Source organism: Lissotriton vulgaris, chromosome 6, assembly GCF_964263255.1.
Source record: "Lissotriton vulgaris chromosome 6, aLisVul1.2, whole genome shotgun sequence".
NCBI classification, from domain to species: Eukaryota; Metazoa; Chordata; class Amphibia; order Caudata; family Salamandridae; genus Lissotriton; species Lissotriton vulgaris.
The window spans coordinates 561,118,949-561,407,306 of record NC_141694.1 but is presented as its reverse complement, the minus strand read 5'-3'; positions in this window follow the sequence as shown (position 1 = coordinate 561,407,306).

Genomic DNA, 288,358 nt, shown 5'->3' with positions numbered 1-288,358 from the left:
CCACTGTTGGTAAAATCTCGCTCCCCCAAAGTCTCGCTATATTCCTCTTTGCGACCATGCTTGCCGGTGCCAACCAAATCTTGTCCCATTTCAGCCAGGTGGTATCACTCGTGACTCCCAGGACATGCCATCTCGCTTCCAGCGGGACCTCTGCTCCTACTACCTCCGCCATGATGTCAGACAGTCAGGACCAGTAGGCCTGGACCTTAGTGCAGTCCCATAATATATGGAAGAACGAACCCTCTTCGACACACCCTCTCAAGCAGAATTGCGAGTTCACATAGCCTATTCGAAACTGTGTCGTGCGTGGGGTGTAGGAGCGATGCAGAATACGGAGTTAAACCAGCCGGAATCTAGCCTGGATCGCCACTTCTCGCGGGCTTTGCAAGGCCTCCCAGTAGCAGATGTGATGGGACCCCCTCAAGACTCAATCAGGCCAGGGAAAGGAGGGGAATGAAATGTCACACTAAACAGAACAGATTTCCCTCAATGGCCACACAACTCTAATGTAAATATATCTCTATTGTAAGTGAAATACTGATGACAAATGCACAACAATGTATTTCATTTCTTTCAAGAATTGTAACATTTATTTCATTTTCTCTAAATTATCATTTCTCTTTTATATAGGAATTTCTTCTTATTTCATCACTAGTAGAAAATTATTTTTTTTTTAAAGTTTTTCTTGACAAAGACATTTTATGATTCAAACAACACAAAAGGAGAGAAAAGAGACATAGAAGGAAATGCATACAATACATGATTATATACAAAAATATATTTTCTTATACAATACAAACAAATTATTACGCCCCTGGTAAAAATCAATCTATCACAACATACTCACACATTCACACCCAAACCACATACATCACCACGCCATCTGAAACAAGGAGACTGAATCATATATGGCAGAGGCACCCTGCCAATATATAGGTCTCAGAGCTTAGTATGAGACCCCGCACTTGGTCGATGCGCGTTTCGGCGGCTCAAGGCCACCTTCTTCAGGACTACTTCCAGATAAACAACCCAAATATCCAGGGGACCTACAATATAATAAAGATTGTCACCAAAAAATTGTCCGGTCAAAAACACAAAAATAGCATGACGTTACATTGTTAAAAACAACACCTAGTACCCCAACGTGACCGTCCAGCATATAAACTTGAGAAAAAGAGATAAACATACACATTTATACATAACAAAAATAAAGTACCTTTAGTGAAGGGCAAACATGAATAAAGCCAAATATGACAGTGGTAATCCCACTGTGATTAAGTTGTCCTCTATATGATCGAACTATTTAATTGAAGAGCAAATCCGACCAATTTAAAGAGTATATATATTGATGCAGAAAGGGTTTCTATGGTTATATCCTGTATTTATTCCGATATTCCTGAGTTATGCATCTTTCAGTGTCGCTTTCTGAGGGTAAAGAGACCAGATAGGGAGGCTATAATCTATATCATAGTCTTATTTTATCAAGAATGTAAACTGCACAAGAACGTGTCTCTTACCCCTATGGAAGATGCTGAAAGGTCATACAAAATTTTTTCACCGGATCAAGTCATAATATGCTCTTCAACTGAAAGTAAATATAATGAAGGAAAAATTAAGAGAAACTGTGACTACAAAAAGAAATGTCATATCTGGCTATGTATGTTTGAAAACACCCACCTCTTAGAGCAAGTTGGTTTTCTCCATAATAATGGTGTCTTCTCTATATAGTTTCTTTTTTTTAAAAGCGGTGTATGTAGAGGCGCTTACACGTATATACGAGTATCCTGTCATAATAAAAGAACAAGATCTTAGCTTTGAGATATAATCACGAAATCTCGCACATGAATCACAAACTCTGTACCCGATGTGGTGGTTATCATATCCTCGTAGAAATAATGAGAAAGGAAGAGGATAGTACTAGACTATGTCTCTATATCAAAGGTGCCCAGCAAAAAAGAGAGTACTGATATCGCATCCCCCTAGGGGTGTCACAGTGTACTAAGAGAAAATACTACAAAGTGTTCAAAAGCCCATAGTACAAGTTAATGCAACTGTTTATATGGGTATCCGTAAACATTGAAGTATGCGGTTACCGATGAAGCTATACTCCGGAATAGGGCATGCCGATATGCGTTTCCTATCTCGATATCATTCTAAAAAAATATATACTACAAGGAATAGCTGAGAATAGTACCAAGGTGTGTGATTCTTAAGACGTGACACTTAAAAAGAGACAGGTTCCAGCAGCCAATACACTTAACACTAAAGTGTTCAAAAGCCCATAGTACAAGTTAATGCAACTGTTTATATGGGTATCCGTAAACATTGAAGTATGCGGTTACCGATGAAGCTATACTCCGGAATAGGGCATGCCGATATGCGTTTCCTATCTCGATATCATTCTAAAAAAATATATACTACTAGGAATAGCTGAGAATAGTACCAAGGTGTGTGATTCTTAAGACGTGACACTTAAAAAGAGACAGGTTCCAGCAGCCAATACACTTAACACTCTGCGAAACTATCAATCAGCAGTTTGCCGTCACAAAAATATACATTCAGAGCCCACCGAATATAGATAGGAAAATGGTTGTAAACTTAGTGGTAGTATACAAAGTACGAGTAAATGTTGTGCATTTGTCATCAGTATTTCACTTACAATAGAGATATATTTACATTAGAGTTGTGTGGCCATTGAGGGAAATCTGTTCTGTTTAGTGTGGCATTTCATTCCCCTCCTTTCCCTGGCCTGATTGAGTCTTGAGGGGGTCCCATCACATCTGCTACTGGGAGGCCTTGCAAAGCCCGCGAGAAGTGAAAGAAAGAAAGAAATGAAATACATCGTTGTGCATTTGTCATCAGTATTTCACTTACAATAGAGATACATTTACATTAGAGTTGTGTGGCCATTGAGGGAAATTTGCAAGGCCTCCGTCCAGTCATCGTTCTCTACCAACCCTATGTCCGATTCCCATTTTTCCCTTAGCGGACCCAGGAGATCAGTCAGATTATTGATACGTTTTTTGTACATGAGGGAGATGGCTTTGTCTATCATTGGGTCCAGTAGCAACCTGTCTTCCAGTGAGGCGTATTCCAGCAATTGATCCCCAGCTTGTAGGTGATTATATAGTGCGTGTCTGAGCTGTTGGTAGTGCAGGAACTCTTCATTCCCCATTTGGAATTCTGTCTGGAGGGACACGAACCCCACCATATCCCCTCTCTTCCATACATCCACAAGCACATCAATGCCTATAAGACTCCATTTGTGAAGATCCTGTAGCTTCGCCACCGCCGGGAAAAAGTTTCCGGCCCACAGAGGGGTCTGATCCGTGAGCCTCGCACCCCAGCCCAGCAATTTTGTCGCCCGTTTCCAATTTCCTACTACTGCGGCCGTCTGGGGTGGCAGGGACATACAGCGCCTGCCTCTACTATAAAGAGCAGCCAAATATGTATTGTCTCCGAAAACCATGCGGTCCACCCGGAACGCCGGCTCCTCCATGGGGCAAACACCCACCCATTGACGTTAATCAGCTGTGTTGCCCAATAATACAGACAGAAGCCTGGGATCGCCAGCCCACCTTCATACGCCCCCCTCTGCAATTTTCTAAGAGCGATCCTTGGACAACCCCGCTCCATAACAAAGAGCGTTGCTCCGATTCAATCACTCTGAAGATTTGCTCCGGTACCAGGAATGGCGTGTTTTGCAATACATAGAGTAGACGGGGGAGTGCCATCATTTTAAATAGGACCGCACGACCCATCAGGGAAAGCGGGAGGGTCTTCCAATGCTCGATGTCTTCACCTAGCCGCTCCAGTTCAGACGACACGTTCAGGCGCATAAATTCTGCCTCTGACTTCGTTATCCAGATCCCCAGGTAGCGGAATACCTCCTTCGATACCAGCCCTTCGCACGCTTCTGTTAGACACGGCGGCGGGCCTGCCAGGACATGACCCAGGGACTTATCACAGTTGTTGCGGTACCCTGAGGAGGCACCAAACCTGCGTAGGATCTCCATCAATCTCTGGATGGAGGCAGCTGGCCTTTGAACGTACAGGAGAACATCGTCAGCATATAATGAAATACGCTCCTCCCATCCGCCCCCGAGATCTATGCCCCACACTCTGAGGACTGTCCGCACCCATGTCGCCAATGGCTCCAGGGCTAAGGCGAACCGGGTCGGGGAGAGCGGTCACCCCTGCCTCGTGCCCCACCCAAGTCTTAACTCCCGGGACAAGGTTCCATTAACTCTAACCCTTGCCAGTGGTTCGGTGTAGAGCAATCTCACGCACGCCCGGAACTTGGCCCCAAATCCCAGTTTTGCCAGAACAGCGTAAATGTAATGCCATTCCATACTATCAAACGCCATGTGGGCATCTAGTGATAGCAGGGCTGCCGATTCGTGTGGGCGGGCTGAAACCGTCTGCAGTACCCCAAAAAGACGCCTTAAATTAAGCTGCGTGCTTCTGTGTGGCATAAAGCCCGACTGATCCGGGTGGATCAGAGACTGCACCACCGCCCCCAGTCTGGTGGCTAGGATCTTACCCAGAACCTTTGTTTCATAGTTGAGGAGCGATATGGGCCTGTAAGAACTGCACAGGTCTTGCGGCTTGCCGGATTTATGAATTACTACTATTGTAGCAGATCGAAGGTCCTTCGCAAGCAGCCCTTCCTGCTGGGGCTCATTGTACATCCGCAGCATGTGGGGCGCAACTCTGCCAGAGACGCATCCAAAGACCTCAGCCGGGAACCCGTTGGGCCTAGGCGCCTTCCCTGCCTGCAAGTCACCCATGGCATTTTCTATCTCCTTTACCATAATATCTGAGTCCAAAATATCTCTATCTGCCGGCTCCGAAGTAGGCATCTGCAAGGGGGCCAGAGCTCGACCCTTTTTAACATTTATGTTGCCCCTCTGGCTAAGGTTGTAAGATCCTTTGGATTTGAGGTGTTGTCTTATGCTGACGACACACAAATTATGGTGTCCATAACACACAGTATCAGGGAATCTGCTGCGAATTTCATATGTTGTATGCAGGCAGTCTCCGCCTGGATGGTAAAAAACTATCTGAGACTCAATGGGGAAAAGACAGTGGTCCTGATCTTCGGAAATCAACAGAACATCTGGTCCAACGACTGGTGGCCAGACACGCTTGGCTGTTGTCCCAGCCCTGTAGCCCATGGCAAAAATTTAGGGGTGAAAAGGGACAATTCTCTTTCTCTAAACCTGCAGATTAGCAGAACAATGTTCACCTGTTTTCGGAATATCAGGATCCTCAGGAAAATTTACCAGTTTCTTTCCTTTGCGGTATGAAAGTAGGCAGTTATTGCCTTAGTGATGTCCAGACTGGACTATTGTAATGCCCTTTATTTGGGCATTAACAAGAGTATGGTCCAACGCTTACAGTTGGTGCAGAATGCCGCTGCCAGGTTGGCGATGGACCTTCCAAAATATCACTCGGTCTCGGCCTCTCTCATTACCTTGCATTGGCTTCCTTTGGATCAAAGAATTTTGTTTAATACCATTGCCTGACCCATAATGCCTTCTTTGGCCTAGGCCCTGATTCTATCAAAGGGCTGTTCCAGCGCTATCTTCCCCCCAAGCAGCTTGGATCGGCGAGTAAAAATCTGCTCATAGTCTCAAGGTTCAAGAAGGCTAGATGGGGAGGCAGGGCTTTTCCAATGCCACTGCTATGCTGTAGAATTCCCTCCCTAATGATCTGTGGGGACAAGCGTCCCATTCCCTTTTCCGCAGAGCTCTGAAGACCTGGTTATTTACACAGATATCAGTTTGAGCATATTTCTAAACTCTGTAACTGTGTCTCTCTTGCAGAGCCTTGACTCCTTGGGGCTAAGTTTGTGCTCTATAAATCCAATATTCATTCATTCATTCATTCAAATTGGAGGAAGTGGGTACTGATCCAATCTTAAAATTATTTATAATATAAGGCATGGGTTTCCTCTTTTTCAGACCGTAAACTGTGAGATATGTTTTGGAATGGTTTATAGTTTGATCTAAGTCAGATATATAAGTATAAAACAGGTCCAACATCCTCTAAAGACCAAAAGGGGTCCTGGCAACAATCACAGCATCATCAGTGTAAAGTATCACTGATCTTGGACTGGGGCCAATACAAGGCAGATCTATACCTATGCTAATTAATGAGAAAATTCCAGCCCATTAATATACAAAATAAACAAAAAAGTTGCGAGCAGGCAACCCTACTACACAAAAGCAAAAGAACAATTGATGGACAGAATGCAGAACAATGTCTTACATTCACCCCAATAACAGAGATCTGGGCCTAAATCCATTATTTTTTTGCTCACCATGCCATTCCAGTTTGGACCCAGCCATATGCAAATCAGTCTTGACCCCGTGTCCAATGGGAACAGCCAAGCCCGAACTGCCAGGCCAGGTCCTCCCTGGACTGGAAACAAGCATCCTAGGGCCAGTTTCGGGGTTTCACCCCTCTTCAGCCAGGATAGCTTGATTCCAGTGGCATGGAGAGCACAGGACCCACATCTGGGCACACCCGTCCCACTCGGGGTGACAAGTGCAAAAAGAACAATTGATGGACAGAATGCAGAACAATTTCATACATTCACCCCAGTACAGAGATCTGGGCCTAAATCCATTGTGATGAAGGGTGTTACCCAGAAACCGGTCCCATGACGCTTGTTTCCGGTTCAGGGAAGACCTGGCTTGGCAGTTCGGGCTGGACTGTTCCCATGAGGCACAGGGTCAGGACTGTTTGCATATAGCTGGGTCTGAACTGAGGTGGCGAAGTGAGCTAAAGAATGATGATGAATTCAACCCAGATCTGTGACTAGAGGTGAGTGTCTGAAAAGTATCAGCGCTCCGTCCATCGTCTCCTTGTGTTTGCTTTGTTTGCGCTAAGTTGGCAGCGTATGCCCAGACGTTGGTCTCTTGCTCACTTTGCCACTGGATTCAAGCTGGCCTGGCTGATGAAGGGTGTTAGTCAGAAATAATCCCCTTTGGGTGAGTATGAGAGTAAACCACAGTTTTCTATCAAACAAACCCATATACATACAATAAGGAGCAATAAATGATTAACATGAATCAGACATACAAAAGACCTTGTACATTTTATTCATAAGAAAAACAAATTAAAAAACAGTACATTGTCAGAATAAAAATTCATAATAAAATGTGGGACAGTACATAGGGAAAATGGTTCCAATTAAAAAGCAGAGAGAGCCACCAGTATTATAATAACATGTGATTAAGTAACTCCAGATCTATAAATTCCACAATTTTGTAGGAGTTTCTTATCTCTTGTGGCCTAGTGCTCCTCCACCAGAATAGAGCATTGACGCGTTTCGGTTTATGGCACATACACTTCCAAAGCCAAAAAACCTTCTTCAGGAAATAACAATAAAATATCCCACAGAACCACAATGTCTGGAAAAAACAAATACATACAATAAGATATACAAACTCTTGACTGTCTAATTGCAAATGCAACAACATGTAATACAGTACTGCTCCTTAAACAACCACAATGTCACAAACCATGCACATATCTGTGGAAATACATCACATATTTTACACAAATAAATATACAATTTTTGATATGCCTGTTACATGTATACTAGTGCATATGCGACATACCAGTCACTTCGACTCGGTGTATATATAGGGCATTGATTTATAGATATATCTACACCTAGCACGGCCAGTGTTTTTAAGTCCAATGAGAGGTGCGAAAGAGAATAGATATCAATTATATGTCCTTATTAACATTTTGAAAGAGATATTGATCATTTACCTTCGTGGAAATTCAAAACAAGTGTTGTCTTAGTTACGGCCACTTCTATTACTTCGCCACCTTCTCAGTGTGTCTATAAAGAAATATTCATTGTCACTATAGACACCCTCTAAATATCTATGTAAAGCAATTCTTCTGCTATCATTTGTACGTGATGCATTAGAGATGTGCATGCTAGGGGAACAACTTATGCAATTAAATGCACTGGTAGCTTGGTGATACGGGAGGTATTAGCGTCTTGTTGCTTAATATGCCCCCCAGTTGTGTAAACAACCAAGCAATGGAGTGCCCATGGTCCTAGTACGATCCGACCGAAACTCCATTAACAAAAGCGACACTAATTTAAGGAAACATTTAAAAAAATGAACATTATGTGATTGCAGGTACGGCTCACTGGTTGTCTATGGGCCGGGTGACAAACATTAGGGAATGTTAGATTGAAAACAACGTGATAGGAATATCCCAAAGTTTGAACGTGAGATATCTACGCTAAACATGTATATTATACTGCGTCACTCTGGGTCACAATGATAGCTTAAAGAGTAATGGCTAAATATACCTCAGAATAGTAGTCCGATGCGCATAAAACTATGCTGCATCATAATGATGAAAGACGGCAAAAAGTCATGTCTTCAAGGTTAGCCTTCCTCCCGGTCAGACCGCCCGCAGTCTACAAAAGATATAAATAATGCGGAAACTCCAGGTTAGCACAATACCGGAATCGTGAAACTAGCCATAAGAGGTCCCTATCATACTATCACCCAAATAGCACGTACCTGCAGGTCGGATAGACGAAATAGTAACGTGGGGTACTGCGTGGTAAGACCTCCGCTATTACTTGAAGTTTGATGTAGGGCGGTTTATATCCGAAAAAGACGTGCGTTTGGGATAAAGCAAATCCGGGTTAGAAACAACTTCCGGATCGGCAGTAAAAATAAACAACGGACTACCTAAAGTCCAATTTTATTTGTACTAACGGTGCTTGATAACCATAGGAAACAAGCATCCGGCTATGTCAGCTTCATAGGAAACAAAAAGCGGACTACTATCTGTCAGTTTTCATGTCCGCATTGATAAACAGGGTTTTGATAGGAAACAAAAAGCGGACTACTATCTGTCAGTTTTCATGTCCGCATTTATAAACAGGGTTTTGAGTCGTCTATAGATGTCAGCAAAACGGCCTTCATATGCACCATGTTGTCTTGCCATTTTGCCTGCTATTATCGGACACAACTTTCTAATTAGAACATTTACTGGGCATTAAAATGCTGAACGGTCAACAATATGTGTACTATCATGGTAGTGACTGAACTTTACAAATAATTTTCACAGGAATGGATGGTATTAATTCATCATAAAAAGCCACCTATAACATTCTAGATTAGTTACCCAACATAAGCGTCTTGAAATTGAAATAGTCAATAACAATTTATATACAATATATCAATAACAATCTGTACATAAATACATGTATGTATATTAATGCTACCACGACTAGCCAATTTACACAAACAATCTCTTTTCTTTAGTTTTCAACCTGACATATGCCAGAATACATTATGTTGAGAGCATAGGAGACTAATTATTCAAAAAAAGGGTTAATCATCACAAAACATGTTCAGAACATAGGTATTTCAGAAAAGTCAATACAACATTATTATCTCTATAATTTTTTTGTAAATAAATAAGCATATGCAAATGTACCTACAAAAAATCCTCAGTATACTGGAAAAGCCTATTGAGGGTTAGTTAGTGTATAAAAAATCTCACAATATAGGACAAATATTACGCTTTTGGTACAGTGATTCTTATATTTTTTGTAAAAAGCTATATGTCCATTAGTTACTTATTGAGTCATAGGTTACAGATTATTAGTCCTATTTCTCACACCTCAGACAACATCTATTTTAGACCTAAACCGGTCTAATAAGGCGTTCCCATTCCTCTTTTGAGTTCAGACCATTTCTAACGGTATTGAGGATGGATATATACCACTGTTCACGTGATTTACGTTTTAGTTGCATGTTACCACCACTCTTTCCAATGGACACCTTTTCCAAAATAAACCAGGTGAAATCATTCTCACTGTGGCATAATTTCAAAAAGTGTTCCACTAAAGGTGCCGTGATCTTTTTGGTTTTTATGGCTGACCTATGTTCCTGAAACCTTGTCTTTGCTTCTCTACCGGTTTCTCCAACATAGCCCAAACCACATGGGCATTGTAGAAGGTAAATTATGTTTTTGCTCCTACAGTTCGTAAAGCTTTTTGAAGTAAGTTTTCTTCCATTGAAGTTTATCTCTTTAGTTTGTATACATTGCGGGCACATATTGCAATTTCCGCATTTGCAGTTTCCTACTGCCGGAGTATTATCAAGAGTTCTCTGACATATTTGCGGTGCTTCTCTATACGTGTGAACTAAAAGATCACGTAAGTTTTTGTTCTTCCTGAACGCAAACATCGGTCTCTCAAGTTTGTTCTGCTCATCGTGATTTAAGATATGCCAGTTTTTGTTTACAACGTTTTTAATCTGATTACTTATATTTGAAAACTGGCTAACAAATACAATTTTTTTGAGGGGTTCTTTCTCTTTTTTCTCTTTGTTGTTACTGACGAGTGCCTCTCTATCGTAGAACCTGGCTCTTTTGAATGAGTGTGATAGGAGTTTCTTAGGGTAGCCCCTATCTCTAAATTTCTTTTTCAAATTTTCAGAGTGTTTATAAAAATCATTAAGGTTCGAACAATTCCGTCTCAGCCTAAGAAACTGGCTGAAGGGGAATGCTCTCTCTTTGAGTTTTAGGGTGGAAGCTAGTAAAATGTAAGAGGGTATTTTTGGCAGAGGGTTTTGTGTAAAGTTCAACCTCTAGTGTACCCCCTACATCTTTGATGGTAATATCCAGAAAATCCACACTGGATGTGCTGTATGATGATGTAAATCTAAGGTTCAAATCACCCAGATTGAGCCAACAGAGAAATTCCTTCAGTAGGGCAGTGGAGCCTTCCCAAACAAAAAAAATGTCATCAATGTAGCGGTACCAGCCCGCTACATTCTTAAAAAAAGGCGCTAACTCATTATAAATATGTTTCATTTCAAAGGCTCCTACATATAGACATGCCAAACTAGGGGCACAGGTGGCCCCCATGCTGGTGCCCTTTAACTGCTTAAAAAACTCATCTTTGAAGAGGAAAACGTTGTTGAATAAAATAAGCTCAATGCATCTCACGATAAACTCTTTGTTCGCACCTCCTAGGTCTTGGGATTCCAGTAATCTATCAATGACTTCTACTGTGTCCTTTTGCGGAATATTCGTGTATAGAGACTCAATGTCTAGGGTAACCAGACATTGAGTCTCCCTACAGAACGTTTTTCCCTCTATTAGTGCTATCATATGGGCAGAATCTCTGACATAAGATTTCAGATCACATACCATAGGTCTAAGAAAGTGGTCTACGTACTTGCTAATAGGTTCCAGAAGGGAATCAATGCTACTCACTATCGGTCTCATCGGGGGGTCCACTGGGTCCTTGTGGACCTTTGGTAGCCCATATATTGCTGGGATTCTGGGTTCACAGTTGTTGAGAAATTTAAATTCCTCATCACATATCCAGTTTTTGGACTTCGCTTCATTTAAGAGGTCTAAACAGCTCTTAGAGACCTTAGTGATACTACTGCCGTTGGTACGTATATAATGTTCTTTAACCTCAAGCAGTTTGTACATTTTCTTATCATAATCACAGGTATTAAATAAAACAATCCCCCCTCCCTTATCTGCTGGTTTAATAGTAAGGGAGTTATCATCTTTGAGGGAGTTAAGGGCAGATCTTTCCTGTATGCTAATATTGTAGGCATTTGATTTTTTTACTTTGCAAACCAAATTATGGATATCGCTTTCTACTGCGGTTTCAAAGGCTTCTATATTTTTGCCCACCATTGTTAGCGTGGGAGTAAAAGAAGATTTTGGTTTAAATCCGGAGACGTTTGCACGTACTCTCGGTTCTTTATCCTCAAAGAAACGTGTTAGCCTGACCTTTCTAAAGAAAGAACGCATGTCCTTTTCCAGCTGGAATTGATCTACATGAGTACAGGGAACAAAGCTAAGGCCTCTACTTAGTACGTCTATTTCTATATCACTGAGTGTCTTATCAGATAAATTTATTATAGGTATTCGGCCGATGAAGGGTGTTACCCAGAAACCGGTCCCAGGATGCTTGTTTCCGGTTCAGGGAAGACCTGGCTTGGCAGTTCGGGCTGGACTGTTCCCATGAGGCACAGGGTCAAGACTGATTTGCATATAGCTCGGTCTGAACTGAGGTGCCAAAGTGAGCTAAAGAGTGATGATGGATTCAACCCAGAACTGTGACTGGAGGTTTCGCAATTCGGACTGTACCAAGAACTGTCAGTGACCTCATTATACAAGTGCCTTAAAAAGTGAATCCCCCAAAATAGACATAATATTCAAAAGTTTAGACCAATTCACATGGCCAAACAAAGAGCTGAAATCCATGCAGGCCAAGTACAGACTGCCCTGTTTTGGAATGGCATACTTGTTTATTAGACAGTAACGGTTAAAGCATTGATCAGTTGTGCCAAGACCTGCACATAATATTTAAGGGGCAATCCTATGTTCCTGAAAACCTGGGTATAGAATCTCAACAAAGAATGTACAGTGATTCCCTTGGAGCCTCAGAGAGAGTTTTTAGTCTATGCTTTCTTGGCCATGGTTAAAGCAAAAAATGCATATATTAGTTACATTTACATAAATGTATTATCGTTATTTGTAATCCAGTGATGCGATAATTGCACAAGAAAAGTATCCAGAAAAAGGTAGGTGGTCCAACGTACAGCTCAGTGCATGTGAATATGGATTGAGGTGAATATGAGTGTGCTTTGTGATATAAAATAGTACACTGTTGACTGGTTGACAAAACCATGTGATTAAAGCAAAACTCTATTGTTGAAAGTTCAAGTTTTTCGCTCCACCTTAAATGGCAGTCAACAAGACAAAACCCTGACGTTTTCAGCTCCCTAGCCCAACTTGAATGGGGTCTTCATCAGGACTAATAAAGGTAGCAAGCTACATTGAGTAGAATACATTCACCAGCCTATAATGACTTTATTACAGCAAGATGATCTTATCGTGACACAAACATCTATGCAGTATGCAGAACGAGATTCACAATATTAGCGGATTGCAGCATCCTAATGGCGATAAAGTGTATGTGGCTTAGGAAAGCCGATGCAGAGACTCTTCATATCTTTAGGATGACTCCAATTCTGAAAAAACACCTAAAACACTATGTATATCTGTTCATGTGAGTGATAAAGGAAAAATGGTATGTATACTTATCCCTGGCTCATTGTTTGAAAGACTCATTGGTGCAATTTTAATGCACACTCCTTTCCAGAAAACCATGAGAGACTGAAACCGCTCTGAACAGACGCCACACGTGATAAGAACAGATAAACATGTTGTGTAGCAATAATTCCTCTTTTAGGGATCATGAAAAAAGTGCAGCTGACACTTAGCGCCCGATTACAATGCGGTTAGGAAGGCCTCCTAATGGCATTTGCTCCTTCCAAATTGGATCGGGAATGTGTCTACCCGACTGAGGGCCAGATTACGGTGCGGTTAGGAACATAGGCTCCCATAGAATTCAATGGGAGTCCAACCAAATCGTATCTGGAAGCATCCGGCTGCATCATACTCGGTCGGTCGGACTCTCCCGATCCGAGTCGGTTGGAAGTAATTTCCAAACCAATTCGATCGGGAAGATTTCCTAACCGCATCAGAATCGGGCCCTTAGTGTTTGCATGAACAGCAGGAGGTAGCATTAAAAAAAACGCCTTTACACGTTAGAATTGAAATGATTCTCACAAACATGGAATCGCCATTAGAGAGATCAGCACTGTATTTATGCTGCCGTTGGGTGGATGCAGGGAAAAACGCTTAGTTAGAGAGTTCTACTAAAACCCATAACTAGTGAAGCATTGCCAACCAGTGGCATGAGAGGACTTATTGTTGCAGCTCGAGCGGTGTCCAATCTGCTACTACAAGACCACAAACGTGTTCTTGATTTAAATATCAGCTGGAGTCACAGCACGTTGTAGAGAAAAGATCAACATGTGGGAGGAGCCACCATCTCTCTTGGTGCTACATCTTACAGCTTTTTTACTCGTCATGACATCAGACCTCGTAGGCGGCTGCACTGGAAAGACAGACGCAAAGACAAATGAGTTCCCAAAAGAACAGGGTTTGTCATAGGGTTTAGCCAAAACATTTAACCACTGCTGTAATCTGTGGGAATCCGTGTTTGAAAATACTTGTCTACAGGTTTTAGCACAGTGTGGTAACAATCCACCTGAAGGCCTAAACTTTTTGATATACGTTTTTCACAGTAAATAATTCAGGCCTTCTGCATATATCCTAGTTTTTCATGAAACCATTTAAATTACTTTCATATTTTCACTATACTAATTTACCATTAATCCTTTATGGGTACCAGAGTAGCATGCCACTCTCCGATAAAGCACTTTGACGCCTCATCAGGGGTAGTAAGCGCTATATAAATGCAATTACCAGTGCTTTAAATGGGCTGGTACTCACCGGTACTGAGTGCCGGCACTTCTGAATTTTCTGGCCCTCAGTACCAGCACTTCTCATTAGCCAGAGAGAGCACAGCTACCCTAATGGACGGGACTGCATGCTCCAGTTATGTCTCTCCTACAGCACAGAGTAGATGCCGCTCTACTTCTCAGGAGCGTGTAAGTCGCCAAGCCTCTTTGCAGAGTCGCTGCTGGAGATTCCAGCAGCGCCCCTGTGAATGGCCTGAGACTGCAGGGGTCTAAGAGGGCTTGTCGTGCGTCATGCTGTGATTAACAGTGCAGGGTCTAGACACACCCTTCACTGTCGATCAGGTGCCAGAGGACTATTCGGCTGAAAGTGCTTTAGTCTCACCCCCGCCCCTTTCCATCAGGTATGTACATTGGTTGGGTGGGCAGTCAGTCAGTAATCCAGTTGTATTAGGATATTGAGTAACAGCCCTTCGCCTCATCTTTTTATTCAGGACAGGAGCTGCTTCTCTTTGTGGAAGGAAGGAGTAGGGATTGTGCGGTGTCAAGACATGAAAAAAAAAGACTTCGCTCTTGAGACCCCTTCCAGAGGCCATACGGGGGCATGCCCTGCTTCCCCACAGCCACAAAGCAGCAAACATGTTACTTTACCAACTTGTCCAAGAAGAATCAGGAAAAGCCAAACGCATGAGTAATGTTGGCAATGAAGTTTGTGGTTCAGCGGGAGCCGAGCCTACTATTCACCCCACTTCTCCAGCCATGCGTTTTTAACAGTGCATCCCACACACTCCACCAAACGCTGAAAATCTTAGGCTCTACTCCCTAGGCGTATTCTGCACAGTTTGTCAAGGCTACACAGGAGCAGGCTACAATTAATCTTTTGTGGACAGAATCTGAGAATATTAGGCTTACCATCACATGATATGACCAGAAGTGCAAACTGAGGATGTCTTGAGGAACAGCTAGCCAAAACTACTTACATGCAGGTTACACTAATAATTTCCAGACAAATCCTGCAAATGTTAGATTCTCGCCTAGTGAAAGAGTACACAGTTGGCAAAAAAAAACATGCACAGAGGTTGCATTTATCTTTTTCTAGAAAAAAAAAACCTTGCATGCCCCTAGGTTTAAACTCCAGGAGTGAAGAAGAGCTACCCTAAACGACATACTTACAGTTACACTAATGTTTTTTAGTCTAATCATGACAATTTTGGAGTAAAATCCTATCCCGAGCTCAGGCTTCAATGATGCACAGCTAAAAAAAAAGTTGAGGGTTGTATGCTGTGCGTGCAACAAATCTGGTCATGTAGCTTCAGAACATTGTTACTTAATAATAACTTGTGTGTGTGCGCCTTTTTTCTGTGAGAGAAAAGGGAGAGAATCAGAACACACAGTAGATTTTAGAGAGAATGTGTAGAGTGTGTGTATGTGCGTGCGTGTGTGTTTCCGTGTACGCTTGAGAGTATATAGTATTGTGCCAAACAAATAACAGTATGACATTAAGTAGCAGCAAATATTACAAAACGAGGAACTGTTCACATGTCATCCTTTTTGGGTTTCATTTTGTGTAATGAGTTAACCTGTTTCGTTTATGTGTTTTTCATAGTTTCTGCAACTGATAAAGTCATTATGTATCATCATATGTTGTCCTAAGCCCCACCCCTAGACCCGCCCACTCGCCACGCCTCTAGCTGATATTAATGAGTACCTGCACTTATTTTTTCCCATTTAAAGCACTGGCAATTACTGTACAATAATAAACAGATCAGATCTATGGCATGTGACATAACTTGTACCAATGACCTAATTAGGCCTTCTGATCATTGACTTGTCACCATAACCAACTCAGGCCTATCATATGGAGAAAAATCTGTGCAAAACAAACAATCCTTTTCAGCAGAAGCAAACTTCTGCCCACCAAAGCCAAATGCCTTCTCTCAGTAGTGCGTCTCAAAGCTCTTTCTCTATGGATCACATAAGGTCTGGTGATAGCTGCGCTGTGAAGCGAGACTTAATGAGCTATTGTGTGCAAATACTTCAAATTCGATTGTTGTTTTTTTTATACTATACTCTAAAGGTATATTTTTTCCATAAGACCAATGAAATGTTTGTGTCTGTTTGGTGGATGAATTAGAAATCTCACCCTATTTTTTTGGGTTGCACTAAGCATATTGTGACTTCACCCAAAACAATAAGACAGGTTTGGTTTTCATGTATCATCTGTAACTATTGAAATCCGCTGACCCACTAAACGCTAGTGCCTTGAACAGGTGCTTCGTAACATCCGATCTCAATTTACTGTTGCACTTTTGTCAGAATTATGACTAATTTTGTCAAAATTTGTGAACAGTCTGCGTTTTCTCTAATACATTTTTTTTTACAAAATTTACACGTGGAAAATGCCTGTTAAATACAAATACATGAGGTTTTTGGCGCACTGTGCCAAATCCATGTGTCATTTCCCATTTAAATATGCAACTTGTATTTGGTGTTATTTGTTGCATCCAATAATAATGATTCCTAAGGTATCTTTATTTATCGGATGTGATAAATAGCACACAAATTCTGAGGCATAGAGTGACTGAAAATATTGGGCACAAAAATTGCATTTTCATTTAACTGTGTTTTACAAATGTATGCAACACACAAATTATGTTCAATGGAATCTTCTAATTAGCAATTAGAGCACTAGCATTCTATAATCATGACAAAGTGAGCCACTCCTATGCACCCTGTTGCTGGAATAGTTGTGGAATTGATTTCCTATGGTGGAAACTGCAGCGAATGAACAAAACTAGGGTTTTCCTAATTTTGTTACAGAAATTATAGTTAGTGCTCTAGAAAGCTAATTTGAGGACACTTTTTTCCATAGATTCCACAATATCTACTGAACACAATTTTGCTGAAATAGAAGCTGTTAAATGTAAAGACTTTTATTTGAAGCACACTGATATAAATGTGCAGAGAGGTGTTAAGATGCTGATAAGAAACTAGCTGGTTAAAAATATGAGTGAACGTGTCTGTTTTTAAGGTTTTTAATAATTTATGGTGTAATACATTTTTAAATTGGCTAAAAATAGAAAATGAGAGATATTACTATTAGTGCAATCATTTCCTTTACTCGTCTGTTTACTCTAGCTGCTCTGCTCATCTGCTCTGTAGCTTCATACTGCCTCCGTTTTGAAATAGTAACAGTTTAGTAGTCTTTGTAGGTTTGATTTTTGTAATTGACCTTTTAGATGTATAGGGGTAGATTTAGCAACAGATAAAGCTACTTACAGACATAATTCATATTTAACACAACTAGATTTGTGCTCCAAGGTATAGTGAGACCACCTGTATGAGTTGCCATTCAGACCATACATTTGTTTCTTTGTAATTTTTCCCGCTTACTCTTGTCAGTAGATGCGTCTTCCTACATAAATGTGCACTTGCTGAAAAATATGTTTCATTGTAAGTTAAATATAAGGAAAGGATTAGAACGTTTATAAATATATATTGCCTACAAAAATGCTGCTCTGTATAGCTTGTAAATGACTGCATTCAAGGGTAAATAATTAAAACTTATTTTAAAATAACTAACATGAATCTGACAGAACAAACGTTGCAGGGAGTCTTATCCCTAATTTCCTTCTATGTAATTTTTCTCCCCCCCCCCCCCTATTTTGTTCAGTTTTAAAATCCTGATCCCCTTCCCAGTTACCCTAGTTGGACGTTAAATAGAGAATTGATATCGGGACACCTTAGTTACTCTGGTGGCCAATGACTAAGACATAGGCACATGACGGCATTGTCAGTGACTGATAGCACACGCACCAGAGGCTGCAGGGGTACTCCATGCGAAGGATTCACTGGAATCATCTGCAGAGGCGATGTAAGGCGCGACGTAGATGGCAAGAGAGGCCTGCCTAAATACGTAACCACACCGCATTACTTTCCCATTAGAGTTGGGAATGTAACTACTGCTCTGATATAACGCCGGATATGCCCAAGCATCACACAATGGGGTATAGCTATGCAATAACTGTAATGAATCAGATATGGCGGAGGCATCAACCTCGCTGAAACTGGCATACCACTCAATGGACATGACAAGCATGAGTTCACTTTGCAAAAATGAGAAATTACTGTGTGATCATTGCGACCCCTTCATTCCAGCACTGATACCCGGGGCATGAGATTATTTCACTGTATAGTATCAATGTTGTATACGCATAATGCAATGCCTTACATGAGAATATTTCCTGTTGTCCTTCTTGAATGGTTGCTATATGTGATATTTCAATGTTATATTCTCAATAAAATATATTCAAAAAAAAAAAATGAATCTGACAGAACAAAGAGGCTGCTATTTTAAAACATACTGAAACTGTAATGGACTACTACATTTTCACAGACTTGAAACAATGTATATATGCAGTAGAAAAATGGAAAATAATATTTTTAGTAACTTTAATTTCAGGAACTTGTTGTAGCAAGTATAAGGAACCTTTTCACATGTATATTTAGCTATCCGAACGGGAAAGTGAATGTTTCTAAAGCTGTCTTCTTTGGCATCCAGTCTTTCAAAGAAGACACATTCTAGGAGCCAGGTGAACATCCAACATCCATCGCACCCAAACTACGATGAACTATCAATTGCTCCCTCGAGACTTCCACATTCCCAGATGACTGGAAACGCGCTTAAGTCAAATCCCTCCTCAAAAAGCCCTCCACAGACCTGACAGACCTCAAGAACTTCAGGCCCATCTCACTTCTCCCTTTTAACGCCAAAGTCATCGAGAAAGTCCCTAGCACCCAGCTAGCGCGCTTCATAGAAGCCAACAACATCCTTGACACCTCTCATCCACATTCCGCAACAACCACAACACTGAAACCACCATCATATCCGCCACTGACAACATCCGCTCCCTCTACGACCAAGGGCACACAGCAGCCCTCATCCTCCTGGACCTCGCAGCAGCCTTTAACACCATCTCCCACCGCACACTAGCCGCCAGACTCCACTACGCCGGCATCCAGGGAACAGCCTATCCAGGGAACAGACTTAGACTGGGTTCGATCTTTCAGACAGAGCACAAAGAATAAGACTCTCGCCCTTCCTCTCTAAACCTACAAAGATCAGATGTGTAGTACCCCAAGGAGCCTCCCCCAGCCCCATGCTCTTTAATGTCTATGTGGCCCTCCTCCCAACCATCATCAGAATACATGGACTCAACATAGTCTCATACGCCAACGACATCTCCAGGCACTGTTTCCAAGAGGGGATGAAAGACGTTTGCTACCTGGATGAGCAGCAGTTGCCTGAAGTTCAACTCAGAAAAAACAGAAGTCCTCATCCGCGACTCCACCCCCTCCGCATGGGGCAACACCTGGTGGTACTCGGAACCCCAACCACCCCTACGGACCTTGCTCGCGACCTCAGCATCATATCAACTCTTCACTCACTGTGAACCGCCAGATCAACGCCGTGTCCTCCACTTGCTTCAACACCCTCTACGTATTTGGCGAAACCTTTAAATGGATCCCCGACGCCAGGAAGACTGTCACCCACGCACTCATCAGTAGCATAATGGGCTACGGAAACGTCCTCAACGCCGGAATCAACACAAATATCCTCTGCAAACTCCAAACCATCCAAAGTACCGCAGCTAGACTTATCCTTGACATCCCACTACATGACCACATCACCCGACATCTCTGCGACCTCCACTGGCTCCCTGTCAAAAAAGAATAACCTTCAAACTGCTCACACAAGCCTACACAGCCCTAAATAACACCGGAACCCAATATCTCTACAAACAGATCTCCTTCCACTCCCCCAAGAGAAACCTCTGCTCTGATGACAAAGCCCTAGTCACAGTCCCCCGCATCCGCAGGGCCAAAGCGGGTGGCAGATCCTTCTTCCTCATCGCGGCCAAGACCTGGAATGAACCCCCCTTCTGCATCAGACGAAGCCCAACACTGCACCAATTCAGAAAGGACCTCAAGACCTGGCTCTTCAAATGACCTACGGAGCTGCTCGTAACCCCCGCCCCCCCCCCCCTAGTAGTGTGCTTCAAAAATCCCTGATTGATACATTTTTCTATACAGTTATTTAAATAGTGAGTTATCTACTGTGATGGTTAGAACTAATTATACAGTTGGCATTTTTTAATGTTGTGGTGGCTATTGAAGTCCTGCTTTTGTTCTGTGTTTTTGCGACGCGTCCAGGGAGTATCACGATTACCAACATCATTGCGATCTCCGGAGTGGCCGTTAAAAGATCAAATTGCTTTTTAAAGATATTTTTTAGAAGCTCTAGAAAAACATGACTTAGGAGAAAACTGTAAGAAACCCCTAGTATGTAAAATACTGTAGTTTGTGTGGCTATATATGTTTTACGCTGCATGTAAAAGGCACGATTGTCGCAGTTAACAATGTCATTGCGACCATGAAAAGGTGATTTTGAATGAAACTTAGTACACATTTATGAGTTTAAACATGCTTTGAAAGAAGATATTTTTACATATTATTTTTGGATGTGTTGGTGGTCATTGAATGTCTGCTTTTGTTTTCCATTTTCGTGACGTGTCCGCGGGGATCACAAAGTCATCACGAAGATTGTCAAAAACTAAAGAAACAAAACCCTTTACAAAAGAAATTCACAATATTTCGGGTGCTGGGGGCTCTCTGACAAGAGCCATTGCGTTGGATGTAGGTCTATGGCTGCTATACATAGGACCCGATGCATAGTTTAAGGTTACTTAGAAACACCCTGTTACCTTCATCTGTAAAGTGCACTCCATCTTTTCAATAAATTCCATGCATGCCCAAACGCAGATTGTTGTTGTACCTACATCCAATGCAATGGTCTCTGAGGAATGCAGAAAACGTTTTTTTAACATGTTTCCTGGCATTGTCAATCTGTGGACAGAATTGATTGACCACTTCTATTTCTGTATTTGGCATATATTAGAGGTTACCCAGACTGTGTTAGGGAAAAGCTACATCAGTTCTTCAAATGTTTCTTTCATTAGGATTTCCAACCTTATTCCAGCCTGTGTGCCTAGGTCATTGCTCTCACAGTCCACAATCATGAGGTGAGAAGCTTAGGAATCCACAATAGATTTAACCAAAGCCAGCAACTGATGAAACTTTAACTTTTTTGCAGCCTCTTTAGCCCAATAGGTATAGCAGTGGCCCACAATCCATTAAAAAAAAAATTCTCTGAAAAAACCAAAGGTTACAGGAACGTTAAATTTAGGAAATGAAATTTAAAAAAAATTGAAATTCACATAAAAAAACAGAAGGTTACAGACAAGTGTACATTTGGCTCAAGTTTCACTTGTAGAAAACTAGAAAAATTCAGCAGCTATAGTTAGCTGAACTAACTATAATACGCTCCCCCCGCACTGCACTGCTTATGACCTCACATATTACATCACTCATTTTGTTTTGTTTACATATCTTTATTGGTATTTTCTGATTTTATCATAACTGGCATTACAATTTTATACAAAATATCTAAATATCCACAGCAGAATTATGGAACATATATAACGAATATCGGTACACATTTCAACAGCATGATAGTATTACTGGTTTACTATTCTTGATTACAAATACTTGTGCCATATGTGAATATGTGTTTTAAGGTCTCTGTGTGCTATTGCTCACATGTATTGCTATATCATGATTTACAAAGCGTAGTCAAGTCTATTTACATCATGTTTAGGGCACGTCAGACCAGAGCCAACATAACAATATCCAATATATATGCGGTCCTAGCATATAAAAACTATAATTCGGACATAAACATCATTTTACAAAAGGTTCACATAATGCCAAAATAAAAGAAGAATCCACTGGGGGATACCAATAAGACATATTTTCTAGAATGTGCAAACAAAACTGAAACTTATAATATTAAAACTGCCATCTATGATATATGAATAGGGTCAATTCTACATGGCTGAGTATGAAGGTGCACTTTCAATACATTGCCGCCTTGTGGCTCGTTTAGTCGGGGATTGAATCAGTGCGCAGATCTAAATACAATTACAAAACAGCAGAGGGCACACCTATATCTGAAAACGGACATAGCACAGATACGGACCAGGGGACATATACGTTTTCACTTTTATGCGCTCCAAAGTGCACCTGACCACACAGCCAAACGGCAAGGCACTAATTTGACTGTTACAGATTAGCAGGTTGAGTATTAACATCCTCCACTATGTCACTGCACTGAAGGGCAGTAAGTAGTGTGTCCCAGCCTTGTGCGATAGGGTATTTCCGGAGCCCCGCCATCTCCTCTCTGTGCAGCACCGTGCTCTACGCGTGCACCCATATTGTGAGGGGGCATTTCCAGCTAACTATCTCTGGTGGATCCGCATGTTTCCATTTCTTAGTTATTAATTGTTTCGCAGTGATCAAACCTAAATCTCGAAATCTCGAGGTAACCTTATTTTTTTTGATCTGGCATAAAGCCCTAGAAGCCAAACTTCTCATGACAATGTCAGGGGTGTGTTTGTGCATAAGACAAGAGTTGTGACCACCTCCTGCCAATAATGTTGTAGGGATGCACAAGCCCATCGCATGTGAAGTAGGTCCGCGTCCAGCTGCTGGCAGCGCAGGCATGCAGAGGTGGCGATAGGAAAATATCTATTTATCTTGTCAGGTGAGAGATACGCCCTCAGTATAATGAATGTTTGTATAAGTTTGAACCTAGAGTTTCTCAGTATGTATCTGGAACCCGCCAGGATAATATCCCACTCCCTATCGGTCCAGGGTTGGCCTCTGTCTGTTACCCAGCTGACTCGTAGTCTTTGCATTGGCTTTAATGTATGTGCAAGAAGCGCCTCCACCAGCCAATGCACTACGTGTAATCCCGCCCAATTACATGCAGCTATTGTAATAATTGATGTGTCGGTGGCTCAGCTGTTAGGTCCCCCAGGCTGCTGACAGAGTCTTCAGAAGGGAGGTATGTAGGAGGAATTGGCCTGCCAGCAACTCAACGTCCTCGACCAGTGTCTCGAGCGTCAATAGTACGCCGTCCCTATATAGATCGCCCAAAGTGTCTAACCCCGCAGCGTGCCAGGTCGTCAGGACTGTGTCCGATGTATCCAGTCTGCCACTTGGTGTTCTCATCAATGGCAAAATCGGGGCGTATGGAAGGGCTGCACAGGTAAGATATAAACTCCTCTTGTAACATTAAAACGCCAGTCGCAAATGGAATTCTGGTGGTTGTAGAAGTTTAGCAACGGGGTGGAACAGATGACACATTTGAGAGTGGATCCAGAGCTGGTGCACAGTCGCTGTATCTTCCAGACACCTACCGTCTAGCCATTTCGTCGCCCATTGGAACTGGGTTGCTAAATAATACAGTTCCATATTGGGGACAACCAGCCCACCCTGACCAGAAGGAACATACATCTTTCACAAAGCAACTCGTGGCCTCCCCTTATTCCATATTAAGTCCCGAAATAACCGTGCCAACTCTTGGAAAATCCTAGGTGGGATATAAAGTGGGAGATTTGAGAAATAATAATGCAGCTTGGGAAGTACAATCATTTTCAGCAGGGTGATGCAGCTCATGACAATCAGCTGGAGTGTTTTCCAAAATTGCATTTGAGCTCGTAGAGCTGAAATTGCTCTCACCAAATTGCCCTCCAATAAGTCGTCAAGCATCCGATATATAAAAGAAAACGAGATATCTGAAGGTGATGGGGTACCATGTGAGGGGCGAGCCAATTAGAACTACAGCTTCCTCTGTTGTATCGGTACTGAATGGATAGATTCCCGATTTAGCCCAATCGACCCGGAGTCCAGATTTCTCCTCAAAGGTCCTAAGTATGTCCGCAATGGACGTCGGGATTACATTGACATCCCGGAGGTATAATAGCAGATCATCTGCATATAAGGAAACGACGTGTAGCCCATCTCCCAGCCGTATACCCCACACCTCCCCTTCTCTCCAGAGCATGATCGCAAAAGGTTCCTTAGCAAGAGAAAACAGCAACGGGGACAAGGGGCAGCCCTGACGTGTTCCTCGCCTCACTCCAATTGGGTCCAAGATTAATCCCCCGGTGCGGACTCGAACAGTGGGGCGTTGATGTAATAGATGAATCATATTTAAATAGTGCTCTCCCAGATCATATTTGCCCAAAAGTGCTGCTAGATAAGGCGCTTCCAAAGAATCGAAGGCTTTCTCCAAATCCAGATCCAAGCAACCCGATCAGGGCCAACTATGTGTTGTGTATTGCTGTACAAAACCATTCTGGTCAGGGTGTACCAACATTTTTACTAAGGGTGAAAGCCGTTTAGCCAATAGTGCTTTTCTAATCTGTGTTAAGAAACGCCAGCGGGCGATAGGAGCCCAGGAGACCGGGATTTTTATCAGGTTTAAGGAGGCAGACTAGCAGGGCCTCGTTCTGTGTAGTGGTAAGGGTAGAGTCATTGAGCGCAGTTTCGTACACTTTTAATAACTGCGGCACTAAAATGTGAGTGTATGCCTTGTAAAACTCAGTTGGTAGACCATCTGGTCCCGGTGACTTCCCATTAGACAGCGAGAAAATACTGTCCCGAACTTCTTGTGATTGAAGAGGGGCGTTCACTAAACGTTGGATGTGTGTAGGTTTCGTCAAATCTAGGCCCTCCAGGTAAATCTGTAGCTCTAGGGGTGTAGTTCGCATGCGTTACTTAAACAGATCTTGATAATGCATTACAAACGCACTGTGAATATCTCGCTGCGTAAATGCAATTCCCCCATTCGCCATCCTCTCCGATACTATTGGCACTGATGACTCCTTTTTGCGGATGAGCCATGTAAGTAACTTACCTGCTTTATCACCTATATGATGCGTCCGTGCTGAGTGAGTGGCATAATTTAGACATCTCAACCGCTCTAGCAGTCATGCATGTTCCTCTGTGTGTAGATCCAGCCGCCCCTGGGATCCATCTATGGCTGCTTGCTCACCAGTGGCCAGCCTTCGTTCTAAAATGGTAATTTCCTTTTCAAATTGTGCGTGCATACCCGCCTGTGTCCCTAAACAATGCCCCTAACGACCACTGTAAGGCCATCCCATTCCACCAATGGCGACATGGCTGTGCCCCCATTTTGTTCAAAATATTGTGCCACTGTGGTGGCCAATAAATCTCGGAAACACGCGTCGAGGAGAACATCCGACTGGAGACGCCACATTGGGATCGGCGGCAGCTCAGTCTCCCACCGTAGCTCCATCACATGTAGATTATGATCAGAGTGCGTGCGTCCCATATAGGACGACTCAGGAATACATGATAGGAGATCGTTCAACACCATGAACCGGGCCAAGCGCACATGGAGTCTGTGGACCTCAGAATTGTAGGAGTATACCCTAACCAGCGGGTTCCTGAATCGCCACTCATCAGCGAAGTGCCATTGCTCTGCCCAGTGTGTCAATGCTTTTGTAGCAGCGTGCATGGCTGTGCCAGAAAAGGGAGGAAAAGAGCGATCTAGGGAGACATCCAGTACACAGTTATAATCACTGCCCAAGATCATAGGTATATCGTGCCGTGCGGATAGTTTTTGCGATATCTAATCTAAAAAGGCTGCCTGCTCAGTGTTGGGTGCTTAAAGTTATTTATTTATTTATTTATTTAATAGTTTTGTTAAGCGCGTAGTAACTCAGAGGAGCATCCCAGCGCTGACCTGCTTCTTCCAGGGTTTCTGCCGTCTGGTGTGTTTATGTTTTGGGGAAAAGGGAGGTCTTAAGGGATTTTCTGAACTGGAGATAGTTCGATTCTATCCTGAGTCTTCGTGGGAGAAGGTTCCAATGTTTAGCAGTGTGGACCGAAAACCGACGGCCGCCAGTCTTGGCTTTTTTGACTCTGGGAGCCGAGATGAAATTTTCTGTACTGGATCGAAGATCTCTTTTCGATTTATAGGGGTTTAAGATTTCTTTGAGAAGAGGGGGGCCATTGTTGTTGAGGGTTTTGTGGGCCAAGCAGAGGGCCTTAAAGATGACCCTCTCTCTCACTGGGAGCCAGTGGAGGGATTTAAGAGCCGGTTTGGCGGAGGATCTTCCTGGTGTACCTGTGAGTAGGCGGGCGGCGGCATTTTGGATTTTTTGCAGTGTGTTCATGGTGGCTTCAGGGGCTCCCAGGTAGATGGCGTTGCAGTAATCTAATCTTGCCAGGATTAGACCCTGAATGAGAAGCCTTCTTGCGGTGTCGGGGAGCAGGGGGAAGATCTTCCTGCAGGCTCTGAGTAACCCGAAACATGTTCCTGCTGTCTTTTTAGCCTGGGTCCTAAAGCTCATGTCTTTCTCGATCCATACCCCGAGGCTCTTGACCTCTTCCTTGGGAGCGGGGGGGTCACCTAGGCAGCTAGGCCAGAGGTGAGATGGCAGAGATGGTTCCTTGTGGCCCATCAGGAGTATCTCGGTCTTGGAACCGTTTAGTTTCAGCGAGGATAGATTCATCCATCGGTGGATTTCGGACAAGCAGCTGTGGAGGTCAGAAGGGGCGTGGTGGGGGTGTGAGAGGGTTACGATCAACTGAGTGTCGTCGGCGTAGTTGATGATTGACACGCCAAACGGACTGACCCTCTTCTCCAGTGGGGCCATGTATACGTTGAACAACGTAGGGCTCAAGGATGAGCCCTGCGGTACTCCACACCGGAGGGGGATGGTAGGTGAGTGGCTGTCATTTTCCCGCACCTGGAAGGAACGTCCTGATAAGAATGATTCGAGCCACTTCAGGGCCGAACCTTTTATTCCGACTTCTCCCAGTCGGTGGATAAGGGTAGGGTGGTCCACAGTGTCGAAGGCCGCACTGAGGTCTAGGAGGATCACTAAAGTGATGCCAATACTACCGCCTTACTCTCCAATACACCCCTAACTACAACATACCTGCCCTCCCCATCCACTCTTGTGTCCAGCACCCGAAACAGAGTACCCTGCCTTACCCACTTTAGAACCCCTCGTGCATACTCAGAATAGCCAGTCACGTACAATTGCCCCCTCAAATGTCTATGGAGGAATGTGACTTCTTCTTAAGGCAGATGTGTCTCCTGAAGGAGTGCTATTTGTATGGAATGAGGTTTTATATAGCTATGAATACCTCACACATTCCAGGTTCCTATCTTGATGGCGGCCATAACCAATAAGTGTCAGGGGTGCAAACGGTCCCATCCGACCAGAGGGTGGGATAGGCTGGCAGTAGGCATGTAAAATCCATGCTAAAGTGCATTACCCTGCGCGAATCGACTTCAAACAATCATTATATGCCTGTTGAAAAATGATGGCATAATAAGCATTAAAAAAATCCACAATAAAAAAATACCATGACAGCAATTCTGCAACAAGCAATCAACCAAACTTGTAATACAATAGTACACAACTAATGTCTGGGGTATTGTGCACAGCAATACAGGAACTAGCTATAGAAAAGAAGGCGACAGTCATTAGCGGCTGAACCCGTCTCTGGCTAGACACTTGTAAAAACAGGGCAGCTGCCTGTTTGACATACGTAATATTCCCATATAATAAGGGGCCAACAAGGGGAGCATGTCGACAGTTCCGGTACCTGCTGTGCAAAAGTTACACCATCTCGGCTACCAAGTACAAATATTACAGCACATAAACAGCATACAAAGTCTCTCATACTTGCGTGTCCGATGGAACCATGTATTGCTCGGCCAATGAAGGAGAGGAGAGACCAACTATTGATATACACATACTCAAGCAATGTTATCAGAAGTCTGTGGGGTGACATGCGGCAACACGCAGGAGACCTGGGAAACAGGAAAGTTGTCTGATAGTTCATCATCACTGGGCAGCCCTTGTAGATCAGAGTCTGAGTTGGTTTCTTCTTCACATATTACATCACTCAAGACACGGTCAATGACATCACTGATGACATCACTGATGACATCATCCACAGATTCTATGCTACACCCCCTCACACCCCAACATAACCTTTCATACACCCACTCTAAGTTCCAGACTGCCATTCTCAAAACCATTGACACACCCATACCAGAACTTAACCACCCACTCACTGATTCATCAGTCTACACACACATACATGCATACAGCTACTCATACACCAGCTCACTGCCTAATACAACCACTGATATATCCACTCGTACACCCATATATCCACTCAAACACTGTCCGTTCCCCATAGAGCTACTTAAATACCCATAGAGTCAATCACACTGCCACTTATTCAGCTATACAGTTATACACTCACCCACTCACTTATTCCTACAGATACTAACACATACTCATTCACCCATACTGTCAGTGACGCACACACTCATCCATGCAGCCACTCTCACAATCACTTACTTACACAGTCACTCATACTCCAACACTCACCTATACTGCCTTTCACATATGCAGTAACTCACCCATATACACAGCCCCTCACCCACCCACACATCTATTCATACACCCACACAGGTACTCAGACAACCAATGAATCATCCATACAGACATTCACGTACCCACTCACCAACCCATACAGCCACTTAGAAACCAACTGACAGACTAATACAGCCAATCAGACAACCTAGTGACTCACCTATACATTCACTTAGACACCTAATTGCTCACTTAAACAGTCACACACTTACTGAGTCACCCATACAGGCACTCATACACCCACTGATTCATCAATATGCCTTCTTATATATATTTAACACTCATAAACGTTTTAAAGCCACAGTCACTGGATGATATCATCATGATGTAATTTGAGATGTTATGAGTGATGTCACTGACCATGTCATGAGTGATGTACTAAGTGAGGTCATAGGCAGTACATTGCAGGGACACAAGCTATAGTTAGCTCAGCTAAGTATAACTGCTTAATTTATTTGGTTTTGTACCCGTGAAACTTGAGCCTAACTATAACGTCTCTGTAACCTTTGTTTTATCATTGAATTCCTAAGTTTGTTTTAATTAATTTTCTAACTATAACATTCTTGGAACCTTTGTTTTTTTCAGGTAATATATATAATTGTACACAAACATACCTACATCTCATGTCATTTGCCTCAAAGGGTATAAATACTTAGGATCGTGTTTGCATAGGAAAAGCCTTTTTTGTATTACTAATAACTATGGCGCTGTTTGTTGAATTTCCATGAAACGTTTAAAAAAAAGTGCTACTTTTTAACTAGTTTGGCCGTTGAAAGTTTTGAGGGGGCATCTATGAAGCGATGGGTGAGAAAAAGAGGGCTTTAGGGTTTTTAGAAGGGGGGACCCATTCACACCCCCTCCTACATATTTATGCATTCCCCCAGCCCACCCTGGGACCAACAATAAAAAACAATTTAAAAAAACAACATTTTTGACGGCATTTGCGGATCCAGCAGAAGGTTTTTTTTACATTTGTTTTTGGCTGGGTGGGGGGTGAGGGAGTTTTTACCCTTCCCCCTTTTCTTTTTCTCCATTGTTTGTGGAATTTGGTTTAACCAATGTAGTTCCGTAGTTTGAGGGTCTGAGGTTCGGTGGTTCCGAACCCGTTCAATAAAGGTCGTCGGAAATAGACGATTTTGGTGTCACGAGTGCGGTGTGTACGAGTGTTTTCGTCTTAATCGATCAATGAGAACACTACGTATTCAGAGATTTCGTTTGAACCCTCGGGTTCCATTTTGTGGACGGCAGCCATTTTGTGTGGTTTCCCTCACAGTGGCCGATGACTGCGGCCGAGCGAGTCCTTGGGACATGTACACCTTAGCTGACTTCTGAGTGACCTGGCCGAACTGACTCCCTTGCCCGAGGCTGACCTCGCAGAGCCAGTTCCTTGTTAAGCAGCTGGTCAGATAAAGATCAAAGAGCAGGACATTGCCGAATTTACAGTACACTGCACCCACCCTTCTATCTTGCTTCCAATCTGTTTCTGCTCCTTCCTTTACGACATAATCACTGATTTGGGTTAAGGTTTTATGATGGGTTTGTCTGGCCTGATCGAACAGGAAAGTTGGAATGTGCTTGGTCATTTCTGGTGGGCTGGACAACGGAAAATGGGATTGTCGTCATGCGCTACTTTTGAAATGTCACATTGTCATTGGTCAGTTTGTGTGTAACCGATGCTACTTTGGAATGTGATTTTTGGCATAAAAGACCATGCTCCGCTCATTGAAATTGTGCAGTCTCTAGCGAACCACCATTGTTGTGCTTCGTAGATCTCTGTTCCTGGTTGCAGCCAATAAACTTTGGTCTTTGACGTCATCGAGAAGTGTCCCGTGTCTCTGTTTGCTGAGGCAGGGGAATACGAAGACTTTGAGCGTTTTCCCTGGCGCTGCTGGGTTCTAAAACCCGGTTCTTCACCAACTCCCTTGATGGTCGCCAACAATTCCTCGTTGAAGTGTAGGCAGCCAATCAAGTTTGGGTAGGGTCTCAGTAGGCTGTTAGGCTCCTCGATGTCTATATTTTTTAAAACTTAATTTCTCTGAAACTACTGAATAGATTGACACCAAATCACAAAAAGCAGGCCTTCTGGATCAACATCTAGCATTCGGCCACATTTGTTGTAATTCCGTTCTGTGGTTCGGGCTGTAGTGTGTTAAAAAAATGAAAAATACCCTCAGACATAACACGGGGAAAACTTGTTTTGGGAACCCCCTTTTATCTCGCCCCCCACTTGAAGGATCACCCTGAAACTTTCAACACAGCAGCTGAACCAAATAGAGGACGTTTTTAGAATTTTTTGAAGATTCGTCAAGCTGCGCCAAAGTTATTGGCAAAACAAAAAACGCTTTTCCTATGGAAACTTTGGTACTAACTATAACTACCTAGTGACTGTCAGTAGGTAATATATATATATATATATATATATATATATATATATATATATATATATATATATATATATATATGATTTTATCTGCATGAAATGTGAGCTTAACTATATTATCTCTCTAACCCTTGATTTTTTTTTTCATTGAATTTCTAAGGTTTTTTAAATTCTGATTTCTTAACTAAAACGTCCCGTTTAACATTTGGCTTTTACAGTGAATTTCTAAGGTTTTCTCAATTCTATTTCCTAACTATAATGTCCCTTTTATTTTTTTCTAGGTCTTGGCATAAAATTCCACCTTGCTCGCAGAGTTTGCGTAATTCGGCAAATATGCATTCTAGGGAGATTGCCAATAAACTCAGCACAGCATTGGAGCGGAATGTTTATCTGATGGAGCTCTCATCACGTACTTTTGCTCATGTGGGGAGTGTGGCGAGACTTAATGGGCTCTCGCCTTCAGTCGGGCAACCCTCAGCAGCCAAAGGGAGTTTGTCCCCCTACCAGTCATTCACTAGGAGGGCCCTTTGCAGAATGGATGAGAAAGGAGGTGGGGCCTCTGACGAGGTCCCAGCAGTCTGGCTGTGGGCTATGTAGTTGTCACAACAATAGTGGTTCCGGGCCCAGAGTGACTCTCAGCAGCCAAGGAGAGTTCATCCCACAGCCAGCACTATGCCAGGAGGCCCCTGTGCAATGTGGTTTAGAAAGGGGGTGAGCTTTCAACAACATCTCAGCAATCTGGTTGTGGGAGACTTAGTTATCGCAACAATAGGGGTTCTTGGCCCCCAACGATCCTCAGTAGGCAAAGGGTGTTAATCCCCCAACCAGTAGTACACCAGAAGGCCCCTGTACAGAGTAGTTGAGAAAGGGGGCAAGCCTCCAGCAACCAGCAACGGGGATGGGGCGCCTGACAACGTCTCTGTGGGGGACTTAGTTATCACAACAAAAGGGGTTCTTGGCCCCCAACAACCATCAGCAGCCAAAGGGAGTTCACCCTCCAACCAGTAGTACTCCAGGATGCCCCTGTGCAGGGTGGTTGAGAAAGGGTGCGGGCCTCCGATGAAGTCTCAGCAGTCCACTGTGGGGGACTTAGTTGTTGCAACAATAAGGCTTCTTGGCCCCTAACGACCTTCAGCAGCCAAGGGGAGCTCATCTCCAACAGTAGTATTCGAGGAGGCTCCTGTGCTTGTCTCAGCAAGCTAGTTTCTGACCTTTATGTCTGTGACTGCTGTTGTCGGTCTCTCCAGCGTACGTGGTCTATGCCCGTTCTCTCCCTCTGTTCCCCTCGCTGCCCCCGTATCTCTCTGCCCAGTTTTTCCTTCTGCTCCCCTCGCGGCCCCCATGTCTCTCTGCCCGTTTTTGCCTTCTGTTGCTTAGCTGCCCCTGCATTCTGTGCCACTCGTTTCCCCTGTTTTTTGTGACCTTTCTGCCCTTTCTTGTGACCTTTCTGCCTCTGTGACACTCGTTTCCCCACGTTTTTTGTGACCTTTCTGCCCTTTCTTGTGACCTTTCTGCCTCTGTGCCACTCGTTTCTCCCCGTTTTTTCTGACCTTTCTGCCCTTTCTTGTGACCTTTCTGCCTCTGTGCCACTCGTTTCTTCCCTTTATTTGTGACCTTTCTGCCCTTTATTGTGACCTCTCTGCTTTCTGTCCACTCTTTTCCCCCTGTATATTTGTAACCTTTCTGCCATTTCTTGGGACCTTTGTGCCTCTGTGCCACTCGTTTCCTCCCATTTTTTGTGACCTTTCTGCCATTTCTTGTGACCTTTCTGCCCTCTGTGCCACTCGTTTCCCCCGTTTTTTGTGACCTTTCTTGGGACCTTTCTGCCCTCTGTGCCACTCGTTTCCCCCCATTTTTTCTGACCTTTCTGCCCTTTCTTTTGACCTTTGTGCCTCTGTGCCACTCGTTTCTTCCCTTTTTTTGTGACCTTTCTGCCCTTTATTGTGACCTTTCTGCCTTCTGTGCAAAAACAACAGGTGATGGACCGAATGTGGATCAATGTCACACACTCACCCCAGTCCAAAGATCTGGGCCCAAATCCATCGTTTTTTTGCACTCCAAACCACCCTGGGTTAGACAATGGCGATAAGCAAATCAGCTCTGACCCTGTGCCCCATGGGAACAGTCCAGTCCGAACTACAAAAGCCATGTCCTTCCCAGAACGGAATCAAGCATCCGAGGACCGGACCGGTTTCGAGGTAACACCTCTCATCAGCCCGGCTAGCTTGACTCCAGTGGTGTGGAGTGCCTGGGACCCACGTCTGGGCATCCCCAGCGCACTTAGGGCGGAATATGCAAAAACAACAGGTGATGGACCGAATGTGGATCAATGTCACACACTCACCCCAGTCCAAAGATCTGGGCCCAAATCCATCGTTTTTGGATGCTTGATTCCGTTCTGGGAAGGACATGGCTTTTGTAGTTCGGACTGGACTGTTCCCATGGGGCAACAGGGTCAGAGCTGATTTGCATATCGCCATTGTCTAACCCAGGGTGGTGTGGAGTGCAAAAAAACGATGGATCTTTTGACTGGGGGAGTGTGTGACATTGATCCACATTCAGTCCATCACTTGTTGTTTTTGCTTTCTGCCTTCTGTGCCACTCATTTCCCCCCGTTTTTTGTGACCTTCCTGCCCTTTCTTGGGAGCTTTGTGCCTCTGTGCCACTTGTTTTCCGCTGTATATTTGTGAACTTTTGTCCTTTTTGTGACCTTTCTGCCCTTTCTTGTGACCTTTCTGCCTTCTGTGCCACTCGTTTCCCTCTGTATATTTGTGACTTTTCTTCCCTTTCTTGGGACCTTTGTGCCTCTGTGCCACTCGTTTCCCCCCGTTTTTTGTGACCTTTCTGCCCCTGCATTTCTATGACCTTTCTGCCTACTGTGCCACTCATTTCCCCTGTTTTTTGTGACCTTTCTGCCCTTTTTTGTGACCTTTTGCCTTCTGTGCCGCTCGTTTCCCCCTGTTTTTCTGTGACCTTTCTGCCCTTTCTTGTAACCTTTTGCCTTCTGTGCCACTCGTTTCCCCTGTACTCTTGTGACCTTTGTGCCCTTTTTCTGACCTCTGTGCCACTCGTCCCCCCTCAATTGTTGTGCCCTTTTGCCCACTGTTTCCTTCATCGCCCCTTACCGCCCCTGCCGCTGCGTCCCCTGCGGCTCTGCCACCCTGACTGCCCATTCGCTGCCCCAGCCTCCCTCCTCCCAGCTGCTCCTCACTCCCATCTCCCCATACATGCCAGCTGCTGCGCGGTCACAACACTGGCGTGCGGCAAGCCCATCTGCGCCCATCCATTGCCTGGACCGCGCCCAGTGCCAGAACCCCTGGCCCCCGCACCCACCATGACGACCGCCGCCACTACGACGCCAGCACTCTGCACGCTCTCAACCCCGGACGGACCCACAACTGCCTCAAGCCCGCTCGAAACGCACACACGGTCCCTTCACCTACCAGAACTGCAGCTACACCAGCCACAGAGCCGACGAACCACCCGCCAAGAAAGACCTCAACCATCTCCGATGCATACTACTGAACACCCGCTCCGCATGCAAACACGCCGTCGAGCTCTGGGACCTGCTCAACACAACCTCCCCGGATGTCGCCTTCCTGACAGAGACCTGGTTGAACAACTCCTCCGCACCTGACATCTCCTTACCCATCCCAGACGGCTTCAAGATCACCCGCAGAGACAGCACCAACGGAGTCGGAGGAGGAATCGCCATTGTCCATAAAAACAGCATCAGGGTCTCGACTAGCACCAACGACGCGCTCAGCACCACCGGACACATGCCCCCAGTTCAGCGACTCCATCGCCGACTTCATCAGCACGCACGGCCTGACCTCCACAGAGTACATCCTGCTCGGAGACCTGAACTTTCACCTTGAGAACAACGACAACAACTCCACAACCCTGATCGATAACCTCGCCAACCTCGGACTGAGACAACTCGTCACAATGCCCACCCACTCTGCCGGTCACACGCTCGACCCCATCTTCTCCTCAAGCCCGCACGTCTCCGCCAGCCACACCACCGAGCTCCTCTGGACCGACCACCGCTGCCTCCTCTTCCCCTTCCAGAAACCCATCACACACCACCGCACCCAACAGATCCCCGCTGCTGCTGGAGCAAAATCACCGAAGACCAACTACATGCAAACCTCGGTCTCAGCCCACCCACCAAACCCTGCCCACAACCTCAGACGCTGGATCGAGGACTGCGCCAACACCCTTGCCTGCTGAAGAAACCCCCCCACAGAGACACCAGCAAAAGGGCCAGCTGGTTCACCGCATAACTCCTAGATTCCAAGCAAGCCTGCCGGAAACTAGAGAAGAAATGGCACAGTGAACAAACTCCGGACAGCCACGAGCACACAAGGACGCCGTCCGCAACCACCACCACCTCATCAGGGCTGCCAAAAAGACCTCCTTCAACGACCGCCTCGACAATAACTTGCTGTCTTATGGACCGCAAGGAGCTCTTCAACATTGTGAAGGAACTCTCCAACCCCAGCTCCAACACCAACGACATCCCACCGTCGCAAGCCCTGTGCGACTCCCTTGCTACCTTCTTCCACCGCAAGATAGCAGACATCCACGACAACTTCAACACCCAGACAGCCCCAACAGACAGCAACACAACAGACCCTCCGCACACCATCAACCACATCCCCTTGCTAGCCTGGACCAGCGTGAGCTTCAATGACACCATCAAGCCCATGAGCACAATCCACTCCGGCTCTCCGTCAGACCCATTCCCACACCATGTCTTCAACAAAGCAAGCAGCTCCATCGCACCCCACCGACGCAACATAATCAATCTCTTCCTTGAGAGTGCGACCTTCCCAGAGAGCTGGAAACACGCCAAGATCAACGCCCTACTCAAAAAACTCAAGGCAGACCCAAGAGACCTCAAGAACCTCCGACTCATCTCTCTGCTCCCCTTCCCAGCCAAGGTCATCAAGAAAATCATTAACAGACAGCTAACCCGATACCTCGAAGAGAATAGAATCCTGGACCCTTCCCAGTCAGGGTTCTGCACTAACCACAGCACCGAGACCGCCCTCATCGCCGCCACCAACGACATCAGGACCCTGCTAGACAACGGGGAGAATGCAGCACTTATCCTCTCAGACCTCTCTGCCGCCTTCAACACCGTCTGCCACTGCACACTACGAGCACGCCTCCATGCCGCAGGGATCCAAGACAAGGCTCTGGAATGGGCCACCTCCTTCCTCTCCGGCAGAACCCAGAGTGTCTGCCTCCCCCCGTTCGGTTCCGAAGCCTCCAAGACCATCTGCAGCGTACCCCAAGGATCATCCCTCAGCCCGACACTGTTCAACATTTACATGGCCCCCCTTGCACACGTCGCCCAACAGCACAACCTCAACATAATCTGCCCTTTCTTGTGACCTTTTGCCTTCTGTGCCGCTCGTTTCCCCCTGTTTTTCTGTGACCTTTTTGCCCTTCTTGTAACCTTTTGCGCCACTCGTTTCCCCCTGTACTCTTGTGACCTTTGTGCCCTTTTTCTGACCTCTGTGCTACTCGTCCCCCCTCAATTGTTGTGCCCTTTTGCCCACTGTTTCCTTCATCGCCCCTTACCGCCCCTGCCGCTGCGTCCCCTGCGGCTCTGCCACCCTGACTGCCCATTCGCTGCCCCAGCCTCCCTCCTCCCAGCTGCTCCTCACTCCCATCTCCCCATACATGCAAGCCCATCTGCGCCCATCCGTGCCTGGACCGCGCCCAGTGCCAGAACCCCTGGCCCCCGCACCCACCATGACGACCGCCGCCACTACGACGCCAGCACTCTGCACGCTCTCAACCCCGGACGGACCCACAACTGCTTCAAGCCCGCTCGAAACGCACACATGGTCCCTTCACCTGCCAGAACTGCAGCTACACAGCCACAGAGCCGACGAACCACCCGCCAAGAAAGACCTCAACCATCTCCGATGCATACTACTGAACACCTGCTCCGCATGCAAACACGCCGTCGAGCTCTGGGACCTGCTCAACACAACCTCCCCGGATGTCGCCTTCCTGACAGAGACCTGGTTGAACAACTCCTCCGCACCTGACATCTCCATAGCCATCCCAGACGGCTTCAAGATCACCCGCAGAGACAGCACCAACGGAGTCGGAGGAGGAATCGCCATTGTCCATAAGAACAGCATCAGGGTCTCGACTAGCACCAACGACGCGCTCAGCACCGCCGAACACATGCATTTCCTGATCCACACAGTCCCAACTCCACCCTCAGAGGCACCCTCATCTTCAGACCCTCCCCCCGGACCCGGCCCCCAGTTCAGCGACTCCATCGCTGACTTCATCAGCACGCACGGCCTGACCTCCACTGAGTACATCCTGCTCGGAGACCTGAACTTTCACCTTGAGAACAACAACGACAACAACTCCACAACCCTGATCGATAACCTCGCCAACCTCGGACTGAGACAACTCGTCACAATGCCCACCCACTCTGCCGGTCACACGCTCGACCCCATCTTCTCCTCAAGCCCGCACGTTTCCGTCAGCCACACCACCGAGCTCCTCTGGACCGACCACCACTGCCTCCTCTTCCCCTTCCAGAAACCCATCACACACCATCGCACCCAACAGATCCCCCGCTGCTGCTGGCGCAAAATCACCGAAGACCAACTACATGCAAACCTCGCTCTCAGCCCACCCACCAAACCCTCCAACACCGACGTCGCTGCCCACAACCTCAGACGCTGGATCGAGGACTGCGCCAACACCCTTGCCTGCTGAAGAAACCCCCCCACAGAGACACCAGCAAAAGGGTCAGCTGGTTCACCGCATAACTCCTAGATTCCAAGCAAGCCTGCCGGAAACTAGAGAAGAAATGGCACAGTGAACAAACTCCGGACAGCCACGCAGCACACAAGGACGCCGTCCGCAACCACCACCACCTCATCAGGGCTGCCAAAAAGACCTCCTTCAAAGACTGCCTCGACAATAACTTGCTGTCTTATGGACCGCAAGGAGCTCTTCAACATGGTGAAGGAACTCTCCAACCCCAGCTCCAACACCAACGACATCCCACCGTCGCAAGCCCTGTGCGACTCCCTTGCCACCTTCTTCCACCGCAAGATAGCAGACATCCACGACAACTTCAACACCCAGACAGCCCCAACAGACAGCAACACAACAGACCCTCCGCACACCATCAACCACATCCCCTTGCTAGCCTGGACCAGCGTGAGCTTCAATGACACCATCAAGCCCATGAGCACAATCCACTCCGGCTCTCCGTCAGACCCATTCCCACACCATGTCTTCAACAAAGCAAGCAGCTCCATCGCACCCCACCGACGCAACATAATCAATCTCTTCCTTGAGAGTGCGACCTTCCCAGAGAGCTGGAAACACGCCAAGATCAACGCCCTACTCAAAAAACTCAATGCAGACCCAAGAGACCTCAAGAACCTCCGACCCATCTCTCTGCTCCCCTTCCCAGCCAAGGTCATCAAGAAAATCATTAACAGACAGCTAACCCGATACCTCGAAGAGAATAGAATCCTGGACCCTTCCCAGTCAGGGTTCTGCACTAACCACAACACCGAGACTGCCCTCATCGCCGCCACCGACGACATCAGGACCCTGCTAGACAACAAGGAGACTGCAGCACTTATCCTCTCAGACCTCTCTGCCGCCTTCGACACCGTCTGCCACTGCACACTACGCGCACGCCTCCATGACGCAGGGATCCGAGACAAGGCTCTGGAATGGGCCACCTCCTTCCTCTCCGGCAGAACCCAGAGTGTCTGCCTCCCCCCGTTCGGTTCCGAAGCCTCCGAGACCATCTGCCGCGTACCCCAAGGATCATCCCTCAGCCCGACACTGTTCAACATTTACATGGCCCCCCTTGCACACGTCGCCCAACAGCACAACCTCAACATAATCTCCTGCACCGACGACACTCAACTGATCCGCTCCTTCACCAAGGACCCCATCACCGCCAAAGCCAACCTCCATGAAGGAATGAAGGCCGTCGCCGACTGGATGAAGATCAGCCGTCTGAACTCGGACAAGACGGAGGTCCTCATCCTCGGCTCCAACCCGTCAGCCTGGTACGACTCATGGTGGCCAACGGCACTGGGGCAGCCCCAACCCCCACCGACCGCGCACGCCACCTCGGAATCATCCTCGACTCAAAGCTCTTAATGACCAAGCAAGTCAACGCCGTCTCCTCCTCCTGCTTCAACACCCTCCGCATGCTCCTCAAGATCTACAGATGGATCCCGACAGATACAAGAAAGACAGTCACCCAGGCCCTCGTCAGCAGCAGACTCGACTACGGAAACGCCCTCTACAAGGGAGCCCCGACCAAGCTCATCAATTGAATACAACGCATCCAAAACGCCTCCGCACGAATGATCCTCGATGTACCACGACACGGCCACATCACCCACCAACTGCGAAACCTGCACTGGCTCCCCGTCAACAAGAGGATATCCTTCAAGATCCTCATCCACGCACACAAGGCACTCCACAAGACCGACCCAGCGTACCTCAACAGACGTCTCTACTTCTACACCCTCAACCGCCAGCTACACTCCCCGACCTCTCACTCGCCACCATCCCGCGCATCCAAAGAACAAGCACCGGCAGGAGATCCTTCTCCCACCTCTACGCCAAGACATAGAACACCCTCCCACTGAGCCAACGACAGACCCAAGACCTGCTGACCTTCAGGAGGACCGGCTGTTTGAACAGTAGTGGCCCCCACCTCCCTCCCAGTGCCTTGAGACCCTCGCGGGTATGTAGTGCTCTTAACAAATGACTGATTGATTGATTGATGCTGAAAGAGAAAAAAGTGAGCGAAAATAGGCAAGAGGGTTGCAGAAAGAAGCAAGTGAGGTACAGAAAGAGGCAACAGAGGTGCAGAAAGACAAAGTGACGTGCAGCAACAAACAAGAGAAGTGCAGAAAGAGGCAAGAGAATTGCTGAAAGAAGAAACAGATGTAGAAAGAAGCTAGAGAATTACAGAAAGAGGCAAGTGACATGCAGAAAGAGGCAAGAGGTGCAGAAAATAGCAAGAGAACAGCCGAAAGAGGGATGCAAAAAAAGGAAGAAGGGTGCAGAAAGAAGCAAGAGAGGTGCAGAAAGACGCAAGAGAAGTGCAGAAAGAAGCAAGAGAGGTACAGAAAAAACATAGTGAGGTTCAGAAAGAGGCAAGAGATGTACAGAAAGAGGGAAGAGTGGTACAGAAAGAAGCAAGAGAGGTGCAGAAAGAAGAGAATGAAGTTCAGAAAGAAGCAAGAGAAGAGCAGAAAGTGGCAAGTGAGGTATAGAAAGAGACAAGATAAGTGTAGAAAATTGCGAGAAGTGGAGAAAGAGGCAAGAGAGGTACAGAAAGAGGCACTAGGAGTGCAGAAAGAGGCAAGAGAAGTGCAAAAAGAAGCAAGAGAAGTGCAGAAAGGCAAGTGAGGTGAAGAAAGAGACCAGAGAGGTGCAGAAAGAGGCAAGAGATCTGCAGAAAAAAAGCAACAGAGGTGCTGAAGGGGGCAAATGAGGTGCAGAAAGGGGCAAGAGAAGTGCAGAAAGAAGCAAGTGAAGAGCAGAAAAAAGACAGTAAGGTACAGAAAGAGGAAGAAAGGTACAGAAAGATGCAAGAGAAATGCAGAAAGAAGAGATATTTGCACACCATTCGTACCGATTTAACACCCACATTTAGCAATAAATAATATGTGACCATTCCAACTTTGCAAAGAGCCTTCCACCACGCTGTAACAGAGGAAGCTGCATTTTTGGGAACATTGGAGCCATTTGAGCTAGAAACAAGGCTTTCTTAGTTCAGATCTGCAGATTAGGCAGCAGATGATGGAATATTTGACAAATGCGGAAAATTTTTAATCATATGAAAATTGGTCCAGCCGAACAGTCACATAATTCCAGTGCCCTGCTTATACCTCAGACTAGGTCCAGAAGTGCTCCTCCGTGGTTCCTTATTTTTTTGCGTCTCATTGAGTTTATAGTTTATCTTCGATAGAAACGAGGAAGGCTAAACCTGAGGTTACCACTCCACAACACAGACTACAATACCACATACCTACTCTCCAAAACACATAATGCATGATCCCACTCCACATAATTCCTATACACTAAATACCACATACTTTCTATTCAAATAATTTCACCTCACAACATACCACATAATTTCACTACACGCAACGTACATCCACTCTACACCAAAAAAATTGTTAAAAACGTTAAGATTTACAACGCCAATAGCTGTAACTCTCGCAAATGCAAAACCTATTACATTGTAAATGCTTCTTTAACTAGTAGTTACGTTTGCAGAGTGGTGAAGAAAGGGTGCTGGGCCTCCGACCATACTGCTGAGTAGGACTTACAGGAGGTAGCAGCAGAGATTCTTGGCCCCCAAAGTCCCTCAGGAGTAAAGTGGACTTCATCCTCCATCCCGTAGTCTGCCAGAAGGCGCGTTTGCAGAGTGGTGGAGAAAGGGGGCTTGGCCTCCAAAGACATTTTAGCAATCCTACTGTGTGGGACTTACTGGCGGTACCAAGAGGGGTAGTTAATCCCCAAGGACATCCTTGGGGACCAACTACCCTTCCTACTACCTCCAGTAAGTACCACACAGAAGGATTGCTAAGTACGCATAACAGGCCATGCCCCCTTTGCCCACCACTCTACAAACACACTCCCTGGCCCGCTTTTGGATGGGGATTTAAGTCCCCTTCACTGCTGTGGGTCTTTAGGGGCCAACTAGCCTACCTCTTACCTCCAGTAAGCCCCACACAGTGGGATTGCTGAGAGTTGGACACAGGCCACGCCTCCTTTCTCCACCACTCTGCAAACGCATCTCCTGGCACACTCTTGGTTGGGAAATGAAGTCCACTTTCCTCATGAGGGTCCCTGGTGGACAACTAGCCCTTCTGTTACCTCCAGTAAGCCCCATACAGCTGGTTTGCTGTAAGTGCTCAAATGCTGCAACCCCTTTTTACACCACTCTTCAAACGCGGTTCCTGGTCCACTGCTGCTCGGGGGATGAAGTTCACTTGTGTCCTGAGGTCCTCAGGACACAAGAGGACCTCATCCCCCCAGCAGCAGTGCGCCAAGAGTCACCTTTGCAGAGTGATGTAAAAAGGGGCGTGGTCCTGGACCACCTCTCAGCAATCCCACTGTGTGAGGCTTATTGAAGGTACCTTGTCGACTAGTTGGCCCCCAGGGACCCTCAGGAATGAACGGGGCTTAATCCCCCACTTAGAATGTGCCATGGGGCGCGTTTGCAGAGTGGTGCAGGGAGGGCGCGGGGTCTTAGGCGAGAGGTTGGCTTTTCTTTTGTAAAAAATATTTTTAGAAGTGGAGCTCTGTGGTTCTCCTTCTTTTAGTATTTTTTGGGCCCTGGGGACCCCATCCCCAGGGCCTGGGAATATATATTTTTTTTAAATAAAAAAAGGGAAGGGGCCGCCTGGCCTCCCTTCCATGGGCCACTATTGGTCTCGGGGACCCAATCCCCCGGGGCCTGGCCAGCATTTAAAAAAAAAATAATAATAATTTTGGAGGGAGGCCGCCTTCCCTTGGCCACTTCTTGATTTTTTGGCGGGAGGGGGACTGCGTGTTCCCACTCCTAAGGCCCATTATGGCCCCTGGGACCCCATCCTCTGGGGCCTGGCCAGCCTTTTTTAAAAATAAAAAAATATGTATAAAGGAGGGGGGGGTGGGGGCGGGGGGCGTGGCCTCCTTTCCCTGGGCCACTATTGGCTCCGGGAACCCATCCGGAGCCTGGCCAGATTTTATTTATTTATGGTTTTGGAGGGGGCAGCGTGGCCTCCATCCTCAGGTCAATTATGGCCCCGGGGAAACCATCCATTCCTTTTTATTTTTTACAAAATTTTAAATAAAACAAAGAGGAGGGGCAGAGTGGATCCCTGCCGGGCCACTTTTGGCTCGGGTACCCCATCCACTGGGGCCGGCCCTCAAGTTAGGGACCATGGGGGGAGCCCCAATGCCCCTGGTCCCAGCCAGCTCCCCGCCTCCTGGCGGAGCCAGCATTGCTTTTGGGCAAGGGGAGCTGCTAACATGCAGCTTCCCTTGCCCAAAAGCAATTCTACTTTGCTTCTTGGAAGCGAGAGCTGGTGTCCTGCTCTCACTTCCAAGAAGCAAAGCAGTGTTTGATATGGCAGGGCGGCGCCATTCCCTCGCCCTGCCATAGCAAACAGCAATGTCCCGGAGGTAGGCACCCCGGGACATTGCAGGAGCCGGCCCTAGGGAGTGGTCGTCCCCAGGGCCATCAAGGCCTCCAGGAGAGGGGCCGCACAGCCCCCTTCCTTCCCCTTTCCCAGTTTTAAGCCCTGAAGTGCCCAGGGCCGAGTGTCAGTCAGTGACACCTCATCACAGAGTGGGATTGGGTCAGCAGTCTCACTGACCTGATCCCACTATGTGACGAGTGAGGGACTGCTGCCTTGGCTGGTCTAAGGTTGGCCAATGAGGGAAGGTAGCAGTCTCAATTCTCCTGGCATCTCCGAGGCTGAGCTGCTGTAATGGCTGGATTTTCTGTTTAGATGGGATCAGCCCCCAGGGGCCCCTATGACCCAGCCAAAACGTACTCACCTTCCGTCCTCAGGACCACCTATCCAGGCACCTGGTACCTACCTGAGGATAGGGAACTCGCAATATACAAGCTCATATTATTAAGAACACCACTAAATCTATAGGGATACTAAGAATACTCACTGATTACTAGGGATATCCATACCCTACACTACACTTATTCACATCAGTTGGTCTCGCGGTCACCCTGACCCAGACCATTCTACCCCAGGGCAGATCTGACACACAATCCGGCGTGTCTACACACGGGCCTGCAGAACCCAATGCTCCCTTTTCCAGCGTTCGCGATCCTGCGAAACATAAACGCCAGTATCCCCCCTGACGCTCTCACTTAGTCTTATGCCACAATCCGGTGGCTTTAGACACTGGTTTGACCCTCCAGTGCTCTCATTAACGCCGCGTGTCAAACGACGACCACATTCCTATGAACACCTATACATATATATATATATTGGGATATTATCTCAGCTGTCTACTCGGGATGAAACTACAATAATAACTTTGGATATGGTTTCAGATTATTATGTATTACCTGCTCTTGGCATCAAAGGTCCACTCACTCCCTATTTATGTGATCACCACTCACCTGATTGGGATTACTCATCCATTCATGCGCCTAGCAAACACCTAGAAGTGCCATTTACCTTTAGTGAACAAGAATAGGGACTACACGCCAGTTAGTTATAAACTGGGGACATTTATTACAGTAATATAAACATTTATGCAAATCTAACAAAGACTATATAGGTAGAACACACCGCTTGAAAGAGAAAAGATTACACATAACAGGAACACTCCGCTGAAAGGGAAAAGATTAAGTGTAGCTAATGTGATGAAAACAATATCACCTGATTAGTGTGAAGTCTTGTTCTAGCTGTCATCTGGGTTCCTCTCTCGTCTGTGCCTTGGGTCATCTCATGCTCTCTCTCTCCTCTCCTGCACTCTTGGGTACACCTCTGCGCTGATCGCTCTGTCTCTGGACTCCTCTCCCTCACACAAACCGTCTCTTCACCTTGCGTCTTCAATCTTTTAATAGTTCCTGCCGCTCTGATCACCGTTCATTCTACTATCTTAGTCGCTCTTTCTCTGCGCCAATGTCCAATTCCATCTGCTCCCCTAGGTTAATCCACGAGCTCTCCTCTATCTCTTCTAAAAGGCATTACTTCAGACTCCAGCTATTCACACTTCCTCCTGATAAACAACTGCTTCTGACTGCTTCCTTCAGTTCCAGCTCACTATTCAACTCAGCTCTTCTCCAGATTGAACCCTCTCTCTCTCTCTGCCAACTCCACTCCACTGCTCTCCTCTCTGCTGGACTCTCTCCTCGACTGACTCCTCGACTCCCCTCTGCTTGACTGACTGACTCCGCCTCTGCACTTCACAAATATAGAATGCTGTTTCCTCATGGAAAGTTCCATCCATCAGCCCGCCGCTTACCAGATCTCTGCATCACCTCGCATCAAGGACACACACCAGCCGGCCGGCCTTTTGTTGTGTCTTCTACACAGAGAATAATACAGCCTACCGATAAGGGCTGGCCCAGACCGGTTCTCTCCAAGTGGAAAACAGCCTTAACTATAAACTTCGCCTTTGCCCTGAAAAGCCTCCCTGCTTCCATCAAGATGGAGTCTCTCTAGCTTTAGGCCTGAAAGGGGTGAAATGCTCCTTAGCTCTGTCAGAATACCTACATGAACCATACCAATATGTCTAATATGTCAAAGCCAATAGGCAATAGACAGGTTAAAGTCAAGAATAAAGGCATATTAAGCAGCTATCCTCTTCTAGGTCTGGAAAAAGGGCTTAAAAGGGCCAACACAGGCTAAGAATACCTATACTAGATGCGAGCAAGAATAATGATCTATTATCACTGCTAAATAAAGCCAAAAACCCTGCCATTACACTGCACCCTAGATCCTTATCTTGCGAGCATCTTATAAACAACAACAACCATCTAAACAAACATCAACATAATCTATCCAACATAGGCTAAAAAACACCTATCCTAGATGTGAGCAAGATTAAGATCTATATCACTGCTAAATATCCCTGCCATCCACCCTTAGATCCTTATCTTGCGAACATCTAACAAACAATAACATCTAAATAAACAAACATCAACACAATCTATCAACAAATCAAAACCTAAAAAACTCCCTAAAAACAATGACAACTCAAGAAAATTCCACCTGAAACTCAATTGTAGGGAATAGAAACCTAAAAACAAATCAAAGCACCCTTGACTTGAATGCTGAAACATATCTGAGATTGGATCTGATAACAACAGAAACTAACCAAAGCATCCTTAAACTAAATGTGCCTCAACTTCTAATGATAACTGGTGAAATCTAGTGATGTAGGGACTTATGTGTTGAATGAAAACAGCAAGGGGCCTAAATGGGCCTACTTCGGACAACTTAAGGCTAAATGTGTTTCAACTTCTAATGAGAAAACAAGAAAGGGCCTAAATGAGCCTTACGTACTATAGGCAACTTAAGCTAATGATGACACATGAAACTATTGGTGTAGGTGCTAATATGTGAGATGAAAATAACAATAGGCCTAAATGAGGCCTACCTGCTGACATTAGTCAATTTAAGGTGAAATCTGAGAAATGAACATGACAAACTGTTGCAAGGTCTGGATAAACATTAACACATAATCATACTAAAAGACACACCACCCAGAACCATCTAAATTGTAAGGTAACCACCCTTTGATTAATCAAGGTGAAAATGCAAGAACAGTAAAAAACTACAACCCCAGTCTACAAGATTACTAGTGTAACATCAAGCTTAAATCACACAGTGGAGCACATGTGTGCGCCATCATTCAAAAAAGTCCTTCATGTGGAAAAACTATAATAGGCGACATATTTTTTTTTTTAAAGTGGGGCCTGCTTGTACAAGGGATTATGAATCAAGTCCTTTTACAATCCTGTAACAAATAAAACATGTTTGGGTTTCATTTCTTTTTAAAAGTGGGGCCTGCTTGTACAAGGGATTATGAATCAAGTCCTTTTACAATCATGTAACAAATAAAACATGTTTGGGTTTCATTTCTTTTTAAAAGTGGGGCCTGCTTGTCCAAGGGATTATTCAATGTCCAAATTCTTCAGTGTAGGCCACCACCCTGCATCCTCGGTACTTCCTCCAATGCGGCCATCCATCACCCGGTCTGGTCTGGTCTGGTCTGGTTCCATCATCCAAAACAATAAACTAAAATAATAACATGAAAATAAAAAGCTAAAACAAATAAAGGGAGTGGGCAGATGCACGCACACACCCCAACTGCAGCAATCCTAGAAACCAGAGAAAAAGTATCATTATTCTTGTAAAATAAAATTTTCCATTTAAAAAGCACCCCGGGTGCCTTTCATTATTGAAAAGAAAATATCCTAATTAATTAAAAACATTCAAAATTTAACTTTTAGCAACATTGAGTGGGGCCTAACATACCCTAATCCTAACTAAGCCAGTCCCACCCTTCTGGGCAAGAGTCATGCTACAGTGTGAAAAAAAATTGTAACACTGCCAAATGATGACAGCATCAGCAGGGCACTGCAAGCCTCCCAATTTCCATGGTCAGAGTCTGAAGAGCCAGGCCACCCCGCCCTTAAATAAACAAGCCGTGCGCGGAAGAAAATTGGATTGTAGCCCATCATAACACACTGGGACGTGATCGAAACTTGCAGAATGAAAAAAAAGTTCGTCTGCGCAGACCAGCTGGGCTGCCAAGGTCAAAAAACAAATTCCTTATGCCTGTTCTCATGGCCTGATTCTCAAACTAACGGAGGCTAATATTAATAAAAAAAAAAACAATTCTTTTACAGTGTATTGCCAATTAAAAAAAAACTCCAATTTTTTTTTTTTAAAAAGACGTTTGTCCAACTAATTAAACTAAAGGCAAGACATTTAAAGGGGAAACTACCTTTGGCATACAATATTATACATGTTGCATTTGAGAAACGAATTAACATGGTCCATTTGTCAAAGAGAAATAATTTGTAAAACAACATATACATTTCAACATTGTATTTAAGTTCACATTTATAAAAACATACATTTTCATTTTACATTTGGGAAAATAATAATGTCACGTTTTAACTTTTTTCATTTAAAAGCACATGGTTGCCTCACACTAATTAAAAGCACATGTTACCACGCACTGTCGGGCAAGATTTATTATTCTAAACCTATTATTATTGCAACCATCACATTCCTGTCTAGATGGAAACCCCTCACAGAAATAATTAATGAAAACAGCTCGTAGCGTGCACTCTAACGGGCTATCTTTTTAACATTTCTCTCATTTTAAAAGAATACAGCTTTCTCCGTAAGGTTGATTTATAACCACATCAATTCCAAGGTGAACCCACACAAATTCGTAGACGCATTTCAAAAGGAATGTGAAATGAACAGAACCCTCCTCAAAACACAAGATGTTACCTTTCCGTCAAGAAACTGACAAAGCACATAGGCTGACCAAGGAACCAAAAAAAAAGTCAAAATCAAACCATCAAAAATCCTTAAAATAATTCACTGACTTTTATAGACAGGTCAGATAACCATGCATGTTGACAGCATGTAAAAAATAAAGACTGCCATCTCAACTCAAGATATTAACCCTTTGGCAGCTCAAATAGAAACATTTCCCAACGTCCATTTATACATGGGAAAATCATTAGCACATTTCTTCACGTTTACAAAAGACACGTACATATTTTCAAAAACGTTATCCCCAAGCACCCGAGAAAGAACCAGCTCTCTCCTGCCAAACGTAATGAGAACATGCCCTGTCCAAGCCATGACCACATGGCGCTATTCACAAGCCATATTTACAAGACAAGCCTTTCACAAACAACATTTCCAAGGCGCAATGCACAAGGAACACAACTCATTAACAAAAGAACATGCACCTCACAAACCACATTAAAATGGCGCTATTCTAAAGCCATATTTACAAGACAGTAAACAAACTCAAAAAACAACACGCTTGTCACAAGGAATATATCCAAAGCACCATTCACAAGCAACACAGCAGATCAACATGAGAACATGCACCTCACAAGGCACATTAAAATGGCGCTATTTACAAGTCATATTTACAAGGAGCTATATTCACAGAACTCCACAGATCATAGAACAATGAACACATTTCACATTGCACAGCATAAGCAGATGCAGCAAGCAATTGAATGGGCAATTTAAAAGCATTTTTTTTTTACACACATTTATACAATTGGACCATCACATAGATGTAACTGACTTCCTCATGTAATGCCATCCTTCAACTCTGACAGTTTAAACACCAAGATGAAAACCATTCCTTCCACCCTGAATAAACCAAATGCCATGATGTAATACAATCTCCTCACGCTGCAACTGTTCAAGCCAATAGGTCTAACAGGCTACATAAACTGCAACATTACGCCAGATGGAACCGGCGTTCAGGGCACTCCCTCAGAACACATGGGAACCTCTCCAAGCTCATGGCCAGACACACAGGCTTCGTAAACTGTCCGACTACGCCAAAATGTAATTGGCGTTCAGGGCACTCCCACACAACACATGGGAGACAATCTAAGCACATGGCCAGGCACACAGAGTTCGTAAACTGTCCGACTACGCCAAAATGTAATGGCTGGATTTTCTGTTTAGATGGGATCAGCCCCCAGGGGCCCCTATGACCCAGCCAAAACGTACTCACCTTCCGTCCTCAGGACCACCTATCCAGGCACCTGGTACCTACCTGAGGATAGGGAACTCGCAATATACAAGCTCATATTATTAAGAACACCACTAAATCTATAGGGATACTAAGAATACTCACTGATTACTAGGGATATCCATACCCTACACTACACTTATTCACATCAGTTGGTCTCGCGGTCACCCTGACCCAGACCATTCTACCCCAGGGCAGATCTGACACACAATCCGGCGTGTCTACACACGGGCCTGCAGAACCCAATGCTCCCTTTTCCAGCGTTCGCGATCCTGCGAAACATAAACGCCAGTATCCCCCCTGACGCTCTCACTTAGTCTTATGCCACAATCCGGTGGCTTTAGACACTGGTTTGACCCTCCAGTGCTCTCATTAACGCCGCGTGTCAAACGACGACCACATTCCTATGAACACCTATACATATATATATATATTGGGATATTATCTCAGCTGTCTACTCGGGATGAAACTACAATAATAACTTTGGATATGGTTTCAGATTATTATGTATTACCTGCTCTTGGCATCAAAGGTCCACTCACTCCCTATTTATGTGATCACCACTCACCTGATTGGGATTACTCATCCATTCATGCGCCTAGCAAACACCTAGAAGTGCCATTTACCTTTAGTGAACAAGAATAGGGACTACACGCCAGTTAGTTATAAACTGGGGACATTTATTACAGTAATATAAACATTTATGCAAATCTAACAAAGACTATATAGGTAGAACACACCGCTTGAAAGAGAAAAGATTACACATAACAGGAACACTCCGCTGAAAGGGAAAAGATTAGCAAGTGTAAGTGTAACTAAGTCAGACTACCTCACCTATCAGAAGGAAGATTTCTCTCTCTCTGCCTCTGGTGGGATTAGGGCTCTCTCTGTCTCTCCCTCCTTCACCACATCACCACGCCTCTGGTTCAGTTGCTCCAGCTGACAGCCTTCACTGCTTCCTCTCTCCTCATCTTCAGTAATCGTCTGCCTTCTTTCTCCATTCAAGAACTGCACTCTATTCTGCAGCTCCCAGCAGACATCCTCTCTCTCTCTGCAAGCTATTCGGAGCTCCAAGTTGTTCTGGGCTCCCAGCAGTCCTGTGCTCCAAGCTGGTCTGAGCACCACGCTGAACTGCACACCACTCTGCACTGACTTCCAGAACTGAACTGACTTGCACACAAGCTGGAATGAACACTCCTCCTCTCCTGTAGCTCGCTAATATGGATGCCTCTCCCCTCATGGAAATTTCCACCGGAGGGCTGTCTCCTACCGAATTCCTGTGCCAGCTCCCAGGCTTCCACGCAACCGCAGTGGCCATCTGCTTGTTACGTCTGGGCCCAAGAGAAAAACACATTTCTCGGATAAGAAGCAGTCCTAACTGGATCTTCCCTCGAGCACAACAGCCTTAACTGAAAACATTGCCTTTGCCCTGAAAAGCCTCCCTGCTTCCATCAAGATGGAGTCTCTCTAGCTTTAGGCCTGAAAGGGGTGAAATGCTCCTTAGCTCTGTCAGAATACCTACATGAACCATACCAATATGTCTAATATGTCAAAGCCAATAGGCAATAGACAGGTTAAAGTCAAGAATAAAGGCATATTAAGCAGCTATCCTCTTCTAGGTCTGGAAAAAGGGCTTAAAAGGGCCAACACAGGCTAAGAATACCTATACTAGATGCGAGCAAGAATAATGATCTATTATCACTGCTAAATAAAGCCAAAAACCCTGCCATTACAGCTGCGCAGATAAGTATGATTTTATTTCTAACTAGCAGCCCGCCCCGGCGTTGCCCGGGGCAGAAGGGACTGGGGGCAGCATCGCAGCAGGAGAGGCGCAGCAGAGCGGCCGTTTTGTTGGGCCTGGCCGCTTCTACCCATGCTTTGTTTCCCCCGACGTCCAGACTTTGTAGAAAAGGCTTTCTGAGCACTCAATGTTCATGGCCCCTGCCCGTCGTAGGTCCTGGCCGCTTCTGCACACGCTTTGTTTCCCCCGACGTCCCGACTTTGAGGAAAATGCTTTTTGAGCACTCATTGTTCATGGCCCCCGCCCGTCCCTTGGTGTGCACCCGCGGCTGCTTCACTTACCTTATCCGCCGCTCCTCCCCGCGTTGCTGAGTTTACAGCTCCACTGCTCCTCCGCTTCTCGCCGTTCCTCACCGCTTGTCCGCTTGCCGCTCCTCCCCGCCTGTCCGTAGCTCCTCCCCGCACTCATGTCGGCCGTTCTTCCTCTTGCTCCTGAACGCCACTCCTCCCCGCGGCCGGCGCTACTTCCAAGGGACTACTTTTTTTTAATTCGTAAATTTTTTAAAGAACGTATATTTTTTATTTTTATATAGCCTATGTCCTTCTGCTTGCCCTGACGTTTTCAAAGATGTCTTGGGTGTTTGGATTGGTAGTGTACTTTTCGAGTTTACCTGGCTCAAAGGACACAGTTCTCTCTTTATAATAGTAGTATAGATGTTTGGTGCGGGGGGCATGAATATATGGGAGTAAATGTTGTGAGTGGATGTGTGTATGTGCATATATGTGTGACTACATGAGAGTGATTGTCTGCTTTTGTGCCCCAACCAGCCCCCTCCCTACTAATAATACTGGTCGACACTGGTGTCTGATGCGCCTTAAAATGTGCTATGCAATTGAACGCTAGAACATAATTCTGCTTTATATGTTGGACCTTCTCCATGTGTGCCTCAGCTGTATTTGCTCTAAAACAGTGTTTCCTAAACTGTGGTCTGCGGACCCCCAGGGGTCCGTGGCACATTCCTTGGGGGTCCCCAGGCAGCAGTTTGAAAAGCACTGCAAAGTTCCCAGTAAAATTAGCAGTTTGAGCAACAATAAAAGTGTCATGAAAATGCCAGTGATTAATGTATCTGCTGGAGTGAGTTGAGAGTTTTGTCCAGTTGCAGCTTTGACTTATCTTATGTAGCACAGAGGGTTAATATGCCTACTGCAAAGAACGTGTACCATGCATTTTAGAAAACAGTATTTTATGTGAATAGATCAGTGGGTTTCTGCTTTTGTCACAGAAACTCGTTTGTTACTGTGCAATTCACAAGGGGCAATCGTAATCTAGCACAGTAACCTATAAACTGTCATCAAAGACCTGCTTTCAAACTGCATGGTACAAGTTAGTAACTTATGTTTTTCCCCCCAGTCTATAATTATCTGGATGCTGTTAAAAAGGTTTATTTGGTTGGAAATCATTTTTTATGTTAAAGTCAATGCTAACTTCTGTGTTATGTTCTGAATCCTTAGTTTGTGCTTCACCAGACCAAACACTCTTTAAAAATGCCTAGCAGTATGAATGATACGTGAATCCTACACCTTGTAGTCCCCTATGCCTTATGTAACATTTTCTTTAAACTGATTTTCACGTATGATTCATTGTCTATATGTGTGTGATGTAAAGTGCTTTGACATCCTACAATGGTATGAGAGATGCTATAAAACAAATGAAATACATGTGACAGGGGCTATGGAGAGATGAGAGGCCCTGTTGGAGGGTGATAATAAGGGAATAATTGAAGAACCCCAACAAAGATTGTCGTATCCTGATGCACAGTTTGGTCTTCATTTACGATTCTTTAAAAGCTAATATAATTCATTATATAATTATAAATGTTGTTTAGACTGCACCATTGTTTCCTACATTTTTTTTTGGGGGGCGAGCCTCCCAAAGTCCCCTTTGTAGTGGTCGGGCTCAGTCACTGCACTTGGTGTGCACCACATAGGGACTGGTATGAGAACATTTGCCAGGGCTGCTGCGGGTTTCCAGTCTGGCCCTGGCGGGAGCCTCGTACTCCGAAATTAAAGCAACCAATCAAAAGTTAGTCTTGGAAATGCAGCACCAACCTCCCCATTAAAATGTTTTATTTTTTTGCAATTTCTTTCAATATAAAATACTAAAGGGATATTTACAATAGAATTGGCGGAGCATTTCGTTAACCTCCTTGGCTTAGCGACATGCTTCGCCACTTCAGAAACGCAGGGCTGCACCATATTTAGAAGAATATGGTGCAGTCTTGTGTTTCCCCCTTCACTGGTGCTACACTTAGCAGTGTAGTGCCAATGCAGGCACCCTTGCACCATAGTGCAAGGGTGTCTGCGTGCAGGGGAAGATTGTTTATGTGCAGGAAGTTCCCACTTCCTGCACATGAAAAATTTTGAAATGCCGTTTTGTCACTTCTATGTGTGCTGCCTAATGCAGCACACATGGAAGTTACAAAATGTTTTTTTTTAAAGATTGTTTATGTGCTGGAAGGGCCACCTTCCTGAACATAAACAATCCAAGGTGTTTTGATTTTTCCATGGGGAAGAGCAAAATCGAGGAGAAATAACGCATTTCTCAACATTTTGCCAAGTTAAGACTAGGTTTTCCATGGTCTTAATCTTGGTGCTGCCTCCTATTTACGCTTCCCTTGTAAATAGAAGGCAGCGTCAAAATCAATGGGTGTTGGAGTGGAACACCCGCCGCAACTCCCACTGCCCACCAGCCCTTTCACGCTAAGCATTGCGTGAAAGTGGGGCTTAATTACAAGGCAGCGCTAAGCCACATTAAGTGGATTAAAGCTGCAGTGTAAATATGGCGAAGCCCCTATTGTCACTGGAACATCACAAAAATGGACATTCCCATGGTGATACGGGCTTGTAAATATGCCCCTAAAATTTGAGTATTTGTCTTGTGTGCACACGTGTTTATTTTTTTCCGAATTACTGTAATGTTTGAAAATTAAATCCTACAATTGCTTGGGGGTCCCCGGCTTCCAGTGGTGACAAAATGGGGGTCCTCCAGAGTCAAAAGTTTGGCCCCCCTCCTCAGGTCAATTATGGCCCCGGGGAAACCATCCATTCCTTTTTATTTTTTACAAAATTTTAAATAAAACAAAGAGGAGGGGGCCGAGTGGATCCCTGCCGGGCCACTTCTGGCTCGGGGACCCCATCCCCTGGGGCCGGCCCTCAAGTTAGGGACCATGGGGGAGCCCCAATGCCCCCAGTCCCAGCCAGCTCCCCGCCTCCTGCGGGAGCGAGCCGGCCCTAGGGGGTGGTCGTCCCCAGGGCCATCAAGGCCTCCAGGAGAGGGGCCGCACGGCCCCCCTTCCTTCCCCTTTCCCAGTTTTAAGCCCTGAAGTGCCCAGGGCCGAGTGTCAGTCAGTGACACCTCATCACAGAGTGGGATTCGGTCAGCAGTCTCACTGAGCTCATCCCACTCTGTGACGAGTGAGGGACTTCTGCCTTGGCTGGTCTAAGGTTGGCCAATGAGGGAAGTTAGCAGTCCCAACTCTCCTGGCATCTCCGAGGCAGAGCTGCGCAGATAAGTATGATTTTATTTCTAATGTTTGGTGCGGCGTGCATGAATATATGGGAGTAAGTGTTGTGAGTGGATGTGTGTATGTGCATGCATGTGTGATTACATTAGAGTGATTGTCTGCTTTTGCGCCGGAACCAGCCCCCTCCCTGCTAATAATACTGGTCGCCACTGGTGTCTGATGTGCCTTAAAATGTGCTATGCAATTGAACGCTAGAACATAATTTTGCTTCATATGTTGGACCTTCTCCATGTGTGCCTCAGCTGTATTTGCTCTAAAACACAGCCTTCTTGTCAGTGAACATTTTATTTAGACTTTATTTTTTACTTCAAGGGAGTATTTCACCTTTGGCTTTATTAACTTATTTCTCTGGAGCCATGAATAAATATGCCGCCCGTTTCAAAATGACTGCTTGATTTAAAAGAAAATGATATGACTGCACGCTGATTTGATTTGCTGTCAGGGTTCGTTTGGAAGGTAGTACAAACTCGCCTGGTTCCCCTTGCTGATTCATACTTTTCCCAGCAGGGCAATGTTTCCAGTTATTAGGAGTGAAACCTTGTGGGCTGAAATTGGAAATAGCTTTTGCACAATGTCTTTGGTAAAGACTGTAATGTTGTGAACGAGCACCCTCGGCATATTTCTTCTGAACCCTGGATTTATAATGGTGTTTTTTCCGAAAAATGTGCGCGTTTTGCACCAGAATTGCACTGCCAAAATCTAAATCCTATAAACATGAGCGGGTAAAAGCTACTCTAGATTAGTAGCTTTACTGACACTGGTCGTGTGCAGTATGTTAATGGAAGGTGGAAAGAGCAGGTATGATGTTTTTTTAGTATGTTTAGCTCCGTCAGATTATAATTCAGAGCGCAGTGTTTTTTGCTTGCTCAGGCTTTTGTCTGCTATTTTCATTTTGCTGTCAAATGAAAAGCCAGTCCCAAGGGCCACCAAATATGTGCACTCTCTTTTATATCCTACTGGCTCTGCCCAGAGAACGTTCTAAAATCAGGTAAATGTTTGGTATACTGAAAATAGTGGAATTAAAACTACACTCGGGAATACATATATCACACTGGTGCCCTTACCCTCAAAGGCAATTATTATTTTTTCCATTTCCTGAAATGGATTGTGGGATCCGAAATGACAGTCAGTATTTCTTCTCAAATGACCATCCTTTTGCTACATGCTCAGTGGTTACTGAGATTATTTTACTGTATATATATGTTGGTTTCATTTAGCAGGAGATTGGATTGTGATGGTCCCAGATAACACAACTGTGTCTGAATGTTGGTTGTTGTTGTTGTTGGTTTTTTTAAAAAACGTTATTTTGCGCTTTATAATTAAAACAAAACATCATGAGTGCAGCATACAGTGTGACATCTTCCATTTTTTGGCTTAGGTTGCGGCTGTGAAGGTCACACTAGAACAGCAGGGGTACAGAATCATTCTTACATACTGTACATTATGGAATGGAGCATGGTTTAGCCATCTAAGCATTAGTCCTACACTTAGAGACTTTATTATCCTTGGCCTCCGCTACCTCATCAGTCTTCCTCTTCTGACCCTTCCTCCACAGTTTCTGATGCAGTGTTAGGACTCACTCCCCATTGTTAGCCCACTATTGCACAATTCCCGCCATTCCATCAATTCTGATTGTGTACCTCCTCTGATACTGTCCATTCCCGAACATGTCTGAATGTTAAGGTGGCTCAAACATGTACTAAAGACGTACTTTGTGGGAAAACATGGCGGCCGCCAGCTAGAGCGGCGCGCACGTCCTGACAGTGACTCCAGTACTGATGCCCCAATCGAGATAGAAAACCTCCTGTTTTGGTCGACTATAGCGTTTTCCAGGGTGGACTCAATTTCCTGACAAGCCAGTGTCGCGGTGTGGCGGCGAAGGGTTTGTTTTGCAACCCGAGCATTTGAAGCTCGGGCTCAGCGTCTCTCCCTGGCAGCGTCTCTCAACGGCTCAGCGGCTTCCAAGCTTCCAGGTTACCCCGGACACCGCGAGCGGAGCAGCCGATGTGTTGGGGGCGGGCCTCTCTCCCCGCGCCCTTCTGCTGGTACGAGGCAGCCGTGGAGCTGCGGAAAGCCGAAGGGCGGCTACACACGGATCCTTCGCTAGAGGTGGAAGCTCAGCAAAACGGTGCGGTAAGGGAGTTATTGGGGAGGATGTCTTGTTAGAAGCTCACTGTACAGAATAAAAAAAGCAAAATTAAATATAAACCTAAATGAAACAATAGTGATTGCCAGTGTCAAATGCGACTACAAGCACACAGAAACAGACACAGAAGCTGATAGGAGCTCCCTGACACTCGTAAATCGAGGGAACATGCGCTGTGCTAATACCCGCAAAAGATTCCTGCCCCTGTCCCGAACCTGACCGGTATTGAGAGCAAATTGCATGCCCTTTCTAGTGCAGTTTTAAGTCAGAAAAGCAGTAAGGCACAGACTAAGAGGTGGAGTTCAGAAGCGAAGAAGGGATCCACCAGCGACAACCTTGGGAAGCGAAAGGGGAAGGGAAAGGGTAAAAAGAAGGACACAGCACTTGGAGTTAAAATTGTGGATCCAGACTCAGAGCTAGAACTGGAATACCTGCCTGAAGAGACTCCTGAGAGAGGAATAGAAACAGAGACGGAGACAGAGCCCGAATCAGACTCATTACAAACACTGCATGATAAAGCGCCGATTAGGGTAAGGGGCCACTTGATACCACGTACTACTAAACCAGTTGGGGAGGGACTGAGCAACAGTGTAAAAGAGTCGCCTCAGAAGTCATTCCAGAAGAAAAGTAAATCTAAAAAGACCAAAGCCACACTGAGCCGGGAAAACCTTGGGGGTCTCGTTTCACAATCACAAATATAAACATAAATCGCGTATCGACTATGCTCTATTTAGCTTTTCCATAAAAGACTCCATAAAGAACTTAACATATTTACCTCAGCACATATCCGACCATTCAGCTATTCTCTTCTCGATAATGTTAGATCAGGGACCCACCCATGTTTCCTTGTCTTTTGACCGCTCCATTTTATTGGAGGAAGAGGAAAGAGAACATCTTATATTTGAAACCGTCTCCTTTCTGGAATGGAACATAGAGTCCGCCTCCCTGGTCAGTGTGTGGGAGTCATGGAAAGCATATATAAGGGGCTGTATCACTAATCGGGCTTCCTACAGAAAAAAGAAATACAGAGAGGAGATATTAAAAATAGAGCAAGATATGGCCCTCTTAGAGTCTGTAGATCAAGGGCCATCGGTAAATCTCGAAAAGAAAAGGGAGCTAAGAGATAAATTAGATACACTACTGCAAGAGAGACTGAATAAACTATGGCAGGCCAGTAAGCTTTCCCATTTTGAATACGGTGAGTCTGCAGGGAAGCTGCTGGCTTGGAAAATAAAAGCGGACCAGACTAGGAACCGGAAACATATAAAAGAAGTGAGGCTAGAAGGGGAAGTGGATAGTAGGAAGACAGATCTCGAAATAGGAGAAGCCCTTCAGTGCCTTTTTCCAAAACATATATACAGACGAGACTAATGCTAACATCGAGGAAAGAACGGAGTGGCTGGAAAGGGTGAATCTTCCAAAGCTGTCCATGCTACAGAGTGAAAACCTAGATAAAGAAATAACCGAGGAGGAAGTTGAAAAAGTTATTAAACAACTAAAACTGGGAAAGACTGCAGGATTCCGGGTTAACTATACCGAGTGCTTAATTCAACTCTCTCCCCGATCCTAATGAATCTCTTCAATAATATCTTAATTCGGGGGGAGACACCACCTAGCTCTGGGGGAGAGGTAAATATTACCTTAATCTTAAAAACAGGCAAGGACCCTGCAGACTGTGGATCATACCGTCCAATCTCGCTTCTCAACAATGACTATAAGATCTTTTCAACAGTGTTGGCTGCACGTTTGGGAAGCGAGATTGGAACAATTATCCATCAAGATCAAAAGGGGTTTATCAGAGGCCGACAATTGGCTGACTTAACTTATGATCTAGTCGGAGCGATAGATATTGCCTCAACCTTTGCTTTGCCTCTCGCTATTATGACACTCGATGCAACAAAAGCATTCGATAGGGTCAATTGGTCCTATCTAACTGCAGTCACGGAAAAGTTTCAATTTGGCCCTAAATTCTGTAGAGCAGTGGGTTTATTATATAAAAACCCGAGAGCCAGCCTGTTAATTAATGGTACTCGTACAAACTCCTTTGAAATAAGCAGAGGGACAAGACAGGGGTGTCCTCTTTCCCCTCTTTTATTCAACATTTATTTCGAACGATTTGCTCAGATCATAAGAGAGGACATTAATATTCTGCCTTTCTCTTTTTCTGGATGGGAGAAGAAAGTCGGATTATATGCCGATGACATTCTCATTTACACAACGGACCCGGCCCAGGCATTTCCTACGGTAATTAAAAGAGCTGAGGAATTTGGAAAATTTTCCGGTTACGAAATAAATGCCGGAAAAACAAATATAATGGCTTGGAACATCATAAATCTTCAGCTTCCGGTGAAACCTCCAATCTGCTATCTGGGGATCAAAATCACAAAAGACTTAAATCTTTTGACCCAGACTAATCTGGATCGGATTTCCCGCGAATCCAAAGCACTCATGAAATCTTGGTCTTTTCTCCCTCTCACCATTTACGGGAGAACTAGCTTAGTGAAAATGACCATCCTCCCCAAATACACATTTATCTTTAATACTATTCCACTAATATTCGATATCAAGCAACTCTCTATATGCCAACAAAACATCAATTCATTTATTTGGTGCTATAAGTCAACCAGGCTGGCATTGAAGAAGTTAAGAAGGAGGAGAGAAAAGGGAGGTCTTGCCTTGCCAGACCTAGAATACTATGCTTGGGCTTTCATCTGACCCACTCTAGGATGTTATTAAAGATCCCGCTAGATAACTCAAATGGTCGTATGTTCAAAGCAATGCTACTGGGCTCCGATCTTCCATTGGACGGATTCATATTTAAGTTTGGACATCAGAGATTTTTTTTAAAGTTAGGCTAAAGACATTATATAGCTCCCTAAAAGAATGGACTCAAATTAAATCTAAGGCTGGGATAGCGTACTTTTCCAATCACGCACCGATATGGGATTTTACAGGATTCTCCTTGCAACATACTGAGACTGCCAAAACCGTGTTATTGGAAGCAGGAATAATACGATGGGGAGAGTTAGTGGCAGAAGGATCCTTAATGGAATGGGAAATATTCTCAGATAGGGTAACCTCACCATTATCCTGGTTTATTTATATACAACTGTCTAGCTGGTTGCGAACTCAAATAAAGAAAAAGGTTAACATCGGAGGATACAGTTCTCCAGAAAAAAATCTAGTTGAGAAACCCTATGGAGGTAAAGAGGTGGCCTTTTACTATTGGAATATCATCGAAGAAGCCGAGGGCGAATTTAACCTTCCGTTAAAACTATGGGGAGGAGAGGGATAACCACGGGCGAAAGAGAAATGGATCGAATCCTTTAGCCTTCTCTACAAAATTATTAAACCTGCCTGGTTGAGGCGCAACCAACTCTTTACATTACATTGAGCGTATTATTCCCCTAAAAAGCTCTCCAAGTTCCAACCAGGGAAGTGCTGTAGTAAATGCTTTCTCCCAGCTGCCTCAGATTTACACATGTTTTTGGAGTGTCCGAACATCACTACATACTGACAAGAAATCAAGATATCACTTGAATCAATTCTTAGAATCTCCATTCCTTTCTCATGGTCTTTAGTCATCTTTGGGTTAAATAATAACATCAAGGGGCTAGAAAGAGAATTTCTATATTATGCTATTCTACTAGCAAGAAGAGAAATATGTAAAAATTGGGTTAACATTAATTCGCGGACCCATGCAGAGTGGTTGTCTTCACTTTATGTAACATCAAAAGTAGATTTAGCCAGAGCCTGTAGCCCTCGTACTCTGAGATTTTGGAACTTCTTAGTTGAGTGGAGACGGGACAGCTAGGGTACCCAGGGTTTTTTTTTTTTTTCCCCGGGTCCGATGATTAAGCCTAAGTGTCCATGTCCCATGGGAGGCACCCCACGCCATAACGCTACTGGACTATCAGCCGACAATGGGCTCGAATGGAGATAGTTCGTGTGGGGCTCTTTCTCGCTAAGACATCAGGCCCGCCTTTTCGGAGGTTATGAAACCAACTTCTGGTTTCTTGATGGCACAGAGGCGATTGTCTTTCTGCAGCTAGAGCATCCCTGGAACGATTAAGTGGCTAATGAGGACAAACAGAAAAATTTTAGTTTAATTAAAAAAAAGAGAAAAAAAAGACTTACTTAGTAAAGATGCACATTAAATGCATTCATGAAATGTCAGGATGAAGAAAGGGGTAACTCGCCCACCCCTGAACAGAATAAACAATTAAAATAAGTAAATGGTTTCATCTTTTTCAAATTTTTAGCTTATTTTAGAACAGATGTAAAGCAAAATAGGGGATCTATCACAATAGCAGATTTTTCAGTCAAACTTTAAAAATGTATACCCTCACTTACCAGGGGGCGGCTCTTCCGCTAAGGCGGTGTCATGGTGATAGCAGCGTCGTGATTGGCTTAGGGGAGTCTGGGAGCCTGTGTGCTTCCCGTTCACGCAGAAGCAGAGGACAGAGGAGAGGCTGTAGATGGCCAGTAAGCCGGCTGGCAGGTAAGTGATCTGTTTTTCTTTTTTTTTAAATCCCCTCCCTCTCATTGCCCCACTACTACTGTAGGTAAGTGATCTTTCTTTTTTAGGTCTTGCCTGTCAATGCGCTTGCGCATTGACAGGCAAGAATATAGGGTCTTAACCAGAGCTTAACCACCGGGCGATTCCATGCAGTGCCCGGTAAAAGCAAGCTCAATGCGCAAGCCCATTGACCTAAAATGCGCGTGCACATGTAAGCCAGCCATCTGCCGCCAGCAGCTTTAGTTGAAAGGCATCCGCTCCGCCCCCTGCTGCATCAAAGGCTTTCGGCCGTGTCGCATTTCTCCTCCCCCCTCCCGAACAGCATTGCCAAGAGCTTTCACTTTCACGGCCGCCAGGCCGTGTCTCTCGTTTCTCCTCCCCCTTCCCCCTCCCCACTCTCTCATCAAAGGCTGCTCACTCTTCTTCTCCCCCGCCCCCCACCCCATCCGACTTGTCTTCATTTCGCACCGATTTTTTTTGCGGGCCGTGTCTCTCGTTTCTCCTCCCCCTTCCCCCCTCCCCACTCGCTCATCAAAGGCTGATCACTCTCCTTCTCCCCCGCCCTCACCCCCACCCATCCGAATTCTCTTCATTTCGCGCCAATTTTTTTTCCAGCCACCAATGCTTGTTATTTAGGGGGATTGGTCTTTGTTTCTGTTAGTCAGTTACCTTAATACCATGCACCCACCCATAACCACTTGCACTATTTTACTTCCCTGGGCGCCCTCGTGAGCGCATGGGAATGGCGTTTCCTTGATTACACTAAAGTGTGCTCTTTGGAGGTGGACGCAGGCGATCATGAGGATAGGGCTTCATTCCATTTTAAGGCCCCCAAATTGAGGAGAGCAGTGCCCTAAATACAGAGCGTTTCATTAAGGTAAGAACGCCCTAAATACAGCTTTGTGTACAATGATTCCAAAGACTATAGCACATCTAATAACGTTTCAAAGGCATCGCCACAGCAGCAGGACAAGCGCATACACTTAAAACTCTCTTCCGGGACCCATACATGCCAGCTCTCACAACATCCACACACCGCATATAGCTTATCTGCCTCATAGGCCCATAAATCTCAGGCTGCTTGTTTCCTTCGCTCTCACATCCTAGCCTAAACATTGCAGACCAATCACCTTCATACCATGCACCCACCCATAACCACTTGCTCTATTTTACTTTCCTTGGCGCCCCCGCGAGCGCATGGGAACGGAGTTTCCTTGATTACACTAAAGTGTGCTCTTTGGAGATGGACGCAGGCGATCATGAGGATAGCGCTTCATTCTATTTCAAGGCCCCAAATTAAGGAGAGCAGTGCCCTAAATACAGAGTGTTTCATTAAGGTTAGAACGTCATGAATACAGCTTCTTGTACAATGATTCCAAAGACTATAGCACATCTAATAACGTTGCAAAGGCATCGCCACAGCAGCAGGACAAGTGCATACACTTAAAACTCTCTTCTGGGACCCATACATGCCAGCTCTCACAACATTCACACACCGCATATAGCTTATCTGCCTCATAGGCCCATAAATCTCAGGCTGCTTGTTTCCTTCGCTCCCACATCCTAGCCCAAACATTGCAGACCAATCTGAAAAAATTACTTGTAAAATGTGTCACGATTTTCTCTCCCCAGCAGTCAGCAGCCAGTCTGTGCCACCCCTCCCTCCCAACACCACCTGCCTGTCACTGCTTGTTTACCATCTTATTGTCAGTTGTCCATTTTGCTTGTCTCGCCTGTTGTCTGTGCGTTACCAATGCTTGTTTTAACTGTAATAGTGCTGTAAGCTGTTAGTGGGAGAGAGGCGCATGGTTACTTTTTCGGAGTTCTTTTAATTTTTAAATTGTTAGAAATCACATCCCAAACTCACCTTACTTCATGATATTAATAGAAGAAATTTACGGTTTTGTAATATCTTAACTGGTGTTGTTGCTCTAATTTTTGTGTGCTGAAACCTGGAGTTGGGCGTAAAAGTTTGCTTCTGGTTATCTGATCTCAGTACGGCCAGGAAAGTGTTTTTTTTAACAAGCCTGTTGGATGCCTTGCTTCTTGTAGGGGACGGATGTAAGTTTAGAGATCTGTCTTAGGAATGGCCAAACCCACCCTCTAACTAAAACAGCTGTTCCCTATGTGCTGCAGTATAAAGCTCCTTATAAAACACCCAGGGTAAACAACATCAAGAGGTTAAAGCCTCCAGTGCATATTTGCTGCTCTTTAGTACTGCTCATAGCACCACCCGAAAGGCTGCTGCCACATCCAGGACCTAGTTATAGGGGTGGGTGACCCAATAAACCCTTGCGGGCTTGGGCAGTCAAAGTGTTTAAGGAAAAGTGCCAGCAAGGGATTTGTTTACTGCTTAAAGTTTAACAGTGTAGTGAAGTCTGTATTATTTAGACTTATCAGCTGAGTGGAACAGCAACTGTTCAACGTATTTTAAATCTGTTTCAGAATTCTATAGAAGCTACCACACTAGCCCCATACCTGTACAACAACTTGAACAGATTCACAGCAACTTTTATGGTTATAACCAATAAATGAAATATTAGACACAAGAACAAAGGTAAAGCAACACGGAAAGGTTTGTTCTTCAAAGAAAATTATTATTTATATTCTTCAAAATGTAAATTGTCAAAATATCAAGGGTATACAGTTAATGGTGATTGCATATGTATCTTAAGTAAATGGAGCTGACAAAACAATCCATTAATACAAAAGAAAACAATCCAGTCTGTAACAAAATAGATAAAATTGACTTCTTTTAAAAGATAATAAATAGAAAGTCAAATGCGGACAGTAGACTTGGACTGATGTGTCGACGTTTCGGTCTCAGTGGTGAAATCCAGAGACCATCATCATGACAGTGAAATCAAATGCAATGAAGATGACCCTTATAGTAAATTTAAGAACAAGCTATAGGTGAGCTGAAGTACAAATTCAAGGTTCATTGCCTTAAGGGAACGTCAAGTCTCCCCTGTGGTTGTATCCATATATTCAGGCCAATAAGTATTAAATCCTTATGGTGGAGAATCCCTTTATCATCAATCTCAGGATCCACGTTAGTTCGGCAAATGGCGTAAGGCACAAAGCGTCTCCTCTGCGTCGGGTCAAAGGTGATCACCTTTGACCCTTAAGGCAATGAACCTTGAATTTGTACTTCAGCTCACCTATAGCTTGTTCTTAAATTTACTATAAGGGTCATCTTCATTGCATTTGATTTCACTGTCCTGATGATGGTCTCTGGATTTCACCACTGAGACCGAAACGTCGACACATCAGTCCAAGTCTACTGTCCGCATTTGACTTTCTATTTATTATCTTTTAAAAGAAGTCAATTTTATCTATTTTGTTACAGACTGGATTGTTTTCTTTTGTATTAATGGATTGTTTTGTCAGCTCCATTTACTTAAGATACATATGCAATCACCATTAACTGTATACCCTTGATATTTTGACAATTTACATTTTGAAGAATATAAATAATAATTTTCTTTGAAGAACAAACCTTTCCGTGTTGCTTTACCTTTGTTCTTGTGTCTAATATTTCATTTATTGGTTATAACCATAAAAGTTGCTGTGAATCTGTTCAAGTTGTTGTACTGGTATGGGGCTAGTGTGGTCGCTTCTATAGAATTCTGAAACAGATTGAAAATACGTTGAACAGTTGCTGTTCCACTCAGCTGATAAGTCTAAATAATACAGACTTCACTACACTGTTAAACTTTAAGCAGTAAACAAATCCCTTGCTGGCACTTTTCCTTAAACACATCCAGGACCTGGCATAATTTTGAGGGATTATTCAGTTGCTGGGTTAAATTTGCATTGCCTTTTTGTACCAGTGTCTGTAATATGCGAGGCAAAGGAAGGGCACACAAACACAAAGATAATAATTCATTCCATATGGTTTGGCACCTTTACTTTCCGCACCCCACCCCTTGTTGCTTTTTACAAAGCTGCATTTACTTGAATTCTGCCTTTTCTGACTTCCCAGTCCGCATTATAAATTACAACTATATTAGGTAAGTATTATTTACTTTTAACATTTATAAGCCATTGTGTAAGTATTATTTACTTTTAACATTTATAAGCCATTGTGATTATAAAATACAAAAAATAAAAAGAAACTTCTTTCAAAACGTCAACATAAGTAAAAAAATAATTACATCTACAAAAAAAGTAGCTCAAACTTTTCTAATGCGAGACCTATTGCATTTCCAATGCTTGTTTTAAATTCCCTCCCTCTCCTTGCCCCACTACTACTGCCTGGGAGCAGCAGCCACCGTAACTAACGTTTTTAGAACGGAGGAAGCGGTAAAACTAAGTGTGATTAGTGTCAAACCCTTCAGTTGTCCCGTGGTCAAATGCCCCCTTCCCTCTTTTGCTTTCTGTTACTTGAAAATGTCTCAGAGCTCACCTACACCCCTCTCTCACGCTTTAGCAGTGTGTGGATAAGGGAGTCTTTGCACGGAAAGTCAGGCAGGGTTGCTGCAATGGGATATGCTTAGAGTGACACTTTGTGAGAAGGGTCACTTTTGCTGGGCTCTAAAGCAGCTGGACAAACATATAAAGCAATTGTGAGTGCCTGCCATGGAGTGGAGGGCAGGCGAATTGAGGACTGAAGGTTGATTCTCACTGACATAACACATAGTGGTTCAAAGACATAACAAAAACAGAAGAGCTGCAGCGATACTGGATACAATTGCTATATACACGGGAGCCTGCAGTCCTTTTAAAAATGCCTATCTTTAATTTCATTCTTACAGGTGACTTGTTTTGTCTCTAGTCGACTTTAATAAAGAAATGATGTAGCTGCTCAACTGTAATAACGTTTTACAGTTGAGTTCTGACCTCACAATGCTTGTACCGGCAGCCAAGGTGAAAGGCAAGACAGGGAGGATAATTAAAGCTGTCCTTTAGAAATCGAAAACGCGTGGCTTTTCTTCTCTGTCTTTCTAGATGAACAGTGATCAGCTGAAAGGAGATAGCAACATGTTTTTTCCCTGCACCTTATGTAATTATAGAAAAGCTAAAATCTCTCTGTATCTTTCTACACAATCTGAGGTACAGCATTTTTTATCTGTCTTGAAATAAACTGATTCTTATAGTCTTGAAATACATATCTAACAACTTTTCTGTGTGTTTAATTTTGCACTAGAGACTATAATTTTATTTTTGATGTTTATAAACACCCTATCTCTTTTATTTGAAAGATAAACCCCTTACGATTTAAGTAGATTGTGGGACGTGTGATGGTGTGATCGTACTGTGCAAGAAGTAAAGTAACCCCTACAGTACATTATAAAGATATTGAAAGTCACCAAGTAGTTCCATTACCATATAGAGGAACAAGCCGAAAACAGAGTTTCTTGATAAGGTCATGGAACTTTGAGGTGACTTGCAATATCTTTATAATGTACAGCAAAGGGTACTTTTTTATTTTTTTACTTTATTTAGCATTTTAACATAAAGCGGTGTGATATATATGCATGAACACAGTGATTTTCAAAGAACATTGGGGAAGATCATACATGCTTCATTTGGCCTGGTCAGGGAAACACATCAATGAGTACTGTCGGATATAAAGCATTTTACAATATGCGGCAGTTAAACACCCAGATGTATACAGTTGCCCAGATTACACAGAAACGACCCATTCTGATATCTTCTGTAAAAATAATGAATAACATAAGGTGAAATAGATCATAAAGAGGCTGCAGAAATAGTACCTGGCACAATATGCTGAATCCGAGTATCTGGCACATTATGCTGGATCCATCTACACTACCCCGGTGGGAACAATACCCTGTTCCTGTTGAGTGGGAGGGTCGTGCTGCAATGATGAAAGGTAGGCTCGGTAAAGGCCCCATATGTCCCTAGGTCTAGAGGTGGAAGGAATTGTGGCCGCATATACTTCACTTCTTCTGGTGCAAGATGCCAAGCTGCTCATCCAACCCTTAATCATGGGTGCGGACCTGCCACCCCAATGAATGGCAACCTCTCTTTTGGCTAACAGTAGACAAATGGCTGCAAATTTATGAACTTTTTTGGGGTATTTGAATCACGTACCCTAGGAGGGCGATCTGGGGGGTATCTATTGATGAGTTAAACATACTACCCAGCGTCTTGTGTACCTCCTCCCAGTAGGAGTGTATGCGTGGGCAGGTCCATGCAAGGTGGGCGAAGTCCACGTGTGGGGCATAGAATCTACGGCAGTTGTGTGGTTTAGTGGGATCTATTCTGTGGGCCCTAGCTGGAGTAACGTATGCTCTATGGAGAAACTTGAAGTGTATCAATTTGTGGCGACTTTTGAGGGAGACCTTCTTCGTCACTACGCAGCACGCTGCCCATTGTTCATCTGTTATCGGGTTACCCAGATCACTCTCCCAATCTCTGCGGACCCTGTCATCATTGAGTGGGATGATGGCTGCAGAAGCCATGTAGAGCTTGGAGATACGGTGGATGCCCCTGGCGCTCTCAATGACCAGTGAGAGCGGGGAATATTATGGGGGGGGTAAAGGGGGAAGTCGGGAAAGGTGGCGCACAGCACAGAGCGATTTCACAATAGCACAAACTTGTCCATAAACGTGCTATCGGGGAATCGGGACATGTCATCTGCATCAAAAGCGTGGCCATCTGGAAACAGGTCGGCAATTTTAGTAATGTTACGTTTAGTGTAAGTGCGTTGTATGATTCTCTCACCTGTAACCGGCAGCCATCGGACATTTGGGAGTAGAAGGGTTATAGTATAAAGACAAGGCGTGTTAGTGATCCGTCTGAGTTTCACCCATACCCAGCTGGTAGTGGAGACCGTTTGAATGTCCTTAGGGTCTCTGGGAAGGCCTTTAGGCAGGATAGTCGCCAGTGTCTCAGGGAGGACTAGATCAGATTCCGGACGTAGAAAAGGGATTCTGGCATCAGGGTGATACCACGCCTGTGTGTAGCTTCAATGGGCAACTAGATAATACAGCTGTAGATTGGGGACTCCATATCCCCCTCTGTCATAGGGAAGAGTCATAACCTGCCAGCGAACCAGGGCTCGCTTATCACCTCATACCAATCGTATCAAATAGGAACGGACTATAAAACAAAAAAACTATTTGAAAGGGGTTTAGGATGTTATGAAACAAATATAAAAACTTAGGGAGCGCGACCATCTTGATAAGAGCAACCCGCTGGCCGTGGAAAGCGGCAGTCTCAGCCACTTGTCTATCTGCTCCTCCAAGGCGTGTACCGCCTGGCCGTAGTTAAGGTGGATGATTTGTTCAGTGATGAGATGTATGGGCATACCCAAATATTTTACAGATTCTGTGCACCACTCTAGCGGGAACTCAAGTTCCCACTTTTCCATGCTGGCTGTGAGAGGGAAAATCACAGACTTGTGCCAATTGATGCCGAGGCCAGAGTACACGCCAAAGCGGAGTATTTCATGGATGAGGGGATCTAAGTTAGTGTGTGGATTTCTAACATAAAAAATTGTATAATCGGCTTATAATGATACTATTAATGGGCCTGTGATAAGTTGTAGGCCTCTGTGGAGGTTTTTTTCCTGAAAATGACGAATCAGTGGGTCCATAGTTAAAATAAACAATAAAGGCGAGAGTGGGCATCCCTGTCTTGTGCCTCGCGATAGTGTGAAGGGTTCAGAAAGTGTACCGTTTAGTCTTAGCCAAGCCGTGGGGTGGCTGTCCAGCAGTGCAGTGGTAGCAGCAACAAAGCCAATCGGCATCCCCATGTGATGCATGATGGACAAGGTCTTTTGAGTATCAAGTAATATAGCGGCCGGTTGCGCCTCGGGACAACAGCAGAGGGTTCTTAATCTCGTATGTTTTGTGCTAATCAGCAGGAGCCTTCAATTGTGAAGTAAATGAAGTTACATTCTACAAATATATAATCAAATGTATGAAGACTATTTTGTTATATAATTGATTTAGCAATTTAAGTCACTATTTACGTCTAACTTTTGACAGTGAAGCTTTGAAACTGACCTATTGCTACAATATGCATTTGTGGGCTTTGGGTCGCACTTTTAAAGCACTGGCTTTCTTCAACTAGCCTCTTTCAATATTTAGCTTGAGACATATTTATCACTATCCTAAAACTATGGGGGTATCCTTCCATCTCCAATGCAGTGCTTGCATTGAATTGTATAAGGACTGATTTACTATTCTAGAGCTCTGTGTGCTCCTGCTGGTTCCCATGTTTTACCACTTAATGCACATACTTATTGGCTTAGCCAATGCTTGCTTCTTTCCTGTATATGTGATAGTATAGTATGGAATGGAACAGAACGAAATGTAGCTTTTTATCTAACTAGCCACAAGTGAGGAAGGGAGCAAGAGCCAAAAAAAGTGTGTCATTTAAATCCTTGGTAAAAATGTGCTTAAATCAAGTCAAGATTGAGAATTGAGAAAAAATAATCACATCAATCATGACCATTATGTATATATACAGTATACCAATTTTGTTGACTAAACTACAACAAAGCTGTGAATACTGAAAAACAAACATGTTGGCAAAGTGAAAATGCTCCCCCTAAGGAGGTAGACTTTCTCTTTATTCATGGTTTCTAAGCTCGGACTAGAGGCAACACGGAGGATAGTTCAAAACACCCTCCAGTTAGTTGTTTAAGGCAGCTGACATTGCTTCCTAGGAGTTCACACCCCTAAATTGATGCCACCTTGATAAATTGTTTGCACTTTCGCAAAATATGACCAATACTTTTAGAAATCCTACAGCCTATGTCAGAGTGCAGGCTGAGCCAAATTTACTAACTTAAGCAATCCAATCTGGTGGCCAGTAACGCACAAACCACCTCTTCATTACTTGAGGCTGTTGCATTCCAGGAAACAATCAGATCTGTGAAACTACAAAATTACTTGTCGCGTTTGTGCGTTTCGAAACTCTTTTTGCTATGGATGAACACACCCAAGAAAAATACATTATACCTGTTAAAAAATATTTTATTAGAATGAATGTCCTAACCTAGTGCAGATTATATGTATCTATAAAAATAAACACATCAGTAGCAATGAAAGTGATTAATAAAGTATAAAAAAGAATTGCAACATTGTGATGGTATTTCAAAAATTCATTTAATCGTATGATGGAATCAGTCTTTGATAACCGACATCCTCCATTTAGCCTGTAGCTAAACGTTCATAGCACCAAAAGTGCCTTTCTCCATTTCATAGATGGCCACTCACCCTTATACTTCACCGAAACAAAGGTTGTTGTTTAATTAGCTTCTGTAATTGGAGAGGATTGCTTTCTGACCCAGTTATGGTGTTCCACAGCTGATAAGGACCTACCGGCTCAGAGGAGCCTGTAGCCTTTACTGGGGATGTTTTCTTCTCTGCTTGCATGAGTCTCCTAGGAAGCTACACATTCCTTCCAGACAAATACATGTCTCTACCAGGCTTAAATGCACTGTTGTGGTTATTTTGAAAAGAGCAGACCTCATGATGAATGATGTAAAATGCAAGAATTAGCGCGTGGATTATGTTGCACATTCACTAAGGGCCAGATGTACAAACATTAGCAATATAGATTTCCTAATTACAGTTCTCTCTGAATCACAATTAGGAAATTGGTATTCCTTATGTATAAAACTCATTTTGGGATTCCTTGTGGGTCACAAATCATCTTAACCTCATGAATAATAATGAAGTAGGTTGCAGTGTCCGACCCATTATGCATCGCTGCCATCGCAGGGATGGTGTTCTGCTAAGGTCAGCAGACTGCTATGTCTGTGATTGCTTTTTAATCAAGCAATCTGTCTTTTTTCGAAACGTATCCCGTTTTTTATCCCGTTTTTATTAAAGGAAAACTAAATGCTTTTAAAAAGAAAAAAAAGAAACCTTGAAGTTTCATTTTTAGGTCGAGCATTCAAGACCGATTGTATATACTTCAGTATATACTTATAAGTGTATGTACTTTATGGGCTCTGGAGATCAGCCTGAGGACATGTCTGCTTCCGCTCAGGGACTTTTTTCTGTTTATCTGCCTTTATTTAACTGTCTTGATAGAAAACAACCAGCAGAGGTCAGTAAAATACCAGAATTGCGTTCTGATGAGGGACTTTCTTTTTTGAATTTTTCCGGCAATGGCCTCTATTTAACTTTCTTGATAGAAAACGACCAGGAGAGGTCAGTAAAATACCAGAATCACTTTAGCATTCTCTAGATTCCAGTCCATAGACATTGTCTTCCAGGAGCACCCATAGACAATAACATTTTTTTCAAATCCTGTTTTTTCAGTGCTACGACCACCGAAGGCCCTGATTTTATATTAAAAACAGAGCTTTGGACTATACCATTTCTCGCTGAAAGACAATATTTCTCTCCATGTGTTCCCATACCTGGCGTGTCACGCAGTTTGGTGCTTACTTTCCCTCCATGTTAAAGAACAGTAAATGTTTCAGCACCCAGGCAAATGTGCTGCATAGCTAAATAAATTTAAGGTTCCAAAGGCAAGACCGATTGCATTGCAAATGCTTGTTTAAGATTAAGCAATAGTCCCTGAAACCACTGCCTGCTCCTAAAAAATATTTTTATGTACATCCTCAAAGGGAGATGTGGCCCCTTGGGGTTCCCTTACCCTTTGCAAATGGGTCACCACCAGTTTTAAACTGGTGGTTATGCATTACTGTTTTGCAACTAGAATTGGGTCGCAGAACAGTAACACATACCATGGCAATGCGGTATTTGGAAAGGATGCCCTAAACACGCCCCTTCCAAATACCAAATCACATTTTGTACATTTGAAAAAGCATTTTTCTGGTCACAAACAGCCCGATTCTGGCCATTTGCAATGGGAAAATGCTTTGTGCATCTGGCGCAAAGTTCTGTCACACAATATGAATAACATCAATTCATTTAGATGAATAGTTGATGTACTATTGAATTACACTAGATCAGACCTTACATGTTGTGCATGCGCAGTCAATACTAAATGCACCACACGTTTATAAATGAAAAACATGCACTCAAATGCATGAATATATGAAATGCAAAAGAAGTAAATAAGCAGAAAACACAAGAACCACATCAAGCTGTGGAGATAGTATTCTTGTCAGAAAATGAGAGATTCCCATTGGATGTGATGGAGGTGAGCTGTTTATAATGCCTACACTGGGTACTTTAATGAAAATGTTGCTTTGTGGCAGTTTCTGAGCTTGAACTTAAGGTAATGAGAAGGGCAAAGTGAAACCTTTCCTGCACTACTGGTTGTTCAATGAAGCTGATGTGGTGCCCCAGTGTCAACGTACATAAAGTGACACCAGCTGACACAGAGATTACATTCAGAAGAGCTACTGAAAGGTGCACTTTGGATTTAATTGAGGTGGACTGTTTGTATTTCCTGCAATTGGAACTTTAATGACAATTCTGTTTTATGGACAGTTCCTGAGCTCAGATTAGAGGTGATGGGAAAGGGTGAGTGAAAGTTCCTATCCCCTGTTGGTTGTTCAAAGTAGCGGATGTGGTCTCCTGCTGTCTGTCTGGATAAAGAGATGTCAGTTGATTTAGAATCTCAGTGGTGACCAGCATGCAAAGTGCAGAAAGCGAGACTCTGAGCACTGGTAACATAAACTCTTCTCATCAGATTGAGTACTTGGCTCAAAGATTTTAGTAAGTTGCTTTATATTCATTATTAGCTGTCTTCAATTTGAAATGTATTTCTACTCAGAGTGTCATTATCTTGCCGCTCTGACTTTCTCACTTACATTTTGATGTTGGTGATCATAGGTCACCACGATAGAGCAACTGCACTTAAAGGTTGAACTGTACTGCAAGCATAGATGGAAAGACTGAACTTAAATCTGTGCCGATAGTGTTAGGAATTCTCCCCTTACAAATGTTGTGTGTGGTAGAGCTCTAGCTTTCTATGCAGATATGAGGGTTAGGACATTACAATGAACAAGAACCACTCCTGGAATGGTGGGTAAGCAAATACTCTTAGAGGGGAGGATACGCTGCAAACATGGACTAATTCTCTAGAATGTTAATACTGTCCTGTGCTTGCAATAGTTCCAACTTAATTGGAAATTAACATATTACGAATTTTCCATAAGACCTGAAATGTGCATGCCCTAACGTTGATAAGTACATGGTCTTTTATAAGCCTGACAATTTTAGAAATGGTGGACGTCCCCTTGGAGGTCTGCTAACACTGGTGTCTACCTCTTATGCAATGACAAAAAGTAAGGTGATAACTTGATGTAACTGGTTATTAGTTTTTATGATTGAAATGGTTTTCTGGAGTCTGGAGAGATAGTGAAATGTGTATTGGTGACTACATATATACACTCAATGCAGTATTAAAATGGAAAGAATTTTCATCTATTTTAGGAGGGAGATGTTGGGTTGAAGTATATTTATCTTAAAAGCAATATTAGTGATATCTGGAGATTCTAATTTAAAGATAAATCCATCTCAGGTTGATGATTTTCTACCTGAGCAGTTGTATATTTATGGCATCCCTTGTATATTACATTTTTTCAGAGTTTTATATAGCGCAAACGTGACCCGAAGGCATCGGAGCGCTATACATGAGCACCAGTTATGTTACACAAGGACGCACTCATTTTTGTTAGGCATGGGGAGATTAAATGATTTGCCCTGAATTACAGAATGTTGAGCTTCATTGCTGAGGCTAGAACCTGGTTCCTCAGATTTGAGATCAACCGCTCTAGCCCGTTAGGCCTCTCCCCACATCCCTTAGGCACTGGTATAGTTAAAATCCATGGCTAGATATGCCAAACTCACGGCACACTGTTAGCACAACAAAATCTAAAATACTTGAATAGGTGGCCAAAGATTGCCCACTTAGACCTCATTTTCGTTTAAGGGTGGCAATTACTTCTTTTGGGTACCGTACTGCTTTGTTCCAAGCTAACAGGGGGTTAAGCTTAGGTTAATTCAGTGACTTTTGTGGTTCACTCTGACAGTGATTGTGTTTATTATCTGAATGGAGCTTCCGCCCTTCTCAACTATTATCCCAATTTCTTTCAATCTTGTTATAACGGACAATGAACTGTTGGATGTGCATCTTAAATTAGCTGCCACCAGTGATACTGTGAATCTAATAGACTCACAATGAACAAAGACAGCAATTTTTGCATGCAGAAGTCATTAATTCACTTGGTGGCTTTTAGATAAAAAGTCTACCCTAATACATTCCCCAAAATACTTTTTTTTGTCAAACCTAATTTCGTATGATGGAGTGCTATCAACTTTCCAATTATTAGATACTTTTAAAGCCAAGGTTGTAGCTCAAACCCTGCATAAAGCAATATTTTTAGCCCTACATGCTAGAACTGCGTGGCACAAAGGGAAGGGATCTTATCTAAAGCAGTCATTGTACCTCCAAGAAGCTCAATGATCCAAGCAGTCCCATTGGAACTAGGATATTTTTCTTGCAGCATTCTAGCACAGTCTCATAGCTTAAGGTGCATCTATACTCTGTGTCATTCACACAACATCAAATTCCCAATTGTCTCTAATGTCGAAGGGCTGTGGAAGAAGAAACAAGCCCATGAGCTCAAGAAAATCTTGTGATGAAGTGCTAGGCTGGGATGCTTTATCCTCGTTGGGAGAAAGCCTTTTGTTAGCTGTACTTGATCCTCCCCAAGGAAGACGGTCAGGGGTTAACAGTAAATTATATGATTTCGTTTATATCTGTATCTCCACCTTGGAATTGATTGGGTTATAATGAGGTGTTTCTGGATTGAAATAGCCTACCTGACAAGAAAGTACCATTCAGATATTTCTTTTAATTATTGATGTTAACCCGGGTTTGTCAGAATAAATTATTATTGCACATAATCGGATTGCTAGAAGGAATGTAAAGCTTTAAACCTAAACATCACATTTGATATATTGCATGTTGTATGCACTTTTTGTCACCTAAGGGGTTTATTAGATTGTATGCACTTTTGGCACCTAAGGGGTGCCTTCTGCAGTCTTTGTTCAAGAGGTATGGTGTGTCAAATCGGGCAGATGGTTTAACTCTGATTAGCCAAGAGAGTTCAATAGATGTAATGACTGCCCTTGTATCATTCTTACTGTCTGCACATAAATTGCCTAATTAAATTGGGAGAGTTGGTACGCGAGGTTCTTTTATTAATGCGTTAGAATATGTATTTAAGTATGTTTCTGTGTTGGAATTTTAATGTATTTAAGCTTAGTGGTACGTTTTGTGAATTGTAATGTTTTTGTAAGACAGAATGCATGCTCAAACTTCTCAATCACATTGCCGCTGGTGATTTTTTAGATGACAATGAAGAAACATGCATGGGCAAGCTGTAGTGCTCTAACTTTATCTAACTTAACTAAGGAGGTGTTAACTGAAAGTATGGTACAAGGTAATATTGCAAACCATACAGTGTTTTGTTTGTGTTCTTTATTAGGGGATTTGTATGTTTTTAACTGTTTTCTTTATTTAGGTATATGATGTCATGCATCCATATCTCCAAGGAGAACAAATGTCTTTACCTTTTTAATTGTAGCAGGAAACTTTCAAATACAATGTGCTTGATATAAGTGTGATGTGTTATGTCAAATTGACACAAGATAAAACTAAATTAAAAGGCGATGCGGGGAGGGAGTGCAGCAGACTTGTAATTAGGACAGTATTAGCATGCTGCAGAGTTGGATTGTTAGATACATTATTTGTATTTACCATTTTTATATTGCATTACTCTGATATGCATTATACAAAATTAGGCGCAGCCAGGCAAAGTAAGTGAATAGCCAAGAATACACTTAGAACCCTTTTGTTGAATTTTGGATGTAATGGAACAGCCCACCATCATGTCGCAAATGGTTAGCATTTTTATTGCGTTTTCCAAGCATGCATTTGAAGCAGAGCTGCTTAAAGATATCTTTCTTCTCATACCCTGGGTGGGCAATACTTATTTTACTTACTTCAGATTGGCAAAGAGGGGAAAAAAGGACCACCTGCACCTCAACGCTTTGTATCCGTCCATCAATAGAGAGGAGTGTCATATGAGTTAGAGAACCACTGTGGCTTAAATGTGAAAACCACTACAACTTGCCAGTGATGCAGCAAGACTAATTTACGTAAGAAGGCCTCAGCATGTAAAAGTACATGCCATGATACCGGTGTGTACCACCATGTATCTTGTAAAGAAGAGGGGTCAGTTACTTAGCATGTTGGAGAAGCCCCATATACAGTATAATAGATTTGTTGACTTTGAGTGACCCTGAGAGGAGTGCAGTAACGTACAATCCAGTTGGTGGATTGGTTGTAAGTGGAGTCAAGGCAGGTGCATCCAGCTTCACATGTAGTGTGTGATAGATGTTGGAAGAAAGGCTACTTTGTGAAATGTTATAGGTCCTAGTTTAATGAGGTGAAGGAAATTTGTGAAGAAATTGAAGATGTGTCGCTCAACATGAAGTTTGAATCATGCTGATATTTGACCATTGTGTCTAACAAACCATTGGAGAATTGTTTCAAATGCAGTAGGAAGTTAAACCAGATGGATATCATACCTATTGGGTATGGATGAATGCATATTAAGATGTTAGGTTATTTTGAACTGTGTATTGAGGTCAGAGTTAAACTTCTCTTGGGAAAGGTGCAAGTCTTGTGGAGAAGGGATGAGCTAATGGTTGGCCTTGCCAAAGAATACTTGGAGTCACATGGTTTCCTTATGCCACACCTCAGGTACAAGTTAATGAAATGCGTGATGTTGGAATTGATGTTGAGAAGGATTGTAAACATATTTGTTGAGCAGATTTAGAGGGTTTGAAAGGTGACACAGACAGAAGTAGACTTCAAAAATGTGCTTGCAAGATTTGAGTGTTCAAGAAGCAGTGGTCAAATAGCTCAAAAGAATTTGTGGTTTTTTGTGTGATATACCTTGTGGCAGTTAGCAAATGGTTGGCCTCACTTATGGTCATGCGGAAGGTCAGTGACGAAATACACCACTGCATAATCTTATTGCACTAACATTGAGGAAATTGTCTATAAATGTGTATTTCCTAACTTAAAGGAGATTGTTTCAATGGTAACAGGGGACAGTTACTTCACACAACACCTAGACTTGGCTTTGGCATACCCAACTAGTGCTGTGGCATTCACTTCACATATAGGTGCCTTTAAGTTTATCAGGATGCAGTTTGGCTTGATTTCAGCTGTGTCTTTTTTTCAGAGAGCTATGACATCTGTTTTGGTCAGTGTTATCGGACTAAAATGTTATCAGGTTGAAGTAATAATTTACGGCCGGACAGTGAAGGAACATGATCTCACAGTCAGACGGGTTTTAGGCAGGGAGGATGAGCGAGGTTAATGTTGAAGACAAAATGCAGATTTTAGAAGTGAGTTATTATTTAGGTCACTTTATAACTTTAGGTGGTGTGTGTCTATAAAGGAAATGGTGTGTGCTATAAAAATATTATTGCTCTGGTTTCTACAAATGGTTAAGTACTATGGGAATTTAGAAAGAATTATGACAATAAATCTGGTGAGATGGGGTGTTTGTTGAAAGACCGGCAGTGTTTAACTATAGTGATAAATACAACGAGGAATTGAAACTAGTAAAGCTCACGGGTACTGGGAGCTGTTATTTTACAGTTGGATGGGGAAGTGTAGTGCTAGAGGCACTCGTATGGCTTTACACCATGTGATGACCTTTGACTACCATCATTTTAATTCACTTTGGTGTTTTACTTTACCCTAGCCTGAATGTATGTCCTGCATATGCCTTGTTTCGCTTGAAGATTTTTTCTCGTAGTTTTGAAGCAGGAGCTGTCACAGTAGAACAGCTTACCAAGAACAGAACGTGTGGGATGTGTATTTGAAAGCATGAGAGAGAGAGAGGTGTGGAATGAACGTTTTGGGCTCGAAGTGCAGTGTTATGAACAGTGGGGCTAAAATGTGCATTATGTTGTACACAGAGAGATGAAGTGTGTGTTGCTATTGGCAGTGATGCACACATGTGCATTGTGTTGTACATTGAGAAGTATTATGAAGTTCTTACTATTGGCTTTGACATGGCCTCATGTCATCCTGAATTCTGACTCTGCCTTGCTTGAGCTTTTCTGCACGCACAGACCGGCCCAAGAGTGTTTGCAAGTTGTTTGGGTTAATCACGTTCAAGGTTGTTTTGTTTTTGGTGAGATTGTTTAATGTACTAAAGGCTTTCGTAAGCTTCATTAATAAAAAGGCTGAAACATATGAGAATGTAGAGGGAATGTGGGAACTCCTATTGCCCTGGAATAGTTGCATGGAAGGTGTCCAATTCCAGTAAGTTTCCTTGGCGCAGAAGGAAATATTCTCGAACCTTCTAGTGTGTTTTGAGACTATAAAGCAGAGGGTTGTTGACTTTGAAACCGGGATTTTGGAATCTGAATGGGGTCGGACGTGTCTACTTCGGTACAGCAGAACCCTGGTTGCTCAGGCTCTTAACCCCCGGCTGTAAATCCCCCGGTCTGGAGTGGGCTAAGATGCAGTGTTTGCGCCAGGTGAAGTGTTTGAGTTTTGATTATTACCATTGTGATGTGTGGCCAGTGGCTATGATCATTTGAGTGAGTTAGAGTGAACATCCAAAGTAATCATTTGCTGTATTTACTGTATATATCTTTCTAATTTCTTGCAGGACGCCCATTATTATCTGCTTGTGCATTTTATTACTATTATTCATGTATTTATCTGTTAAATTTGCAAAGTGTGTTATTATTGATTGCATATCTATCTACATTTAAATATTGTTCATTTGACATCTGGGAACGCCTTTCTGTTGGAGAGCATTGTATAAATAAAGCCCCAAGCCTCATTCTAAAGAGAGAGTCTTTGATGTGTTTCATTTTTTCTCGCCAACCTCGGCCTCAAACAACTCGTCACCGCACCCACCCATGCCGCCGGCCACACGCTGGGCCCCATCTTCTCCACAGGCACCCACGTCACCTTCGACCACACCACCGAACTCCACTGGACCGACCACTGACCACGCACGCAACCTCGGATTCATCCTCGACTCCTCCCTCTACATGGCTAAGCAGGTCAACGCCGTCTCCTCCTCCTCCTGCTACAACACCCTCCGCATGCTCTGCAGGATCTACAAGTGGGTCGCGACCGAAACAAGAAGAACGGTGACACAGGCCCTCGTCAGCAGCAGACTGGACTACGGCAATGCACACTACGCAGGAATCCCAGCCAAACACCTACGACGACTACAACACATCCAAAACTCCTCCGCCCGACTGATCGTCAAAGTCCCCCACCGCAGCCACATCACCCCCCACCTGAGAGGCCTACACTGGCTCCCCGTCGACAAGAGGATCACCTTCAAGCTCCTCACCCACGCACACAAAGCACTCCACAACGCTGGACCAGCCTACCTTAACAGCAGACTCAACTTCTACATCCCCACCCGCCAGCTCCGCCAGCCTCGCCCTCACCGCTGTCCCCCGCATCCAACGAACGACCTCTGGCGGCAGATACTTCTCCTACCTCACCACCAAGACCTGGAACACCCTCCCTACCCACATACGGCAGACCCAAGACCTACTTGCCTTCAGAAGACTCCTCAAGACCTGGCTCTTCGAGCAGTAGCAGCCCACCTCCCCCCAGCGCCTTGAGACACTCACAGGTACGTAGCGCGCTCTACAAGTACTCTGATTGATTGATTGATTGATTTTGTAAAGTGAAACCCCTTTCTAGGTGTTGCTGTGTTTTATATCTCCTGCTTCGCTGTGTTTGGGCCATCGTGTGGGAGTGGTACTTTTGAGGGCAAAGCAAGACAGGAAGCAGAGCAGTGGTACTTTTGAGGGCAAAGCAAGACAGGAAGCAGAGCATGTTGTAATCTTGTGCCTGTAGAGTGTTACTTGGTCTTGAACATAAATACTCTGTAATGGAAAGGAGGCTTTGGCAATGCTTTGTTCAGTAGAATGTTTTCAAAAATGTGTACGCTGTACCAGGTTTAAGATACACCCCGATCACAAACCATTGAAAGAAATGTGTATGAAGAAAGGACTTGTTTCTGTTTTGGATAGGATCAGAAGGTGGATTATATCTCTTCCAAAGTATTTTTTTAAATTGGAATACATTGACAATCCTGGTGGGACAAATACTGTTACCCACAGTTTATCAAGATTGTTGAGAGATGATGCAGTTGAGGATTTAAAGGAAGTGAACATTTTAGATGAAACTGAGTGTGCGTGCAGTAAATCAAGGTGTTATAACTCCGACCTAATCAAGGCGAACCAGGCTGGCGACCACACCCACACTCTGCCATCCGTCAGATACCGCACCACACTGAACTATTCGGTGCACTACCACATGACCCCACCACTCAATGCCGTCCGTCAGATACCACACAACACTGAACTATGCGGTGCCCTACCACATCTCACCGCCACTCGAGGCCATCACTCAGATACCGCACAACACTGAACCATGCGGTGCCCTACCACAACACGCCGCCACTCGAGGCCATCAATCAGATACCCCACCGCACAGAACTATGTTTCCATTCTACAACTTTAATAGATTTTTCAAAGTTTCCGGCTTCTGAAAGAAGGAGCCACACTTATCTAAAACATAAGAAAACGCTATTTGGGAGGTAAATTGTGACCGACAAAACGTTTCACTTGTGTGTGTGGCTCTGTGTGTGTGTGGCTCTGTGTGTGTGTGTGTGTGGCTCTGTGAGTGTGCGTGGCTTTGTGTGTGTGTGTGTGTGTGTGTGTGTGTCTCTGTTTGTGTGTGGCTCTGTGTGTCTGTGTGTGGCTCTGTGTGTGGCTCTGTGCGTGTGTGTGGCTCTGTGTGTGTGGCTATGTGTGTGTTTGTGGGGCTCTGTGTGTGTGTGTGTGGCTCTGTGTGTGTGTGTGTGGCTCTCTGTGTGTGTGTGTGGCTCTGTGTGTGTGTGTGTGTGTGGCTCTGTGTGTGTGTGTGTTGCTCTGTGTTTTGGTGGCTCTAAGTGTGTGTGTGGCTCTGTGTGTGTGTGTGTGTGGGTGCAAATGCAATAAGTCTTGCTTTTGAGACAGATTAAGCTTTTGGCATTGTAAATGACAATGCCATTTATGTATCTGTTTTCAAAATCAACACATAAATAAAAAAAGTGTCATTTACAATGCCAATAGCTCTAACTTTTGCAAAGGCGAGACCGTTGCATTGTAAATGCTTGTTTGTTATGCTTAAAGGTTTTAGAAAGAGTTCTGGATGACCCAACTCTGTAAGGCGACCTTTTACATACTTCAGCCATGGAATTCTAGACATATGTTCCGAGGGCATACAGTCTGGGAGAATCTGCTGGGTAAGTTTTAGTTCTTTGTTTGGCCAACACTTAAGCCAAAACACTAGGGGACGCAAAGCAAGAATGTCACATAAAAAAGGGTCCCCCAGTTCTTTGTGGGCTATCAAATTCGATAAACCGGTTGGCACCCCCAGCAAGCGCTTTAAAAAGTTGTTCTCTGCCACTTGCAGTGTGTCTGCGGTGGCATAGCCCCAGACTTCACTACCATAATATGCAGTTGACACGCCCTTGGCCTGGTAAATTTTCAGCATAGCTGCAATTGGGCGCTTGCCCATCTTAGCAGCAAAGCTAAAAATGGCGGCAATTATTCGCATGAGCTCCGCCTTTTTCCTTAGGAAAAGGGGCCCCCACTTCAGGCGATCATCCAACACGACCCCCAGGTATGAAAAAACGGACGTAGTAGAGACCTTCGCAGAACCTACGGAGAAAGGATACTTTTTTGTTGGACGAGCCCCTACCTGCATGATATAGGATTTTGCGTTATTAATCGGTAGATCTCGAGACCCCATAAAATTCAGGAAAGCGTCTAATAAAGTTTGAAGTCCTCTAGTGGTTCTCGCTATCAGGACGGGTGTCATCTGCATATAGGATGACCGGGAGACCCCTGCGAACCACATGAGGAAAATCAGCCCCCGTGGATACCAGGGCTCCCGCGAGATCATTAATATATAACTTAAACAGGAAGGGGGCCAAAATACAGCCCTGCCTCACCCCTCTTTCAATGTTAAATTCTCTAGCAACCCGGAGATCCTGTGCATATCTAATATTTGCCTTGGTATCCCTATGCAGATCCATTAGAAAGTCCACAATAGGGGCCTCCACCCCCATGACCCTCATGGACTGCCACAGTTTGACCCGATTTACACAGTCAAATGCGGACGATAGGTCCATGAAGGCCATGTAGATCGTACCTGGGCGGGCCATTGTGTACTTGCCAAGGATCAGGTACAGGTTTAAACACTGGGAAATCGTAGACCTCTCAGCACGAAACACATATTGGATATCGGCGATGATATTATGCTCCTCTGCCCAAAGAGATAATCTTTGCAAGAGTACCCCTCCCACCACCTTAGCTACAGAGTCAATGAGAGAGATAGGCCGGTAGCAGTGCGTACCGTTTCGGTCCCCCTTTTTTAACACTGGCACAATGGTAGAAATGGCCCATGATTCAGGGCTGCCGTCTCTGGCCGCTGCATTCAATACGGCCGCCAGGATCGGAGCCCAGAAGGAAGGATCCGATTTATAAAGGTCCGGCGGGATTCGGTCCGGACCGGGTGTTTTGTTACTGGTTAAGCCCGCAATTCCCGCCTCTACCTCTGGCATCTCAAAGACCAAATGGTCAATATTTGTTGTCCGAGGTGGCTGGACGTGGTGACCCATAGAACCCTTAAAAATGAGTTGAAAGTGGGCCACCCATTCCTCTTCCGTGATGTTGGAGCTTGAGGATATTACTTGTATCTTCAGAGAACAGGGGTCTGTTGACAATGCCCCAAAACCGTGTACTATTCCTTAGTGTGCTAGACTCTAGTAGCTCCCTCCATGCCTTCTCCTTCAATGCTCTCTTGCGGGTAGCTAGGCCTGTTTATATCCTGTACAACAAGCCTGTATGTATGGGGGGGTTCCCGGGACAACTTTCAGGGCCTCCTTTAACTTGCGTGCTGCCTGCGAACAAGAAGAATCAAGCCATCTTGGGTTTGAGTTAAATACCTTACAGGCTGGGGCCCTCAAAAGTTGCCCTACTTTACGTGAGATGGAACGGAAAGCACTAAGAACATTCCTTGGCAAACTCTCTGGTTGAACACAGAGGGCGAGTTCGGCTGCATATGAGCCTTTCACCTCCCTGTAAAAAGCATCTGGGTCAATCTGGGACCATTTAAGGCGGACCCACCGTCTGTAGGTCTCATGATTTCCTTTACCGTGCCCCTAGGTTTGCTGGATAGGAAAATACCACAGAAATATACACAAAGAGGATTGTGATCACTGTAACCAATATCCTTGATCGTAAACCTTTGAAAAAGGGACTGAGAGGAGGAAGAGACTAAATATGGTCTATAAAAGACCCAATACTTCTCCCTTTGAGGGTGGGAATCTGGATTTTGCTGTTTTTAACAGAGAGGGACATCAGTGTCAGTAAATCGAATTCATTAGCTGGATTGTTTAATTCATCCCCCTGTATTGAATGTTCAAATTGAAACCCCCTCATTCTGTGGCATCCCATATCGGGCATATTCGTGATCTTTGGGTCGCCACAGGGGTGGGTATTAAAATGTCCTCCGAACACCATCAAGGGCTGTGAGCTGAGATCACATAACTTACTTAAATAGTGACTCAGCTATATAATATTACCGTCCCCCTTTTTACTGTTTGGTGGGTTATAACAATGAAGCAATGGCATTTTGTTATTCCCCTTCCTAAGTGTTATGTTATGTTATGTTATACCGGGGTTTTATATAGCGTGCGGCTACTCTAAAGAGTGTCCCGACGCTTTAAATTGCACACTAATCTCATAACACAACAGGGAAAGCAAATAAAAGACAGAGAGAAGGAAACCAGAAAGGGCCAGAAAACTAAGAGGTAAAGAGCCAGGTTTTGAGCCCCTTCCTAAAAGCCAACAGGTTTGGAGTGCTGCGCAGGGTCACAGGCAGCTTATTCCACAACTGGGGCGCCAATAATTTAAAAGAGCGGCCTCCAATGCGTGCTCTCTTCACACGAGGCACCGCAGCAAGAAACAAGGATTCTGACCTAAGCGACCTGGCAGGATGGTAAAAGGTCAGCCTTTTTTGGAGGTATTTTGCTCCGGAGGCGTGCAAGGCTTTGTGTGCCAGAGTAAGAGTCTTAAAGATTATCCGCTTCCGGACAGGAAGCCAGTGCAGTGCCTCCAGGAGGCCCGAGGCTCTGGCACGGCGAGATAGTCCAAAGATGGCCCGTGCTGCAGAATTCTGGACAGCCTGTAACCGTTGAAGCAGGTATTCTGGCAGGCCGAGATAAAGGATGTTGGAGTAGTCGATTCTCGAGCCTATGATCGCCTGCACCGTGATCTTCCTGTGTTCCTCCGATAACAGGGGGAGAAACTTACGTAGCATCCTGAGCAGGCCGAAGCAGGTGCCAGTGAGACCGATTACCTGTGAGCGTAGTGTGAGGCCATTGTCGATCTTAATCCCAAGGTTTTTTGCCACCTGGGACGAACTTGCTGGTGGAAACATGTTCTCAGGCCACCACACTTTCCAGTCCGGGTCCGAACTGCACCCAAAAAAGAGGACCTCGGATTTATCCGAGTTGCACTTGAGGCTGTTATGTTGGAACCACTGAAACACAGCCTCAAGGCAACCCTGGATCCTACCTCCATCGAAGTCCGCACCCCTCTCACAGGTGAAGAGGAGCTGGGTGTCATCGGCGTAGGAAACGATCTGAGCCCCGAAAGACTCCGCCAGAGCCGCCAGAGGGGTCATGAAGATGTTAAATAGAGTTGGGCTCAGTACTGAGCCCTGAGGAACTCCGACACCCAATGGCGACATCTCGGCGGAGCAAGCAGAAGCCCAGACCGTTTGTCGACGGCCTGCCAGGAACGATCGAAACCACTGGAGCACCCTATTAGGCTCTTGCCTAATAGGGGGCAAGTTTGTACCTGGCAATCACCAGCCAGGGAGTTATAAATAACCAAACCTCCCTTGGCTCTACCACTAGTTGAAGGGGAAGCAGGGACAAAATAACATTTAAAGCCCTCCAATAACAGGTTGCAGTCCACTGACCAGGTCTCTTGAAGGAAAATTACTAAGAATTGCCTAATAAACTGTTGCCATAAAGGATCCTGGAACTTATCTGCCAGGCCTGCTATATTCCAGGATATGACATTACTGTCCACCCCGGGGGGTATCACCTCAGTTTGTGGTGGTGGAAGGGAAACCGTTTGCAATATCTCTATCTCGATCGTCGGGGTTGGGTAGGCCCTCCGTTGGTGCGTTGGCTCTGCTACTATCTCGTCTGAGATGTCCAGTCAATCACATTCCTCTAACCTCGATAACATAGAGAATCTATTGGCTAATGCTAGGGTGGGGGGTGCGGCAGGAGCAAAGTGGGGCCCCCATGGATGACTTGTACTATACAATGGTTGTAGAAACCCATAGTTTTTGCCTACAGGATTTTTATAAGGCCCTCTAACTTGAGTGGGTTCCCTATCCTTGTTCCCCGTTATATACCCATGGGGTTCGGCTCTGTAAAAGAAACCCATTGGAAGTGTCTGTATTGTGGGCCCATGGGTTAACTGACCAACACGAACAACACCTGATAGTATTCTTCCAGCTACAGATGCCCTGATAAAGTTAACTATGACACAGTCGCCCCCTCCAGCCTTTTTAGAACTGCCAATCCATGCCACTCGACGTACCATAATGATACTGCGTTCCACCCCGGGACCCACAGGGGTATTAGTTGTTAACCAGTGAAGTACCTTGTTCTTTAGATTGTTATAATCCTCATTCGTATCTGGGCGGAGAGGCGGGACATTCCCCAAGACCACTACATATGGTGTGGATTTTAGGGGAAGATGAATGGTAGTAAGGCTCTGGCGAGCATTCCCTGGCAGCACCACGGAGCCGTTCGACTGGCCTGCAATAGTTTGAGGGTCCCGCCTGTACGAAGGAACTGCCAGAAATCTGGCCGCCCCTTTGGCCGTCGGTTTCCCCATGAACTGGCTGTACTGCTTGTCGCTGTGCGAACTGCTGGTCTTCATATGATTTAGTAAGGTTTTTGGATATGCCTGGGCCAGGATCGGCTACTGGATCTAATTCACTTGCTTCCCTGCGATTTATACGAATATCAATTTGGCCCCCCCCTGCAAGGCTTTTCTCGATTGCTGCCAGTCTCTCCAAAATAGGACTCAATTTGGTGTCCAACAAGGTAGTCCTTATGTCTTGAATAGCCTTGGTAACCGTCGAATCTAGGTTTGTGGTTACCATTTTGGGCACCAAAGATTTATTTGAGGACTTAGGGACCAAGGTTAATTTTGATCTTTTTGCTTTACCTCCAGTGGTTTGAAGTTTACGTTTTGTACTCCCCTGGGCAGTAAGTTGACTAGGCTGGAGGAGGTGGTGGGTGGTCGTAGAACTCAATATGTTTGTACTGTCCTTCCCTTGAGGTGGAACAATACTACCTCTTCTATCAATTATAATAACTGGGGAGAGAGATCTGTGGGGCGTGGGGGAAGGCACTGGAGAGGGTACTTCATTTACAGGTGGTAAACCTTCAATGGCGAAAGAGACTGCAGGTGACCCCCGGCAGCTGTCAGAACAGACAGATAACGATTCAACCAGGGGCACACTGGATCTAGGTATAGATGGATGCAGATAATTAGAGGGTGATCTCGAAAGACGCCTATTCACAAGCTCAATTTCTTAGTCGATAACAGCGGCTGCTCTCTGCAGGAAACAGTCCATTGTGGTGACAGTGGAGGAAGAACTAGCCGCTGGTTTAGCCCCAGTGGTCCCCATTTGATGCTTTCTCCTCCCCCTAATTTTGAGAGGCTTTAATGATACCACCACTAAGTTAAAACAGATGCAAGCATAGGTGTATAAATAAAATAAAATTAACTAGCAAGTGTACAAATTAAGCAAAAAGGATACCTCGCTCGTATTTAAATCTTGGTATATGTCCAATGCTTAATCCAGGGAAAACTTCCTCCCTAACATGAGGTTTTAAATGCCAATGTCTATATTAAGCGTCCTGAGAATTTCTATATGGTAGGTGTTTATGCAAGCCTACCTCCTTTCGCAGGTACAAGGGCTCGATGACCAACCGTCTTAAGTATTGGGTGCAAATCATCCGGCAACTTTAAAAGATAGAAGCCAAGAGGGATGGCCGGCCCGGCCCGGCTTGTCTCGGACAGGCTCAGATGGGCCCGCCCTTGGTCCGGGCTACGTCCCGCGCGCGTCCCACGTAGCTGGTGAAGAGGCAGCGCTTTAAGCACGGTGGCCACGCCTCCCCCTCACTTGCGGCAGCTGGTGCAAGTAAGTTGCACTCAGGGAGACCAAATCCTCTCCCGGAGTGTTGATGATGGCGGTAGATGCCCCACGTAGATGAGGTCACCCTTTAAACCGCTCCTCACAGGGCACCTCAAAGAATGCAGGCGACGGGCAGAAACCGCGAAAGCGGGCAGCAATGCAGGCAGCACAAGATCCCACGCCGTGGAAGGAGAGGCAGCGCTTTAAGTGCAGTGGCCACGCCTCCCCCCTCACTCGTGGCAGCTGGTGCAAGTAAGTTGCACTCTGGGAGGCCAAGTCCTCTCCCGGAGTATTGACGATGGCGTTAGATGCCCCGCGTAGATCAGGTCACCCCTGGAACCGCTCCGCATAGGGTGCCTCAAAGAATGCCGGCAGTGGGCCGAAACCGCGAAAGCGGGCAGCAATGCAGGCAGTAGAAGATTATATCTCTTCCAAAGTATTGTTTTAAATTGGAATACATTGACAATCCTGGTGTGACAAGTACTGTTACTGACAGTTTTTCAAGATTGTTGAGTGATGATGCAGTGGAGGATGTAAAGGAAGTGAACATTTTAGGTGACACTGAATGTGCTTGCAGTAAATCAAGGTGTTATAACTTAAGAGGAATGGGAGAAAGAGCAGGGATGAGACTCTGAGGTTTATTGCCATATTCCATACAAATTGGAAAACCGAGAGAGCTAGGTAGTTAAGTAAGCTGTAGCTTTTGGGCAATTCAAGATTAATTGGCACTATAAGATGGAATACAGGTGAGCGGAACGAATTTGTTGCCCCCAAAAAAGCTGAGGTAAAAAAAAAATTTTACTTGTGCATGAAGGACATTTAGGAATATTGAAAACAAAAGAAAGAATTTGTATGGATTTTTTTTCATGACTGACAATACATGTGAAGGTGCAGCAACTGATCAGCGAGTGTTGCAAGAAAAATAATAGTGACAACATTCTTAGAACAATGATGATGCCTATGGTGTGCCAAAGCACTGGCTATAGATGTTGTACCACCGTTACATAAAAACATGCCACCCCTTATAATAGTACTACTTGATTTGTATTGGAGATGGGTGATAGCGTGGTGTATTAGTGATATTTACTCTCATGGAACAATGAGGATCTTAGAAGCGCTGTTTAGGAAAAAAGGTTTTCCCGAGTTTTTGTTTCCTGATAATGCGGTTCAGGTCTGATGGAAATGGAAGAATATCAAATGAGATGCAGCATCACACATAAATGCACCTCTCTCTATCATCCTGAGATGAATAATGCAGTGGGAAAATGAAGAAGACGTTGAACGAGATACTACTGGCTAGAATGAACAAAAAGGGATTGGAAGGTTCTACTGGGAAAACCAAATATTATGAGTTGTTCTAAGGCCATGCACCCAACACAAAGTGTGCCCAAACTGGCTGTTGTGGAAGGATGCGAGAAACATTGGTGTGAATGTGTGACAGGAAAAGGAAAGCGAGTTTCCAACTAAGTATAAAGAATTGTTGTGAGATAGTTGTGGAAATAAAAGTTGGAGATTACGTCAAGGTGACCGGTCACAGTGGATTGTTTGGAATGGTGAAAGTACCTAAGCCAATAAAGGTTGTGAAATTACTCAAAAATACCATAAAAATGGATGATTGGAGGGTGGCTGTCTGTGGTGCTAAAGCTTGTGGGAAAAGAGTTTTGGTAAGTATGGTTGAAAGGAAATCTGATGGTAGTGAGACATGGGATAGTGTCAATTTGCCTTATTCTTGATTATCGTTGGTAACTAAGAAGTCTAGTGCCAGGACTTTGAAAAGGCCTATGTATTTATGAGAGCATAATACAAAAAATGAGTGTACATATGTATAATAGGCACTAGGTTTAGTTAGGAAGGAATATATGTGGTGTCGTGGATGTAATAGTACATTCCAGCATCATGTAGCATTTGGTTAGGATTCAGATTTAACTTTTTTGAGGGAAATTTCTGTGTTTTAGGTTTTTTGTGAAGTACTAAGCAGACTGACGAATGTATGTCTCCTGCATTAAAGATTATTTCCTTCTCATCGCTTTCATGACATTACTTATTCCACCAAATTCATACTTGGTTTTTGAATTCATAGGTCCTCAACTTAGGTACTGGGACACAATTCTGATTTTGGTCATATTTGGCATTTTGCCTCCCATGACTTAAATGATGTGCCAGTCTCCTTTTTTGGCTCAGATATAGGCAGCTTTAGCTGTCCGGAGAACATATGTCAACACAGCAGACAACGCTGGATTGTTTGGTTGAGCCCCCATCAGCAATTAACTTAGTATATTGTCTGCCACATGTTGGTATCAGCCTATGGCATTTCATTGATGGTTACATTTACCATCCCCATAGGTGACTGGCCAGAAAAAGCTCTTCCTCTCTTTCTTCACACTTGCACACACTCCCAAACATATTGATATTAATCACTGACTTTGGTGTATATCCCTCGCAGGTAGCTGTGTACACAGACTCTCAAACCTGTGTTCATCACTGCTTCCTGGGAGCCCAGAGTAGTAGGAAGGAGCCAATGCAGCAGCAGGAATCCACTTGGCAATAAAGATAATGTGAGAGGAACAGCAGAGTTGCCTTAGTCTCGCTTTGCTCTCCTCGAAAGTGTGTACCTGTAATAACTACGGAACACAATCGCTAGGTTCTACCAGTGGCGTGTACTCTTTTATTGTTTGATTATCTGGTAAGTGTTTGGATATATATAACGTTCCTTGCACCTTATTCCTTAGGAAACAATATCTCTTGTGACATATATAGTTCAGAAATCAATCTATATCTATATCTATACTAATATAATAAAGAGAGAGCCCAAACCTTTGAGGCGGGTAATCTCAGGAACCACAGCACCAATCACAACACCCAAAACAGCGTTGGAAAGGGCAGTTGCAGCAGAAGGACATAGGCTATGCAGACGCCCACCATATACATTTAAGAGGTAAAAGAACTGTGCCAGCAAAGTAGTCCCTTGTGGGCGTGTCTGCGTTGTGCTGTGGGCGTGTGCTGGGGGCATGACAAACTCTGGGGGCATGTGGTACGTTCCGCCTTTCATGCCATGTCTCATATTGTGTGCTAATCCCACCCTGCTCCCTTTATATACCCCTGCACCCCATAATCATAACTCACCCTTACTCCTTAAAATACCCCAACACCCTTAAACACTAACCCATCTTAACCCTATAAATATACCCTGTACCCCAAAACCCAAACCTATCCCTAAATCCTATAAATACCCCTGTACCCCAAAACCCAAACCTAGCCCTGAACCCTATAAATACCCTGTACCTCAAACCCCAAACCTACCCCTGAACTCTAAAAATACCCCTGTACCCCAAACCTAGCCCTGAACCCTAAAAATACCACTGTACCCCAAAACCCAAACCTACCCCTGAACCCTAAAATACCCCTGTACCCCAAAACCCAAACCTAGCCCTGAACCCTAAAATACCCCTGTAACCCAAAACCTATACCTATCCCTAAACCCTAAAACTACCCCTGTACCCCATAACCCAAAACTATATCCGAACCCCTAAAATACCCAAACTCCCCAAAACCTATACCTCAGTACCCCAAAACATATACCCCTGTACCCATACTTACCTTATCCAAACATTAAAAAAACATGCTTTTACCAATCATGCATTTACAACGAATTTCGTTGTAAATGTATGCGTGGTAAAAGCATATAAAATGCAATGCCATGCGTAATAATGGCATTGCAGAGTCATGGTACTTTCGTAATAAAAGTATGCGGAGTGATGGTATGCGGAAAGAAAGTTGCGGAATAATGGGTGTTTACCCTGCCCCGGTAAGTACATTGGTGGCACAGAATTTAATTTAATTTAATTGTGGGTTTATATATAGCGCTAGAATCGACTCCCGGAGGAGTATCTCCGCGCTTCGACCGCTGGGGAACCCGTCCTGGCTCACCCTGAGAGATGGTCCCTAATGGGTATCTCTAAGGTGCGACCAAGCATCCCCGGCAGTCTGGGGGGGCCGTTGTGAAGATGAGGCAAGCTAATGCCCAGAGTTGCAGAGTGTGGTCCCTGACTGGAGTAGGCACCGAGGCGAGAATTATCGAGCCCGCTGACCCTGGTCCCCGACCCTGCAGCGTCGGGAATCGAACCCTGGTCCCGGGCCGTCCTCTGCTCAAACGAGTGAGCCACACCACTTCACCACAGCGGCCCACATCTCCAGCAACATACTCATATTTTTTCACCACCCATTTGAAAAATGCACAGGTCTCTCTCATTGATGGCCAGCACTGACATACACTTTTAGAAACACCTCCCGCCACAAGTTCTAAAATTGCGAACTTTAGAGCTGGGGAGCTACGTTCGAATCTCGGCATCAGCTCAACATCCTGTGATTCCAGGCAAATCACTTTGTCACCCCGTGCCTACCACAAATTAAGTGTTCTTCTGTAATGTAAATTGTGCTCATGCCATGTTGTCGAGTTGGCGCTATATAATATTGCAAGGAAAAATAAAGTAGGGAAACTTGAGTTCACACACTACTGAACGCGCACTCTAAGTGCATCAGCAGTCCAGCCCGAACTGCCAAGCCATGTCTTCCCTGGAACGGAAACAAGCTTCCGAGGGCCGGTTTCTGGCATTCCAGCCGTCTTCAGCCCGACTTGCTTGAATCCAGTGGCAAAGTGAGCAAGGGACTCACGTCTGAGCATACCCTGCCACACTTATGGCGGCCAAAAGCGGTACAAAAGGGGGTGGTGATGGACGGAGCATCTGAATCAATCAAACACTCACACCCAGTCAAAAGATATGGGTTTAATCCATCACCGTTCTTTATCCCACTCTGCCACCCCAGTTCAGACATGGCCATATGCAAATCAGTCTGACCCTGTGCCTCATGGGAACAGGCCAGCCCGAACTGCCAAGCCATGCCTTCCTTATTTGCATATGGCCATGTCTGAACTGGGGTGGTGTGGAGTGCAAAAAAACGGTGGATTTAGGCCCAGATCTCTGTACTGGGTTGAATGTATGACATTGTTCTGCATTCTGTCAATCAACTGCGGTTTTTGCATTTGTCACCCCAAGTGGGATGGGTATGCTCAGACGTTAGTCCCATGCACTCCACACCACTGGATTCAAGCAAGCCGGGCTGAAGACGGCTGGAATGCCAGAAACCGGTCCTCGAAGCTTGTTTCCGGTCTAGGGAAGGCATGGCTTGGCAGTTCGGGCTGGACTGTTCCCATGAGGCACAGGGTCAAGGCTGATTTGCATATGGCTATGTCTGAACTGGGGTGGCTTGGTGAGCAACAAAACGATGGATTTAGGCCCAGATCTCTGTACTGGGGTGAATGTATGACAGTGATCTGGCAGCAGCATGAAACCCAGTTTGGAAGTATGGTAAGATGTTATTTTGCACAACCCATTCTTCTAATAATGTGAGAACACACTGAGCATAGGCCTTTGCCTCAAGATGTAATAAGACTATGAATCGGTAGTTGGAAGGAAGGGAGGAATCTCCTTTTTTAGGACTTGGGCATAAATAGAGCCTCTCCATGAGTTGGGTATCTGACATGTGATGAAGGCGTGGTTATACAAGGGGGTTAACAGCTTGGCCCATTCTCCTGGAGCACATTTAAATATGGTGGCTGGGAAGCCATTGGGCCTGGGGGCACTGTCTTTTTTCATGATTTTCAAAAATCTGCAAACCTGGGCAGGGGTAGTCATCACGCGGGTTTCCATCGGCGTGTTATCGACTGACTCCCTATTTTCAACTTCAGTAAAGCTGGAGTTTTCGCTGCAGTATTATTGAGTGACATGCCGTGGCCAGGCTGCTTCAGACACTGCATTCCCCCTACACTTGTTGGACAAACTAAGTTTGTTGATGTGGTTCCAGATGTTGGTCAGATTTTTTCTTTTAGCATTCCATGTATTTTTAACCACTCCTGTTCTTTGAGATTATTCGCTTCCTATGTTAATTTCTTGTATAATGTGCGTAAGGTGATCATATTTTTGATGGAGAGCTCTGTAGCATTGTGTTTATGCATGCTCACAGCCCTCCTTGGGGATTTTCTTGCGTCATCAGTAGCCATGTTGAAAGGCCGTCGTGGGACTATTGAGTTGAGCCACCTGTGATGGCTTTCGGTGTGGGGGCAATTAATTAAGTCTAAGGTTATTTCCTTAAGCCATTTGCCCACCTTGGCAACACCTGAGGTGTCCCATTTTATTCTTCTGGCTAGTGTATGAGATTCAGTCTGCGTCCAATACCCCACTTCTAGAACTTTGGCAGTGACAGGAGCTTGTAGGTCCCTTATTGTAGTCAGGGGGTTATGGTCGCTTACTATATGAGTGGGAATCTCCAGTTTGACTAAGTGGCTTGCCAGATGTTGATAGCAAGATTTAATCTATAATTGAGATTTTCTTAAATGTTGAGGGGAGATGTACACTAGAATTCAGGTTAAATGATTTTTATTGTTCCATACAAACTCTAAAATACTCAGTGGTGCCAACACGTCTTTCGGTGCTGAAATATTATTCAGAACTTCCTCAGGGCATTACTCGTAGATGTTCACCATGATGCTGACTCGCAGCACTCGAATAATGCAACCAACGTCAGTAAGCTTCAGTTTTATGTCTTCTGATTCCAGCTATATCACATGTTTCATCCAAATCTATCTATCAGTTGCATGAAGTTCTAAAGGCAATATTCAGCACAGTTGTTCTCAGTTTCACTGCCTTGGAAACATAAAGTGCCAAGCTGGTCCTGCTAAAATTTCAACCAGTGACCGGCTGGAAACCTTTAGTCTTCTGGGTATATTTGTGGCCTCAAAACCAATGCAAACTTACTCACCACACACAATGCACAAGTAAGTAAATAAGATGGTTTGTGGATTAATGCATCAACAGCACAGGTAATTGTTTAATCGTTGTTTTCACTAATTAAAATCCTGGTCCTGAGTAACTCTGTTGTCCTTTTGCGGTAGATTTTAGTTTGTTATGTAAAAATAACATCATTATGTGAGCAGCAACAAACCCTACAGTGTGTCATGTGCACTGTGAGTGTCATACCTGGATGGCCAGCAGCGTTGATACTGTCCTCGTGGCGAGTGCAGTATTGTAAGCCACTGTGCTGTACCAGAAGTTAACACAAGAGCTCAGGAAGGGTTTAAGAGCAGGTTTTATGTGCAGAGGTTTAAAATCTAGGCACTTAGTCTCTTGTGGGTGTCACAGTGGTGGTTTGTGATTGCACAAGCTTTTAACATTACAGGGCCCAAGCCCTGCAAGTGTACAGCAAATTGTAGACCTGTATCAATGTTTGAAGACGTGGGAGAAAACCACTAATGTTATCTTAGACTAGGCAGAGTTGTAACTTGTTCATGGTCCTTCCTGTGACTCCATCTGACATACTGCCTATTATGCCTATTCATACACTGCTCTCAGTTTGAATCTCTGCTTGTGAATTGAGCCCTTCGTGTGTAGTTTTCACATCTGTGCAATGCTGCCTGTCTGCACTTTCGAAATACCAGGGTAGCAACTGTAATATTGTTTGACCGCAAGTACAAATCTGGAGACCAGGTAGGTGGCAGTATGAGTCCGGGAAATCAGTAAATTTTCATCGAATGTCATAACACAGAACTGTCATGACCTCATACCTTGACGTAATGCTGCATTTGAACCTGGTACTCATTCACGCCTCCTTGCTCCTGCCAAAAGTGCCCACTGTTTCTCTAGCTATGTAAAGTGGTTTCTAGGAGAGCACATAATGTAATGCACCTGTGAGAGCTGCAAATTCAAAAGAAAGAAACACTGTATTCAACAGTTACTGGAGATAATTGCCATTTTCAGAAAGATACTTGGGACAGACAATTTTTCAAGGCTCTCGTTATGAGTGTTACCTGCCCCTGCAGTGGTTTCACAAGGTACGCATTTGCACCTGGTGAAACAAGTGGCCCAGTGGTTCTAAGAATGATCGAGTCCGGGGACACTGATCAGCTTGTATTGACCCAGGGTGTAATCCACCACGGATTTAATACTCTTGTAACTAACTGTAACAAGGGCCTCAGAGATCTTGCAGGCAGTGGAATTGTTAGCTAGGCCAAACTTACTAAATTCAAAGAAATGTGTATGGCCACCAGACTGGGTAGAAAACCAATTAGCATACTTCTGAAAATGTATCGTACCAAAACCATTTCCACGGCCATCTACAGGAGGGCGATCTGAGACCACGTTAAACACGATCTCCTACATGTGGCAGAGAACACATTCTTGACACTTCTCCTCTGTGTCCCCCAGAGTACCCCTCATGCCTAGTCCATGAAGAATTGGGGATCAGTTATCTTTCTGATACCATTTCTCCTGGCACCCTTTTGTGCTGCGTTGATATATGAACCGAGGGAGCCCAGCTAAATAGAACAATTTGCCTGATTGTTTATCCCTTGACTTTGCCATCCATATCCCATGTCTTGAGTATGTTTAGACTTCTTTGACTAACCTAGTAAGGGAACACCTATTTGCTTGCCCCGATAAAATCATGATGGCAGACCATGTTGGGTCAAAGAAAACTTCTTAAAACTCAGTTGGTGAGGGAATTGTTTGTCTCTTAAAAAAGAATCGGGCAGGAGGTATTTGTTACTGAACACTCATCCCCTTATAGAACCCAACCTTACCTTTGTTACCTCTGCTTATGCCCGTTTTCTTCTCACTGGATTTAGGCTCAACAAGTTGCCCCAACTGCTCGCATTCCCTTGGGGTTGGCATGAGTTTTCAACCTTAGCAACCTGCAGCTGTGACCAGGTGTCTCCTCAGGACACCTTGCATTTTACCTTGTTCTGCAAGTTTTATGAAATCCCTAGGAAGGATTATTTGCTCCCTCTTCTCAAAGCCTGTGCTTTTAAGCAAGCACGCGTGGCTCTCTTGTTTTTACAAATTGTTGTATGAAATGTGATTCTATATCTATTTTTAAATATTTTTTTTAATCTTGGGTGACTTTTTTTGAAACCTGATGTATTTTATGTGCGCATTTATGTATTTTTATGATTACAGAATAAATGCACTACTTGATGATGATGGGTATGGTTATAAAATGCTGTGGGCAACAGCAGGCGCCAGCCCTGATTTATAGTGCTCTTTACAATCCATTAGTGTGATTATGGTTGTGCCTTGAAACTGCACCAGGGGAAATGCCAGCCTCAAAAGCTCTCTGGATAGTGCTGCTGCTATAAGGGCGTTTGGAAGGTGAAAAGTGTGTTTATTTTACGTGCCTCGAGTAGGTGTGTGGAAAACTTTGCAATTTGACAAAGCAGACTTTATTTGGATTTACAGAGGTATACAAAAAAGTGATGGGTGGAATGTTTGAATTAATCTCAGACACTGGTAATGACTTGGGGGTCGCATCCTAGTCCATCGATACTTTACAATCCATGTCACCTCAGCTTTGGACCAAGCCATATGCAAATCAGCCTTGACTCTGCTCCAATGGGAACAGTGCAGCCTGAACTGCCGGACTAGGCCCTCCCTGACCTGGGTTGCTCGTGTTCCGGGTTCAGGGAGGACCTGAATTGGCAGTACGGGCTGGACTCTTCCCATTGGAGTTGGTCAATGACTGGGTCCAAACTGAGCTGGCATTGTGTGCAAAAGAATGATGGACTGCGATGCGTCCCAAGTGATGACCACTGGCTGAGATCAAGTCAAGAATTCCATCCATCACCTTTTGCATATTGTATTTGGATTTAGCATCCTGTTGGTTGACTCTTCAATAGGATCCTCTCTGTCAGACTTTAAAGGATACAAGCTGGATTCCACGGGAGCAAAGATAAATCCTCCTAACCTCCCAAAAACAGTACCAAGAATGCAATGGTAGACACACTCCTGCTAGCTGTTCCTTAAAAGTATGGGGGAAAACCCAAGGAGTGTCCACCACTCTCCCCATACGAGGGAGGGTAACAATAGGGATGATGCTGGTCTGTCTTGTGTGGTCACGCTGTAAGAAAACAGGGCAGGTAGTAATACTACTAAGCAGTGTTTAAACACAACCAATTCGTTTACATTGACATGTGCTTAGTTTATAGGTTCCCTTACCCCAGTTAAGTCCAATGGCGCCTTTGAAGGGTGTCCATGCAGAACAGATTTGCCTGGGAAGTCTGACGCCAGGCCAAATAGGGCAGGACTATGAAAAGGACGCACTCATACACCATACACACATGCTAAATAAATGGGGAAATGGAATTGAGGTGCACTGGCCGGCTCTCCTGGGTGGGAAAAAGAGCGGAGCAGCCACACACTCAAGAGGTGTGCCGCCCGGCTTGGGAAGTTATTACCAAGCGGAGAGAGCACACTCTCAACATGGCGGGAAATAAATCAATACTATGCATAAATGACCATCCAGTCAAACAAGTGCCCAAATGCGAGATAATGAATAGCTGTTTCAAAAACCAGAGAAATAAACCTCCAAGGCACTCTGAGGGCGGGGAAACTGAGTACAGGTGAGTACGGAGATTTCGGAGAACCTCCGCGTCAGCTGTGATCGGGGCTCTGTCGGGGCTCGGGTGCGTTCGGAGAATAAGGACTTCTCCGCATAAAATGCTGATAGGACTCAAAAGCGCTTTCCGACGTAGGACACGAGTCGGAAAGCGAGTAAGGAACCAGTTTACCACACTAAGCAGAATTCCACCTAGAAACTGGAAGAAGCGGGAGCGGGGTAGAGACGCCGAGGAAGAGGCGCCTCTCTACAAACAGGAAGCAAGGAAGGGGCGTGGTACTGGTACAGTAAGCCAAGCAATGGCTTACGTTCAGACGCGTCCCTTTACGTGAATAAGGGAGCGTCTCAAAAGAACACTATCGTGTAGTGAAGTTCAGTGAACGTAAGGGAGTGTGTGTAAAGGACATAGGGGAGACAAGGCTAAACACATGTCAAGGTCTTCTACGCAGCCCATGCCGCAAAACCCTAACAGTACCCCTCCCCAAAGGTCTATTAACTGGGCCAGGTTTAGTTGGATGAAGAGTGTGAAAATTTCTGACTAACCTAGCAGCATTGATGTTTTCTGCTGGCTCCCAAGACCTGTCCTCAGGGGGGTAGCCAAACCAATCTATGAGATATTGCAGTTTACCCCTACGTCTCCGAGAGTCCAATATTTTATGTACTTCATATTCTTCTTCTCCATTAACTATCAAAGGTGGGGGTGGTTTGTCAGGTCTTAAAGGAGGTATGTATTTCTTGATCAATGAGAAATGGAAAATAGGGTGTATCGTCATTTGGGGGGGGGTAGTTGTAACTTCAAGGTAACAGGAGTTATAATCTTTTGTATAGGAAAGGGTCCTATGAATCGGGGTTGAAATGTTCTAGATCCTTCCAATCTAAGATTTTTGGTGGAAAGCCATACTTTCTCTCCTATGGTGTATGTTGGTTCGGTTCTTCTATTTTTGTCTGCCTGTACTTTCATGGCTTCTTTAGCTTTACTTAACTCTCCTTTAGCGGCCTCCCATACTCCTTTGATCTTTGTATGGTGTTCCTCCAGTGCAGGTATGTCGGTCTCTTTATGGGACAACACAATGGGTAGCATTCTTGGATGTTGAGCATAGATAAAAAAGGAAGGAGAAATACCAATAGCAGAGTGTTAAGAATTGTTATAGGCAAACTCAGCTAATGGAAGAGCCTGAACCCATGTGAATGAGAGAGTGGTCAATAAACAACGTAGGTATTGTTCAAGACTTTGATTGGTTCTCTCAGTTTGACCATCTGTTTGAGGATGGTAAGCAGTTTAAAGCCTATGGTCAATATCTAGAACTGAACACATACCTTGTCAACATTTTGATACAAATTGGGGACCTCTATCAGAAATTATGACAGAGGGCAAACCATGAAGACGTACTACGTGGTTTAAAAAAATGTGAGCCAGTTCTTTAGAAGAAGGTATTTTCTTCAACAGAACAAAATGGGCCATCTTGGACAACATATCTACTACAACATAAATAGTGTTATAGCCTTGACAATTCGGAAGATCAGTAATGAAGTCCATACTAATGGAATGCCAGGGTGAGGGAAGGACCGCTATAGTTTTCAGTAACCCAGTAGGCGCCTTCTTGCACAAATTGAACATGCTTGAACAAAGGTGACAATGTCTTTTAGCATATTCTCCCACCAAAACCATAGTTGACACATGTTTATGGTTTTTGCACTCCCTGGATGTCCCACTAAAGAACTTGCATGACACCAATCCATGATTTGTTGTTGCAGATCAGGAGTAGGTAAGTATCATTTATTGTCATGGTAATACAACCCGTCTCTGATAGCATTTAAAGGTTTCCCTTCCCACTCCTCCTGAGGGATTTTACTATATTGTTTTTTTAGTTCATCCAAAAAATCCTTATCCTTGTCTCCTACTCCTATGATCTTGTGTTCTGGGATGATAGGGAGAGGGTTTTCTCTAGCCATATCTTCCGGATGTCCTTCCGGGATAGTGCATTAGCTTTGCCATGTTGAGGCCCTGGACGGTAGGTGATAATAAAGTCATACTCACTAAAGAAAGATACCCATCTCATCTGTCTGGGAGTGAGTGATTGTGCTGATCTAAAAAACTGGAGGTTCTTATGATCAGAATAAATAGTGATTACATGTGGAGAACCTAACAAGTGATGTCTCCATCCTTGAAAGGCTAGCTTAATAGCTAACAATTCTCTTTCTCCAATGGTGTAATTCTGTTCGTCAGATAACAGGGTCTTGGTAAAGTAAGCTATGGGATGCATGTGACCTGATACTTTATCTCTTTCCGAAAGTACACCCCTGTGATCGTGGGCGGTCGGCGTACTGGTAAAGCAGGCGAGGAGGCCGGATATAGTGGGCGATAGTGATTTATTAGTTTTTTATACAGGGTTTTACGGGGACAGTAGGATAGTTCCGGTCCAACACCCAGGGAAAGGTGCACGTCTTCTTCTCTGTTGTCCGGGTGGGATGAGGGTCCAAGGGGCGTCCGGATCTTGGGTGTAGCTGCCTCGATGTGGTCGGAGAACACCTCGGAGGGTAAACAAGAGAAAGAGGGAGCCGTTAGCCGTGCTTGGACTCGAGATCCGCTTCTGCCACCGTTTATCCGGGAGTGCGAGGAAGGGAAGGGGAAGTGAGGTCGAGGTAGGGAAAGGAAAGGAAGTGCACAGGGGGTTGGGGAGAGGGGTGCTCTTTATACAGTGAGTAGTGCGTATTTACAAACTAGCTAGTGCCTACTGGTGACGTGCCTAGGATAGAGGGAACAATTTTACACTGGGAGGGGTTTCTAACTATGTACATAGTGCACCTAGTGTGCTCAAGAGAGTAACTGGTACTCACGCGCTCCGCCGTAACTCTCCTCCGAGTTACGGCCGCTCTCCAGCAACCTCCGTGGGACTCCACCACTCTTCGGACCACTCCTCGCTGTCTCTGTTCCCGTCTTCTCCGTCCGTCACCGATCTAGCTGAAAGCTCCTGCCACAATCCTTCGACGATCTTGGTCTCTTCCCTTCCGGCTTTTCTGTATCCGGCCGTCGGTGGAGAGGCGGGACTTCCGGGTTCATGGGGTAGTCCTTCCGGTCCTCCGTTACCACTGATTGGATCCTGCAAAGGAGAGAGGGGCGGGATTCCGGTCGTCAGGGACGCTGTTGTTGGGGTTTCTACGTGTCTACCCGGACATGATGTGGTGCGAGGGGGTGATAGAGGTGAGGGGCGGTCTCGGGATCGGAGGTCCCGGGGGCCGAGATCACATTCCCTTCCCCTAGCTGTCTTTCTTGTACCCTTTTTGGACACAGGGTATCGAGATAGATAGTCGGCGTTACCTTGCTCTAAGCCTTTCCTGTGTATGGTGGTGAAATGGTATGGTTGGAGGGACAGGAACCAGCGGAGGACTCGATCGTTGTGACCTTTGTTCGAGCCATCCACTCCAAGGGAGCATGGTCGGTGTAGATGGTAAATTGTCTCCCCTCCAAATAGTAGCGGAGGCTGTCCACCGCCCACTTGATGGCCAGGGCTTCCTTTTCTACCACGGCATAATTTTTTTCTCGTGGGAACAGTTTCCTGCTAAGGAAGAGTATAGGTCTCTCGTTTTCCTGGGGGTCTTTTTGTGATAGGACAGCCCCGAGTCCCTGTTCTGAGGCGTCTGTCTGCAATATAAAGGGCTGTGCGTAATCAGGACTGACTAACACGGGATGGGAGGTCAGAGCGTTCTTCAGGTCTGAGAACGCCTGCATCAACTCCACCGTAGGGGATCTAAGGAGGGAGTCCGTTTTCGCGGATTTTTTTAAGAGGTCAGTGAGGGGGGCAGCTCTTTGGGAAAAGTTGGGTACAAAACGTCTGTAGTATCCCAAGAGTCCCAGGAAAGCACGAAGGTCTCTTTTGCTCTGAGGAAAGGGGAGGGACTGTATGGCTTCGATTTTGCTTTCCTGAGGCCTAATCAAGCCTTCCCCCAGGAGGTAGCCTAAGTATTTCACGGTCTGGGCTGCTAGGGTGGTTTTGGAGGGATTTATGGTAAAACCGTAAGTCCCCAGGGAGGTGATGACCTGGTGTAGGTGTTCTAAATGCTGTGTCCAGTTGTCGCTGTAAATAACGATATCGTCAAGATACGCGCCAGCATATAGTGAGTGAGGTTGTAAGATTGTATTCATGGCCCGCTGGAATGTGGCTGGGGCTCCATGAAGCCCAAAAGGAAGGACTAGGAATTGGTATAACCCATCAGGGGTGGAGAAGGCCGTCTTTTTTCTATCTTCTTCTCGAAGGGGGATTTGCCAATACCCCTTACAGAGGTCTAGCGTGGAGATATATTGGGCCTTCCCTATGCGTTCGACCATCTCGTCGACGCGGGGTAAGGGATACGTGTCAAAGGAGGATATTTTGTTTACCCCCCGGAAATCAATACAGAACCGGACAGACCCGTCCGGTTTGGGTACGAGTACTATTGGGGAGTTCCACTCGCTTACCGAGGGTTCGATGATACCCATCTCCAGCATTTGTGCAGTTTCGTTTCGTATCACTTCCCTGCGGGCCTCGGGGACTCTGTATGGCCTTTGTCGTATTACCTTTCCAGGAGCGGTCTGTATTGCGTGCTCAGTGATGGTGGTGTGTCCCGGGGCGGAGGAAAACACCTGTCGCAATGGAAAAAGGACTGTCTCGAGTTCCTGTCTCTGTTGTGGTGTGATATCTGGATCGATACAAGGGGTGAAAGAGAGGGGACCTGGGTTAACGGAACCAGTCAAAACCGGACGAGGGCCTTCCCACTTTTTTAGAAGATTGACATGATAGATTTGCGTTACTCCACGGGTGGGATCTATGTCTAGCTCGTAAGTGACCGGGGTTACCTGCCGTAGGATGACATAAGGACCCTGCCACTGTCCCAGGAGTTTTTGATCGGAGGAGGGTAACATCAGTAACACAAGATCACCTGCCAAGAAGGTTCTGGGCTTGGTGCCTTTATCATATTGTCCTTTTTGCCTATTCTGGGCATTCTCGAGGTTCTGGCTCACTATATCTCTCATGATGGCTAGGTGGGTTTTCAGATTCTCCATATATTCGGGAAGGGGCCGAGTACGGTCTGGTTCTGCTTCCCAGGCTTCTTGGGCCATATCTAGAAGGGTACGAGGGGGTCGCCCATATAACAACTCATAGGGGGAATACCCGGTGCTACTCTGGGTGGCACAACGGATAGCAAACAGGGCCAGGGGTAGCATATCTTCCCACCTTTTGGCTTCCAAACCCAGCAGTTTCTTAAGGGTCTGTTTCAGGGTGGCATTGTACCTCTCGACTAACCCGTCGGTTTGTGGGTGGTATGCCGAGGTTCGAATTTGTTTGATTCCCAGATGGGAGCATACCTGTTTCATCAGAGAGGAGACAAAAGGAGTACCCTGATCTGTTAAAATTTCTCTGGGAAAACCCACCCGAGTGAATACTGAAATGAGGGCCTTCGCAATTTTCTGGGTGGTGGGCTGTCTCAGAGGTAGGGCTTCAGGGAAACGGGTGGCATAGTCCACAATAACCAGGGCGTAACGACACCCGCTGCGGGAAGGCAATAGGGGTCCGATTATGTCCATCCCCACTCTGCTGAATGGGACGTCAATGATGGGAAGGGGTTGCAGCGGGGCCCTAGGGGGTCGGTATCTACTATGTTTTTGGCATACCGGACATTCTTTGCAAAACTTTTTGACATGTTGGTAAATCCCAGGCCAATAGAATTTGTCCAGGATTGTTTGACTGGTCTTCTCTTCTCCAAAATGCCCTCCCAGAAGATGGCTATGGGCTAGGAAGAGCACTTTCTCCTGAAAGGGACCGGGGACCAGGAGTTGGGGCTTCTGTTGGTTCCCCCCTTGCGATACAAAAGGCCGTTTTTCTTGAAGAAGTATGGACCTACGGTAAGGGGGTCCTCTTGATCCACTGCCCTTCCCCAGGCTTCCTGCAACAGAGGGTCTTCCTGTTGTGCTGCCCGGAATTCACGGTCCGTTTGCCAGGGGTGTTCATCCGGGATCACTGGGTAGGCGCCGGTATATTCTCTTTTTTCCTTTTTCTTCTGTGCTTTGGATTTTGGTGCTTTACGTGCCTGCATGGGGGAAGACAATCCTTTTGGGAAGGGTGCTTATTCCCACCAGTGTGTCAGGGATTCAGTGGTGTCATGTAACAATCCGGGTAATCCGGGGTAATCACTTCCTAGAATCGCCTGCTCTGGTAGGGCGGGGATCAGTCCCACAGTGAGAGCGGTTCCGGGATCCTTTGCATGCTGGACCATTACTTGAGTGGTGGGGTACCTCTTTGTATCCCCATGAACACACTGAATGGCGACAATGTCGGACGAGGGTTTAACAGGGTGTGCTAAGTCTTGAGGTCTAAGGACGCTCTGTCGACACCCAGTGTCAATAAGGGCCATGAGGGTTTGTCCATCAAAGTTCACTGGACATCGGAAAGGGGGTGGCGGGGCCCCAGGCACGGAACACACATAGTTACGTGCCAGACCCACTTCCATCGGCTCGTCTTTGTGCGGACATATCCTGGCAATGTGACCGAATCCGCCACAGCTGTAGCATTGTGGTCCGGGGTTGACAGGACGTGGTATCACCGGGGTGGGGAAAAAAAGAGGAGGGTCAGGTCTTCTCGGAACAGGGGGACGTGGAGGTCGTAGGCCGGTAGGAGGATGAGGTTTGTGGGGGTGATCCTCTTTTCCTCTCTGAACCTCCTGGGCCCTACTATAGGCGCTTGCAATTTCTATTGCCGTGTCCAGGGTCAGGTGCGCATGCTGGCGCACCCATCTTTGCGTGCCTGGGAGCAAAGACGACAGGAATTGTTCCAAGTAGATTTTTTCTAGGATGTTCTCTTTAGTAGAGGTGTCTGGTTTCAGCCAGCGATTGGCGAGGTCTTTGATCCGGAAGGAGAGGGCCCTGGGAGTCTCTTGGGGTCCTTCTTTTACTTGGCGTAGACGTACTCGGTAGGTTTCCTCATCTATGCCCAGCCTTTCAAGGATACATTTTTTTACGTCAGCATATGGGGTGTTGCCCTGAATGTTCGCTTGCTGGTAGGCTGCCTGTAGATCCCCCGTTAGCAGGGGCCCTAGATAATGAGCCCACCGGTCCAAAGGCCAGGTGGCGGCCTGGGCTAGCCGCTCAAAGTTGGTAACGAAGAAATCAGGGTCCTCCCCCGGCACATATTTCTGGAGTACCACCGAAGGGAGAGAAGACATCGGCCTCGGTTGACCCAGGCCATCGGTCAGTTTCCCCATAGCCTGGTCATGGGAGGTTCCCTGTCCCTTTAAGACATCGTGGAGCTGTCCCCGATCGTCCTCAGCAGTCTTTAGGAACTGCTCCATTAACTTTCCCAGTTGTTCTTGGGATTCCGCCATCCTCTTCATCACGGCCTCCATTCCTCCAGTTAATCCCACTTCTGACACCAGATGTGATCGTGGGCGGTCGGCGTACTGGTAAAGCAGGCGAGGAGGCCGGATATAGTGGGCGATAGTGATTTATTAGTTTTTTATACAGGGTTTTACGGGGACAGTAGGATAGTTCCGGTCCAACACCCAGGGAAAGGTGCACGTCTTCTTCTCCGTTGTCCGGGTGCGATGAGGGTCCAAGGGGCGTCCGGATCTTGGGTGTAGCTGCCTCGATGTGGTCGGAGAACACCTCGGAGGGTAAACAAGAGAAAGAGGGAGCCGTTAGCCGTGCTTGGACTCGAGATCCGCTTCCGCCACCGTTTATCCGGGAGTGCGAGGAAGTGAAGGGGAAGTGAGGGAGGTATGGGTATGAGTCGAGGTAGGGAAAGGAAAGGAAGTGCACAGGGGGTTGGGGAGAGGGGTGCTCTTTATACAGTGAGTAGTGCGTATTTACAAACTAGCTAGTGCCTACTGGTGACGTGCCTAGGATAGAGGGAACAATTTTACACTGGGAGGGGTTTCTAACTATGTACATAGTGCACCTAGTGTGCTCAAGAGAGTAACTGGTACCCACGCGCTCCGCCGTAACTCTCCTCCAAGTTACGGCCGCTCTCCAGCAACCTCCGTGGGACTCCACCACTCTTCGGACCACTCCTCGCTGTCTCTGTTCCCGTCTTCTCCGTCCGTCACCGATCTAGCCGAAAGCTCCTGCCACAATCCTTCGACGATCTTGGTCTCTTCCCTTCCGGCTTTTCTGTATCCGGCCGTCGGTGGAGAGGCGGGACTTCCGGGTTCATGGGGTAGTCCTTCCGGTCCTCCGTTACCACTGATTGGATCCTGCAAAGGAGAGAGGGGCGGGATTCCGGTCGTCAGGGACGCTGTTGTTGGGGTTTCTACGTGTCTACCCGGACATGATGTGGTGCGAGGGGGTGATAGAGGTGAGGGGCGGTCTCGGGATCGGAGGTCCCGGGGGCCGAGATCACAACCCCCTACTGCATATTGTGAAGCGTCTGCCTCTACGGAGAATGGTTGTGTATTGTCCGCGTGTTTGATGATGGGAGCTGTGGTAAATTTGTTCTTTAAGGAGCGAAAGGCTTGCTCCGCTTCCTCAAACCTTACAAAGGGTACTCCTTTCTTTAATAACTTAGTTATGGGAGCCACTGAGTCAGAAAAATGATCTATAAACCTTCGATAAAAAATGGCAAATCCTAGGAAGGACTGGATTTCTTTGACAGAAGTAGGACTAGGCCATTGAATCAACGCCTTAACCTTTTGAGGATCCATTTGAATGCCGTCAGGTTTGATGATGAAACCTAAAAACTCAATTTCAGTGGTATGGAAGGTACTTTTGTCCAACTTGGCAAACAACTGGTTCTCCTGAAGCTTACTCAAGATCTTTTTTACATGAACAGTATGATCCTGTTCATTTTGGGAATGTATGAGAATATCATCAATGTACACTATTACAAAGATGTCTAAATATTCTCTCAAGATGTCATTAATAAAATATTGAAAAGCAGCAGGTGCATTGCAAAGTCCCAATGGCATGACACAATACTCGTAGAGACCAAATTTAGTTTGAAATGCCGTTTTCCACTCATCCCCCTGTTTGATTCTGATAAGATGCTATGCACCCCGGAGATCTATCTTGGTGAATATCTTGGCTCCTCTGATTTGATCAAGAAGAACAGGAATGAGCGGGAGCGGATATTTGTTTTTTTATAGTCACCTTGTTTAAGGCTCTATAGTCCAAACAAGTCCTGAGACCCCTTTCCCTCTTGTCTATAAAAAACAGAGGAGATGACACGGGGGAGGTAGAGTGTCTCATGAAACCTTTTTGTAGCATGTCATCTAAACAGATTTTTAAATATTCAGTCTCCGAAGGGGTAAGGGCATAGATGCGACTACAAGGTAATTCCGCTCCGGGTATCAAATCAATGCGGAAATCATAACTACGATGAAGTGGTAGTTTAGTGGCTTCTATTTCATTGAACACATCCTGAAACTCTGCATATATTTCGGGAACGCAAGAAGCCGCAGCTACTGTTTGCAAGGCACAGTATAAAGGATTAATTTCTTCACTGGCTTCTTGATAGCAATGAAGTAGGCAGTAATGAGATTTCAGAGTTACTGTCCTACTAGCCCAATCACTCTGAGGATTGTGGACCTGTAGCCATGGAACACCTACTATTGCCCCGAAATTGGGGGCACCAATTAAATCAAATGTAATGTGCTCGGTATGCCCATTACTAAATACAGTAACCAGAGGGGGAGTTTGATATGTTATTAGACCAAATGACAATTCAGAACCATCTACTGCTCGTATAAGTTCTGGATGTTCTTTAGGGACAAAAGATATCCCCATTCTTTTTGCAAGTTGTAAATCAAAAAAATTGCCAGTAGCTCCTGAATACAACAAAATGGACATGTTATGTCTACTCTGTGTTGAATAAATTAGAGTGATATTCAAAGTAAAATGTTTTACCACTCTGATTTTTGTCAACACTTGAAGAATCGATCTCTTTTTTCTTCAAGCTTGCTAGTTTTCCTGGACCAAGGTACCACTGGCCACATTTTTAGCGGCCTTGGGACGTACTGGACAATCTTTGGCGTAATGTCCCCCTTTTCCACAATATAAACAAAGATTATTTTTTCTTCTTTTATTATTTTCTCCCACAGATAATGGCCCTCTTAATCCTCCAATCTGCATAGGCTCTGAAGTGTCCTTGGGGTCTTTTTTCTCTGCACGTATCATGACATATTTAGGTACACCTACACGAGCCTTCTCTCCTTTTCTCTCATGTAACCTGTGATCAAGCTTCACAGTTAATTCTATAAAAGAGGGACAATCCTCTGGAGGATTCACAATTTGTGATAACAAATCTTTTAACTCATTGCACAAACCCCTATAAAATAAAGAGGTTCTTTTATCCTCAGGCCAATGTGTTTCAGCCACCAATCTATTGAAACTAGTAATATATAACAGGAGGTCTTTCGATCCTTGTTTAAGATGTAGAAGGGCATTATCGCTGGCCTGCATATAGGTATGTTTCGCAAATAAACTTTTCATCTTTTCTTGAAACAGAGGGAAATTATATAATAATGGTTCATTGTTTTCTACCAAAGGAACTGCCCATTCTGCCACGTTTGATATGATGAAGGCGACCTTAGTTGCGTCATCTGGGAATGCTGCAGCCTTACATAAAAATTGCAGCTGACATTGATTCATAAAAATATTGAATTTTGCGCTATCTCCTGAAAACCTTTGTGGCATTGCCAAAGGACAGGACTGGGGGTATGAACAGTAACCTGCACTGGAGGTATATCACCTTCTCCTCTAGCCTCAGCCCCAGTCGAGAAGGATGGCATGGAAAAACGAGCTGGTTGAATATAATTTTTTCTAACCTTGGCAATAGTTCCTGATTCTCTATATTCTAATGGATCTTGGGGTCTTAGTTGTAGAACTTCCGCTTGTAATCTCTGATTTTCACTACGTAACCTCCCTACTTCTGCTTGGAGATCTACCAAGGCTGCCACTAATTCCTCTACTGTAGGGGTTGGAAGTGTATTGTGAAAACTCTGTTCTAAGGGAATGCCAGCATTATCTGGATTCATCTTCTCTCAGGTGAAAGGTATTCGTGGGCTTGGCTTTTTGTCAGACTTTAAAGGATACAAGCTGGATTCCACGGGAGCGAAGAAAAATCCTCCTAACCTCCAAAAAACAGTACCAAGAATGCAATGGTAGACACACTGCTGCTAGCTGTTCCTTAAAAGTATGGGGGAAAACACGAGGAGTGTCCACCACTCTCCCCATACGAGGGGGGGTAACAATAGGGATGATGCTGGTCTGTCTGGTGTGGTCACGCTGTGAGAAAACAGGGCAGGTAGTAATACTACTAAACAGTGTTTAAACACAACCAATTCGTTTACATCGACATGTGCTTAGTTCATAGGTTCACTTACCCCAGTTAATGGCGTCTTTGAAGGGTGTCCGTGCAGAAGAGATTTGCCTGGGAAGTCTGACGCCAGGCCAAATAGGGCAGGACTATGAAAAGGATGCACTCATACACCATACACACATGCTAAATAAATGGGGAAATGGAATTGAGTTGCACTGGCCAGCTCTCCTGGGGGGGGGGGGGGGAGCGGAGCAGCCACACACTCAAGAGGTGTGCCGCCCGGCCTGGGAAGTTATTAACAAGCGGAGTGAGCACACTCTCAACAGGGCGGGAAATAAATCAATACTATGCATAAATGACCATCCGGTCAAACAAGTGCCCAAATGCGAGGAAATGAATAGCTGTTTCAAAAACCAGTGAAATAAACCTCCAAGGCACTCTGAGAGCGGGGAAACTGAGTACAGGTGAGTACGGAGATTTTGGAGAACCTCCGCCCCAGCTTTGTCGGAGCTCGGGTGCATTCGAAGAATAAGGACTTCTCCGCATAAAATGCTGATAGGACTCAAAAGCGCTTTCCGACGTAGGAGAAATGTTGGAAAGCGAGTATGGAACCAGTTTACCGCACTGAGCAGAATTCCACCTAGAAACTGGAAGAAGCGGAAGCGAGGCAGAGACGCTGAGGAAGAGACACCGCTCTACAAACAGGAAGCAAGAAAGGGGCGTGGTACCGGAACAGTAAGCCAAGCAATGGCTTACGTTCAAACGCGTCCCTTTATGTGAATAAGAGAGCGTCTCAAAAGAACACTATCGTGTAGTGAAGTTCAGTGAACGTTAGGGAGCGTGTGTAAAGGACATAGGGGAGATCAAGGCTAAACACATGTCAAGGTCTTCTACGCAGCCCACGCCGCAAAACCCTAACACTCTGTGGCCAATGTCAGGCATATAAAATGACATGAGTTGTTTCTGTCTTCAAAGGAATTAGGTACTGCTTCAGCTAACTAAGTGCACATGGAAAGCAAGCAGGCCTTATCCCCCTCTTAACTCGCACAACTTCAACAGAACCTGTTTGCAGAGATACCCACACATCCTAAATAGGCTAAGGCTGAAAAAAAAGACAGGCAGCCAGATGAACGTTTAGCATGATGACGCTGCAAGGGGATTATGCATGTTCCTTTTTGAACAGGTCCAGGAAAACCTGTAACCCTTCCAGCAGAGTCCTCTAGTGCCCTTTTAGGTCTCACTGGTGTTAGCAGCGCATAGCGCTGCTCCAGCGAAAGACCTATTGTCGTGGGTTTCCTGGGAATGGCTGAGAGGTGGTTACGCACATTTCCTCGGCGATTTCACCTCGAGGACGCGCTTCTGCTGGCTCACAGGAGCACGGGGTAGGCTTCCGTCTGTTTCCTGCCTTTTGTGCGGCCCCGCCCCCGTCCCAACACAGCTTGCCTGGCTTCCTGTTCGAGCTCGGCTGCGGCAGTGAGTTTCGCAATACCTGGCTATTTTATTTAATACAATGCCCGTAATGCTTGTTTATATCCAGTGCTCGCTTGTTTGTTTTTTATCGTGAAGCTGTAAGGCAGTTGTTTGTAGTCCCCTTAATGAAGCACTGGCTCTTGAAAAAAAACGTGGCAGTTAGTTTAGTCATCATAGATACTTAACGACTCCATGTCAAGATGGCCACATTCAACCAATAGAATTCTTCACATTTGAAGTGTCGGCCTGTATTTTTAAGGATAAAACAAAATGCATGCCCTCCTTTGTTGGTCCAATAAAATGTTTCACAAATTACAATGTAACAATTATTTCTTAAACCCGCACTATACAAAAAAACAAAATTTTGCAATGGGCTCAGCATATATAAAAAAAAAACAAGCATTTGCAATGCAATAGGTCTCGCATTTGCGAGAGATTAAGCTATTGGCATTGTAAATGACAATGCCTTTTATTTATGTTTTAAAAACCAACACATAAACAAAAGGCATTGTCATTTACAATGCCAATAGCTCAAACTCTCACAACTGCGAGACCTATTGCATTGCAAATGCTTGTATTGTTAGCTTTTAGCGAGAGAGGCACACAGTGGCTCCCTTTTTCTTATCATTCCAGGGCTTGTCCTCCTTAATTTTTTCGCTTCTTCACATTTCCACTTATTGTTTTGATCTGTCCTGCACTATCCCATGCACTTGCCCCCTCTCTCCCTTCCTATCGCCCACTTATGTGTTTTTTAGTTCCCAGCTCATGCCTCCAACTTATTACCCCTAATTCCCCTTTGTTTTCTTTTCCACTCTGTGCCAGCAGTTCTTAACCGTTTAACATTTGTGGAACCCCACTGAATCACTACTGGAAGCCAGGTAGCCCAGTCTAAGGAATTCATATTACTTGAAATTCAAAACAATAAACAAGAAAACAGTTTATATCAAATAAATATGGAAATTGTGAAATATTTTATGTAATTCACTCCAAAAAAAAAATATGGACATCAAAATGTAATTGTAATGGAAAGGCTGGACTTTTCAAAATTTGGCTTTAATTACAATAGATAAAGTGATATCCTACACTCTAGCATATCACATATCACTTTGTTATTTTTGCTTGTAATGCAAGCTGTCTGCACATCCTAGTGCATCATTCGAGGCGACAAACCATCCATACTTGATTCTGTGTACTGTATTTGCACTTCTACCATAAATCAAGGCTGAGAACGGCAACTTAATTTTTAGCCTCTGTTTTAAAATCCCCTCACATATACAGAACGTTATCATTTTTCAGTTTTCCATTTTGCTTTTTTAATGCATATATGCTTTATTAAACTGCACATATGATTTTATTTTCTAAACAGTCTCAGACTCTATGAGTTGTCGTTGCGGGTCCCAGATTAAGAATCACTGCGCTGTACCTGTTTTTTTTTTATAACATATGTTATTAATTTTCTTGGTGTTGCAACCTCCTTATGCACAGATATACATCATGCTAAATCCACATTTGTATTCCACACAATAAATCATCACAATAATGAACAATAATGCCACTAACTGTCACTTACCAGCAGTACTATCTGGGAAACGTAGCAATTATACATTCAATGTATTTTGATGTCCAACAGAATGTCTTTGGTACATACATATAGTGCAATAGTGCAACAGTATCAGTGTTTGAGGAGTTGCCGAGCCTTTGCAAAGTTTAAAAAAAAAAAGATTATGGGAAAAAGTATATAGTGGCCCGCAAGTTCCTGGCGATGAATGGGTCTGCTTTCTATTTATGTAAAGACATTGCGCTTCAGCAGACTGCCATCACTCACATAGAAAAGAAGCAATAGCTGCATTGGGCTGACCCATTGCCCAATGTTGCATGCTTTGGTGGGCAGAGGCAAAATGTGAATGACTCCAAAGCAGGCCAATATATATATTACAAAGTTGTAGTTCTAATTAGGACCTAGTTACCGTAGAAAGTAGATTTTAGTTTTTCTAATAAAGTTGGTGCCATTTGACAAATCTTCACAAAACCTTCCCCCAAAAGTTATAAAGAAAAATGGGTTGGGCCAATTCCTTGGAACATTTGTGGGATCCAGTGCTACCCCCTCTTAATCTTGCGAGAGTCCAGCCGAATTTAAAAACAATAAAAAAACAGTGGGATGGGTGTCCCTTGAGGCAGGCCCAGCCCTACGACCAACACAGTGTTGCACATGGTTGAGTGTTAGGTGCCCATGGGGGGGGGGGTTGGAAACTGGGCCAGGCAAACCACAGGCTACAGACAGCCAAAGCAGGGGGTTGGATTTAGGGCTTGACTGCAATCCAATGCCACACACGGCCAAAGGACATGTGCGGTGGGGGGCAAGTTATCCACCCTTGTGGGGGGTGAAATGGTAAAAACATTAGTTTACGTTAAAAAAAACTTGAAATTCACAAGTGCGCACATTATTGTTTCTTAATGTAAACTATAATTGTCTAATTTCAATGATTTTTTTTGTTTAAATTTAGTTTTAATGTCGATTCAACCTTTGTTTTTATGTGTTTGTGTGTGTGTGTGTGTGTGTGTGTGTGTATATATATTGGCAACAAACCTCATAAGATGGAGAATACGGCCTATAAATACAATTTTATCTAAAGTTCGAGTTTCAAAAATACAGTACATTTATTTTCGAAAAAATAAAGCTAACACTTGTGTTTCCTGTGAAGTGCTACGCCCGAGCAAACTTAGTTCTGGACCACGAGTTGTTTTTTTTACACACAGGAGTTTCATTTTCCCAATTTGGTGCAGTAGCTGTTGGAAAATGTTCAAAAGGAGCATATCTAGAATGGTGTAACATTAGTCACGTTGACACCTCATTAAGTGGGTCCTAATTCCCCAGGAGCTTTGGTAAATCTGACAATCGTGTGCGGAACTGATAAGTGTCGCTGAACATATGAAACAGACCTGCGTCACTGTCTTTGCGCTCTGCTAAATTTTGCAGCCAGATGTTGTTGTTAAGCTAGGAAAAATAAAGCGATGTCCTCGGTTTGCTTCTGATGGTATTGGCACCTGCAGTATTTTTTACTAGTTTTATCTAGCTCGCACACTGATTTGTGGATGCGCATAGCGGTGCTACTGTCTGAGAGACCAGCAATTTCGGATATGTTTTTTCTGTCCATTTTACCCTGGGTTTGTAAAAAGACACCAATTTCTATCTTTGCAGACTTTCAACACATTTTCTTCAATGCAAGTGCTGTATTACCAGAAACTGCATTGCGGAATAATGCCATGCAAATACCTCAATTTGTTCACCAACCTATCTTTCATTAGCTGTTTATGAGGCCATTTACATTTCCATTTTAGTCACAAAAACACTTGAGTTCAGAATGGGGATTAGGTGTGTTTTTGTATTTGATCTAGACATAAGTGGTAAAAAAAATATGTGATGTAACTCATTCACTTGGTGCTTACACCATGCGGTTGCCATACTCCTTCGTTGCTATTGGCTTGATCACATCGTTTAGCTCAGCCAATTCCTGCTCTGATTCTAATAGGGGTTAGCCCTAAAACTGGTGCATATTTTTTTTTTTGGCTGTACCGCGTGAATCTAAAAACACCCAGAAGCTTCCGATTTTTACTATCACCCAATCATCTTCAGAGTTCAGACTGACCGGTTGAGTGTACAAACACGGCTTACAACCTGGAAGAATAACGAGAAAAAGTGTTACTATGTAGGATGCTGGGTGTGCCTAGAATAAAGAATGCCCCTTTTGTCAAAAATAAGTACATTTTGAGATTCAGGAGAGAGGTTTTTGGTGTTTCTGGCCCACATGCATCATTGTTTCATTTTGCACTTCCTAATTTGCGATTTTTAGGGAATCGCAAATTAGGAAATGCAAAATGGGATGCATGTACATTTTCGCAAAATATTTGAGAATCGGTAAAAATCGCAATTTTTACCGATTCTCAAATATTATGCGAATAGCAAAGTGCGAATTCGCAATTCCCATTCATTCCTATGGGCTAAAATGCCCATAGGAATGAATGAGAATTGCGAATTCGCAATTTGAAATCGCAATTCAGCAATGCATTTCAAAGGTGGAGAGGGGGATCCAAATGACCCCCCCCCCTTCACCCATGAAATGTACTTTTGAGTATAAGTTACATACACACATGTCCTAAGGACATGTGTGTCTGTAAGTTTACAATTTAAAAAATGCATGTTGTGCTTTTTTAAACAAATTCGCAAATTACCACGAGGTTCAACTTCGTGGTAATTTGCACTTGCAATTTCAAATTTCGCAATTTGAAATCAAATGATGCATAGCATTTTAGAAATCGCAAAATTGCGATTTCTGAAATGCTATCGCAATTTTAGAAATCGCAAAAAAGTTGCGATTTCTAAAAAAGCATGATGCATCTCAAAAAGCATTTTTGGAATCGCAAACGTCCGATTTTAAGGAATCGAACCGTTTGCGACTCCAAAAATGCTTGATGCATGTGGGCCTAAGAGTTATCACAGACCCTTGGTTACAGCTAATAAAACACGGGCTCAAAAAGCGTCACCTGAGGCTGCCATAGGACAAGGATAAGCATGCATTTTCAAGTGCAGCTGGAAGAGAAATTCCACGAGTATATTGTAAGATGACTTTGCTCGCCCTAAGTTGGCAGGGTATGCTCAGATGTGGGTCCCTTGCTCTCTGTGTCACTGGATTTAAGCTAGCCTGGCTGATGAGGGGTGTTCCCTGAAACTGGACCCAGGAGGCTTGTTTCCGGTCCAGGGAAGCCCTGGCTTGGCAGCTCGGGCTGGACTGTTACCATGAGGCATAGGGTCAAGACTGGTTTGCATATAGCTGGGTCTGAACTGGAGTGGCGAAGTGAGCTAAAGAACGATGATGGATTCAACCCATATCTGTGGCTGGGGGTGAGTGTCTGAAAAGTTTCAGGGCTTCTTCCATCATCTCCTTGTGTTAGCTTTGTTCTCCCTAAGTTGGCAGGGTATGCCCAGACGTGGGTCCCTTGCTCACTTTGCCACTGGATTCAAGCTAGCCTGGCTGATGAGGGGTGTTACCCCGGAACCGACCCCAGGATGCTTGTTTCCGGTCCAGGGAAGACCTGGCTTGGCAGTTTGGGCTGGACTGTTCCGATAAAGCACAGGGTCAAGACTGATTTGCATATAGCTGGGTCTGAACTTGGGTGGCGGAGTGATCTAAAGAACGATGATTGATTCAATCCAGATCTGTGACTGGGGGTGAGTGTCTGAAAAGTTCCAGTGCTCCGCCATCTCCTTGTGTTTGCTTTCTTTGCCCTAAGTTGGCAGGGTCTTCCCAGACATGGGTCCCTTGCTCACTCCACTGGATTCCAGCTAGCCTGGCTGATGAGGGGTGTTACCCCGAAACCGGTCCAGGGATGCTTGTTTTCGGTCCAGGGAAGACCTGGCTTGGCAGTTCGGGCTGGACTGTTCCCATGAGGCACATGATCAAGACTGATTTGCATATAGCCAAGTCTACACTGTGGTGGCGAATTGAGCTAAAGAACGATGATGGGTGCAACCCAGATTTGGACTGGGGGTGAGTGTCTGAAAAGTTTCAGTGCTCCGTCCATCATATCCTTGTGTTTTCTACATTAGATACTATGACAAGGAGGATGGGCAGGAACTGGGAAAAGGGGGCATGGGAACAGTGATGCTTGTGGCTTGTGTAGACCGATACTAAGTCCAGGTGGCAACACACAGGAATTAGACATGGGTGACAGAGACAAGCCTGAATTGAACAGTGGACCATAACAAGAATTAAACACAGGCCCGGGATCAGAGTGAAATAAGCTGGACAAGCTGTGACTTGACCACCAAATATATGATGACAACTTAACAGTAACAGCTGTTAATGTTAATTACCGCACATTGTCAGTTGTTGTGGTTGTGCATGAATCAACAAATACTTGATTGAGACACATGCTATATAAGTGGGTGCTACAGCTGGCCGCACCTTGTTACCATAGAGGTGCAATTAAAATGATTATGGATACATCTCTGCAAAGCGAGAATACAATGTCTAAAGCATACTACATGTATTTACATATTAGTTATATGTAGTTTGTATTGACTACAAAGACTATATACTGATAGTTTTGTTTACTACCAGCAGAACAAGTATCACAAGTGGAAAAAGTGTCTAGAAGTTTCCCATCCAGTATGGTGGTACAACAATTAAAGTTTATAAGTGTAAGGATATGATCGGAGTTTGTTATAACACATAAGAGCTACGGGAGGAAGAGTGTTCAGGTATCATGAGTGAGAGCAACAATATCCAGTACTATAACAATGGGAAGTTACAACCAAGCCAATTGTGATTCGAAGGCACATGATCTTTAGAAAGTATATTTCCTATGTGTCATGTGGGTTGTCAGGCGGAATGTTGTGAGAACTAGTATGCCAGAGGTTTGTGAGTATTCAGAAGCATTTTCAAAGACTGTTCGCATGCTAAATACTCTCCTACATTTACTGCAAAAAAGGTCGGATTAATGTGCACTTTGGGTGTAAAAGTTTCTGCAAGAGCCTCTTTTTTCGGGAACTGTCACAAAGGGAATTCCTCCACGTGGATTAAATAAGATACAAAATAAATGTACAGCTGTGCATTTTCCTAATACGCTAAAGGTGTATTTAGCCACAGGAGAAGGGTCAGGAATGAACCTGGAAGTCTACAGTTGTTGTATGTTTTCGAACGCACTCCTTGTGAACGTGTTAATCACTGAACCTGCAGAAATCTGATCAATTTCTTGGTGTAAATCTACAATACCTGGCATTTCCCTTTTTGTAGCAATCGAGCCTTAAGATGCAGAACTTGAACTTAGAGAACTAGTGTCTACTGTCGCGCTAGAACCTGACTCAAAGTCGTGGCGCTTCACAAATTATTTAATTACCCTTTCAAGCTGTAAGTACTGCTGAAAGCACTGTTTACAGTAAATTATGTCTGAGATGCTTCTGCAACATTGAAATCGACGTTTTCTGTTGCTCCACTGATCCATGGGGTTATGTAAAACTATGCAAAGCCTTAATGAAACAACAGTGGAAAAAAACAAAATGTCTGTATCATAAATGAAAGTGCTTCATTGGCTGGGTGAATGGATTGATGAGTGTGTGTATAGATAAATGGATGAATGACTGAATTCTTGGAGGGATGGTTGGGTGAGTGAGTGCCATTGATAGATGGCAATATGAATGGATAGGACAGTTAATGAAGACCAATAAAAGGTCCTTGTGCCAGCTGCCCTCCAGCAGGTCTCCCTTCTTGGCGCTTGGGTGGAGTGGTAGATGACCATTTAAAAACTTTAACATTTCAATTTTACGTTTTTATGCATGCATATTTCATTATTCTGCAATGTTTTAATATTCTAAACAGTCTGGAACCCTCTGAGGAGGCACTGTGGACCCAAGGTAAAAATAGGTGTTGTATATGTTTTTTAACCAACCTTTGTTTTATTTTAACCACAGTGACACATCTGTAGGTCTGCGCTGTCTGGTTTCCTGAAGACATCTTGTGAACATGCAGAAAGCTGTCCTAGGAATGCATTCTGCCCAATTCTTACCCTTGGCTTAGTGGTTTTTAACTTTAATTTTCTGGCTTTCTGTTTGCTGGCTTTATTTGCTTTAGACCGTCCAGCTTGAGTTTGTCACTCCCTTTGCCCATACCTTGTTTACTGTTTTCTTCCACAAACACGCTTTCTGTAAACATGCCTTTGAATCTTGTTCTTATCTTGTCACATTTGCTGTGCATTTAAAGACAGAGGTCAAATGTCAAGCTCGCTCTACAGAGAGAGTTTGTTGTTTACTTTTCTTTCTCTGACTTCAAAGCAAGAGAATCCTGCTGAATATCCATGTAAGAGGAGAGGTTGTAGGATGTTTTCTTCCTAGCACACAACAAAAAAGAAATTAACTCTGCTGATATTTCAGAATATATCAGAAGTGGTACAAATGAAGAATTTTGTTTTCTAGTTCCGAAGTGTGGTGGAAACAAATATTTGAATACAATCAAAACACATCAGTACACTAGGTGATGACATTTGCACACATTATCGGTTATATGCAGTAGAACCATATTTCATTGCAAATATAGTCATGTCAGTTGAAAATAGGTTGCCTGTAATGGCAGTGCTTTACCACACCATGCATACTCCCATACTATGCCACTCCACTCTGTGCCACTCCATTCTATGGCACTCCACGCCCCTCCACTCTAAGAGACTCTATGACATGCCACACCACTGGACTGTACGCCACTCCACTCTACGAAACTCACTCCATGATACAACATGCCACTCCACTCATCACCACCCCCTTTTCTGAATCGTTTTTGGCCACTATAGGTGTTACAGGGTATACTCAGACATGAGTCCCTTGCTCACTGCACCATCAGGATTCAAGCAAGCCGGGCCGACGACGGCTGAAATGCCAGAAACCGGTCCCCGGAAGCTTGTCTCCTTTCTGGTGAAGAATTGGCTTGGTAGTTTAGTCTGCCCTGTTCCCATGATGCACTGGGCCAGGGACAGACTGATTTGCATATAGCCAGTTTCTGATCTGGGATGGTGCAGTGAGCTAAATAACGGTGATGGATCAAGCCCTAATCTTTGGACTGGGTAAGAGAGGTCTGCTTAATTCAGACACTCTGTTCATCACCACCCCCTTTTTCTGAGTGATGTAAAAGCAGCGGCAGGGGGACCAAGACCCGGGACAGCAAGGGCACCGATGCAGTGTCTCTCCCAGGGCGGGTGTCCAAGAGCAAAGTTTCAGGCAAGTCGCGTTTTTCCAGCAAGCAAATAGCGGTTGCGTTCCCCCGCTCCTCTATGGGAGCACCACTGCTTTATTTGCCTCCAGGCGCGGAAGTGCCGGTAGGTGGGCGGGGCTGCCAGGAATTGTGGGGACTGTAGTCCCCCTGCTCAGCGGCCGTTAGTGATGTAAAAGCGGAGGCGGGGGGGACAAAGACCTGGGACAGTAAGGGCAACGATGCTGTGTCTCTCCCTGGGCGGGTGTCCAAGAGCAACGTTTAGGGTAAGTCGCGTTTTTCCAGCAAGCAAATAGCGGTTCCGTTCTACACCAATATATCCCATTCCACTCTGCACTAATCCTATCTACCCCACTCCACCCTAATCTACCCCACTCTATCCAATGTACCCCAATTCAATATACCAAAACCAATCTACCACACTAATCTACCCAACTCCCCCACTCCAATCTACCCCACTCCAATCTACCCACACCCAATCTACCCCTTCCTACCTCACTTCACCTCACTCCAATCTACCACACTCCATTCTACCCCACTTTACCCCTACTCCACTCTTCAGCATTCTGCCCGCTCTACCCCAATCTGTCCTACTCTAACCCAATCTGCCCCACTCCGCCCCACTCCATTGTATCCCAATCTACCCCACATTGAAGTCCAATGATCACCTTTCTTGGTGACCTGAAAAGGCCAGGCAGAGTCGGGTCACCCCCGAGACCGTGGCGGTCCTCTGCTGGTGGGCGCACATCATGGAACTGCGTGTCCCTCGCCCTGGACCCATAAAGCCTGGTTTTCAGTAAAGCAGGCCCAGTGAGCTGGGTAAGCCTCGAGCACCGGACCGACACAAAAGTAACAGAGAGGCTTCTGGAATTCTTTCCGCACTCAAAATTGTTGGTGCCCCTCCCCCAGCTCCCTGATGAAAAAGGTGAGCTGCCCAGGGGGAGCGTCGCCTTATATCCCCCTCCCCCTTCCCTTTGTTCTTGGGGAGGGCCTTGGGCACTTTTCACCACGCGGCAATTCCTAGTACGCTAACCTGCGCCAACCGGTTTCGTTCCTTGTGGGCCCGGGCAGCCGTTCAGGCGCCCGCCCTTGAGGCCCCCTTTGGGGTTCTGCCTCTGCTATACCGCTGACTTTGACGTTTCAGGCTCTGTGTGCATGTCGGCATCAGGAGTAACAAGCATTTGCAAGGCAATAGGTCTCGCATTTACGCGAGTTAGACCTATTGGCATTGTAAATGATAATGGCTTTTATTTATGTTTCAAAAACCAAAACATAAATAAAAGGCAATGTCATTTACAATAAAAATAGCTCAAACTCTCGCAAATGCTAGACCTATTGCATTGCTAATGCTTGTTTTGTTACCGAAGGCAGTGAGCCTAGAAGACACAAGGTGATGGTGACATGATGCAGAGAGCAATACACTCTGCCTGCTGGTGGGAACATCAGTCGCAAAAAAATGTTCAACACTACCGAAGCTGTGCAGGGACAGCGCACAATAGTGACAGGGTCTTTCTACGCAATGGAACGTTGACACTAAGCATGAATGTAAGGATGAGCCACTCTCTGAAGCCACTATAACTGGGGGCACTTTACTGAAAGAGCGGGCCCGTTGAACATCAGAGGAGCCGTCATCCAGAAGTACAGGAGCCCGCATCCTGCGAGGGTAGTCCCGGGACCCTCTAACATATGCCGAAGGGTGTGATGGGATCCCGGGATGGAAGCAGTCATACCAGCAGTGAGACTAGGGAAGGCTAGGGGATATATATTCAAAACCTTCAATCCTAAAACAAACGTCACTCAGCTCTCTACCAGGAAGCACTTCACAAGGATGCCAATGCTACCCAAACCTTTTTCAGTTTATCCAAAATAAGGTTACTTGCCTCTCTCTAGCTCAGCATCCAATCTATTATTTACAATGCAGTATCTATAAACTTCACTAGCAGTTTGTTGAACGTGAGATCTACTTAAACGCTTAGACATTCTGTACTTTCTGAGCTACACACACACACACAGTATGGAAACAAAATCATTGACTAAGTATCCATCAGGCCTCTCAGGTCTAAAAACCGAACGGGGCAGTCCAAACCTGGGGTTCAGACACCAAGTAGAGTACAATTTCTTAATTTATACTTTTGCGGTGGAGTATAACCATTCCTGCCAAAATCGTAGGCTTATCTAAAAACTGTATGCCTCCTTCCCAAAACTGAACACCAGAAAGTACAGGGACTCATACAGGCACCATTTACTGTAACAATTTCACATCGCTGCTCATAAAAATTCAACCAAGCAAGAATTCCGATGCTATAAACCTATTCCACAACTGCTCGACAATTCCCATCCCATTTGCCATAAACAATTACTAAACTCTAATTAACCTCTCCATTCATGGTGAAGTCTTCACAAACGCAGTGTCAGAAGTTTCAGAACTACCTGCTTTGTAACAACCTCCTTGATGATTGCCCACCACAAATTAAGTCCCTCCACAATCTTGGTTTCCCCACTGCTAGAGATCTTTTCTAGACTCAGGTTATGGAGACTGGCACTGACCTACACCCAAGGCCGTGTTTACACGCCTCCTTACCTCCACTGGAGCAGACCGCTATAGCAGGGACTAGTGGGGTTGCTCTGGGGCTGCTGGGTCCTGAGAAACACTAAAGGAGAAGTGCTGACCGCACAGTCGGCACTTAGAGGGATTTTGAGGTGCTGCAGGCCGGCAGCAGTCGTAGGAGCGAGAGCGTGCTGGTGGTTGGCATCACCTCCTCAGCAGTTGGAGATTCTGATGAGGCACCACTGAAAGAGGAAGTATGAACATCAGCTTTCTCTTTCAAAGGCCACAAACAGCAACATGAGAAGGTCACACGATGAGTGGTTTAGACACTAGATAACATTGGGAAAGTACGCTAAAGTTGCAAAGAATAAAAAATAAATGCACTGACATTGCCCAACATTTAGCTACTTTTAACCCCTTCGATGCTCATGACAAGCTCAGCTCGTCATGCAGCACAGTGCTCCTGTGCTCATGACGAGCTCAGCTCGTCATGACCACACCTTTTTTTATTGATGTCCAGCACAGCAGAGGAATAGGTGCAACATCGATGTGGTTAAGTAACTCAGAGAGGACATGTTTATAATTTCTTAAGCTAGCTCTGTGGAGCCGGCCGGGGGAGGAAAACTGAAAGTGCGTGATGCACGTGCTGCCAGCCACCGGGGACAGGAGATGTGAACGCGTACGGAGTGCACATCTCCTGTCCGTACTCGTGCACAACTCCTGTCCGCGCGTGCCACCTCCTATCTCCCTTCGGCACAGAAAGCGGAACAATAGTCTCGCAAGGCGAAGCAGCGCATGCGCTGCGTTCGGTAGCGAGACCTAAAAACGCTCTGTGGAGACTACCATACTGTTAAAAACCCAAGACACAAGGGAAGCATCGCCACCCCCATCCTTCTCGCTTCTTATTTTTTGATTCATCCTTTGTCATGGTGCAGTGTGGTAGTTTACTGCGTGCATGAATCATGGAGACAAATAAATGACACAAAGATGTGTTTGTGGACGAAGTGAGGCAGAGTAGACATACGTTTTAAATGTTAGTCTGAACTGCCAAGTACTTTGAGGGGTAAGAGGTAAGATGGCATTCCTCAAGGACCACAAATGTCCCTCATTTTCAACTTTATATCTGGTAAACTCCGAAAACATTGATGGGGATTAAGGTAGTATTCGCATTCACCTTTCAAAGGCAACACCTTTTGAGTTTTACCAATGCTTTTATTTAAAAGATTTCCTTGCATCAGGTCTCGGAGAAAAGTAAAAACATTGCATGAAAAATATGTTCCTTGGTTAAATAAAATGAAAGGAAGACTAATTTTGTTCAGAAAGCTAAACGCTCACCTTTGAGGTTGTTCTGCAGATCATGAGTTTGATTTTCGGAAAGGCCAGCTCAGCCTTTCATCCTTCTAAGGGAGACAAACCAATTCTTATTTACAGTGGTTCGAAATGTCAGAAGTGCTACATGAAGCACTGTATTAACAGTTCCAATTGTCACACACAGGAGATACGAGTTTTAGAGTTGTTCAATGATAGCCTGAATGTCGAGCTTCCTAATCAGCATCAATGGTTGCCAAGTCAAACGCTGCCAGCAACGTGCGCTTGGTGTGGCAGCTCTGTATAGTCTGTGTGCCTGAATGGCAGATAATTAAGTGGGCGGGATCGATGGGGAACAACATGCACGTTAGTTTTGTTAATTTCAGAAAAACAGTCTCTATACTTTTTGATTAAAAAAAGACTGTTGATGAACGTTGATGGCGACCTTGAGGTGCCTCCGGGCCAAAGGGAAAGGCACAGGTGCCTTGTGCTATCAAGCTGAGGGCTACATAGAGCTGAAATACAAACAAGCAATCTCACCATGGCACCTGCTAGCTGAAAGAAATGTAAATGCGTGTAATTGTTTGAAGGCCGCTTGGTATCTATTATAGGCTTAAATGAATGGAGTCACTTGAAGCTTCATGGTGACAAAGATTGTTTTCTTTTTGAGAGATGTTGTAAGGGAGGTCTGGAGTGTGTCCTTTTAATGGACATGTCTAATAAATGTGTGCACTAGGTAAGTCTGATTGGTATTACTGAACATATCTTTTGAAAGCACTTGTTTTATCTCTGTCACTAAATCTTCTTGGACATTTTAGAGCAGCTTATCTGCGTGCAATACGACTGTAAAGCAACGGCTTACATAGTCTCACTGCTTTCTGTCATAGACTCGGGCCTCTTGGCACTATAAATATACAAAACACTATTCCCCACTGCACCAACCATTGATTCAGTTCTGTGACTGATTACACGCACAAATATGCACTGTTCTCTTTAATCAATTGAGATTTCATAATGTAAAGTATTTATTTTTCATTTAAGGTGTTTGCGTTATTTTATATGCAGCTACGTTAAGATGAAAGACCAGCTCATTAGTTACAGATGTATTTGTTCTTTTTAGCCACCTCTTTGACCCTGCCCCCCACACACACACACTGACCACGCCCCCATTGCACTCAGGATCACAGTTCTCCTAGTGTTTTTATGCACTTCAACCGCTGTTCATGGGTGACTGCTTGCACTGTTTGGGAGGTCTGGTGTCATCTTTGAAACAAGTAGACACCACCACCCCTTGCTGCAAGATAAAGGAGCAAGAAATAAAAAACAAAACAACTTTGATTGACCGACCACAGGTTGAAAGAAAACACATTTGAATACCATGGAAGAGTAGCAGTTTCTTATGTAAACATTTCTATCAGGTTTGAAACATCTATTTTTAGAATGTGTGAATTCTCCAAGTGGAATAAATGATTTAAAGATGCATGCATCAAAGCTCCTTGCATCACCATCTCAGAGAGTGCATCCTTGCTCCTGCCATGCTCCCTACCTGTACGCTTGCACACATTTTTCCCAATTATAAAACAGCAGTCTTATTTTAAAGCGTAACGTGTGCCAGTTGCATATGTTGCAGAAGTTGAATATTTGCTCCTTCTTTTACTGTGGTGCACCCCACGCTGCGCTACTCCTTCCTAGTCTGTGAGGGGCGCCTCTTTTCATACCTCAATCCTCCCCTGCCAATAGCAGATGATATTACCCGATACTCTGCCCACCCCCACAGCTTTCTTCCCCTTGCCTCATCTGACTCTAGTGGAAGTGAGTTGAGGTGAGCTTCATGAGGGAGCCCTTTCGGCACATACCTTTCGCCAGTGCTTAATTTGGGCTGGTGGTTTCCAGTGCTCTGCACTGGCAGTTAATAATCAACACTGGTGCTTTTCATGAGCACCAGAACACATTCATTTGTCGTAGGCACAGGTATATTAATGATTTGCTCAGATTCACAGGATATTTAGCCAACGCCAATACTCATACCTCGTTCCCCATCTCCATAGTCGCAGTTCTGGCCATTATACCACATCCTCTCCCAGCTATCATGGTTCTGCTTTAGGCAGACTAACCGGAGAAATGGGCTGGTGCAAGCTGTCTCCTGACGAGAGCCCCACCACATTTTTTTAAAACAAATTAACCACTGCCTTACGCACACCAGTAACAAGCTCTGCATTGACTGTTTGCCTAGTCTGAGTGGTTTTGTTTGGAACACATAGTCTTAGGTGATCTATTTTGTGCCTCAGACACTTTATTCACTGTGCTCTACGAGCATCTTACTGTACCCACTGCCAATGCCAATAGGTCTGGCTTTAAAAGAACGTTGAATGGTAATGTGAAGCATTACAGTTGGATAGTATGGGAAGGGATATGTATTTGTGTGGAAGCCAAGAATCGTAGTATAATATTGGAGTAGTTTAAAAGATCAGGTGGCAGTTGAATTGTCAAGCCAGCCTAAAATGTCATGTAGGTTAATGACTACCCTCCTCTCATCTGTGGTGGTGCCAGAGAAAAACACCATACATCATGTATGTATTTAAGACACTTTAACAGCATTTCAATGTCGTGTGTGCCCCTGAAGGTTGAACCTTAGGCAGCTGGAAAAATAATGAAAATGATCACAGCTGTGTTGAGAGCAAGAACGTTTTTGTGGAGGTACACAACTTCTGTCCGATTAAAAATGTACTATTGGTTCCCAACATGTGGGCAGAGTTAAAGCCTCTCTCCTCAAGATTTTCACGTAATATCTGGCGACATGCGTTATCAAGCCAGACAATAAAAACGAAACAGACCCTAGGCTTTTAGAAGTGGTGTGTTGTCTAACATAGCGACAGCCCTTTCTATGCAGTAATAGCAAGCTTCTACAGTTGGGCAACAAAGGGGAAGTTTTCAGTTTTCTGTTTACCAAATGTAAGTACTGCAAAAATATTAACGAATTATAACTTTGATTACAAACTGTACCATTTGGTAGAGAAAAGTCACTTATGTTGACAGGTCTTGTCACGGACACCCAAATGGCATCTTCGGGGCACAACACGTTGGTGCAGGTTTGAATACTCTCTTGGCCAGCTGACTTGGGCTGAGCCACAATCATCTCCTTCAGTGACATGTGCAAGCTGTAGTCTTGTTTGATGTAGTGGTGCTGATGGGCCACAATTGTTATCTTGGTCAACTAAACTACGATTCTGTGGTTCCTACCTGGAAAAGTAAATAGAAGAGTCCACTACCCGCTGACACCTGGGGCACATAGATCGCTCTCTTCCATGCTCCTACTCTGGCACTCCCTAGTAACAGCAAGGTCTTGCTGCACTTGGCCCCTCCTGGACATTCACTCCTCCTGTATGGCTGGCATGGCCTTGCCCTATGTCAGCAGCCAGGCTGACTTTAAGGCACTTTGGATCAGATGAACAGCTGTTTCCGACCAGGGTAAGAATAAGGTGGTGTCCCTTCACCTTTAGAAAACTGGCTGTCAGACAGACCCCAGCTTTGGTTGCACAACAATCCTCTGAGTACTCTGCATAGCACTCCCCTTCTTGATCATAGAAAACTTTGAAGTAAAACAACAAGTGGATCTGTAGGTCCCACTTTATCCAGTCCATGCATGCAGACAGGAGATGTGGATCCACTGTCCGCACTTTCAGAATCAGTTTGGAATGATTCTATTTTCAAGTGTATTTTCCAGGGTGCTCTCCAGACACAGCTTTGTGTAGAGGGATGCACTTAACAGCAGGTGTTGGAAATGGCCCTTTTTTCAGGGTCACCCCCAGATGTTTTGCCTTCCTCCTCCCCTTTTTGCTGAATTCTTTTTTGGTGGCTTTAGAACTCTGGGCACTTTACCACTGCTACCCAGCGATGACGTGCATGGGATCTGTACTCTAGAGATAATAACATTGGCTTAACCAAAATTGGCCTATTTAATTATTGTGCAAGTCCCTAGTATTTATTTTATTTATTTATTTATTTAGACATTTATAGAGCGCACTGTTACCCGGACGTGTCCTGGTGCTAATGAAGTGCTCCCAATGGGTATGAGTCTAACGAGATTACTGTGTGAATAACCAAGTCAAGTCAAAGCACACTTTATTCGATTTTAAAAAAATCATAAAAGGCACATACAGTACATATACATTAAAATCACATTTCATTTATGTACAAAATCAGTGAAGGCCATAATTAAACTGTACTACATCTTATTTGGCTCATAGGATTAAAATCTGTTAAAACGATACCATATTTACAATAAAATGTTCAGTGGTACACTTTTATTCCTAGTTCTAAAAGCTTCCGCTAGAAAGCTGGCAACGCTAAAAGTAATGTAAATATTGCCCAACATCTGGAGGTAGATTAATGCGGGTTTGACTTGAATAAAGCCAGCCTCCCTCAAAACAGGTAACAGGTGTTTTTTCCTAGCGGCAGTATAAAACCCACAAAACATCATAAAATGCATGGTATCTTGCTTTGAAAAATTATCACACTCACAAGGAGGGGCATCTTCTGAATTGTCCCATGATAGGTAACAACCTAAAGAGAATTGAATCAGATTAAACCTGAATCTTACTAATAGGAATCTATGAAGAGGTCTTGTAACAAATTTCAGGTATGGTTCCAGTGAGGGAGAAGTGATTAACATAGAGTGTGCTCTTACAGATGGTTTCATTATTTCCTTCTCCTCTCTGTTAAGACGGACTCTCTCTATAAAATTGACCTTGATCCACTTTACATCTTCTCTCCTGATATTGGATGGAGATAAAAAAAGTTCCGGTCTCCCTAGAGCAGAAAATGTGTTTTTTAAATACTTCAGCCAAGGTATTTTCATGGCATGGTCCAAAGAAGTGACATCCTCCAGAATAAGATGGTTCAAAGTTAACTCTGGATTTAGCCATGTCTTTGCCCAGAATAGGAGGGGTGCCAGGTTCAACTTGTCTGCAATGTAAGGCAAACCCACTTCCTCGTGGATGGAAAAGGTAGAGGTCGATTTGGGGACTGAGAGCAGTTGTCTGATAATCCCATTTTCTACCCTTTGGATTTTGTCTTGGATAGCGTAGCCCCACAAGGCGGCCCCATAGGTGGCAATGGGAATACACTTGGTGTTATAAACCTTTAGAAGCGCTTCCATCGGCCTAGCCACCAACCTTTTTGTAAAACCCAACAGTGCAGATGTTGAGCGAGCCAAAGATAAACTCTTAACCTTTATCTGGGGGGCCCAGGACCCCCTTTCGTCAAAGAGGACCCCCAGGTAAGGGAAGACCGGAACACTTGAAACCACCTCGCCCTTACATATGAAGGTTTTAGATCTAAACTTTCCTCTCTGTTTACCCACTATCATAGAATGAGATTTTTTAGCCTTAACTTTCAGGTCAAGATTTTCCATGAAGGAGCCAAAACGATTCAATAATGTCTGTAGACCGATACCTGTGCGGGCAATCAGTACGGCATCGTCTGCGTATAGGAGGGCCGGAACCTGCAGTCCTCCCACACGTGGAGCGTCTACCCCCCTCCTCTAGATGTTTTCCCAACCCGTTTATGTAAATGGTGAAAAGGAGGGGGGGCCAGGATGCACCCTTGGAGGACCCCTTTCTCCGACCTAAAAGCATCCGTACACCTCCCCTCATTTGTGGCCCTAACCTTGGCAAATAGCTCCTGGTGTAAGGAGGACATAAAAGTGACCAGGGGAGGATCAATCCCCATCTCAAGAAGGATTGACCACAATTTGGACCTATTTACCAAATCGAAGGCAGAGGAGAGGTCCATGAAAGCCAAATAAAGAGACCCCTCCCCGGCCACCGCATTTTTAGCGATTAATAGGTGCAAATTCAAACATCGGTCCAGCGTACCTCGTTTCTCTCTGAACCCATATTGTATGTTTGAAAGCCCCCCACAGACCTCCAGATTTCCACTAAGTTTAGACAATAAGACTCTGCCTAGGATTTTAATGGCCGAGTCAAGGAGGGAAATGGGTCTGTAGCACCCCGGGTCGTCACATTGTCCCTTTTTAAAGATTGGCACTATAATGGAGGTTGCCCAGGTATTGGGGAACACGTTGTCATTTGCTGCCCTACAACAAGTGGATCAGTAGGTCCCACTTTATCCAGTCCATGCATGCAGACAGGAGATGTGGATCCACTGTCCGCACTTTCAGAATCAGTTTGGAATGATTCTATTTTCAAGTGTATTTTCCAGGGTGCTCTCCAGACACAGCTTTGTGTAGAGGGATGCTCTTAACAGCAGGTGTTGGAAATGGCCCTTTTTTCAGGGTCCCCCCCAGATGTTTTGCCTTTCTCCTCCCCTTTTTGCTGAATTCTTTTTTGGTGGCTTTAGAACTCTGGGCACTTTACCACTGCTACCCAGTGATGACGTGCATGGGCTCTGTACTCTAAAGATAATAACATTGGCTTAACAAAAATTGGCCTATTTAATTATTGTGCAAGTCCCTAGTATTTATTTGATTTATTTATTTAGACATTTATAGAGCGCACTGTTACCCAGAGGTGTCCTGGTGCTAATGAAATGCTCCCAAAGTGTATGAGTCGAACGAGATTACTGTGTGAATAACCAAGTCTTGATGCCTTTCCTAAAAGTCATAAGATCCGTGGTGTTTCTCAGGGCAAAGGGCAAGGCGTTCCAGGCCTTTGTGGCCCGGAGCACAAAACCCCTACCCCCCCATTGTGCTTTCCTTATGCTCAGAACTCTGACCAGACGCAAGCCCGATGATCGTAGCTGTCTGCGGGGGTTGTACCAATGAAAATAATCTTTCAGACATGCTGGTCCAAGGCCTTGGAGGGCCTTAAAGACCAGACACAAGGCCTTAAAAGCAATCCGCTTCCGCACTGGCAACCAGTGTAATTTCGTGAGTTGACACGACACAGAGGCGTACTTTGGAATGCCAGTCAGGAGTCTGGCTGCTGCATTTAGCAGGACCTGCATCTTGTTAAGAAGTCCCTGTTTGGCATTCAAAACAAGCTATTGCAGTAATCCAGCCGGGGTAGGACCAGAGCTGTAACCACTGTCTTTTTACTGCTTTCTGGGAGAAAAGGAAGTATCTTCTGCAACATTTTCAGAAGAAAATAAATTGACGATGTTAAAGCATTGACCTGGGGCCTGAATGTGAGTTGGTCATCTATTAGAACCCATAGATTCTTCACCTTTGCCACGGGCAGAGGGGGGGTCCCCATCTCTTCAGGCCACCATTTTGGGCTCCAAAAGTCTTTACTGAGGCCAAAGATCATAACTTCCGTTTTTGCTGTGTTCAGCTTCAGGCAGTTTTCGCTCATCCACCTTCCCACCGCCAACATGCATTCCTGAAATTGTAAAGCCACTCCATCTTCCCTTCCTGGCAACACTGACACCACAATTTGTGTGTCGTCTGCGTAGGAGGTTAGATTTAAACCGAAGGACTTAATAATCGGGGCCAGGGATGAGACACATACATTGAACAGAGTAGGGCTTAAGGAGGAGCACTGGGGGACCCCACATGGTAGAATGAAAGTTTTAGATGCGTACTCCCCCATCGCCACACTCTGTTCTCTGTCAGTCAAAAACGCATTCACCAGGTCTCCTGCTTTCCCCTGCACCCCACAGTCCTTCAACCGGTCCATCAAAATTCCATGATAGACCGTATCGAAGGCTGCACAAAGGTCCAAAAGGACCAATGCAGCTCTGCCACCTAAATCCATTACTCCTCTAATTTCCTCAGTTTCCTTTATTAGGGCAGACTCTGTACTATGGCCCGCCCTGAACCCATGTTGAGAGGGGTCCAAGGCACAGGTTGTGCCCAAAAACACAGAGTTGATGATTCATCATCTTTTCAATTAGCTTAGCTGGCAGTGGGAGCCTTGAAATGGGGCAATAGTTGTTGGGATCCGTTGAATCTAGATTTGACTTCAACAGTGGAAGAATCGATGCACGTTTCCAACTGGAGGGTAACGGCCCGGTTGCGAACATGTTGTTAAAGATCGTTGTTAATGTTCCCACAATCGGACCAGGCGCCAGCTTGGCTACCGTTGCTGGACATGGGTCATATGGGGAACCTGATTTTAGCCCGTAAAGCACTTTTTTTGTCTCTTCCCTACTTACCGGTGTAAACTCTTCTAAACTATCTTTGCGTGGGTCGCCCCTAGGGATGTGATTTTGTTCTATTGTAAAAAGCATTAAAGATTGTCTCAACTTTAGTCCTGAAGAAAATGGGCAGGGCCTCACACAGATCTTGGCTAGGCTGCGGCCCTGCAACTTTTGGGGATACAAGACTAGAGAGTGTCCTGAAAAGTTCTTTTGAGCAATTGCTAGACTGATTAATGCGATTCGTAAAATAGTCTTGTTTTGCTTGGACAATCACCTTCTTATATTCAAGAAGCCCATGTTTTAGGTTCCCCTTGTCCCTCTCCTTATAGCCTCGGCGCCATTCCCGCTCTAGCTTTTTACATCCTATTTTCGCTAATCTGAGTTCCTCAGAGAACCAGGGGGCGGAGGGGCTCTCCCTCTGCCTGCACCCTTTCTTTGAAGGCACTAGAGTCATAGTTGCGTGTTCCAGCCAGCTCGTATAGGCTAGAGCCGCATCCTCCACATCTAGTGGAGGCTCCTCTTTTGATGCCACCAGGAGTTCCTCCAAGTCTCCTCCTGCCAACTTATTCCAGGCTCTACTGGTCTTTATTTGTTTTTTAGGGCCGAGCTCTCTGCTCGTGAGCTTCCTAACCGCTATGTTAAGCTCTACTATCACGTGGTCAGACCATACCACTGGCCATGTTCCAACGACTACTACTGCTGGATGGTTAGAAAATATACCATCCAACCTATGGCCGGCACAGTGGGTGGGTCCCACCACCAGCTGTTTAAGGTCAGCTGCTTCCATCATGTCAAGTAAGGCCAATGTCTCAGGGTTTCCACCATCCTCCAGATGAAAGTTGAAGTCCCCTAGTATAGTAAAGGTCTCTTCGCACATACCCATTTCCAATAAGCTCCCCATGGCAGCCAAAAACGTATTTTTCACCCCAGGTGGCCTATATAGTAGCCACCTTTGAAAGCATGGTGGTTCTGAAACGCAAAGTTGAACAATAGAGCTTCACAGGCGTCCATCAGTACGGGCTTAAAGATGGCCTTAATGTCACTTTGGTAGATCACCGCTAGACCGTCTCCTCTTTTCCCCTTCCTATCCTGCCTGTGGCAAAGATATCCAGTGGGCGTGGCCTTCACTACGTCTGGCCCAGAAGCAGCGTCCATCCAGGTTTCCGTAATGAACGCTATATGTATATCTTTCTCTATTAGTAGTTCTGCACATTCCAAACTGTGCTTCACCAGGGACCTAGCATTGATGGATACACATTTAAAGTTGTGCACCTTGTCTGTTCCTTTCCTTCTTTCTGGCCCCTATATCCCCCGCCCCTTTTAGCTGACTAGCGGTGAAACGCAGTCTCGGTAGAGATATCTTACAACCCAGGCATGTCCTAACACTACGGGCCAGCTCGCTTCTAAGGTCTAGACATATACAGTCTGCCCCTCCACCTGATCCTTTGAGCCCCAATAACATTCCCCTGTCATACCTAATCCTGAGACCCGTACCTGTCTTGGTCCCACCAAGGGGTCCTTGCGCTGAGCACGGGCCTGGCGCGGACGGGTGCAGACAGGCTTGCCTTTGGCGCGCCGCCACTGCGCGCGTCCGCGCCAGCCCGATTTTTCCGTGCTGGGGAGGGAAAAGGCTAGAGCGCTCACCTTGGCCCACTCAAGATGGCGGCCGGCGGGTGAGTGCCTAGTCGCCCCCCCTCACTTAGAAATGCGAAACAAGCACCTTGGTTCCCCGCAAGTTGTTCCTCAGGGCCGGTGCATGCAACCTCCTCCCCGCAGCAATATTTTAAAACTCGGTTTAAAATTCACAATAATCATACATTGTGGGAATGCCCAAAGATACAGGAATTCTGGAAGCAGGCTATGCACACTGTCTCGCAAACGCTTAAGATCTCAGTACTACCTGAACCTCGCAAATGCTTGTTAAACATTTGGGACCCCAATGATCTGTATAGATACGGGTTGATATGGGCCACACTAGCCATTACAGTAGCGAAACGAGATATTGCACAGAAGTGGGGTGCACCAGAAATTCCAACGGCAAGCAGGTGGGCTAAAAATATGGACGTGCTTATGGTAACGGAAAGGGCGGTATACGTGCTCAGAGCATGCCCCCGCAAATGGAACAAGGTGTGGGCGGCATGGAATGTGTATAGGGGAGAACTCTGTGAACCACTGCCTGAAGGAGAAGACCTGGACTCAGAAGGGGAGGATGAATAGACCACTGGGTGATGGATTGCTAGATTTCCGGGACCAAATATGACATCATTCTGTACTTGATGTATTGACTGGTAGGATAAGGGACTTATGGAATGGCCACCAACCTGATGTACAAAAGTGCTGAGTGTCAAATTGTGATGACTCTTGTTAGTAATAAGTATTAATGTTATGAGGATTTGAATAATGTCACGCAGGTAATAGAAGACATATACAATGTGCTGCAAACATTGGTTTATGGACACATAATTACTACCCTGCACATTACTGTTTAAGTCGTACTCACTTTATGGAACAAATGTGATAAAGAAATACTGCATCATAGCTGGACGGATACATGATTGCTGAACTTAAATTTTGATATCACTCTGTATATGCTTCATATGCCTTCATGTCAATAAAGAATAAAAAAAAATCACAATAATTCATTTAAAATAAGATTCAGATAGCAGCAGTCTAAATATGCAATATATAGCAGAGCAATCACAAAGCATTCACACAGGCTCCCAGCTCACGCCTCAGGAGCAATCCAAAGTGCACTGTATGTGCCCAGGGCCTGTAAATTAAATGCTACTAGTGAGCCTTCAGCCCTGATTGTGCCAACTACTTTAGTAGCTATGTAAACAACCCTCTGGCCTGCCATTGCAGAGCCTGTGCGTGCAGTTTTAAACTGCTCTTTGGACCTGGCAAGTTAACCAACTTGCCAGGCTTAAACCTTCCCTTTTATTACATATGTCACCCATAAGGTAGGCCCTAGGCAGTCCTCAGAGGGCAGAGTATTTGAAAAGGTAGGATATGTACTTTTGAGTTTTACATGTCCCGGTAATGATAAACTGCTCAATTCATTTTTCACTAATGGTAGGCCTATCTCTCCTATAGGTTAACTTTGGGATTGCCTTAAAACATCTTTTAAGTGTAATTTCCAATTGGGAAGAAATAGAAATTTGTGTTTGGTGTCTTTGGACTCACAATTTAAAATCACAACTAATGGTGAAGTTGGATTTGAAATTGTTAGCCTGAAAATGCTACTTTTAGAAATTCAGCATTTTCTTACTTTGACCATTCCGTGCCGCTGCCTGTCTCTGTCTGGGTTTGGTGAAAGCTTGGCTTTGTGCATTCCCTCTAGACAGTCACACAAAGGGAGCTGGGTGTGACATTGGCTTCCTAATGGGCCATCACCAGGCTGATGGGCCTTCCTGAGGGAGATTAGGAGGGAGGAGCTGACACTTACACCTGAATGGGGCTATGCGTGTCCCAACACAAAGAGCTGCATATGCCCCTGTAGTGATTTCGGAACCTGGCCAGGAAAGGCAGGGACCATGTGATCTTCAAAGGCCTCTTTGAAGTCTCCACCACTTTATAGCCACAACTGCGTATAAGTTGGATCCTTGACACCACCAAATCAGAACTTTACTGGAGCCAAGAACATTTGCCAGGAAGAAGAGCTGTTGTGCTGTAGTAGCGACTGCCACTTTGCTACCTGCTTTGCGGTGTTGGCCTGCTACATCTCTCCTGGGAGTAAGAAGTACTGGACCTACTTTCTACATCCTTGAACCCAAATGTCTCCAAGGTCTTGCTGGCTTTTCTTGAAGTCTCAGGGCCATCAAAGACTTCCTTCAACTTTGCTTCAGCTGCTGGACTCTGCATTCCAGGCCTGGGCCTTGAAAGAGGGTTCTGCAGCTGTTTTCCAACATAAATAGATGCAGTGATCCTTGCGCAGATTGGAGCAGATGCAGTGCCCTTTGATGCTGATGATATCCCTGCACTGCTTGATGATGACACGGGTACCACCTGCAAGGTTCGATGCTGATGCAGCGCAGTTCCGATGACATCCCTGCGAAGCATGACGACGAGGCAGTGTTTGCATCATAAGGGGCTTGATGAAGACGCTGGACCGGACTGCATGAATCTGAACCGACACATCGCGTCTTCAATGCCTGCTCCATCAAAGCTACTTTTTCAGCGGTCCATATGTGGGTCCTGTAGCCGGCCAACCCTCAATCACGGTTGGCCTGAAACTTTGGATTTAACCCAGTCTAGCGCAACCTCTAGTAACCCCTAAGATCTGTTGACATTTAAACACTATATTGCAGTACATTCATTAAAAATGTAAATCTCAAGTTCGATTCATTGTTGTTTTGTCATTTTGGTCTTGTTTCACTCAGATAACATATTCTGTATTTGTCTAAACTGGTGTGGTCTTTTGTGGTGTTTTCACTGTGTTACTGAAATTAAAGTGTGCACACATACTTTACACATTGCCTCTTAATTAAAGTCTGACTGCTCTGAGCCAAGATACCAGAAGGTGAGCACAGGTACATTTAGGTTGTGTATATGACCCACCCTGACTATGATTGTTGTCCCTACCTTAACAGGGTGCAAATCTCTGCCAACTAGAGACCCAAATTCTAACAGCAGGGTATTCTCCATCCTGATTTACCCACTGCAGGGGCACCAATAGGTGTGTTCTTTCTGCACTTGGCTGTCATAAGCCACACTCAAGGGTGATCAAGGCCATGACAAAAGGACCGCTTCAGCTAAAGGGTTACCTTACTTCATATATAACAGGGACTTCGGTCCAGCTGTCATCTCCCCTTCTACCAAATGGTAGTTCTACAGGAAAGATGATCTGCAGCTCCTCTCGGCAAAAGGCTACTTGAACTTCCAAAGGAACCTTGTATCCTGTATCTCCACTTCTCTGTTTTTTTCCCCTCCAACATCAGGAATGTCAACATTATGCTTTGCTGTCTGGGAAAGCAACCTGACTCCCATCTTGAGTAAAATCCCAAGCTTGCAGTATTCAAAATGGATCCTTCAGGCCTCCATTAATCTGATTTACTTATACACAAAATACATGTACCATCCAGGCAATGTACACACGCATACACATTGGATATTAACACTAGTATCGCGGTTAGTACTTAGAAGTGGAGTTTTATATTTGTGGGCCATTAGACCTCAACACCACTGACACAGATAAAAAAGGTCTGGTCACAACTATGGATTCTCAAAATATGGTACACTGCCACCACCCTTCTATGAACTAAACCCACGACAGGGACATTAGTCCACTATCAGTGCAATCATGCCACTCATGTTGGGCCCATCCCGGTCACAGTACAGATCCTGGGTCTCAGTCATGACAAGGGACAGGCCTTGGCCCAGTGCATGCACTAGATTAGTGTGAAGTTAAGGCCAATATAAAAAACTTGGATACCAGATAAATGCACTCAAGGCAGTGAAACAAGACTGTACATCATGCAGGAGCCATTCCTGTCCCAACACTCAGTTGGTTCAATTCTATGAAGTGTATATTGTGCAGCATTTATACTTTGAAGTATACAATACATGGTCATGCAGTTGTTTTATGAAGAGCACAGTGTACAAAGTGCCTTGCACACCCGATTGAATGGCATTCTGACAAGACAAAGGACGGGAAGTCTACATTGTGAGGGTATGCAGCTAGTAGGGGATCAGGATATGTTGTCACTCCTCTATTTTGGCTTTCAGCCCTTCTGCACACATATACAGAGCTTAATGTGTAACCAGAGGTCGCCGAAGTTGTTGCCGCTCCTCCCCCACTCCATATTTTGCAGACAAGCTCAATATTTCGGGTGGTTCACAACACATCCACATCCAGGCTACCATCAGACTGAAGAGTAAGAAGTGCAAAAACAAGACAAAACAAGATAGCATGCCTTTTCAATGTGTGCATCCAGGATTTGTAAAAACATTACTGTATCTACTACCTCAGCACTGCTCCAGTTTAAAAAAAGTTGAAGGCACACTTTTTTAAAGAACAATACATATAGAATGCAAGAACATTCCAATAATTAGCTTCCTCTCTTACCATCTTTCCTACCTTGACAGTTTGATTGCCTTTGCCCCTGGGCCACTCTCTGGTGTCTTTAGGTCTAGGTTGGCGCCATACAAATACCACATACAAACATACATACATACATACATGATAATAAGCTGTAATTGCCTTGCACATATGAGGGCTGTGCTACTTTTTCCTGTCTCACCACATGTGCCACAGAAAATACCTGCCTGGTGTGTAGTGCAGCATTGTGGTGGCTGGAGAATTGCGATTTTCCTATTAACATGACTAGAGAATCTGGATTTCATTAAAGACACGGAGGCAGACATAATGCATTATTCCTTTAGGCAGCCGAATACATCACAATATTAAAAGGTTCCAGATCAGAACAATAGCAACACATAAAAGGTATGAGCCCTCAACAATCTACCTCTTTTAAATGTGGAGGAAAATAAGTTCATGAAACTTGAAACTTCAAAACATCAAAACAATCTTCTGATGAACCACATGAAGGAGAAGGAAGATCGAAGGTAAGTCCGAAGGTCAGATGACTCGCAGTTAAGGAGGATTACCTGAAAAGAGAGAAGTAAATACCTCCTGATCACAGCAAAAGGTGTAAACTTATAGAGCTATAGAGGAAGTAAAGGTACATAGTTAATAAAAGAACGTTAATAAGCAACATTAATTCATTGTAAGACCACCAAGGGGTGGGGCAGGAGGGATAATGTCAGCCTCCGTGTCTTTAATGAAATCCAGAATCTCTAGTCAGGTTAATAGGAGAATCACAATTTTATTACAAGAACGGAGGCTACAATATGCATGTTGGTAGCTTTGTAAAACAACATCAGACATATGTTCAAAAGGTTTGCAGTAATGACGTGCAAAGGTGCTGGCATTAGACCAGTCAACACTTTGAGAATGTCACCAAACTTACCTCCAGACCAGAGAGATTTAATGGCCATAGCACCTCTAAGGGAGTAAGTTTGACATGTATTTAAATCAATACCTGCTATGCCCATAGCAGTCTTTTTTTTAAATATTTCTTTTTATTAAAACAAGGCATCAAAAAAGCATTGTTACACTTTGCAGAGGAGAGTCAGTAACAGCTTCAACATATGGTACAAAAAATAATAGTCAGAGGGGGCATAGAGCAGAAATATCAGGCAAATTAACATGTAGGGGTCATGGGGAAGGAGTATCAAAAACAATTTTTACAGGTGGTACACATATATTTCCTCTGTATTGGTTCCAGGGTCCCCAAATGTTGTTCCACTTTCTAGGGCGACCCCGTGCCAGATAAACAGTTTTTTCACGGAACATACACCAATCCATACTTTCTATCCATCTTTCCAGCGTAGGTGGCCTAGCCGCTCCCCATTGCTGTGCTATGTTCCACTTAGCAATCATGACCCATCGAGTTTGTGCAATGTTCAGGTCCGTAGGCTCCCAAATGTTCAATATACATCTCCTAGCTTCCGGCAAGAGAGCCACACCTGTCAACTCCTGCATGACATTATGGACACTGTTCCAGTAGTCTATCATATATCGGCATTCCCACAGGATATGAAGAAACGTCCCCAACTGGCTGCAACCTCGTTTACACAAACCATCTCCCGTTAAACCCATTTTAACCAGACGCGGACCAGTGACATAGACCCTGTGCAGTATTTTCAATTAAACAAGCCTCAATCTTGCCGGGATCGCCACTTGCTCATAGCACTCTTAACCCATCTAGCAATAGAGGTCGAGCTTATACCTTTGTGTGGTTTCATAAAGGAAATAAGTAATTGGTTCACACCCTGGGGACGAAGAGCAAACATTCTGCGATAAGTCAAAACAAGGATAAAAGATAGAGTCAGACATAGTCTTAGTTCTTCTATACATCTAAAATTTGACACAGAACATGTTATAAGATCTATTTGTAATTTCTAGGTCTTTGATATCGGAGACCCTTCTGTATGAGATTAGGCATAGGAGAGTATCCAGGTTAATGGAAAGGTTTTTTCTGTATAGGGGAGGGTTGGCAGGCCCGTTATTGGAGAGGTCAAGGATTAGTTTGACATCCCAGAGACTTTCATATTTAGGTTTACAAGGTCTTCTTAAGTGAATGCTTTTCATGACTCTGCAAAGAATATGTGACGTTGCAATGCATGCTAATACATCGCATGCCGTTGCAACGCAAACTTTTACTCCGACTTTCTGTTGGGGGCGTTGGAAGTTGGAATAGATTCATTTTCTATTCCAACTCCAGTGTGTAAAACAGTAGGGAAGGTGTTGGAGTTAAATCTAACACCTTCTACCTACTGCTGCGCACCTTTTGCGTTGCAATGGCATGCAATGTAAAGGCAAGCGTTGTAACAGTTTCGTCGTAAAGGCTGTTTCCCTTTTGCAAACAATGACATTTTTACCTACCATTTCTCTGTTGACGAGCTAAGGCCTCTTTCAAATTGTTCAAAAAGGAAATTAACTATGTCAACAATAGGTTCCTCCAAGGAATCCAGGTTCCGTTCCAGGCACCATCATTCCCAGATTCTCCATATGTTGTTATATCTGTAGTGAGTGCCTGGGGCCCAAGACTCCGAGGAGTGTTGCAGCTGTTGCCAAAAGTCCTGAGATTTCATAATATCTCCTGACACTCTCCATGCAAGAAGGGTTAAACTCCCGCTCTGAATTAGGGGGTGACTTCCTCCGTCTATGTCTGTAAGAAGATTCTCTAGGGTAGGAATTAAGAATGGGGTTGCAAGCTAGTTCTAGAGTGGTGGGGAATCATGCCTGAGGTGGCCAAAAGGGAGTTATTAGGACAAGGAAGCACTGATCTTGTCTCACTGAACACGTACACCTTGGCTCCTTTCCAAGATTGTAGGAAGGCGTTGACTGCCAGAGCACCCGGGTCGGGTATCCAGCTGAAATAGTACTCCAATTGAAAGGTTAGTCTGCTCATAAATAAGTCTATCTCTAGGGGACCTCAGATCTTGTTCAGGGTATTGTACACGGAAACATTGAGTTTCCAGTCGCTGTGATCTAGCAGAAATCTTGAGTTCCAGTCTGCAGAGATGTTCGAATTCCCCGGGAGGTATTCCGCTTTGAGAGCGATCTTGTGTTCAAGACAGAACATTCAAAGTTTCTTTGCTAGATTCGAGAGGTCTGCAGATTTGGTCCCTGCCAAACGATTTATATAAGCTACCGCGGACATGTTGTCCATCTTTAGAAAAACTGACCTCTCCTGGAGAGAGTGTTTGAAGCTCATCAAAGTGTAAAAGCCAGCTGTTAGTTCCAAATAATTTATGAAGTGAGAGGATTCCTCTTGTGACCAGATACCACCAGTGTTCTGATTGAGAAGGCAAGCTCCCCAGCGTGAAGGCTTGCATCTGATTCTAAAAACACTCTGGTTTTGAGCCAAAGATTGCTTTCCCGTTCCGCGTACCTAGTTTCTCGAGCCACAATGCTAGTTCCGATTGGTTTTTGGTCTAGGCAGATCCGATCTCCATACCAGAGGCCAGATCTTAGGGCTCTCGCTTTTATTCTTTGCAGGGCCCGATAATTGAGGGGACCGGGAAAGATGGCTTGAATGGAGGAGGAGAGGAGACCCAGGAGTCTGGCTAGCTCCCTCAGAGATAAATCTTGTTATTTCAGGATGTGTCTCCTTCCTGATTTTGGTATATTTTTGGAAGGGAGTAAAAGGAGATATCGTAATGTGTCTACTGTGAAACCGAGGAATTCCAGGGTTCTGGAAGGAGTCAGAATTGACTTCTTTTTGTTTATGATGAATCCTAAACTTTCTAGGAGATCTTTCACAGTCTTCAGCTCTTTGACTAATTGTGGGGGATCTTGAGAGATTATGAGAATGTAGTCTAAGTAAATGATTAAACAAATGCCCCTTACTCTTAGTGATGAGGAGACACACCTCAGGGCAGAAGAGAGTCCGAAGGGGAGTAACTGAAATTGGTATACGTGGTTTTTCCACACAAATTGGAGGAAAGGTTGGTGGATTTCGGGCATAGGAATGGTGAAGTCGGCAGCCTTTAGGTTTAGTTTGACTAGCCAGTCTCCCTCTAGGAGTAAGTCCCTTAAAAGATGGATGCCTTCCATCTTGAAGTGTCGGCAAACCAAATATTTGTTTATATCTCATAAGTTTATGACAGAGCTCCAACCCTTGTCCTTTTTTCCACCAGAAAATTAATCTCAATACTTCTAGCGGGACCTCTATAATCACTCTTTCCTGAAGCATGGTGGAGATCTCCTCCTCTACAATTTTTTGTTGATCTAAGTAGAGAGCAAAGTCTCTCGGGAAGGAGGTCTGACCGGGAGTATGAGTAAAATCTATCATAAAACCCTTTACGGTGTTTAAGACCCAAGGGTCTTGAGTAATTAATTTTCATTTGTGAGAGTGTTTGAGTGTTTGAGCCTGCCACCCACTTTTAGGGGTAAAGAAGGGCAAGGGAGAGAACTCACTTGTAGGGATGTTGGAGTTAGGAGTACCGTGGGATCTAAATTGTCTGCTGTGTTGTCCTCTACCTCGTGGGGGGTAGAACTGAGGTGAATCTTATTGTTGGTATCCTCTCTCGTAACCACTGGCTCTCGAGTAGGGCCTTTGATTAATGCGGCCGGAAGAGAGGCCCCGTCTTCCGGCCCATCCAAAAAGGTTGGGGTTAAACACCTTGTGCATGTTTTGTTATGCCTTACCTAAAGCGGTAAATGTGGATACGTATTTCCCCAGAGATTTGATGAGGTCTTCACCAAAGAGCAACCCTTTGGGGCTCTGTGAGGGTTCTCTGTTCACCATATCACTTAATTTTGGGTTAATTATTGTTTAGATGATTCTTCGTCTTTCTGCGTTCATGCTTGCGTTGGTGTTACCCAGAAGGATGATTGCCCTCTGGCTCCATCCCCTGATCAGGTCGGTATAGAGGGGATTGCCATTGATGTGTCTATCTTCGGCGGAGTTCAGAGTTCTGGCTAGTGGACCCAATATGTTGAGGAGACAATCTTGGCACCCTTTAAGGGATCTTTCCATCCATTTTCTTAGGTCACCCAAGTTTAAAAAGGAACTCATTTAATTTGGGGTCCAAATTAGGGGAACAGCAAGTCTTGTCTTCAATGGAGGATCTAGAGGTTTCAGCTCTAGGAATAATACAGGTTTCCCTTTCTTAAAATGTTTCTTACCCACTTTTTTATAAACTTTGCAACGTGGTCCTGAGGGCACCACTCTGAACTTCTTGGATGTTTAAGATTTAATGGAGAGAAGATGGGAGTTCCTCTTCCAGGTTATAGAATTCTTGGTCATCTTCATTAAGGTCGAGGACATACTCTTCAGGTATGTCTGAAGATTCGTTAGATTCGTTATCTCCCATATTGTAAAGAGCTTTATGATATTTTGTGCCGCCAAGGAGACCCAGATGTTTTGTGCCGCCAGGGACACCCAGATGAGTTGTGCCGCTAGGGATACCCAGGGAGTTCGAGGTGCGGGCACTTGCATTAGTTGTTGAGATGCTAAGACCTCCCTGAATTGATGAGGTGCTAGGACCTCCCATATTGCTCTTGTCAATGTTTTTTTTTTTTCTTAGTCTTTTACCCCTCAATTCTGAATTGTCTTGAGGGAAGGGGTTTGTAATTTCTGTAATTTCGTCCTCTTCAGGGAGTGATCTTTTTGAGGACATTATCTGACTTAGGTTCTCCATCTTGCGTTACTTCATTTCCTTATGACGCATTTGTTTGAGGCCTTCGTTGTCTAAATTAGGGGTAGGAGCAGAAGCCTAATCTAAATCAGAGTCAGACATGGTGTATGAAGTGTTAACTGATATAAAATATTAACTTATAAGAAATGTATGGCTCTTTAATGAAAGGACAGTTAAGGAAGTTTCCCTTAGAGATGGAGATAAGATTTATATATAAAGGGATGCCAAGAGAAGATATCCTCCTTGATATATTTTGCTTTAAAAAGCTAACATTGTTAAGTTGGTATACAAAGTAATGGCATGCTTTTTCCTGTTTTACCGCATTTTTTTATTTTTATTTTTTTAGGCAGGAATATCATATTTTGTGAAAAGTATTGAAAGGAGAGACTCGCGGTAACCGAAGCAGCAGCTGATCGGAGAGGAAGCTCGAGTAACGTTAAAAAGGGCTCGAGCGATCAGCTGCGAATTCGCAGCAGCCTTATGTTGCTATGACAACCCCGGCCCTCGAGCGGGATCGGCTTTGCGATCAGCCAGAGGAAGAGGACAGGAAGATTGATTCTTGGCAACGGGAGGAGGTTGCGCTCCCGTTGCCAGGGGACTTTCCTCAAATCTCTTGCGTAGAGCCTCGTTGGAGCCGGCGGCCTCCCCTGAGGTGAAGTCGACCTCTAAGCGAGAATAAGTGCCAAGGACCGTAAGGGGGCCGAAAGAAAAAACAAGTGCTGCACAATAAAAAGGGGTCATGGTATGGCATACATCGCCGCATTAGGCATGCGAAGGACGGAAGGAAGGAGGAGAAAGCAAGGAAGGAGAAAGCAAGGAAATATCGGATAACGGACATCAAAGGTAGTGAGATAAAGTCATAATTATAAGCGAGGAAGGGGTATACCCACACAGCGTTGAAGTGGGGAAGGGGAGAGACGGAAATCTCCATAAATTGGAGATCGGTAGAGGTGGGGTACAGAGGAGGTGGGGTTATGCCACATAAACAACACCCAGAAAATAAGATATTAATGTAAGATAGTAAGTTGAAACAATTATAGTAAATAGGTAAAAGTGAACTTATCTGCTTGGAGCCGCATTTAAAAGAGGCAGATTGTTTATGGCTCATACCTTTTATATGTTGCTATTGTTCTATTCTGGAACCTTTTAATATTGTGATGTATGCGGCTGCTTGGACTGCATTAAAGGAATATTGCATGTAGCCTCCGTTCTTGTAATGAAATTACCCTATCCTTGCCCCTCCCTATGTGAACTTAAACAAGCAGAGATGCAAAATGCCATCACTCATGATGGTTGGCACTGAGGGTTGTGCTATGGGCTGACCATGGGTGTGAATGAGCCTTCAAACTAAGCGCAATTGTTGCCGCAGTCTATGTATGTTGTCCTTTGGGCTACTCTAAAATCTGAAATGACATTTTCAACAAGTAACAGAGAAAGGGGGCTAAACCAAAGCCTTTTATCTAGTATTCTTTTTTCATTATTAAATGAGTTGTCTTTCTGGCAGGCCTGAAATATTGTGCCAATGAAATCTTGTCTTCAGGCCAGCTAAATTAGGTCATGTTTGAAGGGAACAGTTTATATAGAATGTTGATCACAGTGATTTAGCATCGTTGCTTCCGGTGTTTTAGTAACTCTAATTAGAAAAGCAAATAAATAACTGTGGGCAAATGGCAGTGATTTGTGGACATGCTGCTGATCTGACAAGCCAGCAAATAAACTGATTACAGCTTGAAATGACCAGCCTGAAAAATGAGCGGAAAATAGTTAATGTTGAAGTCATATCTTTTAGCCATACCATGACCCTGGCGACAATTTGAAACTCAAAATGTTAAAAGAATTAGGAAATTATCGTTTAGCCTTATAGGTTTATATTTTCTACTTGCATACAGAATGTAATCATGTGGCTGACGCATACAGCCTTTTGAAACGGTTTCGTGTGTTGTCTTAAGATAGTCTTACGCTTTTTACTTCTTTGTGAATCTTTTGTGATGAAAAATAGCCTGGCATTTGTGATTACCAATCGAAACATTATGTGGTTTAAAAATGTAGAGCCTGCAACATTTCTTCTATAAAATTGCTTGCATTTTTAAAGTAAAAGAAATGTAACATTATAACAACTGAGAAAGAGCCTCCTTTTCTGTTACTGAAAGCGTAAACCTGTTTTTTTTTTATCTTCTGCAGGTGGCCTTCCTGAAGATGTGAAGAATCTCAATACATTGGATATATATTCTTCTCCTGAATACTACCAAAATCTATATTATTTGCACAGCAAAGGAGAAACTAGTGGCAGAACATAAATGTTGAACTGCACACTATATATGTTATGAGAGAACTGCTTTGCCGATGCCCCGTGTTATGCATTAAATAAAGGTCTTATAGGGCATTTATTCTCTATAAAAGACAGCTTCCCTTTGAATGAAACTGTCAGATGTCTTATTTTCCCTACAAACCCCTCTTAGCTTTCCATTTACCCACCATAGATTTGTTAAATCCATTCAATTAACTATGTTTATCAAGACTGCTTTTCCCAGAATGCATTTGTGTGTTCAATGAAAAGCTGGACTTATAACATTGAGTCATCAGGTAACTGTATCAGTGAAAGGTCGCACGTGTCTATTGGGGAAACTGAAGCACGTACATCCTTACTTGTCCACTGTATGATGTTATTGAAAGACGAGTCGCCTGCTTTCCGTCCTATCAATTGGAATGCTTGGTTTTATGACTCTTTCCAGGATCTGATTTTATGTGTTACCAATGAATGAGTAATATAAAAACTTTTTTTATTAAAATGGCTCAATTTTTTATTTTTAACTGATGTTTAATACCGTAAGTCATTAAATGTTATATTACATTAACATTACCATAATGGAGGAGATGTAACCTAATGACCATAGCAACTAGGGAACCAGGTGCAACATCTTGTGATTCTGAGCAAATCACCTGTTTTCCCTATGCCTGAAAAAAAACTGACCTTGTGTAACATAATCTGTTGCTCATGTACAGTGCTCTAATGCCCTTGGACCAAGTTTGAACTATATAAAAACTAAAACAACAAAAAAGTCTCACAACGATTTTTTCTTCAAATTTAGTGTTTACTTTAATTAAAACTAACATTAACAAAGCACATCATTTCACAACCAAAACTAGCTGCCTTTTTTGAACTACATAAAGAGAGTAGTTGAACCATAATATGTCGTTTTTTACTTCTTTCTATTTAAAATGTGATCTACCGGTGAATTTACCAAAGGGTTTCATGCTACTGGTAGTCTTGTCTTTGTTCTGAATTCGTGAAGAAAAAAGTAGTGTAAGTTTCTGGCTGTGGTCTATCATACAAGAATTTATCACATCACTCAAAGCCTAAAGCATGACGTGTTTCCGTGACAAAAATATCAACAGAAATTACTTCTGCCCAACTGTGGAACTCCATTCATAATCCTTGGAAGCTAACTGAAGTCTCTACTTCTCCTATGCTGGATAATCTTCGCCCACGTGTCCTTAATAGAATTAAAACTTTCCTTCATGCCGGTGTGAAAATTTTACTTTTAATGTCAGGAACAGAAACTCCTATAATGTAAGTTTAAAGCTTACTAATCACTGGTTTAAAATAAAATGTTTTCAAAGTTGACTATGATGACCAAACTCCCACATTTAGAAAGTTCTCCAATCGGCTTTGGAAGCCATAGCCCCTCTGGCCAATTGTGCACCAAAGATAGAGGTATCATATCTGGCCTCCTGCATAACCCAGCAGATCCATCTCGCTATGATGGCTAGAGAATTTTTTTTATATGGCTTCTTAATGGATATCAAGAGTTGTCTCTACCCTGTGGTCTTAAATCCTCTATCACATCCTCAAACGCCTTAACGCATCTTACCACACACAACGTATGGTTCTCGGAGAATGAAGGGTGCTAGACCACCTCAGTCTGGGTCTTGGAGTTACCAGCCACTGTAAATGAAACTTCATCCAGTGTGAACTTTCCAAGCTTATACATCCAATGCACTCACATATGTCACCCTCTTCCACAAAATAAGGCATAGTAACATTGCTAGCATACATGATTATTCTTTCCTTTAAATATTTTGATTGTCCTGCCAAGATTCTGAGGAGACAAAGAATCAAATTCATGTCCCAAAGATCTGTCTTCGTTCTGGAGGTATCACTGACTGTAGCCCTCTAAGCATATCACCAAATGTCTCCCCTCCAGCTCCCCAAGAAGGGAAATATGTACTGCGGAAATGACTAATTTACAAACATTGATGGCCTGGTAAGGCAGTCCGATGCTGGCTAGTTTTAAAAGGAATTTCCAAATGAGAACTATATCCCTTCCCAGAGAATCCAGTTACTGTCCCATACAGCAACAAAACCATCTGCGCCAAGCTGAACTATGCTATTTGGATATGGAGTCCTCCCATTCTTCCCAGTGAGGTTTAAAGAATGTTCTGCAAAGCCTGGGACTCTCCAAGATCTCCAATTATAATCCACACCATTAGGCAGAGAGTTTCCTCCATTATGAGCAGAAGTGGGCTGCCATGACCATCCTTGAGAATGTTCTGATTCTGAGGAAGTTGGATTGGAGAACCTAAAGAAAGTTCCAGAAGGAATGGAAACCAGGCCTGCGATCTCCATACTGGTGTCACCACCACCAAGCTCACCTGCCCTTGACCTGTGTCTTGCATCCTGTGGTCATTGAAAAAATGAGACATGCATAACTGAAGCTCTAGCTCTAAATCTTGCAAGAATGCATAATTCGCCTCAGCTAGCGCCTTCAGTCTCCAGCTGAAAAAGGGGTTGGTGATCGAGTCTTGATGTAAACAGACCTATCTGACATGGTCCCCACCTGTCCATTGTTCTCTGGAATAAGGTTAGGTCCAGACTCCAAGCACTGAAGTGCTACAGATACCTGAAGGTCCAGTCTGCTATCAGATTGAATCTCCTTGGTAGCTACTCTCAAGTGACTGAGATCTTCCTGACCAGACAAGAGTAGCCACAGTTCTTGTTTAGCTTAGTGAGGGCCCTCAACTTGGTCCCTTACAATCTATTTATGTATCAGACTGCTGACATATTGTCCATCTATAGGAAATTGGAGCATGAGAACCTGTCCCTGATCAAGCATTTAACTACGAATCAACCCACTCAGAGTTCCAGACAGTTTATATGCATCCCATCCCAAATGACTTGTGACCAAATCTTGGATGGCCGAAAGCGAGTTTGCCTTTCCCATGTGGGCCAGACACCATTGAATCTTGGTTCTGGCCTTCTCTGCCAGAGGCATCACTGGTTTGTAGTTCAGACCCTTCTGAGATGTGATGCCTTTGATCTTTGTATTACTCAGTAGTGAAAAGAGCCCTGGAATATCGCCTGGATGCATGATACTAGGAGTCTCACTATTCTACTGAGAAGTATCAACAATAATTGTTCCCTTCACCGTTGTACTTTTGAGCTCCCTCCTGATGAGAACCAGCTTCTTCTGTGTAGGTCTCAGTGTTTGTAGTGTTGAGCCCTAGGAATCTCATATTCTAGTACAATTTACTCTCACTTTTGCTGTTGACTATGAACTCTAAACTGTGAGGTGGTGACACTGCCATGTCCAACTGTTCCCAGAGACAAACTGGGTCCTGATTTATCATATGTATGTCTGTCTTCCAGCTAGACAATGAGTTTAATACCCCTGGACCACAGTAGTTCTATAGCTGGTGTTAGCACTTTGGTGAAGCACCATAGGATGGAAGTGAGACCAAAAGGTAAGACGACTGACTGTTGTTTCCACACAAATTGAAGGAACCTCTTTTGCGGGGAGAAGTTTGGGGAATGTCAGTTATGCTTCCTTCAGATACAATTTTAACATCTAATCATTCTGGTCTGTGTTATTATCCTGGTCTCCTGGACCGTTAATCCTATTAGCCCAGTGAGTGCCAGTTTATTGTGTGACCTTACAGTTTCACACCCTTGAATATGTAGCACAGTAGGGCAGGATAGTAGTCCTCTAAGGCTTCCCAACCCTTCATTTATCTTAGGACAGTTCCTATGTAGAATCCATTTTTTAACTTCATCTGCTCAGCGGAGATACCCACCCTACAGCTCTGAAGAGAAATGCTGCAATTGTACTCTTTCAGGATCTGATGAACGAGTGCACCAACTCTCTGACAGAAGAGGAGATCAGCGAGTCTTGCGGCTCTCTTGCCATGTTCTTCTGCGCCCCCGGTTGGTTCCAGAAGGTATTCACACTCCCCCTAGAGGTGTTAACTGAGCTCACCAAAGACGCGCTCCTAAGGTGGTTGACACTTCGTCTCGTCTTGAGGCGGTACCTGTGCATGTGTGAAAAACAGGAAGAGGAAGCTGTGCTAGTGTATTCTCATGAGCTTGTAGTGGAGGAACAAGGGATTAAAACACTGAAAAGAAATGTTGAATAGCTAACCAAGACAGTTAAGAACTCTGCAGTTTCAAGGTAAAACAGCCTATAAAGAAAAACACGTATCTGGCTACTGAGCAACAAAGCAAGAGGAGGTGCTTTTCTTGTAGATCGGTTTGCGCGGAGACCTTGGATTATGATTGGTGGACAGTTGATTACATTTTCGGGCGATGTAGTCCCTCTCTTATTGTGATTGGAATGTTGTGATGTGCTGCTAAGCAAGTAAAAGGAGAAAGGGTTTACATAATCTGAGCATCCGTGTTTTTTTAAGGTATTCTGATATTTTGTAACACATTTTTTAATTATTTATATATATATATATATATATATATATCCACCACGGGTTTTCAGCAAGGCATTCAGCACTTGAAGCAGTCTGACATCGTGCTACCACAAGAAAACAGCAGACCCAGTAATTCCGTGAGTTGATCATTTATTTCAGCAACACAGCAGCATAACGTTTCGGCCTCTCACAGGCCTTGATCACATGGTGTTACCCTAGGGTATGGCTGAATATAAAGTGCAAAAGTGCTCGATGGTAACCAATCACAACACAGTAAAGTGCTATCGTGCAATGAACATGGTAAAAATACTCTGTGTCACGTGACAAAGGAATGAAGAAAATACCATTCAGTTCATTGTAAACATATAAGGTCAGTTCGCCAATAATATATATATATTATTTTTTTTAAATACCTTTTTTTAAATGAAGTGTCAAATTAACACAGCCTCTCACCTACAACCCTGCGGGACGGCAGCACAATAATTCCCATCATTGAACACAGCTATTCAGCCAACAACCCAAGGGGCAGGCAGCGGTCAGCAGTCACAGGCATAAGAAGTTCTGTTGCATTATTAAAAGCTCTTGTTGCACGAAACCCACCATTCAAGAACAACAAACGTAATATACCCTGGGCTTCCCCGAGCAGATTAATACCCATATCGACCCTATGCCAGTACCCCACTGTGTTTTTTCCGCAGTTGGGTCCAGAGTCAGTTTAATAAGTCTTAACCCTTCAGCCCCCGCCACAGGTGCTATCCAATCCGTACGATGCAGTCCTGTTCCAGCTGCAATTTGTCTACGGGGGTGTCACTTGTTATGTCGCATATGTAGGGTTTTTTTCTCCAGGGTCATGAGTGTTCGTGTCAGTGGTAGCTGGGGCGATCTCATCTGGGGTGCCCCCTTCAATGAGCAGGTACGTAGGATAGAGTCCCCAGAAGTTCTTGGGCCTACTCCTGGGAGGTAGTAGTTCACTAAAAGTCTAAGTCTGGCTGCTGCAATAAAGCATATTGCGTGACCATTGCGCCACCGTGGGTACAGGGCCCTTCAACCAGCACATTGCCACACGTCGCCTTGCCACCAGCAGGCCCATATCAACCAGCCTGCGGATCGCCTTAGGCAGATACTTAGAATACCCCAAGAGTGCCAAGGACGGATCCGGTGAAAACTCCACTCCGACCACCTTTCCCAGTTCCAGGAAGATCTGTTCCCGGAATCCATACACTTCAGGGCAGTGCCACGCTAGCAGGACAAAGTCCGCAGACTGCGCATGGCATCTTTTACAAGCAAAGTCCTCCCGCAGCTGATATCTGCATACTCTCTCTGGAGTATATTACGCTCTGTTTAAATACTTAAAGTGGACCAGCCTGTGTCTGTCGTGCAGCGAAATGCATTGGGTGCTTGTACAACAGTAGGACCACATAGAGTCATCTATGTCTATTTGCAAGTCCCGTTGCCAGGCTAGTCTAGCTTTTGTATATTGATTTGCCCTGCGCGACATTGCCAATTTACAAACGTTGGAAACCTATTTGGGTGGCGATTTAGCTTTAATAATGTATGTCAGTTCCAGCACCTCCCGCAAGGCTCTCCGTATCCTATGGAACTGAAAAATCTGGAGCAGAGTACTGGCAGCAGCTGAGCCCCCCACATCTTCGCATGTCCTCATAACCCCGTCGCAGAACAAGTCTCCGGCCGTCTGAACGTTCATCGCCTGCAAGGCTCGAATCACTCCTTTATCCCGACATGGAGCAAGCCAAAGGGCCATTCAACAGGCATGACCGGAGAGTACAACAGCACCCCGCTTGCAAATTCAATAAAGTATGCCAAGCGTGACATGTTGATTTAAGCGAATCTAGTATTTTTGTCATGTGGTCAGAGGGTGTGCATATCGTGGCAGGCAAAGGGAGAGGGTCAGCAAAAAAAGCCAATCCAAGCGTAGAAATGGGATATTGGGCGAGCCGTGCATCCAGTGATAGGCCTGAGGAGCTTGCGCCGCTCTGTAATATAGTTTCAAATCCGGAGCAACAAGCCCCCCCATGTGATACGGAAGTGTGAGTACCTGCCAGCGCTTGTTTGCCCGCCCAGGCTAACCTTACCATCAGTGTTTGGACCCGTTGAAAAAAGAGACAGGGAGGACAATAGAAATATTCTTAAATAAAAATGGGAACCGGGGCAAAATCGCCATCTTCATGAGGGACACTCTACCTAGGAATGAAAGCGGTAACTTAATCCAGCTCTCTACGTCATCCTCCAATTTACTGACCACTGAACCGTAATTTTCCCGAAGCATGATCTCCGAGTCCGTATGGAGCCGTATGCCCAGATATCGAATTGCCTCCGTAGACCAACATAGTGGATAATCTGGTTCAAAATGCATCATAGCCGGGGTAAGTGGGAAAATTATGGATTTAGACCAGTTGACACGTAGTCCTGACAGTGCTCCGAAATGCACTACTTCTCTAAGGATAGAGGAAAGATTGTTCTCTGGGTCTCGGACATACAACAGGCTCTGCAACCAGGGTGTATAAAACTGGGGATAACGGGCAGCCTTGTCTCGTTCCCCGTGTAATAATGATGGCGTCAGTCTCTAAATTACCTATTCTTATTCGCGCCCTGGGTGAGGGATACAGGACCCCAATCAACTGTAGAAAGACGGGGCCTAGCCCCATCCTAGTGAGAACGTACTTCAGGAAAGGCCACTCGACTGAATCAAAGGCCTTTTCCATGTCAAGAAAGACTGACAGCTCTGGTGTCCTGCCTAACATGTTGGATGGCGCAGAGCACCGTGCGCAGCTTATAGGTGCAATTCCTATCCGGGACAAACCCTGCCTGCTCTGATGCCACCAGCGTCGGCGCCAGGGGGGAGAGACGGTTGGCAAGAATCTTTGCAAAGATTTTGGTATCCACATTGAACAAGGAGAGTGGAAGGTAAGATCCGCACTCAGCGAGTGGCTTATCTGGCTTAGGTATGGCGACAATAACCGCCTCCCTCATCGATGATGGCATTGTACCAGACACACACATATCATCGAAAAGTGCAGCTAGGTGCGGGATTATTAAATCCAAGAATGTCCTAGAAAACCCAACCTTTAGACCATCCACCCCCGGGCATTATTTGCTCGCATTTAAGACAGTGCAAGCAATATTTCATCTTTTTCAATGGGCCTCATAAGAAACTCGTGGTGCGTGTTCGTAAGAAATGACAGTTTTATATGCTGTAAGTATTTCAGGATTTCTTCCTCCGTTCCGGTAGACCGAGAAGTGTATAGGTCCCCATAATATCTCTTCTCTTAAACCTGACTGCTATATCCTCTTCGCCCGTAAGCAGGTCTCCCTGTTCCGACTGAATTTCAGTGATAAGCATTCTGCTGCGCCTAGATTTGATGAGCTGCACCAGAACTGACCCCTGTCTATCCCCCTCCCCGTAAGTGCGCGTCGTCGCATATTTACCCATGTGTTTCAGTTCGCTATCTGCAGCTTTTTGATACTCCCCTAATTGGACCTTAATGGCTTGCTTGATGGTTTCATCAGGGTTTTCTATCAGAGATCGTTCTAATTCCCCTAGTTCTTTTTCCAGAGTAGAGAGTCTACCACGAATAGAGCGAAGAACCCCGAGTGCTTGGCCATAGCCACTCAACCGATATATACTTTAAACGTTTCCAACACTACTTGGAAGCTATCCAGCGATCCCACATTTATGGCAAAAAAAGTTTATATGGCCTCAGCCAGTTCAGCTTTAAAAATAGGGTTTAGCAGTGAGTAAGGGGGGGAAGGGGCAGGTAAATGGCGGAACAGTCTTCCTCGGCGTGCTGAGAACCAACAACAGCGGAGAATGGTCTGACTGAGTGCACGAGAATGTCAAGCACTCCCGGACATGTTCTTTAAGGGAAGCAGAGAGTAACCAATTTTCTATGCGGGTGTGTAGGTCGTGATACGTAGAATAATGTGTATAACCCCGCTTATTTGGGTGCCTCATGCGCCAGGCATCACTGAGGTCCAGTCTCGTCATAGCACATTAAATTGCCCGTGCCGCAGCCGTGATCCTCCTCACCGGGCCCCCATATCTATCCAAATTCAGATCTCTTACCAAATTAAAGTCCCCACCCCAGAGGTATCGCGCCCCAGTATGTCTGGCCACCACGTTCGTCAGCGCAGAAAAAAACTCCGGACAGTCATAGTTGGAGCCATAAACATTCACTATAATTAAGTTGAATCCCCTACCCTGCCATTTAGAAATAACATAGTGACCATTGTTGTCCAATTCCAATTGAACCAAAGTCTAGGGGAATTTAGGGTTGACCCATGTCAGGATCCCTCTGGCTTGCGTGGTGAGACCTTAACATTACCTACGATGCCGCCACCCTCCTAGCCCTTAACCCCGGTCGCGCCCCGAACTGCGTCCAAGCCGCTCCTGGACACACTCATGGACCTTTCTCCTGCAACTCCTGCAAATTCATCGGCACCGACAACATCCCCGCTACGACCACACCACAGATTCCCGACCCCAATCACCTACAATGCATCCTTCTCAACACCCGCTCGGTCCACAGGCACGCCATTGACCTATGGAATCTACTAGACACCATCTCTCCAGACGTCGCCTTCCTAACAGAAACATGGATGAACGCTTCCTCCGCCCCAGACATCACCATTGCCATCCCTGAAGATTATAAGATCACACGCAAAGACCGTACCGGCCAAACAGGAGGAGGAATCGCTATCGTCCATAAAAAATCCATCCGCATCTCTACCAGCTCTGACGTTAACCTCGCCAACTCTGAACACCTTCACTTCCAGATCCACACCGACCCCAAGACCACACTCAGAGGCACCCTCCTCTACAGACCATCAGGACCACGCGCAAAATTCAGTGAAGACATCGCGGACTTCATCACTCCACACGCGCTCCCCTCCAAAGATTACATCCTTCTAGGAGACCTCAACTTTCACCTTGAAAAGAACAACGACCGCAACACCACCACCCTCTTGGACAACCTCGCCAACCTCGGACTTAAACAATTGGTCACCTCCCCCACCCACATCGCAGGTCACACACTCGACCCCATCTTCACCTCCAGCAATCATGTCTCCTTCAGCCATACTACGGATCTCCTCTGGACTGACCACAGCTGCGTTCACTTCACCTACAACAAGCCGAAACCCATCAACCACCTCCAACCAACTCTGCAAAGAAACTGGAACAAAATCACCACGGACCAGATTTCCTCATCGCTCCTTCTAAACACCCCAGCCCATTCTTCTAACCCAGACCAAGCCGCCGCCAACTACACACTATGGTTATCCAGCACCGCCGACACATTAGCACCACTGAAAAAACGTCAAAGCAAACCTGGCAGCAAGAAGGCCTCATGGTTCAACGATGATCTCAAGAAGTCCAAGAAACTCTGCCGCTCCCTTGAAAAGGCCTGGAAAAAAGATCCAACCACCAGCACCAAGGACGCCTTCAAAAACGCCACCCGCATACACCACCAACTAATCCGAAAGGCCAAGAAAACTGCATTCAGGGATCGACTAGACAACAACGCCCACAACAGCAAGGAACTTTTCAACATCGTCAAGGAATTTACCAATCCCTCGGCCAACTCCAACAACATCACCCCCTCTCAAGCCCTCTGCGACTCCCTAGCCACATTCTTCCACAACAAAATTGCAGACATCCACAACAGCTTCGACAACCAACCCGGTGACCAACCCACCCAACCATATGATGAACATTCTCCCCCCTTGAACACCCTTAACGACTGGAACCCAATCTCCACCGAGGACACCATTCGCCTGATGAACTCCATTCACTCAGGATCCCCCACAGACCCATGTCCTCATCACATCTTCAACAAAGCAGACTCCGTCATAGCACCGCACCTCCGAGACGTCATCAACTGCTCCTTCAACTCCGCCACCTTCCCGGAAAGCTGGAAACACGCTGAACTCACCGCCCTTCTGAAAAAACCCACAGCGGACCCCACCGAACTCAAAAATTACCGCCCCATATCACTCCTTCCTTTCCCGGCCAAAGTCATCGAGAAAGCCGTCAACAACCAGCTCGCCGCTTTCCTCGAAGCCAACAAATCCCTCGACTCCTCACAATCTGGATTCCGAGCAAAACACAGCACTGAGACCGCCCTCATCGCAGCAACAGACGACATTCGAACTCTACTGGACAATGGAGACACAGTCGCCCTCATCCTCCTCGACCTCTCCGCAGCCTTCGACACAGTTTGCCACAGCACCCTTTTACAACGCCTCAGAAACATCGGAATACAAGGAAAAGCACTTGAATGGATCACCTCGTTCCTCACCGGAAGAACCCAGAGAGTCCGCCTTCCACCATTCAAGTCCGAGGCCTCTGAAGTCATCTGTGGCGTACCACAAGGATCCTCACTCAGTCCCACCCTCTTCAACGTATAGATGAGCCCCCTCGCGGCCATCGCCCGCCAACACAACCTCAACATCATCTCTTACGCGGATGACACTCAACTGATCCTTTCACTCACCAATGACCCCAACACCGCCAAAACTAACCTACACGAAGGAATGAAAGAAGTTGCCGAATGGATGAAACACAGCCGTCTGAAACTGAATTCAGATAAAACTGAAGTCCTCATCTTAGGCACATCACCTTCTGCATGGGACGACTCTTGGTGGCCGGAAGCCCTTGGAAAAGCACCCATCCCGACAGACCACGCACGGAACCTAGGCATTATCCTGGATTCTTCTCTTTCAATGAACAGACAAGTCAACGCCGTATCCTCATCCTGCTTCAACATTCTTCGCATGCTCAAAAAAACATTTCGCTGGATCCCCACCGATACCAGAAAAACAGTCACCCATGCTCTAGTCACGAGCCGACTGGACTACGGAAACACCCTCTACGCAGGAACTACCGCTAAACTCCAGAAGAAACTCCAACGAATCCAAAACGCCTCAGCCAGGATCATATTAGACATCCCGCGTAACAAACACATCTCTGGTCACCTGAAAGACCTCCATTGGCTACCCGTCAATAAGAGGATCACTTTCCGACTGCTAACCCACGCACACAAATCACTCTACGACATAGGACCAGAATGCCTCAACTCACGACTGTCCTTCTACACCCCCTCCCGCCAACTAGGTTCTTCCAGCCAAGCCCTCGCCACTGTACCTCGCATCAACAAGACAACCATGGGAGGCAGATCCTTCTCATACCTGGCTGCTAAAACATGGAACTCACTCCCCACTCACCTTCGCCTCACCCAGAACCACCTAGCATTCAGAAAGCAACTTAAAACGTGGATATTTGACAAGTAATCCACTTCTCATCCCTAAGCGCCTTGGGACCCCCTGGGTATGTAGTGCGCTATATAAATTCTTTGACTTGACTTGACTTGACTAACATGGCCCGCCAGCCCTCTGCTGCATAGAATAGGGCTAGACAATGGGAGGTAAGTCTCCTGTACCAGGGCTACATCAAAATTATGCCTCTGCAGGTAGTATATCACCGTACGTAGTTTGCGATGGTTATTGAGCCCCCGGACATTCCACGTAAGTATGCAAAGGGAGTCTAGCGGCTTGGGCCATGGGGTCTCACTGTGTCTCGCCATCTGCCCTTACCCTGAATGTGGTGCAACCTGGATCGTTCAACCTGTGACATGAGTGCCTACGTTTTAGAGGCCAATGTGAGACTTGAAACAACAAAAACAATAAAACGCTCCCCTGCTCCCCCACCCACAACGAACCAACCCCCCCCCCCAATCAAACATTACTCCCATCGTGTGTTGCACTCGTGGGCAGATGTTGCTCAACAGCGCGAGGAGAAACAATGTAAACAGCAAACAGCCCCGCTCCCCGCACATCGTCCCAAATATGGTACACAGCATCGCTGTCACTAAATACTGAATTCGTAACAGCCACCCAGTGCACCAATTTAGCAATGACATCTCTCAGCCAAGTGTCCAACGGTTCCATTGACCCAGCCTGTATACCCCAAAGAATTTATCTCTGCTTCCACATGGACCCCACCTGTGTCAGTCAGGCAACATCCCTCCCAATCTCAAACGGTTTGGGTGTCAGGTGTCTGCTCCGTACAAGTACTAAGGTATGTAGTGAACCCAATTAAGTGGCGGCCCAGGTCTGCCAAAAGTGGTACTCCCGGCACCATGCCCCTGCTACACATCCCTGGAAACGCGGCACTCCCCCCCCCCCTACTTATGTCCTTGGTCATACTTATCAGTGTGTCACAGCCATTAGTCCTGTTTGTCCAGCTCTCCCCCTGCCGCCTCTCCGAGCCGCCGCCGTTCCGGGCTGCAACACTGCTCTTTAGTCCAACCTTTTAAAGCCTTCTGGAGGGCCTTCGGGTTTGTGAAGATAAGGAAATGCCCCTGCGTGTTAACACGGAGCTTGGCTGGGTACAGCATGGAGTTATCTATGCCCAGTTCACGCAGTTGCTTCTTCATGGGGATGAACTGCTTGCAAGCCTCCTGTACTCTGATCGTGAAATCCGTGAGCCGGCGCTCAGACATGTCCAGTCATTCGGCGTGCTTGTCTAAGCGATCGGCCATTATGTCCATCCTATAGGAGAGAGTTAAACAACTGTTTCAGGTTGGGAAAAAGCTTACTACTCCTATTAATAGCCCACTATCAAAGAGCAGCCAATCTTTATGTGATAGTATAGCTAGCGCTTTTAGGAATTAAATTCAACAATATATACAGTATCTTTACCACCACTTCTAATAAGGCAACTGAGAGGCACCCCACTGTTGTGTCCCACAGAAAAAATGAGCTGTTGACTTTCTCACAGGTATCCAATGAGCTTGTGGAAAAACTTATTCAGGATACCAAATCTGGATCCCCTTCGGATTCATGCCTCCCGGTAGTTCTTAAAAGTATTGCAGCGGAGGTAAGCCCAATCTTAACCAACATTTTTAATAACATGATTTTATCATGAACTTTTCCTGCAGTCTGGAAAGACGCAATCATTCTCCCTCTGCTAAAAAAAGCTAATCTAGATCCTTCCACAAGTAGTAACTACCGCCCGATTGCAAGGCTCCCTTTCCCCGCTAAGATGGTTGAGAAAATTATGAATAGCCAACTTACTCAATTCATCCAGGAGAATGAATTACTCGACCCATCCCAGTTCGGTTTCCGTTCTGGGTATAGCACGGAGACAGCCCTCATCAAGGCCACTGAGGAAATCAGAGCAGTAATGGCTAAGGGTGGTGGCGCTATTCTGATTCTCCTCAATTTGTCAGCGGCCTTTGATACCGTGCACCACGACACACTACTCGTACGCCTTGAACATCTAGGGATTAGGGACCTCGCCCTTGCATTACTATCATCCTTTCTGAATAATAGAAGGCAGAGAGTTTCCCTTGACCATTATCAGGCAACCCCCTATGTACTACAATGTGGGGTCCCTCAGGGCTCGTCGTTAAGCCCCACACTGTTCAATGTTTATGTCTCTAAACTTGCACCTTTAATACAGCAGTTTGGCTTAAATTTGACATCTTATGCCGACGATACACAGATCGTGGTTGCGGCTTACAAAAACACTTCATCCCCGGCAGTGCAGGTTCAATGCTGCATGAGGGAAATCAGCCTCTGGATGGGTAAACACTGTTTAAAACGCAACTCGAATAAAACCGAAGTGGTTACCTTCGGCAATCTACATCCAAAATGGGATGGGCTATGGTGGCCAGCTGAACTGGGACAGACTCCGAAACCAGTGAAGAAGGCAAAAAACCTCGGAGTCCTGATAGATAACGGTCTCACTTTGCGCATCAAATTAACACTATAGTTTCAGCTTCTTTCTATCTGCTGAAGAAACTCAAAAAGGTGTTACCATATATTCCTCAGGATCTTAGAAAAACAGTGGTGACCACCTTGGTGCTGCCTAAGTTGGACTACTGTAACGGTTTATACCTTGGATCACAGAAACAACATCTAAAGAAGCTCCAGATGGTACAGAACGCTGCAGCCAGGCTTCTACTGAAAATCCCAAAGTACCAATCTGTTAAAGAAGAGATACGGAATCTCCACTGGTTGCCTGTGGTGCAACGTTCTAAGTTTAAGGCACTCTGCCTTGCCCATAGATCATTGAATGGAGCAGGACAGGTACCTTTGAAACCTTTGAAACATCTCTTCTCATGGTACCACCCAGGTAGGCAGTTAAGATCGACAAACACCAGATTAATGCTGGTTCCTAAGATCTGCAACGTGTTCTGCCAGCTGGGGAGGTCGGAGCACGGCCTATTGTACAGCAAAACTATGGAATGCTCTCCCCGTAACTTTGAGAGGGCTGAACTCCCTCTCTTCCATCAGAAAACAATTAAAAACTTGGCTATTTTCAAACTAGCCGCTTTGTTACCTTCCTTGTCTTCAGGTTCTACTCTAGTTCAGCGCCAAGACACCTCAGGGTATACGCGCGCTTCAAAAGTCTCATTAACATTAACAAGAGCGTCCATTTTCGTGCCTAGAGAGATGATACTGCCCTGTAGATTCTTCTCCATGTTCAGAAGCATACTCCGGATGTCAGTGCCAGGGTCGGTTGGCGCCGGGGTCTGCATACAGGACTCATCCTCCGTGGTAGTATCATGCGATTGCGACCTCTTCTGGGCAAAAGAGAGTTTGGGTTGTGCCTTGTCCGCTCTGCCCATGATCAATACTAGTGGAGTGCCTTCCGCGACACTCCGTCACCACTCAGTGTCGTGATTCTGCAAGCCACTCCATGGGACCAACTGGGTGAGACTCCAAGCCGTTACAGGTCAGCAGCTCCTCCCAACCGCACACCGACGCTCTATACACAGGGCGAGCGCCCGCCTGTCAGTTCAGTGTAGTATCTGTGGTGACGCTCTAGTTGTTCCGTCACCGGAACAGGAAGGGAGTAGCAGGAAGCGGAAGGCGGCCATCTTAGAGAGAGGCGCCGACCGCTAGTGTAACGGTAACGGATCCCGGCACTCCGGCACAATAAAGAAAGTTTAAATCAATTAAGCTTGTTGGCGTACAATAATTGCTTTACCATAATGGCGACGAGGATCGGTCTATGAGACCCGCGCACTGCCAGCATTCGGTCGAAGCACCACCAGCAGGAAGAAACGCCGGAGCGTGGCAGAGGTCCCGACCTCCACCACAGAAAGAGCGCGAAACGGCGCCAGCGCTCCAGCAAGGCACCACAGGCCTGCAAGTAAGCAGTTTTGCACCCTACCTGCGGGGGGTAAATCCTGGAGGAGGAAACAGCACTGTAGAGCACAGTGGGCACGGGTGGAAGCCACAGAGCCCTGTTCATTGGTGCACATCACCCCGGGCTGCAGCAAAGTTTATAAGAAGGCAAGCTCGGGCAGTGCAGCAGAGAGGGCGAAAACAGGAGACGCCTAGCTCTACTCAGAGGAGTGCCCCACCCCAGGCTTAAGCGAAAGTGTGCCCGGCAAGCTGGCGGAGCGGCGATCAGGCAAAGAGGTGCCTAGCTCTTCAGACCCAGCCAAGGGTAGCAATCTACAGGTTTTACCTGGTCCCTCGGAAGTAGAAGGTGGTGAAGATAGCGACGGCGATCGCGGCGAAGGGGACGCAGCCGAGCAACCCACACCGGGGAGTCCACCCATGCAGGCGATCCCAGCTGCTGCGAACCAGAGAGGCGTACCCAAAATGGCTGCCCAGTCCTCCTCCCTCACTCAGCTGGTGCCATTCCTAACGAAGAGCGGAGAACCGGAGATGCAATGGGAAGACTGGAAGAGGTACTTCCTGAACTACCTTGATGCTTTGGAGGAGGAAGGTGATACCCCGTTTTCTAGCAAGAGGAGGAAGAAAATGCTGTTACATAACTTGGGCCCTGAAGGGATAAGAGTATACGATACCATAGTCAAAGGCGTAAGGGACGCCACGGATACAGACGTCTTCAGCCACGCCATTGCTGACCTCGACGCACATTACAGGCCGGTGGTGTGTGTCGCCATAGACAGATACAACTTCTTCCAAAGGAAGCAGAAGAGCAGTGAGTCTGTGGACGATGATGTCGTGGCTCTCCAAAAGTTAGCCCTCTCGTGTAAGTTTGGCGCGCTACACGACGACCTAATCAGGGACCAAATCATCATGCACACCTCCAGCATCCACGTCCAAGAAAAACTGTGGGTGAATGGGGACGCCCCACTCAAAGAAATCTGGGCGATGGTGAAAAAGGCTGAGTTATCCAAACGATGTGCACAAGCGGCCAAGAAGGAAACTGGGGGAACGCAAACAGTGTGCAAGATAATGACGCCGGGGAAGAGTGAACGGCCGAAGCAGAGAGACCAACCGAAGAATCAAGATGGACGACACTCAGCCAGAACCAATCAAACGGGCCAAAGAACGAGCAAAGGTGGGCGACTGAGCTGCTACAGATGCGGGAGTACATCGCATCTTGGTAACGACAAAGCGTGTCCGGCATTCAGAGTAAGATGCTCATACTGCAACGTGTTCGGGCACTACGAGAAAGTGTGTCGCCGGAAGCCAAAAGGAGCGATGGTCAGGTACGTCGACCAAGAGCAACAAGAGAACGTGGACAACCAAGCGGAAGATGATGACTTAGAAGAAGTCCTCTACATCGACGTTCAGGTGTTAGAGATGGATGGTTCTGAGTCGGACAAACCGAGGCTGGACATGCACATTGGAGGGATACCCGTAGAGATGATTGCGGACAGTGGTGCTCCCATCTCCATCATACAGAGAAGAGTGTGGGAGGAAAAATTTGTCTCCAACATTGAGGAGGAACTACGTCCGATGGACCTGAGACCGGTCACATACACTGGACAGAAGATTCCCATGTTGGGATACTGCCCCCTCCTGTTCGAGTTCAGGGGCCGCCACGCAAATTGCAAACTATACATCGCAGAGAAAGGCCCATCAGTACTAAGCTGGAAGGACCAAGGAGCGTTGGGAATACAACTCAACCCGGGAGGCATTGAGAAAATCCGACTAATGGACAGGGAAGAGAAAGATGATGCGGAATCATGGCACAGAGCATACCCCAAAGTCTTCAACGGACAAATCGGTGAACTATCAAAATACAAACACCTCATAAAACTGAAGGAAGGAGCGAAGCCCGTAGTTCATAAGGTGAGGAACATCCCGTTCCGTTGCAGAGAAGCAGTGCAGAAGGAGCTGGACAGGCTAGAAAAGGAAGGAATGATCAGAGCCATAGAGAGTGCAGAATGGCTTTCACCACTGGTGGTGGCCCAGAAACCCAATGGCAAGGTGCGGCTGTGTGTCGATCTCAGGGAACTGAACAAGAACATTGTGATCGACAAATTCCCTCTGCCCCGCATAAATGAGATGTTGGCGAAGACTAAAAACATCAAGTGGTTTTCCACAGTGGATTTATCGTCAGCCTACCACCAAGTGAAACTGCATCCATCATGTTGCCACCTCACGTCTTTCATCACGCCCTTCGGCTGCTACGAGTTTGTGAGAATGCCATTTGGCCTGGCCTCAGCGGCGGCAGTCTTTCAGAAGATGATGCTCAGGATTCTGAAGAACGTTGAAGATGTACAGTTCTTCCAAGACGACATCTTAGTCATGGGAAGAACCATGCAGGACCACAACGAGAAACTACACAAAGTGCTGCGCACATTGCAAGACAATGGACTAACAGCGGAATGGACAAAATGCAAGTTCGGAGTGCAATCAGTCACCTACCTGGGTCACGAGGTGAGCGAAAAAGGGATAGAACCAAAGAAGGCCAACATGGACGCCATCCTGGATGCCCCCACTCCGAGCAAGAAAGAGGATGTTCGGTCATTCCTGGGAATGGCCGAGTATTACAGCAAGTTCATTCCTCACTTTGCTACGAAAACTCATCTCCTGCGCCAGCTACTGAAAGAAAAGAACAAGTTCATATAGAGCCAGGAGGAACAGACTGAATTCGACACCCTCAAACGGGAAATGGGAGCAGCCATTCCCCTGAAAGGGTTTGACCCAACGGCAGCATCTATCCTAACAACAGATGCCAGTGACCGTGCTTTGGTTGCGGTACTGATGCAGCAGTCGGAGAATGGAGACATCTCGACAATCAGCTTTGCCTCAAGGTCACTCGCGCCCAACGAAGAAAAGTTCAGCGTAATAGAAAAAGAAATGCTGGCTGTGGTTTGGGCCATGGAAAGATTCAGGCAGTACTTGTGGGGAGCGAAATTCCTGGTGAGGACAGACCACAAGCCCTTAGTCAAAGTGCTGACCTCCAGTGGCCACGCCCATGCGACCCCTAGAATCGCGAAAATGACACTCAGACTACTGGACTATGTGTATGAAGTGGAGCACATCCCGGGGCCGCAAAACAAAGTAGCGGACTTTCTTAGCAGAGCGGCAGCCATGGAAGAGGAGGATAACCACGAGAAACATAGGTGGGAAGGATACGTGGTAGCCACCATCAAGGAGACAGAGAACGTCATCAGTGCCCAGGAGTGGGAAGAAGCCTATAAAGAGGACGACAACTTGGAGGCCATCAAGGGGTACGTGGTCCACGGGTGGCCGGAAAAGAGGCACCTCAAGGAAGAACTTAGGAAATATTGGGAAGTCAGAGAGGAACTGTCGTTGGCAGAGAATCCAATATTCCTATTGCGAGGTGACAAAGTGATCCCACCGCGCGGCATACTAAATCACTTGATGTCTTTACTACATGAAGGGCACCAAGGCATCACGAAGACCAAGGCCCTTGCTAGACAAGCGTACTGGTGGCCGGCCATCGATGCTCAGATAGAACGATATGTACGGCAGTGCGAATCATGTGCCAGGGCAGACAAGTCGCAGAGCATGCTAAGACCACCGTTGGGAAAGTTCCCAGTCCCGGATGGCCCGTGGGAAATGTTATCAGTGGACATTATGGGCCCCATCCTCAACAAAGCAGGAACACAGAAGTATGCCATGGTTCTCATCGATAGATTTTCCTAGTGGCCGGAGGTAGAGGTAACGGAGAATGTAGACACGGAAGCAGTGGTGAACTTCTTGCGCTCCACATTTGTCAGAGAAGGAATTCCAAAGGTTGTCACGTGTGATAATGGGCCGTAATTCACCTCCGCCAAATGGGTTGCCTTCACAGCTAGGAATGGGATAGAAGTCAAACACACGCCCATCTACCACCCTGCTGGAAACGGTCAGGTGGAGCGTTTCAATCGAGTGATCATGGGCACCATCCAAGCGGCGATTAATGATGGATTGGACTGGGAGAAAGAATTGGAGAAGATGATCTGGGCCTATCGGATCACCCCAGGGAGCACGGGATACAGCCCATTTAAAGTCTTAAGAGGAAGAGAAGCCTTCACTAGAGACAACTTAGCATGGAGGAAACAAGTGGTGCAGAGCAAATGGTCACCTGCAGTGGTCAGAAGGAACCTGGAAAAAGCTCAAGAAACCTACACGACACACTTTAACAAGAAACGCAACGCGCAAGGTGCAGAACTGGAGAAGGGCAATTGGGTAAGGGTGAAGCTAGCTATCCTCAAGAAAAAGGGGGAGAGCAAATTCTCACCGCCCTTGCAAGTACTGGAGCCCTACGCACGTTCTGCCTTACTCAGTGATGGGAAAGTGTGGTCACAGGACAGAATGGCAAAATGCAGCAAGATCATCAAGTGGGGCAATGAAACGGAAGAAGGCGCAGAGTATGTAGGAGACGAGGGTGAAGAAGAATGTAGTGGAAGGCGAAATGAGAAGGTAGGAGAAGGAATGCAGCAAGTGGAAGACAGTGAAGGAGAAGGAGGTGCGAACGAGGGAGCGAGGAGCTGGTGCAAGGAAGAGAGCAGTGAAGCAGTGATAGACAGAGAGAGAGAAGGCGCTGGAGAAAGGCTGGACAGAAAGGAACTGGAAGAAGGTGGTATTGAAGCAGTGAGAACCAGAGCGGGAAGGACTGTAAGGGTACCTGAGAAGTTCAAGGACTTTGACATGAACTGGAAGTAAGGACTCTATTGTCATATTGTTTGTATTGATTAAAAGGGGGGAGATATGTGGTGACGCTCTAGTTGTTCCGTCACCGGAACAGGAAGGGAGTAGCAGGAAGCGGAATGCGCCCATCTTAGAGAGAGGTGCCGACCGCTAGTGTAACGGTCACGGATCCCGGCGCTCCGGCACAATAAAGAAAGTTTAAATCAATTAAGCTTGTTTGCGTACAATGATTGCTTTACCATAGTATCACTGGGGTACTCCCCAGAGGAACTACGCACAGACTCAAAATTCTATTACGATGGGGCACTTCTGCCGATCGAGCCCCTTCTCGCTACCAGCTACAGGCGTGTACCAGTCTACTCAGCAGAGGCAAGCAGCATCTCCTCCAGGGCACGGGCAGGTTCAGGCCACCACACACTCCCATCTTCCCCCTGCCAGCTCAAGTCCAATCCTCGCTCTTCAGCTATGGCTTACCGCAGGTGTTGTTCCATAGAGTGTTGTGCGTACAGACACTCCCTCCTGTGTCCTGCCCAATGCAGCGTGTCACCGCCCTCCAGGCACAACGTGCAGCAGCGCGTCCTGAGCACATTAGTCAGAATGGTGGAAGCCTGAGTCCGCAAACTCTCTCTGCGCTCAGGGCCTCAATGTTCCCCCTATGATGTCACCAGTCAGGCTCAAATTGCACCTTCCAGTGCTCCACGATGTCCAGCAATCAGATTACTCGCAGAGTGGGGACTTCACTTGTAATGGCAGGGCAACCCTCCGCTGGCCACCTGTACTGCCTCGTTCCGCCTGTACCAGCCCCTCGGCGGTCACACCAGGGTGCTCATCTCACTCAAGGACCCCAGCCATGCCACAACCCTCAAGTGGCAACCGGACCCAGGGTCCGTGTCCTGCAAAGTACAGGGTGCAGCCAGACGCACCCCTCCAGGCCCGCTTCAGGCTCATTAAATCCCAGTGCGCAGTCTCTCAATGACCGCGTACCTCTACACCGCGGCGCGTGAACCCAGGCGGCAGGGACGTGCGGAGGCTCATGGTGTCCACGCTCCTTGCTGCAGCGCCTCGCCAAGCAGAACGCTGCTCCAGAAAGGTTCTGCCTGCAAACCCCGCTCAGCCCTCCCTCTTTCCTCTTCCCCGGTCGTGGCCGCCGGCTCTTAGGATCTCCTCTCTCGGTCATGGTAAACGGCCGGGATCTCGATTCTTCAACCACTGCATGCCTCCAAAGCCGTGATCAGGCCCCAGGTGCCCTGCAGCAAGCACCAGCTGAGACTCGCAGCGGGCGACCCGGCATCGCAGACACCACGGTGCCCCTCACTCACTGGGTCTTCTCGCGCTCGCACATGACTCTAGCCCGTAGATCAAAGGCCTGTCGGGCAGGCGATGTCTCCTCTCTGTATCTCCGGCGCCAGAGGGTCAAAACAGCTCACAGTGCAGTCGCCGGGCCCCCCGCGACTCTAATTTCGGGCCGTTGCAGTGCACTCGGGTTCAAATCGTGATGCTGCCAGATAACAGACGGCTATCTGGACGATAGGGCGGAGCTAGAGGCTCAAGCGGCCATCTTGGTCGTGGGCAAGCTCCGCCCCCAATTGTTTCTATTTTTTAATTATAAATCCAACTAACTATAAAAATAAAACACTGGCTGCTAATCCTTGCCATGCAGTCTTGTCCCATCCAACCTGGAATCCGGGATACTCCTTATTATATAGCATATCATAGTGTGCCACACATCTGTACAACCACCGATCAACATGTAAGCAAAGTGCTTTTGCACACCTCTTGCAGGTTTTCAAAACACATAAATAAAAAGCATTGTCATTTACAATGCCAACAAGCTCAAACTCTCGCAAATGCAAGACCTATTGCATTGCAAATGCTTGTTGAGCTTTGAGACAGAGGCAGCTGCAGCATTAGGAAGGCAGGGACAATGAAGCTCTGGCTTTGAAAAGCAGGAGGATGGAGGTGGCAGCTGCAGTCAAAACAAACCTTGGTCCTTGAATGCACAGCAAATGTGGCAAGATAAGAGTAAGATTTACAGCCCTGTTTAAAAAAGAGCTGTGTACACTACAAGCACTGGTCTAGAGTGGTCCAACTCAAAGAAAAAAAACAACCCCCAGATGTGGGGCTCTAAACAATACAGATTAATATCTGGGATATATGGAAAGCATCTCACCAAAAGGTGGTATGGCTACTAAGTTACTTACAGCCAATCCAGCACATAATAACCACCTCTTCAAAAATTGCTTAGTAACCAAATGAAAAAAGTCACCCATATTTATTTATTTATTTACTTATTTTATGTTTTATATCGCACAGAGCCTGCATCATTTTTGGTAACCAATCCAAAGCACCACTTTTAAGGACCAATGCAGTAGCCAAACAGACCTGGAAAAGATAGTTTAGAGGGCATGCTTGCTGTTAGCGAGTATTTTAACAGCAGCACTGGGGAATGTGCAAATGGGGGCTGAAAAAAATGTTTCAGCATTGATTTGAAAAATGGATGCAGATGTTTGCAAAGGAAGTGGATGATGAATGTGTATGAGCTGATAATAATGACAAGTCCGTAAATTTACCTACTGCCCTGTAATAACAAGATTGTCAATAATGTCAATTCCAACAACCTCAGACTATGCTATCTTCCATGACCATGCTGTATACATTCACTTCATTTAAAGTACTCATTAAACATGCCAACCACTCCCTCATAAGAGAAAGTGGGGGTTCAGAGGGTAACAAAGGTTCAGACATGGAGCTGTAGCAAGATCAGGAGACATTTGAACTCACCTCCTAAATGACTCTGAGAGTAAGAGGTATTCTAGCACAAGTCTGGGGAGCTGATGAAAGTTCGATCCCAAACACGAGAAGGTAGAGTAGCTCATAGCTTAATAGAATCCCCGATATGTCCCAGAAATGAGCATGCAGCGTGTTAACCCCAGATTCCATTAATTGGATTGGCCCAGCCCTTCATCCTTCTCAGATCGATACAGAGAGTACTACTAGATGTAGTTAAAAGAGTGGGGTTATAGATAAAGAAGGCAGCTTAAAGTTCCGAAGCTAACAAGGACTACTTCAGGGAGAATTATTTTCGAGCTCATGGAGTCATAATTCGTCACATGAAATGCACTTATAAAGGTTTTAACTCGTTATTTATATATGTAAGGGAACATATGTGATATAAATATATTAAATAAAGTAAATATAAGAATATGTGTAGCATATGTTGCACCCTACAAATCCATTTTAAATTCAATAGCGTGGTACAGGCTATCAGAGAAGTGTCCTGCTTTTTCTTTCAACTAATTAAACAGAGTTCCCCCAAGGCTTCTTTTAACAAACGGTGTATGGGAGGACTGCAAGCTGGGACAATGGTTTAAGCCTAAGGGGCGCTCGCGCACCTCCCCCAGCACTTAAATAGCAGCTAACACTGCCTTTTTGTTTCTGAAATCCCCAGTGACAGATACTTATTTGGAAGACTAAGCATCCTTTATCAGATGTCCTGCATCAAACTTTCTCCTTGATTTAATTTTAAGTACCCTTAAGCCCATTGGAGTACTTATCAAACATTTCAGAGACATTAAAATATTTACTCTCTTCCCCCTTTGCATTTGGCAAATTGAATTATTTTTGTGGTGAATGCATCATGTATTCCTGCAATTCACTTCACAAGAAATCCTGTTTTTGCCCTTTGGTTTAACTTCTCGTTGCAAAGTGTTAAGTTCCAAGATACATCCTGGTTATGATGTATGCATTCTAGTAAGTTTACCTTAATGATTAGCATCAGCTGGCAACTCAGCCCCTTATTTGTATACACCAGGGATACTCAAAGTAGGGCCCGGGCCGCATGCGGCCCTCCCAACCTTTAATTGCGGCCCTCTGGTGAACACCAGCACAGAGCATAAAAATTCAGAAAGCTGCAAAACGGACAGGAATTTTTTTTACGCATTTTACACATTAGCCAAAGTAACCATAAGAAGAAAACAAAGTGCTCTAGAAAAATGTATCTTTAGGAACACCTTTAGTTTTAAAGTCACTTTTATTTTTCAACTCTCTGTAAAGAAGTGTATTTTATTAACATGCATGAGAGTTTTACCTTAGCAGATTAGATAGTCACTGCATTGATAGGCATTTATTAGCAGTGATAGTTTTGAAACATGGGGGCAGATTTATGAGGCCCTTGCGCCACGTTTACGCCGTTGTTGCGTCACGCAAGGCGGCGTAAACGTGGCGCATCCCTACGAACGATTTACAACGTGACGCATCTAGGCAGATGCGTCACGTTGTAAAGCCCTGCGCCGCTTGTGGGCGTTCCGGCGCAGGGTGGGCGTTCCGGGGCAGGTGCGCCTCGCAAAAGTGGCTGAGTGAAATCTATGAGATTTCACTCAGTCACTTTTAAGCCAATGCTGCGTCAAAAGCCTGCGCCTGCTTGAAGCAGGCGTAGGTCTTGACGCAGCATTGTTAAAATAAGGCACCCCCGAGCCTTGCTGGAGCTGCGTCGCGCTTGCGACGCAACTCCAGCAATGCGCCACATTTCCGGCACAGATGCGTCACGCATCTGTGACGTTTTTGCACCATGGTGCGCCGCATTATAAATGCGGCGCACCATGGCTGGCGGAGCTGTGGCGCACTGTGGCGCATGTTAACTGGCGCATCCCTGGGGATGCGCCAGTTAACATAAATCTGCCCCATGATCTTGGAAACTTTCATGCAGCCCTCATTCTGAAAAGATTGTTAATAGTGAACCAAAATGAAAGTACCTAGTGATTAGCCTTGGTTGTTATATAATTGGAACACCATTATAGTTTATTAAATAAAACATGAGAAGGTTTTGTACCTTACATATCCTATTCCTGAACTCTTATAAGTATTTTAAGGGGCTACCAGGTGTGTTAATGAAGACATTGGAGGCAAAGTGAAATTACAATTTGCCTAGAATCACACAATTTCATCAAGTTGGGAAGCCCTGACTGATACCAGGTTTTCCGGTTTCACATTTTGCAGTTCTACCACCTGATGAGTATCTCTTTCCCTCTCAGGTTTTACATCATTAGTTTATGCTTTGACTTTAATTTTGATGCACGAGAATAGAGCATAGCTGGCAGACAGAAGTCATGTGAAGGCCCGGGTTGTTGTTCACACCATGCATCTGCTTCTTGTCCCCCTATGCTCACCTTTCATCTCCCGACCCTCCCATTATTTTCTTCGGTGCAGTCCTCGGGCATGCCACAGACAGCACTTTGCGCCCCCCCTGGGAAATGTTTGTGAGTGCCCATGGTCTACACGAATCCAAAAACATCTGGTCCTTATCACATGCAGCATGAAAGCCAGAGCTGAACATATTCATAGGTAAAACCAGACACCCTATAGAGTAAAAAGGAGAATGAAAAGCAAACCAAGACAGCTACAATTTCCTCAAATTAAAATTAAAAATGGAAGTAAACTGAAAATAATGTAATGGTGTAATAGTCAAACATCATGTATAAAACAAAATAAAAATTCAAGATAAGGAACAAATTTCAGGCTCGAGTCCTGCATATAATTAAGCAGTGAGGCAAGCAAATCTCAAGCAACCTGTAAAAGAGGGACTCGAACACCGGCATGGCCCCGTCTGAAAGGCAGTGTGCTGTACCATATGCTAAACATACTTAACTCTAGAAAAGGGAATGATTTGTATATAGACTTCACATTGAAATAGTCAAATACATTACAATATACTTGTATGGATAACAAACAAAGTTATGAGCTTAATTGTCAAAACAGCAGTTTGGCATTAAAACACCACTAAGGATCTCTCCAATTAGGACATGGCACAGGGGCTAGAACTGCTGACTCAGGAGCTGGGGTTCCCCATTCCAGTCTCTCAAGTAAGTTCCTGCTTGTGCCCCGGGTGCATAAGGTCATGCACGCTTGTCTGGAGCATAGAAAGGAATGAAAGCTACGTCAGAGGATCTCTACAGCGGAAACAAGCAGTTCGTTGAGAACACCAGCGATGTTTCTGTAAACCACAACAATTAAAGCTCTCAGAAGAGGCAACCTATTCGCTAAACCAAGCGAAATGGTTAGTCAGTTTATGTAGAAACCCATGCAATTTGGAAACAGGAAGCAGCGTTTCGCTCCCATTATAACAAAACACTGGGGCAAACAACCCATAATCCTGTCAGGGTTACTCTTTGGAAGAAGTGCAAGGGGACGCTCTGCACCAGACAACTTAACAAACCAGCCCCATCCCCCTTGAAACGAAGCCCAAGTCAAACCTATATCTACCTAAAAAAAGCTCAACTTCCATTAAACATCAAAAAGTGCTAAAAAGCTAAAACACACACTTAAAGGAATGGGAGGCGCTGCCCGGGGACAGCACTAACACAATTGTGGCATTAAGAGAAGGTGGGCCGGAAGAATACTGTAGTAAAATGAAATTGCTACGGCACCAAAGCCTGAAAGAGGCAGAGAGTAACTGAGCAGAAACCAATAATAAAATAGTCCCCCCAAAGAAAAAATAACAAACCATAGTGTAATGAGACAGTACCCAGTCCCTGCTGCATGGGAGGAACTGAAAAGAAAAAGGAGGGACAAAGAGGTAGGACTGACCACTAGCAATCAAGGATTTTTAAAGTGAAACAAACAAATCAAAAGCTGGGGTATAGGTTTTAGCCAACTAGAGAAGTTATATACGTCTTGAATACTCAACCTAAAAATTATCTAGAGCCAGCAAAGAGGTGTGATCCAGTGGGATACAAACCTGCGGACATCTATCACTATATGCTCATCTGGGCCCATACACACACTCACTCATATAGTTCAATGAATACTGCTGGGGATCGAGTTTATATGGCTAAAATGTAAGTTCTTTTATTTATCTATCTTCTCCTATCTTTACTGATCTGAAACCCTTTCATAACTAATGGATCTATTTTAGTTAATTAGGATTTCTTATTATGACATAAGTTTCAATTACAGGATTGTCTATTCTATTTGAATAACCACAAACTTGGAAAGATTTTAAATGTTTATCTAAATTAATTATAAGAGCAAAAAAATGACAGTGTTAACTCCATCATTCAGAGGAAGTAAGATCGATTTATCAATTTGACTATGATTCCACAATAACGAGTACCTCAGGAAAGAGAGGATAGAAAGAGAAAGCACATCGACACAATACACAGATTATATTTACCTAGGATGGTGCGAAAATCAGACCCCTCTGGCCATGAGTTAATGGGCCACTTAGAAAGTTCAGGTGACAGGTACTTCAGGACAGGATAGATGACCTCTTTTGGATTAGGTGCCTGCGTCTCACCCCTCTTTGTTACTAACTTCCTCCTCGATTCTTCCGCAATCTTCTTCTAATTTCTATTACCTCCTCGATTTTTCCGCGATCTTCTTCTAATTTCTATTACCTCCTCGATTCTTCAGCGATCATCTTCTAATTACTAATTTCTTGAAATTCTAAGTCTGCTTCTTCAGGTATTCGATCAGCATTCGGACAGCATCTTGGTCTCTCAGGGCACTGGCTATGACAGCACTAAACTAATCTTAACTAACTACCTCAATTATATATTTCTAATGGCATGTACCACCACCAAATGTTTCAACTTTATGGAACTCCCTATTTCTGATTGCATGAGGCTGAGGGGATGATCATCACACCATACTAAGTTTTAATATTTTCTTACGTTCTATTGTTTAAGCTCCCGCCCATTAATTTGATCTCCCAAGATTTATTTCCCATCCATATTAGCAAATATATCGACAACTTTGTATACAATTTCCACAGTTTCCATTGAATCTTCAGGATTTTCAGCTGGTTCCCAGGACCTGTGAGGAGAATTCCCTTGGCCGGGTCCCAAGACTTGAACTCACCACTTTGGAGGTGTCTCTTTGCGTATGCCCCAAGACCCACATGGGTGGCAGACCTTAACGTCTCTTAGGAGGCCTAAATACGAGCTAATAGAGAGGTCAAAAGACAAAGTATTACAATCAAAAATAAATAAAATCACTGTATACCACCTATATCTCTACTCTAATCCCATTTACTTATAAAGACTTTTTATGCATTAGCACTTAATATATATCTTGTTTTAGTTTCAGCAAAGCAGATGCTTAGCATGTGAGTTCTCAAGTGGCCATATTAAATGCTAGTGCGCAGAAGAAGAGTTTTCCCTCCAACCGTTAAGACATCTTTCTGCTGACGCATGCGCAGTTGAAGTTCCTGCGTTAGCATCAATTTTAAAACACACTCAGGTTACTTGTTAGTAGAACACATAGGCAAGCTTCCCCTATTTTTAAAATCTATGGATTGTAGAGCAAAATTAGTATTACAAGCATAATTAATACTTTGTTACAAGATTATATGAGAGGATTGCTTCTAAGCCTGTCTCTTTTACACGAGTACCTGCTCCATCAATCCCCTCTCTGATAGTATTTATGCTGTCATAAACTACTTATACTTAATCAAGTACCAACTTTAGCACATCTCAAATCCCTTCCCTGTCTTTTCAATGTCTACTTTCTCTTTATCTTTCATGTTTCTCATCTTCTTATACAATTCTCCATTTATCTCTTCAAGTTTGATCTCTTCATATTTCCTTTCCTTTCTTTGTTTGTTTACTTCGTACTTTCTTCTCTTTCTGCAGCATTTGCACCATAACTTTATTACTAAGGCTATTGTTGAGCTTCAACTCCTTTACCTAAGTTAGCAAACCATGATCCTATTGAGGTTAGACTATTTGTTAGTTTCTTCCATACACTATCAACTGCCAGTGGTTTCAAGTCTTCTTCCAATTTCATAATATGTTTAATATACCCTCCAATTTCTACACTTTTACTTGGACTATATGTGCAACAATGTTGCGCTTTCATCATTTTACAGACTCCAACCTCAATATATCAAGGGCAAGTCGATTTAGCAAAACCGTTGATCTGATCGCAACCATTTCAGTATTGATCATGAGAAACCCTCCTGCAGTGTCCGTTGATAAACGATCAACCACTGTGACAAAGTCTTTGTGAATTCAGAATTACTCCCACTGAAGGTATCAATGCACTAAATATGTCACCTACTATTTCAGAAAAACTAGCTCTTCTATTGCGAATTAGTTCTTTATTGTTTTCATTGCTTCCAGTGATTCTTTTCACATGATAAACTTTAGGGCCTATTATTCCAAAATAGCAACACCCATACCATCTTGCGGGTAGCTTGAAATAAGCTTTATCACCACTTACATAATAAAATCCAGGAAATACTGGATCAGTTCCCCCTTTTAACCGCCAACCTCCAAGATTTAAGAAGTTGTGTTCACACTCACTGGAACAAATAAATACATTGTTATTATCAGTTTTTAATCTATGGAAACAGATTTTCCCTTTCTTTTCGAAATCTAGTGCCATTGCAGCATGAGTCTTGCCAGATGTATAAATTCCTACTTTCTAAAGGTGGAATATGGCTTTTCTGTTCATTTGCTTTCTTATAAAAATCCTGTCTCCTGTCTTCTACTAAAAACACAAATATTATCTCTTCTTCTTTTAGTATGCAAGTTCAATTATTCTTATGAGCTTCTGCTATATCTATTGTCTTTTGTGTTAGAAAAAAATCACCCATAAACAGTGCAGCTTGATTACTAAGCACTAGATTCATATTCTTTCGAATTGGAACCTCTGGAAATATCACATCTAAATTTGAAATAATAATATTGTATCTTTCCTGTTCCATAAAATAGACTTGTTAAAACACTACATGATATGCCATATGTTAGTGGTAAATGATGATTTTTAACACCTTCTGCTACTGAAGCTGTTAAATTCATACATACGTAGCAGTCACTAATTTCCATAGTGTCTACATACTGGAACCATAACTTGGTGAAAACATTTAGAGCTGTGTTATTATCTATTACAGTGTGATATATTTCTGTCTCATCTGATGCTTCTAATTCTTCTCTAGGGCCTCTTTCGTTAGCTAATTTTCCATTAGTGTCTGTATTATTTCTCTTTTCTTCATTCATCAAAAATGGTATCGCAATGGTTAAGAATAACCAAACTACATCACTAATACTAGGTACATATACATATTCTACAACATTTCTTTCAGCAATTCTGTTTTGGTCTATCAGTAACTCTTTCACCAGCCATTTTAAGAAGATTTCTCTTTTTTCTTTCACTTTAATTTCGTAATTTTTTTGTTTTTATTAGTTCAAGGGAGTCTCACTTCTACTTCGTCAATCTGTTCAAGAATTATTTCTTCATCACTCTCTTCATTTAAATCTACATTTTCAAGTTCTTCAAGAATCACATAGGTCCATTCTTGGCCTTTGAATTTATTGTTCAGTAATTTTAGTCTTTGACCTCTTCATCTGTTTCTCTCAACTGATGGTCCTGATCGACTAGTAATCTCATTTACTTGTTCAGGTTCTTCTTCTACCTTAGTCTTTTGACATATATAGGCCAATTATCACCTTTTCTAACCTTTTTGGTTTGCACTGCAATTTCACTTACCTCGTCACTTTCAATGGTTCTTTTATTTATATTATGTTGTGGCACAATCGGATTCCCTCTCTAACTCACCTAATTCAGGGCTTTCTATTGTAGCACCATTTGCCTGAATGTGTTCTGCTTCTCCTACCTGGTCCTGTTCAGGTTTTATTCTGGTTTCTTCTTCTTCTTACTGAACTTGTTCTTCTTTTCCTGACTGGTTCTATTCAGGTCTTAAGGCACTTGACTGATTTGCAGCCTGAACGTGTTCTTCTGAACCTATCTGTCCCTCCTCAGATCTGTGAATGATGTGGTTCACCTCTGTCTGAGTATATTTTTCTTTCCAAATCTGTTTCTGCTCAGGGTCTCCAACAGTCTCAACTTCTATTTCCTGAGCTTGTTCTTCTATATCTAGCTGGTCCTCTCTAGTTTCTTACTTTTCTAATTTTGTTCTGCTTCTTGTTTTTACGTTTACATCAGGTATGTCATCCACTAGTATCCAATCCTTCTGACTAGGGCTTGGCTGTTATTGATCAGCTACTTCAGAGTTATTATGTTGGACTCTTCAGCTGCACAACCTTCTGCACCCTCAACTGTAGTTATCAGTTGTTGATCTTCCTTATCAGGAGTTGGTACTCTCTTGGTATGACTAGCCTGTATCCAGTTAGGCAAACCTGCACATTTTACTGCTGTTGTGGTGACCAGTATGACTGGTTTAGGAGTACTCCATCTGGGTGCAAGACAAATCTTCGGGCGTGATTCTTCACCACCACCCAGTCTCCAGGATTTAGATCATGTGCTTGATCCAGCTGCCTGGCAACTGCGTCTTCTCCAACCTTGTGCGAGACAGAGCACACTAGGTCAGCCAATCTTTTACAATAATCTAATACCAGATCATCAGTTATACTCAACAGTCTGTGTCCTGGTATAATGGCTAATCTCATTGTTCTTCCTATGAGTATTTCATGTAGACTCAAACCTGTGTTTCTGTCAGGATTGTTTCTGAGTCCCATCAGAACAAGAGGCAATGCATCTTGCCAAAGCAGTGATGTAGATGTACACACCTTTGCCAATCTTGATTTTATTTTGCCATTCAATTGTTCTACCACTCCAAAAGCCTCTGGATGGTAAACAACAATTTGGCAACTGTTATGCTACAATTCCTTCTGGTAGGATAGGCCCCCACCCACCGCGAGAACAAACCTACTATGACAAGGATGTATTTTAACCCTCTACATGGTGGTAACTGGATGAAATCAACTTGCAGCCTTACAAATGGTCCCTATGCCTTTACAATCCTTCCCCAACTGACCACTGTCTTCCTTCCTGGATTATTTTGTTGGCAAATTAAACATCTCTGGCAAAGGCTCTCTGGAACTGCCCTAAACTTCGGATTATACCAATCTTGTCTAAACAGTCTGATCATGGCATCTCTACCTATGTGTGTATCTCATGGTACATTCTAGCCAATTGTGAGAGCAAGCAGTCTGGCATGACCGGTCTACCATCTGGATAAATCCTGACACCATCTTCTGCTCTCCTTTGACATCCTGTTTCCATCCAACCTCCTTTTTCACTTACTTCCGCCTCATCCTGTAAATGTCTTACTTCATCCCATTTTTCTTTTGGTGAGATTAGCATAAATTTGGCATTTGATTCCAGTTGTGTCAATGTTTTTATTTACTGCCAATTTGGTTGTGGCACAGTATTGGGCAACTTGGTCAGCATATCTGTAGCAGCAGTTGCATAGTCATTTCCTGACTGATGTGCAGCACACTTGACCACAGCCAATTCCTTTGGTAATTGTATTGCTTCTAAAAGCTCTTTCACAAAATGTCCATATTTAATAGGAGTTCCTGAAGAAGTCATGAAATCCTTCTGCATCCAAACTTGGCCAAAGTCATGCACAACCCCGTAACCATACTAGCTATCAGTGTAAATGGTTACTGTCCAATTTCACCCAATTCTACATGCTTTGAATAAAGCAATCAATTCACCTATTTGTGCAGACTTGACTCCTGGTAAATAGGATGCCTCGACTATTCCAGCCAATGTACAAACAGCATAAGCAGCACTTAATCCTCCTTCCTCATGTCTCAGGCATGAGCCATCTACAAATAGCTCATTTACACAGTCACTCAGAGTCTCTTCTTTTATGTCTGGGCAAGGTTTGGTACAGTATTCAGTAACATCTAAGCAGTCATGTTCAGTATCATCCCTTACTTCTTCTCTGTACACATCAGGTAATAATGTAGCTCGGTTTAGGAAGTTACACCTGATTACTGTCACATTTTCCGCTCCCAAAATAATCCTTTCATATTTGGTCAATCGACTAGGAGTGAGATACTGAGTTTGGGTTCTGGTTAAAAGAATTTCGACTGAATGAGGGACATAGACCTTTACTGGATGTCCCATTACAATGGACTCACTTTGTTCAAGACTTGTGCACGCAGCAGCCACTGCTTTTAAACAACCAGGTAACGTTGAAGCTACAGGGTCCGAAGTAGCAGAAAAATATGCCACTGCAGGTCTCATTGAACCATGTCTCTGTGTTAGTACTGACAAAGCACAATTGTCTCGTTCACAACAGAATAATGCAAATTCTTTTGCATAGTCTGTCATTCCAAGAGCAGGGGCTTCGCACAAACAATTTCATACTTTAACAAAGGCCTCCCTACTTTCATCATCCCATTCTATGGGATCCTTTGCTCGTTTTCTTTCCATTAATGGTTTGGCCAGTAAGGAAAATTCTACAATCACTTGCCTTCAATACCCTACTATTCCAAGAAACATTCTGATCTCTCTCTGGGTTTGTGGTAACTGCATTTGTTTAAATATTTTTATTCTTTCAGGTGTTACTCTCCCCACTCCTCTTTCTAAATGATGTCCCAAATATTTAACTCTGGTTTGCAAAATTGTAATTTCGCTGATGATACCTTGTGTCCTCCATCCGCCAAATGGTTCCATAAAGCAATAGAATCAAGGACACAATCATCTCAGGACGTTGATGCAACAAGCAAGTCATCTATGTATTCGACTAAAACTGAATTTCTGGGCATCACTAGTGTTTCTAAAACCTTTTTCAGAATCTGATTATAAATTTAAGGGCTTTCTGTGTACGCTTAAGGAACTCGATTCCACACATAGATACGATTTTCAAATTTCATCGAGAAGAGATCCTGGCTATCTTGGTGTAACGGGATGGAGAAAAATGCATGACACAAATCAATTACTGTAAACCATCCTGCATTCAATGGTATTTGATACAGAATTACTGCTGGGCTCGGCACTACAGGACAAACAGGCACTACAATTTTATTTATCATTCGCAGATCCTGTACTATCCGATATTTCCCGTTAGGTTTCTTAATGCCAATTATAGGTGAATTACAAGTACTGCTCATTATTACACAATAAGAGAACCGATAAATGAAACCCCAAGAAGAGTTACACCTAGTTGTTCAAAAGAAATACGATTAGAAACCTCCACGGGGACTAAGAGTGCCACAATCATATCCCTAGATGAATTAGAAGGTTGGGCACAGGGAATAGACAAATCAAATCCATAACCAAAGATTTTGGATATTTATAAATTAAAAGTGGAATTGGAAGAGATGATTGCTGGAAATGTAAGAGTGGACAGACTGAATACATACAGTGAGGACAAATTATTATTCATATGTAATAGCATAACTAGAAATGCAAAAACGTTTCATGAAAAATTGACAGAGCTTGCATCTGAGATGGGGATTGAAATAGGAAGATCAAAAGTGTTACAGAAACATTGCAGAGCAGGTTTAACTGACAACGATTTGGAAAATATGAATGTGTCAGGAAAGAAATTACAGATTAAGGAATTAATGACAATACTACAGAAATGGGGAGCATTAGACAGGTGGAGAACAAGATGGACCAAGGAAAAGGAGAAAGCACAGGCCAGCAGAACTGCATCGGAATATTTATTAAGAGAACAGAAAGATTATGCTGAATGAGAGAAGTACCTGGAGGAGGTAATGTGTATGTTCCGTGGACTCGACAAAATATTTTATCATTTACTAATGACTTCCCAAAGTTACAAGAGAAACCAGTTGAATGGTATAGACATGTTGAAAAATCTGTGAAAGTTTCTAAAGTTTTGTTGAAGGATTTGGATGGTCTGTTGACATAGTAGTACACGCAGATTTATGGATAGAATGTAAAATCACAGTTGATTGCCCTAATGATGAGTATCCAAGAGATGAGAAAACAGGAGCACCCTCAGAGGAGGTAATGAAGAAATATAACCAGGTCATCACTTACTTAAAAGGGAATATTTCCCCAAAAGAAACAGATTGGCTAAAAATAGACAGAACAACCCAGGAAATAAATGAGACTGTATATGAGCGCCTGTTGCAGGTATTCAAGCAGTATAGTGGTTTTGAGACTATTGGGGATAAAGCTATGGGAATTTTTCTGTATTGGTTTGTATCTGGACTAAGGCCTGAGATTTGTCAGATGATTCAGTATCACATGTTATGTTGGCAAGTAAAACCGATAGATGAGGTACTAAAATATGCAAAATACTGTGGAGATGAAATTGACAATAGACAAAAAAAGTTTGAAGAAAAAGTAATGTGGGCACAAGTAAAATTAGCAGAAGAGCACGAGAATAAATTAAATAATCAGACTAATGATCAAACAAAAGAATATGGACGAAATGAAAATAATAGAACTACACCAAGTGCCCCTACTTTAGAAACCCCATTAGTTCCTCAAATTTTGTAAGACTCCTTAAATGAAAGGATACTTCCGGAAAAAGAAAGAGAAGCAATAAATAAAAATAGAGAAGAACTAATACAGAAAATAACCCAATTGTTATTGAAGATCAGGCCAGTGAATGTGAATCAGTATTATCACTAAGTTATATTACTGATTCACATTCACTGGCCTGCTCTTCAATAAATATATTTTCCTTTCTAGGTTCTACGATAGGAGTGTTCAGGAATGGTGTTTTAGGACAACTTACTATATCCCCATACAATGGGACTACTGGACCTATACTCACTGCAATAGTTAATGCCTCAGGATGTGTACTTAATTGGGTTATTTTTTGTATTAATTCTTCTCTATTTTTATTTATTGCTTCTCTTTATTTTTCCTGTAGTATCCTTTCAATTAAGGAGTCATACAAAATTTGAGGAACTAATGGTGTTTCTAAAGTAGGGGCACTTGGTGTAGTTCTACTGGGTCCTTCTTGATATGGTGGAGGACTCTTTGTTACAAAATCTTCCATAAACTCATCTACTGATTCTCCACAACCTGTCATTCTTAAATGTTTAGTTTTTCCTGTACCTTTGCCTTCCGACTGTTCCTCTAGCATTAATACAGGATACAGTCCTTCTGTAACTATTGTCTGTCTCCATTGTTTCATTTGATTTTCACGTGTCTCATTCATTCCTTTAGGATAGAATCCTCTATAACCCCTAGTTCTTCTAGATCTATCTCGATAAAGGCCTCGATTTCCCATTCCTCCAAGGCTTCATACTGGGTCAATCTGGGTCTGGGCTCTAACTCATTCATTTTTGTCCTTAAATTCTGAAAAATTCTCCCATTAAACGTAACATTTTCTGGGAAAGCTAATATTCTGTCACCTTTTGTATAGTCAATCCAATTTTCTAACCATACACAGGTATGATAACCTCTCTCCATCATCATAAATGAGGCAGGAGTTTTTGGCTGTGGAATAAGAATTCCTTCTCTAGTTTTTATGGGTTTATCTTTCTTGAAATATATTTTTTTTTGTTGTAAGACTTTATTTACATTTGCCAATATTACGTTACATCGTTGCATGAAACAAAAAATTTGTCGCCTATCATTCATCATCACAACTACAATTTTACACAGCTATTCAGCTGACAACCTTCCGGTCCGGCAGCAGGTGTTGGCTCAGTACGTAAGGCATTCAGAGAAAATTTGTCGAGTATGTACCGTCTTACTTCTATATAAATTCAAACAAAACTTTAGACTCATTAATATCAGATAGTCACTTATAGCTAGAACAATGTATCTATAGTGTCACTAGCCGGTTCAAGGTTTTCAGGCTGCTATCCCAACCCCTCCGAACCCAGGCCATACATTATCCCTGGTGCTCGGTTCCCAATCCTACTCCTATCTCCTATCTCATCCCCTGAACTATCCACTTCTTCTTCAGGAAGAGGATCGCATAGGTCTCCTCTATATCTGTTCCATGACTGCCAGACCTTGTTCCACTTGTGAGGGTTAGCTCTCATTTTATACACTGCACGCTCGATCAACATGAGTCTGTCCATTGTCCTGCACCACAGCGCCAACGTAGGTGTTTCCGCCACTCCCCATCTCTGCGCAATGTCCCGCATAGCCACCATGGTCCCGATTGTAACCCATTGCTGCTTCCGATCCATCAAGTCAGTCCCTTCCCACACATTCAGCAGACACACACGCGGGTCCGGTGTCAGTGAGGTCTCAAGAGCCTGGGAGATGGTGCGCATTACTTGCCGCCAGTAACCCAAGATGGCCGGACATTCCCAAAGTGTGTGCAACAGTGTCCCCTCCTCTCCACATCCTCTAAGACAATACGGGTTTTATGCCCTGTGCATTTTATGTAAGGTGGTTCTGGTGTAGTATACCCTGTGTAATATCTTGAATTGTATCAGTCTGAACTGAGCCGAGACACCCGCCTCTCGCGGCGACGCCAATGCGGCGTTCCAGTCGGTCTCATCCATGGCTCCTAGCTCAGTTTCCCATTTCTCTTTTAATTTGATCAAAGGGTCCGGGAGATTATTCAGTACTTTACGATAAGTGAGTGAGGTGGCGCCTGTTTGCATAAAGTCCGTGAGCAGGCGGTCCTCCAACGGCAAAGAGTCCGGGACATTCGACCATGGCTCAATCACTCCCATTAATGCATGCCGTATTTGTATGTACCTGTATGTTTCAGTGGGGCCTAATGCGTATTGTTGTTGCAAATGCGAAAAAGGGATCACTCCAGTACTGGTCCACAAGTCTCCTACTGTCGTGATTCCAATGTTATCCCATTGGGTAAATCCCTTGCTGGATCGAAGACAGCCTAGCAGTTTGGTGTCCCACAACGGTGTAAGTTTAGTTATGACCCCTCTCCATTTAAGTCGCGTCTGTGCCCTGTGCCAGAGTAGCACGGTGTGTTTGGTTGGGCCGATCAGTTTTGCTGTGAGTCCTTGATTGTACAATGGGGCCAGCAAGCTGTGTGTACCTAATTGTGTTCTGTCCGCCAAATATGCTGGGTCATTATGCGGGGCGTGGATCCACTGGTTAATGACCTTGAGATGCGACGCCCAATAATACAGCTGCATATTTGGCAAAGCTATTCCCCCGTCGTGCCACCGACGGTTAAGTTTGGTATGCGCTATTCTAGGTGGGCGTTCTCCCCATAATAGATCTGTCATCAATGCTGTCACTTTCCGGAAGTAAGAAGGCGGTATCAGAATTGGGGCATTCTCCAATACATATAATAGGCGTGGTAACGTGATCATTTTAAATAACGCCGCTCGTCCCAACAGCGTAAGAGGTAGAGCCTTCCAGTGTCTCACGTCCGCTCTAAGGCGAGTGAGTGGCGGCAGTAAGTTCTGATCATAGAATACAGCCGCATCACGAGCGACGTGTATACCTAAATACTTAAATGAGGTGTCGGCTATCAGCAGTGGGCAGTTATCAGGGAGATTTGGTGCAGGACCTTTCAGTACATAAATGACCGATTTTGTCCAGTTGATTGTGTATCCGGAGTGTAGTCCATGTGCGTCACATAGTGCTAGCAGCTTCGGAATGCCTGTCTCAGGGTCGGATAGATAGACGAGCATGTCGTCAGCATACAGGGAAACTCTATCTTCCCAGGCGTCTCCCCATTGCAGTCCTTTTAATAATGGGGTAGTCCTAATGACGGTAGCCAGTGGCTCCAAGACCAGCGCAAATAGTAGGGGGGAGAGTGGGCACCCTTGTCGTGTCCCCCTAGCCAAAGGGATTTCTCGGGAGATGTGACCGTTGGTTGCTACATGCGCCACAGGATTCGTGTATAGCAGTGTGATCCAGGAAATGAATTTGGGGCCAAAGCCCATACGGGTTAGCATGCGAACAGGTACTGCCATTCCACCATGTCAAACGCCATTCTGGCATCCAATGATAGTATGGCCGCCGGTTCCGTCAAGAGGGGGGCTCCTGCCAGTGCTCCGTGTACACGGCTGAGGTTCAACGCCGTGCTCCTATGTGGCATGAAGCCTGACTGGTCCGGGTGAATTAGGTGGGTCAGGTGTGAAGTCAGTCTGTTTGCTAACAATTTCGCCAAAATTTTTGCTTCGGCGTTAAGAAGTGAAAGCGGGCGGTAGGACGCGCAATCTATGGGTGGTTTACCTGGTTTCGGGATGGCCACTATGGTCGCCATCCGCTGATCCAGGGGCAAAGTCCCCCCCTCCCGACACTCCGTGTACATGGCCAACAGAGGTGAGCTCAGGGTGTCTGCCATGGTCTGGAACCACTCAATCGGGATCCCGTTGGGGCCCAGCGCTTTGCCTGTGTGCAGCGCATTAATCGCCGTCTGTATCTCGTCCACCGCCAGATCTGCCTCCAGTTCATCCACCGCCTCCGGTGATAGAGTCGCGATCTGTGCATCCTGAAGCGCCGATATTGCCGCTTCTGCTGTGACTTCTGCCCTTGGGGTATAAACGTCTTGGAAGTGATCAGCTAAGATTTCTACAATCTCAGAGGGACGCGAATGTGATATTCCCTCCGAGTCCATCAGTTGTAATATGTGTCTGCAGCCCTCTCTTTTTTTATCTAGCCATGCCAATAGTTTATTGGCCTTGTCCCCTATATCATAGACCCTTTGCGCTGTCGACTCTATGTTTTCTACTGTCCGTCGCTTGAGAAGGTCGTCATGTAACTGTTGGCAAAGGTGGAGTGTGTGAAGTGTATCCTCTGATGGGTGTGCCATATGGTCTGCGTTTGCTTTTTCCAGTGTCAGTTCCAAATCTAACAGTTCCTGTTTTTGCGTACGTTTGTGCCCCGCTATTGTCGCAATCGCCTGCCCTCTTAGCACTGTTTTGTACACTTCCCATAGGGTCGTTGGGGACAACACCGAGTCAGTATTTTCCGCAAAGTAGTACCTGGTTACTTTTTTTAGGTCTTTACGGATGTGAGGCACCTTAAGATACCCTGGGTAAATTGGGTAAATTCTTTTACGGGCGATTGCAGAGCAGGATAGGCTCAGTGTCAGGGGGGAGTGATCCGAGATACCTCTGGGTCTTATCTTTGCATAATTTATCGTGAGACGGCCGTCCCCCAGTGTAAGGAAATAGTCAATACGGGACAGACAGTTGTGGGTAGCTGAGTAGTAAGAGTATTGCTGGTCTTCGGGGTGTAGGCGCCGCCATATATCTAACAGTCCCTGTGCCTCTATGAACTCGCTGAATCGGGACGGGCCAGGTGTCTGCGCCCGAACCGGGAACCTATCTCGTGTATTATGGGCCACTGCATTAAAGTCTCCTCCCACTACTAGATCCCCTTCTGGGAGCTCTAACAGAAATCTTCCTAGGTCTGGAAGTGCAGTCGCATGCAGTGCAGGTGGAATATATACCGATACTACATTGAGGGACCTTCCTTCCCATTGCCCACATACCGCTGCAAAGCGGCCTTGACTATCAGTTTTGGTAGTCTGTGGTATGAATCGGGATGTTCTCTTCATTAAAATGCCTGTTCCCCGGGACCCTGAAGTGAAGTCTGAGTGTGTTATCATGCGGTATCCCCGTCTATCCAGAGCCTTACTGGCTGTACTCACTAGATGTGTTTCCTGAAGGAGGATCAGATCATGATTCATTCTTCTAATACTCTGGAGCACCAACCCTCTCTTTACCTTGTCACCTAGTCCCCTGACATTCCATGATACTAATTGCAACAGTGGCACCGGCCCGTGTCAGGACTGCCTTCTACTATGTCAGACCGTACCATTTGTGCCATTGTGTGTTTGTAAAGATGGACCTGGGTCTCTTAGGGTGTGATGTCAGTGTTCCTGATCTATACCCATCCCCATGGACTCTTTCATGCGCCTGCGATGACGGGCCCGCTGTTACTGGCTATACATTGGCTTGCCCGACGCGTATTCTCCAGCTCACTGTGACCATTGTGGTTCTTCGTGCAGTTCTTAGAGTCAAACATTTCAAACAATTAAACATTGCTACCCCCCCCTATCCCCTGAAGTCCCCCCCTCCCTGCTCCCCTGCTACTCGGACTTTGAACTGCCCGCCACCCCAATTTAGCAGAGTGCCTGACCCCACCCAAATAGAAACACAGTGTTACTTGCTCGTTGGGGGTGAAGAGTACTCCGGAGTCAGCGACCCCTCTTACCCTCCATGGAGGTCCTTAGCCCAGTGTCCATGGCAGCCCACGCGGCAGTCCCATTATCAATAAATGTCTCGTATCTGCCGGAATGTTAATCCTCCACCTCCAGATCTCCACTAACATTATCTCTCATTGGCGAGCTTCTTTCTTCTGCCGGCCCTTCCGTCCGGATGTCTTCACGGTCTCCTGTACGCGGGTCCCTCTTATTCCGTCCTGCGCCGCGGGATTGAGAGGTTGGTCGCCAGCTGTCCAACCAGTCCCGGGCTATGTCCGGATTATCGAAAAACCATGTCCTGTTTTCCGCCACTACCCGCAGTTTAGCCGGGAATAACATCTAGTATTGGATCTCCCTCCTTCTTAGTTCCTTTTTGATTTCCAGAAATGTCTTTCGTTTTCGGGCCACCTCCGCCGTGCAGTCCGGGAAAAAGGCCAGTGTAGAGTTATGGATCTTCACGGGGGGGGGGATACACGCGCCGCTTGCAGGATGGCATCCCTATCCCGGAAATTGAACAGTCTCGCCAGGATAGGCCTTGGAGGCGCTCCTGGCTTTGGCTGGCCACCCGGTACTCTGTGCGCCCTTTCGACCGAGAAGAATGTTGACAGTCCCTTAGGTTGGAGTTGTGACTTAATGACTTCTTCCACAAAGAGATCAGTTGCCCTAGTACCTTCTGATTCAGAAACTCCAAGAATTCTTATATTGTTCCGTCTAGAGCGCCCTTCCTGGTCATCCAGCTTTTCCTTTAGCAGTTTATTCTCTGCCGCTACTTTCTCCATCGCCGTCTGAAGCTCCGATACATCCTCTACCAATGATTTCGTGACTAGTTCCAGTGAACCCACCTTTTCGTCCATTTTGTGGAGATCTGCTCTAATGAGAGTGATTTCAGTAGAGATGAAGCCCACCGTAGTCTGGACCTGCGATAGCGCTCGCATTACCTCATCCAGTGTCGCTTTTTTTGTCCCCACGCCGTCTACCGTTCTCGTTGAGTTTTGCCTTCCTTCCGTTGGAGGGGACGCAGTTTTGTCGCAGGTGTATCTTTCAATACGTGTTTGCGTCGCGCCGCCTTTGGAGCCCTTTCCCGCCATAATGTCTACCAACGTTCCGCTGGTTGCCAGGACAATTGGCCCTCAGGAGGGACTGAGCGAGGGAGCGGCCAAGGCCTCGGTCCAGCCGCTGTCTCAGCTCAACCCCTGTAGTGCTTCGAGTAGTTAGCCAGTTTAAGTTGGGTCAGGGTACACATCCGACTTATTCCGGACCTCAGTGGAGCCGTAGCCTCAGTGCTTATGTCCAGTACGGCGATCTATCTCCTCTGGTCACACACCTATCCCACTCCCCGCTTCGCAGGGTCGCAGCTGCTACGCTGATGGCAATTTTCGTTATTGTGTGGAGCTGGACTGCGCTCCCGAGTTGTTACAGGCGGTGCCCCGCCTCTGTTTGGCCAGTTGTACCCCCTTGCGTCTTTACTGCCCGATTGGAGTGCCAATATGGTGCGGCCCAGTGTGGCACCAGGGTTTCAGAGTCATGGGGCCAACCAACGACTGGTCCGGTCACTCGTTCAGGTCCCTCCGCACCCGTGTTGTGCGCCACTGCTCCCTCGGTCCGCGCTCGTTTTGCGGCCTCCAGGTGCCACCCAGTTCGGTTTTCAACCGGCTCCGGCGTGAAGGGGGGGAGGAGAACTCGCCGGGCCGCCCGCTGCCCCCGTGAATCACCCCCTCGCTCGGCTGTGTCCCAGCAGCAGCTCCTTACCTCCCCGCCGAATTCGGCTCGTAGACTGCACTTCGGCGGTGTTCACCTCCACTAATACACCGGCAGCGCTGTGATCTCCGGATCGTTCCTCCGCCTCATCCGGGGTCAGTACTGTATTCCGGCGGGTTGCTTTTGACGCCGCTCCTCAGTCCCCGGCCACTTCCGGTCCGCCCCTGCCGACCTGGTAGCACTTCCGGTCGGCACCTCCGATCACTGGACTCCCCGGATTCCGGCCCTCGTCTAGGCCGCGCCGACACTCGGCTGTATCTCTGCCGTCCGGCGTCCGATTTGCGCCTGGGTTCCTGTCGCCAGCGCCGCCCGGTCCTAGGCTTTCGGTCCCTCCGTCCGAGGTCACGTTTAGCCACGGATTATGTCACGGATTGTTGGAGAGGTCGCTTCTCTGCAGGAGCTGTTCTTCTAGGCTGCCGCCATGCTCGGCTGCTAGCCACGCCCCTCCCTTGAAATAATTTTTGATTCTTTGCATAAACAACATTTTTCTTTTCTCTCCGTACATTTTAGGATTAGATCCTCTTATATATTGCTCTCTTGCAAATCCTAAATATCTTTTATCTGGGCGATTTCCTATTAATGTCGGATCTTATTTCCACATATAAACTCCACTGTTTATTAATATTATCACAGCTTCTTTTTATTTAACCAACCAGCTTTTCTGTTTATATTCAGGTTTCTCCAATCCTGTTGCAGCTTTTATTCTTTTAACCAATCAAGCTCAAATTTACAGAATTCGCTCAACCAATACTAGCGCGGCTCTATTGTGACATCAGTATCAATCCTCACTACTGACCCCTTCTTTACAATTTTCTGAAAATCACAAACCCACTGATGCGACCAATCCCAGCGCGGCACTCTGTGACATCAGTGCAACCACTGACCCCTCTTTTACAATTCCCCTGTCTTGTCACCCACCCGCTGTTTCAACCAATCCCAGCGCAGCACTCTGTGATGTCAGCACAACTCCGGGGGCTGACCCTCCCTTCACAAGGTAATACGAAAGCTTATTCTCTTTTCACCAAAATTTCATTAATACCCACATAAAAACATTCGCTACTCTGTTTGTTTCTTCGCTATTAAATTCTTTTACTGCGAGTAAAACTCTTCCGTTTACCCTTCACACACGAGTAAATATCTTTCAGTTTACTCTTCACCCAAGCTCAGAAGATCCTGCACTCCTCTAGTGTTACCCTTTCTATGTGATAAAACACCAAAATTTCACCAACGAACACTTTGCCAACATTCACTCTCACTTATTCACAATACTAAATCAAACGAGTAACCTCACTACAGTGTGGCTCCCATTCACCACCCGCTATATACTTCCCTGAAATTTCCAGACAACATAAAACAATATACAAACTGGTTTGTTAGAACATAAATCGATAACTAATAATCACCAAACTAATTAATAAAATCGATCCCTTTGCTCCCAGCAAACTGATCCAGCTGGATACCAACCTGCAGACATCCATCACTATATGCTCATCTGGGCTCATACACACGCTCAACCATATAGGTCAGTGAACACAACTGGGGATCAAGTTTATAGGGCTAAAATGTAAGGTCTTTTATTTATCTATCTTCTCCGATCTTTACTGATCTGAAGCCCTTTCATAACTAATGGATCTTGATGATTATGATATAAGTCTCAATTACATGATTTTCTATTTGAATAACCTCAGACTCTGAAAGATTTTAAATGTTTATCTAAATTAATCATAAGAGCAAACAAATTACAGTGTTAACTCCATCATTCAGAGGAAGTAAGATCGATTTATCAATTTGACTATGATTCCACAATAACGAGTACATCAAGAAAGAGAGGATGGAAAGAGAAAGCACATCAACACACTACACAGATTATACTTACCTAGGCTGGTGCAAAAATCAGACCCCTCTTGCCAAGAGTTAACGGACCCCTTAGAAAGTTCAGGTGACAGGTACTTCAGGACAGGATAGATGACCTCTTTTGGATTCGACGCCTGTGTCTCACCCCTCTCTGTTACTAACTTCCTCCTTGATTTTTCCGAAATCTCCTTCTGATTTCTATAACCTTCTCGATTCTTCTGCAAACTTCTTCTAATTTCTATTACCTTCTCGATTCTTCAGCGATCTTCTTCTAATTACTAATTTCTTGAAATTCTAAGTCTGCTTCTTCAGGTATTCGATCAGCATTCGGGCAGCATCTCGGTCTCTCAGTGTACTGGCTATGACAACACAAAACTAATCTAACTAACGACCTCATTTATATATTTATAATGGCATGTTCCACCCCCAAATGTTTCAACTTTAGGAAACTCCTATTTCTGATTGGACGAGGCTGAGGGGATGATCATCACACATACTAAGTTTTAATATTTTCTTACGTTCTATTGTTTAAGTTCCCGCCATTTAATTTGTTCTCCCAAGCTTTATTTCCCACCCATATTAGAAAATATATTGACAACATTGTATATGATTTTCACAGTTCTCCATTGAATCTTCAGGCTGTTCAGCTGGTTCCTAGGACCTGTGAGGAGAATGTCCTTGGCCGGGTCACAAGACTTGAGCTCACCACTTCGGAGATGTCTCTTTGCGCATGCCCCAAGATCCACGTGGATGGCAGACCTTAACTCTCTTAGGAGGCCCAAATACGAACTAATAGAGAGGTCAAAAGGCTAAGTATTAGAATCAAAAATAAATTAAATCACTGTATACCACCTATCTCTACTCTAATCCCATTTACTTATAAAGACTTTTTATGCATTAGAACTTAATATACATCTTGTTTTAGTTTTAGCAAAAGCAGAGGCAGAGTTTTCCCTCCAAGCGTTAAGATGCCATGCAGCTGATGCATGCGCAGTTCAAGTTCCCTCGTTAGCAGCCATTTTAAAACACACTCGGGTTACTTGTTAGTAAAGCACATAGGCAATATTCCCCTATTTGTAAAATATATGGAATGTAGTGCAAAATTAGTATTGCAAACATTATTAATACTTTGTTACAAGATTATATGAGAGGATTGCTTCCGAGCAAGTCTCTTTTATGAGTACTTGCTCCATCAGGTGTTTCACAGAAGCTTAGTTTTGCTTTTTCAAGGTACATAGAAATGATAACATTACATGATTATATGCTTAAACCATTCTTGCTCATATGTTATTATTGCTGATCTGCTTGATGAATGCCACTATATTTCTCCCCACTAATCCTCTTATATTATATATCTGTTTAATAATAATAGCTGGATGGGACCTGACCAAGTGGGTAGTAGCAACACAGGATTGTGTTTTCCCACAAACCCACTATTCTATTGCGTGAATCCTTTTACATTTTGCAAAATATTACGCGTTACCTAGTGATCTTTCCCCTCCATCACATCATATTAGTGTTAGCTCACCAAGCCCTCACTACTGCCTTGGAGGGCGATGGAAATGTTGTAAAGCCACTGCTTACATATATCCTGTGCAAATATTCTTTATTTTTATAATGTGTCTATCCTCAGGGAAGGTTCCTGTTGGAATGCGAAAGCCCAGCTAAACCACTAGTAGAGAGGCCCAAAAATATTTCAGATTATGCAGTAGTGAAATTCCTCCAACTCACACTCCTCTATGTATCGTTGACTGTGCGATCCTGAGTGGTCCCCAGCCCACAAAAGAGATCTGAGGATCATCTCCCTTCGAAAAAATTCTTCAGGAATCCAGAAGGGCACATTTTGCCAGATATAGAGCGACTTTGGTACAGTAATTGTCCTAAAGAGTGCAGCCTTCCTCGTGAGTGGGAGTTTCTTTCAGTGCAAAGTATCTGACTGACATTGTTATAGCAGAGGTTAAGATTGCGTTTTAGGAATCTTTTGTGCACCTTCATAATAGTTGTGTCCAAGTATTTTAATGAATCCCCAATCACATGAAAGGTGAATTGCCAACATAGATCTGGTTCCCATCCTTGTAAGAAAAACGACAATGATTTAGCCCAAATAATTCAAAATCCAGAAATCTTGACTAAAGTTTTAACATTTATAAAATTCTATTTCATGTTCCCAGGGTTTGTCAAATAAAAATGTATATCATCAGCATACAATGACATTCTATCTTCCAATCCATGTTGCATTTGAATTCTTTGCCCATGGCCTCCCTGCCTACCTAGGATATCGATGGCTCCACCGCTATGGCAAACAGTAGAGGAGAGCAGGTAAATTCCTGTCTTGTGCCTCTGTGAATCTCAAAAGAACAAGATTTGACCCTAGCCATTGGCTTCATACACAGAAGTCAATCCATGTAAAACAGCCCTGGCCAAAGCCAATCTTTGCTAGGTTCTTGAACATAAAAGGCAGCCTAATGCATTCTGTGTACTAATGATAACAGTATAGTAGGTTTGATTAGTCTTCTTGACAATTTGATAAACTTGTGAATTCACCTAACATTCAACCTGGTCAACCTATTAGGCATGAAGCCGGATTGATACAGGTGTACTAACTTGCTACCACATGATCCACAAGCACTTTTGCCAATATTTTAGACACATAATTAATTAGTAAAATGATACAATGTGTGCTTCTTCACACACACACAAAGGAATCTCACAGTAGGCCTGCCTTGTTTTTTTTCACCACATACGTCTTGGAACCTTGACAGGGGATGGGAATAAGTTTCCAGAACCAGGTGTTAGGGGTAGTGTATGGAATCCCCTCATATCAAAGGATGGGACTAGGTATACATATTGGACTTCTAGATCCACTCTACAGTACACTCCTAGACCTTGAAGAAACTCAAATCTTCATTCTCAGGGGTCTCACAAATTGAAAGAAGAACTTGACACAGAAGCTGGAATATAAAAGGAACATTTTTATTAAACTCAAATGAGTGAGACTACGTCACACAGAAGCCTTAGCAACTGAATGAGGTAGTCTGAGGAGTACAGAAAACGGAGGTCTTATATATGCTTGTAATGTAATGTAAAGTGCACTTTTATAGCGCTGCTACCACTCCAGGGAGTATCTTGGCGCTTAGGGTTATAAACTCAGCATAAAAGTAAAGGGCATTCCTAGCTTTTGCAAGCATGCAAAATGCCTAACATGGACATGCAAGATCTGCCAAATATTAGCCAATAGGAAAACATTCAAAACAAGGCATCATGTAACCAGAACATCCCCCTTGAGTCGTGCTTTTGCCCAACCCGATAAGTCAATCAATTACAGCACATATAGGTCAATCAGTAATGGCAGAACATGTCTGTGTGCTTCAAAGGAAAGGTTGTGAAATAGGAAAACACAGGGAGAGAATAGCGAAGGCCAATAGATAAGATAAGGCACAAGAAGAATGCTAAAGGCTAACAGATAGTTGGTACAGGGATTAGGTGGTCCAGACAAGAATTAGTTTAGGCTGGCTGGTGTCTGAGATGGGTTTCAATACAAGTACAGAGGGGGAGACACTTTGTGAATCATGCAGCCTGTGTAAAGGCAACACAAAATGGAGTTGAATGTAAAATGGAGTCAAAATTAAAGAACCTCAACCTGTGGACATTACAGAAGAAGGACTTCCTTGCCCCCCAGAGGACTGGCCTGCTGCTACCAGAGGACTGCCCTACAGCCTGAGAACTACATTGCTCTCTGAGAAGGAAGACTGGGCCTGCTTCCTTCATCCCAGGCTAATTAAAGTGACTCCTAGGGTCGGTTGGCTCTTGTATGAGCTACTGGGGCACAACAATTTCCAAAGGCTTCCCTGCAACAGCCCAGCTGACCTACTGCACTGGACCTGCCTGGCCGTGCCAGAGTCCTGCTGGCCTCTGCTGGAGTGGGTTCCTGAACCCCAAGAGGTACCTCCCAGGGTCTTGGAAACTTGGCTGGCATCTGTTGGCCTCATAAATTGAAGATAGGTTACATTCTTATGTTTTGGGCTCTGCGACTGTAATCAGGGCCTATTCGTGCCAAAACTCTGCTGTCCACAACAACTGCCAAAGCGAAGCTCTGGTGAACCCTACTCTGTGCATTGTTGTATTTTAGCTTTGTCCTGATAATATGTTATTGTCCTCTCATTTGCTTGAATGGGAATAATCAAAGTTGAATATGCATTGTTCACAATTAGGGCTACTGCAACCAATTTCCGAAAACAGATATAATTTATTACATGTATTTGATTATGTGATAACTAATGTTATTGTTTAAACCATTTTATATAATGAGTATAAACAATAAACAGACCATATTTATTTCTGGAGAATTTAGTGTTCATGTAGACTTTTTAACATACATTGTTGCTTGTTCCTTTATAGAAGGTTGTGCAAGTTTTAATCGTGCTCAGTTATTCAAAGTCCCTACCAACATTAAAGGATAGACCTCGGATCTCCAAACTTTTCTGTAATAAGAGCTACTTAAGTTTGCTGCAAATAATCCCAAGCTACTAATATTAGTCTCATAATAATTAGCATGTCTGACAAGAGTACATTAGTGACCACTCTACGCAGCGCTGTCCTTAAACCCTGCCTCGCCGATCGTCAGTTCTGGGTCAGTAACGGGCATTTGGAGCCCGTAGGCTGCAGCCCACTGGTAATTATTGGGACTTTTTGCAGCTGGGAACCCGACCTCGGATGTTCCAAACCTGTAGGCGGCAACTGTGACTGGAAGCAGACGAGGACTCGAGGAGTGGCCCCCGGGAGCCAAGATTGGGGTCTGTGGTTCTGACTGGCCCCCAGACGGCAGACAGCAAGCGATGAGGCATAGGGGGGAGCAATGAGAACGGAAGAGGCGACCGGCCATAGAGGAGCTATGTATTTAGCCCACACTACTGATGCCAGCACCATGTTAAACCCCACCGGAGCCAACTTAAGAAAGTAAGCATGGTGCCAAGCAAGGATAACGTCAAAGTTAAGAGCCCAATCCAACCGGGGTGAGAGAATTAGGCAGCCTGTGGAGCTAGTACAGCCAAGCATTCAAGTAAAGCTTGAGAGGTTGGAATGCAACAAGAAGGATGGCGTGTGTACACAAGCTCTGGTGTGCTAGTTACAAGCGGCTAAGAGTGGTCACTAGTGGGTTTAAGTCGGGGTGACATTTTAGGGACTGCCGTTGGGGGTAGAGTCAGGGGGAAGCAGAGACGGCCTGGCTAGGTCCAGGTGCAGTCTGCAAGCCCCATGCTAGCTCCCCCGCACTTGACCTCAAATAAGATCAGAACTAAAGCTGACCACAAAACTGACTTTAAAACAATTACATTAACCGTTCCCTCTATTTATCGTAGTGCTTTGTGCAAACAGCTGGTTGAATCATCCATCCATCTAGCGCAGGAAGCCCTTGAAACCTCTCTGGGAGTAGCGTACTCATGCCTCTGTTCCCCATCAGTGCATGTCGGGCACGGTCGCTGTTTTGGGAAGTATGGTGGCCCTACCATCACTCTTGTTCACAAAACCCAACCATAACCTCACAAACAGCGTTCCAAGTAAGGTAAAGTCAAGTAAAGTTTTTAGGTAAAGACCTGCCATTATGATCAAAATTAAAACCTTACCTTGGAAAAAAGGCAGCACTCTCCTAGATGAACTCTTCGGTCCATCATCAGCATCCACCCCTGCCCCCGAGATAGCTTCACACTCCCTCCCTTACTACTTGAGAGACCAGGGGGTGATGGATATCAGTCAAGAGGGTACACCTACAACCTTACTCATGGCTACAAGTTGGTGAACATCTTTATAAAACCTCTATCTAAGGAACCCAACCACCCTTTCAGGGGCTTATCGGTGAATGTTTTCAAAAGGTCCTGTTTTAAGAAAACTAACCACCATCCCCACTGGGCCTATGAAAGTCCCACAAGCTTTCAATGACTTTATATAGTGAAAGTCAAAAGAAGCTGCTCGCAGTTGAGCCAAAACCTATCAAGTTGCGTTCCTTCCCAGGGCCACACAGGGAGAATCAAATCAATGAGGAGATACCCTTACGTCAGCTCCTACCAAGCCATAAAGAGTAGCCGATTCAAGGAATCATCCCTGAGAGATCAGCAACAGAAAGAGACAACCACCTCCTAGCCCAGCAAGCACAGGAGCTCGGGAAATGGAAAAGCCGCTGAGCAAACAGTTCTTGTGGGTGGTAACAGCAACTCTACAAGTGCATGCAAGCATGGCTGTTTCTCCGCCTCAGACAGGAACAATGGAACAAGATACGGGAAAAAACATATCAGAAGCTGATTTCACACAGTCCCTTTAAAGATATCCAGGAAGGAAAGCATATCTTATCAGGAGCTGGGCGACCTATCGGACCGCTTTCTAGCTAGACCAGTATTTGGAAGGGAGATCCAAAGCCACTCCTTCAGCTCCATACAGACAGGGACTCCTGCATCTTCCCCCACAGGGTTTCCCAGACCCTCTCCGGATTCTCTAACCTCCATTTGCATCAAGTAAGACACGATCGACAGGGCACTTTTATGGCAGTCTCAGAAAATGGAACTTCAGATAGATTTAGTTCAATCCATTTGCTCAAGCTTAGTGGACTCGGGACTCAGACTAAGCTCATTGTAATATATCACAGGATGTGTGGGTGAATAAATTATTATTAATATATTTTTTTTTGTCTCATTCATGTTCCCCATTGATCAACAAATGATTCACTTTGCCAAAATACTATGGTCACTTGTTGAAAGCGGTAAGAGTAAAAACTGCGGCCCTGAAACAAATACAAACAAATGGCTCTAGGACAGAATTATTCCTTCCAAACTAATTGATACTTATTGCTGCCCTTCTTCAGTCAATGCAATAATGGCTCTCTTGAAAACCAAAAAAGTGGCCCCACTCTGCCATTACTCAGCTCACTCACATCTCCTTCACCACAGTGGGCTTGTTTTCTCCAAGACTATTTGAAGAAGGCGTACTAGTTCAACTATGCACCAAAGTGGACATGTCTGCCCCAAGCCCAAACAACGAAGGTGAGCCGGTCCTACAACAGGAATCTCCAATACCACTACACTCTTCAAAAAGATTTGCCTCTCGAGAAGGGCAAAAAAGAAATTGAAAAAACAGTCCAAAAGGAGCTTTGACCTCAAGAGGGTGCAAATATTTTTCAAGCGGATCAAGAACAGAGACCCACAAAGTTCTTCCCCATATTCAAGTTTGCACCTAACTCAAGTATGGAGTATGTTGAACGCAAGGCAGCCACAAACTCTGTAAATCGTACTCTAAAAAAATCAAAAGCGGCTACAAAAGGGACCAGCGGTGCACAGACACTAAAGGCCAACCTTTAGACATTTGGGGATGCTGTAATAACCTTACCTGTCACCAGGCAATCTAAGGCAAACATCTTTACCTGTACTTGGTGTTGTGTACTGGAAGGGACATGTACACCAAACTGTGTGCAGAAAACAACGACCTTCTGAGTATGAGGCAGGTAGGTCAGCACTCAGAGAGCATACCCACGAGCCCTTTATCTAGTGCATTAAATAATCTTACAGTGGCCATATAAAGCATCAACTGGACTCAGCCATCAAAGGTTAATTGAGCAGGAGTTTGGGGATCCAACACCCACAATTGTTTCTGTGAAAAAACCGACAGAGATAAGCACCAACACAATCCTTTTTTACATTGACTCAATCAACAACCCTTTCCTCATGAAAGATCCCCTTAGTTTTGCCAGTAATGGTCAAAACGCTTCCTGGCCCAACCTCTCTTCATCTAACAATTTGATTCAGGGGGCTCCCTAGGACGGCCCAAATAATAACCTGCAACAAGCTCAGCTAAGTAGCCACAGTCTCCATCAAGACCAAATGCCAAATGGCCACAGGCAAAATGGTTTTGCAAGCAAACCTTTCCCAGACCATTTGAGTCTCTTTTCTGGCGAACATAGGCTCTCACTCAACCTCCATATGCTCTACAGCCCATACCGTTTTGATCTGGGGACGTTATCCACATAAGTGCCACGGAACAGTGCTAATTGGTGTTCATTTCACACTACACTCCTAAGGGCTCTTACAATGTATTTAAAATAGGTGATCTTTTATGCCTGCTTCAACACATGCCAACATTGAAGGCTCTGACCTCCGCTGATTTAACATCTGTAAAGTTCGCTTGAATCTTAGAAAGAGGTACCTCAAATGCGACCATAACTACAAGGTTGAGAGAGGGCCTCAGAGACATCATTTTGGGCGAAACAAAGATCTTTGAGAAATGGGGCCTTGAGCCATTTAAGCCACATTTGCCAAAATACCCCCTGTGCTAATGCAGCATGAGCAACCCAGGCCACACAGGAGCGTTTTAAGGTCCATGGGGAAGGTCCATGGGGCACTACCCATGTCTGGCTCCGAGCGCGTTAAACACAGTAAACATCTTGGAAGCATTATTCGCTCATAATCAAAGAACTGTAAAATGTACAAAAAGAAGCAACGATCACGACGGACGGAGCCAGCCGTGCAACCTCCATAGTGGCAGCCAAGGAAATTATTCCTAGTTTCCACCTCCCAGACTGCCCTCAATCCTAGAAATTCGTTTTGAGGCACAATCTCACAAGTACAGCTTCGAACGTAGCAAGCCTTAGGTCAATCCTAACAAGTAAGCCTACACTAGCCTACTTGGATAGAAGCGATATACTCTGCCTTCAGGAGACATGGGCACCTACTCTATCAGTTTTTTATGGCTCTAATGAGCTTTTTAAGATAGAAAAATGTACCAACCTATTTGTCAGGCCATCAGGGGGTCTCTCGAGTTTTGTTAAGCACTCTTGCAAAATAGATGTTGTGCCCTTTAGCCGAAACTCTCCTGCCATGCAAGTAGCAGTAATTTCAGGGATAAAAGCCTGACGCAAACAAACCCCATTGTTATTGATAAATTGCTGCCATAACTTGACCAAAGCATCAAAACTTCCTGCTACTGAAAATCTCCGGTACAGTTTGAAGGATCTTTTTTGGGAGTTTGGCAGACATGACATTCTGTTGGTAGGAGATTACAATCTAGTGAATTGGGGGAGTATAGGCAACTGTGCCCATAAAGCCAATCTACAGGTGAAAATGAATAATCTTCTGGAACCCTACAAATTGATGTCTGCTGAAAAATCATTTACGGCTCAAACCCCCCACTGCCAGTTCCCCCTCACTTTCCAAGGGATGTCAACTACATCTTTCTGTCAGAATCCTTAGCGAGTTGTCTTATCTACTTCGAGATCTAATATGTTTGACAACGATCATAATCCCTTGACTCTAACGCTTGTTTTAAGAGCTCCCATGGTGGTTAGACATCAGGCAGTGGGTTCCTCCACACGTCAACGCATTCAAGATTGGTAGGAGGATCAAATGGAGGGCAACAGATACTTCAACCGTGGACAAGTGGCTAGCAGAAGTGACTATGGAGCCCAACACAAACTTCCTGGGAAACATACTTAATACGTGGGACAGACTACCAAATGAGTTAAGTGACTCTCTGCTAGCAACCAGGGGCTGCCAGCAACATCCAAGTGCCAACAGGGATGGAGCCGTTCCAACAGCAGTACAATAAGGCCATTGTCACAACACGAAGAGCATTATGAAGATCCCTGCACACCCATAAACTCAACTCCTGGCTAAAATCGCAAAGAACATATGCGCTAATCTGCACAAACAGTACAAAAAATCGACAAAGAAACTCTTAGCGCATAAGGAATGTCTAAAATATATCAAATGTTCCACAAAACAAACCTAGCCCGTTTTTGGAACTACATCAATAAACTAAAATATCAGAACTTTTCCAGGGAAAGTGGAGTTCCGGAAGCATCCTGGGTAAGACATGTAAAAGTGCTATACAACGGCCAGTCGGCTGCATCAGATTCTGTTGACAAATGGGGAATTACAGACCAGTTTATGGGAAACATGCAGGATCAGACATCATTGTTCCAGGTAAGTAAACTTATAAAAGCAATGAAAAAAGACAGAGCGTCAGACCCCAACGGCGTCTCGGCTGATATACTTAAATGTGCCTCGGAGTACTGGGCAAAGGTGTTAGCTTCCCTTTTTAATCGAGCTTTTTTCTCCACTGAAGTTCAAGACGCAAGGAGGGGCTCTATCTTGTGTCCAATCTTTAATAAAGGGACGCGACAAATCCATCCAACTACCACCTGATAGCCCTTTTAGATCTAGAGGCCAGCTACAGGACTGGGTCGCGAACAATGACGCTTTACCAATCTTTCATGTGGGGTTCCAAGCAGCTCCTTCAACAAAAGATAACACCACTGCACTCTCAATTCTAAGCCATCAAGCAGTTCAAAAGAGCCGCCACCACTTTTCTGCTGTTTCATCGATTACAGTGCCACTTTTGGCAAGGTAGAGACCGCCCCCCATTATGGAGAAACTTAAATACATGAGGCTTCTCCTCAAAACTTCTAGGGGCCATCATCTACAAAGACATAGGCTCGATTGAGAACAGGGCCTCACACTGTCACCTCCAAAATTACCACCCAAGGCGACCTGAAGCAGGGGTGGTTTTTGCACCCCTCCTTTTCAACATATACACAGCAGACTTGGTTAAATTCTTGGAGGGTAGCTGCTTGGAACCCCCACAACTGGGACAGTCGAACCTACATATCTTGCAATATTCTGACAACATTGTTGTGATGGATCATACTAAAGTTGGCATTGAGTGAGCCCTGAACAGACTCCATGCATATAATGAAAGAAATTACATTGCGATCAACCAAGATAAGACCAGTTCAGATTTTTGGCAGCTCTTAGAGCAATACATTTCTTACACGGAACATGAGGACCACGATCATCAAAGCAGCAATGAAGTATAATTACCTGGGAATTTGGTTCACTGAGACCTCCAAACCTACAGCCCATGTAACCGCCTTGAAAAAGAAAACTGCAGCCATCACATTGTCTTTCTTGCCTTATTAAGTAGCAAAAAGTGTTTCTGCAGCACCTATTCTCAGGGTTATGAAGTCTTCTCTTCTCTCTGCACTCCTCTATGGGCATCAGGCTTCACCCGGGGCTTGTGCTGCCAGTTTAGAGCAAGTGCAGGCTACAAAGAAGTATTCCAACTGCCTAGATACCTACACAGGACAAGACTCCATTTGGAACTTGTCCTGACAAGGCAATCTTTATCCTGTGACTCTGACATTCTGGAAAGATACATTTGAGAGTCCAGGGATCCCTCGGCAACGGCAATTACATACAGCAATCGCCTCTCTCTAAATTGAAGGTTTAGCATTAAAATTGAACGCCATTCCCTATACAGTCTGGAAAAAAAACAATGAACAGGCAGCTGCAAATAACTTAGTACCATTGGACACTCTCTCCTTAAAGTTCCCTGGTATCTTGCTCCCTCTGAATAACCTTACTTCTTAGGGAAGCCACAACCCATACCTATCAGAGGCCATCAACAGATAGGCATGCAGAGGTATTTTGAGCATGCGCTTGCTAGGTTTTCCAGTAACTGACTTTAATTCATGTGCCCACCCGGGTAAGGAGGGGGCCTGTAGACTTTCAACTTGAAGTGCAAATCATGGTTACACCTCCTCTTTTGCTGCCCCACGCTTAACACTCCCAAACATCAGTTTATGAGTTATAAACATACACACATTTTCTGTCAAGGATCCCCCTCGGTAGAGGAGGCAGTTCATCCACAGGAGCAAAGATGAATGTCCCACACACTTCCAGACAACAGCAACCCAAGCGAGAAGAGATAACTTCGCTCAAGGTCCGCTGCTACCAAAAAGTGTGGGGGGAATTTTCCCTGGGAGTATACCACTCTCCCCCAGCAAGGTGACGTAGCTGCAGTCTTGGTGGCAGGAGATGACTGGAAAATAAATGTACAACAATACTAACCTCACCAGTAATTTATAGGGCTGATACATAAGTGTTCAACATAGCATTCCACTTACCTCACCAGGTGAGCGTCAGGGCTTTATGCTAGTAGTCAAGGCGAGAACCAGGAGGTACAGAGGGAACCTGGGTGACAACTAGCAAGGATACCTCCAAGGCAGAATGCACACAAATCCAGTCCTGTTCATAAACTGAAGACAGAGCAGGACTGTGGCCACAAGCGCAGCTGATGACAAACTGGTATCACTTATAAAGACAAAGTGATACAGAAATTCCCACTTCCAGCGCATAAGCTTAAGACAGCCCGGAGTGAGAAACAGACATATAACACAGACAATCCCCCCTTCTGACTCCTAAGCTTAAGACAGAGCGGAGTGAGGGACAAACAACGTAGAACATGGACAATAAACACACCCCGTCCGACTAGTAAACTTAGAACAGAGCGGAGCGGGCGTACATGTAACAAGATAGACAAGCAGCGCTCCACTCGTAAACTAAAGACGGAGTGAAGCGCATAAACACACATAAACAGAACCCCTTCGATCACAGAAATAACCGCTGAGAATAACGGAGCAGAATCGCCAGCAAGAAACTGACAAAAACGAGGAGTGAAGGACAGACGGGGAATCAAGGCGGAAGGGAGAGCTAGGCACAGGGGAAGGGCGTGCCGCGAAGGAGAAGGTTAGTGGAGCAGAGCGGGAGGTACAAACAACGGGTAGGACACAGATCAGGAACAGAAATACCGTGGCACAAGGGCGAAAACCACAGGAACAGGAAAAGAGCACAAACGGGATCGCTAAGGCAAAGCAGGATCTCAGAACGCTACGGGAACCTCACGGAGCAGAACGCTGAGTAGAGGGGGCGTGGTCACTAACCAAACAGTAAGCCAAGCAAGGATTCGCGGGTGAGCTTCCCTTTTCTGCTAACTAGGGAGCGTCTCAAAATACCGTAGCTTCAGTCTGTAAGAGGTTTAGGGAAAGTCATAGAAGGATCTCATGGGGCACAATAAGGTTTGCAGAAACGAGCATTCTACGCAGCCCTGAGGAATCTACCTTGAACACTCATGAATGGGGTCAAATCCGACCACCCCTAACAGTTCTCCCCCTCAAAACCCCCCTCCCGGGGCCGGGTTTCATTGGATGTAATCGATGGAACCTCCTTATCAATCTAGGAGCATGTACATCCTCAGCAAGTTCCCAAATTCTGTCTTCTGGGGGATATCCCACCCAATCTATAAGGTATTGGAGTTTTCCTCTCTGCCTTCTAAAATCTAGGATCTGTTGTACCTCAAACTCTTCTTCGCCTTCGATCACTACAGGAGGAGGAGGTATTTCAGGGGTCAATGGGGGAATGTATTTCTTAAGTAGTGAACAATGAAACACAGGGTGAATCTTGATGTGTGGTGGTAACTGCAATTTGAGAGTCACTGGAGTTATGACCTTAATAATGGGATAGGGACCTATGAAGGGGGGCTGTAATTTCTTGGACCCAGGGAGTCTGAGATTTTTGGTGGATAACCATACTTTTTCACCCACATTATACTGCGGTTCCTCTCTGCGATGTTTATTTGCCTGATATTTCATGTTTTCTTTGGCTTTGTTCAGTTCTTGAATGGCCTTTTCCCATACGACCTTTATGTGTTGATGATGCTCCTTTAATGCAGGAATTTTGTCAAGATCATTTGGGAAGGGAATAGGAAGGAACCCCGGATGTTGACCATGATTGAAGTAAAAAGGGGACACTCCTATGGCTGAATGTGTTGAATTATTATATGCAAACTCTGCCAAAGGTAATGCTTCCAACCAAGTGGACGATAAACTGGTCAGTAGACAACGTAAATATTGTTCTAGTGTTTGATTAGTCCTTTCCGTTTGACCATCCGTCTGAGGATGGTATGCAGTGGACAATCTATGATCCATTTGTAACACTGAACATACTCCTCTCCAGAATTTGGAAACAAATTGAGGGCCCCTATCTGAAAATATTACTGCTGGAGTACCATGTAGGCGAATTATCTGCTCTAGGAAAATGTGTACCAATTCTTGTGATGATGGTATCTTTTTAAGTGGAACAAAATGAGCCATTTTGGACAGCATGTCCACTACTACCAGTATGGTATTGTACCCTTTACTACAAGGCAGTTCGGTGATAAAATCCATACTGATGGTATGCCAGGGTTTTGGAGGAGCTGGTATGATCTTTAACAACCCTGTGGGGGCACAATGCGAAGACTTTTGCCTAGCACACACTGAACAGGCTTTAACATAAGTCGTCGTGTCTTTGATAATATTATCCCACCAGAACCATCTCTGACATAGACTAACAGTCTTGGCTACTCCTGGGTGTCCGGCAAGCACACTATTGTGACACCATTCCAATACTTGAGTTTGTAAGGGGGAACAAGGTATGTACAATCGGTTATCATGAAAATATAATCCTTCTTTGACTGTATTCAACAGATTCTTTATCCAATCTTGTTTGTCGATCAAGGCATATTGTTCTTTTAAGGTATCCAAAAAGGATTGAGAATGATGTTCTTCGGCTCCAATGATTTTTTGTTCTGGGATGATAGGAGGTGTGCTGTTCGTATGTTCCATGCTAGAGTTGTTAATTCTCAAGAGAGCATCAGCCTTGCCATGTTGGGTGGCAGGTCTATAAGTGATTATAAAATCATATTCACTAAAGAAGGATACCCAACGCATCTGTCTTGGTGTCAGAGCTTTTGCAGATTTAAAGAACTGCAAATTCCGATGGTCCGAAAATATTGTGATAACATGTGGAGATCCTAATAAATAATGTCTCCATTCCTGAAAGGATAACTTGATGGCAAGGAGTTCTCTTTCGCCTATGGTGTAATTTTGTTCGGCAGGGAGCAACGTCTTAGAAAAGTAGGCCACCGGATGAAGTTGTCCTGTTCCTGAATCTCTCTGCGACAAGACCGCACCAACAGCTGCTTGTGAAGCGTCAGCTTCCAAAAAAAATGGCAAAGTGTTGTCAGCATGCCGAATGATGGGGGCAGACATAAATTTCTTCTTGAGATTCCAAAATACCTGTTCTGCTTCTTCATTCCATGCGAACTTGATTCCTTTCTTGAGTAACTTCGTTATAGGAAGAATGGTTTCTGAAAAGTGGTCTATGAATCTCCAATAGAAGTTAGAAAATCCTAGAAAGGACTGTACTTCCTTGACGGTGGTGGGGCTAGGCCAATCCATCAATGCCTTTGTCTTCTTAGGATCCATAAGAATCCCTTGAGGAGATATTACATATCCCAAAAAGTCGATGGTATCAGTGTGAAAGGTGGTTTTATCCAATTTGGCAAACAAAGAGTTCTCTTGTAATTTCTGCAAAACTCTTTTAACGTGTACCACATGTTCTTCTGTTTGAGAATATATTAAAATGTCATCTATGTACACGATGACAAAAACATCAAGATATTCTCGAAGCACTTCATTGATAAAGTATTGAAATGCTGCTGGCGCGTTGCATAACCCGAAGGGCATTACACAGTATTCATATAAGGCGAATTTGGTGCGAAACGCCGTCTTCCACTCGTCTCCTGCTTTAATCCGAATTAAATGATAGGCTCCTCTTAAGTCTATCTTTGTGAAAATCTTTGCACCTCGCACTTGATCTAACAAAACAGGGATGAGCGGCAATGGATATTTATTTTTTATAGTAATCTTATTTAATGCCCTATAGTCCAGGCATGCTCTCAAGCCACCTTCTCTTTTTGGGATAAAAAACAGGGGCGAGGATACGGGGGACGTTGAATGTCTGATGAACCCTTTTTGTAGCATGTCATCTAGATAGTTCTTTAAATATTCGGTTTCAGCAGAAGTCAGCGCGTATATCCTACTGTTAGGAAGTTCAGCCCCAGGTAGTAAATCAATGCGGCAGTCGTAGGAACGATGTGGGGGCAATTTAGTGGCTTCTTCTTCATTAAATACTGACTGGAATTCAGCATAGATGTCTGGTATCTTTGAAGCCACGGCTAAGGACTGGGCTGAGCAACATAATGGGTGCAAACTGTCACAGGCTTCTTGATTACAATTAGTCATGCAATAGGGTGACTTTAGCGTCACCGTTCTGTCTATTCAGTCAATCTTTGGATTATGGGTTTGGAGCCAGGGAACTCCTAATATTGCTCCGAAATTACGAGTGTCTATCAAGTCAAAGATGATATGTTCTGAATGCCCATTACCACAGACCAGGAGCAGGGGAGGTGTTTGATGACTAATCAATCCTGATGAAAGTTCAGAGCCATCTACCGATTTGACAGGTTCAGGTTTATCTTTTGCCACGAAAGATATGTTCATCTTACGGGCTAACCCTATGTCAAGGAAATTACCAGTTGCTCCAGAATCTAAAAGAAGAGTCATATGATGTCTATCTTGATTGCTGACCACTAATGTGATATTTAATAGAAAATGCTTCACGGGTCTCATCAGTGTCTTTTGATTTTGAAAGATCTGACACAGGCATGTACTTGAAGAATCGATCTCCTCATTCTTCAAGCTCGTTAGTTCTCCTGAACACCAGCAATTTTCCTGGGAGTATTAGAAGGACGGTTGGGACAGTCTTTGGCATAATGGCCACTCTTGCCACAGTATAGACACAAATTATTCTTCCTTCTTCTAGCTTTTTCCTCATCTGAGATAGGACCTCTCACTCCACCAATTTGCATAGGTTCAGGTATATCCTTTATCTCCTTTTTGTCGGTTTTCGGTAAGACCAACCTGGGGAATCCGATACGATTCTTTTCGCCTCGTCTCTCTTGAAGTCTATGGTTTAGTTTGACCGTGAGTTCAATGAATGAGGGACAGTCTTCAGGCGGGTTAACTATTTGTGCCAGTATGTCCTTTAACTCATCAGACAACCCTCGATAGAATAACAAAGTTCTCTTGTCTTCAGGCCAATATGTTTCGGCTAGTAGCCGGTTAAACTGTGTTATATATGTGAGAAGATCTTTGGACCCCTGCTTGAGATTAAGCAGGGCATTGTCACTGGCTTGCATATAAGGGTGCTTTGCAAAAAGACTTCTAAACTTGAGCTGAAAGTCGTTGTAATTATACAACAGGGGATCATCTGTTTCTACCAAAGGGACAGCCCATTCTGAAGCGTTTCCATCCAAATAAGAAAGAATAAATGCTACTTTTGAGGCATCGTCTGGAAAGGCTGCCGGCTTGCACTTAAACTGAAGATGACACTGAGTCATAAAACTGTTAAACTTGGCACTATCTCCTGTGAATCTCTCTGGCATGGCTAAGGGAACAGGACTAGGTGTGTGAACCGTAACTTGTACAGGAGGGCCTAGGTTTGAAGCTTCAACAGGTGAACTAACCGTGGGGTTTGTACAGTAAACCTGGCTGGTTGAATATAATTTCTCTTGGGCACTGCCCCTGCATTAGTCCCACCCACAGCCCCTGTCTCTTGTGCTTGTAAGTGGGCTACTTCTGCCTGTAACTTCAGGTTTTCTGTTCGTAACATTGCCACTTCCTGTTGTAAGCTTGTAACTACTGCACTAATCTCTTCCATTGAAGGGATATGTTCTGCAGAACCCACACTCGGGTCTGTATTCATCTTTGCTCGGGTGGAATATATATACTTGGGCTTGGCTTTCTGTCAAGGATCCCCCTCGGTAGAGGAGGCAGTTCATCCACAGGAGCAAAGATGAATGTCCCACACACTTCCAGACAACAACAACCCAAGCGAGAAGAGATAACTTCGCTCAAAGTCCGCTGCTACCAAAAAGTGTGGGGGAGAATTTTCCCATGGAGTATACCACTCTCCCCCAGCAAGGTGACGTAGCTGCAGTCTTGATGGCAGGAGATGACTGGAAAATAAATGTACAACAATACTAACCTCACCAGTAATTTATAGGGCTGATACATAAGTGTTCAACATAGCATTCCACTTACCTCACCAGGTGAGCGTCAGGGCTTTATGCTAGTAGTCAAGGCGAGAACCAGGAGGTACAGAGGGAACCTGAGTGACAACTAGCAAGGATACCTCCAAGGCAGAATGCACACAAATCCAGTCCTGTTCATAAACTGAAGACAGAGCAGGACTGGGGCCACAAGCGCAGCTGATGACAAACTGGTATCACTTATAAAGCTAAAGACAAAGTGATACAGAAATTCCGTCTTCCAGCGCATAAGCTTAAGACAGAGTGAGAAACAAACATATAACACAGACAATCCCCACTTCCGACTCCTAAGCTTAAGACAGAGCGGAGTGAGGGACAAACAACGTAGAACACGGACAATAAACACACCCCGTCCGACTCGTAAACTTAGAACAGAGCGGAGCGGGCGTACATGTAACAAGATAGACAAGCAGCGCTCCACTCGTAAACTAAAGACGGAGTGGAGCGCATAAACACACATAAACAGAACCCCTTTGATCACAGAAATAACCACTGAGAATAACGGAGCAGAATCGCCAGCAAGAAACTGACAAAAACGAGGAGTGAAGGACAGACGGGGAATCAAGGCGGAAGGGAGAGCTAGGCACAGGAGAAGGGCGTGCCGCGAAGGAGAAGGTTAGCGGAGCAGAGCGGGAGGTACAAACAACGGGTAGGACACAGATCATGAACAGAAATACCGTGACACAAGGGCAAAAACCACAGGAACAGTAAAAGAGCACAAACGGGATCGCTAAGGCAAAGCAGGATCTCAGAACGCTACGGGAACCTCACGGAGCAGAACGCTGAGTAGAGGGGGCGTGGTCACTAACCAAACAGTAAACCAAGCAAGGATTTGCAGGTGAGCTTCCCTTTTCTGCTAACTAGGGAGCGTCTCAAAATACCGTAGCTTCAGTCTGTAAGAGGTTTAGGGAAAGTCATAAAAGGATCTCATGGGTACAATAAGGTTTGCAGAAACGAGCATTCTACGCAGCCCTGAGGAATCTACCTTGAACACTCATGAATGGGGTCAAATCCGACCACCCCTAACATTTTCAACTTGAAACACATTTTTTTAATTTTGGTATGCATATGTTAATTCCGCCAAGCAGATGCTTCTATTTTATTCGTCTGGGTTACACACAGCACAGCTACTTACAGGTAGTTTAGAGCTACCAGCAGCTTCCCTAGCTATTCTTTGGGAAGCCTGATGTAGGGTTTTAGATAGTCAACACCTGCAAGTTCATGACATTGTGGGCATTCACAAACCTTTCTAATAGTAGAAAATATCTCAAAAAAGTTTTCTGTATCTCATGCAGGAGGTAAAAAAAGAAATAAAAACCTGTTATGTTATTTCTGGCACATTGAGGTCGTCATTATATCTCTGGACATGGTAGCATCAATTCTGCACCCCCCAGAGTTAACAATACCTTGCTTCTTGTTAACACTGGGAGTGTGGAATTAACTGAGATTCTGAGTTGAAACCTGAAAATCCCCTTACTAATCAGGAACTAATAGGGGAATCAGTAATTGATGATTCAAATCCACAGTCGTTCCTCATTCTCCCCCACTATTTCCTCAGAGAAATCGAGAGGGAAAGCATGGACCTCGTAGGTGCAGATGAAAGCAGTGTTAGGATTACCTCTCCCATCAGGAATTAGACCGTGTAGCAATGTGAGCCCAAGTTTAAGCGGCATGAATACTCAAGGAAATCTCAAATTTGCCTGAATTTCTGTCAATGTCCTTTATGAATATTACGAATCTCCCAAAGTCAGAAAACTACTCAGATAATGAATAAAATTAGGAGTGTGGTTCAACATTCCTGAAATCTGGGGCAGCTGTTACTTCCTGTCTCGTAATAGGGGAATTTATTTTCTTTGATTTTTTCTTTATCTAAAAGCAACCAAAAAAGGCCTAAATCAGTATAAGGAGTGGTATCTCCTCCCTAAGTCGCACACAAGCCACGCGAGAAAAGAAGGTGGCAAACCAATGGTTGTGTTGTGTAGTTCCTCTAAACCTATATAGGATCTGCACGTTTAGACAACATAAACTATAGGTTTTGTACCAGACTGATTCTAGACACCCCTACCGGGTATGATAGCCTGTATACCATCTAGCTACTATATGGCACTTTCTCTGCAATCACCCACATTGCTACAGGGACTTAACTGGCAGGAAACTCGGGGTTATCACTTGTCGTAAAGAACTAGCATATGGTTTAATGTAATGCTATAGTACCTATGTATGTTGAAGGACAAATGTTCCATAAACTGGCATATGTTGTAGCATAATGTTATAATATCTATGTATTTGGGAGATTAAGTGTACTATAAACTATTTCAGGGAGTAGGGTCAGTATGGTTATTTTCCAGATCACCTGGCACTGACCATCGCTTTAGATATATGTCGTGTATTAACATACATCTCAAGAGATATAGACTGAAAACTAACAATGAAATTGAAACATTGGTTATGTATCTAACTGGAACATGATGTGTAGGATAAGATGTTATTCTTATAAATGCACGTGACTCTAATAAATGTATGTTCTAGCTCTGCAGTTGTTCACAGATGGCTGCTATGTGCCAGGCAACTTGTTATCAGATTTGTGCCATGCATTTCTGTATTTTTCAGGAGACAACAACCTAAATTCATCTAATGTGTATGGAATATAGGTAATTTATTCAACTAGAATAAAAATGTATAGGATAAGCCATTATTTGTATAAATTGATGCTGCACTCTGCTGATGTTTAAAAGATGTATGTTAAACGTTATTGTATTTTTTTTCAATGGAATCAAAGTATATTATTACATCTGTGAATACAATTGTCATTTAATCTTGCCGCTACAGCATGATTATGAACTAACACATATATAGATGGCCATGCATGATCATATAGGTGCATTAGAAAATTGTTGTTAAAAAATATAATATGCGTTGTGTTGTTATCTAGGAATGTGACATAAGAGATGTAGCATTGTGTATAAAATACTTACCTAAGGTCGTTATAATTTAGGTGCCTTGATTTAAACAAATATCACGAATGGTGATTTATTTATAAATTGCCGTGTAAAAGAAGCTAGACGTTTTTTAGTCCGTCTTTGAATATTTCCTGTTTACTTAGACGACTGATCTGGAAGTATTTACTTAAACCGGAAGTCCTTTACATCGACGCGCGTTTTTACAATATAAAAACCGCAGTCCTAAATGCGTCCGATAATAGCGGAGGATTTACCACGCAGTACCCCACGTTACGGTGCAAGTCGGCCTACTAGCAGGTATGTGAAATCTGATGGGATAGCTGGTTTTCAGGTTGGAGACGTTATTATTTTGGGAACTAATCCGGTGTCTCCTCTGGCATCCCCTAGACTGCGGGCGGTCTGACTAGGAACGAGGATAATGCCATCCCGTTGATCGCTGATATATGAGACGTGATTGCGATATCTCAATAGAATTGTTGCAGTATATTTTTATACGCACATCACTACGATTTTTAAGGTAATTTATCCTTCACGCTAATGAATGGCTTTTGACACCGGTTGTAAAGAATAGGTTTATTTTTACACAGCGACGATCTTCAGTTGCAGACCTCTCTTTGTTCTATACATAGCAGGTACATGGCGGTTGGGCCTTTGAGGAATTATAAATGTTTCCTAATATTCAGAAACCAGCCCCATATGTATACCGCGTTACCTTATAGGACTATCCCTAATCGAGATAGTTGTCATTTTGTGATCTCTATATGTGTAATCTGACTGTCTCTTTTCCTTATTAGCTCTCAAGTTCAAGAGCTTTGGGACATCGTTCAAAACAGGTCTTATTTCAGACCTTTAATATCTGTGCATCCTAATTAAATGCCTCTTGAGAAACTGATACACAGTTATTTCAGATCTTTAATATCAGTGCATCCCAATTAAATGCCTCTTGAGAAAGTTATTTAATAATATCGGATGCCATAGCTTGATCTCAAGCCTGCATTAGATATTAGAGATAGCTAGTACAGTGCATTTAAACAACGTGCATATTACTAATTATCCGTCAACCTTTATAGACACATCTTGGAGGTGGCTGATTGATAGAAGCGGTTGACTGTAAGCAACATTTGCTTGATAACCATCAAGGTAACCTTTTTTCTAAAATTGATGTATACAAAAACTTTTTGCACCTATATCGGTGGACTTTATGCACCTTATGTTACCGATTGCCTCTAGATCTAAGTAACATTGGTCCAAATAGGCACAGGAATTTGAGAGGAGTCACCCACTCATTTATTAATAAATGATCAAAGTTCTCAGTGACCTGTGTCTACACATGCTCTTGGTGACACTTTGAAGGTATATTGTAAAACCTGACTACTCAAATTTATATAATGTAAACCTACAGATGTATGGATGTATGTAGTGAGTGTTGAGTGTTATGTGGTTCTTGAGGAGCAGTACTGTATAACATGGGGTTATGTTGAACTTAGACAGTCATATGTTTTATATCTTATTTTGTGTATTTTTATTTGCAGATATTGTGTTTAAGTGGGATATTATTACTTTACTCCTGAGGAAGGTTTTTGGCTTTGAACATTTATTTGCCATAACCGAAACGCGTCGATGCTCTTTATGGTGGAGAAGCACTAAGTAATAGAGATAAGGAACTCCTATAATTGTGGAATACAACTTGGAGTAATCTCATCAAGTCATTGAAACTGGTGTTTTTCTTCTCCCCTTTTTAATTGGAATTATTTTCCTTATGTACTGTCCCATTTTTTATGTAATGAAATTATGAATTGTCACAATGTGCTGCTGTTTTAAAACTGTTTTTAATTTACCTGAATAAAATGTACAAGGTCTTTGTATGACTGATCCATGTTTATCATTTACTGCTCCCTATTGTGTTAAAGTGGGTGTATTTTTCGTATGTCTGGTGTAAAACTGTGGTTTATGCTTAAGTTCACCCAAAGGGGAAAACTTTATTGACAGTTTTGTCTCTTGGTACCCTACCCCTTTGGTCTTTTGGGTCCCTCTCTTTTGTTAGAGATACCATCTAGCTCACAGTGCATCTAGAAACCCCTCTTACCAAGGAGAGAATAGTTCTTGCCAACTATCGAACATGACAACCCCGATCCCTCCAGATAGTTGAATCAGTGTACTATTTTTCGCTCAGTCACTGGTGCTTACTTCGTCTCATAGAGATTTTTTTGTTTAAGAAATTTTTATTAAGCATTAAAGAGTAATACAAAAGACATGTCATGAGAAGTTAGAAAAAAGTACATATGAATATAATATTAAATGACATCAGTCCAGAGGAATTTATATAAGGAAAAAAGGGGAGAAAGAAAGAGAGAAAGGAAAGAAGGAAAGAGAAAGAAAGAAGAAAGCAGAAGAGAAGGAAAGAATAAAAGAGAGAGAGAAGAGAAAGTGAGGGTAACCAGTGGGATCATGTGGGATTAATAGCACGTGGTAAAGGAGAAGGATTAGAGGAAAGATATGAAGTGAAGGGAAGCCATAACAGATCGGATTTAATTTTCAGAGGAACAGAGGTGGAGGAAGCAATAGAAATTCTGTGTTCATCACAAATGTAATTCCACCATGTGTGGACAGAGAGTTTTGAATTGTCTTTCCAACACGATAAAATAACTTTAAGTGCAAGAGCAATAAATAGGTCTAACAATTTAGCAGAAGAGGGTGTAACAATATTAATATCATCAGATAAAGAACCTAAAAATATGCGTAAAAAAGATAACGGGGAAGAAAGAGATAACATTTTCATACAAATATTCCAAACAGCAGTCCAAAAAGATAAAACAGGGGAACAGTCGTATAGTTGGTGTTTTAGAGTACCTGGAACTTTGGAACAAGACCAACATAAAGGAGAAGAGGTAGGAGAAAATGTATGAATAGTAACCGGGGTAATAACAACCCTATGATAGATAAAGAGCAAGGATTGGGTAATGCGTGCAGCAATGGAGACTTTAAAAATCCTGGACCATAAACGATCCCACATTGCAGTGTCAAGGGAGACATCAAGATCAGTCTCCCAAGCAGTCTCTACTGTAGATTTGGAGTGAACAGAAGTATTGGACAGTAAAAGTGAATATACAAGAGCAGCTTTAGGGAGTTGAGTAGAAAATAAAGGATAAAGTGGAGTAACAGGAGTGAAGGAAGAAAAAGATTCGGAAGAAGAAGGTAGAGAAGACAAGTGAGATTGAATAGCAGATGTTATAATAGAATATTCAGAGAGAAATGAGGAGGGTAAATTAAACATGTTTTGCAATACTGGAAAAGAAATAAGAGAGGAATCAAGAAAAAATTGATGCACAAACAGTATATCCTTTTCCTTCCAGTGTTTAAAATAGAACGATTTACCTTTATATCTAAGAAATTTGTTATACCAAACCACAGAGGATAAAAAACATTGCAAAGGGGAGAGGTTAGAGGAAAAAACATTTTGTAATAGAGATTGGGAATATTTCAAAATGGGATATTTGGATATAAAGGTACAATTTGACATAAAGGAAATATGCTGAAAGGAGAAATCTTTCAAAAGAGAGCGTTCCAGAAGAACCCACTTAGGGACAGGCGTATCAAGGAAATCATAAGCCAAGGAGAAGGATTGTTTGATCAAAAAGGCAGTGTGGTATGAGCTAAAATCAGGGAACCGAACACCACCTTCATTTTTAGGTCGGATCAACTTATGTAAACCAATGCGGGAATGTTTATTATTCCACAAAAATTTTGTACATACAGAATTAATACGAGAAAAATAGGATTTGGGAATTTTGAAAGGGAGCATAGAAACTGTGTATAAAACATGTGGGGTGATCATCATTTTGATGGTGTCCAATCTGCCCCACCAGGACAGAAATAAGGGGGACCAAATTTGAAGAAGAGATTGAATTTTGCTGGTCAATGAATCAAAGGTCAATTTAAGGGTGTCCCTCAGAGAAGAAGAAAACCAGATACCAAGGTACTTAATTTTAGTGGGGCACTATGCAAAATCAGTGTTATTAAACATGTATTGAAAACAAAGTGAGTAAAGGGGTAGGACTTCCGTTTTGGATAAATTAAGCTTATAACCTGATATGGAGGAATACAACTGAACTTCATTTAAAAAGGGTGGAAGGGAAGATTCGGGATTAGACATGTAAATGAGGACATCATCAGCATACGCCGATAATTTAGTTTCAACACAGGAAAATTTTATACCAGTAATATCAGGGTTGGAACGAATGCGCTCTAGAAAGGGCTCAAGACATAAAATAAATAATAAAGGGGAAAGGGGACAACCTTGTCTTGTGCCTCTGGCCAATGAAAAGAATCTGCAAAATTGGTTATTAACAAAAATACTGGCACGGGGGGATGAGTAAAGGAGCTTAACCAAGGATATAAAATTCGGGCCAAAACCAAACCAATGGAGGGTACGGAACATAAATTGCCAATTAATACGGTCGAAAGCTTTCTCAGCATCCAGGGAAAGGGCTGCCAAGGGGGTTTTGACATTTTTACTATGAGCAAGGACATTGGAAAAAAGACGAGCATTATCAGCAGCGAGTCTGCCCTTAACAAAACCCACCTGGTCTGTTTTGATTAATCGAGGGATAATGGAATCAAGGCGAGAGGCAAGGATTTTAGCAAAAATCTTACAATCATAATTAATTAAAGATTTGGGGCGGTAGTTTTTGCATTGTGAGTGATCCTTGTCAGGTTTGGGGATAATTACAATGAGAGCATCCAAAAAGGACCCAGAGGCCTTAGCATCTGAAATAAAAGAATTAAATAACTGAAGGAGTTTAGGGGCAAAAAAGGAATGGAAGGAGGAATAAAACTCGACAGGCAGACCATCGGGGCCAGGGGCTTTTGATTTTTTGAGAGAGTGGATGGCTGTAGTAATTTCCTGGAGAGTAATTTCACGTTCCAAGTGAGAGAAGTCATCCGGGAGGGAAGGAGGGGAAGGGAGACCTTCAAAAAATGTTGTTAAGTTTGCATCAGAGGGGTGTGTATCATCTGAGTATAGGGCTTGGTAATAGTTGTGAAATACTTCAGCAATGTCTTCATCGGAGGTAACCAGTTTATTAAGAGAATCATTAAAGATTGGACCAACAGCTTTGCGTTCTGACTTTATTTTCAAATAATTGGCCAGCATTTTCCCTGCTTTGTTATGGCCACCATGAAATTTAGATTTTATTTTAAGGAGGGTGTGACAAGCTTCATTAGTGGTAATTTTGTTAAGGTCTGTTTTGGCAAGAATCAAGTCCTGGAGGGCAGAGGAGGATTTAGAAGTGAAATATATGTGTTCAAGGTTTTTAATCTGTTTAAGCTGATCTTCATACTTTTGCCTATTGAGCTTCTTTTTTGTAGAAACATATGAAATCGTAAAAGCTCGAAAAGAAGCTTTAAAAGCATCCCAGGTGATGGGAATTGAGGTGTCATCGGGCTTATTAAAGGAAAAGTATTCATTGAAAAACTCAGTACATTTTTTCATGAAAGTGGTATCAGATAAAAGAAAAGAATTAAATTTCCAACGACTAAATTTAGAGGGGCTAAGAGAAAGATCTAGGGTAGTGTATACAGGAGCATGGTCGGAGATAAAAATAGAGCCAATAACAGATTTTTGAATGGAGGGAAGAAGAGACTTACTAATCATAATATAATGAATTCTCGAACGTGTGTGATGAACATTAGAAAAAAAAGTATATTCCAATAAATCAGGGTTACACATTTTCCAGGAATCATATAAAGGGCGCGAGGCAATGGCAGATTGAAAACTCTTATGAGATTTGTCAGGCTGAAATTTACTAGAAGACAATCGGTCTGAAAAAGGGTCTAACCATTGGTTAAAATCACCAGCTATTATAAAATCAGGGCAATCTATGGATGCAATGAGCACTTTGATGTCTTTCCAAAATTTTGGATCTGGGCGAACAGGGCCATATATATTCAATAAAACCATCGTCTTGTTGTGTATAACAACCTTTGCCATTGCCCAACGTCCTTCACTATCATTTTGAGAGGAAATAATTTGAACATTTAAAGCTTTATGGAACAATATAGCAACCCCTCCTTTTTTGTGAACAGCAGGAGAAAACACAACCTGACCCATCCAATGTCTCTTAAGCTTAAGTGATTCAACGTCTGAGCAATGCGTTTCTTGAAGGAAAACAACCTGTGAATGAAATTTGGTTAAGTGTGACAATACCTTCTGACGCGTTGACAGGATGACCAAGACCTCGCACATTCCAAGAGACAAAATTACACATGTTGGGAGGAGGGGAGGATGGGCGACAAATGGAAGCGACACATGGCAAGGAGATCATTTCAAAAGGGAAGACAAAAAATATCAGTTAAACTGTGGATTCGTAGGACGCTCACGATAACAAAACCAACAAGAGTCAAAAAATGAGGAATCAACAATTGGACAAATAGAGAAAAAAGTAGAGACCACTTAGGAAAAAGATAGCAAAGAGAAAGAGAGAAGAGAGAACGGTAAGAAAGATAGGTAAAGAGAGAAAGAAAAAAAGGGAACAGATCAAGGCACGAAGGCTTGATCTGAGAAAAAGAGAGCAACCAAAACATATGAGGCGAGGGTACACCAGAGAGAGGACACGACCCACAAGCACTCATGAGACGGACGATAGTAAAAGGAAAAACACAAGGATGTGAGGGAAGTATCTGACGAAAATAGATAAGGAAGATAAATTAAGAGAGGTCAGATAGAATAGAATAATGGTAATAGAAAGGGAGAACAAAGAAATACATAAAAGCATTAGCTAGCAGTGTCCATAGTAGAAGGAGAGACACTTAGCAGATAATCGCAAAGTTTCTGTGGATCATCATAGGATCTGGTGCGACCATTATGTGTGATCTTGCAGAAGCAGGGATGTAGAATTCCATACTGAATGTTCAGCTGTCGCATCATGGGACGGAGGTTCAGGAATTCTTTACGCCGAGCATTTGTAGCAGATGAAAGATCCTGTGAAATGAAAATGTTATGACCAGACCATTGGAGACGACGTTTGGCCCTGGCAGCCTTCAACACAGCCATTAACTCTGTGAACTCCAAGAACAGCATGATGATGCCACGTGGTTTGGAGGCATTGGACGGTGTGCTCGTTGGATGTTGAGAGGGTGTGACGATGGTTGGAGTTCCAAAAGTTCCTGGAGAAATTTCCGAATAAAGGAGACCATGTCAGCCCCCTCCAAATTTTCCGGAACACAATAAACACGTAGATTATTTCGTCTATTGCGATTTTCCAAATCCTCGGTGTGAAGCTTGAGCTTGTGGATCTCTTGTTCCAATAGTGGAATCTTAGTTGAGAGGTCTTGGACATCGCTCACGCGCTGTTCTAAATTCAAAACTTTATTTTCCATAACCACACAGCGCTCCTCAATCTGTTGAAGTTTAGCATTAGTAGCAGACATAAAAGGTTGAAGACCACGCACCTCTTCAAGGATGGAGTCCAGTACAGGATTAGTCGAAGAGTTAATTGGGGAGGGCGGGTCATTTTTAGGCCTTTTAGGTTTGGTTCCGGTCTGCGACAACTTCGGCGAGGTTGAGATATTCGCCATGGTACAGGACACCAGAAGCAGATATGAAGTAGATATGTACCACCGTGAAAAGCAGAGTCCAGAAAAATTGTAGAGTTTGAACCGGTTTAGAGATGCACTATGATGATAGGGGCACACAATGTGGCAAATATAAGGCGATGAAAAAAGGAACCGCCAAGCAAACGCACTATACTTCAGTGCGAATTCAACAAAAAGCCACACAGCACCGTAGGAGAGGCATCAACCAAGACCAGTACATGGACAAGATGGTATAGCACAGCGCTAATATAAGGTGTCGGACCGGAGGAAAATACAAAGTAAAAGCCGGAACACAATAAGGCTTGTAGTGGCAAGTATAGGCACAGTAATGTCAAAATGCAGGAGGCAGATGATCATGGGAAACCAGGAGAGCAAGTGTCATGAAAAGACGGTGAGGCAATCACCACAAAGCCCTCATTTAGAAGTAGAAAACATCACCGTCAGGAGACTCAAAATGGCGGCCGTTTTTCCTCAGAGGAGCAGGTTTGCAGTAGACTTAAATAGGTAAAGCGCACAAAGTAGAAAGAAACTCTGAGCAGTCAGTAAAGAGAGCAGCACCATAATATTATGTCCAAAACAAGCTAACGCTGGAACGAAGAAATGGGGATTGAAGAAGCGGCGAAGAGAGACATTCACGCAGTCGGCAAACAAAATGGCGGTCGTCCGTGATGAGAGGACAGAGAAAAGTTACCGTTGTAAATATTCGGTGAAATGTCGTTCGTAGAGGCTGCATAAGCGCTCCATTGTAGTCTGTCCACCTTCCGACACTGCTGTATACCAGAAAAGCCGTCCGAAAGACGGCAGGAAGGGTCCTCACGGCATCCGCGGATCAGTCCGTAGCGGAGCTCACGGGAAACACGTCCTCTGCAGATGGCGCGCAAGCCACGCCCCTTCGTCTCATAGAGATGCACAGAATAAACAGTGGGGACGTTTTTCAATAAGCATTTATTGAACCAGCGTCATTCTAATGTAAAATAGTGGGGCTGAAACAATCATTGGACAGTAACAGATATAAATGATTATAAGCACTAAAAGAGTAAAAGGATGGTAGATTTCTACCATCGTGCTAAAACAATGAATACATGCAAGTATATAAAATACATGACAGTAAAAATGCGTACTTCTACGATGAGACCCTAACTAGATGTACCTAAGGGTACCTAGCATGTATGTGGGTGTAAAGCCAAGAATCCCACTAGGATAAAGTCGACCCCATTACCTGAAATGAGAGACTGTGGGACCCCGTCTTGATCTCGAGATGGACACCCCGCAAATGATGTCAGACCACTGCGAGCTGGAGTGCATGTGTGCAGGAGCCTCAGCATCTTGTGTCAGCGTGTCAGCATGGAAGTCCTTTTATCCTCTGACTACCTCAGCAAGATATGGTGTATATATACACAAAGTGGTACCCCCTGGGGATATACCTTGCTGTGTCATGTCGGATTAGGATGATGGAAGGAATGACCCTTATACATAGTTATTATGCAGAAGATGGTAGACCTGCTGTGATTCCAAGATCCCGCATGCATAATGAATGAGGCTTAAACTTTATGGAGAAACCCCCATGTCATCTTTGGACATTACCGTAACTAGGTAAAAGGTCAGTTCTAAGAACTGTTATGTAGTGTAATGGTAGGGGAGAATATAGGTGAAAGGTTAGGTGACTATCTGAGCCTATATTGGGGCACCTATTTAGAACATAACAGTTGCCTACTGGAGTGATGAAGAGGAAGGCACAAAGGGAACACTAGTAAGATGGGCGCAAGAGAGTGGCGAGTTACATATGTACAAAAAGCGATAACGAACATGAGAACATTTAAAACATTGCATGGCCTTATGTGCCTTGTTCAGCAATCTGTGATACTATACCAATAAGTATAAACCACAATCCTGTGCAGGAGGACTGAAAGGTGTTGTCTCGGAGTAAAGCAGAGAATAGGCAGGTTGTTACCTGAATAATCGTTAATCTTGAGTTCTGTCAAATCGTATGTATTTTGGACGAGTCACTTGCTTGTGCACGCAAATCTTCCTGTCATGTTTGTTTATGGCTCCCGTTAAAATATTTGCTGTATTTTGCAAATTTCCCAATGTAGGTTCTGGGACTTAATTCTCCCTGTAATAAACCATGTAATCATGCTGCTGCTGTTTTGCTTCGCTCGTGGTGTGTTTACTGTCCAATAATGATGATAAACAAGCATTTATCATTTCTCTATGATTAGAACGTCTCCTCTAAAATCAAATGGTCAGCATTGTTCGCAAAAGATGGTTGCTGACTATTTCAATGGGCTTTGGCTGTTTTTTTGGGATGTTTTAGTGAGGTGTGATAATGGTTTGACTAACTGCTGCCTAGGAGCACATAATCATACCATGGACAGGATTTCATAAACTTCCCTGAAAGTGCAAATTTACAACACGCTGCTATATAGCAGCTTATTTCATATTGTAAGAGTGTACTATTTTGTTACATTTCAATTCCAAGGGTCAGCGCTGTTTATCAGCGTTAACGATCAATGTCCTTTAATTGACAATGTTCTTTGTTTATGTGCCTCGATATGTGTCTGCAGAGCGGAGGCGCACTTTCTCATATGCGTTTTTTCATTGTACATTACAATTTAATGAACAGCACGGCAAACATTGCAGTGGACCCAGCTTTCTCTAATAGCAGATTCATTGCTGAGCTGGCGATAGTCTGACAAGTCCTACTGTGCGCACCCAGTCTGCCTGGGGAATGGGGTCGCTCATTACTCAGAGCTCTGTTGTGAAGCTATTGACGAAAACCCGAGGCAGATGTGTGTCTACGTGTGTACTTCTGCTGTTTGTACAGCAAATAACCAGGTGCCGAACAGTGCAGGTTCACATGCAATTATTCTCCACAAATTGTTTTCCTTTTTAAAAAAGAAAAACAAATTGAGAACCTGGTTTCATAAAAACGTCTTTCAAAAAAGAACGGCCATAATAAAATGGAGTTATAGAATTGATTTGAATTGATGACAGGGTTTGCAGAAGAAGTTTACGCAGTGCTTAGGGGTGTTTTTTTCCCAAAACGTTTCATCGCGTGCCTTTGATCCTTGTCGATTGAGGCGCGTGGGGCCCAATGACACAATTTGCTTTGTGTTTGGTGGGCAGGGGACAGTATGTCTTTAGATGCTACAGAGAGAACAGAACGTTCTGGACGCACAATAATATGCCATCAACCTTTCAGCATGATTACTTCATACAGCCCCGGGCTAACACTAGTCACGTGGTGTGAGCTGGTTTATTTAATATTGCTGTTTAGAAACTCCTGACGCCGAGGGGGTAGCCAGGAAAATGCCCCCCATCCCCCCTCCCCGTGAACCCTATCCCAATTGCCACTGAGTGAGTGAGGTGAGAGAGCTATGTACTTCCCTGAGGAAATCCTGAAAATACTGGGGTGAAATTGTGTATTTTACTCCTATAGTCTCACTTATCCACTCATCTAACCATTATCCCCTGCTCTGTGTCGGACTGGCCGACATGGCAATCAGGCAGTGCCAGATGGGCTGGTCTAACATACCAGCGTGTGGGCATGTTTGTAGCATTTTGTAGGCCGGTTTTATGATCAAATGGGCAGATTTTCACTGCTGATTTCCCTGATATTACCAAAAGCCTTGCCTGCAGCAAGCAACAATGCATGCAGTCTCCCATACCTTACAAAATACCCATACAGTTTGCCCTTACAAGTTCAAAAGAAGCCTGGTTTCCTAATGGAGGCCACATTTTTTTGGTGCCCAGGCCTATTTTTCGTCCCAGTCCGACCCTGGTGTCCATCCCTCCAATTCATCCTTTTTTCTGTCATTCCATCCTTCTTTTCATCATATCAGTCATCCAGCCACCTCTCATTTACCCATCCATCCACTTCTCTGTCCACCAAATCATTCATCCCTCCACCAAATCATTCATCCCTCTCTTCATCCACCATCCATTCTCCAGTATCTCCATTCATCCATTTCTGCGTCCTTCACTCCCTTCCTTTATTTTTCTGCTCTTGTTTCATTTGTTCCCCTCCAACAAAGCTCCATGTTTTCCCCGCCAGTGTCTCCAATCAAAATCAAAGTAAAACTAGAAACAATTTTAAAGGTTTAATGCTAGACCCACTGCCCAATGGCACCCACCCCCACTCAAGCTGCTAAAGTTGGGGGTTGAGAACCCCTCTGTGTGATGTCTGCATCTACAAGCTTTGCTTTTCTGAGTTGTTGCAAATATTTTAAAGGCACAGTACAACCCAATTGTGTGCTTAGGTTTTTATTACTGAAAGATAAACTCCTGTCAACACATGTGGGGGCTAAGTTATTCCATTTAAGGCTGATCCTGTAAAATGTATTATTAGAAATGATATGTCTAACTTTTCGACTTTCGGTATACAAAAAAGGCATAGTAAAGTTAGGATTTTGCCTTAAGTTTTGGTCTTAAGACAAAATCCTAACTTAAGTTAAACTTATTGAAATTACACACTCAGGGGCATATTCTCGAAGAGCTAACGCCGAGTTAACAGCACTTTATCGCAGCCAAAGTCGCGATAAATGTATCACCCCATTCACAAGCTGGTGCTAACAGCCCATAGCACTAGTTTACCTGCGATAGCAGCCGCAAAAACCATCGCCACACATGACCCCCGCAACTATCGCTAATGAGATGCAGATTAGGCATTCTCGTGCCACAAGCCGCAGCAACACCACGCCCCAATATTCTCAATGACCAGCCATATCGGCGATAAGAATCCAAAACATGCAGCAGGAAACTAACACCTGCTCTGACCTGGTGCAAAGTAGGACGACAGCCTGCACCATAAAAGAGAGCCCAGCCCAGAGCCACAACCCGAAGATTAACAGATGCAATGGAGCCACTGATCATGCGGGACGGACACCCAAGAGGGCCACAACACCCACCCCCACCACCCCCAGGACCCCAATCCCCCCCCCCCCGGCACCCACCCCGGGCACACCCCACCACCAGTGGACCAAGACACTGCACATCCACAGAGCCAAAAACATGGAAAAAAGCACCTGCCTGATGTCACACAATTGCAGCCATCAACACACATGTTAGTACAGAAATCCTGCGTCATTCATGCACCATTGAAAGACCAAACAAAATGCCACATACTAATTAGCCTCCAAACAACTATTATGAAGAGTCCAGGCGGGGCATCCCTGGACAATCTGTGTGTCACAGCCGGCAAGACAATATCCAAGATAAGAAATTGTGTCAGGCACTCAGCAAAGGACAGGGAGAGAGAGAAAGAGAGAGACTGAACAAAGAGCGCAATGCCAATCGTACCCTCGGCCCATGCAAACAGATCCATGTGTCTCGAAATTCGTTCACCCCAAATCACTGCCCTGGCATCAAAGTCAGCGCGAAGGCCACATCACTTCTCTGAAATGCAAGTAGTGGTCAGACTAAAATCAGGAATGAAAGCTCCAGTGTCCATACACACAAGGCGGAGGGCCAACCGACCCTTAGACCTCGTTCCTTAATGCGGCTGGCACACCCAGCGTGAGATACCAAACCAGCCTCCGATGACTCCCACACCACGAACAGCACTAATGAAAAAACAATGTGCCCACACACTTGTCCCTGCACGACCTACATCTGCAAGGGATGCCCTTGACACATTGGTCAAAAACTACCCATACGTCCAAACGTTGCACGCACATACAACTCATTGCCTAGAGCTGTGGCATATCGTCCACAGAACTGCCGCTGGTCTGAGGAGTGCTGATGCTACGAGACCAACAAACACAATGGCAGTCATTCCCGGGCACATGCACAACCCCTGTCACATGGAACTGTAGCGTGCACAAATGCTGCATCTGTTGGGATCTGTGCCAATGGCAGTGTTGCAAGTCAGTTACAGTCTGAGTTTCCGTCTTGCCTACGTTACCTGCGTCCAGTTCTGGTTCCACTGTCGATCATGCACATCGAGTGCCCCATGGAGGTCTGCCTATCCAACGCAAGGGTAGCTGAATTGGATTATGACCTGGGATGTGCTTCACAAATGGGAAACGGCATGGACTGAGCACATTTGCCCAGACCAGTTAATGGATTGGGTCACCCTGGTGTTCCTTGAACCCGACAACGACGTACTATTGGAACAGATTGCCCATGAAGCTGCGCTGGCAATCATGGACGAGTAACTACATTCCTGCAGCCACATCGGATTGACATCCACAGCACTGGTCCCAACACCCTGTTGCATTGTGGGGAATGCTCACATATCCCACCACAACAGTGGGCATGTCTGCCTTCGTCTGGACTCAGAATGCATGTGCTGGGAACTACATGTGTGTACACACACCTGTGCAAGGTGAGGCACTTCCATGGTCGGAGCAGCACAGCGTAATTTGGCAATGTTCACAAATCAGACATTTTGCTGGGGGGGAGTACACACATTGCAATGTAGCACGACATGTGACCTTGTCAGACCCTCCCACCTGATCACTGTCAGCAGAGCAGACAGTCGGCGCAGTTCGGTGGCACAGCACTATGCAGACCCCATGGGCTGTGAGTCATGTCCCCTGACATGGGGCAATGGGTAGACGCCAAACATCACATGACTCATCCAGCAAAGCAAGGTGGGCTGAGATCATTGCCATCCGCAAAGGTTTGTGTACGTTTTTGCACCGCCATGTCTTGCCCCTCGACATGTGCCCATGCTGCGTGTAAGTGTCTCAAGCATGTCCCTGCATGTTGTGGACCTTGCCTTCTCTGTACTGACACGCACATATCAATTAATACTCCACAACATCACTGCTGTCCAAATGTGATGAGTGTTGATTAGATGTACGAATCGTGTGCCACAATGAGCATGTCCCTACACAAGGAGGGACTGAGTGACGCCTGTACAATGGGGGTGGTACCCTTTTGCCTGCTCCACCTCTGTGAGCCAAACCGTGTGTTTGGGATTGTTGCCTGCAGGCCTGTGCACTTACGTGTCTCCAGCAATGTGAGGATGATGTCCAACCTCTGACCATGTGGAGCAATGCTATGAATCAAAACAGATTGTGTATACACACAGATGTATGTGAGTAGGTATGCAACGTGAAGTTCTGGTGACACATGTGATGTAGGACACCACTTCAGGCCTGCTACCGATTTGGTCATTCCTACACACATCCCTATTCAATACATGGACGTGTGCCTACGCTGGGGGGTTACGAGATTTTCATTAATGTGCAACGAGGCCACAGCTAGTACTCACCTTCACAGACATCCAACTGGCCATGTGGCTCAGAGTTCAACAGGCGCATTGATGTCATTTACACGGGTGTACCTTCTTGTGCAATCATTGTCCATACATACATACATACTTACACACTTAAGTTAACATAGTCATGACACATCGGTGTCATTTAGAATGTTTTATTCACATTGTAGTGCATTCCAGAGCTGGAGCTGTACATGGCCATCCCAAGCCCACATTACATGGGAGCCCAGTGGTGGGTCAACCAGAGTCCGCTGGGGATTGGTAAGTGATTTGGGAGAGGGAGAGTGCTGTCCGCTGCAGTAGTGCTGTGTTATTGTCCACCAGTGAAGATATGCCAGTCCATGTCGGGGTCCAGGTGTGCTGTGTTCTGGTGGTCAGTGGAAGGTGTTGCCCCAGGGCATGATGCATTGGGCACGACCAGGCAGGGCACTTCCTCAGTGTCCTGGGTGTTGCGGGGTAATGGCTGCATTACTGGGTGCCACTGACACATCAGGGGGCGATGGTGATAGGGCTGCATCACTGTTTGCCACTGACAGATCAGGGGTCGGAGAGGTGTGTGTCGCAGTTCCCACTGCAGTCATCTGGGCCCGGCTCAGTGGCAACAATGGCAGGATGATGAACTGCAGGGCATGCAAGATCCCAGCTACATCTCACTGGTGTTCAGCCATGGCAGCCTTACTTCCAGCCTGCATCTGCTGCATGGTCTCAATTGTCCTGCGCATCTGTGCCAACTCTGTGCTGTCATCGCTGGTGCCTGTCTGACTAGACAGTTCTTGTATCTGAGAGATGGTCCCAGTGATGTCAGCTAAGGATTGTCGTGGAGCATGGTGGGGACAGTGTGTGTCCGTTAGGGACTGTAAGTGGTCCCTGATGGGACTCAGACACCCACGATTGGCTTTGAGTTTGGCTGCCACAAGCTCGAAACTCACCTGCATCTTGATAAGCCAACTCCACCTGGCAACCCAACACACAGCGTTGGAATTCCATGTGTTGTTCGTGAGGGTCCTGGGAGACAGCCGTGGTGGTGTGTGTTTTGTTCTGTGTGGTCTGTGCAGGTGGTGGGATCACCTCGAAGTAGCTGGGCTGCCCTGCTCCTGGGGGTGGGGTGCGGAGGCTGTCCATTAGCCATTGAAGGGTGTCTGAACAGATGTGCAGGTTGTCCTCTTCATCATGGCTGATGGGATTTGTGGTCTACCCCGCTGTAAGTGTTGTTTTTCCCCCTGAAATGTTAAGGGGAGATGCATGTTAACAGAGATTCCCATGTATGTTGCCGCTTTGCAGATGTTTGCATGCAGACAGCATTACAATGCACATTGTGACTGTTTTGGTGGAGCTGGCTATTTTATGGCAGACAGTAGGTTTTCCGAGTACATGATGGATGTGTGGTGGTACCCATACATTGACATCACACAGTGTCAGGCAATGCTAGATGTGAGTGGCCAGTTACTACGCACAAGCAGAAAATGTTGTGTCCTCTGTCCTGTGGTGAAGGTGTTGCACTTTGTCCCACATTGCTGTTATTGGTGATGCTCTGTGGTTGCTATGTGTGTGTGTTTGCTGCATTGTGGGGGAGTCAGCCCTGGTGCTCTGATTTAATGGACCCTTGTCCCTGTGAGATGGTGTGCCTTTGAATTGTGTGCTTTTCGGGGGCTGGGATGCTTGCGACTTGGGACATTTGTGCTCTTGCACAGATGTTGTGGCCTTGTGCATTGTTTGTCTGCTGATGTGTTATTGTCGTCATGGGTTGTAGGTGCACATGGATGTGTCAGAGTGTGACCTGCTCCTTTATGGATGTGCTCCACACTGGGCCACCTCCATGTCGATTTGTGTACGGGTTCCTTTATTTGGGCTGCTGCAATGCTATCGGTAATGCAGTGTCACTTGCTTAGTCAGTTTGGCTCACACAGCCACTGCTTTTCTGGTTTCATCACATGTGCATGGATTGGTAGTGTCGTTGGTTATTCGGAGGGGGGCCATATGTGCACATCGTGGACAGGGGCTTACTTGGTGTTTCTATGTGCGCTGCACTGTGCCAAGGGTATCAGGGACATGTCCAACTGTCATTGTGCATGTGCGGTGTGTTTCACATGATTGTGCATGTGTGCCATTGTGCCCATCTCCTCCTGTCTCCCCAGTCCCTGGTAATCACTCACCCTGTTGCTGTTGGGTCAGGTCATATCGTGCTGTGTCCAGGCCCCGACTCCTTCCACTATCTCCACACTGGTGACTGTGGTCACCATTTCCTCCAGCTCATCCAGCTCATCCTGTGGCGCAGGCCTCCCACCTCCAGTCGCGGTTACTGCCTTCCTGTTGGTGGCGAGTTTCTGTTTGGTCTGCCTTGGCACATCATGCCAGCGTCTCTTGACCTCCTCCATGGACCTCCTCACCACTCTGACTGCATTGACATTGGTGACGATGGTCTGCCATATTTCCATTTGGGTTGCCAGTGCCACAGTGGAGGTGACGAACAGTTAGTGGTAGTGTCCTATCACCTTCTTGCGGACTGAACCCCGTCTTCCTCTACTCCTTGCCCTTCCCACAAGCCCTATTCCTGGCTGGTCCTCCATGGGGCTTGTGGGGTTGGGCTTCTCCTCTGAACTCGGTCCGGGTGCATCCATGGTACTACGCTGTTTGAATTGGTTTTGGCGTTTTTTTTTAGTTTTGGCTTTATTTATTTCATTTATTTATTTGCTTATATAGCGCAGGACTCGACCCCCGAAGGGGTATCTCCGCGCTTGTGCTTCAGCTAGGGTGCCCAAGAAACATGCATAGAAGAGGCTGTACTGTAATTTTAAGATGTCGAGAACAAATGAGTTTTAAGAGATTTCCTGAAAGTCTGGAAATTTGTAATTTTCCTCAAAGTGATGGGGAGCGTATTTCAGAGTTCGGCCTCCTTGTCTAACCTTCCTAACATGAGGGACCTGAAGCAGCAGTTGATTGCTAGAACGCAAAGGACGGCCAGGACTATAGGGATTGAATTTTTCAGCCAAATATTTTGGGCCCAAGCCAGAAAGGCTCTTATGTATTGTACAGCAAATTTTAAATTTGATGCGCTGCCGAACAGGCAACCAATGGAGTTTGTCAAGAAGGGTGCGCGAAGGGAATCTGGCAGGAGCATTAGGAACCAGTCTTGCCGCGGTGTTCTGGGCCACCTGTAATCTGCTAAGCTGTTCCTCATTGGCAGATATAAGGAGGCCATTGCAGTAGTCTAGCCTACTAACCACGAGGGTCTGGACCAGAGTCTTTCTGAAGTTATCGGGCAAGAATGGAAACACACGCCTCAAGAGTCCCATGGCTCAGAAACAGGACCCGGTTACCTTATTTGCATGCTCTTTTAGCAACAGTACCTGGTCTAATCGCACCCCAAGGTTCTTTACTGATTGTTTGGGTGATGGCACCGGCCACAAATCCAGTGGCCACCATTCGGGTGACCACAAAAGAGGGGCCTCCCCAAACAGCATGACCTCCGTTTTGCCCACGTTGCATTGAAGACAATTGGAGGCCATCCAATCAGACACCGCTCTGATACCATCGGTAAAAGAGTTTTTAATTGCAGGTGTGAGGGTCTGAAAAGGGAACAGAAGCTGGGTGTCGTCGGCATACGACACCGGGGTGAACCCGTGCGCTCTCACAATGTCAGCTAAGGGGGCCACATACACAATATAAAGTGTGGGGCATAGACATGAGCCTTGTGGCACCCCCTTGGTGAGCTCCCTAAAGATGGAGTATTGGGATCCCAATCTGATGTCTTGTGAGCGGCCCGAGAGAAAGCTCTCAAGCCAGGACAAAGCCAGACCTCCTATCCCCACCTTTTGCAGACGACAGAGAAGAATATCATGTGACACCGTGTCAAAGGCAGCAGATAAATCTAACAGCACCAGAATCATAGAGCCCCCTCCGTCCAGAGCCATTCTGATGTTATCGGTCACGGAGAGGAGGGCAGATTCGGTGCTGTAGTACGGTCTAAACCCTGATTGAGTATAGTCTAGACCTTCCGTTGCCTCGATGTATTTAGACATGTGTGTGTTCACATGTTTCTCGGTCATCTTGCTTAAGTATGGCAGAAGAGAGATGGGGCGGAGGTTGGAGAGATCAGTCCATGGCAGCGCTGTGTTTGTCCGAATAGGGTTCACCACAGTTTTCTTCCACTCTTGGGTCACTTGTCCCTCCTTAAGGGAAAGATTTATTACTAGCTGAATCTCAGGCCAAAGTAAGGTACATAGAGATGCAACCATTTTTGCCGGCAAAAAATCATCTGGGGACCCTGTTTTAATTTGACTGATTAGGGAAATGATATCTGAGTAATTAACCTCTGGAAACGTCATAAGTCGATTACCATCCTGCGTAAGTGGCATAAGGGGGACAGTGGTAACATTGCTCTTGGGTCCAGTTGCCTTCATGATTTTTTCATAAATAAGTTCTATTTTGTTTTCGAAAAACAGAGAGATGTCATCACAGAGAGATTGAGAAAAATCATCAGGACTTTCACAAGCTACCGGTTTTACAAAGGTCTGTAAGATCTTGTACAGTTCTTTGGAGGAATTGCCTGCCTCAACCAATTGCAAAATAAGACAGTTCCTCCTGGCTAGCCTCATATTTTTGTGATAGCTAGACTGGGCAACTAAATAGGCTTTCCTACTTTCCCCAGTGCATGTTTTCCTTCATATTTTCTCAAGTTTTCTGCACCCCTGCTTCTCCACTCTGAGTTCTTCCGTGTACCACACTTCTTGTTTAGATGTGGGGTACTGCTTGTGTAATTTCAGAGGGGCCAGCAAATCGACAGCCTCTACCAGAGATTTATTAAACTTGAGTAGGGCAGATTCCACATTATCAGTCCCAAGGATGATGGGTTTCTTCCATACCCTCTGTAGCTCCTCCACTGTTACTTTGTACCATTGGCGGCGCCAGATGGGCGGAAGAGGTTTTTTTTGATGTAACTTATCTACACCCAACAGAGTGAATTCGACCATAAAATGGTCTGACCAGCTCACTTGAGTCACAGATCGGCACTGAATTTTGGGACAATTTGAAAAAACTACGTCCAGAGTGTGTCCCCCTATACGCGTGGGGCCACTGTTCAACTACCGCCCCATCTCGCTCCTCCCTTTCCCTGCCAAGGTCATAGAGAAGACCGTCAACAATCAGCTCGCAGCCTTCCTCGAATCTAACGGCTCCCTCGACCCCTCACAGTCCGGCTTCCGAGCCAAACACAGCACCGAGACCGCCCTCATCGCAGCCACAGACGACATCCGAACACTTCTCGACAACGGGGAAACAGCTGCCCTCATCCTCCTGGACCTCTCTGCAGCGTTTGACACGGTCTGTCATAGCACCCTTGTACAACGCCTCAGAAACGTCGGGATACAAGGAAAAGCACTGGACTGGATCATCTCGTTTCTCGCTGGAAGAACCCAGAGAGTCCGCCTCCCCCCTTTCAGGTCAGAGGCCACCGAAGTCATCTGCGGCGTACCACAAGGATCATCGCTCAGCCCCACCCTCTTCAACGTCTACATGATCCCCCTCGCATCCATCGCTCACCAGCACAACCTCAACATCATCTCCTACGCCGACGACACCCAGCTGATCCTCTCCCTCACCAAAGACCCAAACACCGCTAAAACTAACCTACACGAAGGGATGAAAGACGTTGCCGAGTGGATGAAGAACAGCCGCTTAAAACTGAATTCGGACAAGACAGAAGTCCTCATCCTAGGATCATCCCCCTCCGCATGGGACGACTCATGGTGGCCACCGGCCCTGGGCAGCGCACCCAAACCAACGGACTATGCTCGCAACCTGGGATTCATTCTAGACTCCTCCCTCTCAATGACCAGACAAGTCAACGCCGTCTCATCATCATGCTTTAACATCTTACGTATGCTCAGAAAGATCTTCCGCTGGATCCCCACCGAAACAAGAAAGACGGTCACCCAAGCTCTTGTCACAAGCCGACTAGACTACGGAAACACCCTCTACGCCGGAACCACAGCCAAATTACAGAATAAACTCCAACGCATTCAGAATGCCTCCGCCCGACTCATCCTAGACATACCCCGCCACAATCACATATCCGGTCACCTGAGAGACCTTCACTGGCTCCCAGTCAACAAGAGAATAACGTTCCGTCTCCTCACCCACGCACACAAAGCCCTCCACGACCTGGGACCCAAATACCTCAACACGGGCCTGACCTTTTACACCCCCACCCGCCAACTACGATCCAATCAAGCCCTCGCCGCGAATCCACGCATCCGAAGAGCCACCATGGGAGGAAGATCCCTCTCCTACTTAGCGGCCAAAACCTGGAACTCTCTCCCCACCCACCTCCGCCTTACACAGAACCACCTCTCCTTCAGAAAACAACTCAAAATTTGGCTATTTGATAAGTAACAAACACCCCCCCCCCCCTCAAGCGCCTTGAGACCCTCTGGGTGAGTAGTGCGCTATACAAATTTTTGACTTGACTTGACTTGACTTATTGCAGGGCTGTTGTTGGTTATTGTTTATTTTGGTATCGTGCTTTGGGGCATCGCAACTTTTTGGCGTCTGCATTTTTTGTTAGTTGCGTTGGATTTTGTGCAGTCATTTGGTGTGTTATCATGCTACTATCGCATGGGGCCGCCGGGTTGGGAATTGGACGTTAAGACAATGTTATTTTCTCTTGATGTCTGCGATATACACTGTTGTGTTAAGTTACTTTTGCGATGGTTATCAAACTTTCTTGAGAATATGCCCCTCAGTCCTTTAATAGGGCAGCTCATAGCATTGATGCCTTTTCTAGGCGTTAGGTCACAGTCACATACAGCCCATTCGACACCTTTACAATGCTAAGTGTGTCCCCACTGTAACCTATGGGGCACAAATCTGGGGTTATAAATCTCCTATTAATACAAATAGCAGAAAATAACTACCTAAGGAAACTGTTACACATCCCACAGAATGTCCCGTCAGAAATAGTTGATGAAGAGATACGGGCAGGTTACATAGCTGATTATATATGCTTGTGCACACTACTACTACCGTGCTCTATATGGACTAAAAAAGAATTGGATTTAATAGATTAATAGTAAGAGATTGTTTGAACTTGAACTTTAGTTATCGAATACCATGGCTGAGCTATATAAAAACTACCCTGTCTAATTTGGGCTAACTGCACGTCTTTAACTCACCTGAGAAAATAACTAAATAAGTTACTGCAGAAGTTAAGAAGGTGTTTTTAGAGCATACTCAAGAATTTAGACTGCATGACTCACAGAATAAACACTGATGAATTTATCATACAAAGGTCAAAAGTAGTGAAAGATTGGAACTTTATCTAACACTTGACATGCTGGTGAACCATAGAAAACTTTTAGCATACTTTAGACTGAAAATGTTTCCGCAGCTTTTGGTAGGATGGTATAAGCAAGAAGACCTTCCTGTGTGTTCTTGTGATGAGTCTTCGGCACTAGACACTTTACACATTGTACTAATTGTACTAATTTTCCCTAAATGGGCAATTTGCGTCAAAAGTAAATACACCCTATTTGCACATTTGAATTTCAAGCAAGCAAGACCTGCCCTATTATATTTACAATGTTTAGAAAATTCTACTGTCTGCTGGTATGTGGCGAGATTTTTTATAGCAGTGTATTAGTCTTATGCTTGACATTAAAATTGAGTCTATTTACTTAATGACATTATTTGCTGTTTTTACTATGTTTTGCATTATTGTTTTATTGTACTTTTATGATTGTCAAATACAATCGAATAGAGTAATTTTTTTATTGAATTTAATTGAGCTGACTATAAAGACAGATGTGAAAGTCAAAAACTGGTGAACAAAGGGGGCAAAATGAGTAGAGCTTGTCATTGCCCTATGGTCATCATGTTCTATTTAGGGTGCTTATCTGTGGTGGCATGCTGTTGCCATGTCTGTGCCAATATGCATTAACCATGCAATCCAGATCCAACAGGAGCAATGATAGCTTCCACACTCTTCCGAGCCCACAACCTGACATATAACAACAACATGCAGTTTAGAAGGACAACTGGGGAAAAAATATGAGAGAGAAACAGAGACACTGATCATCACACTGTCTGGTTGCACAACTGAGCTTCATCAGTGCTACAGGAGTTGATGTCCATAGCCAAGAGGAGACCTTTGGTATGGCTGTAGTATTGACATTAGCTACTAATAATATAGCTGGTAAACCTGTTGACAATGTGTATTATCCACTCTATATCAAGTAAAATTCAACATTTTATTGAGCTGCAATTTAAGTAGAGTTGGGATAGTGATTGTGAACAATGCTTTAAGTTTTATATAGTTTCCTAAAATAACTGCCTTCAATATAATGCAAAAGCCTTTCATGGTTCTGATTGTATTCAGTACAATGATTATCAACTGTAATATGAAAACACATTTGTTAATTTCATGTGGTTCTATTACACTCTTGAATAATCATATGTTTATTAATACCATATACCATACTTCTAAGAATAATAAACAGTTTGTCAGGTGTGAATTCAATAGCTGCTCTTGTAGAGATAATATACATGACTTGTGAGTCCTCAATCGTAAGGGTGTGAAAACCAAAAATCCTAATTTGCGTTATGCTAAAATACTCTTATGAATTGCAATATTAATGATTACACATATTGTCATGAATATATTAAGGTTTTATAATGAAATATGGCTGTCATTTTACAGTGGTTCAGAGCTTCCAGTAGCTTTGAATATCCTTGCTAATTTTCATGTTCACATAAGCCTGAAAACCATGTTATCTACAGTTGTACATTTGCACATTTCCAAAAAGTGCAACCTTGTTTTCGAACCTGGCAAGTAGAAGCGGATTTGTAGGAGAATAATGAGCCTGGTATTGAATTCATGAATGATATCTTCTCCTCAAGGATGTTCTGTGCTTCCCTGGGAGAAGATCTTGTCACATGCTCATTAGATAAGGTTTTGCTAAAAGTAACTGGTTGCTGTCACCTTGTTACAAATTGTTAACTTGTATTGAAAAAAAGCGTATATATAATGGTTTAAATTGCTATATATTTTAGCTTTATGCTCCAACTTACCTTTGACGTTATGGGGTGAATAACGCTGTCCCCATGTATGGTGACACTGAGTAGTATACCAGAGATAACTGATGGACAATATAACACTTCGCGGCTACATGATGTGACAATATCATTATGTAAATAGTCAAAAAGTATTGATGGGGAGAAAATGGAAAACAATGACTGAAATGTATAAGTGATAAGTTGGAATTGCTGTATTTATTATTGTATAGTCGAGAATAAAGAGTTTAAAAAAAATGCTACAACTTACCTTTTCTAGCAAGACCCTTGTCCATTGAATTGACAAATGTTTTTAATTCTTTTGCTGTACTGCTTGCTACAATGCATTAACACTATCATTGAACTTTTAGGATTCACAGTGTATTGTGTTTCATTTTTAACAATGGATGCCTCTTTGTATAATAAACAAGTGCAATAGAGTTTGTAATCCTGATGAATGACTACTTGTGAAAACTCAAAAAAATTTGCAAAATGCAAGTTCAAGATCGTGATGGCAGCCTCCTTGTAAAGTGCAAAGTACAAGTTCATATTCCTAATGGTAGATGGAGAGACCTTTATTACAAGTGACCGGTCCAAGTGACTTAAATTTGACAGCTGAGATAACTATCATATATTAAAAAGTAGGGGCTTATGTAAAAGCCCCTTGCGCCACTAATGCGGCACTTTTAATATGGGGAAAAGTGATGTACCGGCGGCGCAAGAGACTTGTAAATAAGCCCCGTAATACATTGTTATTGTTATGTTATTCGTGATTTGTAAAGCGCACGGGCACCCAGAGGTTTCATGGCGCTAGAGAAGAGAAAAGATGGTAAGCAGTATCCTAACCGTGTGCTTGTTTGAACAACCAGGTCTTCAGTGCACCCCTGAATTCCATTAGATTAGTGCAACTCCGGAGTGATAAGGGAAACGAGTTCCAGATCTTTGGGGCCAAATAAGCAAATCAGCTTTGAGAATGGGATAGAATACGTGGACTCCAGTGCTTACCACACCAATATCTGCAAGGCCCACTACATTCTAAGCATTTTTCTCTCAGTAATTCTCAGCATATTTGACCTGGCAAAATGTACCCTAAGTGGCAAAAATCAGAACACCAGTTGTGCAGCAAAAGAAGTTACCACACATACTCAAATATCATGGGCCACACATAATGAGGGCCCTAGAAGAATACACAAGTGCAATATATATCATTATACTAGTGTTGTGGGATAAAAAACATGCTTGATGTCATTTGTTGTATTTATAAGAAAATGTTGGTCCTAATGAGAACCCCGCCATCAGGGGTTTGAAACGCGTCGACCTGTACTGACTTGACTGGACTCTTTGTCAACCACGAATATTTAAAAAGCGTTATGTTTAATTTCAAAATAAGAATTTGTGTTCAACATATATAGTTGTAAATAGTTTTGAAACAAGAAAATAATACAATTTATAGGCTCCATTACTTAGACTTTTTGTTGACAAAGGGCCTCATTGTTGTGTTTTTGTATAGTTGTGTGAGTGAAGTATGAGTATTGTTGGTAGGATGTGTATAAATTGTAAATATGTATAAAATTGCCGGTTTGATATGTCTAACCTTATAATTGTTTGTACATGCAGATATTATCTTTGATATGGTTTAAAATTGCAATGCTCAACTAGTGAAGAAAATAAAAATTTTAAACGGACCGTTATGCTTCATTCATAAAGGTCACTACCAGACGAGTGTGAAACAAATCCAGTATTGGCCACTGTTTTGTTTTTTAGTTGTATTTGGCTTAGCCTTACTGGACACAGCCAGGACCCTGTGTTGTTTTTACCCGACTGACATAACCTGGCAGTTTATACAGTTGTATTGTATTGTATTGTATTGGCATTTATATAGCGCACTACTTACCCGTAGGGTCCCAAGGCGCTTCGACCGCTGCGAAACCCTTCCTGGCTTCCCTGAGAGATGGTCCCTTAATGGGTATCTCCAGGGTGAGACCAGGCATCCCCGGCGGTCTGGTGGGGCTGTTAGTGAAGATGAGGCAAGCTAATGCCCAGAGTTGCCGAGTGTGATCGCTGATCAGAGTGGGCACCGAGGCGAGAGAATTATCGAGTCCGCTGACCCTGGTCCAGAAACCTGCCGCGCCGGGAATCGAACCCTGGTCCCGGGCCGTCCTCTGCTCTCGGGTCTGCCGCCTCTAACCAGTGAGCCACACTACTTCACTAGTAGAACGTTGTAAAACGTAAATGTCCAGGCTTTGACAGAGCGCTTGGATTATGCTCACAATGATTGCAAAGGCAGGAACTGAGGCATAGTGAGATGCAATGATCGCCTAAAAATCCCATGATGGGGTCAGGAAGAGAGGGTCAGAATGAGCTGTTGTGCTGATAAACCTAGGAACGGGACTGCTAGTATATTCTGTTTTCTGTACAACAATGTTTTGTGAAAATCAAGTCAATGCTAAAAGTAAGTTTACCAAAGAGGTTTTCAAGACACTGCCTCAGAAACCAAAGTAAGTTAAAGAGCAATAGCACAGCTGGAACAATGATACAATGATACATCATGCATACTCTTATAATCACAATAATCACAAACCTGGCATAACAAAGTGCTGCCATATACAAAATCCCATCAGAAAGCTACAAGCTAGCCTAAACAGAGTGCATTCATAAACTGAATTAGAGAGCTGGTATTCTCAGAGAGCTGATAAAATGCAAACACTGTCATAATTTGATACCTCAATGCATGGCTACTAAAAGGAAAAGCAAATTTTTAATCATGAAAGATTCCTGCAGCGTCTCGTCCCATGAACAGGCAGTTGTTTGTTTCTTTTTTTAAATCAATTTCCACGTCCGTAATGGGGATACTGATGTTAGTTAAATTATTCTTGCCCGAGGTTGGGAATGGAAAGGCATTTGGTTCCGTAGAAATTCTGGCATAAAAATGTATTAGTTAATGATTTATCTGGCTGTTGGATGCCTCATTTAAAAAACAGGAGGCTTAGACCCGAGGTTTATGGTCATATGTTTTGCAACATTGTGTGGTTCGTGAGACTCGCATCCAATTTGTCACCCTCTTCAGCGTGCATGAAAGACAACACCAGTACTATTAAATATGTAAGTACACAAACCAGAAAAGGACAGTCAAAGTAACATTATTCATCTACTGTTTAAGCCTAGAACCAGAGTAGCTATAATGAGATGCACGTGTACTAAGCAACCGCATTCTGAAGTATAAGCCCATGCCCTCACCACATGCTTTAGGATACCAGTGATGTTAATAGACATGCAAACTCAGTATCCGGCTCCTGAATGGCACTGTCCAATCCCTTACTTGTATGAAATCTCACATGTGAACGATTCTAAAGATATCATAATAGGGAGTAAGGAATCTTTCTGATTCTACTTCTTCCAACTCTACAAAACAAAGGAAACATACACCTTGTTTTCAATCAAATCTGTCTTCCCAATGGTAAAGAGTGCTAGTATTTAAATATACACCAAATATAAGGAAACAAGCATTGGCCGCGCGGCCGTAAAAGTAACACGGCCGCATGGCTGTGAAAATACTGGCTCACTAAGAACAGCAAAGGGGGCGCGAAAGTGAAAGTGATCGCGATCAAGCGCGGCGGGCGATACGCTTAATGAGCATGACGAGGAAAGCATTATGGCGCCTCGGCGCGTAAGCGCGTGCCTGCGCACATGCAAGCAAGCTGTAGGCCGGCCATGGTAGCATTTTTTGCTAAAAGTCTCACCAGATCAGCGCATGCACTGGGTCAGGCGAGACCTAAAAAACGGGACTGAAAGTAAGGCAGTCCGCTAGATTAAAGAGAGGCACCAGGTTAAGGGGTTGAAATATAGAGCAGAGCTCTTCCAGGACATTGGGGTAAGCAACAAGGGTGAATGCAGAACAGGCTATCAAATATCACAGGAGCAGAGACAGCAGGGGCCGAGGTGATGGGCAGAGGAGGAAGAGTATACAGTAAAGAATAAAAACAAACTTTGGTTTTCTTGATGGAAGTAACTAGGTTGGCCCACAAAAGAGTAGCAAAATGATCAAATATTTTGACGTTTTGAGCAAAAAATTACAAATGCTTAGGAATCTGCAGAGTTTAAACTGAAAGCACCTGGGATATCCTGTCAAAACCATCTATTATCATGAACATTTATGATGATGAATAATAAGAAGGTCTGAGTCAAAACATTTCAGCTCTAGTGCCATGTTGGAATTTACTGCAAGGATCCTCCTAATTTAAATATGTGAATGGGAGAACATTTGGTGAAGTCTACACCTTTTGTGCTCATATTGTCAGTTTAAATCTTGCAGACTTTGGCCACCCCCTACCTGCCTGGACGTTCTCTCCGCTCTGGCTCCCTTCAGCTGGCCACCTCCGTCAGAGTCAAGAAGGCTCGATGGGGTGGTCGCTCTTTTTCACATAACGCGGCCAGGCTCTGGAACGCCCTCCCCCCATCTCTTCGGGAAATCACCAATCATCTTGTTTTTAGGAAAACCCTCAAAACACACCTGTACGCAAAAGCACACTGATCTGCCCTGCGCATGCAATAATAAAGAGTAAGTCAAGAGCGCTACGAGGCCTCCGGGTAGATAGCGCTTTACAAGTGTAATTTAATAATAATAATAATAATAATAATAATAAATCAGGAAGATAACGAACAGTTCATGGAGAGGGACATGAATATGGTTATATCTTGGTCGAGGCATTGTGATTTGGACACTATTCTTACAGGCATCTTCGATCATCCCAGGCTTACATTATATTTCTGTTTGACGCTAAAAGTAGCCTTTCTCAAGTATTGTTACTGAATATTGTAGGCTCTATGGTCTTCACTAGAGGTAAACTCGCCAGCATCATTTCTATGTAGTCTAAGTGTACTAGATCTTTATTAAACCAAATTACTTTTTCGATGCATTGCAGTTTTGTATTTTTATGTTGATAATAGGGCGAGCAAGTCAGGTCAGTTTTCCATATGTGTTCATCAGAATGAGTTTGAGAAATTGGCGGGGGTATTGACAGAGTGAAGGGGGGTGTTCTGCTTGGCACATTACTGGCAGAGGTATGAATGAGCCAAAGGAGAGAGTAGGCAATTCAGCAGAGTGAACCTGGTCAGGAAGTATGACAATAGGTCATGGATTATGTTAATATTTTTGCCTGAAACCAAGTTACAGAAATTCACAGGGGATGGAGGCCTCAGGGCATTATCATAAAGGCAAGTATGGCGGTTTTATTGATGGCAGATCTTGCTGTTATTCACTATAGATATTATTGCATGCCAACATTCTCCATGGATCCGATATGTTTTAAGTTAACTTTTAAAATCTTTGGTGATCGCTTCCTATATTCTCTGCCACCAATGTTAAAATCTCGGTACTCCTCACACCATATAATGGGCTGACTTTGGGAAGAAGATGGTGAGATTGGTTGAGGAGGTAATCTGCACCATTTTGTCGGAAGTCGTGTTCAAAGATCAGATGCACAGACTTGCAGGGGGAGCCGCGCAGTCGGATGGTCGCTATTGGATCGGGCCCTAGACCTCGAATGCTCCCGGTTCTTGCCAGGGGAAACCATCCATAACGCACACAGCGCATGGCCGCATACCTCACACTCAATGAGGCAGAGGCTGTGGCTGCCTCCTACTGTCTGCCTACTCCTTTTCCACCATTACCTTCACCACTGCACTGTCCCTCGATGCCCTTTCTTGGGCACGTTGTGCCGGCCTCTCGCTGGTCTTGTTCACGTCGTGGCCGTAAGAGGCTGCGGAGAGGCTTGGAGGCTGAGGAGCGGTCTTGAAGAGGTGGGCAGCTTGGCGCGGTACAGCTGAGTGGCAAAAGAGGAGGGGAGCAGGATTACTGAGATTCTTGGGAAATCTCCGACCCACCGCTTCGGCCCTGGCATTTGGGTAAAAAAAACTTTCAGCTCTAACTTGTAAGTGACTAAGCAAAGCTGTTTCACCAGTGCATGCTGCTTGCTGCGACCCGCATCTGGAATATTCTTCATCATTGTGGGGTGGGGGTAGAGAGGTATGTGTATCTAACCCTGGAACGGCCAGTTTCAACAACAGGGCTGGTCGAACAAGCCTGCTCATAACCATCCTTATTGACTTTTTCACCAGGAATCCATCAAAAGTTGATCTTAATTACTCATTGCTGTGGTGTTAGGGTCATCAAGGGCTATTGTTCATGCTATGAGTGTGGATCAGAGACCCCCTCATTTGCCTAATAAATTAGAAGCTGGAAAGGTATCTCAGCCATCACCTTAACCATCACCATAAAAAATATTCCTTGCACAATCCAAGATGATTCTGAACTTGGGGCTGAGGCTTTTGCGACATGGCTAGAATCTGCAGCTAATATACTGGCACCTCTGAAATTACACACCCGGAAAAAATGCTGCCCCTCGGCTCCCTGGTATAATGACAAACTTAGACTATTAAAACAAGCTTGTCATCGTGCTGAATGAGCCTGGAGACAAACCCTAGAGGAACCTGATAGAACTTTATACAAAGCTAATATTAAGGAATATAAATACGCACTAGTGGAAGAAAAATCCAAATACTGTACACACATAATTGAAAATTCAACATCTACAAAAGAGCTATTTAAGCTGGTACAACAGCTTTCATCCTCCCAACCCATAGCACAGCTAGAAACTTCACATGCATTCTGCTATCAACTGGCCATCTTCTTTCAAACCAAAATCATGGATATATACCCGCTTCGATCCACACCTTGGAATACCCTTTTTAACACCGGTATCTAGCAGCCTTATCGAGGAGGCACCTTTGGAGCCCTGTAGCGAGAATAGAGGCCTTTCAAAATTCTCTGACTACACACCCCTTCTTGTTGCACAATATCTTTTGAGAACGCGTGCAGGTTCTCCCATGGAGGCGTGTCCACCTGCAATTTTCCATATGGCAGCTAACACCATAGCAGAACCCCTCTGAAAAATATCATTCTGTCTTAAAATGTATCCTCAGAGTCGGAAACAGGGCTTATTTAGGCCACTTCAAAAAAATCTGACAGATCCCAGGGACTGCAAGAACTACTGTCCCATATCCTTGCTTCCTGCCCCAGCTAAAATCCTGGAGCTGCATCTTAACAAGCAGCTCATGGAAACTGAAGAACAACAATCTTAGCTCAATGATTCTCAGTTTGGATTTAGGAGGCATCACGGAACAGAAACGACTTTATCATCAACCACTGACTATATCAGGCATACTGTGGATGAATGGCAGGGGGTAGTGCTGATTCTCTTGGATCTGGCAGCAGCATTTGATACCATCTCACCTATTCTGCTGCAGGACAGACTCCGGAGTCTCGGTATCTCGCATCAAGCGCTAGCTTTCTTGTCCTCATTTCTGACAGGGAGATCCCAAAGGGTGAATTTAAGATACTTTCATTCAGACTTCTATGTTCTACCCTGTGGAGTTCTGCAGGGATTGTCTCTGAGCCCTACTCTCTTTAATCTGCATGTGACACCCTTAGCAACTGTGATCTACTCATTTGGATTGGAGGTGGTGTCATATGCAGATGATACACAGATTATGGTTACTATCCCTAAAGGGCCATGCTTATCGTCAGAAAATATTCTCGGATGCATGACCAAAGTGGCAGAATGGATGTCTGCTAACTTTCTGAAACTCAATGGGGAGAAAACTGAAGTGATGATATTTGGATCAGGGTCATCTAAGTGAAATAGTAACTGCTGGCCTCAATACTTAGGCTAATGTCCTGCCCGAGCAAAAAGGCTAAAAACCTCGGAGTTCTGATGGATATTAAACCCAGTTTTGATGTCGAAGTGAACCGTACCATCTCGACATGCTCCTGGCTCATGAGGATGTTAAAAAAAATCTTTCCTTTTATCCTACAACCGGCCCGTAGCATTGGCCTTGGTAATGTCCAGACTCGACAACTGTAATGCATTATACCTGACCACCAATAAGAGTATGCAGTACAAACTCCAGGTGCTGCAGAACGCACTGGCAAGACTTGTTTTGGACATTCCCAAGACACAATCTGCCAGGAAGGGACTGGAGTTCCTACACCTGCTCCCCATTGAAAAACGCATTTGTTTCAAATCACTTTGTATGGTTCACAAATCGCTGCATGCTCCCTACCCGTCAAGGTTAAAAACTATGTTCAAGTGGCATTCTCCCAACAGACCCTTGCGTTCTTCGCTCCAAATGCAGCTGGTTGTACCAAGAAGAAAAAGTGGGGGGACAGAGCAATCTCGGTGGCTACAAGTAAACTTTGGAATTCCCTACCCCTTGCCCTTAGGTCCATTCCCCTTCTGCTCGCTCTTAGAAAAGCTCTCAAGACCCTGTTTTTCCATGTTTAGAATCGAGCTGGAGTCTCTTTTTCCCCTTACTTCCTGCTTATGGACGGTTGGCCTCTAGCACCTAGATGCCTTCAGGTAATTGCTGCACTTTATAAATATCAAATCAAAATCAGAATCATGCAGGTCTGCTGTCTTCAAGCGGCAGTGGCGATGACGTCAATGCAGATTCACGCCTGGAGATCTGCCCTAAAGGTCATATATTGGATCCAAGTGTTACACAGCGCCTACTGTCTGCCTCTCCAGCTGCTTATTCAACTGGCGGTCCTGCTACAAGCACGCTACCACGGGCCCTCTTAGAGGCTAGCAGCCCTTGTTTTGTTCCAATTATTACAGTTCTTTGAACTTTGGGTCAGTCCTGGCCCTTCTTAACGATGTAAGTGGTGCAACACAATCTACCCTACAGCAAGTCCGACACAGGTATTCTTTCAAGCAGGCGTCTCTGCACATATATTGCTGAGGAGCACTGTCCAGAGTCAAACGTGGACCTAAATTCAAAATGCCCTTTTTGTTCTGCAGCCGCTTCGCGCGATCGGGCTACAGTGAGAAGCATAGTTCTGCTATCTCTGACAAAACTTTCCCAGATTGTTAGCATTGGCTATATTCAACGTGAGGCTGTTTGCACGGAGTTGAATGATCAATTATTCCTGGAGCAATCATTTCTCCTTGCCTGAAGGGCTCTGTAACTATGGTGCAACCAGCAATGCTAGTCCCAGTCCTCCCTCTGCAGTGGTAGGTTTCCTTAACATCGTCCTCTCCAAAATAAAAGGCATCAGAGAACGAATCAGAAAAAGCCCAAATTCGGTTGTTGCACCCGAGGCATATTATCAAGAACAGCGTTAAAAATGATTGCCGGTTTAGCAGCAGGAAACTGCTGCTAAAGCGGCGATAATGGGCTTGATAATATGCCCTTGAGAATTCCAGTACAAGTCCATGTTCTGGTGTAAACATGGGCTTCTATTGGAATTCTCCGGGGCATATTATCAACCCCATTATTGCCGCTTTAGCTGCAGTTTTCTGCTGCTAAACCGGCGATAATTTTAACGCTGTTCTTGATAATATGCCCCCCAGTCTTTAAGTTCCCATTGTCCGTCTGCTGGAAGGTGTCCTAGTAAGAGGCCACAGAACACAATGTGCCATACCCCGCAGGGCAGAGCAGACTGGCCAAGATACAGCCGATGCACTTCTAGGGGAAGCCCCTGCGCACTCTCAGGAAGCTGCCTCCAGGAAGGGAATCCTGGGATTGTCAACAGGCCTCCATTCAGAAACTCCTCCTCATGACAATTTGGCCACTGCTGTGCAGTCGACTTTAAAATCCTCCCGGGCTATACCTACTACAGCTGGTTCGGACTCAACCCTGTCTACATCTCCGTTAAGCAAAAGAGAGAGGAAGCGACGTCGGAAGTAACGGAATAAAAACAGCAGGAATTTTTCTATAGCGCATCTCCAAAATGATGTACCTGCTGTTTTGAAAAAATTAGACCTAGGAGATTGCCTCTAGATTAAGGAAGCAGCATCCACTTGTCCACAGAGGCAACACGACTAGATCATAATGCTGTCACTGGCATTGCCAAGTCAAATGTACCAGTGAAACAGAAAGCACCTCATGCCGAACAGATCTGAGCACCCAAGTTGTCGCATGGGAGAGCTAGCTGGAAAGAAGGAGGGTACAGGTTCCCCCGGAGTCAAGGGTGGCACAGAACGCGGGCTGTCTAGGAGGCCCCTCAAGGCCTTTGGACCATGCTAACTCTGAAAGTATTCAAGTTATAATCCCACAAGCAACCCCTTCTCAGACCATGATGCCCGTAAGAGAACAGTCGGGTCTGCTCCCTCCGAACTCCAGGTACAAGAAGGGCCTACATTTGGATCTTCTGAGGAGCAGCCCTCTGGCGAAAGAAGCCTAGGGAGGCCATAGGGGCATATTATCAAGACAGAAAATACAATTATCGCCGTTTTAGCGGCAGAAAACTGACGCTAAAACTGCCATAATAGGCTTAAAAATATGCTCTATGGAATTCCATTTGAAGCCCATGTTAGATATCCTTCACATCTAACGTGGGCTTCAATTGGAATTCAATAGAGCAAATTATCAAGCCCATTATCGCCGTTTTAGTGGCAGTTTTCTGCCGCTAAAATGGCAATAATGTTATCGCCTGTCTTGATAATATGCCCCATAGTGTTTTAGATGCCCCTCGGGCTCTCTCTATGACAATTGAAAGCCAGGGTAATGGCCAGGCAAGTTGCTCTCCACCAACCCAATGTCAAATTGTTATTCATTCTTGAATTGAATACCACACACAGGTTCCCCAAGACATCTTGAACAGGTGAAATGTCATAAGTTTAATGAAGGACACATAATGAAATCCTCTTTGGCACGATCAGTCACTCATTTTTCATACAACCCATATCACCAAAACATAAACTAAAACTAGAATACAATAGAATAAGAAATAAATAAAAAAGTGAGTGAGAATATCTACACTCAAAAAGAGCCTAGTTTGTTAAACTACTATCATATATGTATTTGTCTTAAAAAACTCCACATTATTCATTAAAAACATCAATGCACACAGTTACAATATTAAAAAGCATCAGTTTGTTGTGTCATAAAAGACATACAAAATACGACACGGATAATACAGTATTAAAAAATTAATACATTTTAATTAAACAGATAATACAGTGGGAGAACAAGTCAGATAATGATATCATGTCATTAGGTCAACACCAGTCTGTATCAGATCCTTTGTTTCCAGTCGGAACTTTAATATCCCTTGACTCATAAATGAGCTAAGTTTAATGAAGGCCATCCAGGAGCTCAGTTATTTGGAATCAAAGGATATTATTTCAGTTAAATTCCTAACCCGAGTGCTGCACAAATCACTGAACCTACACTGGTCACGTTTGCCTCTTCGGTCCACACGCAAAAGATCATTTCAAAAGAGAAAGTGTTGGGCATTAAACTCAGCATCCTTAAAAAAACGAATTAACCAGTGGTTCTTGAAAAACACACAGCACCAATTGTGACTACGTAAGAGACGTACTCTACCTTAAAAAATGTACTAGCAACACCTTTTCAGTTTTTTGAGGCCAGCAGATAGAGACAGGTGATCCTTCAAGGGCTGAGTGGAGCTGATTGCTCTACATTTTAGCCTATAGGTGCCCTGATTGAATTAAGGCCACAGTCCGCCCTCATGAGCCCTTGCTCATCTCTGTATGTTACTGGAATATTTGTGGCCTTGCCCAGAAACATATCTACTCGAATTTTGGGGTACATTCGAAATCATCGCTTTACAAGAAACCTGGTCCATAACTGATCACCTCATCACTGATTTCCTTGAGTTCAGCAAATGTGCCTCCAAAGAGCACAAAAACATCAGACCTAAAGAATGCCACTCACAGTATATATACACAAAGCTTCAGGTTGTGACTAATCCCATAGATATGCAAGAGTACTGGCTACAGGCAGATAAACTGCTAAACTGAAGATGTAATTGCTCGCTTCTGCTAATCAATTCATACAATAATCCCTGCTCGAGAGGAAAAAGGCCAAAATGAAACCATCTTATGTCAGTTAAATGTGAACTGGGTAGGGATCATCTTTCAGCGGACTGTATCGTAACTGGGTACGTCAACCTGAACCTTTTCCAAAACTACTATGAGGAAGCTCCAGAGCTGGCTCTTGACTGTGTGTTGGAACATCACAGAACAAACAATGACTAAGGGAAGCCTAAGAAACCCGCTGGAGGAACTGGTGGCCAGTCAGCTCAACAACCTGGGCTTTAAAGTCCTAAATGTAAGGTTCCCGCAGGATGTCCTGCCCAACTGGACAAGATGAGGCAAAAAACACAGTCTTACCTTGATTATACCATATGTAATGTGGAAATGTTCACCTTAGTGGAGAGTTATAGCATAGTTTCCCTCTCTGAGAGTGATCACCTCCCCCAAGTTACAAGAATAAACACCAACTTGGCTCAGCATACTCTGTCCTTTTCTGTCTAGACACTTCATGTCGAGTTAATCTGCAGAAAGCCCAGATTGCTACGTCACCCAGCAAGGGAGTGAACCCTATTCTAAAAGCACCATGGAGGCTTTAAGCCCTGTCAATTATCGAGGCTCTGAAGGTTCTAATCTCTTCATTAAAGGCCTGTCCTCCTTGACATGCCAGTTGAACCTGGTCATGGTGAAGGCCAGATCAAATGGAGTCCGTGGGCTAAATGGTCTTCCACAGGCCCTCTTCAAGCAGGACATCCCCTTTTGGACCTGCAAACTCACGCCACTTTTTCGATTATTGTCTATGGAGTACATCAATACCGGACTCCTGGCATGGTGCTATCATTCAACACATTTTTTTAAGGTGACTATTAATCTGACCCCAGCAGTTACTGGATGATAGCATTTCTGGAAAATGAAGCAAAACTTTTTGCTAGCTTACGCCTAGAGGACCTACGACAATGGGTGGAATTGAGGTGTCTTATTCCAAAGAATCCAACTGGATTTATTGATAAGCCTGGTACTTCAAAAACCTATTAGTTATATTAATATTAGGAAGGGCGATAACATGTCGGACCTCGCTCTACGCCTGCTTAGTGGACTTCAGGGCAGCATTCGACTTTTTCCCAAGGGGGGCCCTTTGTACAAAGTTAAAGAACTGGGGCATCCAGATGAAACTCCTCGAGGCAATCATATAACTTCATACTGACACATGGGTTCCTATCAAACTGGAAAATGGAGGTTGGGTATCCAGGAAAATTGCCACCTTGCAGGGGGTCAAGCAAGGGTATGTGCTGGCCCCACTGCTTTTAAACTTGTACATTTCTCATTGGTCTACAGCTCTCAACAATATAAACAGCCTTCTCCCTAAGATAGGAGGCGAAAATATCAGTAACTTGGTCTATGTGGATGACTTAGTCCTGTTTAGTTATACGAGAGTTGGAATGCAGCGCTTGTTAAATCTATTGTACTCTTACTTCAATGTTAACCACCTGGAAGTTAAGTTAAGGAAAACCAAGATTCTAATATTGGGCAGGACAATCAGCAAGGTGAGATGCTGGTATCTCAATAGCAACACGTCCTTGAAGGTAAAGACATGTATATACTTTGGGAGTTACAATTGTCACAAGGTACTCTTTTGCCTGACACATGGAGGCTGTAGAAACCATGGCCCTGGCCCTCCTGTCATGTTGTTCAAAATTGTCAAGCTCGCCTAGGGGGATGAGCTTTGAACCACTTCTGAAGGTAATCAGGGCAAAAAAGTCATTCCATCCCTGGTTTATGGCAGTGAAATTTTGTGGGGAGGTATGGCAAGCTTCTAAACAAGTTGGTCAACAAAATTTATCAGACTGCCCATCATCTGCAGAGATCTTCATCAGCCACTCAGATATGACTGGAATTTGGACTTCTTCACCAATGAGTGGCCAGGGCAGGAGCATTTCTAAATCTTTGCCACATACTCTGGCTTGCTAGGAGAGGGTGTCTGGAGGCCCTAATGTGGGATGAAACTCAATCTGGAGGTGCTAGACACCCTTACTCCCTGCACTCAGGGGACTGTTGCAGTCTCCTGAATGCCGGAGAGCTCTGGGAGTCAAAACGCCTTTAAGCTAAGTTTGAAAAAGAGAGCATGCTTCTTCTCATGTCAGGCTGACATGGATGTTCTGGCAAACCACAGGCATGTGTGGTGGGCAGTGATCATCCTGATCTGGTCTGCACGTACTAACATTAAAGTTTATTGCCCTCAGGCTCGGGGAGTGGCCAGTTTTGAAATACATAGTCAGGTGGATTCAGGTGGATTCAGCTTTCGGATTCAACAATGTGCAGGTGCTGTGGAGTGTATGATGAATCACTACAACACATCGTTTGCAGCTGTCCAGTCTTGTTAGAGGAGAGGAAAGTATTCCTCGGGCCAGAATGGAACAAATTAGGTACGCACTTGTACCTGCAAGCAATTATTAATGCCCCTAACACTGACAATGCCACTTTGAACATTCTGTTGATCAACTTGGCCTTAGCAGCTAAGAAGCTAATCTTTAGGGTATCAACATGTGGTGTGGCTCCAGCCATTAGTTCAGGCACTTTACTGGATTGCCCACTAGCACCACAGCACATTAAGGCACTTTGTCTCAGTCAATCGACTCAAGTTTAAAGATTAAGCGCGGGCCGTGTGGACAGACCACGAGGAGGCGCAGCCCAGAGCAGCAGCGGCTGACAGTGAAGACCTGGTGCCGGCCTTAGGCACCAAGAGTCCATGAGGGGCGGACTGTGAGTGCGAGCCAGACTGCCGGTCCTCATTTTCCAGGGTGTACCGGGGTCCCTGTCTGCCCCCACCCCTCAGAGACCGAGGTCCCGGCGCAGCGGAGGCTGAAGAGGGGGCGCCCACCCGCCATTTTGGGGCGGCCTAGCGGGGAGTCGGCGATTTCAGGGCTGGTCAAGGGTCCTGCGTCCTGTCGGGACCCTCCCGCCCCATCATCTGCAGACAAATGAATGCCCCTGGGAGGCGACATGCAGTGTGCGCTAGCAGAGGGGAGGAACGCGGAGTCGGGTGGCGGTCGGCCACAGGAAACACGGGGCCCATGCAGCGAGTCACAGAACCAGGGCAGCCGGCCTAGGAACAGCCCTCAGGTTTGAGAGACACCCGACGTCCCCAGCGCACCTCAAAGGCTCCCATCACAGTTGACTCACCAGCGGTGAGGCGAGGCACGGACCCTCCATTCTGTGACGCGGCCTACCGGTGACTTGCGGTCTAGAAGGCAAATCTGAAGCCCCAAGCAGTCTACTGCAGCAAGCGGTGGAATATACATCCACAACAAAGTCAGGGGTAGAGGAATAGGAGGTCAACAGCCACCATGGGTTCTGCGGGGAGACTTTGATATCTTCAAACCTCCTGGGCAGCCATCACAGCCCACCAACCTCTGCTTCCTGACGTGAGGCCTAACATAGTGGTGACGTGGAGCGAGTCGGGGATCCCAGGGCCACACTTACACCACAGGGCCGGAACTTGGCACCGCAGTAGGAGGGTCAGCTGATTGGGCCCAGAAGTCCGGAAGGTTCACCAGCACCTGCCGGCCGGAGACTGTTACCGGCCTCTGGCCACACAACATCCAGATAACAGCACGCCAGCGCAAATACCAGATCTGCATGAGGTACACCCCTGCTGCCTCTGTCCCGGGCGAATCCACACGGGGACAATCAGTACTCAGACCGGACTCTGACAGGGGTGCAACATGTCCTCCTCTTAAGGGTGTATAGACAAAACCCTCAAAGTGCTATTCGCGAAGGCGCTGGCCGATCACCACATGGGCGACATGGCGAAGGGCCCCAAGCATTCCGCGCCCACGGGTGGCGACAGCAGTGAACTGATCACGAAAGCCTTCCTGGAATCCCTGTTTGTCGTGCTGCAGGAGGATTTACAAACCCTTCAGCTGGACCTTACGGCGGAAGTCAAAGATGTCCGCAGAGAGATGGATGGCATCAGAGAGAGGGTCGCCGAACTGGAGGAGAAGAGCGATGGGAGGGACACGGATTTGGAGGCACTCCAACAAGAAGTCCTTAGAATTCATGACCAACAAGTAGACCTACAGTCACATCTCGAGGACTTGGAGAATTGCTCCTATATCCATAACATCAGGTTCCTGAGGGTGAAGAACGACGAGGAGGCAGGCAAGATCTTTAAATACCACAACCTTACCTAGCGCACAGCTGGTTGCATGTTGTTTCCCCCTATTCAATAATTATCCTTATTCAATACTCTTGTTTGATTTATACATTTATTCTTCAACCTTTTTTCTGCAGGTTATTCTCATGTATGCATCTGATGCATTCTCTTTGATCAATTCTCAAATATATTGCAGTTTGCAAAAATCAAAATCAATAACTTATTCATCATTATTGTACAATCATGATTAAACATATTCGGCGATTGCTGAATCTGTTGGCCCGATGCATTTCGGGACCCACATCCCTTCTTCGGGGGCCTCTGTGAAAGGAATAATATATTCATGTTAGTTCTACCAAAATTACATTTGTGTTTCTACATTAGCCACTACTTAGTCCTGAGTGCCACGCTCCTCTATTAAGAGCTGTAGTAATTCATTCTCATTCCTTTGCATATAAATGCCACGAGGTTTACTCAAAGTTCCAACACTGTCACAAAAGCAATAGCAACAAAAATGACAATTTTTTGACCCAACAACAATTCATAATCATTTCCTCATACAAGTTTATGTCAATTTACGAAAAGTAGCAACTGTTTCTGAATTGGGTGCTTTATCTATCAATTTATGCGTGTAGTAAGGATGGAAGCTCACTCACGTTTGTGTCGCAAACGCCTAGTGGTGCATTGTTTTGTAGATGAAGGGGGCTGATCCGTATATCTACTCTCTGTCAAAATAGAATATTTTAGAAAAAACCGAAGTTCGGGAACACATAAATATAACTAGGGTAAGGTTAAACGTGGTATGTCATTACCTGTTCTTCAAAGTGAACAGCGTATCTGAAAAAGATTTGAATTTTTTTTTTCAAAAACCCATATTAAAAAACGGGTCTTTAAGTTACTAGAAAACATGAAACACGTTTTCTGAAAATCATGTACGCTTACCAGGGGTTCTCTGAGCATGTACACGAAGTCCCTTCCTGGATGTGCCTGTTCGTTGGTGTAGCGCTAAGTGAAATGAAGTATCGCGATGTTTAAATAAAGCACATTTCTCGCGTTCTTCGATCTAGACAACGGACTTTTGCGGAAGTAAACAGTGTTACAGCCATCTTGGACTGGTCTGTTGTAGTTTAACGCTAAGTGAAATGAAGTATCGCAGTGTTTAAATAAAGCGCATTTCTCGCGTTCTCAAATCTAGACGACGGACTATTGCGGAAGTAAACAATGTTTCAACCATCTTAGACTGGTCTGTGATAGATAACTTCGCGGTATGCAATATATTTGAGAATTGATCAAAGAGAATGTATCAGATGCATACATGAGAATAACCTGCAGAAAAAAGGTTGAAGAATAAATGTATAAATCAAACAAGAGTATTGAATAAGGATAATTATTGAATAGGGGGAAACAACATGCAACCAGCTGTGCGCTAGGTAAGGTTGTGATATCTTTACCACAAACCAATCCCCAACTATTTTTGACATCTTAGGGACAGGCAGCCCTGAGCTACCAAGCAGCACGCAAAAGAAGGACATTAACTTGAATAAAAACCACCACATAAATTAATGAACAGCAAAGGAGTGCCAGAGACCTAAAACACAATTTTGAAGATCTTTAAATACACCAGGGAACTCTTCAATCATATTCTGAGTTGACCACTAGACACTGAACTACGCCTGGACAGAGCGCACAGAGTAGGCCTACTGCGCTATGCGACCGCCTCACCATCGGATATCCTGGTATGTGTTCAGGACTTCCGAACCAAAGAAGAAATTCTTCAAAAGGCGTGACGAATGCACCCCCTAATGTTTCGTGGTCAGACTCCTGTCCTCAACCAGAACCTGGCAGCATTCACCCTACAAAAAAGGAGAACTTTCAAGCCTATTACAACGCACCTCCGACAACATAACGTCTCCTATAGCTGGGGTCATCCATTCCGTCTGGTGTTTCGCATGGATGGCAAATTTTATCAGCTGCGCTCACTGTCGGAGGCGTGCCGGCTGCTCAGGGTGGATCCCCCAGTGGGAAAAAGCAGAGATGACGGCCCTACTCAGGATACAGATGACGCAAAACTCCATTGGCGCCAGCAGGGCCGGCGATGACGACAGAGACAACCTCCTCCTGCTGAAATATCACATGGACAGAAAGCAGCCCTTGAGACCCTATCCGCAGAATTAGCAAAGACACAGCCTGGATGATGTACATGAATCCGCCTGTTCTCTTTGATTGGTCCCTCTTGTATAGCGGGCTGTTGGCGGGGGGCGCCCTTGACCACAACGTTCCCCCCATGGTAACATTTTTCCAATCTTCTGGATGATGGACTACGATCTGATTCTTTTTATTTCTCTTTTTTAGTTCTGCTTGCTGCAGAAAGCCATTCAAATGACATTTGGTTGGGGTTGTCGTTGTGAGGCCAGTATTGTACAAGTAAATATTCCAAGGAAAACAAATGGTTATCTTGGCCAAAGTAAGAGCGTTGACGTTTCGACCCTGGTTGCGCCCAAGTTGGTGGTCGCGGCGTGAGCATTTCTCACGGACAGCTCGTTTGGCGTTCACATCCAGATCGCTGAGTTATATCGCTGAGTTATATCGCGGATGATACTGCATCGAGGGTTGACCAACGGGCTACCCTCTGGAATAATTCACCATTTGACCGATCCCCCTCCCCCCTGTCTTGATAAAGACCCGCCGCGACCACCAACTGGGGCGCAACCAGGGTCGAAACGTCGACGCTCTTACTTTGGCCAAGATAACTCCAGGAACTTGGGCACTAACCATTTGTTTTCCTTGGAATATTTACTTGTACAATACTGGCCTCACAACGACAGAAAATACTTCGTTTTTTCCTTCCCCCGGTCCTTTTCCCTTGTGGTTTTATTGTAAATAATTGTTTTGTATATAAGTGTCACTATATGCATTGCACTGGTCACTTTAATCACCACAGTCACTACTCACGAATTTGAAGTACTTACTAGTAATGTAGTGGAATGAAGTAATTCCAGTATATTGTCTTTCTCTTGTTTTTAATATATATAAAAACTTTATCTATCAGAGAGTTTTGCTTGTTGTATGTTTCTGAGCTGTTTTCAGCCTTCGCTAAAGAAATTATTATCACTACCCAACAGAACCACTTGTTTGTTAATAACTCCCAGGGAGAGCACCGGCCTGGCTGCAGGATTCACAATCGATCCTCACTGTCTCTTTTATACCCCCCCTACCTCGTTGAATAAAGTGACGCTTCCTCCTTGCAGCGATGATAGTGCAGTAGGTTAATGCATATACTGCAGAGATCTCAGGCACGTGGGAACTTATCTTGTACTGCCAATTTATTTTCATACATTTTGCAAGGCCTAAAGCAAATGATGAAACCTTGGTGAAAAATCTGGTTGGTGAAACCACCACTGTCGAATTTTAAATCTGACATAAATACATAAATTCAAATAGAAGAAACATATTTTAACTTGACAAATTCAGCATCGATTAGTAAAAATAGCTTGATATTAAGGACTGCTACATGGTGGGAACCAATTTACCCCCTATACCTACCCCTTCCCCAAGCATGCTTTAAAACTAACACTTACTACATCCACGATAGGAGCCTATATACCGCCATCTTTATCCTCGTTAAACAATGAATTTTTGGATGACGGGAACATACATTCTGAACGATGGGCGTATTACACTAGACCACAGAACTGTTTGAACCTCCACCTGAGAACAGAACCAAACTACCTCTAGTTCTTTAACCCATGAAGATTGATAGTTGGGATTCTGGAGAACCGCTTAAGCTTTGTGACGACTGTGGCAGAGGAATTGCGACTCAATGTCCGCTCCTTGCATCTGATCGGGCTCAGCTTACCTCTTAAGTGTTGTGTTGTTCATGTAATGCAGCTGCGTACCTTTGCGCTCCGTAGTGACCTCATACTGTACAAAGCTATATAATTGGATATATGTGAACGATCTTGCAATATACATCAATAGCAGACATAATCGGTTTGTATGTGTGCAAGCCATCCTCTAACATTCTAGGAAATTGAAAGAATGGAAGAGGGCACAATAAAAGGGCAAACCAGACAGCACGTCTAGAACACAATGGGCTTTTTCCATCTCGTGCCCTCTGTCTTTATCCACCAGCTGTATCAAAAACGTACTACGTTTAACCAGGAGCATTGAGCTGCACTTTTTGTCAGAGAGCTTTGTGATACCATTCTAAGGGGCTGCTGACCGCACTGCGTGCTGGACCTCCCTGCGGCTAATAAACATTCTCATTAGATTGCCAAGGTGCCACTGCATATCCTGCCCTAATCTGCCCACTTCCTACCACTCATTGCACATGTCTGACTCACAGAAATTGCTTGTTTTAGCCAGCAAATCAAGTATATAGCAAGCATTGGCATAGCCAATAGGTCTCGCCTTTGGGACCTTATAAGTATTCAATTATGCAGCACAATATCCTTGGTGCAACATCAATTATTGTATGGCTAAGCACTTATAATGTCCAAAAGGCGAGACCTATTGGCTATCCCAATGCTTGTTGTCCCTTCTTTCTTCTGAGTTCAGGGAAGTCACCTACCCAAGGTATCTCCGCCTTTTACGGCTCTCTGATTCCCAGAGAGACGGGAAGTGAGGCCAGAGTTCCAACTATGAGACCCTAGCACTGAATATATTTCTTTCTTTGGTGGACAAGGGTGGGGTGGGGTGTGGGAGGGGAGGGTGAGATAAGTTTCCTTTATGGTATGTGTTTTGTTTTGTCTCCTCTTTTTACGTTCCTCATCTGCCACAGCCGTTCAACTATGATTGTATCAAACCGGACAATGGCTGTGACTCAGCCTTGCATCACGGAACGTATTGTCTGTTGATAAAAATTCAATAAAAGATTTAAACCATAAACATTAAGCGCTCTGTCTGCTCCCTGTTCCAGTGTTGCTTACCTGATGTTTGCTTACATCTGAGCTTGTTTATGAAATCTTTCTTTTTTTTTGCTTGAAAAGTAAAAAGTGTGATTGCACCCTAAGCTTTATGCAATCAGTGAAAATGCATTGAATCCACTCATGTGTTAGTCCTCAAAGGGAGAAATTGACCCACACACTCATATTTTACTGATAAAGGCCTGCCACTATTTCTTACAATGCATTCCACACTTTGTCCTTAGTATTAACCGGTGTAGTTTGCTTCTATTGCCATATTGATTTACTAAAAATGCATTGATGCTCTTTGGTTATGCTGTTTCAATGTTGTTCTGGATGTCACAGTTTTTAGTAATCTGAGGAAGCCAGGTGTTAGTTACAACAGGGAACATTACACTCTTGGGCCTAACTTTGCTTTTATTAGCTTTGGAGCAGTTGTCTGCATCAGCAGTATTGATAAATGTAAAACGTAAAGTAGGTGCTTGTTCCTAGTGAGAACATCATGCTCCTAACCTTTGCTGACAATAGTCTGCTGCTATTTTATATACTGCACTCTGCACCTTGTTTTTATTAGTCACTGGAGTAGTAATCTGCACCAGCAGTATTGATAAATGTAAAATGTTTTGAAAGTCATTTGACTTGGATTTTAACACCTTAGCTGCGGCGCAAATATCCCTCCCCAGTGCTGCGCTGTCCATTGAAACTAGTGCTGAATGGACGTCCAATGGTCGTGCGCAGCACTGGGGAGGTAGCGCTCGTGACGACCGTTGGCCGTCAGCAGCGCTTAAGAGGTTAACATTGTTCATATGACTAGTGATTGTAATGATTTATCGTTAAATGTAGAAGTGCTGTGGAGGTCATTTGACTTGGAATTTTAACATTGTTTATCTTTTTGATTGTGATGATTTTAAGTAACCAAACTAAATGCTACATATATATGTATGTGTATGTATGTATGTATGTATGTATGTATGTATGTATGTATGTATGTATGGCGCCAGTAGGTAGTTATAGTTAGGACCAAGTATCCATGGGGAAAGCATTTAATTTTTTGACTTGGCCAGAATTTGGGGCATGAAATAAGATTGCGTTTGTAATGTTAATTCTAATAGGACCCTTTAACCACCTCTATAGCCCGAACTGCTGAAAGGACTTAAACCAAATTTGTAGGGGTAGATAGCGGCTCAATGAAGCGCCTTCTGCTTATATGGTGTAAATCTGTTCAGTAGTTTTTGAGAAATGTAAGTTTAAAATTAGAGTGATATCTCAGGCTGCTGATATTTCGCGAAGGTTTTACGATGAATCGCAGATGCACATACCAACGAAAATCCTCTGATTGGCTGGACGGAATCTAAACAGATAGTTGCAGCCTCCATTTTATTGCTCTGGAACGGTTCCCAGGCTGAAAATCTTGTGAAAGTCCACATAAGGTGTCAGGGTGAACATTCTCTGTCCCCAATGATGAGTAGTTGAGGTGATACTGAGAGAAGTTATATGTCCAAAATTGATTTTTTTAAATCTCGCATGATATTCTCAATGACCCTGCGACCGCCAGTTCGCCCACTTTGTACCATTAGAGGAATATCGCAACTAACAACGTTGTCGCGAATAGTGTTGAAAATATTTTTTAAATGTATCAATGAATCATTAGTATGCATTGTTATAAAGATACTGATAAATGTTTGTATAGAGTTATTTATATAGTGAGTTATCTACTGTGATGGTTTTAGAATTAATTATATATGGCCATATGTAGGAAAAACGCGGTTTGCGATTTTTAGGGAATTGCAATTAGAGAATCGCAAAACGCATTGTATGTAGGATTTGCTAAATATTCTGCGAATCCTACATATTCCTTATTTGCGAATCGCAAATTGAGATTCGCAAATAAGGAATACCTTTCCATTTGTTCCTATGGACTAGAAGGCCAATGGGAATGAAAGGGAAGACATTCTCAATTTGCGATTCCCAATTAGAGAATTGCAAATTAAGAACGCAATTTCAAAGTTGCAAGAGTGACATAGTCATAGTCATAACAACTTTATTTCGACTTATTCAAGTCATAAAAGTGCATACATTAAAATACAACAGTTCAGGTTAATCATCCAAGAATTAATTTGTACGTGTGGCAGTAAAAAACGATATAACAACAGAGTCCAGAACATTCCAAAAATTAATACATAATAGTATTTAGGCCAAAACGTTAAAAATAATAATTTTGTATAAAAAGCATTAAAACATCTATTAAACATTTGAATTGAGGCCGGTTAATGACAAACGGAGACTTCAGATAGGATAATACATCAATTTCTAGAAGTTGCCCTCTCTTTCTCCACATTTCCTGCAAGAATTTGGATATTACAATAGCAATTAATGGATTCGTCTCAGATTTTAGAATTCTTAATGTAACTTGATAATTCCTTATACCCAGATTCCTACAGACTTGGATAATCCACTTTTTCCTAGCCTTCTTGTAGGCCGGGCAAAAAAAGACCACATGGGCTTCTGTTTCTTCCACCATGTGACACCCAGGACAAAAATAGCATGAATCATTCCTCCAATTGTTTGTTAATGCAAAAAGCGGTAGGGTGCCATATCTAAATTGGAGGTATAACTTCCTTGTCGATGACGGATAGATAATGTCCAATGCTTGTTCAAAGGAATAGCCAACTTTATGATTCAAAAACACCCAGGTCAAGCTTGTTGCGGGGTACACTTGACTTAGAGACAACAAGTTATGATCTCTCAGAATTTTAGATAGAGTTTTTTTCAAGATGATCGAGCAAGCTTCTTCCAGGGTTGCCCAGAGATCCTCTCTCCCAATTGCCTTACAGGAATCTCTTACGAAAGACAGCCAGGATATACTCCTGACTGCTCCCGGTATCTGTAGGAACGACCTCAGTTCCTCCCTGTAGTGGCTTAACTCCTCTGTACCCCAGAGCCGACGCCAGTATAACAATGGCTGGCTTGAGATAAGATCCACCACAGGGGGGACGCCCAAGTCCATCCTTAACGGTACCAATGGCATATTGGTCGGTAATACTGAGATGCTTTGCAGGAATTTGTTTTCAGTTATCGTTAATAATTTAGTTTTGGTTTGCCCCCAAAGTTCCGCCCCATACAAAGCTGCGGAGCGAGCTTGCACTTTGTAGATCTCCAATAGAGGGCTTATTGCCTTTGATGAGCAGCCATTATTGAATTTCCTTAGCCCTCCTATAGTCTGTGTAAGCCTCAGGTTAGCCTTTTCAATTTGGGGGATCCAGCCCATTTAGCCCATTTTGTCCTTCAAAGTCAGTCCAAGATATTCAAAAACCCTGACACGTTCCAATGGGGTATCATTCATTGTTGGTTCCGGGTAGGAAGAGGATTTGGCGCCAAAGACCATATATTTCGTTTCGTTAACATTAATTTGAAGTTTCCTCTTCTTACAAAAGTCTGTGAATTCCCTTATTACTCTCTGCATCCCCATAGGTGTCTTTGAGAGGAGCAGGGTATCATCCGCAAACATTAATGCAGGAAATTTGCGGGAACCTAGTTTTGGGGAATCCAGATCTTTGGCTTGGTATAGATCTTCCACTAGACCATTGAGGAAAAGTGAAAAAAGGGTTGGCGCCAGTACACAGCCCTAACGAACCCCCTTGTCGATCGGAAATGGGGCCGTCAGCTGCGCATCTTTTCAGTACCTCACTCTAGCAAAAGTGCCTTCATGAAGGCGTTGCAATTGTAGACAGAGATACGAAGGAACCCCCATATTGTGTAGAATCTTCCATAGTTGGTCTCGGTCAACCATATCAAAGGCTGACTTTAAGTCAACGAATGTAAGATACAAACTCCCCTGTTCAAGTATAACATGTTTCCAGTGAATCAGCTGTAACCTAAACAGCTGATCCACTGTGGACATCTTGGCCCTAAAACCTGCTTGGAGAGGGGTCAATATGGACTGGTCTTCGATCCATTCCTGTAATCTCCCCAGAAGTAACCTTCCATACAATTTTTGCGGCACATCAATTAGGCTGATAGGCCTATAATGTGATGGTTCCAATTGTGATCCCTTTTTGTAGATTGGAACGATCTCAGCGCCAGCCCAAGTGTGCGGCGCTGGAAGACCGTATTGGATTGCATTAAAAAGTGATAGAAGATAGGGTGCCTAAATTAGCTGTTCACTTTTGAATAAGTCACCCGGGATTTTATCCAGTCCTGGTGCTTTGTTAGATTGCAATTTCGCCAGGGCAGATTCCACCTCTCCCAATTCAAACGGGGGAGCATCAGATAGACATCGGAGATTAAAGTTACAAACAAAATTATTATTTGTATGCAAATCTAAAACGGAGGTGAAATACAGTCCTTTAAAATACGTGAACCAGGTACCCTCATCAATATTAGGATCAAGCGTAGTTCTACCCTCGGCTTTCCCGTGATGGACAAGATTCCAGAAGCTTTTGCTATCTTTGTGTTCAAGGGCCCCCTTGATTTCTTGCCACCTGGCAGTTTCCCATTCAATTTTTGCACTCTTCATAATACTTTTATGGGCCTTTCTGGCTTCTTTAATACTGTGATGATCGGACCCCTTCAATACTTTCAAAAGGACCTGTTTCGCTAGCCTGCATGCTTTTGTGTACCAGGAGTTCCTAGGGTCTCCGGTTCTAAAACTATTCTTGCCACTCTTATAAAAGAAAACAGCCAGAGCCTCAGTAAGTGTGTGGTGTAGATTTCCTATTTCAAACTCAGGATATTGACATTTCCCTACCAGATCGCTGACCTGCTCTAGTACCGGAATGATACTAGCATAGAGTTTGGGCAGCGATTCCTCCGACTCGTTTACCTTAGTCCATCTTATCCGTCTCCCTCCCTCAACAATAGTCAAATTGTTTTGGAACTTCTCCTTATCTAAGTTATTAGTTCCGGTCCATTTGCAGTCCCAAGTCATAACTAGGGGATTATGATCACTCTTGCATCTGTCTCCTATAGCAAAGTCCCTCACCATTTGCCATAGGTCGATGCTAATCATTATATAATCAATAATCGACGACTGGCCGCGTCTCATTCGTCAGCCGGCCTGGGCTATCACCTGGAAAGCGGCAATTACAACCCCTTATTGCGAAGTTCAGTATCAAGGATGTTATCTGAAGGGCTAGCGGAGTAGATCGACTAGTAGAAAGCATATTCAGAGGGGGGATTAGCCAAGTAGAATCCTCTTTCTCAGTGATCAAAGATATATCACCTCCTAGTGGCTCAAAATAACAATAAAAATCGCCACAAATTACAAATTTAAAGTCACCTTCGAGACTTTCTAAAAGATTGGTCAAACTAAGGATTGCCGGCGAGATCCCACCGTACTTCATCGGGCGGGAATAGACATTTATAATTGCCAATTTTTGGAAATTATTGCAGGTTAGGGTGATACAGGTTATGTCCGGTGAATGCGTCTCAATTCGCTTGACGGTGCATCCAAGGTCTAGAGAAACCCAAACACAGAGCCCCCCAGATGGTCTACCCATTGGGCCCTTGACAGCCCCCTCGCAATAAGTCACAAAACCTGCCCTGTGTTTTGGTTCTACCGCCCACATTTCCTGGAAAGCGCATATATCATGGGTGTCAATGTAGTCCCCCCAGTCAGGCTGGTCAAGTTTGGAAATAGGACCAGCTACATTCCAGGACAATATTTTCTGACCGTCTTTGCATCCCTGGTTTGGGCTCCCTGCTGGTCCCCCAGTTGATAAGTGACTGCCAATAATCATGTTCCCCAACCAGCCTGTTACAGTGAGGGGCAGCACATCAGTGCCATCAACCTCAGTTAGCTGGGCCCCTACAGCAATGTGGGAAGTATCTTCCAGTTTGGATGCGTTTCCTTTGAAGTTTAAGTCAGGCCATACATTGTATGAAGGATATTCTTTGTACCCCCCAGTTGTCTCACAATTCTCTTCCAGAACCTCCTTAGATAATTTTTGATACTGTGTGCACCCTGATAAACACAGTTCTTTTGTGTTGGTAGCCCTCCTGTTGATATCTTCCTCAAATCCTAGCAGCACATCATCAAGCATCCCTGTCCTCTAAGTCAGTCTACTCCCTCAATCCCATACAGTTCTGTAAAGCGATTAAAAGTAGGAACAGAAAATCTGGCTTTAAACCCTTGCAGATCCCCAACACCTTGCACTCTCGAGAGATTATACTGTCCACGTGTCGCATGGGACGGGGGATAGAAGTGGCTCAGATCAAAAGCATTAATATCTCTCCAGTCCCTTTGAAAGTATTAATTGGTGATAAAGCCTACCACTCAACGATCCCTAAAATTCACTACAATTGAATCCCCAGGAATGTCCTTAGGTCTTTGACCCACCCAGCTTACCCTTCTTACAAACACAATTTCCCCATTAATATGTCCTGGGAGTGGCCTGTTCTTATTTAGCTAGAAAGTTACTTTGTTATTTAATTCCTGGTAGCTTTATGTTTTCCCATCTTTTAGCTCTGGAATGCCCGTCAGGACTGCAGCGTAAGGAAAGGACTCCGAAGGCAAGTGAATTTGGTTTATAGGGATTTTTACATAAGCTTCATTAGTGATTGCTTTATCAGTTGAGTGGGCCTTTTTACACGGCTCATCTAACGTTTTTGGGTCAGTTCGAACCTCCGTTCCGTGTCTACAAAGGTTCTCCCCTAAGTTGTCCCTTTCACGTTTTAGGTTAGAAGATAGCCGGTTATCAGAGGAGGCCAGAGGGATGGCAAGGGAATTGGATATAGAAGCTAATACCACAGGAACCTTCTTGGAGATTACTCCAGAGGTGTTATCGCAGATGGTTCCCTCTGCCTGTGCTTTTAAAGCCTCGAAATTTTCATTAGTGGAGTTCTCAAACCTCTCCAACCGCTCGCCAATTATCCTTATTCTTTCGAGGAGGGGTAAAATAAGAGACTTAACTGGTTGGCCTATTTGGCCGAAGGAATTTTCAGTTAATTGGACCAAAGGAGTGGTTGGATCTACCACCAATTTGTTCGGAGTTGCTGTAAGATAAGCTAGGGGTTGCACCACTGTTGGTGGTAAACTCGATTCAGTAATCGGCACTTCCTTAATAGTGGTTGGTTGTGCCCTAGAAATTTTCGACATTTTGGGGCATCTTCCCTTCTGTGCCCCCCCACCCACGTTTCCGTTTGACAGCACTCAACTTCTTTCCCCCATTTATCTTCATTGGGGGATCTGGGGTTACAATCTTTGTTAAATCTGCACTTGTGGTTGGGCTTATTGACACAGGGGTGGAGGTTCTACTTGACCCAGATGTATCTGCCCCATTCCCCTTAACAATTTCAGGGATTTGTGCTGAGCATAAGAGACAGTTATTAGCAGGATTCCCCCCTTGTTGGTTTGGAGATGGCACTAACATTAGAGAGCCTAACGAGGAGCGCCTGTTGTACATTGGCTCGGCCGATAAGCGGCGCTCAGTGAGTGTGATTTCCTTTTCAAGCACAGAAGTAGCTCTAACAATAAATTGATCGAGTGTTCCACTTACACTACCTCCCACCCCCACCCCCTTCATTCTCCCGAGACGGCTTGCCATTGTGCGAAAAAAATGGGCTTTCACTCCCCCCGGATTTTAGTGTCACAATCAGACTCGGGGAGGCAGCACTAAGTCACCCAATCACCTGGTGGTAAAATAAAAATAACAGCCTCTAACCAATAATGCTCAAAACTAATAGCTCACTACTGCCCAGGATCACCAAGGGGTAAATGTAGTCACAATATATCCGAATAAGTCTGAGGCAGTCATGTACAAAGGCACAATGAAGTTTAGATGGTACCAAGATCTTTAGTAACAAAACATAGGGGAAATTACTACAATATAATACATTTTGGCATAGAAATAAATCAAAGCGTTACCAATATAGTCATCAAGGTCCAAATCTCATAAGGTCTCTTGGTGGGGTGCTTAGGGGGGTGGCCCAGCCCGGCCTCTACTGGCCTCGGACGGCCTTAGACGGCCCACCCTTTGCCTGGGCTTAGCCCACGCGTGGTCCCGCGACACGGGAGATGACCGCAATTGTATGCGCCTCCTGGTGCGGTTTCTACGTTGGCGGCTTCCGGCCGCAAGTGGTCCCGGTTGTTGCAGTTCCACAGTCGCGTTCTCCCCCCTACTGCGGCCGCGCTCGGATGAAGGAGAGCTGCGGCGGCAGGGGGAGACCGGTTGCGATAAGGGAGGTCAGCGGGCCCAGGGGTCGAAGCAACGAGCTCCAGGCAATGCCCTCAGCAAACAAGGGTACGCGACTTACAGCTGGTGTCACACAAATTCAAACAAGTTCCCCCGCTCCACAGGGAGATGACCGCAATTTTATGCGCCTCCTGGTGCGGTTTCTATGCGGCGGCTTCTGGCCGCAAGTGGTCCCGGTTGTTACAGTCCCACATCCGCGTTCTCCCCCCTACTGCGGCCGCGCTCGGATGGAGGAGAGCTGCGGCGGCAGGGGGAGATCGGTTGCGATAAGGGAGGTCAGCAGGCCAAGGGGTCGAAGCAACGGGCTCCAGGCAATGCCCTCAGCAAACAAGGGTATGCGACTTACAGCTGGTGTCACACAAATTCAAACAAGTTCCGCTGCTCCACAGGGAGATGACCGCAATTGTATGCGCCTCCTGGCGCGGTTTCTACGTTGGCGGCTTCCGGCCGCAAGTGGTCCCGGTTGTTGCAGTCCCACAGCCTCGTTCTCCCCCCTACTGCGGCCGCGCTCAGATGGAGGAGAGTTGCGGCGGCATGGGGAGACCGGTTGCGATAAGGGAGGTCAGCATGCCCAGGGGTCGAAGCAGCGGGCTCCAGGCAATGCTCTCAGCAAACAAGGGTACGAGACTTACAGCTGGTGTCACACAAATTCAAACACCCTGTTGATCCCCTGAAATAAGCACATGTGCACTTGTGGTACATATACATGCCCTAAGGGCATGTAGGTGCACCACATGGCACTTTGAAAAATGCAAAATTTGCATTTTTCAAAGAAATCGCAAATTACCACCAACCTGAAGTTGGTGGTAAGTTGCGATTCCTTAAGCCAAAATCACACAACTTGGTTGCTTCCTACATTGCATTTAAGGAATATTCCTTAAATGCATTTGCAAAATAAGGAATCACAATTTTTTTGCGAGTGGGTTTTTGTGTACTACATTGCACACTGCCTAAATTGCGATTGCAAACGCTGAAATTCTGCGAATTTCAGCGTTTGCGATCGCAATTTGGCTTCCTACATTCGGCCCATAGTTATAATCTTTTTATGTGATGGTGGCTTTTGAATTCCTGATTTTGCCTTCTACTTTCGCGACGTGCCCACGAGGATCACGATTACCGACATCATTGCGATCACCGGCCTCACAGTGAAAACAGAAAATAGGTTTTAGAGATGGTTGTTCTTTATGAGTTTGAAGTGTACAGTAATTAATCTGTATTGTGTAGAATACTGTAATGTGTGTGCATATATGTATTTTCACTTTATGGGAAAGGTGTGATCATCGTGATTGACAACGTCATTGCGATGTCCCAAATAACCTCAAAAATGGGAAATAGGACTGTAAGATTGTTTTTAAAGAAACTTAGTGAAAAAATATGAGTTGAAACATGCTTTGAAAGAAGTATGGGGCAGATTTACTACTTCTGGCGCATCTCTGCTAATCAGCAGGGGTGCGCCAGAAGAGTTGTGACGCATCTGCCCTCCGTGCTCCACCACTGATGTGCCGCATCGCGGCGCAAGGATGAGCAGATGAGTGTTGCATCCCCCGGCGGAAAGGCGGCGCATTTCTGGAGCTGCGTCGCAAGCGCGATGCAGCTTCAGCAAGGCTTGGGGTGCCCCTATTCCCAACATGCTGCGTCAATCCTTATGCCTGCTTCAAGAAGGCGCAGGGTTTTGACGCAGCATGGCCGTGAAAGTGACTAGGTGAAATCTTGTAGATTTCACTCAGCCACATTTCGGAGGCGTTCCTGCGCTGGAACGCCCCCCCACCCCCTCGTGCTGGAACGCCCACATGTGGCGCAGGGCTTTACAACATGACGCATCTCCCTAGATGCGTCACGTTGTAAATACCCCGCAGAATGGCGCTGGCTTTGCGCCGCCGTTGCATCATAAAAGTGACGCAACTGCAGGGCAAATGTGCCGCATGGGGCTTGTAAATCTGCCCCTATGTGTATAGTAATGTGTGTAGGGCAATGTTCATTTTTGTTTTTTTATATATTATTTTTGGGTGTGTTGGTGGCCATTGAATGTCTACTTTTGTTTTCAGTTTTTGTGACGTGTCTGCGGTTATCGTGTCACCGTCGCAAAGATCCCAAAAACTCAAGAAAAAAAGTTTGAAAAAAACGTCATTATATTTTGGGTGCTAGGGTGGCTCTGACAAAAGCCATTGTGTTGGTTGTGTATATTTAGCGGCTATCCATAAGACTGTATGCACAGTTTCAGGTTACTTAGAAACCCTGTTCCCTTTATCTGTAAAGTGCCCTCCATCATTTCTATAAATTTGATGCATGTCAAAACGCAGATTGTTGTTATAGATGCAGCCCATGCAATAATCTCCGAGGAATGCAGAAATAGCTTTATTAACATGTTTCCTGGCTTTGTCAATCTGTGGACAAAATTGATTTGACCACTTCCATTTCTGTCTTTGGCATTTATTAGAGTACACTAAGACAGTGTGAGGGAAAAGCGACATCCGTTCTGCAAAGGTTTCTTTCACTAGGATTTCAAGCCCTACCCCAGTCAATGTGCATCGTTTATTGCCACCACAGTGCACAATCATGGGGTGAGGAGTTTGGGAACCCACAATGAATTTAACTAAAACCAGCAACTGATAAAACTTTAACCCTCTCTGGCCAACCCAAGTAATATGCACGTTTGACAACCCACGTCCCTGTCAATACCTCTCTTTTTAGCAGTCTCTTTAGCCCAATAGATATAGCTGTGGCCCACAATCCATACTGTAAGCATTTTGAAGTGAAGGAGCAATAGTAGTCAGGAAAGGCTCGAGTTGAATTAGATAGTTTTCCAAAGGAAAAGAAGTTAAAATGGAGGTGTTAAAAAAAGATGTATATATATATATATATATATATATATATATATATATATATATATATATATATATATATATATATATATATATATATATATATATATATATATATATATATATATATATATATATATATATATGAAGCTCCAGGGGAGTGTCCAAAATTGAATCGCACTCGCACACAGAGAAGCTTTCCCCAACGCTTATTTATTGGTAAAACATTAGCGCTTCCCAGTCAATCAGCAACCGACTGCAGCCCTGACGCGTTTCGAATAATCTTTTTCAAAGGGTGGTTGCAGTCAAAAGAGCATGTGCGGAAACACCTTCCAGAACACGTTGCATGCTGGTCGGTGAAGTCCAATTATAATCCCCAGATGGATGCGCTTTAAATTCAGTGCAAGTTCAAGGCTCTCCATGAGCCCCGGGAAGCGCCGCTGTATTGATCCATGCTCTGTGCCCCACAGCTGAAGCCCCTGTGCCTCAGAGGCTCTGTGGCCATCTCTTTTGATGTGGTGCAATACGGCAGCAGGACAGCCGCCAAAATATGAAGCTCCAGGGGAGTGTCCAAAATTGAATCGCACTCGCACACAGAGAAGCTTTCCCCAACGCTTATTTATTGGTAAAACATTAGCGCTTCCCAGTCAATCAGCAACCGACTGCAGCCCTGACGCGTTTCGAATAATCTTTTTCAAAGGGTGGTTGCAGTCAAAAGAGCATGTGCGGAAACACCTTCCAGAACACGTTGCATGCTGGTCGGTGAAGTCCAATTATAATCCCCAGATGGATGCGCTTTAAATTCAGTGCAAGTTCAAGGCTCTCCATGAGCCCCGGGAAGCGCCGCTGTATTGATCCATGCTCTGTGCCCCACAGCTGAAGCCCCTGCGCCTCAGAGGCTCCGTGGCCATCTCTTTTGATGTGGTGCAATTCGGCAGCTGGACAGCCGCCAAAATATGAAGCTCCAGGGGAGTGTCCAAAATTGAATCGCACTCGCACACAGAGAAGCTTTCCCCAACGCTTATTTATTGGTAAAACATTAGCGCTTCCCAGTCAATCAGCAACCGACTGCAGCCCTGACGCGTTTCGAATAATCTTTTTCAAAGGGTGGTTGCAGTCAAAAGAGCATGTGCGGAAACACCTTCCAGAACACGTTGCATGCTGGTCGGTGAAGTCCAATTATAATCCCCAGATGGATGCGCTTTAAATTCAGTGCAAGTTCAAGGCTCTCCATGAGCCCCGGGAAGCGCCGCTGTATTGATCCATGCTCTGTGCCCCACAGCTGAAGCCCCTGCGCCTCAGAGGCTCCGTGGCCATCTCTTTTGATGTGGTGCAATTCGGCAGCAGGACAGCCGCCAAAATATGAAGCTCCAGGGGAGTGTCCAAAATTGAATCGCACTCGCACACAGAGAAGCTTTCCCCAACGCTTATTTATTGGTAAAACATTAGCGCTTCCCAGTCAATCAGCAACCGACTGCAGCCCTGACGCGTTTCGAATAATCTTTTTCAAAGGGTGGTTGCAGTCAAAAGAGCATTTGCGGAAACACCTTCCAGAACACGTTGCATGCTGGTCGGTGAAGTCCAATTATAATCCCCAGATGTATGCGCTTTAAATTCAGTGCAAGTTCAAGGCTCTCCATGAGCCCCGGGAAGCGCCGCTGTATTGATCCATGCTCTGTGCCCCACAGCTGAAGCCCCTGCGCCTCAGAGGCTCCGTGGCCATCTCTTTTGATGTGGTGCAATTCGGCAGCTGGACAGCCGCCAAAATATGAAGCTCCAGGGGAGTGTCCAAAATTGAATCGCACTCGCACACAGAGAAGCTTTCCCCAACGCTTATTTATTGGTAAAATATTAGCGCTTCCCAGTCAATCAGCAACCGACTGCAGCCCTGACGCGTTTCGAATAATCTTTTTCAAAGGGTGGTTGCAGTCAAAAGAGCATGTGCGGAAACACCTTCCAGAACACGTTGCATGCTGGTCGGTGAAGTCCAATTATAATCCCCAGATGGATGCGCTTTAAATTCAGTGCAAGTTCAAGGCTCTCCATGAGCCCCGGGAAGCGCCGCTGTATTGATCCATGCTCTGTGCCCCACAGCTGAAGCCCCTGCGCCTCAGAGGCTCCGTGGCCATCTCTTTTGATGTGGTGCAATTCGGCAGCATGACAGCCGCCAAAATATGAAGCTCCAGGGGAGTGTCCAAAATTGAATCGCACTCGCACACAGAGAAGCTTTCCCCAACGCTTATTTATTGGTAAAACATTAGCGCTTCCCAGTCAATCAGCAACCGACTGCAGCCCTGACGCGTTTCGAATAATCTTTTTCAAAGGGTGGTTGCAGTCAAAAGAGCATGTGCGGAAACACCTTCCAGAACACGTTGCATGCTGGTCGGTGAAGTCCAATTATAATCCCCAGATGGATGCGCTTTAAATTCAGTGCAAGTTCAAGGCTCTCCATGAGCCCCGGGAAGCGCCGCTGTATTGATCCATGCTCTGTGCCCCACAGCTGAAGCCCCTGCGCCTCAGAGGCTCCGTGGCCATCTCTTTTGATGTGGTGCAATTCGGCAGCAGGACAGCCGCCAAAATATGAAGCTCTAGGGGAGTGTCCAAAATTGAATCGCACTCGCACACAGAGAAGCTTTCCCCAACGCTTATTTATTGGTAAAACATTAGCGCTTCCCAGTCAATCAGCAACCGACTGCAGCCCTGACGCGTTTCGAATAATCTTTTTCAAAGGGTGGTTGCAGTCAAAAGAGCATGTGCGGAAACACCTTCCAGAACACGTTGCATGCTGGTCGGTGAAGTCCAATTATAATCCCCAGATGGATGCGCTTTAAATTCAGTGCAAGTTCAAGGCTCTCCATGAGCCCCGGGAAGCGCCGCTGTATTGATCCATGCTCTGTGCCCCACAGCTGAAGCCCCTGCGCCTCAGAGGCTCCGTGGCCATCTCTTTTGATGTGGTGCAATTCGGCAGCAGGACAGCCGCCAAAATATGAAGCTCCAGGGGAGTGTCCAAAATTGAATCGCACTCGCACACAGAGAAGCTTTCCCCAACGCTTATTTATTGGTAAAACATTAGCGCTTCCCAGTCAATCAGCAACCGACTGCAGCCCTGACGCGTTTCGAATAATCTTTTTCAAAGGGTGGTTGCAGTCAAAAGAGCATGTGCGGAAACACCTTCCAGAACACGTTGCATGCTGGTCGGTGAAGTCCAATTATAATCCCCAGATGGATGCGCTTTAAATTCAGTGCAAGTTCAAGGCTCTATATATATATATTATTGGATGCTGTCAGCATGACTAAAAAGTGAATCAAATTAGATAGTGTGTTGTATGGCTCAGGAAGAAGTCTTATAATTGTCTATTGTTTAAAAAAAGAAATGCAATATAGATATTGATAGGCTTTTGAATCTGTGGAGTAAACCACACCTGATGTATCTCAATTGGAAGTAGCATGTTCCTTCTAGAATGTGCTGTGAACCTGTGACCTACTGGTTCCAGTGGGTTGCTAGGTACACTGAGCTAAGACTGTATTCGGGGGAAGAGTGTTAAATGGAGAACATTTTTTTAAAAAGTTGAGGAGTGATAACACTATGTAAGTAATGGAAAGTTTTAATTTCCAGCTCAGGACTAAGTAATAAACTATAGTGTAGTATTTAAATTTCAGAAAAATTAAGCTAGATATAGGTTTGAACTCCTGTTTTTTCACGATCAATCTGTGATAATCACGAAAACATCACGAAAACATGCCGGCAGGAACATCATTTTGAAAGAGAGGGAAAGGGTTAACAGATGCAAAACCTTCACAACTGGAGATGCAGTAGTCTAAAATAAAAGACATGATTTCCTTTGCTGCTATTCTCATGATGATAGAGTGAAAAGTTGAAGACCATACCATTTTAGAGTTGCTTTGTATGAGAGTGATTTACCATCCTTGTGCTTAGTTTTTACAAATCTTAACAGTGTCAAAACTATGCAGGAAGAGCTAAAACAACAATATAATCTGAGTTCAGTGGTATGTATATAACGTTGTAATTATTTTAAAAATGTATATTAGAAATGAAGATGTATATGGGAGTTTGATTAAAAGGGGTATCACGGTGATGAGAAAAAAATATCTGATGAACTGTATGTATTAGAGGGTATGTGTTTAAAAAGTTACTAGTGAATGTTTTGGGAAGTAATAGAAACATGAATTAGTGCCTCTTTATTATATTGTGTATTTTATTGAACAATAAGAATGTAGATTTGTGGAAAGTTGCAATGAGGAACTAAGAATGTTTTAAATGTCTAAACATCATGTGTAGAATAGATACATCTGTTATTTTCATTCTGGGAGATGTAGTATTTTTAGTAACATTATGAAACAGAAATAGTGTAGTGAGAAATAAAAGGTGAGAACATGTTGTCGACCTGTATGAATTAGAAAGAAGTAATACGTGTTAGGTATGTATTGGGAATTGTTTGTCAATGTGGTTTTTAACTTATTTGACCATGTGCCTATGCTTAGATGGTAAGATATGGTTTTGTGCTTGCATATAGTTATATTACCAGTGGGACTTTTGAGTTCACTTAAAAATGAGAGGTATGTATTTTGGGAAAGATGGTTGAAGGTGTACATATATGAAGAAATCACATATATATTTATATGGTAATCTTTGTTTAGTAATACTGATGAAAATTTCTTGTATATAGTGAGGGTAGTGTTTTTCTTTAAACATGAATTGTTTAAAATTGAGAAGGATTAAAAGTGGAGAATGCCTCGAACATTGTTGTGCTAGCTTCATTTCGAGTGTAACTTTTGTTTGAGATATGCTGAATATAAGTTTTAGAAGCAGAAGAAGTATTTAAGAAATGATGTAGGTAGCCATTCGGAAACATTTTGTGCTTTGACATTTTTGAAAATGTTGTTTTCTGTTTTAGAAACTTACTTATACATGTGCATGCTCAGTAACAAACCATTGTATGTTTATAGAGGGCCATGTATTAAATTATATATCATGTGTGATACCTAGATTTCACTCACACATAGCTTAGAAAAAATCATGTATACAGTAAAACTTCACGTACTACTGAAATCAGACAGGCAGAAATTAGGTGCTCATTAAAGTATGTAGACACTATGTATACATTCATATAATCACCTAGTTTACTAACTATTGACTTATGCAATTAACAAGGCTGTATCTATGCAATAATTATAACATTTGCGCACAACCTATGCAGCCATCTCAACACCCACTTACAACCCACTTACAATCCATGCAGTCATTGAAATACTGAGGCACACACGTGCACTGATGAAACACTCAGTCTCCACTCATGCACTCATGTAATTGCATTGAGAGTACAATTGTAGTAAACCTATCACTCATCCAGTACCTATGCAGACATTTAATTACTGAGGGAATACTCTTGCACTAATACAATCACCCCAGCAGTATTCTTACTTTCATCCAATCTCTCAAGCTTTAACAATGGAATCATGCAGTCACTCAGACACTAGTCATGCACTCATCTAATTAGCTAGGCACTACTGATGCACTTATTCAGTTCTGTAGGCACTACCATGTAGTTATGTAAGCATCCATTCACTACCTGGTCAGTCAACCAAAAAGACTGTATCCAATTGATGAAACACTACTTATGCACTCATCCAATAGGCTATGTGCTATGCATGGGCTTAAACAATCATTAATGCACTGTCCATGCACCTATATACTATGTATGCACTCTTGCAACTATCCTGGTATCGGAGTTGCACTCATGTAATCATCCTACCAGTATATACGCATTAATTAAATTATTGAAGCATTAGTCACGCACTTGTCGACTTATTCAGGCTCTACTCATGCGCTCATCTAAACACCCAGATACTAATGGTATACTCATGCATACAAGCAGGCAGTAAGTAAGCAGATATGGAATGACTCAAGGAGTTATGACATTGTCACCTAGGCACTACTTGTATCCTCAGGGATTCATCTAGGCACTGGGAGTATTGATGTATTCAACCACAAGTCCATGTATTTACAGGTTTTACTGAGGATATATGCAGTCTTTAGACAATATTGGCGATAGGTTTTTGTTAGACTTGGCATCTTTTGGTGTGTTTCCCCTGTGTTTTTGCTTTCTGACCTCCCGGCTTTTACTCTGTTTTTGCTGGTTTAGTGTCTCTGCACACTTTCTCACTGCTGTCCAGTGTTAAAGTGCAGGTGCTCCTGCTGTAAATTGTTATTATGGATTGGTGTTTCTATGATTGGCATATTTGATTTACTGGTAAACCCCTAGTAAAGTGCACTGAGTATGCCAGGGCCTGTAAATCAAATGCTACTAGTGGACCTGCGGCACTGGTTGTGCCACCCACATGAGCAGCCTGTAAATGAAACTCAGATCTGCCACTGCAGTATCTGTGCGTAGTTTGGTACAGCCATGTCGACCTGGCAAGTGCTCCAACCTTCCCTTTTCTTACTTGTTAATCACCCCTAAGGTAGGCCCAAGGTACCACTTTGGGAAGGGTGCAGTGTATGTGAAAGGTAAGACATACCCTGGTGTGTGTTACATGTCCTGATAGTGGAATGCTGCCAATTTCCTTTTTCACTATTGCAAGGCTATCTGTCCCATGGGATTGAATGGGGAGTTTGCTTATAATATCTTATAAGCTTAACTACCCCTGGGAACAAGCTAGGAAAATAAAGTTTAGTAGGCCTGAACTTAGAATGTTAAAATGCATCTTTTAGTGAAGGTGATTTTTACATTCTGTGTTTGTAAATACCACTTTTAGAAAGTAGGTATTTTCTTGCTTAGCTATCCAGTGTGCCTCTGCTAGGATGTGTATTGACTGTCTGGCTCTGGTGTGACAGGGGCTGGGGATGTTCATTCTTTTAAGACAGCCACTGGGAGGGTTGAGGTGTGTCCTGTCTTTCCTAGATGAGTCATAGCTGGGCTGAATAGACCTGGGCGACATTTTGAGAAGTGGGAGGAGATTTCCTTGCACCTGAATGGGTATGGTCTGCCTTGAACAATGCTGTCTCTACCACCTGCCAGAATGCTTGGCCAGAGAGGACAGAACTGGTTTGGACCAAACACAGACACACTCTGCCTGAGAGAACAAAGGGATTTTGAGTATAAATATTGGGGCCCACACCCCAGAACTCACTAGAATCAAGGAACTTGCCAAGAAGAAGAGCTGGAAGAACTGCCAGGAGGAGTATTGCCCTTTTGCTGTGTTGTTGCTTTGTTGGGTTGGCCTGCAGTTGCTGCTTCTGCCTTGTGCAGTGAAAGGACTGGACTGAACGTTCTTTACTTGTGCTGAGTATCACCAAGGGATTGAAGTAGAGCTTGCCTCCTGTTCTGAAGTCTCTGGGACTGCAAAGACTTCACCAACCTCTGGCTACCACTTCTGGAACTGCTGTTCAGTTGCCACAGAGAAGGGAAACACAACCGACTCCGTTACTGACTCCATTGCTGGCTCTGTGTCCTGACGGCACTGCAGAAGGCACCATCCGCATCTCGCACCGCAACCCTGGTCTCACCGATGCCGACGACCGACGCCGTTGCCACCGAGCGGCTGCTTGCACCATGACCTGTAGGCATCGCACTCCGCACTGCCTCGCTTCACTTCGCCATCCTGGTCTCACCGCTGCTGCCGCTGCTGCTGACTTCGACACCTTTGACTGCATCATGGCTGGGGGCACCGCTTGTAAGTTTCACGAAGCACTGCCTCGTCCCACACAGCCCTCTGGGACGACCGTCACCAGCTCCTGCTAACCGGCTTTGTCCCTTGCACTGCAACCTGCCAGCACGCCTCGCCCTGCACATTAAACCTTGGGCTCACAGATGCTGTCTGGACGATCGTCACTGAGCCGCTGCCTGCACCGCATCGAGAGGGCAGCGCAACGCTTCCATTTTGCAATGCAACTGTGATAGTTGCCACAACCGGCTCGCACCAACTTGCCAGCCGCAACAAGAAAGGTACTGTTGACGAGTCTGTCCCCGCTTTCGCTGGCCCGTATAGACACGGTTGGCTGGAACTGTCAGACTCTGTTGTTTCCAGCATTGAGGTAGCCCGGACCGAGCTACAGACTCGTGCGAACTGTGTATTTAAGGATATCTTGCAAAGTATATATTTTTAAGTACTGTATTTTTAACTCTTATTGTTGTGGTCTTGTTTTGGGTATATTAAAAATATTGGATATTTTTCTAAAGTGGTGTGGTTTCCTAGTGTAGCGTTGTCACTGTATTACTGTTGGTAATGTGAAATGCTTTATACACTGCCTCTCAGATCAGCCTGACTGCTCGTGTCAAACTACCAAGGGGGTGAGCAGTAGTTATTTAATGAGTGTAACTCCCTTACCCTAACTAGGAAGAAGGGTCCTTACTTGGGCAAAGGTACCTACCTCCGTCAACTAGAGTTCCCCATTTCTAACAGTTTTCTTCAATGGTATTCTCTACTTAATTACATGAGTGCATGAGTAGAGCTTGAGTGTTGCACCAGTGCACGTGTGTGCCTCAGTATTTCAATGACTGCATAGGTTGTAAGTGAGTGTTTAAATGGCTTTATAGGTTCTGCGCAAATGTTATAATGATTGCATAGTTAAAGCCTTGTACATTTTGTGAGAAATTTAAAAAAGTGTAGAAGGAGAGATGCAGTGAAACTGAACGAATGAGTTGAGAGAGTAGTTGATAAGGCCTTTGCTTTGAAGAGGACGCTTTTCATTTTAATTCTAAATAGAATAACGACTCTTGACAAATGAGTGTTGTGCATGAGGAGACAAAACCAGAAGAAAATATTAGTGAATATAAGTAAACGTTGTACAGTGTTTAGTGGATAATAGATACATGTATTTCAGAGCCTTTCTTTAATGAAGAAAGCTATTTCTAGGATAACAGATTAGTTCATGGTATTGATTAAATAGAGTGATGTTATGAAATGAAGAATGGTAGTCCTAAAGCAAAAGAGGTGATGGTGCCTAGAAATGTAAAAGGTATTGCAGAAGAAGTACAAAGAAAGTATAGTCAGGGTACTGTATACAAATGGAATTGTAGTAGTGTTTCTAGGATTAGACAGAAATCCATTCATATATTAAGACATATCCTACATATCTTTCATGGTGAAGTTTAAAACTCAAAATAAATTATACCACTCAACAATGTGAACTTTAGGTACAAGGCAATATTATGTGAAAACTCCTGCTTTATGTTGAGGAGAAATGAATAGAGCACATTGTAGCGTGGTAGACATAGAAAAGTTTTGTGGTGATGGGCAGGTTCGTGTCTTTGGTCCTGAGCAGGATTCTAGAGAAAATGAAGAGTTGTTAAGAGGAGGAGTTGCAGAACAAGACACATATAAAAGTTGATAATTTTAAAGATGAGATTACAAAATTTAACACAGTGTTGTCTAAAAAACTGAGTATGTTTGTAAGAAGATTTAAACATAGACTGTTGACATATTTATAAAGCGAAAACGTAAATAATGATAACTGGTAAAAGTTACCTGTGTCTTTATATACAGTAAGTTTATGTAACCAGTGTTACAATAAATTTGAAAATAATAAAATTAAGAACACATAGATGTTAGATACTCATTTTGTAAGATAATAAAATGCCTGCTAATGTAGGAAAAGTATGAAGGCCCAAAACTTTAAAAAAATCAACATTTATTATTTTTTGTAGCATTGCGAATGGCCATTATGGACTGCTCTACAGTACTCACTACAACTCCAAAATCCATGCAGTATGATGCCGTTGGGGAAAACTGTGGAGCCAAATGTTGAAGTTGAGATTGGACTTTTTAATGGACTTTCTGCTTCCGTGTTCCTGTGCTGCTATTGAAGTCGAGGGTCCTTCAGCTTTGCATTGACTTGTTGCTGCTCACTATGAACTTGTCTTATAAAGTGTGCGAAAAATATAAAAGGGGTCAAAAAGTTACCATTTATGATTTTTGTCAGCATTGCGAATAGCTGTAACACATTGCTCACCAGCTGTTATAGCAACACAACAGACCATGCAATACGTGACTATTCTTGAAATCTCTGGAGCCATATCTTTTGTAATAGTCTGTACATCTAAAGGGACTTTGTGGCCAGGATTTGTCGCTGCTTCCACTGAAGTAGATGATCCGTCAGCTTCCCTCTGCTAGATTGCCAGATAGAGATGTTTTCCGTGTTAGGTTTAATATAATACACCATGGACGTTAACTCACATGAATATTTTTTATTCGTCTCCCTACAGTGGATCTTTTCAAAGAGTGTGCATTGTACTGGTTTCAGAGCAGTTTTTTTTATTTCTGTTGAGTTTGGGTAAGAATGGGTAGTTTTATGAGTGTTTTTTAGTTATGATCTATTTGTGAGTTCAGATGTTGAAAGTTAGTTGAAATTGTTGTTTTTGTTAAATGCGTTCTTAAAATAAAGTCAAACAGTTATGTTACCAAACAGCTAAACTCAAACTTTGTGTAAAATATGTTTAAATATCGGTTTTATATTTTGTCATTTGTATTTGTGACTTCTGTTGTCATTGAGACCATCGGTGTTGCTATGGAGAAGGAAACTTGATTTTTATTTATTTTTGACAAATGTATACAAAGGGGAAAGTTAAATTAGTATCTTACTAAATAGCTTCAGTGGGAGTTTGTTTCAGATATGTCTTTATATGTGTTTTACACTTTGTCAAAAACACCCAGTATTTGCAGTCTGCCCTTGACAATATCACTTATAGAATCATACAGGTACTACCTGTGCAATCATCAAGGACATCCTTTTTCCATCATTCTGCAAATGCGCCTTCTGGCATAGTACTAGTTGGGGGATGAACTCTCCTTGGCCTTTGAGGGTATTTGGGGGGCAAGTATTCTTTTTGTTACCTCTAGCAAGTTCCACAGTGTCAGTTTGCTAGGAGGTCTTCATAGGCCAGACCCCCTTTCTGCACCACACTGCAAACATATCTCCTGGCATACTACTGGTTGGGGATAAAGTTGTCTTGGATGCTAAAAGGTGTTGGGGACCAAGAAGCCATCCTGGTACTTTATATAAGTCCTACTCAGCAGGATTTCTGAGAGCTAATCAGAGGCCGCTCCCCCTTTCCAGACCATTATAGAAAGAACATTGCTACTTAAAAAGCCATTGAAATTCTTTGAAAACATCAAAGGTTACAGGTAAGTTGTAGGTAGGAATTAGCATTAAAAAAAACTTAGAAATTCACTGAAAAAAACAAAGGTTACAGGACTGTTATAGTTTGGAAATAGGAATAGAAAAACCTTAGATATTCACTGAAAAGAAAAAGGGTACAGGGACGTTATAGTTAGGATGACATTTCACTCGTAGAAAATCTGAGAAATTCAGCTTGCACCCCTGCAATGAAATGCTTATGACCTCACATATTGCATCACTCATGACATGGTCAGTGGCATCACTCATGACATCACTGATGTCATCACAAATGACATTTCAAAGGACATCACTGATGACATCATCTTCAGAATCTCTGACGCAGCCGCACCTTACACCCCATATAACCATTCATATTCCCACTCGAACTTGCACACTACCATTCTTGAAACCATCGACACACCCATACCATTACGTACATATCCACTCACTGATTCATAGGTCTACACCCACATCCACTCACTCATACAGCCACTCATACAGCTACTCACTCAAATAAATAGCAACTGACATATCTACTCATATACCCATACAACCACTCACACACTGTCAGACACTCATAGAACTACTCACACACCTACTCACTTACCCATAGAATAAATTGTCACGTAGTTCCTGCAAATCTGTGTAGGATCTGTGCGTTTAGACAACATAAACTACGGGATTTGTGTCCAGACTGATTCCAGACACCCACAAAGGATGTGCTAGTCTGTAGATCAGCAAGCTAATAGTGCCACTATGAGCCCCTCTTACTGAGGAGAGAATAGTTTCTGGCAACTATCGAACATGACAACCCTGACCCCTCAGGGATCGTGGAAACAGTACAGTGCTTCTTGCCCAGTCAGTCCCGCTTACTTTGTCTGCGAGATATATAAAGAATAAACGGCGGGGACGTTTACAATAAGTATTTATTGAACCAGCGTCATTCTAGTATAAAATATGTGTGCTGCAACAGCCATTAGACACAAACAGATATATACGGTTATGAGTACCAATAGAGTAAAGAAAAGCCATAATTCTACCATAGTGCTAAAACAATGACTATATGCGGGCATATATAAACATAACAGTAATAAGGCGTATTCCTACTATGCAAACCCTAAATAGTACCTAGCGTATTGCTTATAATATAGACTACCCCATTACCTGATGTGGGAGAGCGAGGACCCAGTCTTGGTCTTGAGATGGACACCCCACAAGGGATGGCAGATCACTTAGTGCTGGAGTGTCTGCGTGCAGTGACCTCCGCGTCTCATGTCAGCGTGTCAGCATGGAAGTCTTTCTCCTCTAGTTTGCCCAGCATAGACGTAGTGCTTAAATCCCCAAAAGCTACCCTCAGAAGTGTACTGTGGGCATGTCGGGCTAGGATGACGATAGAGGTGACCCTTATAATGAGTAATTATGCAGAAGATGGTAATTCTGCTGTGATACTGAGAATCCTCATGCATATTACATAAGGCTAGTTTTCAGAGAAAACCACACAGCAGTCTTGTAGCACTTAACTAGGTAAAAGGTCAGCGTCAAACCCATTATGTAGAACAATGGTAGGGCAGATGTAGGTAAAAGGTCATGTAACTACCTAGGCCTATATTGGGGTACATTGGGGTTCATAACGCAATCACACTGCCACTTATTCACCTATGCAGTTATACACACACAAAATCACTTATTCATACAGATACTAACACCTACTTGCCTATACAGTCACTGACACAAGCACACATTCACACATACAGTCACTTATATACTCCAACACTCACATATACTGCCTTTCAAATATGCAGTTACTCAACTATATACCACCAAGACATCCATTAACTCACCGACACAGCCATACGCACACTCACTCACACACACAGTCCCTGTCAGACGCACTCATGAACCCATACAGCCAGTGATTCACCCCCTCACCCACCCAAACAGGTACTCAGACAACCAATCAATAACTCATATAGTACCTACTCAATAACCTATGCAGCCACTTACACACCAACTGACAGACTGAAACAGACATTCACACAAATGAGTCACTCATCCATACAGTCACTGAGACACCTATTATCACTCACTTATAGAGTCAATTCCGCACCCACTAAATCATCCATACAGGCACACATACAGCCACTGGTTCATCAATACACCTTGGTTTACATATATTTAACACTCATTAACTTTTTTGAAACACATTCACCGGATGATGTAATCAGTGATGTAATTTGAGATGTCATCAGTGATGTCACTGATCATGTCATGAGTGATGTAATATGTGAAGTCATACGCAATGCATTGCGGCGGCGTGAGTTATAGTTAGCAGAGCTAACTATAACTGCTGAATTTCTCGGGTTTTGTACGAGTGAAATGTCAGCCTAACTATAACCTCCCTGTAATCCTTGTTTTTTCCAGTGAATATAAAAATTTGTTGGCACAGATACCCCCCCCCTGTGAGTGCTGTTTCCTTGTTCACACAGACCATTGAGGAAGTTTGGGAGCAGGAATTTGTTCGGCGGGTACACCCCCGCATGGAGAAGCACCTGCTCGAGTGTGCAGCAGGCTGGTGGTTTGTGGAGTAGTTATATATATACTGACACTGAAAAAACCATAGGTTTCACACCAGCTATAGTTAGCTGGAAATTTTACTGACATAAAACCATTGAAATTCCACGTTATAGTTAGTTCGACTCACTATAACTTTCGCGTGTAATGCACTGCTGATGACGTCACACATTACATCACTCATGACATAGTCAGTGACATCACCTATGGTTTTTTCAGTGAATTTAATAGGTTTTTTAAATGCTAATTCCTAACTATAACTGGTGTGAAACCTAGGTTTTTTCAGTGAATTTCATAGGTTTTTTAAATGCTAATTCCTAAGTATAACGGATGTGAAACCTATGGTTTTTTCAGTGAATTTCATAGGTTTTTTAAATGCTAATTCCTAACTATATATAAGGCCCCAAACCTATATTTTTTTCTTTGAAGTTCAAAATTTTGTTAATAGCAAATGTCTATATCTACAAAAAGTAATATTTTTGAAAAGAATGAATCCTATATTTTATTTGTATTTAAAAAAAAAAAATTATGTATATTTTATTTATTTATTTTTTTACCTTGGAGCGCTCCCGGGGCGCGCCCCGGTGAGCGCCCCGGAAAGCGTAGTCTTTTGAACGCCCCAGGGCGTGCTCCAGAGAGCGTCCCATTAGCGATATTGCAGCGAACGAAAACATCATCGTGACGTATTGCGTAGTCGCGTCCACGTGATACGCACGGCGTAAGCGCACCCGGAAGCACTCGAACAAATACGATCGTGCAACGTAAACATGTGACGTGCTTACGCGACGCGCCCGGGGGCGCGCCGCGTAAGCGCGTCGGTCATGTGACCTAAAAATAACACTTTTTATTGGTGCAGAACAGTTTTGGTTTCATAATGATGAAATCCCTGGTCTTGTGACCTGAAAATAACACTTCTCATTGGTTTAGGCCTTTTTTTTTCCAAATGATGAAAGACCCCACCTTTTTTCCTTATTCTGACTTTGTCCTTTGACTTAGGAAGACCTCTTTTGCAATCTTCAAGTACATTTTGTACTTTGAAATGGCTTCATTAGCTGGAGCATCTGCACCACCACCCCCACCACAACCACCAAGAGGACCACCACAAGATTACATTGGTGGTCAACAAGAGGAGGAGGAGGAGGAGGAGGAGGAAGAGGAGGGGAGGAGAAGATGGCTGCAAGAACACAGTACCCCATACCAGCCTAAACCACACATTGTATGGGAGTTTTTTTCGATCCCAGAGGGCAAGAAAAAAGTAAATGCGGCCAAGGTGACTTGCCTAATCTGTGGCGTGGAACTTTCCAGGGGAAACCCTAATAAGAAATACTCTTTCGGAAACAACACCATGATTCGCCACATGCAGCGCAGGCATCCAATGAACTATTCTGCTGCAGAGATGAGGGAACTGGCCAGTAACATTCCCCAATCTTCAAGCTCCACCTCCCAAAGAAATCAGCCCACTCCAACGGGACCAGAGGCAAGGGAGACGATGCCTTGCATTCAGCCACGGTTTGGGGATTTCCGTATAACATGTATACATTGTGGTAAGACCATCTCCTATGGTGAACTGAGCATAAAGCTCATTGTCCTTGGTGGGGACAACCACAAATGCCCCAAAAAACCCTAATTTTTTCTTATTTTTTTTTCTGCGCCAGTTGAGCCATTTTCAATTCCCTGTTTTTTCGTTTATCCCCATAAAAATACCCAAAAAAATATAAAATAGTTCATAAAAGCCCAAAAAAGTACAAAATGTTCCAAAAACACAAAAAAAATATAAAACAACAAAAAGAAGAAAAAAAACAGTTCTTTTTAGAACTACCTCCAATTTATAAAAAAAGGCTACATTTTTTAATAACTCTGTCATTCTTCTTTCCCCATGGGCCGCTCCCCGGTCCGCTCCACGGTGCGCGTACCGGGTGCTCCCCCCGCGTAAATCGAAAAAAATGTTTGTTTTTTTCTTGCCCCGCGGGGCCCTTTTATAGCCCCCACATCAAACCTAGGGGGTCAAGGGGGGTCTACTCTTCCCCCTTATGGTAATTTCCCCCTTTGTTTTTCCCACCTCTTGTGTCTTGATTCTACCAAGACACAAGATGGCGGCCACTCCGGACTGTTTCGAATGTTTACAGACACCCGAGAGCCAATCAGCTTTCCGTGCGCACCTCACGTGGCGCGCCCAGAGCACTCCCCGGTGCGCGTACCGGGGCGCTGCCATAGATATATATATTTTTTTGAACCTAAATTACTCAAACACCACTGGAGCACATATCTTGAGACATTGCAAAGGCACATTGGGCTACCAGTCCCTACAATTTTGCCAAGTTTGGTGCAAATCCATTCAGCCGTTCGGGCTAAAAGTGAGTTTGACCGCCCCATAGAAATTAACATAGAGAAAACACGTTTTGGGACCCCCCTTTTATCTCGGCACCCGCTTGACGAATCCCCCCCACATTTTCAGGGAAGGAGGGGAGCGGAGCGGGCCACGAACTTTGAGAAATTTGCGAAGATTCGTCCACCGGCGCCAAAGTTCTTCCCAATAGAATGTTGCGGATTTCCTATGGAAAGTAGATGCTAACTATAACTACCTACTGGCGACCGCCAGTAGGTAATATATATATATATATATATATATATATATATATATATATATATATATATATATATATATATATATATATATATATATATATATCACGGCTCCAAAGTCTTGATAATACCCAGCCGGGTCACAGGAATAATAAGCACTCTCGAGCACGGCAGGGTTCCTTAGCAGGGCAGTTTATTTGAAAAACAGACGCGTTTCGGGAGAGCCCTCCCTTTCTCAATGTTTACATCTGAAACACAGTGCGCAGCGCCATTATCAATGTTTGCACAATGGATGAAAACAAACAACGGACTAATCCTTACACGCAGCACTGGGCGCCATCTTAAAGTGTATACTTTCAAAACAATTCACATTGGATTGCTAGCAAGTTTGCAACACCTAAATACTGCCGTGTATCGGCAAAGTTGATATCTTATAAACAAAACCATGTATTGTACATAATCTTAATACGTTTTATGGCTAAGATAGCAATACATTGTTGAGAGATACTCAACTACCGACAAAAACACAAAACTCTAATGTGGTTAAGTCGGACAAAATCTAGCCGTGGATCGGCAATTGCTGCCACAACTTCGGTGTAGTCAAAAACTGAAGCAATTCATCTAGCTAAATGTTGCTAGTAATGACGTCATCCATCACAAAAGCAAAAACACTCAGGACATTTCAAAAAACATTACACAAGCATTTCAACTGATATTGGAAACTCAATATTCGACTCAAATGGTTCTCATAACACAGTGATAAACTTTGTTAACCCAAATGAGAGGCCAATTCTTCTCCCATATTTAAACCTCCAGGTGCTTTGGTCTCCAGGTCTATAATGTAGCGAGACTCAAGTCTCCTAAGTGTGAGCAATCTATTGCCCCCTCTTGGATTCTCTTCAACTTGGTCCAAACAAAAGTACCTGAGAAGATTCCTGTCACTGTTGTGTTTCAAAGAGAAATGTCGGGCCAAGGGATACGTAAAGTCTTTATTTACAATGGCCCGCATGTGTTCTAATATCCTCAACTTGACAGGATTAATGGTACTCCCAACGTACCGTGACATGCAGGGACACATTAAGCAATAGACTGCAAAGTCTGTGTGACATGACATGAACTTAGTTATCTTCCTCCCATCCTTCCTACCCGGGGCTTGATATGTCAGTGTCCTTTTACTTGCTGCGCAGGCTTTGCATTTTCCACAAGGGAAAAAACCTTTGGTGTCCTTCAGAGTGCCTAGTGGTTTCTGTATTGGTTGCAAATAGCTGTGAACTATTTGATCTCGTAGATCTGGCCTTCCTGAACGTGATTAACGGTGTGTTGGGAATATCTGGCCCTACAATCTGATCAGATTTCAGAATGTGCCAATGTTTTGACAAGATAGATCGTAGTTTGAAGGAGTCAGCAGCATAGGGTGTTATGATGCGGAATCTGCCTTCAGTATTAGGACCTGTCTTCTTGACAAAAAGACTAGCACGGGGTATTTTCCTTACCCTATTGAGGGTCTCTTGAAGAAGGGAAGAGTTGTAACCTCTCATTATGAATCTTTCCATGCATTCACCAGCTGCTTTCTCAAAATGTACATTTTGGCTGCAGTTGCGCTTGTATATATATATATATGTAAAAAAAAAAAATATATATATATATATATATATATATATATATATATATATATATATATATATATATATATATATATATATATATATATATCCCCGTCTGATCCAAGTTCTAGGCTTCCGAGCACTCTATGGCGGTGCACGCGAGGAGCGGCGGGACCAGCCGCGGTAAAATAGATTCTGTTTTCCCGTTGCAGGGAGTTGGTTCCTCATGCACTCTCGTGTTTGTCAGAATTACGCCACACGTTTCTTTGTATCAGTTATCCAGTTTAATCATTATCTATTACAGCAAGCCAGCAACACCTTACGCGTTTCGGTCTCTACCGAGACCTCGCTCACAGGTAAACTGAATCAACAAAATTTCGTTTTTTTAAATTACGTGAAAGCGTTCATGTGTTTACATCACTTCCTGTTTGCTCCACAGGAATTATGGGACATGTAGTCTTATCAACAACCTTTGTTAACATATTGATCATATGTCACCATTTTCTATGTGCTTTTCATATCGATCTGATTTTTGACCCACAACCATATTTTATCATAATTTTTTAACAATAGAAATCTCATTAAAGCCCTCCAGTGGGCATTACAAATCATTATTCAATTTCATTCTTACATAATCGTGTTTACTTTAGTCAATTGTCCACAATTCTTTGTTTCATCTTGAATGCCCTCGGTGGGCTGCGATTTTCAACATTAACAGGCACATGCATCAAAGGATTTTGCGATCGCAAACGGTGCGAATCGCAAAAATCGGCCGTTTGCAATCGCAAAATCTGCTTTTTGAATGCATGAAGGGTGAAGGCCCTCGCAATTTGAGAATTCGCAAATATTTGCGAATTCTCAAATTGCAATTGCATTTAAGGAATCACATTTTGCGATTCCTTAAATGCAATGCATGAAACTTAAAAAAATTGTGATTTCGCAATTAGGGGGAGCAAATTACCATGAGGTTCAACCTCATGGTAATTTGCGAAAACTTTGAAAAATGCACTTTTGTGCATTTTTCAAGGTTTCACGTTGTGCACAAACATGCCCTAAGGGCATGTGTGTGCACAACATATGTGCACAGATTGATTTCAGGGGTGCAACAGGGTGTCCTTTGGACACCCCTGCACCCTTGAAATCGCATTCTCAATTTGCGATTCGCTAATTGCTAATCGCAAATTGAGAATGTCTTCCCATTCATTCCTATGGGCCTCTAGGCCCATAGGAATGAATGGGGAGGTATTCCTTAATTGCGATTCGCAATTTGCGAGTCGCAATTAAGGAATATTAAGAAATCGCAATTTTTTTAGCAATTTCTTGATGCATTGCATTTTGCAATTCCTTAATTGCGATTCCTTATTTTTCGCAATTAAGGAATCGCAAAATGCAATATTGATGCATGTGCCTGCAAGTGTCAATGTCAATCATAGTATAATAGTTCTGATTCAATCTGCACATTTCAATGACAAAACAAAATACATGTCCCCATTATGAAAATCTGTGTTTGAGAGTCTAACTCTAGTGCAAGTTAAAATTGTTTGTGTTCCGAGAGGTACCTTTGATACTCATCAATGTTCATTGTTTTCGGAAAGGTTTTGTTTAAAGGTGGCAATGTAGTTCTTCGTCCTGGTTGTGCCTATACGGGATCAATGTTCGGAAACTCATGAGAAACTCAAGGCTTTTATAAATGCTCTGGATGCAAAGTTTGCTGCATTGCCAAACATGTTAAAGAACTTGAAATGACGAATAAAAAAACATGGAAAATTGATCAATTAATCAATTGCAAAACACAATTTGTTATTTACATTTTGGAATGCCCTTGCTCTCTAAAGTACATTGGAAGCACCAAAAAAGAATTAAAACTGCGTATCCTTGAACATGTCCGTGCCACTATCAACTCTGATCGCAGTAACGCAATGGCAAAACATATTGAATTGGAACATAACAGCAATTGGAAAGAATTAAAATTCTATGGAATTGAAAGTGTTGGGCCAAATCAAAGAGGAGGTGATCGTGAAAAGGTAATGAGACAAAAGGAATCAAAACACATCATGAGTTTCCGAACATTGAGCCCATAGGGGCACAACCAGGACGAAGAACTACATTGCCACCTTTAAACAAAACCTTTCCGCAAACAATGAACATTGATGAGTATCAAAGGTATCTCTCGGAACACAAACAATTTTAACTTGCACTAGAGTTAGACTCTCAAACACAGATTTTCATAATGGGGACATGTATTTTGTTTTGTCATTGAAATGTGCAGATTGAATCAGAACTATTATACTATGATTGACATTGACACTTAATGTTGTCGCAGCCCACCGGAGGGCATTCAAGATGAAACAAAGAATTGTGGACAATTGACTAAAGTAAACACGATTATGTAAGAATGAAATTGAATAATGATTTTGAATGCCCACTGGAGGGCTTTAATGAGATTTCTATTGTTCAAAAATTATGATAAAATATGGTTGTGGGTCAAAAATCAGATCGATATGAAAAGCACATAGAAAATGGTGATATATGATCAATATGTTAACAAAGGTTGTTGATAAGACTACATGTCCCATAATTCCTGTGGAGCAAACAGGAAGTGATGTAAACACATGAACGCTTTCACGTAATTTAAAAAAACGAAATTTTGTTGAGTCAGTTTACCTGTGAGCAAGGTCTCCGTAGAGACCGAAACGCGTAAGGTGTTGCTGGCTTGCTGTAATAGATAATGATTAAACTGGATAACTGATACAAAGAAACGTGTGGCGTAATTCTGACAAACACGAGAGTGCATGAGGAACCAACTCCCTGTAACGGGAAAACAGAATCTATATATATATATATATAATGGAAAGATGAAAATTGGCTCTTCTTTAATTCAAGTGAATCCTAGAACCTTCTAGCATAATAAAATGAGTTTCTTCAGAATTTATGTCAAGACCGTCTTCCAAGTCGGTCCTTTGATGGTCTATCCATTGCTGTGAATGCTGCGGCGAAGGCCATAGGTCAAGAGAGTGCCCTCTCCCTAAAGATTCACAAGACAATTGTGTTGTAAATTTTTTACTTATTTATGAGCATCCCAACATTTCTCTCATTAGGGGTTTAGTGAACAAAACTGCTCAAACAGCACAAAATTCCAAAGATGTGTACATTATCTGCACATTTCTTTGATTTCCCTCCAAACAGCAGCAAAGAACGTAGATCACATGATCATTCTAAACCAAAACAAAAACAGTTTGCATATTGTAACTGCTTGATAATTGTTCCGAAGAGCAGCTAACCTAAATAACTAAGATTTATTTTTTAAAGTAATACCCCCTCATTACATACATAGCAGCGCATAGAGGAAACATAGCTATAAATCAGATTGGCAGACATGTTTTACACCCAGGCCCACTAAGAACACATCTCTTGTACTACCGAGAGATGCCTTAGATGCCTTAGTAATAGTGCGAGTCGTTTTAGTAATACCATGCATTTCCAGATAATTCTGGGTGATCTCTTCAGCAGCGTTCTGCTTTCAGAGGAAGCTAGCAGTACTACCACCAAAAGAAATGTATTTGACATCTAG